The 288,358-nt window shown below is 43.7% G+C and overlaps 3 protein-coding genes across 8 annotated transcripts in view; 1 reads left to right on the forward strand and 2 right to left on the reverse strand.

Moving 5' to 3' along the window:
- Nucleotides 1-10,894: 10,894 nt before the first annotated feature.
- Nucleotides 10,895-62,843, reverse strand: PLK4 (polo like kinase 4). Of its 5 annotated transcripts, none has more exons than XM_088476123.1 (16): nucleotides 62,823-62,843; nucleotides 41,489-41,584; nucleotides 40,938-41,033; nucleotides 40,748-40,862; nucleotides 39,486-40,509; nucleotides 36,977-37,089; nucleotides 34,951-35,270; nucleotides 34,772-34,876; nucleotides 34,008-34,110; nucleotides 32,604-32,753; nucleotides 30,598-30,731; nucleotides 29,500-29,591; nucleotides 23,172-23,316; nucleotides 22,305-22,436; nucleotides 21,298-21,404; nucleotides 10,895-11,325 (listed from the first exon to the last, which is right to left on the reverse strand). In XM_088476123.1, the coding sequence occupies exons 2-16, from the start codon at nucleotides 41,489-41,491 to the stop codon at nucleotides 11,226-11,228; spliced, it is 2,739 nt and encodes a 912-aa protein (XP_088332249.1). In that variant the 5' UTR covers nucleotides 41,492-41,584; nucleotides 62,823-62,843; the 3' UTR covers nucleotides 10,895-11,225. The 5 variants fall into 5 exon arrangements, with proteins under 5 accessions (XP_088332249.1, XP_088332250.1, XP_088332251.1 ...); XM_088476124.1 differs by lacking the exon at nucleotides 62,823-62,843 and adding an exon at nucleotides 42,206-42,474; XM_088476125.1 differs by lacking the exon at nucleotides 62,823-62,843 and adding an exon at nucleotides 42,206-42,473 and having other exon boundaries at nucleotides 36,992-37,089.
- Nucleotides 62,844-64,308: 1,465 nt separating this feature from the next.
- On the forward strand, nucleotides 64,309-163,354 carry LOC148519779 (cilia- and flagella-associated protein 337-like). Its single transcript, XM_088476131.1, has 26 exons — nucleotides 64,309-64,357; nucleotides 69,436-69,660; nucleotides 77,232-77,320; nucleotides 78,235-78,327; nucleotides 82,665-82,710; nucleotides 82,925-82,971; nucleotides 84,816-84,933; nucleotides 89,357-89,426; nucleotides 90,087-90,327; nucleotides 94,357-94,462; nucleotides 96,448-96,599; nucleotides 97,817-97,919; nucleotides 102,532-102,638; nucleotides 110,946-111,040; nucleotides 111,144-111,198; nucleotides 111,276-111,321; nucleotides 128,328-128,390; nucleotides 134,993-135,155; nucleotides 136,648-136,737; nucleotides 136,826-136,884; nucleotides 149,763-149,904; nucleotides 150,324-150,363; nucleotides 150,510-150,598; nucleotides 154,027-154,166; nucleotides 156,314-156,378; nucleotides 161,850-163,354. The coding sequence occupies exons 2-26, from the start codon at nucleotides 69,445-69,447 to the stop codon at nucleotides 162,010-162,012; spliced, it is 2,598 nt and encodes an 865-aa protein (XP_088332257.1). The 5' UTR covers nucleotides 64,309-64,357; nucleotides 69,436-69,444; the 3' UTR covers nucleotides 162,013-163,354.
- Nucleotides 163,355-203,463: 40,109 nt separating this feature from the next.
- Nucleotides 203,464-288,358, reverse strand: part of INTU (inturned planar cell polarity protein) — a 96,825-nt gene continuing 11,930 nt past the window's right edge. Inside the window, exons 2-16 of one of the 2 annotated variants that reach the window (XM_088476127.1) lie at nucleotides 249,526-250,091; nucleotides 243,417-243,502; nucleotides 241,870-242,073; nucleotides 235,368-235,486; nucleotides 234,541-234,630; nucleotides 231,485-231,562; nucleotides 231,047-231,236; nucleotides 213,106-213,159; nucleotides 212,964-213,026; nucleotides 212,278-212,487; nucleotides 210,593-211,090; nucleotides 210,218-210,318; nucleotides 208,391-208,580; nucleotides 205,553-205,698; nucleotides 203,464-204,875 (exon numbers count right to left, since the gene is read on the reverse strand). In XM_088476127.1, the coding sequence (XP_088332253.1) occupies nucleotides 204,764-204,875; nucleotides 205,553-205,698; nucleotides 208,391-208,580; nucleotides 210,218-210,318; nucleotides 210,593-211,090; nucleotides 212,278-212,487; nucleotides 212,964-213,026; nucleotides 213,106-213,159; nucleotides 231,047-231,236; nucleotides 231,485-231,562; nucleotides 234,541-234,630; nucleotides 235,368-235,486; nucleotides 241,870-242,073; nucleotides 243,417-243,502; nucleotides 249,526-250,091 (2,707 nt within the window). In that variant the 3' untranslated portion in view covers nucleotides 203,464-204,763. Of the gene's footprint in view, nucleotides 204,876-205,552; nucleotides 205,699-208,390; nucleotides 208,581-210,217; nucleotides 210,319-210,592; nucleotides 211,091-212,268; nucleotides 212,488-212,963; nucleotides 213,027-213,105; nucleotides 213,160-231,046; nucleotides 231,237-231,484; nucleotides 231,563-234,540; nucleotides 234,631-235,367; nucleotides 235,487-241,869; nucleotides 242,074-243,416; nucleotides 243,503-249,525; nucleotides 250,092-288,358 lie in introns of both variants that reach the window. The other variant, XM_088476126.1, reaches the window with a different exon arrangement.

Raw genomic sequence — 288,358 nt, forward strand, 5'->3', positions numbered from 1 at the left:
GGGCTTTAGCAGAAAGAACAGGGACAGTAATAAAGCTGACAGTTTAGAGAAGAAAAGTTACAGGCAGCGCTAGCACAGTCACATACAATGCAGAGAAATAACAATTCCTGCACTAACAGCGCTGATCACTCAACTACACAGACACAGGGCCTGGTAGGACACAGCGCTGCATACACAGACCTGAGCCACAGCGGAGGAGAGGTATGCGGGGGGACCCAGACCACGATGCTTCCTTCCAGACTTCCAGCAGCGTTCACCATGCGTTGCAGAGAAGATGGCCGCCGAGGAGCAGAGAGAAGCTGGCCTGGGGGAGGAGCGCTGACACAGGACCAGTCAGCACAGTGCAGAGAGGGCTGTGTGCAGCGGGGGAGGCGCCGGCTGTGAGACAGGGAAGGCGCGCTCCCCTGGCATGCATTTAACCCCTGGGACGCCGCAGCGCTACCGCTCTGCTGCGGTCCGCTGTCCCAGGGGGTAGTGGAAGCGCAGGTTGGTCGCCTGGCTCCACGCTGCAGCCAGTCCCTAGGGAGCCCCCTGCCTGGGGACTTAGGACCATGTGATCAGCGGGGACCCACCGCAGGACCCCGCTGCTTACCTCTGTCCCCCTTGAATCCGGCCATGGTCCGGAGCATCTGGGGTCACCGCTAGCTGTGACCCCAGACGCCCACCAGCATCCCCGGATCAGTACCGGCGTTCTGGTACCGGCGGGGTGTAGGGAAGACAGCATGGACGTCAGGACTGACTGTCCATGCTGTTCATCCAGATGTGCAGCCACAGCTGCATGAAGAAAAAGCTTCAGGGGCTCTTCTAGCCCCCACTCCAACAGGTGCACCCGACTCCGGCCGGGCACCAAACTAAACTGAGGTGCCTTGGCCCGGGGGCGGGGTATAGGAGGGGGACCTAGTGCATCCTGGGAGGCTGAAAGCTTAACTCTTTGGTGCCCTGCGACTGACGTCACACCTATACCCCAAGGTATCCTGTGGATACCCTATGGACCCTGAAGTAGAAATTGTGATTTATAATATTGCACCATTCCTTGGGCTTGTTCTGTTCTTTATTTCAATAGGATAACTTTGGTGACCCTGCAGAAATGATCACACCGTACGGTTATGGAATATGATTAAAACAAAGTTCTATAAGTATATTTATCATTTTACATAACCGTATATTGTTTAGTCTTATTTTAATCAGCATTTAATATGTATTGTTTTATAGATAAATACTGCATCTCTGCTTTAAATAGAATTGTAATATTATTGATGTAATGTTCTAAGACCCCTTTATTTGCAGTTAAGCAATGTGCTGTCCCTGAATTTCCCCTCACCCATGATACTGTAAAACAAAGGAAATCCAGCATGGGAGAGTCATCGGCGGGGCCCTCTGGCTTTATGACGATCCGGCTGCACACACAAAGGAGAAGGTCCTGACCTATCCAACATAGAGTATGCACAGATCCCTGCCTGTACCCAATGATTTTATTCCCTACGGGCTATTTGAATGTGAACTTATAAATTGTACTGCAGTGACCAGTGGAAGTCAGTGCATTCAGAATTGAAGCCTTGTGTTGGTGCCAACCGTGCATGCACAGTGTAAGGGGCAGTACTCTTTATTTCTTTGTGCAAATAAATCTTTTGGACTTTGGAACTCCAAGTAAGCCGAGTGGACTTCACAATTATTTTATTTTAATAAAACTTACCTCTATTAACTTTTTCTTCTAAGTCCACAGGGCACCCGCCCTGACACACCTGGCTTCATATGGGCTATGTTTCTGGTCACCGGTTTCCAGTCTCCTCCGTGCGAGTGTGATTCTTGTGTGTACCAATCTTCCTTCTCCTCCTCCAGCCTTTGGCTTGTCATGATCATCTGTGTGACAGAACATAAGAAAAGGGGGTATATACATTCTGGGCGCTACGTTTTTCGAAGGAGCTCATGAACACATGTTTTTGTTGTGCTATTCTGTCACTTGAAAAAAACAAAACAGCCTTCTGACGGTACTAAACCTGAAACTGGAGAACCACAGCTCCCCAGCCGTTGAGACTGGAGTTCAATCCCAGATCATGAATGGTCGACCAATGCGGAGATTTTTTTTTAAATCCAGCCACCAGAGGGGGGGGTTAGGTGAGTCCGAGGAGCTAGACAAATAACCCAAGATGTGGATTTGAGAGCCATCCCAATTGGACAGTAGGTCCTATTGAAGATCCCTGGAATGGAACTGCCTCAAAAGGAGGAAACTAGCTTCCCCAACAGATGCATGCACTAGTGGACCAAAACTACCTATTTCTTCAGAATCAAGCACTGGATGACAAGGGTCTTGTCCAGAGGAAGAAACCCCTTCTGCAAGGACGTGTTGAACAGCACAGCCAGGAAAAGCAGCTTCTGAGATGAAATCCAACCATGAGCTATGAGAGTTTCATGTGGCAGAAATACATGTGAGTGTAGGACCCCCTGGGACGGGGCCTTTATCAGGACATCAGAGAGATAACGGATGAAAGTCACTCCGAATTATAAAAGGTGAGCCACCATGACTACAGTCATCTTCATAAAGACCCTGGAGGCAATAGAGACAAAAGGGCAGGACTCTGAATTCAAAATAGTCATCCCATATTGCAAACCAAAAAAAGGGATTGGGGAGACCTCCAGGTAGGAATGTGGATGACACATATCAAAAGAGAAAGATTGCGATATGGTGCACAGGGCACATGAATAAGTAAATTAATAAGCTATAACTTATTTATATTTTGTCAAAACACACAATATACAACCATGGGCAAAAGTTTTGAGAATGAAAAGTATTGGTTTTCATAAAGTTTGCTCTTCAGTGTTTTTAGACCTTTTTGTCAGATGTTACTATAGTATACTGAAGTAAAATTACAAGCATTTCATAAGTGTCAAAGGCTTTTATTGACCGGTACATTAAATTTATGTAGAGTCAATATTTGCAGTGTTGACCCTTCTTTTTCATGACCTCTGCAATTTGCCCTGGCATGCTGTCAATCAACTTCTGGGCCATTCTTGCCTAATCAATGCTTGGAGTTTGTCAGAATTTGTGAGTTTTTGTTTGTCCACCCACCTCTTGAGGACTGACAATGAGTTCTCAATGGGATTAAGGTCTGGGGAGTCTGCTGGCCATGGACCCAAAATTTCGATGTTTTGTATCCCGTGCTACTTGGAGCACCTTGCCCTAAGGCAAAAGTGATAACTATCATGCTGGAAAAGGCATTGTTCATCAAACTGTTCATGGATGGTTGGGAGAAGTTACTCGTGGATGATGTTTTGGTACCATTTTTTATTCATGGCTGTGTTCTTAGGCAAAATTGTGAGTGAGCCCACCCCCTTGGTTAAGAAGCAACCCCACACATGACTGGTCTCAGGATGCTTTACTATTGGCATGACACAGGACTGATGGTAGCGCTCACCTTTCCTTCTCCAGACAAGTGTTTTTCCAGATGCTCCAAACAATCCTGAAAGGTGATTCATCAGAGAAAATAACTTTACCACAGTCCTCAGCAGTCCAATACCTGTACATTTTGCAGAACATCAGTCTGTCCCTGACATTTTTCATGGGGAGAAGTGGCTTCTTTGCTGTCATTCATGACACCAGGCCATCCTCCAAAAGTCTTCGTCTCACTGTGCATTAAGATGCACTCACACCTGCCTGCTGCCATTCCTGCGCAGGCTCTGCACTGGTTGTGCCTTGGGGTATAGGTGATGACATCAGGCACCAGAGTTACGTTTTTCAGCCTCCCAGGATGCACTGGGGTCCCCCTCCTATACCCCTGCCCCTGAGCCAAGGCAAATCAGTTACATAACAAGCCCCAGGCCAGAGGAGGAGAGGAAAGAAAGATCTGGAACACACAAGAATCACATTCTCACCAGAAGGAGACGGAAAAACCGGTGACCAGATGAAAGCCCATCTCCAGTACAGGTGCGACAGGGCAGAAGTCCTGTGGAACCCTATGGACTTCGTAGAAATAGAGATAACAAGGGTAAGTTCTTACCATATTTCATATTTTCTACTTCAAGGTCCATAAAGGTATCCGGGGACGGTCCTTTGCTGTAAGGAGAATCCGCCGGCCGGAAGCATCCTGAGAGGCAAAGGTGTCAAATATCATAATACCTCACAAAAGTATGGACAGAAGACCACGTGGCTGCCTTGCAAAGGTGAACCGCTGAGGCACCACGTCGAGCTGCCCATGAAGGACCAACAGACCTAGTGGAATGAGACCTAACAGAGGATGGAACAGGAAGGCCTTCATGAATATAAGCCTCAGAAATTGCCATGCAAATCCATTCTTCCAAAGTTTGCTTAGTGGCAGGCCAACCCTTCTTTCGGAAGCCATAGAGGCCAAATAAGGAGTCAGACTTCCTAAAAGAATTGGTGCGGTCAACATAAATTTTCAGAGCACGCACCACATCCAAGGTGGCCTCACCAACCGAAAGGTCTGGTGAATTAAAGGCTGGCAAGAAGATTTCCTCTTTGATGTGGAAACTAGAGACCGCTTTCGGGAGGAAACTAGGGTGAGTGCAAAGGACCACCCTGTCCCTATGAAAGATGAGAAAGGGAGGCAGACACGAGAGAGCTCCCAATTCTGAGATCCGTCTCAGCGGAAGCAATGGCCAGAAGGAATACAGTTTTAGCCGCAAGCCATTTTAAATCCACTGAGCCCAGTGATTCAAATGTCGGTCCTTAGAGAGCCCTCAGGACCACAGCCAGATCCCAAGGAGCCACTGGTGGAACAAAGGGAGGCTGAATACGAAGTACACCCTGCATAAAGGTGCGGACATCAAGAGTAGCAATCCTACGCTGAAACCACACCGAAAGGGCAGAGAAGCAAAGCGAAGACAGTGATCTAAGCCCGCTTGTAGGAAAGCCAACACTCTGGATATCCGGAACACCTGAGGATCATAGCCTCTAGGGCGAAACCACTTAAACAAAGTATGCCATACGCGATGGTAAAGTCTTGCAGACGTAGGCTTTCGGGCTCTTAGCATGGTGTTAACTACAGAACTGGAAAAACTCCTGGACCTTAAGAGGGCTGTCTCAACAGCCACGCCGTCAAAGACAGATGACTCAGGTCCGGGTAAGGACAGGGACCGTGACAACAGGTCCCGGACGTAGAGGCAACCGCATTGGAGTGTCTACGGAGAGTCTCCGAAGGTCTGCGAAGCAGTGACGTCTGGGCCACTCTGGAGCCATCAACAGGAGCGTGCTGCCTTCTTGTTTGAATTGTTGGATCACCCGAGGAAAAAGGGCGAACGGAGGGAAGAGATATGCCAACTGGAAGGTCCACCGGGCCGACAGAGCGTCTACCAGAAGTGCCTCCTTTTCTCTTGCTCTTGACCCGTACACAGGCAGTTTGGTGTTGTGTCGGGAGGCCATGAGGTCTCTCTCTGGAAGGCCCCACTTGTCCACCAGGTTTGAAACACCTCCTGGTGAAGAGACCATTCTCCCGGATGTACATCCTGCCGGCTGAGAAAGTCCGATTCCCAGTTGAGGACTCCCGGGATGAACACCGCTGAGATGGCAGGGAGATTGCCCTCCGCCCAAGTCAGGATGTGGGACACCTCCGCCCGCGCTACCCGACTTCGGGTTCCCCCTTGGCGGTTTACGTAAGCTACTGTGGTGGCGTTGTCAGATTGGACCTGCGCAGGTTTTCCTTGTAGAATCTGTTTTGCTTGTTGTAGAGCATTGAATACCGTGTGAAGTTCCAAGATGTTTATTGGAAGCGCCACTTCTGCCGGGGTCCACCTGCCCTAGAACAAGTGTGGACCCGTGACTGCTCCCCAGCCTCTGAGACTGGAGTCAGTCATCAAAGGACCCAGTTCGCCACCCAAAAGGGACGTCCCCTGTTCAGGTGAGTAGTTTGCAACCACCAGACCAGAGACAGACGAACCTCCGGAGATAGCACCATGGTCTGCGTCTTTATCCGCTGAGGCAACCCATTCCATCTGGATAGGATCAACTGCTGCAGAGGTCTGGAGTGAAACTGGGCATATTCCACCATGTCAAAGAGTGGCACCATGGTGCCCAGTAACCACATCACCGAGTGAATAGACACTCGGCGGCTCTGGAGGCAACTGCGTACCTTTGTCTGTAAAGCAGAGATCTTTTCCTCCGTCACAAAAATCCTCTGTAGTTTTGAGTCCAACAAGGCCCATAGATGGAGAATCCTCTGCGAGGGAACCAGGGTGGGTTTCCCAACCGTGATTCTGCAATACTGAGATTGTCACTTGCAGATGAAGCTGGAGGACCTCTGGAGACCCTGCTAACAACAGGTCTTCCAGATAAGGCAACAAGCGGACTCCCTGCATCCGCAGGTGGGCTGCCATGACTTTGGTTAAGACACGAGGCACTGCTGACAGCCCAAAGGGCAGTGCCTGGAATTGGAAATGTTTGTCGAGCGCTGCAAACCTGAGGAATTGCTGATGCGCTAGGACAATGGGGACATGCAGGTAAGTGTCCTGGATGCCCAACGACACCATGAAATCCCCAGGCTCCATTGCCAGTATAATGGAACGCAGGGTCTCCATCCTGAACCGAGGCACCCTCAAGGACTTGAGGGATTTGAGGTTGAGGATTGGACGATTTCTGCACCAGAAAGAGATTGGAATAGAAACCCATGCCCCTCTGGGGGAATGGAACAGACACTATAACTCCAGCCTGGAGCATAGAATGCAACACCTTCTGTAGTTCCAGGGCTTTGTTCTGATCTGACGGAAGGCCTGTGGTGAAAAACCTGCTGGGGGGCCTGCGCCGAAGAAGAGGGCATACCCCCCAAGAGACCACCTCGTGTACCCAAGTGTCCTTGGTAGTCAAATACCAACGCTTGGTGAACCGAATCAGGCGACCTCCCACTCAGTGATCCTTCAAAGGGAGGCCCGGTCCGTCGGGCCGAAGGCTTGTCGTCCGACTTGGGGGCAGGGAGTCTTGTACTTCAAGCTTGTTTCTTGGGCTTGGTAGCCTTTTTGGTCCCGGCCTGTCTTGGAAACTGCACTTTGGACCTACCTGTGCCCTGTAGGGCCGAAAGGACGAAGTGCCAGACCCTGATGGGACTGTAGCCGATGGGAGACACGCAGACTTAGCTGCTGCCAGCGTGGCCACTATCTTGTCTAGATCAGGGCCAAATAGGACCTGTCCATTAAAAGGCGAGCATTCTAAGACCTTCTTGGAATTTGCGTCCGCTTTCCAAGAGCGCAACCATAAGGTGCGATGAGCGGCTGCAGCGGAGATTCTGGAGGTGAGGAGACAGATATCCAAGGCTGCCTCATTAATGTAAGTGGCTGAGTCTCTGAGATTGACTCTTCTGCTGAGCAGGCAGAGTTAGTTGGCAGAGTCCAGCAACACCTCCAAACCATCATGCCAGCACTCCATGGCTCTGGCCATCCAACACACAGGCATAGCCGGTCTTGACGCCCCTCCAGCAAGGGAATAAATGGACTTAAGACATATTTCAACCTTGCGATCCGTAGCATCCTTTAAGGAGGACATGGGCAATGTAGCACTTCTCACTAGGAGTGTCACATGAGAATCCACTTGCGGAGGAGATTCCCACTTAGAGAAATAATTATCCGCAAAGGGGTATGCAAAAGCCAAACGTTTTTGAGGCTGGTACAGTTTACCCATATTTTTTAACGCCTCCTCTAAATGATCCACTAGCTGACCAGAAAGAGGAAAAACAGTGGCATCACCCTTAATATCCTTAAAGAAGGCGTATTTGGATTTGGCCACGGGGGGGATCGTCATCCTCAATAACTAACACCATACAGACTGCACGTATAAGGTCAGGTATATAGACCTTAGACTCCATATCTTTAGTACGGAGGGGCTCCTGGTCAGAAAGGTCAAAAATTTCACAGTCATCAGATGACACATCATCCTCAGTCGTCTGAGACGCCAAAGGTCGCTTATGTGGCCACAATGATGACTCTCCCTGTAAAACGTCCGATAGGTGTTGCACTGTAGTGGACAAGGAATTAACCTACGTAGGATCTTGTGAGACCTGGGGGGGCGAAATTAGGAGACCCTGGAGTACCATAAACTGTCTGGGGAACCCCTGCATGGGCGACGACACCACTGACTGCTGTGATAACCCCATCTGGGGAAACACAGGGGGCGTCGCTAGCTGGCCCACAAGGGTTGTAAGTGCCTTAGCAAAACAATCCCAGGGTGGTTCCTGCAGAGGCGCAGTGACAGAAATCGGGCGTGATATTAGAGAACACGCCCTACATAACCCGTCAGCGTTTCCATCACCCTCTGCTAATGGTACATTACATTTGGTACACTTTAGCTGAAGGAGAATCACGTTCACTTTCAGACATGAGTAACGGAGCTGTATGTGACACACCTCACAGACAAATGCATGTATAGTGAGGCAATGAACACCCTGCACCACCGCACTGCAAGGGCTTTAGCAGAGAAGAATAGGGATAGTAAAAGTGAAAGGTTAATACCTGGCTCCACGCTGCAGCCAGTCCCCAGGGAGCCCCCTGCCCGGGGACTTAGGACTGTGTTGTCCGGCGGGGACCCTCCGCGGGACCCCGTCGCTTACCTGTCCCCCTTGGATCCGGCCACAGTGCAGGCATCCGGGGTCACAGCTAGCTGTGAAGCCAGATACCTACCAGCATCCCCGGATCAGTACTGGCATTCTGGTACCGGCGGGGTGTAGGAGTGACAGCATGGACGTCAGTATTGACTGTCCATGCTGTACAACTCAAATGTGCAGCCACAGCAGCATGAAGAAAACTTCAGGGGCCATAACAGCCCCCCTCTATTACAGGTGCTCCGACTCCGAGCCGGGCAGCAACAAAACTGATTTGCCTTGGCTCGGGGGCGAGATATAGGAGGGGGACCCCAGTGCATCCTGGGAGGCTGAAAACTTAACTCTGTGGGGCCCGATGCCTGACATCATCACCTATACCCCAAGGTATCCCTGTGGATACCCTATGGACCCTGATGTGTTCTAGCATTGCATTTCTACTACTAAATATAAAAAAAGCTATGTATACTTTTGAACAACCCTTTGCTAGCTCCCCATGCACTGTACCTCTAGCTCCCCATGACTCTCCATACTGAATTGAAACCTTTGGACCTACAGCTGATAAAGAAAGATGTCAGCGCTACATAAACTTATGAAGTACCAATCAGCTGTTTGCTGACATAACTCTGATTAAACTCTAATGTATGAACTCTGCCACTCTATCCCATGTTAGTGTATTCACAGGGAATAGACTCAGATGATCTGTATGAATATTGAGGGTACAGAACAGAAATTATTCAAAAATTACTTCTAAGCACTCCAATAGACTTGAACTTGGAGAATAAATGTGAAATATAACCTTAAAAGGTAAGTACAAACGAAGTAGCAATTATTGCCTGTTCAGTATTCAAAATTAGAAGATACGAAAACTTTAAAATAGTGCGCAATTAAAACCACAGTGCAGCACAAATCATGTGAAAAAAGTGTACATCCACATATACACTGCAAATACTACAGTATCAGAAAATATTCCACACAATACAAGGTGCTCTGTGATTACCATATTTTCTTAGTGTATTATAATAAAACAAAAAAAATAGTGAAAGCAACCAAAATATTTTGTAATGGTAGTAGTGGTCAGAATTGACCATAAAGCACAGACACGTCCCACTTTTAAGGTTTTCTGTTTGGGAATCTGTAGAAACAAATGTCTCCCTTTCCCTTATGGTGCATACACACGGTCAAATTTCCCTGGTCGATTTGAACGCTAACTATATCAATATATCGTTATCGTTCAAATCAACCAGTTTCTGGCCCCTTCAAACGATGATCGATGCACGGGCACAGACGGTCGATATCGTCCATCGCCCGTGCATGCAGGCCTACCTGGTGGATATCGACCAGGTTAGCCTGTTCACTATAGGGACCCGCGATCGTTGATCGCAGTGTCGTTATAGTAGTTGGCAGGACGATCAGATAACGATCGTTATCTGATCGTGACCGTGTGTACCCCATTACACCTCGGTCAGTGGAGTCAAAGAAACAAAGTATCGTGCTGTATTCAAAATTAACAATGATTCATTCATAGTGATTCAAGTTTCCCAAGTCAGATATAGTGCAATTTGTATTCGGCAAGTGTCTGAACAGGGTCGGATTAAGGTTTGTGGGGGCCTCTACCAATAAAATGGTCAATACGATATGCTGGTGAGGTTATTAAAAAGTAGAATGTGTAAATATTCCCAGCACCACAAAAGCGTTAAACAAACTGTAGTGCCCCAAGTTCACATTATGCCATACAGAAACCCCTGTTCACATATGACATAGTGCCGCCTCACGCTGGTGATTTATCAGTATGGGGACCCCCGGGGGACTGCCCGGTTGTTAATCCAACATGAACATCTGAACGTACTGTAGCTCAACTTCAATTTACCATGGATACCTTAAGAGCACAATGGGCATGTGACAGTAAAAGGAAGCATCAGTATTGTAACCTTTGTTTTCTGTACAAATTATTTCAGTAACTTGGGGGGAAATGTATCAAAGCTTGGAGAGAGAAAGTGGAGACAGATAAATTACCAATCAGCTCCTATCATTTTTCAAACACAGCCTGTAAAATGCCAGTGAGAAGCTGATTGGTTGGTACTTTATGTCTCTCCAAGATTTGGTAAAAAATAAAGCGAATTGAACTAGTACGAAAAATAAATAGCAAACATTTTTACTAATTATACTGTGGACATACTGCAACTTACAGCTCTAAAATGATTCATATTACCTTGTAATCTAGTTACAAAGGACACTTCAACATCAGCATCAGGACACTTCAGCATTGGCTAATATAACTTGTATAGAAAAGAACATCTGTTTTATACTATGGAAACTATTTAATTGCAATAGGATTTGTTAAAAAGAACTAGATGCGGTCATGTCACTGCATTTATTATTTACATGTCTGCAGGAACATTTCATTAGAGACTGGTTACAAAATATAAGTTAACAGATAAAAAAAATATACTTTACATATTACAAGACACTTACTATACAAATATAGTTGTAGACCATTATAGATTGCGGCTCTAAATTATACTCTTATGTACATCTTAAGTGGAATTTAAACACATTATTGAAAAGAATATATAATAAAAGAGGTCCTTCACAAATAAAGAGCCAGAGCACCTGATACATGGTAATAAGACAGATTTATGGGGCCATCTATTGGTGGGTATAGAGGTTCACAGGTTCATACAATGTTTCTCATGAGTGGTTTGAAGAACTGGCAAAGAGCATTAGGATGGACGAAAGACACTGCAATTTATTTTTGATGTAATCTGGAAGTTTGTCATTTTCTCCATGTCTGCAAAACAAAATGGTATTTTTAGGCTTTTAAAATAGTATGTGATTATTATATAATCCTAGTGACATCTCTTGGGGATCCCCAAATCATCTTCTACATATATTTTTTTAAATGTACCATTGTAGAAAAATCTATATATCACTTTTATATATCACTGTTTGGGTTCCTGCCACATGTACACTTTTATTCACATAATAGTTGTACTCATTTGGACACAATATAAGTACAAATAATAAGATTAATATCTCCAGTGTACCACAGGATCTTCTCTCATCTGTGTAAATTTTATAGTGTCTTTTTTCAATGTGTAAACAGTAGTGACAGAATAAGCTAGCTAAATATATATATATGTATACTATATTGCTTATACAGATGTGTCCACATACATCTTACTTCCTTGCATGTTAAACAGCCCTTCTAGTCGTGCCATGCTGTGGAATGACTGTAGCGCTGAGCATCTTTCGTGCAACCTTTTGCCTTCAAATGAGTTGTTTGCAAAGCGAATAGGATGCACAAGCAGCTTCCGCTGATTAAAATGGTGTGCGGCATGCCTATATACTGTGTACGAAATGCTACATTACAGTGTCACAGCCACTGACACTAACATAGCATTTTGCAGGCAGATATACCTGCAGTTGCACAAAGAATATAGGCATTCTGCTTATTTTAATCAGCGGAAGCTGCTTGTGCATCACTTTGTGAATAAGACGCATTTGAAGGGAAAAAATTGCAGGAAAAATAAGAGTTATGGTATAACATACCTTTGTTAACTCTTTTTCTTCGAGGTCCATGGGGTCTAAACACCAACAAGGACTACCGCACCGGTTAATCTCGATGTACCCCTTCTGATATATAGATATATATATATATATATATATATATATATATAGATATATATATGTGTGTGTGTGTTTTAATTTAATATAAGGGGTGTGCTACCTATTGCCCATAAACAGTTATATTAAAGGAAAAGGAAGAAAGGCAGTTTGATGGTGCACTTCTCGAGAGAGAAATATAATTTAAAAATTAACCTTTGTTAGGTATTCATTAAAATAATATCCCTTTAACGAATTAGTAGTAAGCTTAGCAAAATATTAAATATAAATAAATGTCAATATAATACACTTAGTGTCTCACCCGTATTAGGTAAGCTCAATATTAAAGTTAATCACTTAACACAGTCAGGAATTAATCCCTTGACGTAGTTAAATAAAATTAGTATTGAGTATTCATCTCAAATTATTGCCTATTAGTCTTAATAAGCAAGAATACTCAAACTGCATCTCTTATTGTTGCAAAATGGATAGCGATTATTTTACTGCTTTATTCAATTGATAATGGATTATTACAACCCAATGTTATTTTTCTAAGCAGATAATATCGCTATCTTTATTATTCAGATTCTGAAAATAGATTAACTAATCAATTAGAGCATTATAACTATTACTGTGGAACTTCATGTGATATATCAACAACAAGGTCTACCCTCCAGTGTTTGTTATTGTCCCTGCCCAGGCTGATACAATTCTACAGCCAATTGATTCATTGATATATTTGTAACATTGTAATAAAGGTGGGTGAAAGCAGGATTCTCTGTTCGCTTAATTCATTCAATTGCTCACAGTGTAAGATCTTTAAACTAATACTGTAAAGTTTATTGCAGTATATGATCACCAACACTTGCTTAATCAAAACTATTCATTGGCAGAGTTTAGTATTAAAACACAAGGAACAGACTCAGAATACTTGGTTCCATACATAGATATTTACATCTACCCTCCGGCACTTGTTTTTATCACTGCCTGGCTAGCTTAATCCTATAGCCATTATAATCACTGGCAGGGTTTAGTATCGGAGGGAATGAATGAACTTCTGGTATAAATTACCAGACATTAGCGTCTACCCTCCGGCGCTTATTGTCACTGCCCGACTAACATAACATTGTAGCCGCTTCAATCACTGGCAGAGTCTAGCGTCGGAGGGAAGCGGGTGGGCTGCTAGTGCAGAGTACCGATGCGCATTTCGCCTATCGCTTGACTCCATGATTAAGCGATAGGCGAAATGCGCATCGGTACTCTGCACTAGCAGCCCACCCGCTTCCCTCCGACGCTAGACTCTGCCAGTGATTGAAGCGGCTAGACAGTTATGTCAGCCGGGCAGTGACAACAATAAGCGCCTGGAGGGTAGACGCTGATACTCTGCACTGACCGCTCACCCGCTTCTCTCCGACGCTAGACTCTGCCAGTGATTGTAGTGGCTACAATGTTATGTTAGTCGGGCAGTGACAATAAGCGCCGGAGGGTAGACGCTAATGTCTGGTAATTTATACCAGAAGTTCATTCATTCCCTCCGATACTAAACCCTGCCAGTGATTATAATGGCTATAGGATTAAGCTAGCCAGGCAGTGATAAAAACAAGTGCCGGAGGGTAGATGTAAATATCTATGTATGGAACCAAGTATTCTGAGTCTGTTCCTTGTGTTTTAATACTAAACTCTGCCAATGAATAGTTTTGATTAAGCAAGTGTTGGTGATCATATACTGCAATAAACTTTACAGTATTAGTTTAAAGATCTTACACTGTGAGCAATTGAATGAATTAAGCTAACAGAGAATCCTGCTTTCACCCACCTTTATTACAATGTTACAAATATATCAATGAATCAATTGGCTGTAGAATTGTATCAGCCTGGGCAGGGACAATAACAAACACTGGAGGGTAGACCTTGTTGTTGATATATCACATGAAGTTCCACAGTAATAGTTATAATGCTCTAATTGATTAGTTAATCTATTTTCAGAATCTGAATAATAAAGATAGCGATATTATCTGCTTAGAAAAATAACATTGGGTTGTAATAATCCATTATCAATTGAATAAAGCAGTAAAATAATCGCTATCCATTTTGCAACAATAAGAGATGCAGTTTGAGTATTCTTGCTTATTAAGACTAATAGGCAATAATTTGAGATGAATACTCAATACTAATTTTATTTAACTACGTCAAGGGATTAATTCCTGACTGTGTTAAGTGATTAACTTTAATATTGAGCTTACCTAATACGGGTGAGACACTAAGTGTATTATATTGACATTTATATATATTTAATATTTTGCTAAGCTTACTACTAATTCGTTAAAGGGATATTATTTTAATGAATACCTAATAAAGGTTAATTTTTAAATTATATTTCTCTCTCGAGAAGTGCACCATCAAACTGCCTTTCTTCCTTTTCCTTTAATATAGGTCCATGGGGTCCACAGCCATTACGTTGGGTATGAATCCCGGTCACCAAACAGTTAATACAAACAAGCTCTCTGCTCCCAGGATGCACCGGGTTTCCTCCTCATATACCCCACCTCCTGCCTCAGGTAGCCAGTTCGTTACCAAGCTCAAGCAGGCAGAGACAAACAAAGGGTAAGAAAGAAAAGACCCATACTCACGAGACCAGACTCTCAAGAGAAGAAACTACGGAAAACCACCCCCAGAACTACAGGTGCGTCTGGGTGGGTGTCCTGTGGACCCCATGGACCTCGAAGAAAAACAGTTAACAAAGTTATGCTATACCATAACTCTTATTTTCTGCTTCGGGGTCCACAGCCATTACGTTGGGGATATCCCAAAGCACTAACCCTATGGGTGGGGACGCTACTGACTCTCGCAAGAGAGGAGAATCCTACGCCCGAAGGAGGCATCCTGAGAGGCAAAAGTGTCAAAGGCATACAATTTGACAAAGGTATGGATGGAAGAGACCATGTGGCTGCTTTACATAATTGCTCAGCAGAAGCACCCCGGCGGGCTGCCCACGAGGTATTCGTGTGCCGGATTCAGTGACGGCACATTCTACTGCCCTAGTAGAATGTGCAGTCACTGAATCCGGCACACGAATACCAGCCTGTGTATAAGCCAATGAAATTGCCATGCGAATCCACCTGGCCAGTGTCTGTTTATTGGCTGGCCAGCCACGCTTATGACAACCATAAAGCACAAAAAGTGAATCGGACTTCCTCCATTTGCTCGTGCGTTTAACATAAATTCTCAACTCACGGACCACATCCAGGGAAGCCTCACCTTGTGAGAGACTTGTGCCCTGAAATGCTGGAACTATTATTTCTTCATTAATATGAAATTCAGACACCACTTTCGGAAGGTAACCCTCCCTAGTACATAGTACTGCTCTATCTTGATGAAATATCAAGAACAGCTCCCGTAAGGAAAGCGCAGCTAAATCCGACACTCTACGTGCAGATGCCATAGCAAGGAGGAATACAGTCTTTGCTGTTAGCCACTTGATGTCTATTGAATTTAAAGGCTCGAACGGAGGAGCCTGTAAAACCTTCAGAACTAGAGTCAAGTCCCACGGAACAACCGGGGAAACGAAGGGAGGCTGAATCCTCAACACCCCCTGAAAAAAGGTCTTTATATCCGGTCTCAGGGCCTGATTCAGAGCTGAACGCTCTGACCAGAGCGCTCGCTCTGAATCTGGGCCCTCCTAGCTTTTTTTGGAGCGTCCTCATGGACGCTCACATAGCTGTGGGTTACCACCCACAGCTTATGCGAGCGTCCATGATGATGGTCGTGATGGTCTTGACCATCGGGCTTGCGACGGAGACCCTGCGGTAGGGTCTCGCTGCCGCAAGCCCAGGAGTGATTTTGGCTCTATCAGAGCCAAAATCACTCCCACTGACATCACTAGTGATGTCAGTGGGGCCGGCTTGAGACGGTAGGCGTTCCCATGGGAACGCCTCCGTCTGGCAGGCACGCCCCTGGCACACCCACCAAAGGGGGCGTGCTGTCAAACAACATCGACAGCACGCCCCCTTTGGTGCGAGACCCGGAGCAATGGAAAGCCCGTCGCTCCCCGGGTCTCGTGCATGCGCACGACGGAGCTCCCTCCGTCGTGCGCATGCGCAGTGGGGAACATCGACCCGCTTGCGAGCGTACTGCCGCTCGTGAGCGGGACTGAATGACCCCCTCAGAGCAAATTTATGTTGGAACCAGACTGAAAGAGCTGACACCTGTACCCTTAAAGAGGCCAGGCGTAGCCCTTTTTCCAGACCGCTTTGAAGAAAATCCAGCACTATGGATATCAGGAATTTATGTGGATCATACCCTTTCAGTTCACACCACTGAAAGAAAGTATGCCAAACCCTATAATATATACGGGCTGAGGATGGTTTCCGTGCCTTCAACATTGTCCGTATAACAGACTCGGAAAACCCCTTTTCCCTCAAGACGGAGGCCTCAAGAGCCATGCCGTCAAAGATAGCCGATGAAGATCCGGGTACCAGCAGGGAGCAACAGATCCGGTCTCAATGGCAGAGGTCAATATGAGTGTCTATGGAGAGAGACCGTAGATCTGTGAACCAGTGCCGTCTCGGCCACGCCGGAGCTATTAATATGACGGTGCTGCCCTCTTGTTTGATCTTTCTAACCACTCTGGGCAGAAGAGCAAACGGGGGAAACAGATATACCAGCTTGTAACTCCACTTTACTGTCAGTGCGTCTACAAACTCGGCTCTCGGATCTCTTGTCCAGGATCCGTACCTGGGAACCTTGTTGTTCCTTCTTGATGCCATCAGATCTATTTCTGGTAGACCCCACCTGTCCACAAGGTTCCGAAAAACCTGTGGATGTCGGGCCCATTCACCTGCATTTATCTCTTGCCGACTGAGAAAATCGGCCTCCCAATTCAGGATTCCTGGAATGAACACGGCAGATATCGTGGGCAGGTGAATCTCTGCCCATACCAGGATTCTTGATACCTCTGCCCGACTCCTCGTGCCCCCTTGATGATTTAAGTAGGCGACCGCGGTGCGATTGTCCGACTGTATCTGCACCGACCTGCCCTTTAAGATTTCCTGAGCCTGCACTAAAGCTTTGAATATAGCTCTTAGTTCCAGGATATTTATCGGTAGCCGGCTTTCCATCACTGACCACTTTCTTTGGAAAGTGTGTGACCCCGTCATCGCCCCCCAACCTTGAAGACTGGCGTCGGTTTTGACTAATGTCCAATCCGACACCCAAAAGGGGCGACCCTGCCTGAGATGCTTTGTCTGCAACCACCAGGTCAGGGACAACCATACCTCTGGAGAGAGATGCAGCAGCTGGGACCTGACCGTGCGATGATCCTTGTTCCAGCGAGACAGAATGAATTGCTGCAGTGGTCTGGAGTGGAATTGAGCGTATTCCACCATCCTGAAGGTGGCCACCATCGACCCCAGGACCTGCATGGCTACTAGAACGGATATTTGCCTGTTGCGAAGCAACCTGCGTATTCCTGATTGTAGAGCAAGGATCTTCTCCTCCAGCAGATATATTCTCTGCACCACGGAGTCCAATCTCGCTCCCAAATGACACATCTGTTGTACCGGACAGGGTGACGACTTTTGCCAGTTTATGATCCAGCCGTGACTGTACAGACATGATACTGTCAGCCTTAAATGATCCTGTAACTGCTGTGGGGACTGCCCCAGCAACAGGAGGTCATCCAAGTAAGGCAAAATCCTGACGCCTTAGCGCCTGAGGCATGCCATCATCACTGCCATCACCTTGGTGAATACCCGAGGGGCTGTGGACAGGCCAAACGGCAGGGCCTGGAACTGAAAATGTTCCTCCCATACCGCAAAACGAAGACATTTTTGATGAGCCTGTGTGATTGGATGTGAAGGTAGGCATCTTGTATGTCTAGGGACACCATATAGTCCCCCTGTTCCATGTTTCCATCCTGAACCCAGGGGCTCGAACAAATTTGTTGAGCTCTCTCAGATTTAGAATAGACCGGGATGACCCATTCGGTTTCAGAACCAAGAACAGATTGGAGTAAAACCCCTCTCGGAACTGGTTCACTGGCACCGGAATCACTACTTCTGATGCTAGTAAGGCAAGAATAGCCTTCTGAAGGGCCAAAGCTCTTTCTGAACCCACCTGCAGGTTTACACAAAAGAATCTTTGAAGAGGAGTCCTCCAAAACGTCAGGGCGTACCCTCGGGAAACAACTCCCCGAACCCAGGCATCCTCCATCGTGAGGTGCCAGGGCTCTGAGAACCGAAGCAGTCGGCCCCCCACCCTGGAATCCCCCAGGGGGAGGCCCGTCCCATCAGGCCACTGGTTTATCCTAGACCCTAGATCCTGGACGTTTGTTCTGCCAGGGCTTCCTGGGTCCTGCCTTTCTTGGTGGAAATCTCGCTGAGGGCTGACCTTTGGCCTTGCCCTGCAGCCGAAACCCCCGAAAGGACGCCGCCCTCAATTTAGACGAGGTTGCTGATGGTAAACCTGCCGTCTTTGAGGCTGCCATGGAGGATACAATTTTGTCCAGTTCTGGACCAAAGAGCACACCTCCTGTGAATGGAAGGAATTCTAGGGCCTTTTTGGACCCGACATCTGCCCTCCAATCCTTCAACCAGAGGATCCTACGTGCCACCACGGACTCAGCTGAAACTTAAGAGGAAAGGATCCCTGCATCCAAGGCGGCATCACCCAAATAAGAGGAATCTTCTCTAATAAAGGAGATCATATCCAGTTGCTCCTTAGAGGCATCTGGTAAAGACTCCGTTAGAGTTTTGGCCCACTCCTCAATAGCTCTTGCAACCCAGGCAGTGGCCATAGCTGGGCAGGTGGCCGTTCCTGCTAGCGAAAAAATTGATTTGAGACAAGACTCCAGTCTCCTATCCGTGGTTTCCTTTAGCGAAACTGCTGGGATTAGCAAAGTGGTACGTTTAATCAGCTGTGCCGCATGCGCATCAACTGATGGTGGATTCTCCCACTTGGCACAGTCCTCTGCTGGAAAAGGATATAGAAGCGCCATTCTTTAAGAAGAATGGCTTATCTTATCCGGACGGACCCTGGCTTCCTCCATAAGTTCTGATAAATGTTCAGACTTTTGGAATTCTGCCTTAACCACTTTTGGCGCTTGAACAGGGGGGCTTTCCTAAGCGGAAGATCCCCTTCCTCGATATTTAACACCGATTTTACAGCCCTTATCAGAAAAGGGACATCGGCAACTGGGAAATGATCATCACCCTCCTTGGAGCGAGACTCCTGCGAAAAGTCCTGTGCCTGTTCCTCCTCAGAGGCACTCGAGTACTCACCCATGTAAGGCGGTACATGGCGCCTAGATTTAGGCTGCTTTGGCTTGACAGCCTGAGGCTGAAAAACCCCAGAGGATGATGCCATAACCTTACCAGCACCAAGGTCCATCCAAGGCGGCCACATCATGGGCATAGGATGCATCTGCTGAGGCAAACCCCAAACCGGTGGTACCGGGGCAGCCAGCCGTTCCGCCACCTGAGCCATAACCTGAGAAAATTATGCCCAAGGAGGCTCAGGGCTTGAAACAGGCAAACTTAATTGGTGTGGTGGCTGTCTGAAACAGTTCCCACAAAGTCCATTTTGTAGAAAGTCCTGTGGGGACAAACCTGCCTTGCAGGCTACACAGGATATCAGCAACGGGGCTCCCGCCACCTGACCTTCAGACTCCTTAGACATAACACTATGCAACTGGTTCTGAGTGTATATGTGCTGCTTTCTACTCTCAACCCACACACCTGTAGCAAGGGAAGGGGAGAGACAGTGACAGTATACAGGAATTACAGGTCTTTTACAGAAGAAACAGTATCCATAAACAACAATCACATGTCATGCATAAATACTCTGCGAGCCATATGCATATAAGCTCTCACTACCATAATCAGCCTCAGCTTAGGTAGGATAGAGCCCTGTATAAACCTAGACCAGCAGTGGGCAAGGTATACAGGGAGACTGCCCAGTGTCCCTCTTGTAGGAGAAGCATTAAGAGAGCAACTGACATACACTCTGGCTGCCCTATATGGAGGCTGGGAGGAACAATCCACAATCAACTGTGCCAGAGAACTGAACTAGCGTGTGGATTGGGGGAGGGGCCGCCGGGGAAGCGTACCTCCCCTATGCTGCTTGGACCTGCCCGGTAAACTGACCTGGCCACCGCCACAAGCCCCGGCTGGTCAGTAACATCAAATCCCGGCGGTCTAGGCTAGGAGAACAAGCCGTATGCCTCCTGACTGCAGTGCGCCTCCGGCCAGTCTCACCGCCGGAGGCCGGATCGCCACGTGGTCCCGACGTCAGCGGCCGCCGTGACCACCTGCTTACCTGCCATCCCCTTGATCCGGTAGCGGTCCAGGGCCAGAAAGCCCCTGCCGAATCCCCTGCCAAAGACCTGCCGAGGCTAGCGGTGCAGCGCCGGAGGAGGTAGTTGCAGCGCCTGGCCGATGCGCCTCCAATCAGGCGCGAGGCTGCTTCCAGGACAGCTCAGACCACCCGCTGTGATAGAGAGTAAAACTTTTTTTTTTTTTTTTTGTACTCGTCTGCAGGACTGCGCCAGCAGTCCCACTGTCTATGTGGTGAACACACCAAACAGGAAGAACTGGCTACCTGAGGCAGGAGGTGGGGTATATGAGGAAACCCGGTGCATCCTGGGAGCAGACAGCTCGTTTGTATTAACTGTTTGGTGACCGGGATTCATACCCAACGTAATGGCTGTGGACCCCATGGACCCCAAAGAAGAAAGACGCTCAGCGCTAACGAGCCGTGCATGGTTTAAATTGACTTGTAGCACACGGAGGTAAGATGTATGTGAACACATCTGTATTGGGGCTGATGCAGAGTTGAATGCAACTCGACTGCAACTGTTCCTGCATTGCATGCATGGACCTAAATTTGCATAATCATTCATATGAAGGACTGCACACTAAACAACTGAACAGTGGCCGGACTGTTCTATCTATAAGTTAGGTTTGATACCCCCTCTGAAAATAGGCGTCTTTAGGTGTACACAATTGAAATGTGTACAACTCTGTATTGCTTGTAGTTGTGTTCTTGTACTAGGGCATGCACAGTGCAGAGAGACTTCAAGTCTGCTTAGGCCCCAATGTGTTCCATTAATAAACATTAGCGCAGTGGTGAAATCTAATGGCACACATACTTGTTACCTCACCTGGATACTTGTCCATTTGGTGCTGTATAAATAATAGAGGAGACTCCGGGCTGAACGACAAGCTGTGAGCCATCATTGAATTGTACCCATACAGCCCCAGTGTTCAGCTATTTATAAAAGAAAGTCAAAGTGTTTACAAAAACAAAATAGCAAACCACGTATCCCATCATATTCCCCTCAACCCAGCCCCCCACCATTTGCCAGCCATATGCTGCACAAAGAATCCCACACCCATAACCAGCCATATATTGCACAAAGAATCCCCCCACCCATAACCAGCCGTAAATTTCACTGAAATAACTGACCCCCCCCCCCCCCCCTAGCCAACAATATATTGCACAAAGATTCCCCCACCCATATTTTAGACTTAAATCGCTACCCCCATAGCAAGCCATATATTATAACAAAATAAGCCCCCAGCCAAATATTGTTTAAAATACCCTCCCCATCGCCAGCAATGTATTGCAAAGAGAACCACCCCCTCCTTTGCTGAACTCCTAGGCCTCTTATACAAGGGATGTGGGAGGAAGCACTGATGCAAGGAGACCCCCAGGTACATTTAGCACTATGGGGTCAATCCTATTAGGTGCTATTTTCACTTCGAATTCGCATAGACAATTCATTTTGCATTCCGATTCGCAACTGGCACTGAATCACTCAGACTGAATTCGCTACTTTCCACTCGCACCTCCCTGAGTGTGAGAGAAGGAAAGGAAAATCTTTATTTTAAGGTCAAAATGTGTTAAATGTTACCATGCTGAACCTCTTGGACACGCCCCGCTGCGAGCAGTGCGAATAGGTATTTTTAATTGGATTGGAGAATTCTCTGGAGCGTGCTTCGCTGCCAGTTACCAGAAAAATTTGCTACTCGCAATACGCACCTAATAGGATCGAACCCTATATATTTACAAAATAAGACTCTAGCCTAAAGAATAGATCCATGCAAGGCACATATAGTAGCTAAAAGAGAAGATGGGCATTTTCTCATTAAAGGAACCTCTGCTCACCTGAGATGCCCAGCCAACATTTTTAACAAACACAGACTTCAAGACTTGGCCAGGATCGGGAGTGTGAGCTTTTGAAGCTTTGGAGGAAGGGCCACTGTGAGCACAAAATACAGATCCTTCGCAGGAAATGATCTGTCAATACAAAAGAAATACATTGCACTTACAAATAAATATATACAGGCCTAAATTTATTATCACCTCATTTGCAAGGTGCCATAAAGTGTCTGCAGCGCTGAACAGGAGGCAAACATAAAAACATAACAGAATTAAAGGGTGTAAGTACAATACACAACATTAACCATAGCACACACAGCAGTACAAAGTAGAGATTAAAACAGTGACATCACACGGAGACGAGAGAGGCGCACAAGACTACAAAACTGCATAAATCACAATTACAAGTAAGCAGAATAAAAGTAAATAGATGCAATTTCAACCAAATCACATGGCAGAAGACAGACATAAACATAACAGTTATGCAGATAAAAGTGCAGCTTGAGCAAAATGCATACAGAACCCATTCAGCATAAGACAAGATAAGACAAGACGGCAATACGTGAGGAAGAAAAGAAAGGGTGAACAGACATGAGACATAATACAAAAGCAGGCATAGTATTGTTCATAAATGCCCCTTTAAATCCAGTGGCCAAAATCACTGAAGACACAGAGGCTTTGAAAAGTGCAGCATAGTAAATTTAGCCCACAGTTTTTACCAACTTCCTCCTCAAATCCCACTTACAGGGCATGTTTTGAGGACTTTGAAAAAATCATCATACATTGGACCCCCAAAATTATTTTGAGCTGCATTTTTAATATATTAGTGGAAATGACTGATCTGCACACTTCTCTGAGTGCTAATTCACTTACAGAAGGATTGATGTTTGGCATCTGGTCAGGAGAGGTTGCGTTGTATACCCGGTTAGTAGGACTCTGATCCCTGTGCCCACATACTGTCTCCGCAGAAGATGTAGGTCGTGCTAGAGGCTTTGGTGAATCAGTGTTGGCTGATCTTCTGTAAAATACATTAAAAAAATATATATATTTTCATTTAATTGTGTGCATATAGGATAAGCCCTGAAAGTTAATTTTTAACAATTCTGTTTAGTTGTATTTTTCCAATTACTCATGAATAACCATAAAAGCAAGGCAAAGTTAGTGTACTTAGAGCTATTTACAGTGCGTATGCAGTTTTTTTTTTAAATAAAAATTGCTCTATATGTCATTGATAAAGTGTTGACATGCAGTAGGACAGCACTGCAGGATGATACACAGTATCTCCCTTCTACAAGAAGCCCAGTGGTATTTCTGCCAAAGTTGGAAGTAGCACAGCAATCTAACATGGTTCTCTCTGTGGCTCTATTTGTCCTAACACACATTTAAAAAAAAAAAAAAAAAAAAAGAATAATAATAATAATAAGAGAAAGGAGATATCCATTTCAATATTTTGTTTTAAATATATATTAACAGAGCACTGTTCCCTCCTGTACTCTGATTGGTAAATTATCCACCAATCACTGTGATACAGCGGCAGTACAATGCATGGCTGTGCCTTAAGCTGGGTACACACTTATAGATACAGTCAGGTGCATAAATATTGGGACATTGACAGAATTTTCATAATTTGGCCTCTATTCACCACCACAATGGCTTTGAAATGAAACAAACAAGATGTGCTTTAACTGCAGACTTTCAGATTTAATTTGATGGTAATTACATCCAAATCAGGTGAACGGTGTAGGAATTACAACGGTTTCTATATGTGCCTCCCACTTTTTAAGGGGCCAAAAGTAATGGGACAAACTAAACAATCCTAAATCTAACTTTCACTTTTTAATACTTTGTTGCAAATCCTTTGCAGGCAATTACATCCTGAAGTCTGGAACGCATAGACATCACCAGACGCTGGGTTTCATCCCTGGTGATGCTCTGCCAGGCCTCTACTGCAAATGTCTTCAGTTCCTGCTTGTTCTTGGGGCATTTTCCCTTCACTTTTGTCTTCATCAAGTGAAATGCATGCTCAATCGGATTCAGGTCAGGGAATTGACTTAGCCATTGCATAACATTCCACTTTTTAGCCTTAAGAAAACTCTTTGGTTGCTGTTGCAGTATGCTTCGGGTCATTGTCCATCTGCACTGTGAAGCGCCGTCCAATGAGTTCTGAAGCATTTTACTGAATAGGAGCATATAATATTGCCCGAAACACTTCAGAATTCATTCTGCTGCTTTTGTCAGCAGTCACATCATCAATAAATACAAGGGAACCAGTGCCAATGGCAGCCATACATGCCCACGCCATGACACTACCACCACCATGCTTCACTGATGAGGTAGTATGTTTTGGATCATGAGCAGTTCCTTTCCTTCTCCATACTCTTCCCATCACTCTGGTACAAGTTGATCTTTGTCTCATCTGTCCATAGGATGTTGTTCCAGAACTGTAATGGCTTTTTTAGATGTTGTTTGGCAAACTGTAATCTGGTCTTCCTGTTTTTGTGGCTCACCAATGGTTTACATCTTGTGGTGAACCCTCTATATTCACTCTTGTGAAGTCTTCTCTTGATTGTTGACTTTGACACGTATACATCTACCTCCTGGAGAGTGTTCTTGATTTGGCCAACTGTTGTGAAGGGGTTTTTCTTCACCAGGGAAACAATTCTTCTGTCATCCACCACAGTTGTTTTCCGTGGTCTTCCGGGTCTGTTGGTGTTGCTGAGCTCTCCGGTGCATTCTTTCTTTTTAAGAATGTTCCAAACAGTTGATTTGGCCAAACCTAATGTTTTTGCTATCTCTCTGATGGGTTTGTTTTGATTTTTCAGCCTAATGATGGCTTGCTTCACTGATAGTGACAGCTCTTTGGATCTCATATTGAGAGTTGACAGCAACCAATTCCAAATGTAAATGTCACACCTAGAATCAACTCCAGACCTTTTACCTGCTTAATTGATAATGAAATAACGAGGGAATAGCCCACACCTGACCATGAAATAGCCTTTGAGTTGATAGTCCCATTACTTTTGGCCCCTTAAAAAGTGGGAGGCACATATAGAAACCATTGTAATTCCTACACCAGTCACCTGATTTGGATGTAATTACCATCAAATTAAATCTGAAAGTCTGCAGTTAAAGCACATCTTGTTTGTTTCATTTCAAAGCCATTGTGGTGGTGAATAGAGGCCAAAATATGAAAATTCTGTCAATGTCCCAATATTTATTCACCTGACTGTATCTGTACACAGGATTGGGCCACCGGGACAGCAGGTAAGTTCCCCCTCTGCCGAGCTGGCTTACACAGCCTGAGAGGCCGGCCCACCCTGCATACCAGTACGGGCAGATTCATGCTTCTGCCCAGCCGGTTGCAGCACTTCCGGTGTGCGTTCACATGTAACACACAAATCCCGGAAGTTGTCATCAGCTGCCAGCTAGCAGGCACTTCTGGGTGCCGTTAGCTGGGAGGAGCAGCATAGCGTAGGCGCTGCTGCTGTCTTGTTTAAGTATTAGCCACTGCCAGTGTGCTGGGGTAGGCGGAGTGTTAATCACTAATTACCCTACCCTCGTCCCATGACATACACTCACCCACCCAGCCCTAGACACAGTGCCTCTCCTCCACGGGGACATACACTGCCTGCTCTACACCACCTCAGCCCCAGTTACATAAATGAACCACCCTACTCCCTAGCCCCGAAGCATAGCTAACCCCCTCCCCCCAAATCCCACGGAACCACTGGAGGGACAAAGGTAGTTTGTATATGGAGGACTACCTGGAGGAAGGTGTGGACATCCGGTAGTGGAGCAAGTCTACACTGGAACCAAATGGATAGAGCAGAGACATGCATGTCAGTGAGGCCAGACGGAGTCCAAGGTCTAATCCAGCTTGAAGGAAGGCCAGGACCCTGGAAATCCTAAACACTTGGGGGTCATAGCTTCTGGTACGACACCATTGGAAATATGTACGCCACACTCTGTGGTAGATCTGAGCAGAGGCTGGCTTACGTGCATAGTTTTGACTACAGAGCTAGAGAATCCTTTGGACCTCAGGAGGGATTTCTCAAGTGCCACGCCATCAAAGACAGATGACCCAGGTCCTGGTAAAGGCAAGAACCCTGAGGCAACAGGTCCAGTCATTGAGGCAGCAGGAATGGAGTGTCGATGGAGAGATTCCGAAGATCTGAGTACCAATGATGTCTGGGCCAAGCTGGAGTCTCCAGAAGGACAGTGACTCCATCTTGTTTGAACTCCCGAAGAACTCGAGGAAGAAGGGAGACTGGAGGAAATAGGTACGCAAACTGGAAGGACAACTTCACTGATAATGCATCTACAAAGGTTGCCTTGGCATCCCTTGTTCTGGACCCGTACACTGGCAGTTTGTCATTGTGTCGGGAGGCCATGAGCTCCACATCTGGAAGGCCCTATATGCTCACTAGGAGTTGAAAAACCTCTTGGTGAAGATACCATTCCCCAGGATGCACGCCACGACGTCTGAGGAGGTCTGTTTCCCAATTGAGAACTCCCGGAATGAACACCGCAGAGATGGCCGAGAGATGACCCTCGGCCCATGTCAGAATGCATGACACTTGTCATTGCTGCCCGAATTCGAGTGCCTCCTTGATGGTTGATGTAAGCCACTGTTGTGGCATTGTTGGACTGTACCTGTACAAGTTTTCCGTGAAGTATGTCTTCAGCTCGAAGTTCCAATATGTTGATTGGTAAGGTTGATTCGACCGATGTCCAACGGCCCTGAAAGGAGTGTAGACCGGTCACTGCGCCCCAACCCCAGAGACTGGCATCAGATGTTAGGAGTACCCAGTCCAGGATCCAAAACGGGCGACCCTTAATTAGATGAGATGTCTGTAGGCACCAAGACAGGGACAGACGCACCTCCGGAGAGAGTACCATCGGCTAAGTTTTGATCCAATGGGGTAACCCGTTCCACCTGGAGAGGATCAGCCTTTGCAAAGGCCTGGAGTGGAACTGAGCATATTCCACCATGTCGAAGGTGGACACCATGGATCCCAGAACTTGCATTGCTGAGTGGATGGACACCTGGCGACTGTGGAGACACCTGCGCACTCATTATGGAGATCTTGTCTGATGTCAGAAAGATTCTCTGATCCTGAGAATCCAGCAGGGCTCCCAGATGAATCACTCTCTGTGAGGGATTCAGGGAGGAGTTTTTCCAGTTGATTAACCATCCGTGCTTGTGAAGGAAAGCAATAGTTAGCTGCAGCTGGCGGTGAAGCACTTCTGGGGATCCTGTTAAGAGCAGGAGGTCGTCCAGATATGGTAGCAGTCGGACACCCCGACTACGCAGGTGGGCCGCCATGAAAACCATCATTTTGGTAAACACCCGAGGAGCGGTGGGTAGTCCAAAGGGCAGAGCCTGAAATTGGAAGTGTTGCTGTATTATAGCAAACCGGAGATATCGCTGATGAGAGGGCGCTATAGGTACACGTCCTGAATATCAAGAGATACCATAAAGTCCCCAGGCTCCATAAGCTAGGATGATGGAGCATAAGGGTTTCCATCCTAAACCTGGGTACCCTGAGGAATTTGTTCAGGGATTTGAAGTTGAGGATAGGCCGATTAGACCCATTCGGCTTCTGAAACAGAAAGGGCAGAATAATAACCGGTCCCCCGCTGAGATAGAGGGACTGGCACAATTACCCTTGCCTGCAGCACTGTATGGCTTTCTGGATTTGTAGGGCCTTGTTCAGGTCTGAAGGAGGGCTTGTGTAGAAAAACTGGTGGGTAGGCCGTTGAAGAAATGAGAGGGCATACCCGTGAGAGACCACTTCTCTTACACAAGCATCCGTGGTGGTTTGACACCAGCACTGGGCAAACTAAAGAAGTCGGCCTCCCACTCTGGGATCCCCCAGAGGGAGGCCCGTCCAGTCAGGCTGAGGGCTTATCCTCAGGTTTTGAAGCAGGGAGTCTGGTCGTCCAGTCCTGCTTGGTCCTGGGCTTGGCAGCCCTAATGGAAGCAGACTGCCTAGGAAAGGACTGGCCTTTAGGCATCAAGTGAGGATGAAAGGACTTAAAAGATGTAGTCCAAGGCTTTGTAGACGTAGTTGCAGAAATGCAATTTTTTATGCCACCAACGTGGTTACAATCTTGTCGAGGTCTGGGCCAAACAAGATCTCCCCATTGTAGGGTAACACTTTGCATCTGCCTTCCACAGGGGAGACACTGCCACGGCCGAGACTCTGGAGGTTAGGATACTGATATCCAAAGTCACTTCTCCAATATAGAAAGCTGCATCTCGTATGAGAGCAACGAAAGATATCTTATCCCTAGAAGCCTCTGAGGGAAAGGAGTCTTCAAGTGCGTCAGCACAGCTCTCTATTGCTTTAGCCACCCATGCAATAGTCATGGTCAGGCGGGCAACAGCTCCTGAAAATGAGTATATCGATTTAAGACAAGATTCCACCTTTCTATTCATAGGATCCTTCAAAGAGGTTACTGTAGGGATAGGCAACGTAGCGCTTTTAACCAAGCGCGTAACATGTGAATCTACCGCGGGGGGAGTCTCCCATTTTGAACAATGAACCGGAGGAAATTGATTGAGGTCAAACGTTTTTGGGGCTGAAACCTCTTGCCAGGCTGCAGCCATGTGTTCAGCTAGTTGATCCAATAGAGGAAACTCTGCTGAAGCCACTTTCTGTTGTTTAAACAGTGGGTGCTTAGATTCAGGGGCTAGCTCATCATCTTCTATGAGTAAGATGGATCTAACAATTCGCAACCAAGGCAGGAATATTTATTTTAGACTGACTCTCGTCCTCCCCCCAGAGGGGAGTCAGTGTTAGAGAGATCAGCATCTTCTGCCTCCTCAAATGACACTTCAGAATCTGAGAGCTGCGTGGACTGTGATAACACAGGACTCTAAGAAAGGCTTACTGGGTAGGGGCTTCTCACCTTGCAACATAGTTTGAAAGGCTGTGGAGTTAGCCACCAGACTGTATTGAGCTAGAGAATAGGGCAACCCATGGAGGGGGCACAGGAGCTACCTGTATCGCATTAACCTGTTGTGGCAACCCCATAGGAGGAATTACGGCCTGTTGTGGAAACCCATAGAGGGAATCACAGTAGCGGTCCACAATGTTGCCTATTTTGAGGTGTGTTCCAGCTGGCTTTTGATGCCGCTAGAGCAATTTTGGGAACATGACACAGACACAGCACGTGTGCAAGAAACAAATCTTACCTCCCAAATGTGATTGGAAATAATGAGATATTTTCTCCCTTCTTTTCTTCTATAGTAATTGCCGATTCCAAAGAGAGACAAACCTGATGACTCTAATACAGAAGGTCACAATTAGGATTACAGTTAAGGTGCATACACACTAGACGATATTTTGCACGATTCACCCGATTTCGACGCATTGGAACAAAGCATGCATGTCCAAATCTAGGATGTTCACTCACTATCACGATGCGCATACTCGCGGGTCGTCTGTCGTATCTTCAAATCTTGCCTACAGCAGGCAAGATCTGCCGATCTCGTACACGGGGAACTGAAAATAGTTAAGGACGCACGATAGAGCGTTAGCCGGATTGCGCATTTTTAGCACCATATTGTGTCCTGGAGTGCGGGGAGAGTTCAAGGGAAATCGCTCACGATAGTGAATCGTGAGCACATAGTCTAGTGCGGTGATTTTCAACTCAAGGCACACTACACAAGATTTTAAAATTGCCAAGGCACACTGTCCGGCTATGCGATGTGCGTGACCAATGAAAAAACACACACTACATTGGCCTCCACAGGAATAAAAACACACTACAATACAAGTGCACTGAGCTGACTGCCGCGGCAGTGGTAGAAAAAGACTGGTCTAGTGTGTACCCACCTTTAGACCATATTCACTTCATAATTCTAGGTAAATGCAGTCATTTCTGTTTCTTTAAATTTGTATTTTGCATACATTAAAAAAAACAAAAACAGCACACCATGTAATCCTTACAGAGGGTGACGCTATTAAAGGAGCTGCTAAACTAAAATGCAATATGAAACTATCTGGAATGACACTTATTCAGAAATATATGTATTAGCATCTATATAATAAAACATCAGCTATGTAGAACTGGATCTGACCATATTATTAAACAAAGTTTATGCTGTTGTCAGGTATTAAAGTTCAGAATAGTAACCAGTTATTAAAAGACTCACAGATGGGGTGCATAGAAAGCCTATCACCAAGCTGGTTTAGGAAGTTCAGACAATGTTTAACATATATACACTCGCAACTGCCAAGAGTAACTCTTTCATGTAAAGCAAACTGCATTTTACTGTCTAATCTATTACCTCATTGGCATGATCCACGTAACACTTCATCTCTTCACTTAAGCCACTGGTTCTGCTGCCATCTTTCAGTGTGTAGGACTTTCCAGATTTCTCTATTACTCTAATTAAATTACCTGTCTTGTGGATTTTCGCTCCTAAATAATAATAAAAAAATATATAATATAATAATAATTAATAACAACTGAATGATCCCAGGGCTTTTATGGTTTGCATTTTGGTGTCAAATTAGATTATCTAGTTGGACAGTTTAAAAGGCAGTGTTATTCTATAGTTCCTGTTGCGTACCAAAATTTTATATAAAACTATAACCATGAAATTGCATTGCAGAAGTAGCTTTTGGGATTTGAAAAAGATTCAGAAATTTGAAATTAAGTTCGATTGGAATATAGGAGGTAAATTTACTAAAGTGAAAGTTTTTAGAAGTGAGTTTTAAAAGTGATGTTGCCCATAGCAACCAGAGTCTAGCTATTATCTTCTAGAAGGTGCTATTTAAATGTTAAGAAGAATCTGAATGGTTGCTATGGGCAACATCACTTAAAACTCACTTCTAAAAACGCTCACTTTAGTAAATTTACCCCTAGGTCTCTTTGTGAGAACATCAGGACAGTAAAAACAACGGATGGCTGCACTTCTTCACTGTATCTAATACTCAACTTGTACCTAATGAACCTAATACTCAACTTGTAGTTATGACAGAATAGTAGTGAATGCTGTTAATAGTGAATTTGAACAGCAAGTAAATGGTACAAAAAAACTGATTGCTAGCTATCAGTACATTATAATTTTGCTTACAGACTATGAAGTGGAATGTGCAAAATTGATCAGCAAATTATTTTTCCATATTACGCATTTGGTGGTGAAATGTTTCAGCACTGGAAAGACTTCAATGCCGTAGCCCAACCACACTATGCAGCATAATGAATAGACCATAGGCATTCCCAGATTTAGGCCCATATTCAATTAGTTTGGCGTACGCAATAAAGTTTCGCATGCCGGACTTTGCCTAAATCGTGAATTGAATACAGAGATAAGTTACTGCCTGGCGAAAAGTTACAATCAGCGATACTTTTTCGCTGATCTCAGCTTCTTGCTTCTAATTGAGTACTGCCCTTATTCTTTTAAGGTGCCCACACACATAGCGATCTGCACACAATGTGTGCGATTTCCCCTGAACTCTCCCCCGGCAATCCTACACACGATTTGGAATAAAAAATATGTCCAATCTGACTTAAGATCTATCGTGCATCCGGTGAATTGTGTCCCAGATTGGCAAATCTGCTCTACAGCACGGCACATCTGAAGATGCGATGTACGACGAGCGGGGACGCGCATTTACATCGTGATCGTGAGTGGACACTCACGATTGGCCATATTTTACACAATTTGTCGTCATGATTCGTCGACCAAATGGGCTAAAATATCGCTATGCAAGTGTGGGCAGCTTTAGCGTAATGTGAATATATACAAATATAAAAGTGGAAATCTTATGTGTTCCTGGAACATCTCGCAACTGCCTGTTCTGCTGTAATACTCAAATCATGCCAAAAATGTAAGAGTAGTTTGGCTCATTTCTGCTAAAATGTAAAATTTTAAAAATTTTAAAATGTAATTAGCATGTATTTTTTTTTTAGCAGTGTTTTGGGATACACATGGGACACCAGCAGCCTTATGTTGTGGCCTTTTGGAAATCATGGGGAGTGGTTGTCCTCAATTTCAAAACCTACATGTATCCCAACATTGGTACTCTCATTGAGTTAGGTCCCTCCTATTGTTAAAGGCATCTTTAAATGTGATGTAAGGTCTTAAGTATAAACATTTTGGAATGTATACAACCAATATGTATTTTTATTGGTTTTTGAAATGTATATTTTAAATTACTGAAGGTCTATTTTTTCCCATCCATAACAGGAAAGCAGGAACTGTTTTTCTACACTTTGTAATGTCTGACAACCACTTATTTGCAATTTGTGTTAGTAAAAAAGGTCTTTGTAAAGCTTTTGACTTACCATCATAGAAACAGACTTCTACATCAGCATCCAGACCGTTCTCCATTAACATACACTTTGCATATTTAGTGTAGTAGGTAACTTTAGGCGTTTTCGATCTTACAAGTTGTATAAATTTTGAAGCATACTGGTATTTTTTCCAGTACTTTTCTATAAATGAAATAAAAATACATCTAAAATAAATAAAGATAAAATAACAATTGGTAGTAGAAATATAATATATATATATATATATATATATATTTTCATTCTGATGCGGCATTCCTGAAGGGATTTTATAATAATCACCAATATTTTACTGTATGTCGGGCAATACATTGCTCCATGCTGCAGAAGACATTGTAACAAAGTATGGAAACAGCAATTTCGATTCTAAATTGTACCCAGTGAGTAATAAGTCTTGCAACAAACACCACAATGTATCTATTTGACAAGGTATATACAACAATTTCAATGCATAGATGAAAGGAACTGCAATATGTTACATCTGTATGAGTCATCTCATTACCAGCTGCACCAACGTTTCAGAAGTACTATGTGCCCTTTAATCAAGGAAAAAAAAACAAGAATGGTATAAACTTTGTTACATGGATACTTTGGGGTGTTTGTTGCAAAACAAATTACTCAGACTGGGTATATTTAGCGGCATATTCAACTTTTATTTTTCTCGCAGCCTCAAGGTTTTTCCTATTCAATTGGCAGCAAGAAATATAGTCGTGCTAATTTCTACACCGCTCTTTTTCTCCCAAGTTCAGAGCAGGCCCAAAATCAGGGACAATCCTTATTTTAAATTGAAAATCTGGACTTGCTTCAGAACACCCTAATAACTAATTAGGCAATTGTAAGTTTCCAATTAGCTTAATAAGTCCAATAATAGATATTTTGCACATCAATATGTTATCTAAAATGACTCCTAAAAAATCACCTTGTCTTCTTTCACCTTTTTCATTTGTATTTACACACACAAAAAAAGTTTGTATTATATAATTTTCTTACTCTTATAGTGTTCATTCTAGAGTTGCACAGGGCAAGGGCATCTAGCCTGCAAAAGGGCACTTTCACGTGCACAGTAGGTGGGCGTGGTCACTAAAAATGGGGCTTACATACATACATACACAAAATCAGCCAATTTTAACAGCTATATTTTTTTTCTCTCCCAAGCTGTTAAAAATGGCTATATATATATATATATTTATTTTAGGACCGTAATATACTTTTACTAGGTACCCTATATAGATTTTTGTTTTGTTTGTTTTGGGGGGTGGGGGGGGGGTGAGAGAACACGCTGTGGAGCTATAGGGGGAAACTAAATAAAACAGGAGTAATACAATGTTAATCAACCATCGACACATTAACAGATGCTCATATTGCATATCCATTTTAGAATTCCTGGTTTAGATATACCTGGTAAACTCTCAAACGTATAACTTAACATGTTTTCAGGAGGAGACGGGGGTCTGTCAGCCAGAGGAAACCCTTTGCCTTCATTTGGGTGATAAACATAAATCTGGTGAGAATAGGTCAAAATTACATTTAGAAGCTGAAGACAAATGGGAATGAATATGCAGCATTATTGTTCATACACATCTGAGCAGTTAACTATTAATAGAAAACTCTTCACAATAGATTTTGTAAACCTCCATATGCTATTGTATGCTGCATGTAAACCAATTGCCAACAGACAAACGAAGGGTAATTTAGCATAACTATAAGCAATACAAGTATAGTGCATCATGGGAATTATGGTGGTCTGATTCAATTGTATAATTTCTAATTTGCTCACAATTAGGTTGCTATATTGGACAAATCTGACCATTTGGCACTCAGCCTGACCTAAAGGTCATATGGAAGTCTGTGTTTGTTTGATAGATGTCTACATCACGGTCATATGCTAATAACTTTAACAGGCCTGAAAAGTGTCCAGTTTGTTTAGACTGAACAATCTCTGTTTTGTAAATCATGAAGCTTGATTTGGGTCCGTACATACAGCAAATAATCAGGCAGAATTCCTCAGATCAACAGAAATAAATACCAGCTTTCGACAGCTCTTGTGTGACAAAGATCTATTATTACTTTTCATTTGGAGATAAATAGCAATTCTTTTCCAGAATAATTTTACACAAAGTGTAATGTTATTTTTACAAATGACAAAATAAAGGAAAAATTACCAAATTTCCATCACAGGAAATGCGCAAAACTTCTTTCACGCGTTCCCGAGAATTCTGTTCTTTTAAAAACTCCATACAAACGTCTCCGGTGTCCAGAATGCTCACCTGTTATAAGAACATGCAGTTAGCACACCCAAAGAGGAAATCAGAAAACAGAAATAAATAGCTGATATACAAACCACAGCATTCTTTGTTTTCTGCCTGATTGACTTCAGTCTTTCTGAATTTAGAGGAGGAATTAGGCTTCTCAAGGAGCAATAACCAGCAGCTTGTTGTGGGATCCTGGCCTTAATATGGTGTTGCTTTTCTTCAGCTTTACAGTGCTCTGAATCAGGCAGTTTTCCTAGTCCCCTGTGTGCACTTTCGAAGGACAAGTCTGTGACCTTTTTCACTTTGACATCATTCCAGCATTGTGGAGCCTCCTGTTTGGCCGATTGGCAATAGTAATTTGCACCAGAGTTACTGATACTGCTCACCTCTTCAGATTTTTGTTTTTGACCTGAAAATACATTTGATTATGGATCTGTATAAAAAAAAAACCGTTGTCTACCTTTTGGAAATATCACTTCAGAGCTGAAACAGGAATACCAAATAATAAAAAGTCTGTGGATGTGTTCTTGTCTTTTTAAAGCACTTCACTGAAATCACTTTCATGTAACATTTATGCTTCTGAGAGGGGTATTCAATATGAAACGTTAACTTCACTGTCGAAGTTAACGTTTCATATTGGAGTTTTTACCTGCGTTAAAGTATCGGGCGCGCTCCCGCTTATCCCCATATTCAATATAAAATTAACGAAAACGGGAAACTCCGAAGTTGGATTTGCGTAAAGTTACGAATTTTTCATTAAAAAAATTGTAAGACCCCCCTAAAGTTGTAAAAACATGGGGGAACACTATGGGTACCCCCGTTTTAGCCTTTAATTGAAAGTCGGGGATTTAAATAGCCACAGCAGGTGTTTTTTTCCCCGACATTGAAGTGTTGCAGAAGAGCACTTAGGTTATTTTCTTCATTTTTTTACGTGGTCCCATCAAATTTGGGGTACATGAAAATGGGTACTAGCATATTTTTAAGTCCCTAAAGTAAATTTTAAAAAATTCTGCATTTGAGCACCTGCCGCTATAATTCTATTCTTCAAGACACCTGCCGCATACTTGCAGAATAGCCCTGAACCTATTTCCCTATTGTTAATTTTTAAATTAATTTTTTGGGGTGTCCCCATTTTTTTTTTTTTAAACTTTTTTTGACACAGTTCTTTTTTAGATGTCATTCCCAGGGGTGCAGGCTATTTTTTTTAAGCCTGCACCCCTAAACCCCAATTCTGCACTTTTTTACGACACCTATTCAATGGTGAAAAGTTATCCCCGTTTTTTATCAAAGACTTTTCAAAACTGCGATAAGTCTTTGAAATTGAATACGGTGTAAAAGTAAAACCTGCGATAACGACGTCATACCTCCGATATTAACGCAAAAACGATGTTATCGCTCCCATATTGAATACCCCTGTGAGCATTATATTACAGAACTAGCTGAATAGGACATTGGCCAGACAAACATTTTTTCAAGGAGCACTTGCAGGTGGTGGTCCAGTACCAAATGAAATTATTTCTGATCAATGCAATAGGCAAAACCAGTTCTGGTGGCCGCCAATCAAAGTATGTGAACAAACTGAAGCACAACCCTGTCCACCACCACATAACTGAGCCTAATGTTGACAGGTTAACACAATTGACTTAATTTAAATATATTTTATTGAATTTCTCAATAAGAAACTTTTGGCCTAGGGATGCAATGAAGAAAGTTCGGGAACCACTTGTCATATTGAGGTTTTTTTCCCCTAACTCACACCACATCACTTAAATAATGCAGTCCTAATTTTATATGTAGGTGGCCAACTGGATGCATCAGATAAAATATAAAGAATAATAATAATTCCGCTTAGTGAAAATTCTTAATTTCTATGCTTAATACTTTTCTTTAAAAAAAATTAATAGGTAGTGGGATGGAAAGTGAAGATGGCCAAACTTTACACATTCCAGAAAGTGAAGGACAATGCCCACGGAGATTTTAAAATGAGAACCAAAAGCTCCATCAATAGTATCAAAATACACAGTGTATTCACAGGGATGAGTGCAAAATGAAAAAAAAAAAAAAAGATAGGAGGAAATGCTTCCCCCCCGTTATTAGTACAAATTATGAACTTACCCATACAAAACATACCATTTAGTTGCATGGCTCCAAACCATTGTTGTACAGTGTCAACTGGGCACTTCTCATCAGACCTGGAAGCGATTGTTTGAGGACCACAGAATTCAGATCTTGAAAACCAAAACGAAAACAGGATATTAAACCCAAAATGCTTTTTCACTATCTATTACAGAGTTCAGTAGCATTTAAATTACCATGTTATTTGTTGGGAACTCTTAAACCGTAAAAGAAAAACACATTTTTGAAGGGTGGACTTCAATATGATTTAAGACAAAATTATAAAATGACAAATTGAGAGGCCAGAAGAATTTATATTCAAAAAGAGAGAAAATCCCAGCATATCAGCTGAAGCCCACTCCTCTGAGGTTACAGATTTTAATGAAGGTATTCGCTATATCATTGGCTGTATATGGTGAAACCAAGTAAACATTACACAAACTAGGGGAAAAATAAAAGTCCTTTATTGGGAGTGCAGGACCTCGCACTTTAGTTTTCTATAACAATTTACCACACTGAATCTAATAACCATTCACAAGTTCAGAATAATGAATCACTCAAGTCCATGTTTCAAACTGTAAAGGGGGGATTCAATAAGCTGAGAGTTGGCTGAAAAATGCTTAACACAACCAGTGTCTGCAAGCACACAGCACGGAACCCTTGGCTCATTGAATTGCCTCTAAGGACAAAATTACATTTCATCACATGACTGTTCCGTCAATCACTCTAATAGACACATTCAGCGCTTATTCTATTCATTACTCAAATACCTAAAACATGATGTGCACGTTCGTAAAGCGCTTGTGCCTGTAGCTTGGCCAGCAATACACTGAATCTGTAAGGACTAACAATACACTTCTACAGCAAACCAAATATTGAACTATTTATTGCTAGAAAGTCTTGTTCCTAAACATGATTGTTGTAGAACATGACAACACCTGTGTGTCTGTCTGAATACCAGAGGATGTAGTAGGAGTGAACCTTAGCAGTCATATTCAGTCTCCTATTGGTTAATGATAGTACTGTGATCATTCCTAAGTACATGCAAACACATGAGTCACATTTCTTAAATTAACCCATTCTGCCCTGTTCAAAGCAAAGCAATTGCGCTTTTCTGATGAACGGCAACGTTAAGAAAACGCTCAGTAACATAATAATGTTTGCAAATATACATAAACCACACTCAGATTGCACGCTTTTTATATACAGGTATAAATCTCTCTAAATTACTATGTGGCTGTCCCCAAATTTAGCCATACCACCTAGGTTATAATTTATAAGCACTTGTTTACTTTTATCTGGATCAACCCAATTGCAACTCTGAAAGTCAGGGAAAAATACCTAGATGAAATTAAAAATGCAATTATGATATTGCCTCACACTGTTAGGTGTAGGTCTATTACAATGACAATATAAACATTAACGTACCCAGTAAAACGTAGCTCATGACAAAATATATTGCTTTACTTACACACCAGGTACCATCAAAACAAACAGGTTATGGGGCTTAATAGTCACTAATAATGGATTTCTCAGATGGAAATCTTACTTCTATGCAACATGATATACTGCCACCTAAAATGTTACATACTGGGCTTCACATATGAATCAAACACATTATTTACCTGCATTAAAATTACAGACCACCAGGCAGTGGTGTTCCAAGAAGAAGTCTGACCACTGAGCAGTAGCATTACAGATCATCTGCTTTTATATCATAACTCAGACTGAAATCCAATTCATTTAAATATCATAGGAACAATATCAAAATGTCCCTGGGGCCTGGCAGCCATCTGCAGAAGACAAGTCATTCCCTTATGGCTAATTAGAACTACTGTTGTAACAAGCATGTACTTCTGTACTGTGCATCAGGTAGGTAGCAGGTACAAGTGGGATGGTATACGTATCATCTTACATTGCAGATAACAGCAATTTATAATCCCACTCACATCAATAACTAGAGATGAAAATGGCTAAAACAGTTACCATTCTGACAAACAGACACGTGTGTGGTTCAGTCTCCACTACAAACATATCACACATGCCCTAAATAAGCACTAAGGTCATTACCAATTTAAAAACTATTATATTAAATAAGATGACCACCAGAGAAATTTTTTTTTTTTTTAATGTAAAATGACCCAACCGTAAATGAATCCAATACCTGCTGCCCTATCTTGGTGGATGGCTACAGCTACCTCTATTCTGTGCAGGGGATGACAAGACCTGTCAGTTTGATGACTATGTCCAATGGCAACTAGGGGAATCCATATACAGCTAAGTTAGTGGCTCAAAAGCCACCAAAGGGAGGAAGCAGTTACAGGATTTGAAGATGATCTTTAAGGCATAAACTATATTTTCTATAGAAGGACACAATTGCACTTACTAACCAATAAGTGCTTAAATGGAAGAATAAAAATCCAGCAACTCATTAAACTGGCCAATAATCGCTGCAAACTAAAATAAACACACTTTGTAAGAGGATAACCATTAAATGGGTTTTACTTACGGAGGTCTTTCTTTAACAGGTGGAGAAGTATGTCTGTCCAGAGAGCCACTGGTAGCTTTTTCAGAGAACATCTGAGGAATATCTCCATAGCTGTTTGCAGGAGATGAAGCGGTGGTCCTGTAGCCAGTGATCTGACCAGGTTTATGAAGTGTCTCCACAGAGCAACACCTGTCTGCAAAGCTGTTTGGTTTACCAAGAGTTTGGCTACGAGAGGAGCCTGTTCTGTCAGAAGAGTGAGCCCTACGGAGGTAGCGAGAATGCGGCCTATCTTCACCAACAACAGCTTTCCTTCCCCTCCCTTCAAAAAAATCATTCTCTTCTTTTTGAGAAATATGAAAGCTTCCACCTCCCCCTGACAAAATATCACCTGGCTGCATATCTTTGAAGGGAAAGATGTTTATTTTGTTGGGTAGTGGAGGACCGGATAAGATTCTTTTCTCCTGTAAGCGGCCACTAACACTGACCCCAGAAGAACCAGTAAAGCCTGTAGAAATTGTAGCATGCCCACTGTCCATGGAGTCTTCAACAGCTCCCATATCATTACAAGCAGCAGAAGAATAGCCAGTCATAAACAGGTGATCCAGCACAGATGAAAGACTTAACCGATCCGCAGGATTTTTGCGTAGCAATTGAAAAATCAGGTCCTTGGCCTCTCGTGACACAAAGTTGGGCATTTCATAGTCTGCCAGAACTACTTTGTTCAAAGTGTTTTTCACTGTGTCTGTGTCAAAAGGAGGTCTCCCCACAAGAAAAGTAAACAGCATGCAACCTAAAGACCAAACATCAGATTCAAGACCATGAGCACTCCTGGTAGCAATTTCAGGAGCAATATAGTTTGGTGTGCCACACATTGTGAAGTGCTTCTCATTTGGCAACTTCAACTGCGCTGCTAATCCAAAGTCAGCAATCTTAACATTCATGTCACTCGAGAGCAGGAGGTTGGAAAGGGTAAGATCTCTATGCAGAATGCCATGAGAATGTAGATACAGCATCCCTTTAACAATCTGTTCCATTAAATGTCGAGCTGTGAAATAAACAAAGAAAGATTGAAAGGTCTCCTCATATTGATGTTTTAGTAGCAGAACTGTCAGGTGCCATCTTTAGTAAATCAAAACAGTAAACTTTGCTTTAAATGACACCATAGAAAGCAGGCAAACATAGGAGCCCACCAGTAAGTGCAAGATATGACAAGATCCAGATGGGAGTAAAACGTGTGAATGTCTCAGGCTTGTAACTCATCTCACATGTACAATTCAGCTCACCTTCTTTTTCAGTAAATGGTTTCTTTCTGTTCTTTAAAAAACGGTTCATCTCTCCATTGTGACACATTTCAAGTATCAGGTATACATAATTGCTGTCTTCAAAATAATTGTAAAGCTAGATAAAAGAAACTGGAATGAAAGCTTGCTGTAAATTAATCACTCAGCATGCATAAAATATATACAAACATACCTCCAAAATAGATGGATGTTTTAATTGGCAATGGATCTCAACCTCATTGCGCACTCGCTGTACCATGCCAACCTTCTGCATTGCTTTTTTGTCTATCTAAAGTGGCAAAAAAAATAGAATTATATAAAATCTAAAGCAACAACGAAGCCAATAGGGCTAAACATTAATGTAAAAAAATAACAAGAAAAATGGTACTTGTGTACTTTACGGACCCATTGCATAGAGAACCCAAGTGTCCTACACTCATTATTATCCATCATGGCAATATCTAAATCCCCTTCACGGAGAGGACCCTGATGTCATCAGCCAGTGTCCGGCATCATTCTCTACCATCCAAGTGGGAATAGAGGGGGAATATAACCTTGTAGCGAGCCACCAAGCCCGTGAGGGGACAATTTTCTTATTTAGGTGGGGACAACTTTCGGTACACAAGTACCATTTAAAACATTCATTGGGTTCTCTCTGCAATGAGACCGTAAAGTACACAAGTACCAGAAAAATGTTTTCACAGCATGCATGATCACTAAATATTAAAAACAAATTGTGCTTACCATTTTGATGGCTACCTCGATGCCAGTATTTATGGACTGTGCCCTGTAAACACAGGCAAACGAGCCTTTTCCAAGGAGGTTGAGGACCTTGAAGTCCTTGAAAGGAAGAAAATAAGAATGTATTAGACTACAGCAAGCCTGACTAGTGACAGCTGTATACACACACAGGGAATTGTAGGGGCATCACAAGCCTCTCTCTACCTCAATGCAGTTCTCCCCCTGCAGAAGGGATATGCAGCCCCCCTCTGCCTGCTGCTCATGCCCCACATCTGTGGAGGGGTCTTTGGAGGCGAGTTTGGGGAAGAGGAAAGTGAGGACCCTCTCCAGCATGTTACCAGCGGGGAAGACGTACACACAGTGCAGGAGGTGACACAGGAGTGGACTTGGGGACCCGGGCAGGGGGAGGACCAGAACCTCCCGGCTCTGCTCCCGCTGCCCCAACTGATAGCAGCTACCACAACACAACAACATACATGACAACAGGTCCCAGCCACCACAACACGGTGCCAGCGGGGAGGGGGATGGGCGTCTCCTGGGACACAACACACACTGGGAGCCCCGGGCAGCCGGCAGCAGCTGTGGAACTGTATATCCCAGCACGTCCTGTCACATTAGGACTGGTGGTACCCGAGCTGCGGGCCCTCCTCCCATGCTGCACGGCTTGGGTACGGGTTACGCCTTGGCACAGGACGCGGGGGGTGTACGGGGTTGTGGTACCTCTATCCTCCCTCCTATGCTGCTCGCCATCTTCCGTCTGCGCGGCCCGGGCTCGGCTCATCCTCGCGGCACACCGCGCGCCTGTCTCGTGGCTACAGCGGAGGCCGCGTGATCCCGGTGGTGGTGGCGACTTGGGGTCTCGGTGCTCGCGGGGCCCGCCTCCATTCCCGCGGACCAGCTGGTTTTGTTGTTTGAAAAATTCCGCCCGTTACAGTTACGCAATGCGGGGGGCGTGACCGGCGTGGTGACGTCAGAGGAATCGCCTGGAGCACTGCTGGACTGGCCTGTACAGTGCGTTAGGGGCGGTACCGTGTAGGTGACATGTAGCGGTGTGACGGTGAGAGATTGCTTGTTTTGTTTTCAATAAAGTTTTGTTGCTGTTCTTGATTGGCAACAACTTGTATTTCCAGCCAGGATTGTTTTTCCAACCAACACATGGAGCCGGAGTCTGCTCACCCCTCCATGGTTGCTGCTATTTCCTATGTGGCTAGTCCATGCCCGAGTGGCTGGGGGACCAGGGGAAGGGATAGTAGTCACTATAGTAGTGTGTGGAGCAGCAGAATCGCGGCCGCTCTGGACTAGACTGTGATTGTCCCCTGGTGGTGGTGATGAGGGAGTTCTTCTACTAGTTCTTCTAGTATGGGCAGCAATGGGCAACCTGATACACTTGGAGGGCATGCTTGGCACGGAAACCTAACCTTCAAAAGTGCCGCACATTGCTTTTAACCTAAGTAGAAACTTAAATTGTTACATTTAATCAATGAAAACTGCATCTGTAATAATGTATCATTCGGCCTTTAAACAAGTGTTACAAACTATATCAATAAAACATGACTGCAAAGCTGTAACAAGCAGGGAGCTGCAAGCAAAGGTTTGTAGGGCAAGGGCCGTCCATTGCCCATTACTGATATGGAGTGTTCTCTGGGGTCTGCCCAGCCTTGTGGAGGTGTTACCCTGAGTGGAGATCTATGGACACACAATTCTGAGTTCTCAGCGGCTTTTTGCTGCAGAGTCGGCTTCTTCTTTATGCTAATGCCGTTACCAAATATTTCCCTAGTGAAGATCCATGTGTCCAAATTTGCAAGGAGTGAGTCGCCCATAAACGTAGAAATACTGTTTCATGCTTCTTTAGAAATAGGGATAGCACAGGTGTAACAGCAGTATGCAGATTATATATATATATATATATATATATATATATATATATATATATATATACACACAGGGGTGTACCTAGGGGTCCGAGCGCCCCTGGCAAACTAAGGGACTGGCGCCCTCCTCCAATGACTGCTTCTACTAAAAAAGAAAAAAATAACACACACTGGGGGTAGTTTAATTCACACGTGAAGAAATAGGGAGAGTATAATTTTTATTTCTCTTTGTAATATATATATATATATATATATATCTCTTTTATAGAACTTACTACATTGCAAACCACTATATATAAATTTATGCAAAAAAACACAGGAAAAGCTTAAAAACATTGAATCAAAAACAAACAAAATGCATTATGGGTAACATAATTTACATATATTCAAATTGGGCTATCTATACTGCATTACACTTTTTAACAACTGATACCTACACTCCACCTTTAATTTACTGGGATGATAGATCTTTTATATTTTCCCACATAAGAATGAAAACATAAATTTGTTACACTTACACTGGGGGTAGTTCAATTTACATGCCTGTAGAAATAGGAAGACTATATATATATATATATATATATATATATATATATTTATTTATTTATTTTCAGTTATAACACTACATGAAAAAGCACTGTTTATTAATTTTTGTATGTCAACAACACAGGAAAAGAGGGCATCAATAACAAACAAGATACATTGTGGGCAAGATAATTTGCATATATGCAAATTAACTTGCGAATAGAGCCTTGTGATTGATGTGGTGCTTGCACTCTTTTCCTGCACAGTTGACATATTGGAATTAGTGAGTGGTGATTGGTATGTGTTGGGTATTGTGGGGGATGAAATATATTAGGGATAAAAATAAAAAACATTTACTCTCCCTAATTTTAAATGTTTCTGATATAAAGGGACATATAAGAAGGCTAATACATAGTAACAATCAACGGAGAACAATGGTAAAAGCAGAGGAGACAGAAGGAGACCAGGGATCTTTGCTGTAGCTGACTGTGGGACACTGCTAAGAGCAGAAAAGACAGGAGATCATGTGCTAGTGATGTTGGGATGAAACAGTGCCCCCCCCTCGGCAGGAAGATACGCCCCTGTATATATATATATATAGGTATGAGCTCAGAGTATTGTTGGGCCCTATAGTGTGCCTGACATGTAGTAGTGACTAATACAACAGTGGATGGTAGCGGTCATGCTCTGTACTGTAATGATGGTGGTATAGTATACTTGAGGGAATCAGTATGATTTAGTTTAAATCCCACAGTAGAAGCCTGACAGTGAAGATCCCGCCCGGTAAGTATCTTTCCTATTTATACCCCTTTTACACCAGAGCAAAAACCTGGGTTTTTGCTGGGTCTACCTGGGTCGCAGCTCAGTGTAAAAGGGTCCCTGAAAAATAACCTGGGTCAAGTGACCCTGCAATCCAACCCAGGTAGCTACCAGGGTTGGACCCGGGTAATGGTGCAGTGTAAACGGTGCAACCCGGGTTATCTGACCTGGGTCATGCCTAAAATGAGCTGATTGGTGGTTGTGGAGCATTCACCTCCCACTTTTTATGACCTCACAGGTTTAGCAGGGCAGACCTGAGTTCAGTGTGAACAGGGCTGACCTGGGAGTAACCCAGATCAAAGGTGCAGTGTAAATGGGTCTGACCTAGGTCTGACCAGGGTTGGAACCATGTCCAAAAACCCAGGTCGGACCTGGGTTTTTGGTGGAAAAGAGGTATTAGTAACCTAACCCTCCCTTAGGGGTGCCTAACCCTAACCTCACTCCCAAGTGCCTAAACCTAAGTCTCCCGGGGGGGGGGTGCTAACCCCAAGTCCCCCCCCCGGGAGCCCCTAACCTAACCCCCACCTCCCACCACTCCCCCCCCGTGGCTGTCCACGCTCGGCGCCCGGCTTAGCTTCAATCGGTAAGCCGGGTGCTGGGCTCCCGGCGTAGGCTAATAGGGCCCATACACCTAAACGACCAGCATAAGATCAGATGAATCATACGTTTTCCCTACGATTCTCCCGGAGCGCCCTGGCAGTCCCTGCAGCATGGTTGTTGTTTTTCTAGCACAGGATCAGTCGTAAGATCGATCCTTTGTCTCACAGGCTCATCAGGGAAACAAGTCATTGAAATGCCACACGATGGATCGCATGAACAAAATAAACGTCACGATCCTCATACGAATACGACGGGCAAGATGTGCTGCACATATGATCAGAAGACGCGAGTGTACGAACAGCGGGAGTGCGCATCGGATCGTAAGTTACTAAAAAAAGACACGATTTTCACAAGATCCATCTTATGATTGCTTGAAAATCATGTAGTCGTCCAGAAATCGTGTAGGTGTGTGGGGGCTATAATGCTTAAATAGTGTAGGAGAAAAGGTTAAACATTTTTTGCAATGAAGGCATGGAGATAGCAGGTTGGACTTTGATGTGACATTTAAGGGTAAATTTACTAAAGTGAGAGTTTTTAGAAGTGAGTTTTAAAAGTGATGTTGCCAATAGCAACCAATCAGATTCTAGCTATTATCTTCTAGAAGGTGCTAGTTATATGTTAAGTAGAATCTGATCACTGTGCATCAATGAAACTTGCATCAGCTCTGTGGCTAGTGCAGTTTTTCTGACTGACCATGGCATACTATGTTTGCGGCTAGAAGTTTATGAACACAGCACCTTGCAATGACGTGCCTGCGACACGCTCATAATTTGCCCACTGAATGGATAATTTTATATGCACTAGTAGTCACTGCCCAGGAACGCCAATCACTTTTCCTCAACATTTCTGATACCGCCTGAATCAATTACACTAGCACCTTTGTGCGTACACAGGGTCTGATTCATATATGGTCTCAGGGACTGATTCAGCAAGGATCGCAATTGCAAAGCTGCACGCAGGCATATACTGTAGTGTGTAGTGCACGCAGGCAGCTTTGCAGTTGCGATCCTCGCAAAATGCAAATGCAGCAGGAGGTTTATGACACCCTCTGCTGAATTTACGATCCCAGCACTGCGATAGTGGTCGTAGGCTGGGATCACCATCATGACCATCGATGGTCGCTAAGGTGAATGGCGGAAGGCATGCTGGCCAGTTGAGTAAGCCTTAGCTTACTAAGGCTGGCCGGCTTGCGAGCCCAGAAGGCTGCGTACGTTCACACAGTCTCTGGGCTGGCCACTCCCGGAAAACAAGGCGGACAGGCCCCGTTTCCGGGTATGCCCCTGAACCGCCGCTCTAGTCTATGCCTGTCAAACAGGCAGAGGCATTCAAGGGCTTCCGTGCAATTGAACAGGACCCATTCTGCACGCCCGCAGAATGGGTCCTGCGCACGTGCAGATTCCCGATAATCCGGAATCTGTGTACAGCAGTGCACGCTGAATCAAGCCCTCAGTTTACATTGCTGCTGCATTTTTGGACGGAGCAAGGGGCTCCTATGTAGATTAGAGTATTAATACCTTTGTGTGATGTCAAGGAACCCTTTAAAAGGTATGTAGTCAGGAAGCCGTCGGTCGAAATGCTGTCCGTTGGCTTCCCGACTGTCAAATCCCTACATGGGGCTAATGATAGGCGCGACGGAATCCCAACGCCTATCATTATCCGAACACAACAAATGGTTGGAGAGACTATTGGCGCTTCTGAGCAAGCTGCAGCCCTTTCAAAAAAGATCTTCCCCAAAAAAATCTAAAAATTCATAGAATATACAGAAAAAATTGAAATAACAGCGCTGCTTGCTGTGTCACAATAAAATAATGGTAAGGTAGATAAAATACTTATCCGCATTAGTAGAGCTTAACATGCCCCTCTCATGGTGAGAATTTCTTCTTATACCAGAAACTCCGTGTATATATGAAAAAAGAGGTATGTATGATGTCAGTATGTGGTTTCAAGAGTATTAATATACATGGAAATCACTTCAACACAATATAGAGGATACGAGTTAAGGTGTACCCCAACTCATTAAATTAGAGATGGGTATACCCCGATATTGATCTCCAAAAAGAGGGGTTCATTCAGCATCAATAAACGTACCCCCTGCAGTACCAAATACATTTTCAAAATGTAACGGTAAGGCGTACCCCAACTCACTGATTGAGAGATGGATATACTCTTAAATGGGTATCTTTAAATCCAAGTCCCACGAGCAGGTCTAAGCACACACCTGGACTTACACTTGTAAGGGAAAACAGGATATATCAAAGGTATCTTTAACCCAAAAAGAGACTTGAAAGTAGAACGCGTACCAGTACTCACAAAGCTGTTAGTTGTTACAAGCTTGTAAAGGTATCTTTCATTTTAGATTACTAATAGTCTTCAACAGATGGGAAAGTGACTTTTCTTCCATTAATCCAAAAATTAAATAGTAGTATAAAATTGTTGATAAAATGAATTTTTAATATCAAACAAATGGTTGCATGAACATAAATGTAAATACTTAAAAAAACTTAAAAAACATTCTCAGGGGGAAACAGCCGGGCTGTGATGGACTGAGGCAGCAAAGGTGTGGAGACAGTGGGGTCCGGATCCCAAACATGCAAAAGGCTGGATAATGTAGCAATCTCCCAACACCTACCTCAAGTCAGTACACAAACACAGCGATCCCCGTGAGAAGGTGACCCTCCAAGCCAACGCGTTTCGAGAATGAACTCTTTTTCAAGGCGTGAGGGTACATACTGGGTCCTCAGTTTATATACACATCTCCATGTATTTTCCAAGATGGCGTTTTCTCTCCTTCCGGTCCACAAAGCGCACCATCGTTTCCCGTCTGAAACAGTAAACAGCCGCTTTTCCTCCTCATTGATGTTTTCCCACTCTCCTTCAATAACGGAGATACTGGGCATACTCGTTTGTGTAGAAAACCAACTCAGGTTGTCTAGGTTCCCCGGGATTTAACCGGAAGTCGTCACTTTATCGCATGGAATTCTGGGGGATGTAGTTTTTTCTTATATAGACGGAAATTCATTTCATCACAGTGTTTTTTCACAGGTAGTGTACAGACTCATTGGCTCTAATAAACAAAAATGTAGTATCAATTGAAAGTAATAAAAAACAATAATATAAATATCAGCACTGTATAATAAATAAATAGATGCACACATATAAAATGGCATATATAAAAGGGACTGCTTAGCAGTATAAAAATCAATAAATAAGAATAAATTCATAGAAACCATTTTAGCTCAGTCTTGATTAAGACCTTTTGGATGGAGGGTTTTGAGTTTGAATATTGTTCTCATTTCTGTTTTTGCTAGATTTTTATCGATATTCTTGTCTCTCCATGTTGCCTCCACATGTATAATACCTATAAATCTTCTAATATGTTGAATTGAGCAATCGTGTACATTTTTAAAATGATTGGATAAAGAATGGGTAACCAATCCTTTTTTGATGTTCCTCATGTGTTCGGATAGACGTACTTTCAGGGGTCTTGTGGTCCGTCCTATATATGTCAAACCGCATGTGCACTCCACAGCATAAATTACATTCGAAGTGTTACATGTCACAAAATCACTTATTTTAAAATCGACCTCGTTGATCCGTATTTCCGTGTATTTTTTGTTAAGGTCCTTAATGTGTCTGCAACCTATACACATCCCACATCTGTGGAAACCCTTTGTACGGATTTGGTTTCTTCTTGGTATCGGTAACATACTTTTAACTAAAATATTCTTTAAATTCTTTGACTTCCGATAGACAAATGTAGGATGATTAGGGATCACTTCCCGTAGTATAGGATCCCTTTGAAGTAAGTGCCAATGTTTCCGAAATATTTTTTCTATTTCCTTGTATTGGGAATCAAAGCCAGTGATCATCGCCCATTGTAACTTATCATTATTTTTGGTATATCTGTTTACCCTACTGGTACCGTATAAGTCTGATCTCTCTTTTTTTGTTGTTTCTTCTATTGCTTCATTCAAATTTTCAAGTTGGTATCCTTTAGCCATAAAATCTTTTTTCATTTGGAAGGTTTGTTCTCTGCACACTTCTTCATTACTGCAATTACGTTTTACCCTTAAAAATTGACTTTTCGGTACTCCTTTAAGCCAGTTAATGTGGTGTTGGCTGTCTGTGGGAATGAAGGAGTTAATATCAGTAGATTTTTTGTAAATTTTAGTCTGTATCTTATCTTCCTCCACATAAATCGTTAATCTAAAAAGTGTATCTCCGATTGACTGTACGTCAAAGTGAGATGAATGTTTACATCATTCATGTTCAAAAGTGAGAAGAAGTGAACAAGACTATCCTCTGTTCCCTTCCATAGCAGTATTACATCATCGATGTAACGATACCATTTCATAAGGTTTGTGCCCCAAGCTACGCCACTGTATACACTGGTCTCTTCCCAGAAACTCATGAACAGATTGGCGTAACTTGGGGCAAATTTAGTCCCCATCGCCGTGCCTGTACTTTGGAGGAAGAACTCGCCATTAAACAGAAAATAATTATTTTCTAATATAAACCTAATTGCTGCTTGTACAAAATCCTTCCTCTCCATAGATAACTTTGTTTTTTCAAGACACCATCTAATGGCTTCCAAACCTTTCTCATGTAGAATGCAGGTGTATAAAGATGTGACGTCCGCTGAAAACCAACCACGTTTCTTCCGTCCATATAAAGTCATCTAATTTCTCCAAAATATCCCCTGTATCTCTCAAGTAACAATAACAAGGAATACGGATTTCCTTATAAAGAAAAAACAGGGGAAACTCCAGAGAGATTTCGATTATTATAAGTTTGGGATAGTTAGAGAAAGAAAGAAGAATTCCGAAGGACACTTACTAGGAAAGATGCAGGATAAGTTTCCCCGGAAAATAGAAAAGTATCCTACAGAACGGGAAGATATTTATAACTACAAGAAATTGAGTCCATCTCAATCTAGATATCCGAGAAGAAGAGTGAATTCAACCAGAAGATACGACGAATATGGACATCAATATAATCATCGTAAGGACAGATTGGATGTTAGAAGATTGAAAGATGAAAGAGTATTACTGGAAAACCCAAGATCACATGATTATCATCGGGATAAGATAAGAAAATACCATGAGGAGAGAAATTATTCAAGAGATAGGAGAAGATTCAGTCCCATAGAGGGAGAAAGAAGACAAATTTCCTTCAATAAGAAGGGTAGGAGGGATCGTTATGAATCTACACACCCATCAAAATATGAGAGGAAGATTTTTTCTCACTCCCCTAAAGGGAGATATAGGAATAACTTTACCAAAGAACTGAGATATGGAAGATCTAGATATGATAATTCCAAGGGCAAACACCTGCCAACTTTTGAAGGAACCATCCCCAGAAGACAGGGGACATCAGTTAGGATAGAAGAAAAAACGCCTAGAGTTTTAGGAACCAATACAGGTGTGTCAAGATTTTTGGAGTCACACAAAGGAAAAGGTGAAACTCCATCGACGTCACAGATAAACTATGAGGTGGAAACCGAAGAGTCCCCTAAATCTCCGGAATTCCTTTCTCCTTTTTTAGAAGAAAGGACAGTCAGACAGGTCTCCCCTTTTTTAGAAGAAAAATGGACGCGGAAGGGTCAAAGACTAAGAAGGAATCCGAAGACTGTAAAAAGGCTATCTCTAAGAATGAAAAATAAGAAAATAAAGAAGACAAGAAGAGGTTGTAGAGCGGGGATAAAGAAGAAATATCCCATTGAAAAAACTACATTATCTGTGGTTATTGAGAATGAAGGAATATCACTCCCAGATATGAAACATATATTTAATCTAAGTAGTCGTACTCTTTCTAACGAGGAAGAAAAGGTCTTAGAGAAAGGTTTGAAATATGCACCTACCTCCAATGTGAATCACTTTGAAAAATTTGTGGACATAAACTGATTTTTCTTATGAATTTGTGTAAGAAAATTTTTTGCTATGAAGGATAAGGAGAATGGGAAGAAAATAATACAAACAACGAAAGATGAGACTGTTCAGAATAAATATAAGAAAAAATCTACTTTTTATCCCACCCATATAAAAGGGAATTTTATAGATACCTTTTCTAAAGTAGTATTGGAAGAATTAGAGACAATGAAAAAATCCAAAGTTAGATTCAACTAGACGAAAAAAGAAAGAGACATCATAAAAAATCTTGGAGAAGACGAAGATATAGTCATCAAACCCTGTGATAAAGGGGGGGGCATTGTCATCATGGACAGAGTAGATTACGTCAAAGAAGTGGATAGACAGTTATCAGATACTTCCACTTATACCAAACTCAAAAATGATCCAACTCAGAAAATCAGAGAAAGTTTCCTTAAATTAATTAATGAATATCTAAATAAAGGAGGCATTACAAAAGATGAGTTTGATTATATAAATGTTGAGAATCCTATTATTCCCACCATATATGTGCTACCCAAAGTGCATAAAAGCACCACCAACCCTCCGGGAAGACCCATAATAGCAGGTACGGATAGTTTGACATCTAATTTATCATCATTCATAGATGGGATCCTACAACCGTTAGTAATAGCCAACCCCTCCTACTTGAGAGATACAGGGGATATTTTGGAGAAATTAGATGACTTTATATGGACGGAAGAAACGTGGTTGGCTTCAGCGGACGTCACATCTTTATACACCTGCATTCTACATGAGAAAGGGTTGGAAGCCATTAGATGGTGTCTTGAAAAAACAAAGTTATCTACGGAGAGGAAGGATTTTGTACAAGCAGCAATTAGGTTCATATTAGAAAATAATTATTTTCTGTTTAATGGCGAGTTCTTCCTCGAACGTACAGGCACGGCGATGGGGACTAAATTTGCCCCAAGTTACGCCAATCTGTTCATGAGTTTCTGGGAAGAGACCAGTGTATACAGTGGCGTAGCTTGGGGCACAAACCTTATGAAATGGTATCGTTACATCGATGATGTAATACTGCTATGGAAGGGAACAGAGGATAGTCTTGTTCACTTCTTCTCACTTTTGAACATGAATGATGTAAACATTCATCTCACTTTGACGTACAGTCAATCGGAGATACACTTTTTAGTTTTAACGATTTATGTGGAGGAAGATAAGATACAGACTAAAATTTACAAAAAATCTACTGATATTAACTCCTTCATTCCCACAGACAGCCAACACCACATTAACTGGCTTAAAGGAGTACCGAAAAGTCAATTTTTAAGGGTAAAACGTAATTGCAGTAATGAAGAAGTGTGCAGAGAACAAACCTTCCAAATGAAAAAAGATTTTATGGCTAAAGGATACCAACTTGAAAATTTGAATGAAGCAATAGAAGAAACAACAAAAAAAGAGAGATCAGACTTATACGGTACCAGTAGGGTAAACAGATATACCAAAAATAATGATAAGTTACAATGGGCGATGATCACTGGCTTTGATTCCCAATACAAGGAAATAGAAAAAATATTTCGGAAACATTGGCACTTACTTCAAAGGGATCCTATACTACGGGAAGTGATCCCTAATCATCCTACATTTGTCTATCGGAAGTCAAAGAATTTAAAGAATATTTTAGTTAAAAGTATGTTACCGATACCAAGAAGAAACCAAATCCGTACAAAGGGTTTCCACAGATGTGGGATGTGTATAGGTTGCAGACACATTAAGGACCTTAACAAAAAATACACGGAAATACGGATCAAGAGGTCGATTTTAAAATAAGTGATTTTGTGACATGTAACACTTCGAATGTAATTTATGCTGTGGAGTGCACATGCGGTTTGACATATATAGGACGGACCACAAGACCCCTGAAAGTACGTCTATCCGAACACATGAGGAACATCAAAAAAGGATTGGTTACCCATTCTTTATCCAATCATTTTAAAAATGTACACGATTGCTCAATTCAACATATTAGAAGATTTATAGGTATTATACATGTGGAGGCAACGTGGAGAGACAAGAATATCGATAAAAATCTAGCAAAAACAGAAATTAGAACAATATTCAAACTCAAAACCCTCCATCCAAAAGGTCTTAATCAAGACTTTGAGCTAAAATGGTTTCTATGAATTTATTCTTATTTATTGATTTTTATACTGCTAAGCAGTCCCTTTTATATATGCCATTTTATATGTGTGCATCTATTTATTTATTATACAGTGCTGATATTTATATTATTGTTTTTTATTACTTTCAATTGATACTACATTTTTGTTTATTAGAGCCAATGAGTCTGTACACTACCTGTGAAAAAACACTGTGATGAAATGAATTTCCGTCTATATAAGAAAAAACTACATCCCCCAGAATTCCATGCGATAAAGTGACGACTTCCGGTTAAATCCCGGGGAACCTAGACAACCGGAGTTGGTTTTCTACACAAACGAGTATGCCCAGTATCTCCGTTATTGAAGGAGAGTGGGAAAACATCAATGAGGAGGAAAAGCGGCTGTTTACTGTTTCAGACGGGAAACGACGGTGCGCTTTGTGGACCGGAAGGAGAGAAAACGCCATCTTGGAAAATACACGGAGATGTGTATATAAACTGAGGACTCAGTATGTACCCTCACGCCTTGAAAAAGAGTTCATTCTCGAAACGCGTTGGCTTGGAGGGTCACCTTCTCACGGGGATCGCTGTGTTTGTGTACTGACTTGAGGTAGGTGTTGGGAGATTGCTACATTATCCAGCCTTTTGCATGTTTGGGATCCGGACCACACTGTCTCCACACCTTTGCTGCCTCAGTCCATCACAGCCCGGCTGTTTCCCCCTGAGAATGTTTTTTAAGTTTTTTTAAGTATTTACATTTATGTTCATGCAACCATTTGTTTGATATTAAAAATTCATTTTATCAACAATTTTATACTACTATTTAATTTTTGGATTAATGGAAGAAAAGTCACTTTCCCATCTGTTGAAGACTATTAGTAATCTAAAATGAAAGATACCTTTACAAGCTTGTAACAACTAACAGCTTTGTGAGTACTGGTACGCGTTCTACTTTCAAGTCTCTTTTTGGGTTAAAGATACCTTTGATATATCCTGTTTTCCCTTACAAGTGTAAGTCCAGGTGTGTGCTTAGACCTGCTCGTGGGACTTGGATTTAAAGATACCCATTTAAGAGTATACCCATCTCTCAATCAGTGAGTTGGGGTACGCCTTACCGTTACATTTTGAAAATTTATTTGGTACTGCAGGGGGTACGTTTATTGATGCTGAATGAACCCCTCTTTTTGGAGATCAATATCGGGGTATACCCATCTCTAATTTAATGAGTTGGGGTACACCTTAACTCATATCCTCTATATTGTGTTGAAGTGATTTCCATGTATATTAATACTCTTGAAACCACATACTGACATCATACATACCTCTTTTTTCATATATACACGGAGTTTCTGGTATAAGAAGAAATTCTCACCATGAGAGGGGCATGCTAAGCTCTACTAATGCGGATAAGTATTTTATCTACCTTACCATTATTTTATTGTGACACAGCAAGCAGCGCCTATCATTATCCACCCGCTGAAATCCCGCCGCCTATCATTATCCACCTGCCAAAATCGCGATGCCTGGCATACTGAACGAAGGTAAGCCGGGCGTCGGGACCTCTTAGCCACGGGAGGGGTGGGGATTAGGTTTAGGGACTCCCGGGGGGACTTAGGGTTTCGGCACCCCCCCAGGAGGGTTAGTCTAGTGGAAGGGGGGTAAGGGTTAGGCACCCCTGGGGGGAGGTTAGGTTTAGGGTGCTGGGAGGGGGGGTTAGGTTTAGGCACCCCTGGCGGAGGTTAGGGTTAGGCACCCATTGGGGGGGAAAGGGGTAGGGATAGCCTACTTACCCCCGCTGTCGGGATCTTCACCCATCGGGCTGTAATTTGGTTGGTGGTTGGGGAAGGGATGTCATCTGATCCTGGCTGCTTAATCCTATAGACCTACCCATTTCTAGATACAAGAAATATCTACTTGAACAGTTTATCAATGCAGTGAAAGCTGTAATCCCTGTATGTGTTCATCACACTGCACATGTGTCCCGATGGTTACCTCTAAAGAAGCAGTTGCATTGGTACAGGCAGCCATGTTCAAACAGATTCTGCGCCTACATAAGGCAGATGCAATCTCCGATGGTGCATCTTAATAAGCGCAGTGGCGGATTAGCGCCATAGCCAGTGTTTGCCTCCGTAGGATACAGCATAAGGATCAGGGGCTGGCTGGCAACTTTTAGCCTGGGGGGCAAACGCATGCAGGTGGCCCTGGCAGAGGAGTAGCGTGTAGCCAGGGTCCCCGAAGAACGTGCGTGCTACGGCGCCCCCCCCCCTCAAGTGTTCCAGGGAGGAGGCGGGTCCATATGGGATTAATGTAAAGTAAAAATAAAGATTAGGGACAGCCCCGTCATGATGCCCATATGCAGTGCCCCCCTGTGCCCCAGGAGAGGAACCCCTTATGCAAGCCTCCAGTAGTGCTCCCAGTAGTGATCCCCCCTATGCAGTGCCCCTTATACAGTGCCCCCAGTAGTGGTCCCCCCTGTGCCCCCAGTAGTAAGCCCCTTATATAGCGCCCCCAGTAGTGGTACCCCCTATGCATTGCTCCTTATATAGTGCCCCCAGTAGCAGTCCACACCCCATGCAGTACCCCCAATAGTGGTAACCCTTATGCAGTGCCTCTTAAATAGTGGCCCCAGTTGTAGTCTCCCCCCTATGCAGTACCCCCAGTACTGCCCTTTTTATAGAGCCCCCAGCAGTGGTCCCTCGATGCAGTGCCCCCAGTGGTAGTCCCCTCCCCCCTATGTAGTGCCCCTAGTAGTAGTCCCCTCCCCCCTATGCAGTGCCCCTTAGTAGTTGTCTCCTCCTCTTGTAGTGCCCATAGTAGTAGTAGTCCCTCCCTTGTAGTGCCCCAGTAGTAGTCCCTCCTTCTAGTAGTAGTCCCCCCCTTGTAGTGCCCCCAGTAGTAGTCCCCCCAGTTGTAGTCCCCCATTGAAGTGCCCCCAGCTTTATTCCCCAGTAGTGTTCCCCCCTTGTAGTGCCCCCCCCTGTAGTTCCCCCAGTAGTGGTTTCCCTCTTGTAGTGCCCCCAGTAGTAGTCCCTCCCTCTTGTAGTGCCCCCTGTAGTGGTCTCCCTCTTGTAGTGCCCCCAGTAGTAGTCCCTCCCTCTTGTAGTGCCCCCAGTAGCGGTTCCCCCTTTGTAGTGCCCCCAGTAGTAGTCCCTCCCTCTGGTAGTGCCCCCAGTAGTGGTTCCCCCTTTGTAGTGCCCCCAGTAGTCCCCCCTCTTGTAGTGCCCCCAGTAGTAGTAGTCCCCCCTCTTGTAGTGCCCCCATTAGTAGTAGTCCCCCCCCTTGCAGTGCCTCCAGTAGTGGTTCCCCCCTTGTGGTGCCCCCAGTAGTGGTCTCCCCCCTTGTAGTGCCAGCCTCCCCCCCCCAGTAGACACATAGTAAAAAAAAAAAAAACACTTAACCTGAATCCCCGCTCCCCCCGCCACCATCCACTCCTCCATCTGTCCTTCCCGGGCCGGGCCGCTCTGCATTATGGGAGAGACGTCATATGACGTTATGACGCCTCTCCCATTGCCCACTGCGGGAGCCGGAAGATGGAGCGGCTGCTACAGTGGGCGCAGCAGCAGCTAATGAGAGTCTAACAGACTCTCATTGGCTGCTGATCAAAACAAACACACAGCTGCCGGAGCCGGCGGCTGTGTGTTTGTCACTTGTGTAGCGCTGACCGAACTCCGTCCGGTCAGCGCTACACACGCGGTGCAGTCTGTGTCACAGTGACACAGACTGCCCATGATGCTGCGGCCCAGGGGGCACATGACACCCTGCCCCCCGGCCCAGCCCGCCACTGATAAGGATGCAGTCACAGCTGCCTACAAAGTCGCAGACACGGCTGCAATAGTGGTCACTTCTGAATCAGGACCAGAGTGTGGAAGGAAGTAGTAGGGGGGAAAGGCCGGTTGTTTGAGCCAATCATAGCATGATGAAACATTATTAGAAAAGCATGATGGTAATAAAATATTGGGGACTTATAATTGAATCCTGTGACTGCAATCCCATACGCAGTAGAAATGGCTCCAGCATCTCAGTTCCGGTGGCCATTCTGCGCGCAGCATAGTTTTACTCAGAACTTTTATAATCCACTGATCTACAACTGATGCTGCTTATTTCTATGCAGTCACTTGGATTTGCAGAGTTGCCAGTGGGTGTCTCAATACTATAAACCAATCGAGACCACCATGGGCATGTACTGTAATGAAAAGTTACTGCCAGTCACTCCAATAGGACTGAAAGGAGAGGAGCTGACTGACTCAGAGAGCGTGGGACCACCACTCTCAGCCATTCTGCACTTCCCCATTCAGTCCTATGGGAGCGACCGGCGGTAACCTATCATCATGTGAATCACTTAGTGCCTGATTCAGAGGTGCTCGCAGTGTGCGAGTGCTTGCTCTGAATCAGGGCGTTTTTTAAAATTTTTTGGTTCAGCCTCCGGGCCGCTCACAAAGCTGTGGTTGACCACCCACAGCTAATGCGAGCGGCCTGGCGATGGTCGCGATTATCGCGACCATCGGGCTTGTGTCGAGACCCTGCGGGAGTGTCTGTGCACTCGCGAGCGGGTCTGAATCAGGCCCTTAGTGCATGTCTGTGGGGTCAGTGGACTTTGACTTGGACCGAAGAGGAGCCCATCCATAGATTTGTTCAATATGACTTTATTTTATTTTGATATTATAAATAAAATACTACAGCCTTTGTTTGCATTCTTTTCTTATTTTAATATTTTCTTTATGTCCGGGTATTTGTTGTAACCCACCCCCGCACCCATTGCCATGAGGGGTACGGGGAATACCCCCGAGCTTCTATCCCAGGCCCGGGCTTCCTCAGAAGGGGGGGGGTACATTTTATTTATGAAGTCCCAAATTATTGAGGAATTCCGGGCCTCGGCTGACCAGTTTTGGGCTGGATTACATTATGGCTGGGGGACCCCATGCTGTATGTCTCCCTCCTATAGGCCTGCAGACTGGTTCAGTCTGGTGCTGGTTTTGGAAAATTGGTTTTCCCCTGATTTTCCAGCACCAGAGCAGGCTGAGAGGTCCAGGGCTGGTTATGGATTCAGCAGGTCGCCACACACATTTTTGTTTTTTACATTTTATTCTTTCTTGCTTTTTTCATCTAATAAGCCTGTACAGATCATAGTGATTTGTGAAGTGCTTCTGTTTGGACAGGTTTGCCATTGATTTTGACCTGAAAGATCAAAACTGACGGCATTTATGGCTGCAAAAACCATCAAGTTTCAATTGAACCCGAAACCCGACGGATTATAAATATCCGGTTTTTAGACACAAACATGCTGTCGAAAAAGGTGAGTGTCGATTTAGAAAATGACCACAAATTGACCTGCAGTAAATTTACCCCCATGTGTCAGTTTGCCATTGTTTTAGTGTCTCAGGTGTTATTCAGCCATTGTTCTCAATAGCACCAGCATAGGCAAACGCAGGGGGGGTTTCCATCTGCCTGGAAACCCCCCTCCCCAGCACACACATGAACACAGTAGAAATAGTACTATAATAGAGTTTTGCTAGTGTTGCATGTTCTTCTTAGTATCACAAATGAAATAATTAGCACCACCTGTGGATCTTTAAACATGTATCAGACAGTAATAAATAACCTGTGCACCAACTAGGATATCTGGAAAACATGCACTATTAGGGATGCACTGCTATAGAGCCCAATATGTACATATATGTACAAGGCAGTGCTAGGTTCTTCTGCTGCTCCTCCAGGCTCCCGGACTTGCTCCAATAGTCTTGGAATGGTGCCCACGTCTAATAAAAAAACATCCAGCTCAGGCAGGATGGCCCTACTGCTGCATCTAATGGCTTACTGTGATCGCTGGTCCTGTATATGCTGGAATTATGATACACAATACACTGTATGACACATATAATGGGTTACTGTGATCACTGGTCCTGTATATGCTGGAATTATGATACACAATACACTTTGTATGACACAAATTAAAACTGGTTGAGTACTAATTCTGCCCTCTTCATGGACTGGCCACACTCGCTATAAAATCAAGCATTTGGAAACCCCCCTCTAGAAATCCTGCGTTTGCCACTGACCAGGATTCAGGGACGTAACATGAATGTGTCCATCTCCTCCATAGCCACACCACAGCCTTCATATGCACATTGAAACCCTGCTTGGGTTTTCAGATCTGGACCTGGGGGGAGGGGGGTACAAGTGGTATCTCAAAAACCTCTGATAGGTGAGGATATGTTTCTGGCTACGGAAGATAAGGTCTCTGGGAATTGGCCCTTACAGAAGTCCTGTACTCAACGACTGAGTTGTATTTCAGCATACCTTTCAGCCATCCTGATTTCAGGGGAAGTGTCCTGCAGTCAGGGGCGCCGAGGGGGGTGGTCACGCCTCCCGTGAATAGGCCATGCCCCCTGTCACCCGGGCCCCGCACGGCTCTTGGCGGCCCTGCCTGCAGTTGGCAAGCTCATCCCAACTCACGGGAGTTTGTCAGTAGTAACTGAGAGTCACTGCAGTGATTGGTTCCTCCAGTGGGCGCTGCTGTTTAAGGGTGTTTTTCAAGGGAGGTTTGGGGTGGCACTACTAAGCATGCCCATTGGTTGTCTTATTGGGGGGCATGGCCATGATCATCATGTGCATGCCCACAATTAGGTGCCACATTCCCCATGTTGCACTTCCCATTTATAAAATATTGGGAGTATGGTTTCAATAAATAATTTTTTGTTTTCTCCCTCTGCCCTATTATGTTGAGAATAGGCTGTGGGTATTTAAAATCCATCTTCATCTATAATCTAGTAATTGACAGTGATATATTTACTAAAGTGTGGGTTTTTAGAACTGGAGATATTGCCCATAGCAACCAATCAGTTTCTACTTATAATGTATCTAGTACCTTCTAGAAGATAATAGCTATAATCTGATTGGTTGCTATGGGCAACATCTCCACTTCTAAAAACTCTCACTTAGTAAATATACCCCAGTGTTGAGTTATCTGAGGTATGACGGGAAAAAGGGCATAACCGCTCTGCAGTCAGGCATCGGGCTACTACCATTAGAGGATGGATAATGACGACAATGAGAAAAGCTAGAATTGATTGACACTTGCTCCTTATGGGGGACCACTGCAACCTGGGAAACAGCTAAAGGTTGACGCTTACAAGATATAATGCACGCAGCTCATTGGACCTCAGCACAGATATTACTGACGACCCACTGAGCTCGAAAAGATAAAATTTCTCTGAGCAACCAGCAGGTATGTGATAGTTTTCCCGCCAGCTGTTGCTGGGTGCTAAGCCTCCCGTTGAACAAACTGTAGTTTGCAGGAATCTATGACTTGGTTACAGCACAACTTCTGTCTCACATTTTTCCTGTTGCTACATAATAAAGAATTTTTGTTTTGTTTTCCATTTCATACAGATGCTCAAAAGGATCAGAATAAGTTACGCACAGTTGCTCACAAGGACAGTAAATAAACATACGTTTTGTCATCCCGTGTTTGTTTACATCAAGCAAGTTTACTGTGTCAAGTTCTATTTCATGTCTTCACATGAACGTAATGTCAGAAGGTTAAGAATAGACAAAGAGGAAATTAAATATTTTAACAAGTTATAAGCATGCTAATGATTTCATATCCCTTTGTTCACATTGCTATTTATATATTTATATGATATTTATATATCATATTGCTATTTCTTTATACAATGTTTCACAGTCGATATTTCTTGCTTTTATTAGTTCACAGATCAGTTTTATGAATATTGTACTGGTTTCTTCATTTAGGTAGGTGGACCCGCCATTGAATCTTCGTATGCAGCGGCTGTGCAAAAATATGCAAAAGTCACAGGAGGCGTCTCAAGTAAAAAGATGATCTGATGGCTGGGTAAAAAGGACGTAGCACTGGATCCTCTGTGTGACCATTAGGCATATGTGCAGGGGCGTAGAGAGCACCGCCAGGCCCCGGTAAAGAGGGTGCATGGCCTAATCGCTGGAGGTTTGGCCACAACCCCTTGGAAAAAAACACTTTTGCAGCGCCGCTATGCGGGGAGGGGGCGCTGTGAGCCCCTCAGCCTGGCGCAAAGCCAGGGGGTGCGCGATCAGTGTGATCGCTCCCCCCTCAGGCATAGGAGATTGCTGTGGCTGCTGCTTAGCAGCCGCGAGCAATCTTCCAATGCATCCCAGCACACAGCGTGTGCTGGGCTGCTACAGAGGAAGGGAGGGGGGTCGGGGCCGGGCCCCTCTGGAAGCCCAGGCCCGGGTAAATTGTACCCGCTCCCCTCCCTCTCGGCGCCCCTGCATATGTGTAAGCCTCAGGTTAGTCAGGATGTCCAGCAAAATCACTTTGCCGGGGCCAGTAAAGCTGCATCCAAAGACGCAGTCACTGGCTACTACTTTCCCAGAAAATGAAGCCAATATATCCCTGCTCTCTGGAACACCCCCCATCATCGTTCCCAAACGCCAGCAGCGAGATGCAGGAGGCTTGCTACCTTAGCCCACCAGCTGCTGCTGCTAGGTGGCAATCATTCCCCAGGACAAGTACAGTTTGAAGTCATAGATTTCTGCAAACAACTGTATTGTAGTGGGACCACTACGAGTATATGAATGATTGCTGATGCTGAATCATCAGGCGATGGCTGTATTAAGGTACACACCTACACAATGGTTTTATGAATGATTTTTGCATACACAATTATCTATAGCTGATAAACTTCCTAAAATGAGCTTGTGCAATATAAAAACCTAAAGAGCAATTCAACTGTATTCAACTCCTGGATTATTCAAATTTTCAGTCTTGGTTATTGATATTTCTGAAAGTTGTTTTGATTAGCAATGTCTGGGTGCCATACACGTAGTGAAATTACAAGAGCTCACCAAGTACTATTGCACCACGTGTAGAAGTCCTCACAAGTATACAGTAAGTACTGTATCTTAAGTAATAGTGCCCTTCAGCCTCTGTATATACATGTACCATTGTACTTGCTTCTTTAAAATGATTGGTAATTATGGACTATTTTGGGACCAAACACCATGCTGTGATACCAGGCTGTGTATTACAAAAGTTGTAAAACAGTTGGGGTGAACTTTTGAGGGCTGTTGGTCCTCTATAAACCTATTTTGAAATAACATAAATACATTTAAAGTCTGAGTTACATTAGAGAACTCTTGTTATTATCTACTGTGTTCCTACTTTTTAAATTGCAGCTTGTTTAACATGACTGTGATTTCAATAAAAAATAATATAATAATTTATTTTTTTTAAATATACCGACACAGATTCACATCATTTGTCAGTCTATTTATATAGACATAATTAGTGTTGTGATCATAATTTAGAGCAGTGATTCCCAACCTCGGTCCTCAAGGCACACCAACAGTCCTGGTTTTAGTGATGTCCATGCTTGAGCACAGATGTTAAATCAAAATAACTGAGGTACTAATTAAGTCACCTGTGCTCAAGTATGGCTATTATTAAAACCTGGATGTCACGACCAGGGTGTCTCGGCATGGTAGTCGACGGTTAATACCTGTGAGGACGCTATGGCGAGGGGCGTCTGGCGGTGGCGGTGGTGCCTGGTGAAGAGCATTGGCTATGCGTGGTTCTGTGGGGGCATACTGTCACTCTGGTCTGGTTAGGCCTGGGGGTGCTTCCATTCCGTTCTGGCATGGGCGCCGCCATCTTGTCTCTGGTCAGGTGACCTAGTTGCCCTATCCTGTTGTGTCACATGCTCCTCTCTGACCATTCACGGCTGTGCACTGGGGATTTAAGGGAGTTCAGAGCTCCCTTGCATTGCCAGTGCAACGTGTTTCTCTGCGAGAGCTGAGAGAGACTGTTCCTGTGCTTAAACCTGTCTATTGGATTCATTGCCTAAGCCTGCTTTTCTTAACCTGCTCCAAACCCTGCTGGATTCCCCTACCTCCTCCATATACCTTCCTACCTGCCTGAGTACCTGAACCTGCTGTTTCCCTGCACCTTGTTTAATTTCATTCCCAGCTGGACTTCACTACTTCTGTCTGCATCAGCTACAGCTTACCAAACCTGCATTCACTTACAGCTCATCAAGCCTGCATTCTGTTTTAGCTCACCATACCTATACTGGACTGTTCTGCCTGTCACTACCTGGACATTTGTTCATTAACCCTCACAACAGTTATCAAGTGCACTTTAGTGCTATACCTGGACTTTTGTTTGCCACTCCCATGTCTTCTCAGTCCCTTATTAAAAACCCCACTTTTTCATTTAAGTCTGCTCCTGTGTCTGCTTCTATCACCAACACTGGACTGTTAGTGTGCCTTGAGGACCGTGGTTGGGAACCCCTGATTTATATCTCTTTTCCACCAAAAACCCAGGTCCGACCTGGGTTTTTGGACATGGTTCCAACCCTGGTCAGACCCAGGTCAGACCCATTTACATTGCACCTTTGATCTGGGTTACTCCCAGGTCAGCCCTGTTCACACTGAACTCAGGTCTGCCCTGCTAAACCTGTGATGTCATAAAAAGTGGGAGGTGAATGCCCCACAACCACCAATCAGCTCATTTTAGGCATGATCCAGGTCAGATAACCCGGGTTGCACCGTTTACACTGCACCATTACCTGGGTCCAACCCTGGTAGCTACCTGGGTTGGATTGCAGGGTCACTTGACCCAGGTTATTTTTCAGGGACCCTTTTACACTGAGCTGCGACCTGGGTAGACCCAGCAAAAACCCAGGTTTTTGCTCTGGTGTAAAAGGGGTATTAGAGTGCTGATATAACAGTTACTAATACTGGGTAAAGAGTGACATGCAAATGAGCAATTACACTTTCTGCCTCTCTTCAGTTTGCACAGATTGTAATAAGATGTCTGGCACTAAGAAAAGGTCAGTGACCTCTATAGAAAAGAATTTGCATTCACTATTGTTCAACTTCTTCTTAACCCAGTGTCACTGAATGTTTCTAAAGTATGTCACCATAGCAATCTCTTCTTGGCTAACTACACAAACTTTTTAGAGCAGGCAGACTGCTGCTGGCACTGTTCTGTACAGTTGTCACCAGCAATACCCAGTGCTGTTCATTCCGCTCTGTAAGTATTCTGATCACATACGATGTCATGTTTCTTTCATTAAGTAGATATATATTTTTTTTATAGATATATATATATATATATAATCTGATCGATAAAGGATACAGTGAAATTATGCTCTATTCATCACATGAAAAGGAATGAATGAGCTTATGCTACCGTATAAAAAAAAATTAGGTCCTATAATATTTAAAAATAGTCACAATTACACAGAGACCAATTTAATAGACATATACTATTACGATTATTAAATCCTTAATGATTACAGTTTTGATGACTGTATATTTTCTTGGCTCTGGTAAAGAGTTCTAATTCCAGAAGTTTATAGCATTGCATTCCTACAGTAAATTATAAGGATATGGGAAGTTTCACAGAGCTTCTTTGACAATATAAAGACATAAGGCCATAGTTCGAGTGCTTTTTACAGGGCAATGAGATCATAGGGGTGTAATATATTATTTATAGTGTAGAGCACATTATATGTGTTATAATACATATGCATATATACAGTATTCGCAATACTGTCATATTATAGGTAAATATGTTTTTCTGGGGAGGACAATTCTTACAAATTTTCAATCAAAATAGATAATTAGGTTTTAAGGTGTTAGGATCATAGCATAGTTACTGCTTTCCAGTGGCGTAACTAGGGGGGGTCGGGCAGGGTGCGTGCCCTGGGCGCCGTGGGACCGGCGGAGCGCCGCCGGCCATGGTCCGACCACAATGAGTGCGGTCAGCGCTACACATTTACACAGGACCGGCGCTAGGCTTCCAGCGCCGGTCCTGTGCTGCACACCTGATCCCGTTCCCTCCCCCTGAGCGCTTGCCCAATAGCGCCAGGAGGCGGGCTCAGGTTGTGCATAACACACGCATCACCGCCAGCGCTGGCGGCGATGCGTGTGTTAAACAGCAGCCAATGAGAGTCAGATAGACTCTCATTGACTGCTGCAGCACCCACTTCCGTCCGGCTCCTGCAGTGGGTAATGGGACAGACGGGGGCACTATATAAAGGGCACTGCAGACGGGGGCACTATATAAAGGGCACTGCATAAGGGGATACCACTACTGGGTGCACTGCATTGTGGGGACTGCTACTGGGGGCACTGCATAAGGGGGAACACTACATGGGGCACTGCATTTGAGGGGCCACTACTGGAGGTACTGAGTAAGGGGTACTAATTGGGGGCTGTATAAGGGGGACCACTACTGGGGATACTGTATAAGGGGCACTACTATGGGCCTGCATAAGAGGGACCACAACTGCATACTGGGGGTACTACTGGGGTTAAGGTGCATATGGATAGGAATGTTCAGCGTGCAAATAAAGGGGTGTGTCATGTTGACACGCCCCATTGTTAAGTGACCACGCCTCTGCCGCGCACATATCGGGATGTTGGGGGGGGCTCCCTTTTCAAATTTGCCCTGGGCGCCAAATACCCTAGTTACGCCACTGCTGCTTTCTGCTCTGCCTGCATAAAAAACAATTACACTAATTGGTAAATCAGCTGTAAATGAGCTTGCTGCAACTGTAATAATGGGAGGACATTTCCGGTCTTGAGACAGTGATGTTAAATTATTAGTCAATTTGAGGATTAGCCTCATATGTGTCTGTATTAACTATGTAGCATCAAGCACTGTTTCCTTTTGTGGAATGTTGCTGATGAATTATTTCTTAAATTATATTAATAAAGTCATTTTATTTTTTACAAGGATATTCTATTAGCATTTTGTTATCTGAATCAGTCCATTTGTCCTTGTTATGTGTTAAAGTGGACATAAAAAGTCTGTTATTTTTATTTATTAAGTAAAGCCTGTAAATCATGTCAGATCTTCTTCCACCTTTACTATGACCTTGTAAGCAACAAAATGCAAGGATAAATAAATGAAAATAAAATCCAAAGTTGTTTGTATAAGTTCTCACACCCCTAAACTAATACTTTGTGAGAGCACATTTTGCTTTTAGTATTACAGTTATCTTTATATATTGCTTAGACTTAAACTTTCCTACAGAAAATGACAAAGTCCAGCAAATTGTGAGTGTATCTCCTGATCACAGCAGTCTCTTTACACAGGTTTTCAATGGAATTGAGGTTTTAGCTCTGACTGGGTCATAACAAGACTATTATTCTCCTTTTCTGCAGCCGTTCCTTGGTTGGTAAGGATGTGTTTTGTTATCATGTTGAATGGTGAATTTCTAATTCATCTTTGTGACAGAGTTCAACAGGTTTTGTACCAAAATGTCTGATATTTTGAGCTATTTATTATGCCCTATATACTGACAAAAAGCTGAGCTCTATGGCGCCTCACCAGGTTGCAGGGTGCATTTGCAGCCACCCTATAGGACATGTGCTGGTGCCACGAGGAGCAATGCTGCTATCCCCTATGCATTGTGCCCTTGGCAGCAGCACCACTCACCAACCCCTAGTTATGGCCCAGCTTCTACATTATGTTGCTTACACTTCAATGACATGTCAGTTGAATCTTCACACAAGTATTTGCTGTTTGTTACTTGTGTATCCTGCATTTATTCAATATCTGTGAAAATTCTATTGGCATCAGCTTCCTGTCTGTTTGCATGTTTTTGTTATATCTGCATCTTTATGTTTGCAATCCTCAGTTATTGTATGAGCTCTTGTGCAATTAAACCAGAACTATTCATTGAGAATTGCTATTAGACTTTTTATTATCTCTGCCAAGTGATGTCAATCCACAAATATGTCACAGAAACTGAAAACATCCTCTCAATCATGCATTCATCACCCCTCTGAATTCAGTTTTTGTACATATGCTCATCAGCCTGCTAGTATTTGAATGTAGCAATTTACCAGTGCTGGATTCTTCTACATTTACCTTCCCTGTATGCAGCACAAGAGATACGAGAATATCCGAGTATTTCATCCTTGCTGGTATTGCTTGTGCATACAGGAATCATAACAGGCACAGATCTACCCTATCCTGGCTTAAAAAAAATGAATGATAATCTAATTTAATGTCTACCCCTTTTACACCAGAGCAAAAACCCGGGTTATTGCAGGGTCGACCCGGGTTGGGCCTTAGTGGAAATGGCTTCAAATAAAATAACCCGGGACAGTTGACTGAGAAATCCTACCTGGAAATCGAGCAGGGTTAAACACGGGTAGGTCCTGGGTGATGAGGCAGTGGAAACGGTCGTGACCCGGGTAATGCCGAAAGACTGTGATGTGAGCTTCTGGGGCACTGGCCGACAATGTCATCGGTCAGTGCCTCTCAGAGAGACAGCAATCGCAACAGTAGACTGAGCACAGATAGCCCTCACCAGCCATCTCTGCAGCAGCCACTGGTTACCCACCCGCCTATCCTGCAGCTTGAGTCACAGACTCGCAGGCTGACTCACCTGAACCTCAGAGTAATAAATAGACTCCTGTCTTATAATCATAAGTTTTTTCTGCAGTCTTTATCACCTTAGCACATACCTACTCTCCCATAGGTTTTAACAGGGCTGACCCAGTTTCAGTGTAAACAGTGCCAACCCGGGAATAACCCGGTCAAAGCACAGTGTAAATGGTGTCTGAAGCCGGGTCCGCACCGGGATGAACCCGTGTTCAAAATCCTGGGTCGGACCTTGATGACCATCATAAATCTATGTCCTTACAGCCCCAAGGCTGTACTGCCTTTCTGTGCTCTCGTGTATAGTTATAAACTCACTAGCTTGCATCCTTCAGGATGATAGGTACATATAAAAGTGGAAAACACAATCGTTTCTCTTCCATCTTTTTCTTTACACGGTTCACAAAAGGAGAATGCAGAGGAAGAATAACTTAATTAGGGGCCTTATTCAGATCCGCACGCAAATGCCGATGTTTACACATTGCCGGAGCGATTGTTTTGTGTTCATGCTCGCATAGAGGATTCACTCGCAAAGTAAGTTACAGGTAGTCAGCGTTTGGGGGAGGTAACAGGGGGGTGCTTAGAAAAATGCAGGCGTGTCTGACCGTTTAAACACTTACATGGGCGTGCATAAATTAGCTACTGCTTTCTTGCTCGCAGCAGGAGAGCCCTCTGCGAGTCTGGTGACCCACTGTGCCTGCGGCAGCTTAGACTTACTCATAAGGCTGGTTGCCGCCTGATCTGCATCAATGTTATGTTTACGCTGTTGCACGTCGTCGGACAGATATGAGAAGGCAGCAGTGGGCGTCCTTATGCTCGGGGAGGCTTTGGAGACATTAGCATATTTTCACTATTGCGTTCCGTGAGATATCGCAGCTGCAATGGTATTTGAATGCGGATCTGAATCAGCCCCTAAGAGACCTTTGCTTTCCTATGAATGCTACAGCTCGAATGCACCCCCCATAGTTAATCACATTTGGCTAAGTGAACAAAACAAATAGATGCTATGATACCTCTATAAAACGGAAACTCTTCACCTAGTAATTAGTAATATTAAAGCTCTATAAAGTTAAGGGCGGGATGTATAAAAAACTGCATTCAATCGAAAAACATTTTTGGATGTTTACTTCTTCACATATGGACCCCATTTGTATGAATAGGGACTGGAAATGTCTGCTGCAGTTCCTTGGCACAGCAGTCCCCATAGGTTTCCATTGGGGTGCACTGTGGATGCATGCATCAAGCTCTAGAAAGCAGAACTTTTCAGAGCTTGTGCCCGCTAGTACTAGCATAATGCTGTGTATAGCATCATGTACCTTCTAGCATATTATCCTATGTTTACATAGTGTATATAGTATATATTGCTGTACAATTTGAAGAATGTTTCTTCATAGACATCAGTCTCTGCATCTGTGGAGATTACAATCTAATCATTTTATCATAGGTCCCTAGGGCCAACATACGTATATGTTTTTGGATCATGACAGCAGCCCAGAGAACCTGGACAAAAGCCACATAAATATGGAGATGGTGCCCTGGTTAGGATTAATCTTTAGGCTCCAGAAAAGTGAGGAAGCAATGCTTACCACAGTGTCACGGTATATGGCATTTAAATGACAGATTATTATTTCTTCCATAGACCTTTGCATTCTATAAGTGGATAGATATAGTATGAGTTTTCTTTGCAAATAACTTCTATTTTTTACTATCAGGTTGGACACATGGAAGACCAGGAGGCTATGCCGCATCATCTTCCGCAGCAAGAAAATAACAAAGTCTCTTTCAACCTTCCAGCAATAGTATCAGATACACCTCACAGGGAGACATTTATCCAGATATCTCCCATGCCTGATAATGCACTACTGGCAGTAGGACAAGATGGTTTAGTCTCAGTTTGGACACCAGATCTGAAGTTGAAGAAAATTCGCTGTATACTGGTGAGTGACTTGTGTGAGTCTGTCATATGATGAATAACAGGTCAGGCTTTCTTAGGCCTATCAAAACAAATTTGGCGGATATCCCCCAACAAACATCTCTGGTATGTATCTAGGGGGACCACAGCAGATATCGGAGATTCCACAAACAGCCACCATAGCTTTCTATAGGGACTGCTATTTGTGAGATTTACTAAAATCCAGAATGCGTCACATTCCAGAGCTTGGCCCCGGTAGTTAACGCCATATTTAGAAGCACAGTAGCACCGAAGCAGCAAGTAAAGTGATCACATTAGCGCTCACTTTACTTTTACGCAATGCTCCTATGCATATGTATTTTTATACATTCTGGCGATCCATAATTTCTTATTGCCGCGATAAGCAGCAAAAAGAAATGAAAATTATCAGGTCTATAAGGAGAGCTGTGCTTTCCATTCACTAAGTATTATACGCACAAGGTATCCAAACTGAACAGTTAAAAAATAGTTGAACAAACATTAAACAACATCTGAGAGCAGGTAATTTCTAGATCAAACTTTATATTTGTTATGTACTATTCTTAAAATGTCTCCTTTTATTCAAAATCACCATATACCAAATATTCTTTTTCCTTGTTTCACTCTATAGTATTTTCTCTAAGGCTATTACATCCTAACCTCTCACTGCAGCTCACCCCTCTGTACACATTGCAGCCTCAATAATCTACTCCCAAACTTTCATACACCTCCCACAACTATATTTATATCTCTCTCCTTCTACTCACCAAATAAAGGCCCCACCCACATGCCCCACTTAGACCAGAATAAAAATCCAGCAAACCTCAGACACATCACGTGCCTCCCATCACCCTCCAAGCCACTAAAATGTGCCTTATGGATTGCACGCTCTGTCTGCAACAAACTAACAAACATATTTCCAATCTCTCATCGCTGCCCAAGCCTCTAACCCCAAGTGACTTTTTAATGCATTTAAATCACTTCTTACCCCTCCCTCACCCAACCCACCTGCTACTATCAGTGCACTAGATCTTGCTTCCTATTTCAAGCACAAGATTGATAATATCCGAAATGAAATGGTGGACTCTTCCTCAGCCAGTGACTTGCTCAATTCACTACCTGAACCTGCTGGCACATTCTCTTCATTGGACCCCACAAATGAAGATGAAGTATCTACACTCTTCTCATCCTCCTACTCTACTACCTCTCCTCTTGATCCTATACCCTCACAAATCAGTAAAGATCTATCTCCTGTGCTCATCCCACCCCACCAAAAATCTGTAATCTCTTTCTCTACTGGCAACTTTCCATCACTGTTAAAGCATGCGGTGATTACTCCCATTTTGAACAAACTAAATTCAGACCCTAACTCTCTCTCAAATTACCGTCTCATCTCCCATCTTCCAGGCCCCTCCAAGCTATTGGAGAGACTTGCCTACACTCGCCTCACACAGTCTTAACTTGCACAACTTATTGGACCCACTTTAGTCAGGCTTTCGTTCCCAACACTCCACAGAGACAGCACTGACTAAGGTGGTGAATGATCTGGTCACTATTAAGTCTAAGTGCCTTTGACACTGTTGACCACTCTCTTCTCATACAAACACTACAATCCCTAGGTCTTCAGGTCACAGCCCTTTCTTGGTTCTCATCCTAACTATCTAATCGCTCTTCCACTGTTCACTTTTCTGATTCTGCCTCCTCTTCGCTACCTCTATCATTTGGAGTACCGCAAGGATCAGCCTTAGGTCCTCTGCTTTTCTCAATCTATACCACCTCTCTTGGCAAAGTAATCAGCTCTTTTGGTTTTCAGTATCATCTGTACGTGGACGATACTGAAATCTATCTATCCTCTCCAAATTTCTCACCATCTGTGCTGGTCCTTGTCACTGAATGTCTTTCTGCCATTTTATCTTGGGTGGCATCTTGTCACCTCAAACTTAATATATCCAAAACAGAATTAATTATATTTCCACTGGGCAATAGTAGTTACCAACCTGATATCTCTATCACTGTTGACAACTCTACAATCAACCCCACCCCACATGCCCGCTGCCTAGGTGTCATCCTTGACTCTGAACTTTCCTTTGTTCCCCACATTCAATCTGTGTCAAAATCATGCTACATACATCTAAAAAACATATTCAAAATTCGACCATATTTTACACAAGATACTGCAAAAACTCAAATCCATGCACTTATTATTTCCCGCATTGACTATTGCAATAGTCTCCTTACTGGTCTTCCCAAAAACAGACTGTTGCTGCTACAATCCATTTTGAATGCAGCTGTGAGTCTGATCTTCCTCACCAAACATTCATCGTCTGCTGCACCACTCTGTCAGTCCCTCCATTGTGTACCGGTCTTCTAACATATGCAATATAAAATACTTTTACTTACACATAAAGCTATTAACCAAACCACACCAACATACATCTCTTCACTTATCTCAAAATATCTCCCAACACGACATCTCTGGCTGCACAAGATCTGTGTCTCTCATCCACATGCATTACTTGTTCCTATGCACAGTTACAGGACTTTTTTTAGGCTGCACCCACTCTGTGGAATTCTCTCCCATGCACAATAATGGTGCCTCGCAACCCACCAATGACCTGCGATGCGTGGGCACGTATAGACGATAACGATATCGTCCATCGCCCATGCATACAGGCCAACCTGGTCGATATCGACCAGGTTACATAGGGACCTGTCGTTGGTGGGCTGGTGGTGTGCTGGATGATCTATATCGATCATCCAGCACACCGGGAAGGTCCAGGGAGATCGTTCAGTGATATCTTTATCGCTGATGATCACCCGTGTGTATGCACCATAAGACTTTCTGCTAGTCTCCAAACATTCAAGCGTTCCCTGAAAACTCACCTCTTCAGACAAGCTAATCAGATTCCAGAACCGCCCACATAACCTTCATAGCTTCCCTAGCTAATTACATCCCTTCTTACAGACCACACATAACCTCACACATTTTCTCTTTCTTCAATTTTACATCCTCCTGACCCGAGGTCAACTTACCTGTGTGACTGGATCATACAGCTCACCAATAACCTCTACAATCTGGCTGGACCAATTTGCAATATGTAGCATCTATCCTTGTGTATCAACACCTATTTCCCTATAGATTGTAAGCTTGCGAGCAGGACCCTCTCATCTTTATGTCTGTCTGTTACTATCCAGTTTTGTTCTATTAATGTTGTTTTTAATTGTAAAGTGCAACAGAATATGCAGTGCAATATAACAAGCTGTTAATAAATAAATATAACCCAATAATTGATAAATATGCCCCTTAGCCTTAAGGAGTTTTAATATAACTAATCAATATTTGGACAGTTGGTGTTTTAAAGAAGGAATGAAGCACAAATTTGTCTTGTTAACTTCGCATTGAATGACTAGAATTTGATAAAGGTTCATTTTGGGATTAAAAGCCAGTAGTTATATTGCTTGTTGTACATCCATTTGGCCAATTCTAGTTAGTATTTATGTGTTCACACCGATCCACTGTTAATGTGATTTTTCAGCTGCTCACTAATACTTAAAAGTGTATTAAAACTTTGAGAGCCTTTCACAACCTATTTATCATGCATTAACTCTCACTATCAGTTCAATAGATAGTACTGGTAAAGTGTAATGCATCACAAGTATACGGAAAATGCATGTGTTCATTTAATAGGTTTTTACAGGTGTGACACAGATGGGGTAAACGGAGGAAGGAGCATGTTGCAGCAAGTTAGGATGGGAGCTGGAAGGCTTGGATGAAGTAGTGGGTCTTGAGAGCCCGTTTGAAGGATTGTAAGGAGGAGGAGAGTCTGATAGGGAGAGGGAGAGAGTTCCAAAGGTCGGGAGCAGCACGGGCAAAATCTTGGAGGCGGGAGTGGGAGGAAGTAATCAGTTGGCATGAGGGGCGGCGTGCATTGGTTGAGCAAAGGTGGCGGCCAGGAGATATATATATATATATATATATATATCTTGCTATATGCGCAATGCACCTGGCAGGTGCCAAAGAGGACCGGACTGCTACATGGGCGGCCCCACTGAGAGGGAAAGGTAGGAGCCACCTCTGCACATGTCTAGTACAGGATAGGACCCCCATTTGCCCCAGAACAGACTGAATTATTCATGGCATGGATTTAACAAAGTGCTGGAAACATTTCTTATAGATTCTGGACCATGCTGACAAGATAGCATCACACGTTTACTGCAGATTTGTCAGCTGCACATTCACACTGTGAATGACCAAATCCCAAAAGGTGCTCTATTGCAGGGGTGGCCAAACTGATCCTCAAAGTCCCCTGACAGTTCATGTTTTCTAGACCACCTGTGGATTTGTAGAATGTATCAGTTAGGAATGAAGGCACCAGATCTTTTAAAATGTGACAATTAGTACTACTACTTCTGTGCACCAGCTAGGTGGTCTGTGAAACATAAAATGTTAGGGGTCCCCAAGGACCGTGTTGGTCATCCACTTGACTACCACTGAACTCATTTGGGGAGATGTATCAAATTTTTCAGGAAGATAATATGGAGAAGTTGACCATAGCAACCAATCGGCTTCTGTCATTTCATAAACTGTGCTAGATAAATATCAGTTGGAGCTGATTGGTTGCTGTAGGCAACTTCTCCATTTTATCTCTTCCAAGGCTTGCTAGGTCTCCCTTATTGTCATGTTCATAGAACCAGCTTGAAATGATGTATACTTTGTAACATGCTTCATTATCCTGCTGGAATCAGATATGGGTACACTGTGGCAATAAAATGATGCACATGGTCAGCAACAATATTTAGCTAGGCTTTGATTATTATTATTAAGTATTTTAATGATGCTCAGTTGATATTAAGGGCTTGATGCAATTAGGTGTGAAGGGGGTGAATCATGGAAACATCAGCAACGGTATGGAAATTTGCACACCTTGCGGCTATATCTCGTCCTGGATTCACACATTTTTGCTTGCAGCCCCATACAGAAATGTGCGAGTCCGGAGGTACCGTAAGTGCCCATACTGCCGTACTTACTCGCGGGCTGTGAGTAATTCACGCGTAATTGGAGCGAGCCCAAAGGATCTTAATGTGTTCAAAGAAAATAATCCTCTAACCCAGTGGTTCACAAACTTTTTTGAATCACGGTGCCCTAGAGTAACAGCATTGTTTTCCCGGCACCCATAAGCCAAACGTTTGCTAATGAGAAATTCTGAAAAAAATGTAGAAAGTAATAAAGATATGTATATTGTGCTTACCTGTCATCCTTAGGGTCAGTTATATAGTGTTGGACAGGTCTGAGCTTCTGTTTGTCTACATATTTAAATTACATTGACCATAAAAAATTTGATTTGGTGCTGGACCACCAACCCGAGGCACCCCTGCAAGTGTCCTGAGGCACCCCAGGGTGCCATGGCGCACAGTTTGGGAACCACTGCTCTAACCAATGTAACACCAACATCAATATGAACATATAACACAAGCAGTATGGTTCTATGGATTCATGTTGCTGGCACCAAATTTTAACACTACCGTTTGCAAGTAGCAGCAAAAGTCAAGATTGATCAGACCAGGCAACATTTTTCCAACCTTTAACTGTCTAGTTATGTTGAACCCATGCCCACTGTAGTCTCAGTTTCCTGTCCTTAGCTGAGAGGAGGGGAACCCTGTGTGGACTTCTGCTGCTGTAGCAAATCTGCTTCAATGTTCAATGTGCTGTGCATTCAGAGATGATCTTCTGCATACCACTGTTTTAATATTTGAGTTATTGTCTATTTCCTGTCAGCTTGAACTTGTGTGTTCATTCTCCCTTGACCTCTGTCACTAGTTTCAATTATTTTTTTCCACCAAAATCCCACTTACTGGATGTTTTTTGTTTTGTACACTTTTCGCTGAAAACTCTAGAGGACTGTTGTACCAGAACATCTCAGGGGATCAGTGATTTCTGAGGTTTTCAAATCACTCTGCCCAGGGGCATATTCATTAATTGTAAGGAAATGGTCCCAATAATTCTAATTTCTTATATTGTGATCACTTCACTTCCAGGTTTGGGACCTGGCAACATTACAAGCAGATATCGCTTCTAATAGGAAGCCACTGCCAGCGAACACTCACTGGGGAGGGCAGATTTTGCGGGGGGCGGTGGGGACTGCAGCCCTGTAGCCCCAAGGTAAAATCCGCCACTGATCCTAAGGATTCCTCTCTCGGTTAATGTTGTGATATGTACTTAAAAGGGCTAATGCCACCTGAAGAATCCTATGGAGGCTACTTTTGTGATAGAAAACGGGGGCTGTCCGCAGCAGATATTAATATCAGCTTTAGTCCCTCATACGTACATTCCAGTGATGCTAAATATTTGTGAGTGGAAAATGGCTGTTTTGGAGGGACTATCTTGCCATTTTTATTTGATAAATATGCCCTTATGTCACTTAGATCACATTTCTTCCTTATTCTGGTGTTTGATCTGAACAACAACTGAACCACTCTACCATATTTGTATTCTATTAAGGATTGAGTTGCTGCCAAATGATTGGCTGATTAGATAATAAGCTGTATATTTAAACTTCTTTCTTACTGTCAAAACATTTACTGGCAGTTGGCGTCCATGGTAATTAATTAGAAAACACTTTATATAACAGTTATGAGGCTATTTAAATTAACATTATGTTCCTAACTGAACAATATCTGGTCATACACTGCATACACTCATTTATAATAACTTTTATAAGAGCCACCTAAACAATTAGCGTTTGATTTGAAAATTGTAGCAGCATCTTTGCAGTTCACTGTTTCCTAACTATGGGCTGATTCAGAGATGAACGTTCATTCGAGGATGAATGTACAGTATATCTCGGATGGTTAGGGGTCTGCACTTGCTAAGGACCAGTACTGCGCATGTACAGAACGGGTCCTGCTATCTCACTTGCAGACCTCCCATGCTGCAGCATGATTGACATGCTGCTGCATTTGAGGGGGAGGAGCGGGGCGTGCCTGGTCGCCAACCTCGGAAATGGGGGCATGTTGCCTCCGTTTTCCGGGAGAGACGAGGCCAGGGTCTGCGTCGGTGGATGCAGATTCCCGGACTCTTGCGTGACCAGGCACCGGCCAGGCTGCGGAAGCGATGGTGATCTCAGCCTGAGACATCGGTCGCAATGCTGGGATTGCAAACGCAGCAAGGAGGGTCTGACAGCTCCTTCTACATTTGCATCTGAGATGGACGGATTTACACAGCCGCTTGTGTGCAGCTCTGCAAATCCGTAATCTCTGAATCAGGCCCTAGGTGCACAATAAGAAAGAGTATTTGCTTATTTTGGATAAGGCATCTTACATAAACCCTGCATTGTAAGCAATACTTACATTATCTTTTATACAATATACTGTATATCCCACTTTAGTGTGCACTGGGTAATAAAATAAAATGGCAAAACCGTTAACATCAGCAAAGTATTATATGTATCTCTAAAGCATTACAATTTACCTAAAACTACAGTTGTACTAAATTTAGCAATGACAAACGAGTTACACAGTATCAATAAAACTATACTGAAGTTTATGTGGCAGTAATTCCTATTTACATATGTATTACAGGATGAAAACAAACCGCAAAACAGGACAATGAAATGGATATCAGATTCCACACTAATGACTCAGTTTAACAAGTTGGTTGTTGGAACATGGTAAGAAAACTTGTCTTGTCATTTAAGGAAGACGATTGCATATCTGACACACGCCCATTAAATATTTCCATGATATCATACAGTATATTGAGTTCTGAAAGTACCCTTCCCTTATTTCTCTGTCCATGTGGATGCAAGAAAAAGGCCCCTCCCACTGGAATGGCAGCCATTTATTCTAAAAATGTGCTGTACCATAAAACTTCTATAAACATAAAATTATCTCCGCTGTAAAGCAGGATACACACCAATGCAATCGTCTGACAGATCATAAGATTCACAACCTTTCGTGAGATATTGTAAGAGTGTGTATGCACCCCCGATCATGTTTAATCTCAAGAAAATCAGTTGCATTTGCTTATTTGGTTTTATGGGAGGCCTAAAATGTCTGCCGTGTAATGGTACAATGTCAGACAAACTTGGAAGTGTGTACGCACCATCAATATTTCTGCTGCTGCACCTGTGGTCACTACTTTTTCAGCAGATGGCTTGAAGAGATGATGAGGATCACATATTGCATGGTACATATATTGTAATACCTGTAGTGTGTATGCATGACTTTGCAAGTTCATCTGGTTTTTCAATCATAATTGTAATTGTAAGAAGAATTGCATCTCAAATACGACTGTAAAAGTGTATACCTAGCTTTAGTATATCTGATGTTTCAATGACTGGATCAGCAGTTGATAGTAATGTTTGTATTATGGGGTAAATGTAATAACCTCCAAATTGCAGTCATCTGCAACTATTTGGAAAGTCTGGCCAATGTTCTATTGTAGCAATCATTTAAAAGGCAAAACCAACCTGATTTTGCCGTTTAAGTAATCGCTACATTAAAACATAAGCCAGACTCGCCGGGAAGTCGCTGATGTCTGCAATTCGCAGGCTATTACATTATGCCCTATGTCTATTTCCAGTGACAGAGAGATACGACTTTATGAACTCTCCAACTTTGAGCCGTATTGCCAGATAGTAGGTTTGGAGACTATGCCGCTGCACCTAGGTTACAGGTAATCTTCATGCATGGCTTGACTTGTTTATTTTCATACAGTTATTTAATTTACAGTCAATAAACACTTTTCTAGAAAGTTTGTATTAACAACTATATATCTACAATTTATATATATATATATATACAGTTCAAGAGGTCCGGCACTCCAAAAAACGATACATATCCTGCAGGGGTGCCCGCACAAAAAGGATTGAATATGCAGCTAAGGTGCAGCACTCCCTTATAAAAAACCACACAGACCACCAGGGACATAAAGGAACGTGTGGCTGCACCTTAGCTGCATATATATATATATATATATATATAGCTTTCTGTCATTTCCGCACTCTCTTCAGAATAGTAATTGCTAGGGTGCAACATCTAAATTGCGGTTTTGGTAAACCCAAAAACCACCAATACAAAAATTTTTCGTAGGGGTGCACTCACCAGACTTCAACCACAGGTTCAAATGGCAGCATAACAACTTTATTTCATCAGTTATAAATCCAGATTTATAACTGATGAAATAAAGTTGTTATGCTGCCATTTGAACCTGTGGTTGAAGTCTGGTGAGTGCACCTCTACGAACATTTTTTATATATATATATATATATATATATAAAATCACAGAGGGAAAGAATTGTTCTCTCAATCTGCAGTTTCAAGGAGAAAAGTGTTCGATTAATCTCTTTCATTATTAATTGCTTTTATTGTAGGCCTGTTCTAACTGAGCGCCTTATTCAGCTTCGGACGGAATTGCAAAATTGCTCGCAAGCAGCTTAGCAATTCCATCTGTGCAGATATGTTAATGCACAGGGGGCACAGGGGGCATCATGCCTCCTGCTGCATTACTTATTCGAGCTGCGTTGTCCAATCACAGATGAGAGGAAGAAGCCAGGAAATCTCCGTAAGCCGACGGAGATCCTGGCCTCTACCCTCCCCCCCAATGGCGGCGACAAACCACCGTCTCGGGAAATGGAGGCCATCACCACCCCATCCGTGCCCACAAATGGCAGCAGACTGTCAATCAATGACAGTCTGCTGCCAGTCAACGTGCGGGATCACAGACCCGTTCTGCACATGTGCAGAACGGGTTACATGCCTGCACTGCTGAATGAGGGCCTGAGAATGAACTGAAAAGCAGGAATTACCTTAATTAATGGGTAGACTAGTTGATTAATTTATACTGAAATAATTCATACACACCTTAGAATTTAGAACCCATGACACAAAAGATAGGGTGAATGTAATAGCCTGCACAATGCAGGCATCTGCAAATTTCCGGTGAGTCTACTCCATGTTTTAAATGTTCGTCCCTTTAAACAATGTGGCAGACTTGCCGGGAACTCGCTTTTGCCTGCATCACCTAGGCCAGGGGTAGCCAACTTTGGTCCTCGAGAGCTACCATCAGTGCATGTTTTCCAGGTCTCCTCACAGAATCACAAGTGAAACAATTAGCTCCACCTGTGGATTTTTTCAAATGTGTCAGTGAGTATTGACTACACCTGTGCACCTGCTAGGTGGTCTAGAAAATGTGAACTGTTACTAGCTCTCGAGGATGGAGGTTGGCTACCCCTTACATTTATCACAATATGTCCTGTTTATCTGTAGTGGTTATTTTCACTTTACATTTCTATAAAATGTCCAATACAACATAAGAGCATAAATATAATCATGTACAAATATACGGGTGTGCAATATATTTTTGGCACAGATGCGGTTACTTGTCTGGCTCATGCGTCACAAGCAGCACCCCTACTTTCCATTATTAGGCATCCTCCAGAAAGTGCTCTGTGCATTATGTAAGGGTTTGGCTGTAAATGTACATTGATGTAACTATTCTTTAGCCACTGCCTATTTATGTTTTAAATAATGAAGGAGAGTGAGGGAATACAGGAACTTATTTTATTATATTGTGTTTTTTAACATTTTCATTACACCTAAGAATGTGCTTTCCTGTGTAGGATATGTCTATGGTTTCCCTCTGAGCGAGGCCTAGATGCCTCCGCCTCCCTTTGCTTGGAGAGAGACGCTCTGCTACCTCCATGTAAACAGAAGAATCTCCCTAAATGCGTTTTCTCAAACACTTGGAGCTCTATGAAATAATCTTGTACCACAAACAAAATCTGATTTGGTGTATAAATAACAGCACTCACGCACCTAGTCTACACTCTGTATGGAACGTCCTAGCTCAGTCCATCAGCAGATGCAAAATGTTGCTTCCCTTTAATCACTGTCAGTTTCGAATGCAAGATCCCTGCTTGTTGCATGGTAACTGCTCTTTTACATGTAAATAGAAGTGATTCTGACTCATACGCAACTCAGTCTTTTCTCTGCTATAGCTGAATGGGTGTTACTAAGTTGCAACTGGGTGGCAATGGGGTGTTCATACATAAGAGAAACGACCTGTGGAAGTGTAGCCAGAGTTGCGACATGTACAGTGCACAGCATTTTAAGTAGAGATGAGCAGTTGGGTCGTGGTTCGATCTTTCCAGCCACGTTCAGATCCTAGAACAAAGCAAAACGCTACCTTTCATGGACATCTGTGCCAAGATGAACGTAAGAGATGAGGTTTTGCCTTGTTGTGAGATTGGAACTTGACAGGAAGATCTGAGCCACAACCCAAACGCTCATCTCTACTTCTAAGTTGTATCTTCTGCATCTAACAGAGTGTGTGCAAATGCCACTGATAGTGATGATGGCTGCTCTTGTGGCGGTGTGATCGCATAGATGCATACAACCCAGAATACGGGCATATAGTCACATAGGTGTCCAAAATTTTCACAGCACTACAAGTAATACCAGAACAGGTACCTAGAGGATGAATAACACATCTATAATATAAGCAGCCTAATTGATGTCCAGAAGTTGCTCACTAGTCATGAGGGGAGGCACCCGCAACCTCCCCCCCCTTACACGCACACACTCACAGCACCCATAAAGACCAAAGGGGTGACATAAATTAAAGAGAGGGATGGCAGTGGGACAGAGATGAAAGATACATGGGGGAGTGGGGGGGTAAAAGAGAAAGATAGGGTTAGGATGAAAGATGGGGCAAAGATGAGAGAGACAGATAGCGGGGTGTGGAAAGGGCAGAGATGGGAAGACAAATGACAGTGCTTGAAGCTGACTACCCCTGCCTTGCACAATCCCACACACACACCCAACTGCAACACCCCATCTGTGGTCCCAACCACAAGCAACTCCACACACAGAGAGATCAGAAAGAAAAGGAAACCAGGAGAATAGGACAGAGATAATATAAATGGGGGATGACAGAAATAATATAAATGGGGGATGACAGAGATGAAAGGCACACGGGGGGGGGGGGGTCATGATGCTGGAGTTCACACATGGGAACATGAGGCTGGAGAAACTCGAGAGGGGCATAGACACAGGGGAGACATGAGGCTAAAGAGATATATGGGGGAAATGAGGCTGGAGAGACATGGGGGCATGAGGCTTCAGAGACACAAGGGGTGGCAAAAGACTGGAGGGACACATGGGTGGCATGAGGCTATGGAGAGACACGAGGGGCATGAGGCTGGAAAGAACATTGAGGGATGAGGCTGGAAAGATACAGAGGGGATGAGGCTATATAATAGCCACAATAGCTAGCGACCTGGAGAATGATGGGTCAAAAATACTAGTTGTGACATAATGGGCCTAGTTTTGTCCAATTGCACAGTTTTTATGGGAAGCACTTGGATCTCTTTGTCAAAGAGGTACCTGTATGGGGATGGCAAATATTACAATATTTTTGGCTGATCAAGAAGCCCCAAGATTTCATTTCATGGTACAGAGTAATCAAATGAGTTTCAAGGGGTGAAGAGCACATTTACCAGGATGTATCCAGTTTTGCAGGTGGTGGAAATCAGCCCTAGGCCTATACTTTCAAAGGGACTCCTTCCAGACACACGTTGTATGGAATGACTCATTTTCTAGATGCATTTCTACAAGTGTTATAAAGACTGTCCTGAAATTCCCTCGATCTCATGATTCATACAAAGATATAGAGTAATATTTTAGGAGAAAATAAATGATAAACTTAATTAAAGAGTGGTTGTGCAGTGACATTAGCCAGAACTTTGAAGTGACTTTTTACTGTTTCCCCCACTCTCATTTCCATCTGGACCCCCAGTCCCACAGACATAGCCACTAAATTATATTCCACAGGCAGCTCCCAAATGTGGGCATACTACCAGGTGTGTAAGGAAAATTAATAAATGATTGTTTTTTTTTTAAATGTTTTCTTGTTTATTTTATGTTTTTAATAGTGCTAGAATATTTTATTAGAACTAGTTAAATTTAAATGTTTCTTATTTCTCAATATTTCTATATATATTTTTATTTTAGTCTTCGTGATACAGATGAGTGTGTCATTTATTTTGGTGATGAGCAAGTAAGTCGATATTTCTCAGAATGTTTTAGTAAATAACTGATGTTCCTCAAATTGTTTTAGTTAAAAATAACAAATTATTTCGTAACATTGTAGAATAATATTATTTACTTTGTTTCTGTTTAAATTACACATACAGTAGATGGAATGGCAATTAAGAAAAGAGATTTTTTTTAGTGTACATTATTTATTAGTGTATATAATTGTTGTATTTCAGGGATGTGTCAACGTCATTCTAATTTCACACATGGCAGAAACACTTCGGTAGGTACAGTACATCAAATGTTAAACAAAAACAGGTGCAAAATTAATTTTACACAAACCATGAGTCACAAATGCCTATTGCATCTCTCATAAGGCAGCTTCTGTGAGATACCATATATACTCGAGTATAAGCCGACCCAAATATAAGCCGAGGTACCTACTTTTACCCCAAAAAACTGGGAAAACTTACTGACTCGAGTATAAGCCTAGTGTGGGAAATGGCAGCAGCTGGTAGTGCCCCCAGTAGTAATTCCCCCTGGTTGTGCCCCAGTAGTAATCCCTCCTGGTAGTGCCCCCAGTGGTAATCCCCCCCTGGTAGTACCCCCAGTGGTAATCCCCCCTTTCAGTGCCTCCAGTAGTAATCCCCCCCTGCTAGTACCCCCAGTGGTAATCCCCCCTTTTAGTACCCCCTGTAGTAATCCCCCCTGGTAGTCCCCCCAGTGGTAATCCCCCCTTTTAGTGCCCCCTGTAGTAATCGCCCCCTGGTAGTGCCCCCTGTAGTAATCCCCCCTGGTAGTGCCCCCTGTAGTAATCCCCCCCTTTTAGTGCCCCCTGTAGTAATCGCTCCCTGGTAGTGCCCCTTGTAGTAATCGCCCCCTGGTAGTGCCCCCTGTAGTCCCCCCCCCAGTAGAGAGAGACATGATAAGAATAAAAAAAAAAAAATCACTTACCTGAAACTCCTGCTCCTGGTCCCGCCGCTAACAGCTCCTCCGGCCGCTTTGCATGGGAGAGACGTCGTGATGACGACGTGTCTCCCATTACCCACTGCGGGAGCCGGAAGATGGCTCCCGCAGTGGGAGCAGCAGCAGCCGCTGAGAGTCTGACAGACTCTCAGCGGCTGCTGATTACAGCAAACACACAGCTGCCGGCTCCGGCGGCTGTGTGTTTGTGCTGTGTAGCGCTGACCGAACTCCGTCCGGTCAGCGCTACACTTCACTCGAGTATAAGCCGAGGGGGTACTTTTTCAGCACAAAAAATGTGCTGAGAAAGTCGGCTTATACTCGAGTATATACGGTATATGAATTCCTTGGTGGACATCAAATAGTCTAATGTTCATTTTAAGGGGACTGTAATATCAATATTTTGCCTCACTTAATTCTGTTTAGCACAGGGAATTGTATATTTTATGCCTAGCTTTATGCTATTCCTTGTCCACTATCTGTCTGTCAGCTCTTTTTCATATCTGTTTCCAGAACTGCCTATGGGATCTATTTACTAAGCATTGGATGGAGATATGGGCCAAATGTAATAGGGTGAGAGTTTAGAAAATGTGAGAGTTTAGCAGTAAACTCTCACATTGGTTGAGTTTTATCTTCAAAATGGGAAACATCTGAATGAGATTTTACATCTTGAGAGTTTTTAAGTCTAAAAAAACATGCAAGTTCGCTCTGTTACTTTGTTTTTGGACTCTTACATTGGCAAAGTTTAAAAAGTGTCAGAAACTCTCACTTTTCTAAACTCTCACTCTATTACACTTGGCCCATAGTACCAGCCAACCAGCTCCTAACTGCCATGTCACAGACTGTGTTTGAAAATTGACAGTTAGGAGCTGCTTGGTTGGTACTTTATCTCTGTTCCCTTTATCTCTCTCCGAGGCTTAGTAAATAGACCCCTATATCTTTAATTATGCCATACCCTGCCCCAAAGTATTACACATATTCTAATGTAATGTATTGTATGTATTAATATCACACATCAGTAATGTTGACAGTAGAGATAAAGGGATTATGAACAAGTTAAACCACTCTGTGGAATGGTTTACTGGAAATTCACCAAATCTATACAATGAAAATGTGATCATGTTATTTCATCGCTTGTTTATACATTCATTTTATGATCAACAGGAACTGGACAAAATGCCAAGTGGTGGATGAAATCCCCAGCATTACAATAGAGAACATTGCAGAGCTAAACCACATCTCATATATACGCTGGAAGGTACATAATGACTGGGTTACACAGGTAAGATACCTCAACATCCTATTGTTACAGTAGTAGGCATTAATCCCTATGAGCAACACTGACCGCTATTGGTTTCTGTGTGGAATTCTCACTGAATTATATTAGAATGGACATGATATACTGACTAAGTGGCAACAGAGATATAAGTAATAAATTATAGTATGCTGCCAACAGGCCCGACTCAATTCATTTAAATCATATACTTTACTTTTCTCCTATATTTTCAGAATATTTTCCATTTATAGTATATCTATATATATCCAGTAGAGAAAGTTAGCATGCTCACACATCGATGGATTCAATTGCTGGGTTGCTTTAAAACCTCAATTTACAATTGTTTAGATTATTACTTTATTATCCATAGAAATATAGTGCACTCACCAGGGCTTTGGTGACCATGCGGTGAATAACCTTTGGATATTGTTTTGACAAAGGTCTCTGTGCATATAGAAAAGTCAAATATCATTATACACGGGCGGTGCTAGGGTGTACGGTGCCCCCCTTCAAACTATAAATTTGCGCCCTCCCATTTCTCTATAAAGGGAGAGCGCGCCTTAGGCGTGGGCCACAAAAATGGGCTTGGTCCCACAAGAAAGAAGCATGATCACACAATAGTATCCCCAATTCAAATTACGCCACACAGTAGCACAATCTTATTCACATGTCCCTTATTCACGTTATAACACACAGTAGTGGCCCTTATACACAATGCCCACAGTAGTAGTGGCCCTTATACACACTGCCCACAGTAGTAGTGCCCCTTATACAATGCCCACAGTAGAAGTGCCCCTTACACAATGCCCATTGTAGCAGTGCCCCTTATACTATGTTCACTGTAGTAGTAGTGGCGTAACTAGGGTATTTGGAGCCCAGGGCAAATGTAAAAATGGAGCAACCCCCTCCCTATGTGCGCGCGCCTAAGGCGCGCGCTGCGAAAAATGGGTGTGGTCACTTAAAATGGGGCTTGTCAACTTGACACACCCCTTTATCGTCACTCTGAACATTCCTTTCCATATGCACCTTAACCCCAGTAGTGCCTCTTATACAGTACCCCCAGTTTGCAATGTCCCCAGTTGCGGTCCCTCTTATGCAGGCCCATAGTAGTGCCCCTTATACAGTTCCCCCAGTAGTGGTCCCCTTATGCAGCCCCCCATTAGATCCCCTTATACAGTACCCCCAGTATGCAATGCCCCAGTAGTGGTCTCCATTATGCAGCCCCTCATTAGTTCCCCTTAATCAGTGCCCCCAATAGTGGCCCCCCTTATGCAGTGCCCCATGTTGTGGTTCCCCCTATGAAGTGCCCCCAGTAGTGGTCCCCCTTATGCAGTGCCCCCAGTAGTGGTACCCCCTTATGCAGTGCCCATTATATAGTGCCCCCAGTTGTAGTTCCCCCTATGCAGTGCTCCCAGTAGTGGTACCCTATATGCAGTGCCCTTTATATTGTGCCCCCAGCAGTAGTCCCCCCCCATGCAGTGCCCCCAGTAGTGGTCCCCCTTATGCAGGCCCCCAGCAGTGATCCCCCCTATCCAGTGCCCCTTAAACAGTGCCCCCCTGTAGTGATCCTCCCTATTTAGTGCCCCCAGTAGTGGTCCCGCCAGTGCAATGCCCCTAGTAGTAAGCCCCTTATATAGTGCCCCCAGCAGTAGTCCCCCCCCATGCAGTGCCCCCAGTAGTGGTCCCCTTTATTCAGGCCCCCAGTAGTGATCCCCCTAATGCAGTGCCCATATACAGTGCCCCTTGTAGTGGTCCTCCCTATTTAGTTCCCACAGTATTGGTCACCCAGTAGTAAGCCCCTTATATAGTGTCCCCAGTAATAGTTTACTTTGTGCCCCTAGTAGTAAGCCCCTTATATAGTGCCCCCAGTAGTAGTATCCTCCCCCAGTAGTAGTCCCCAATAGAGGTTTCCCCTCCCGATGCAGTGTCCCCAGTAGTAGTTCCCCCCCAGTTGTAGTCCCCAGTAGTGCCCCACCCCCAGTAATGGTGCACCAGTAGTAACTTCCCCCCCCCACCCGTAGTGCAGCCACACAAGTTAAAAAAAAAATACAAAAAAAATACACGTACCTGAATCCACGCTCCAGCTCCGGCCACTGCTCCCGTCGCCGCATGTCAGTCCTCCCGGGCTGGCGCACTCTGCATTATGGGAGAGACGTCATGACATCTTTCCCATTATCCATTGCAGGAGCCGAAAGGCGGAGCTTATGAGTGAGCTCCAGCCCGGCTCTTGCAGTGGGCGCTGCAGCAATCAATGATAGTCTGACTCTCATTGGCTGTTGGTTAACACACACATCGCTGCTTCGCTGGCGGCGATGTGTGTGTTAAACGGCACAGCCTGAGCCCGCCTCCCACCCTCCTCCTGGCGCTATTGGGTAAGTGCTCAGGGGGAGGGAAGGGGCTCGGCTGTGCAGCACAGGACTGGCGCTGGGCGCAGGGAAGCCTAGCGCCGGTCCTGTGTAAATGTGTAGCACTGACCGCACACACTGCGGTCAACGCTACACTGCCTAACTAGGATGGGCCGTACCATGGCTGGCGGCGCCCCCGCCCCCCTCCCCCCCCCCTGCGCGCCTGACCTACAGCGCCCAGGGCACGTGCCCCGCTCGCCCTGCCCTAGTTACGCCATTGTGTAGTAGGGCCCCTTGTGCAATACCCACATTAGTAAATTTAGGCGATGCCCACTGTAGTAGTGTCCCTTATGCAGTGCCCACTGTAGTAGTGACCCTTATGCAATGCCCACTGTAGTAGTGTCCCTTATGCAATGCTCACTGTAGTAGTGCTCTTTATGTAGTGACCACAATAGTACTGCCCCTTATGCAGTGCCCACAGTAGTAGTGCCCATTAAGCAATGCCCTCACTAGTAGTGCCCCTTACACAATATGACACTCAGACAACATTATACTTACTTGAAGCCCCACTCTTGCTCCCCCCCCACCCACTGCTCCTTGCGCTCAGCACTATGGGCGAGACGCCATGTCATATCTTCCTTTACCCACTGCAGGAGCTTGAAGGTGGTGCTAAGGAGTGAGCCTTCGGCTGCCACTGCAGGGAGCCCGCTGATCACAAAATTTCAGCGGGTGCCCGGCAAATGGAGTAGGCAGCACCGGGCAGCGCTGTTTTTTTTTCCAGTTACTGGCGGCCCCATGACCTGTGGTGTAAAGTCATGCGCTGAGGAGGTGTTGTCGGCACTGCACTTGATACTCAATAATTGGGAGTATGGTAATCCCCTCTTTAAAGATTTCGGATGAAAGCTCTTAGCATGCAGTAAATTATTCCTGTCAGTGGTCTTCATATACAATTAGTAGCCAATTTACCATCAATCAAGGCAATTGCTACATATAAATAAATAACCTAAATGTTACTAACAGTATATGTAAATCTTACTGGGCTGGTTTTAGTGCTATGTTGATCTAAAATAAAACAAAAATCATCCTTACAACCCCACTTAAGATCAACAAGTAATCAGTAGAATACACTTCTATCAGTAACAGCTGGATCAGAAAAGAACATCAAACATAAAAATGTTGGTGTACGATGGAGCCACATGTGACCCCATCACACAAGCAATAAGCTGAAGATAAGATTTATCATCATATATGAAATTTGTTTTTGTAAGGATCAATTGTAAAAGTTCCACGATGCTAGTCGCATTTTGTGAGGTATAACTGTAAATGTTCCATGCGTAGCTTGTATACTATTATACCTCATGAAATGGGACTAGCATCAGTTAAAAGATTCCTGACTTCCCATCCATTATTTTATGGTCCAACTTTGGATTTGATTATGGAACTTTGGCCCTGATTCAGAGCCGGACGCTCTGACAGAGCGCTCGCTCTGAATCAGGGCCGTCCTTCTTAATTTTTAGAGCGGCCTCCTGGCCGCTCGTATAGCTGTGGGTGACCACCCACAGCTATAGCGAGCAGCCAGGAAGATGGTCGCGATGGTCAAGACCATCGCAACCATCGGGCTTGCGACGAGACCTTGTGGTAGGGTTTCGTTGCCGCAAGCCCTGGAGTGCTTTTGTTTCTATCTGAGCCGAGAGCACTCCCACTGACATCACTTGTGATGTCAGTGGCCCCGGCCCCAGACGGTAGGCGTTCCCATGGGAACACCTCCGCCTGGGCAGCCACGCCCCCGGCACGCCCACCATCGACAGCACACCCCCTTTGGTAGGAGACCCGGAGCGACGGCTTACCCGTCGCTATCTGGGTCTCGCGCATGTGCACGACGGAGCTGGCTCCGTCGTGTGCATGCGCACTGGGCCAACATCAACCCGTTTGCGAGCACTCAGCGCTCGCGAGCGGGTCTGAATCAGGCTCTTTGTCCTTTGCTAGTCTATAAACTGTGGGTCAGAGACTCTTAAATAGACAATACAGAGACATAATACAGAACATCATACATTGTATTTATTCCTGTCTTTTCTCATTGTCAGGTCAGATATGTCCGATCAATTGAATCAATTATTTCAAGCTCAAATGATGATTACACAGCTCTAATAATAGGTAAGTGGATAAGATTACACTGTATTAGAAAGTAGAGAGGCAGGTACGTAGCACCTGAACCCAGGAATGCTGTGTTTGTGTTGGACGATATGGATACATTTATCACAGAGAATCACAGTGTATTAATGCAGCATTTTTCTCTCGCTTATAAAACCATGGAAATAGTGTCTCTTACCACTACATTCTTTAAAGTGTGATTTTCAGAATAGTGTGTTTTATATAATTTGGGACACTTTATTTTATTTTTGCACTTAAATGTTCATATAGAAAATGTTCCAATATTTTAAAAACTTTCTATGTGAAATATTTAATTTATTTAGGCCATCAATGTATGCCAATTGAGGAGGCAAGTGGATGAAGGTGTTATTTAGCAATTTTCTGAGAAATTACTTTTTTTAATGGATGAAGGTGTTATGACGTAGGGATCATAGTAATAATGTTATTTTACATGTTGGTAGTCTATTTACTGATATATTTTGTGAATAATGATGCTATGTCCACTTCCAAAGTTCTAATAATTTATCTTTAACTGTAAATATTTCACCTTCATCCCTCCCCTCTTCAATAATCACATAAAAAACTATAATTAAAATAGTTCCTTTTTTTGGGTTTTGGTTTATGTTTAGGAACTCACATTATAATTTGTTGGATTTTGGGCAGGTTGTGTGGAGGGAACCAAAAATTTGCAGAAGCGCCTGAAGGACCTAATGGAATCTGGCAGTGTGAAGAGCAAGCGCTCTGTGATGTCCGGCTATGTCCCTCCCAAGAGAAATATTAGTGATGAATCTGTATTCAGGGTTAAAAGAGGCGTCAAAGCCTTTGATTTCTCCAAGGAAGCCAAAATCCTGGTAACGGGAGGACTAGACAGGATTGTTCGTATGTGGAATCCATATGTGCCTGGGTATGTGAAATCCATATGTGCCTGGGTATGTGGAATCCATATGTGTCTGGGTAGAAAGGATGTTCTATGCATTCAGTTAGATTTTCACAAGATGAATATAGGGGGGAGATGTCTGAAACTTTCTAAAGAGGACAATTGTAGAAGTTGCCCATATAACCAATCAGATTCTAGATATCATTTATCTAGCACATTCTGTGAAATGATAGAATCTAATAGGTTGCTAGAGGCAATTTCTCCACCTATACTCTTCAGAAGGTTTGATACATCTCCCCCATAATATCTCATATGTTAGTGGGTAGAAGCATGGTAAAGTGTCCACTACTGTATATAGGGCCTTAATCACTACGGAACGCAACTGCGAATGCAATGGCGATTACGCACGCTGTTCAACTGCGATAGTATGCTAATCCATTGCGACCGCAATGCCGCCGCTGCACCACATAAGGACGCCCCCACTTTACCTTTCACACATCCGTAATGTTTAGCAAGAATGTGAAAACATCGGTACAATCGAGCATCACCGCAGCCTCACATACACAAGCTCTGACCTTATTCAGAAATTGCTAACTTCCACACACACTATCAGGCCTCAGGCTGCGTAGGGCATTGCAGTGGATAATTTATACATGCCTCTGTAACGGCGTTAAAACGCACTGGCACGCCTCGCCCGACCACTCCCCCATAACCACCCACAAACAGCACTTCCTGTCAATCCTGTCTGCAATGGGTCTGCGTAGTCACTACGATCATAGTACCGATCGCAATGGCTAGTTCGTGCACTCACACTGTGATGCATATGCATGCGCAGTACGCAACAATCAGCCGGTTGCGTGCGTATTAGCAACTGCGTTCCTTGCTGAATCAGGCCCATAATTCACTGGAGAGAAGAATGCACAAAGCCAATTTGGGAGAGACCATATCGCTGCCCAAAGCTTAGCTCAGAAGCCAAGACAAGCAATTAGCATAGAGGACATTCTCTGTCAGATCTATAAACTGGACAAGGAAATCAGAGAACAAATTAAAAAGAAAGTATACTGTACACACCAGTACAAAATTTTGATCATATCTTATATTGATTTACTCACATAAAAAAACTGTAAACTGTACATCTATTTTTATTACATTATGTTCTGGCATACCCAGAGTAGCATAGTACACGTCACATAGTTGAATTACACGCTGAAGCACTCGCAGTGCTTGCGGTAGGATATGGTCAGCTGCAAGTGCTGCATATGGGTCCGATGTTACTCGATGTTAACGATTGTTGCATACACTTTCTGGATATGACGTGAGAATGTGGACGTCTTAAGACAGGCTGGTGGGCGTCTAAATACACACCGCAATTGCACGCCAAGACATAGGGGGCATTTGATCGTGGGATTTGCATACTTTGGCTGCGTGCGAACACATCTAGCGGGCAGGTCTGAATTGGGCCCTAACTTAGAAACAGAATATCAAGTAGCGTCCGGAGTGCCTTGTTTTTAGAACACTAAGGGGTATACTTACTAAAAAGAGAGTTTTTAGAAGTAGAGATGTTGCCCATAGCAACCAATCAGATTCTAGCTATTATCTTCTAGAAGAGGGGTGGGCAATAAGCGTGCCTCCAGCTGTTGTTGAACTACACACCCCAACATGCCTTGCAACAGTTTTAACAAGGCCAAATAGCAAACCTGTGGCAAGGTATGCTGGGATGTGTAGTTCTACAACAGCTAGCTGGTGCTAGTTAAATGTTAACTAGAATCTGATTGGTTGCTATGGGCAACATCTCCACTTCTGAAAACTCTCACTTGAGGAAATGTACCCCTAAATATTCTATTACTCTATGGTTGTCTATTGATTTTAATATGTTGCTAGCAGACATTACAGGAAAACTTTATTTGAATGAAATGCAATAAAAGTTTTTTTCTACTGAATAATAAGCAATAAATAGATACTCCTATCCTCAAATCTTGCTAAATAACTCTGTTTGGCATGCTACAGACTTTCGACTTAGCCGCGCCATGCATTGCAACCAGGGCCGGCTCTAGGGGTGTTCGACCTGAGCGGTCGCACAGGGATGCCACCCATAGAGGGCGCACTCCTCCCCAACATCCCGATTTCAGCCGAAGTGGCCCGCGGGTGGTTAAATAGGGAGGTTGGGGACCCCCACCGCCGCAGCTGTGCCGGAACCCGGAGACTCTGAATGGATGCTACGCGCATGAGCACGGCATCCATTCAGTGACAGGAGAGGGCTGGGGGAAGCCCAGCTAGTGAGGCTCCTCCCTGCCTGACGTTATTTGGAGGCGGACACGCCTCATAAGAAAGTCACGTAGGGGGCGTTGCCTATGGTAATTAGGCCACGCCCCCATTTTCGGTTGGAGCTCTGGAGGGGGCCGGCACAGGGTGCTCCGACCCCTGGAGCCGGCCCTGATTGCAACAGTGTATTTTTCCCAAAATGTGCATCTTATTCTCATTACTAATGTGACAAAAATACAACGTAGGGGTACCCTGAATACTGACACTGACCTGTAGCTTCTGCGTGTGACTCGTTAACTAATCTGGATAAAAAGACTCTGAGAGGTCTGATATGAGTGACCCGCCCCATGCCTCATTAAGCTTAATCTGTTTCTTTATGCTAAAAATACTAATCCTAAATAGCTAGTACTGTAAGTGGATATGCAGGGCCATTGAGAGCTCTGACGGGCCCTGGTACTGGGGAGGGGGCTTTGCCAAACCCAGGAGTCATGGCCACACCCCCCTTCCCAAAAACTTGTAACCATATAGTATGAACAGTGTAGCATGCTCAGCATAGAGGCGGCTCCATGGGGGAGGTGCAGTCCAGCGGTCCACCTGTAACGATCCTTCTGCTTGCCCACTACTGCTGAGGCTGCTTCTTTATAGTAGGCACATAGAGCAGTGATAGAGAGGACACTGCTTCTGCTCAGCTGCAGAAGTCTCCTCTCTCTCATTGCACCGCTATACAGCCACAGCGCTAGTGGGCAGAGAGGAGAATTTTTCAAGTGGGGATGGTCATTGACCTGGGCCCTCCAACCGGCCTGGGCCTGGGCAAGTAGTACCCGCACCCACCCCCTTCTCGGCTCCCCTGCAAATATTTGTGTAGCGATGATGTAAAGATGCAAAATTTCAGGAAAAAGTATGAAATTAGGGAATTGCTACCCGTTTAGAAGCATCTAAGTCACACCATATGGCTCTAAAACTCAGACTTGCTTTCCAGTCCTCTTTTAAGGCCCCCACACACGCAGAGATATAGCGGGCGATCCGACGGTTTTGAACAATATCTCCGCTGGGCACACGATCACAATCGCCCGCTGTGCGCTCCCGTGGGGTTGTCCAATGCTCCTCCAGATCTTTCTGCATGTTCAATTGATCTGGAGGATCAATGAACGATCCCATGCAGTGCTATGCGGGTGGGGGAGGGGGTGCCGGCATGTCGGGCGGTCAGCCACCGGATCGCTCCGTGTGTGGGGACTGCTCAATATGTCGGCCGTCGCTTCGCAAGGTGCGTATCACACCATGTATAGGACCCTTAAGTGCAGGTTATCAAATTATGACCTTTTTGCTAGTAAAAAATATTTCTACCCTTCAGTGGTCTTTAGTGCATTAACAGACATTATATAGTTCTAGAGGATGCTGGGACCTCATTACAGCTCAGCTCATAAGTGTGGGGAAGATGATACAGAACAGCAAAACAATGAGAGGGACCTCCGTACCCCATAATTTTCTACAATAGTGTAAAGGCTTGAGGTACTGTATCACAGAAGTACTGAGTACTGAGTCCCATCCCAGGCAAAACAATATAGCATTGTTCACCGGTATTGGTGGCAAGGGTGGGCGATAAGTATCCTTCTCCTCCAAATGTAGTAAGCTAATCTACGCATATAAATGCTTTGAATTTTTCTTTTCATGTGTAATGAATTTGCACTATTTGCTGGCTATAAAATGAATTGTGAGCAACTCACTCTCTTTTTGGGTTGTGTATATTTATCCAGTTCAGACATTTTTCTTTTATGTTTGTACCATACGCTCTAGTTGGCCTACTGGATTACTGCGTGGACACTCCTCACCAATTACCTATTTGCAGATTGCAGATGAGAACTCCAAGATTTACTCCGTATCCACAGACTGCACTGTGATGGTAACAGGTTTCAGTTTTCCTTTGGCACACTTTGAAAATTCATTTTATTTGAATTAAAAGTGCACTGCGGTGTTAATTGTGCATCACCATCACAACGATTCAGCATTAAATAAATGCTAGCATAGCATTCTGTTCCTCAGCCACTTGAAGCAGGCATTAGCACACCGGAGGCTTTTAAAAGAGGAGGGGGCCCGTGTGCAGTCACTGTCCGGGCCCCCCTCTCTCTCTGGCAGCCAGCTGCGCACTGAGCGCAGCACCGCACCGATAGACTCTGGGCACTAAAGTGTGCCCAGAGTCTACAGTGCATGCGCTGGTTAACAGGAAAATTGCACCGCGGCCATTTTCCCGGTGTTTTCCCTACTGCGCATTCGCAAAATGGCGGGAAAATGGCTTTGGCGACCATTTTCCAGGCGATTTTGACAGCACTGATACCAGCGCCGGCGTGGGACTCTGGCGGCTGAGTGGTAATGCTGAATCAGCCCCTTGGACCATTTTACTTTTCTACAATGATCGATTTATTAATAAAGAATGTTTTATATACTCACAGTGACACTAATAGCAGTTTTCATTGGCTTGCAAGTCAAGGCATGTGAACTTATATTTATCAATGTTACAAAATGCCTTTTCTTCTTTGGATCAATTAGTTTGTGAATAACAAGATGCTTTTTTCAAATTGGATGAATGTATATTGGGTTTAGGGGCCTATGTATCAAGCTTTTTTTTTCATAAACGTATGTAGATTCTGCAGTTTCTGCATAAGTTTATGCAATATAGCCATAGTATGTGGTAATTGCACAATGCAGGAGATTTCAAAGACATCTCAGGCAGAGGGCCAATTAGCACTGAAAATCACACTCCCCATTATTATCAATGGGGACTACGATCTCAGAATCGGTATGAAATACCACCGGCCGCCTGGCCGGCGGTTCGATTCCGGGCATCGGCAGGCCGACAGATGCAGAATTCCCGGCAGCGGAAGCCCGACAGCGCTGGAATTCCCGATCGTCCCTAAGGTAAGTATAAACTAACCTAACCCCCCTTTGTGGTGCCTAACCCTAACCTCCCCCCCAGGTGCCTAACCCTAATCCCCCCTCTAAGTGCCTAACCCTAACCCCCCCCTTCCCCGCTGCCTAAACCTAAGTCCCCCGGGGGGGTGCCTAACCCCAAGTCCCCCCCGGGGGTGCCTAACCCTAACCTTCCCTCCCCCTAGCCTAACCCTAACCCTCCCGGGGGGGTGCCTAACCCCAAGTCCCCCCCGGGTGCCCTAAACCTAACCCTCCCCCCCGTGGCTGTCCTCTCGCGACGCCCGGCATCCCTTCGATCGGGATGCCAGGCGCCTGCCTCCCAGCGTCGGGAAAATGTCAGGCGTCTGCATCTAGACGCCCGGCATTTCACCCTCGCCGGGATATGACAGTCGGGAAGCCGGCTGTCGGTATTAAGGCAGCTGGTTTCCCGATTGCAATCCCACGATCTCAGCCCTGTGTACCAAACTGCAAAAAGCGTCTTCAGATGGTAAAAACTGTTTAAGCCTATGGAGGCTTACTCACAGGAGAGGCTTACTCACAGGAGAGGCTTACTCACAGGAGAGAGATCTTTCGATCTCTCCCACTCAACCCCCAGCCGACTCCAGAAGCTGACACTGTGCACATGCGCAGTGTCAGCTTCCACATGAAAAGTCTTTCACAAACGTGAGACCTTAACAATATGCCGGGGATATGACTCGCAGGGGCAGCGGGTACCACAACCACTATCCCTAAGAGTTCCCCTTTTGTACATAATGGAGATATTTTTATTAAATATTAAAATATCATCCGCAATATGAAACCTTAATAATCGCAGCAGTTCTGCGGTTATTAATACACAGGCCCCTTCGTGGCTATTTTAAATATGTAAATCATCTTTGTACAGTGTGTGCCTAAGCATATTGGCTTAATTACACTGTAATACTAACGCATCTAACCTCTTTATATCACTATCATTAACAGATATGGGACATCGAAAATCACAACTGTCTGATCAGTGTAATATCCAAAGCTAGTCAGATCAAAGGAGATATTGCAGCATGCTACTTTTCACCCCATCTCCGAGCTCTCTACATAGCAACAGACTCCCTCGCTGTACTGCAGCTGCAAGAACAGTATGTATTCACTACTATGAGATACACGGATGACAGAAATTGAATCATTGTTATTCGTCTGTTGTTGCTTTCAGTAAAGTCTAATGCTAGATACTTACAGTACCTTGAAGTATCAATGGAAATTACATTGTGAGATCTTACTCTGACTTTCCACTGCAGTAAAATGTAATTAGCTCTTACACATTAATGTAGAAAGGACACCTGAAAATGAGCAAAAAGCTCAAATGCTAAAGCAGTTTTAGGGTGAGAGAAACTATTCTATTTTCTACTGATAGTGTTATTCACCCCATGGAAAGTTTACTATACAACCATTACAATCACTAAGGGGCATATTCAATTAGCCACAATAAGCCGTTTTCGGTGAAAAGTTTTCGCCGGTGACGTCATTTCGCCAGGCGAAAAATTATCCCCGTATTCAATTCCAAAGACTTTTCGCCGGTGCGGAAAGTCAATGCATTGGAATAGGCGTAAAAGATTCGCCTATGAAAGAAGGCGTAATAAAGTGCAGTTTAGGGGTACAAACCTGCGGGAACTCCCCTGCAGCCTTGGCACAGCACCCCAAAGGTAAACTGTGTCAATTTTTTTTAAAACTTAAGAACACCCCAAAAAATGACTTTGAAAAAGGGAGCGAGGAAGTACAAAGTTGGGGGACAAACTTAAAAACTAGCGAAATAGACTCCAGGGGAGTCCCCAAGTATGCCCCAGGTGTTTTTAAGTTTGCAGGGGTGGTTGCGGAAGGTGGAATTTTTAAGTTTTTTTAAAACTTCACATTAGCAACTTTAAAATATGCTACCACCCATTTTCATGTACCCCAAATTTGCTGGGACTACTTATTTTCTCAATTGAGAGCAATTAAGTACCCCAAATATCTTCAGTATGGCTATTCAGGGGTATCTATAGTGATCCCCAATGTTAGTGCGACTTATGGAGGGTGTCAGGCTGATTTCCTCAAAACTGACAACACTTTTCACCTGTTTGAGTTTTGCCGGGTCCCGTTTTTGCGTCCTTTGGAATTGAATAAGGAGATAAGCGGTGACTCACGCAAAATTTTTCCGCTGGTAAAACCAGAGATGACTGCGACAAGTCCGGCATGCGTAAAGCTGCCGGCTTATCGCGGCTAATTGAATATGCCCCTAAATGTGTGACACAAACTCATATAAGCTACTGTAAGATTATTCCATAATCTGTCTGATTTTTGTATTGTATTGCTGTTACAGTTCCACAAAACATGGACTCCCATCTGTCTCGCACAATGAGCCTGTCACCAGCTGTCTTTATAACCAGCTCCATGAACAGATCATTAGCTGCTCAGAGGGCTCTGTAAGTATCACTCCTGAGCTGGTCCTAGGGCATTAATTATCTGCATTGCAACTTATGGCAAACATTTACCTTCATTATTTTTTTTACATTCTCTTCTGTTTTTACATTCAAACCTTAGTAATCTATTTGTTACTCAGAGTAATCTATTATATTTGTTTTCTGGTTTTCAGTGTTTGTTTTCTAAAATACATAGAAAATACTGTATCATTTATTGTTTATATTTTCTTTATTTTAAACAGGGGAGAGGGTACCAGGGTCCAGGGAAAGTGTCCCAGAGGCCTGGCAGAGCTAGGAGAGCTCAGAGAGGAAAGGATCACATGAGTGAAAGGAAAAGATAGTAGGGGGTCAAGATCCTAGGAAGTAAATTTACTAAAACTCGATTTTAATCCATTAAAAAAAACAATATAAATCAATCATCGATGTGTTTCAGGGGCTAAATCACACATTTACTAACACATTTTTTTATATGTATTTTTAAGCGTTAGTAAATATGTGATTTAGCCCCTGAAACACAACATCAATATTAATAATTTTTTAATCAATTAAAATAAACCTTTAGTAGATTTACCCCTAGGAGAGGTAAAAGGGGTATAAATGGTATAAGACATGAAGGCAGAGTTCCTGTTAGTTGCAGTAATAGTGGAGCCTAATGGGCTACCACTGCTAACTGTGGAGATGGTGAAACAGAAGGTGGATGCTCTCTTCCTATAATAGAGGGATTTGATAAAGTGCCAGTGGTTAATGAGTCTATTTACTAAGCTGTGTTAGGAGATAAAGTGAGCGGTGATAAGGTACCAGCCAATCAGCTCCTAACTGCCATTTTTCAAACACAGCCAGTTACATGGCAGTTAGGAGCTGATTGACTGGTACCTTATCACCACTCACTTTATCTCCTAACACAGCTTAGTAAATAGACCCCTCAGTGTGGAAGGCTCCTGAAGGCTCCATAGCAACCGCACCCCGTGCACCCATGGTAGTTATGTGCTTTAGGCCCGCATTCAATTTGAGGCGAAAAGTCCCGGACTTTTCGCCTGCCGGACTTTCCACCTAAATAGCATGTTTTTGGAGAAAACACTTTCCGCGCGCGCACACTTTTCGTCGTATTCAATTTCAAAGGACACAAAAACGGGACCCGGCGAAACTTAAACAGGCGGAAAGTCCTGTCAGATTTGGGGAAATCAGCCTGACACCCCCCAAAAGATGCTCTGACATGATCATCTATAGTACCCCCGATTTGGCTTGCTGAAGGTATTTGGTGTTTTTTAAACGGGCTCAATAGCTGCTAAATAGCGTTTTTGTATAAGTGGTGCAGAATAGTATTCAGGAGTATTTTTTGCAGAAAATCACTTATCCCAGCAAATTTGGGGTACTTGAAAATGGGGGTCAGCATATTTTAAAGTTGCTAAAGTGAAGTTGGAAAAATCCACCTGCCGCCAGCACCTGCAATGAAAAAAACACTTGGGGCATACTTGGGGACCCCCCCAGAGTCAAGTTCCCCCAACATTTTTTTTTTCGCCCCCGAATTCAAAGTGATTTTTTTTGGGGTGTCCTTAAGTGTTTTCTAATCATTTATTGACACAGTTTACCTTTGGGGGACTGTCTGAAGGCTGCACGGGGGTTCCAGCAATGTTGCACCCCAAAACTCCAATTCTGCACTTTTTTCCGCCTGCTATTCATAGGCGAAACTTTTTCGCTCGTTACATTGAGTCTTTCAAATTGAATACGGAGTAAAATCCAAACAGGCGAAAATGACGTAATCAGTAAAAGTTTTCGCCAAAAACACGTGAAAATGGCTTTTCACTCCAAATTGAATACGGGCCTTAGTCACATATTGTGTCCATTGTATGTGGTTTCACTGGCCTCCCAGCAGTTGAAGGGTGTACTGCATGGCGCCTCTTAGTGCCGATTTGTCATTAACTTTGTAACGTGTTAAAACACATTTGTATATGCAACACAAACACAAGTGATTTTAATATGTCTGTCTACTAACTATATCTATGTAATGGAGCATACACACGGTCAGATTTGTCAGATGAACGATTGAACGATTTTACCAAAGTTTTGAACGATTTGAACGATTTTTGACTGCATTAAAATGAATGGAATCGTCCAAGTCTGACTGCAAACACATCAGATGTCAGATATCGTTATCTGACAAACGGGAATGCGCATCGTTCATCGTCCATCGTTCAGGTATGTCAGATTTTCCTTCAGATATGAACGACTTTTTAAATCGTTATCGTTCATATCTGAAGGAAAAATCTGACTGTGTGTATGCACCATAAAAGTTGATTAGAGATGAATTACTAACATTTGGCGACTTTTGTTACACTATATCAGTGGTTCCCAAACTCTGTCCTAAAGGCACCCGATGGTCCATGTTTTAAGGATATCCATGATTAAGCACAGGTGACTTAATTAGAACCTCAGTCAGCTTGACTATACCATTTGTGCACAAGCATGGATATCTTTAAAATCTGGACTGATCGCACCGTGTATGGCCGACAATAGGGTGCCTTGTGCAGGGCCATAGAAAGCAGGCCCGGGGCATGGCCTAATTGTGGGAGGCATGGCCATGCCCACTTAGAAAAAAAGGAAAAAACCTATTTGCAGCACCGCAAAATGGCGCTGTGCGCTGGGGAGGGGGGGCGCTGTGAGACCCTCAGCCTGGCGCAAATCCAGGGGGGGCGTGATCAGTGTGATCACTCACCCCCCCATAGGCAGAGGAGAGGAGACTACTGCAGCGCAGTCTCTCATGCTGCTGTGTGCTGGGTAGCTGACAGGTAAGAGGGAGGGGGGGTGGCGTTGGACCCAGGACCCCACCGGACCCCTCCAACAAGCCCAGGCAATTAGTACCTGCTCCCTCTCTCTTGGCGCCCGTGGCCTTGAAGACTGAGTTTGGGAAACCCTGCTGCACTATTTGAATGTATCACTTGTGACACAGTTAGGTTAGGGGGGTCCCTCTCCAGGGTAGAGGACTCCTTCCTTACACACACACACAGCAGCAGGGAAGCAGCACACCAGTCTGGATGCAAGTACAAGCTGGTCGGCGCCAGTCCTTATTGTACAATGACAGAAATATAAAGAAAACATAAATATAAATCCTAGCCCTGTCGGGGTACTAACTTCACAGGTAGTTCCCTCACTACCAGAACCTGGCAGGGCCTAATGCCCTCGCCAGCAACAACAGCACAGCACAACACTCACAGTTAGGTTTCCAAGTGTCTCTGAGCAAACTCCCTGCCTGCTCTCCCAGGTGAGACAATCAGCCCTCAACACACTAGGCTTATAGTGGCCACTCTCAGGTGGAAACCCTAACAACCTGTTACCAGGCTGCGAGAACCAAAACCTGGAGTGGCCGTGGGTGGAGCCCTCCCTCTCCTCTCACCCACAACCCCCAGGTCCCAAACCGGCTTTTCAAAAAGCCGAAACTCAAGCCTGCTTCACTGCAGACTTTCTCCTTGGGATTTAAAACACATGAGACAGGAATCTGGGATAAATGTCCCTGTCACAGACCACTTTACCAGTGATCCTATCACACACTATACTTGTATACTTTGTGGATACATATACCCCGCTACTCAGGGGTGGATGTTGTAAAGTTCAGGGCTGGCAGCTCACTTGGAGAGCAAACACAAGTAAATGGCCCAGGATCTACTAGTAACATGATGCAATGGAAAAAAGGGAGTTGTCAATATCTGGAGGGCCAGGCCTGGTTTTAATGTGACCAGTGTCAATTGCAGAACCTGTTCTATTCTCTATATCAGAGGTTCTCAAACTCGGTCCTCAGGACCACAAATGGTGCATGTTTACCAGGTCTCCTCACAGAGTAGCAAGGGAAATAATTAGCTCCAACTGTGGATCTTTTAATTTGTGTCAGTGAATAATGAATACACCTGTGCACCTGCTAGGTGACCTGGAAAATGTGAACAGTGTGGGGTCCTGAGGACCGAGTTTGAGAACCACTGCTCTATATAAAACTAGATGCACAACCGACTTTGCTAAGTTCCAATTCCTGGAGCAAACATCTTGTTCTCACTGTGGGCTCTAGTCATGGTCACTTAATTTCTACAAAAGCAGGTGAAAATTTAATTTTCACCTGTAATTGTACCTGGGTCGCAAAGAGGGATCCTTTCAGATGCCTCTGCCCTTGTTCGGCTTCTTCCGCCGGACGCTGGGGCTCTGTAAGGAGCAGTGAAAAGTTCTGGGGAGCCAGCTGATTTTCAGATTAGCTGTCTCTGCGCCAGAACAATGATGAATTGCTCTGGCACTCGCTGCGAGTTCAAATGTTAAAATGAAAATGATGAATAGAGCCCTGAATGCTGTCACCTTTCCCACAGACAAATGCTCAGAATTTTCTTTTCTTTTTTTACATGATAAACCAATTGGCACTGACTTATCATTCTGTAGAGAATCTTCCTTCTCTTGTACAAGATATTTAGCTACAGTGTCTTCTGTACCATGGTTAATGGTAGTAATAATATTTGTACACATTCTTCCACACCTCTCACTTATTTATTTTTGTGTCATGACATATAAAGTACATAACCAATTTTACATATTAGAATTCAGTTGACAAAAAAAATCTTTTTATAATGTGTTTGTGATGTAGGTAATGAAGAGGTGGGATCTCCTGACAGGACAGCTCATTGGTGAAGTGCGAGCAGTTCACGGACACTCAGCTGTTAACTGCCTAGTCTTGGACTCCAGTGGTACCAGGTATTCAGCACTGTACTTTGTCTAACTCTGCCCTATGCTACAAGTGTGATCTTTCCATCTTCAGACACTAAAGTGTGTATCAGATGAAGCAGGGATGAAGGTGAGGATACACTTGGGGGCATTTATGAAAACGGTTAAAAAATAAAAGCGCTGTAACCCACAGCAACCTATCAGATGCTCACTTTTCATTTTGCAAACTTTGGGGCTCTTCAGAGGTAGGAGCAAAGCTAATAATAAAACTTATGTATTTTGCATGCAGGGAAATACTGGCTGCTTTCACATGTAGCCCATAAATACTGGACAGCAATCACTTAAAATTAGAGATTAGCTAGGACACACCCCTCCCAACTCCTACTACAGGTCATACTTGCCTACCCTCGTCTGGCTGGCCCCCCCCAGTCATGCCGATCTGGCTGCTCCCTCCAGGAAGGGGCAGTCAGATAGTCGGCAAGTATGCTACAGCTTCTAAAAAAGACAAGTAGCGGTGTTGCCCATAACAACCAATCAGATTCTGCCTATCATTTCTCTATTGTATTTTAGAAAATGATATACAGAATCTATTTGGTTGCTATGTAATTAGTAATTCTGCCCCTAGATCTCTCACACATTTTAAATCTGCCCCATCCGCAGTGCAACATGGCTGATAAGGTGCCAATTAGTTCCTTTTTGTTTTTGCTCCCGACTCTGAAAAGTATCCCCTACAGTACATCTATAAATGAATGTGACTAGTTTATTTGAGTTACAGTTATAGGGTCTATTCATAAAGAACACGAACTGGCTACTGAAAAATATCACGATATATCGCATCACATCAATGCGATATATAGTAATGTTTAGTAGCCATTCATGTACACTTACCAGTCTGGCGTCTTCGTGCGGTATCTGGCCCCTCCGTGGTCCCAGGAAGCAGTGAGAAGACAGTCATATCGGGAGTCCGATATTCCTGCTTCCCACTGTACATGCGTCTGGGAGCAGCAGGTTACGTCATACATGCTGCAATGGATGCTGGGTAACAGGGGGCGGAGCCAGTGCCGGGTGAGATCCTGAGATGGCGAATCTGTACACTGCAGAGGAACGGAAAGCTAAACTCTCTGTTCTTTTGGGGTCTATTTATCAAGCACTGAAAAGCATGGACAAATGGACCAGTGGAAAAGTTGCCCATCGCAAGCAATCAGCTCCTACCTATTATTTTAGAGACTGTACTTGATAAATGCTACTTCAAAGCTGATTTGTTGCTATGGGCAACTTCTCCACTTGTTCACTTCTCCACACTTTTCACTGCTTGATAAATAGACCCCTTTATGAGTTGCACTCACCATACAAAAGTATAATGATGCGATTCATACACAAAGCAGGGGTGCCGCTGGTAACCCCCTGTATGAATTGCCGAAACCAGTGGAAAACTGTTTTCAGATAAACGGGACTGAACAGACCCCATAGTTTTCATAAAGTTCTACGTTATTTCTATAGTAGCAGTTTCAGTCATGTTGTCATAGTGCTCACAGATTAATGAGAAATTATAGCAATAATGTGAGGAGGAGGATGCAAACTCTCTTGGTAATGATGTATTACTACAACTCACTACTTTATACAACTAAATAATTAATGATCAACCAAGTTGATTAGTAAGATGTCATGAAATTCTATAATGGAAAAGTGATAAATCATGATATTTGTATTAGAGATGTGCGGTTCAGTTTTCCTGAAATACGAACACACCCGAACTTGGGGTTCCCAGTCAAATCGAGTCACAGTTCGGAAACACTTTGGGGTTCTGAGTCACGATTCGGTTCTGTAATTCACAGGTTCCCTAACGCCAGTGACGTGCAGTGAGGTAAATGGCTGGGGAGGCACTTTTTAGTATCGGAGCCAGATTTGCAGATACATATATGAACCCGAGGTTTATGGGGCATTATACTGTACAAAGGTGCAGCAGTATATAGTGCTGGAAATTTGGTGTGTTTTGATCAGTGATGTGCGGAAAAGGTAGACAGGGGAGGCAGTGCCTCACCTGCCATACACTCTTTACTCCAGAGTTTTGACTGTGTATTATTCTAATAATTTTTAAAGACAATATTTATAATATTTTCTTTAAATTTTTCTTATTTTTATAGTCAAAAGTCTGGAGTATACTGAAGTATGACAGGAAAGGCTCTGTCTCACCTGACCACACATCACTGCCAAACGCGGTCCTCAAGGCACCCCAACAGTTCAGGTTTTAGAGGTATCCATGGTTGAGCACAGGTGGTTAAATCAAATTGACTGAGGTATTAGTTAAGTTTCCTCTGATCAAACATGGATATTCTTTCTTATACCAGGACTGTTAGGGTTCTTTGAGGACTGAGTTTGGGAACGTCGGCTGTAGTCAGTTCGGAACCTGGACTTAAAAACAGAACTCAGGTTTTGGATTGCATGTAAACAGATCCAAATGACATGATTTTAGCTGTTTTATCTATTTCTTTCTTTATCTACTTTTAAGGAATCCACAACCGAATCTGAACCAAAACAAGCACATCTCTTATTTGTATATGTTATCCTCTCATATTACAGTAAAACTCTATACCAGGGATGGGGAACCTTAGGTCTGGGGGCCGTAAAATGCCCCTGGAATCATTTGGTCTTGCCCTCGGAGCTTTTCTCTGCTAGCCTCATCTAGCTAGCAGGGTGCCTAGAATGGCACACTGCAGCGAGAATCTATGCAGCAGTGCCACCTGGAGCTTCCTTAGGATGCTTCAGACGGTCACATCACTGCCCTTACAGCTACCCGGAGCATCCTGAGGATGCTCCGATAATTGCTGTAATTACCTGCGAATGTGGCCCCGCCCCCATGTGACATTGCATGGAGGGGGCTTGGCCTGCACCAGGCCCGCGAATAATGATATATATATATATTAAAATGGCCCTCAGCAGAAGAAAGGTTCACCACCACTGCTCTATACTAATGTGTAATACCATAACATTGATACCAAGCCAATAACATACCCTATAAATTATAATTTGGCCTTATAGACAGTGCTTTTATTTACGAAAATGGTGTAGATAATGCTTTGCTCACACTATGTGCCTGTCATACTCATGGAAGGAAACAGTTTAATATGTCCCAATAGTTGGTTCAGAAATGTGATCTTATCAGTCAGTCACCCTGTGCTACAAAACTAATGTATTACTGGGGCAAATATAACCGGCTCCAATTTTGCGACAGTGAAGATTTTTCTACGATTTTGCAGCAGGCTATAAACTGGCGATTTATTCATTTTTTTATTAAAGGCAAAACCAACTTGTTTTGCCTTTAAAAAAATAAAAACTCCCTGAAGCTATGATGTGTAAAGAGTGAAAAATATTGGCTGTTCATTTATTTCAATGCTTATGTAATTTTATTTCATATACACACACAATTTTGTAGTATTTATAGAATCTGTACAAATCTCTATTGTCCTTAAAAATATATAATTATTGTCAGTTGCCTAAAGGTTCACTTAGCTATATCAGTTTAGACCGTTGAATGTAATCTGCAACCTGTAATTATCCACATGCCCACTTACAGTGGTAATTAGTAGACATATCCTCGGCAGAACAGGTAACGGTTTATCTTGAACGTTTAATCCCTCATTGGGATAAATAGTCACCTGTATCAACGCTGCATCTTCAGCTGAAGCTGCCTCTTGAGACACTGAAACAATGAAATGTAATGCTGCTTCATAATTGCTTCTTATTCCAGAACTTGTTTGGCGTAACGAGCAGAATACCCCAGGGATTCAGTGTGGCAGTAGTGCCATTGTATTCTAGGGAACATTTAATTATTGTTGTTAAATGGATTAGTTGGTTTACACTCAGTTATTAGACAAGAGTGAGAGATTTTGACAGTATGACCTATATCAGTATTTTTATCCAACTGAGGTAGATGGCTGCTGAGAGGCTGAAGCTGCCCATACACAGTGACTTAGACCCTTGCTAATGTTACACACGTGCGTGTGTGTGTACACAAAATGTACAAACTCAGGGCCTGATTCATTAAGGACTACGGGGCAGGTAAGTGGCGTAGAGGGGAGTGAGGAGGGTGCGGTGAAGGGGGGGCTCGTGGACAGAGGAGACTCAGGACAGAGGCCTGGCACCGTGGGTGCAGGGGGAGGTCTGGGTCCCATAACGGCCGCATCCCCTGCACCTACGGTAGTTACGCCACTGGCCTGTCGTGTTTCTTTAATAATAAAAATAAGTAATAAACCAATGTGTTATTTTTGGTGTCCGTGTATAAACACTAAGCTTGGTGGTGAGATTATCTCCAGTGGGCACTAACAAAAATCTTGCCTAGGGCATCAAATTGCTTAGGGCCAGCTCTGCGTGTGCGTGCGCGTGTGTGTTACTTCAAAGTCGATTGGTTGCTATGGGCAACTTCTCCACTTGTTCACTTCTCCACACTTTTCACTGCTTGATAAATAGACCCCTTTATGAGTTGCACTCACCATACAATAGTATGGTGATGCGATTCATGCACAAAGCAGGGGTGCCGCACGGAATATAAGGACAGTATTCATACTATTGAAAAACAGTTATTGCTGGTATGTACAATAGGTACACAATGCAGGCGTATAAGGCAACAGATCCGGCCAGGTACAGGTGGGGTAATGCAGGCAGTATGCTGTGTGGTGAAGCACACACATGTACATATACACAGTGGTGGCAGTGGAGTATATACTGTGGTCAGCGGTGGTTAAACAGTGGTAAAGGCAGGCTCTCTCATGTAATATACAGTCTCCATACAGTAGACTCTCAGGTGCATGCCCTATCCTGTGTAGGACGGAGAAAGGAAGAAGCGCAGACAAGCTGGCTATCCGGGTCAGAAGATGCGCTGTGAAGCGTCTTCGGCAGTACTGGCTCTTGATTCTTGGCGGCTCAGAGGACAGTGCGGAGCAAACTCCACCCACAAACATTTTTACTAAACTCTACTTCATTACTATACAGTAGTAAGGCAGCTTTGGCAAGAGCAGTGAGCCAGGAAATGCAGAGATACAGGTTACACATGCATTGCTTCCCTACTCATCAGTATTCACTGTTACATTACTATTACATATCAATGTACACGCTACTTTATGTGTGTTAAATGCTTAATATTACAATGGTCAAAATCTGAGTGTTACTCTGAGTGTTTGTGTGGTAGAGAACTTAGATGGCTCCACAGGGGCAAGTACTGATGTGAGTGATAAACTTTCCCTGTAAAGTGTTGCTTAAGGCCCCATTTATCAACAATCCTTAATACCAGCGGCATATTTTTATTTAGTATTGCAGTGATACTAACGAATATTCCTCTGGTATTCAACATAATTTATGCCTTTGGCAAGGTCCAACGTCTCCCCCCTTCACACTGTTGCTGGCAGCCGATTGCTGTTGTGTCATGCGCATGCAACTGACACTTTCATCCGGCGGGGACTCGGCAAAGCCAGAAAGGCTGCTGCTGGTTCCCTATTGTTAGCAATGGGGACCAGATCGATATCGCCATCTATAGGTGACGGAAGTGATACAGTGACAAAGCGATAATCTTAGTTTACTGCTGTTTGTTAACTATTAAAAGGAGGATATAACCCTTTTAGTGAGTGCTAAAGGGGTTATGTCTAATTGTTAAACTAGACCCTAAACTGTTAACCGCAGGAAGTGGTAATTCAAATAGTATCGCTGGTATTTAACAAACCCTTACCCTACAATGATCGCAAGCAATCCCCCATCAGGCAGTGCAATAACAAAGGAGAGTGAAAAAAAAAAGGTGGGCGGACTCAAGTAAGTAGCTGAGTATGTGCATGGAATCTGGCGCATCCACTGTTTAAATTAAAGGACGCCGAAAGCGGCTGGAGCCCAGAGTCAAACAGTCTGGAGTGATGTTTAAATATCCCGGCTATGCAGAAATGGGTTAATGGAGAAGATAACAGTTGTCTTCCCCGTTAATGCCCGACTCCTACAACATCGCATTATAGTGCTTAATGGTTTTTTTATGCTATTCAGGTAGCAGGAAAATGTAAAAAAAATCCTTAAAGCTTTACCTAATATAACGCCATCTGAGTGTGGCATTATATGAGGAAAATCCTTATATCAGCCGAAAACTGCAGGGACAGATCAGTCCCTGCAAGTGGCTAAAGTAATTACACGGCTTTCCTGGCTTTGTAAAAATGTGTATATACAGTATATATATATATATATAGCCCTTCCTGGCACTTGTCTGTCTTAAACTCGTATTGCTCCCTGCCACACGCTCCTCCGTAGTGACTGTACCTGGGAGACGTAAGTGTGTGGGGGAGGGAGCAATATGAGTTTAAGACAGACAAGCACTGGCAAGGGCTATATATGTAGTATACATATAAATAATGTCACTATGTACAGTCAGGTCCATAAATATTGGGACATTGACAGAATTTTCAGATTTTGGCCTCTATTCACCACCACAATGGCTTTGAAATGAAACAAACAAGATGTAATTCAACTGCAGACTTTCAGATTTAATTTGAGGGTAATTACATCCAAATCAGGTGAACGGTGTAGGAATTACAACGGTTTCTATATGTGACTCCCACTTTTTGAGGGGCCAAAAGTAATGGGACAAACTAAACAATCCTAAATCTAACATTCACTTTTTAATACTTTGTTGCAAATCCTTTGCAGGCAATTACAGCCTGAAGTCTGGAACGCATAGACATCACCAGACACTGGGTTTCATCCCTGGTGATGCTCTGCCAGGCCTCTACTGTAAATGTCTTCAGTTCCTGCTTGTTCTTGGGGCATTTTCCCTTCAGTTTTGTCTTCATCAAGTGAAATGCATGCTCAATCGGATTCAGGTCAGGGGATTGACTTGGCATTGCATAACATTCCACTTTTTAGCGTTAAAAAACTCTTTGGTTGCTTTTGCAGTATGCTTCGGGTCATTGTCCATCTGCACTGTGAAGCGCCGTCCAATGAGTTCTGAAGCATTTTACTGAATATGAGCATATAATATTGCCCGAAACACTTCAGAATTCATTCTGCTGCTTTTGTCAGCAGTCACATCATCAATAAATACAAGGGAACCAGTTCCATTGGCAGCCATACATGCCCACGCCATGACACTACCACCACCATGCTTCACTGATGAGGTGGTATGTTTTGGATCATGAGCAGTTCCTTTCCTTTCCTTCTCTTCTCTTCCCATCACTCTGGTACAAGTTGATCTTTGTCTCATCTGTCCATAGGATGTTGTTCCAGAACTGTAATGGCTTTTTTAGATGTTGTTTGGCAAACGCTAATCTGGTCTTCCTGTTTTTGTGGCTCACCAATGGTTTGCATCTTGTGGTGAACCCTCTATATTCACTCTTATGAACTCTTCTCTTCATTGTTGACTTTGACACATATGCATCTACCTCCTGGAGAGTGTTCTTGATTTGGCCAACTGTCGTGAATGAGTTTTTCTTCACCAGAGAAATAATTATTTTGTCATCCACCACAGTTGTTTTCCATGGTCTTCTGGGTCTTTTGGTGTTGCTGAACTCTCCAGTGCGTTCTTTCTTTTTAAGAATGTTCCAAACAGTTGATTTGGCCACACCTAATGTTTTTGCTATCTCTCTGATGGGTTTGTTTTGATTTTTCAGCCTAATGATGGCTTGCTTCACTGATACTGACAGCTCTTTGGATCTCATATTGAGAGTCGACAGCAACTGATTCCAAATGCAAATGTCACACCTAGAATCAACGCCAGACCTTTTACCTGCTTAATTGATAATGAAATAACGAGGGAATAGCCTACACCTGTCCATGAAATAGCTTTTGAGTTGATAGTCCCATTACTTTTGGCCCCTTAAAAAGTGGGAGGCACATATTGAAACTGTTGTAATTCCTACACCGTTCACCCGATTTGGATGTAATTACCCTCAAATTAAATCTGAAAGTCTGCAGTTAAATCACATCTTGTTTGTTTCATTTCAAAACCATTGTGGTGGTGAATAGAGGCCAAAATCTGAAAATTCTGTCAATGTCCCAATATTTATGGACCTGACTGTATGTTGCACGGATATGAGGCATGCGCAGTGCAGGACATTCTTTTTGGACAACTGAAAAGACTGCCTTTGGTGACTTTGCAACAACTGTCCCTGTGTGCTAAATAGCAAGGAAAACTAAGTTAAAAATCATAATAATCACAACAGTATTGGCTGGAAATATTCAAACCAATAACGCCATTATTGCTGAATAACCCCATTGATTTTAAGTTACAAATGGAGTCCATTAGTTTTGTACTTTGAAGAAAGATAATTTGCTGCTTTTCCTCATCATCATCACCTCTCTGTTTATCTATAGACTGTTAGCAGGCAGCAGGGATGGAAGTGTGAAGCAGTGGGACTACACCTCAAATTCTCTCAGCTTCATAAAGACAGTCAGACAAGGCGGCTCAGGTTAGTGTAAAGCTGTCTACTGTGTGCATGGTACATTATCCACACTGTCAGACTGTATATAACAATGCACTTCTTCATATTTATATTTGTTTGTTATTCTCAGAAAGTTCAGGAGATGGAATCAGTGACCTCACTTATGCAGAACACAATAATAATCGGTATGGAATGTATTAATGAGGTGAAGTGCTCTTTATTCTGCAAATAACTAATAATGACAATATGTTACACATAACAGGTATATAATAACCGTTTCCTGTGATGGACAGATCAGAATATTTCCAGTAAGTTTAAATAAGACCTGTACTTATGCTAGAGACACATATATAAAAACATTGATCATAGAAATGCATGTTTAATAACTTAGGCCCTCATTCAGAGCCACTCGCTAGCGGCAGTACGCTCGTTCCGAGCGATGTTCGCACATCTGCGCATGCGTACGGTTTTTAGTACGCATGCGCGAACCAGTCAGTGCGGCCGAAAATCGTTGGTACGCAATATAGCGAGGGCCTGCTATTTTGAGTGACAGAATGAGGCGTATGTGGGTGGTAACAGGGGAAGGTGCTTGAAAACGGGGAGTGGAGATCCGAACGCAGGCGTGCTTAAAGGTCAAAACGGGCGTTTTAAGGGAGTGCATAATTAATACAGCAGCGTCATTGACCACGTCACTTGGTTTTTTTTAACTCAGAACTGCTCGCAAAATAGCGGTTGAAAACACCAACCACAAGAATAGCGAGCAGTTCATACGCTGTACGATGTACTCGATTAATCTAATAAATAGCGGACATGACGTATGGTGCGTGCGGCCAGGGGGCGTTTTTATCAAATAAACGAGCGTATGTTTTGCTCGCTCGTTCAGACTTAGAGGTGGGAACAGACTGCAATTTGCGAACGGATCATTTGAATAGCCACCCCTTGTTTTTGAACGAACGACCACAAATAGCGAACGGCTCTGAATCAGGCCCTTAGTTGCTATATATATAATGAACCACCTTGATCATCACACTAAAGACTCTATATTTGATTTAAATTAAGTAGTACTGTATTATTATACATTAGCACCCTCAGGTATCTATTGTATTAATATATACATACATATACAGCAGATAAAAGAAGTATTGAACACATCAACATTTTTCTCAGTAAATATATCTGTAATGGGGCTATTGTAATAAAACATTCACCAAATGTCAGCAACAACCCATGCAATCCACACATGCAAAGAAATCAAACCATAGATGTCCATAAATTAAGTTATGTGTAATAATGTGAAATGACACAGGGAAAAAGTATTGAATACGCTTGCTGAAATGTATTTAATACTTCGTACAAAAGCAATTCCTGAGTAAGATCAGATCTTGTGCACGTGTGGCTGCCATTGTACTCGATATTACCGATGGTTTTGCTGTCTTGCTAAGTATTACGGATGTGTGTAAGGTAAGGTGGGCGTCCTTATGTTGAGGCCCATAGTGAGGAGCGAGTGGAAGCAGCCTGCATAATAGAAATTGCGTGCAATACATGAGCAGACATCTGATAAGGTGCATACACATGTAACGATTTTTTTAACGATTTGTCGTTAACGTCGTTATCGTTCAAAAAATCGTTCAGTTTCTGAGTTATAATGATGAACGATAATTGTTCAAGCGCGATCCTGTTTGTAGTTTGTAGTTCATCGTCCGTTTCAGACTGTCCAACATAACGATTTTCATTAAGGGAAGGAACATTTTTCGTTCATCGTTGTAAAAATAGTACATTACACTTCAAAAATCATTCACTTTTTCAAGGGAAAATCTAACAGAAAATCGTTGGTTACAAAATCGTTACGTGTGTATGCACCTATAGAAATACTGTATGTATTACAAGCACAATGTCTGACAACTACCTGAACTCACTAATAATGCATGTGATAAGGGAGATCCATACCAAATAAAGCAGTAAAAATATGTTCAGTGTTTGACATTATGAATTGCATTAGAAACAATAGACATCTTAAACATATGGAATATGCCTACTCTGACAATCTGGAAATAAAGAGATGGATTAATTTTATTTGATAGAACATACCCCTGACAATCTGGTACACACATATCAATTAAAAAACGGCATGATATTAAGGCAGCACAGACGGTGTAATGGTTAGCATTACTGCCTCACAGCATTGAGGTTGTGGGTTTGATTCCCACTACGGCCTTAACTGTGTGGAGTTTGTATATTCTCCCTGTGCTTGCGTGGGTTTCCTCCGGGTACTCTGGTTTCCTTCCATGCTTCAAAAATATACTGATAGGTTAATTGGCTCCCAACACAAATTAACCCTAGTGTGTATGTGTATGCATGTGGAAGGGAATATAGATTGTAAACTCCACTGGGGCAGGGACTGATGTGAATGGACAAATATTCTCTGTAAAGTGCTGCAGAATATGTGTGCACTATATAAATAACTGGTAATAAATAATAAATAAGTTACCATACTAGATATTATAAAGCAATTGGACTCAGGGGTGCCAGGAATGGGGGGGGTGGAGTGGGTACTATTTACTCAGGCCCCCTCCCTGTTACTTCACAGCAGCCCAGCACACGCAGCAGTCTCCTATGCCTTTGGGGCGGAGCGATCACACTTGGCCTATGCCTGTGGGGAAGGGGGGGGGGGGGCATTCACATCAGATCACACCTTCCCCCTGGCTGCTCACAGCACCCCCTCCCTAGCAAAAATGATTATTTATTTTTTTAAAGACTGGGGAATAATACTGGGGTGTCCCTTTTTTTTTTTTAACAGACAATATATATTATACATTTGTTGTACACCACAGCACAATATGTTTTCAGAATTCACTTTTAAATAGATATAATAAAGGTTATATTTTATGATACACTGCTTAAATGAGTGCCCCAGTGTATAATATTTTCTCTTCTAATTTTGTGCAAGATAGATTATACAGAATTGATCATAAAAAGCAGAAGACTTCTTTCATATGAGGACTCAGGGCCTGATTCAGACCCGCTCGCGAGCGCTGAGCGCTCGCAAGCGGGTCGATGTTGGCCAAGTGCGCATGCGCACGACGGAGGCGGCTCCGTCGTGCGCATGCGTGAGACCCGAATAACGACGGCCAAGCCGTCGTTATAGGTCTCACACCAAAGGGGGCGTGCTGTCGATGGTGATTGACAGCACGCCTCCTTTGGTGGGCGTGCCAGGGTCGTGGCTGTCCAGACGGAGACGGAGGCCAGCCCCACTGACATCACTAGTGATGTCAGTGGGAGTGCTTTTGGCTCTGATAGAGCCAAAAGCACTCCAGGGCTTGCGGCAGCGAGACCCTACCGCAAGGGTCTCATCGAAAGCCCGATGGTCTTGACCATCGCGACCATCATTTTGGCCGCTCACTATAGCTGTGGGTGGTCACCCACAGCTACGTGAGTGGCCAGGAGGCTGCTCCAAAAAGGAGAAGAAAAAAAGACGCCCTGGGGCGTGGCCTGACCGTTAATGGAGGAAGCCGCATCTTGTTAGAGCTCCGGGCCAGTGCAGAGGAAATCTAGCCTCTATAGCCCCATCCCGGTCAGCGGACACCTCCAGACCCTTGCTTACCTTCCCCTGGTTTGTCGCTAGCCCAGCGGGTTGCAGCTGCGGAATCGGGAGGCGCAATAGGTGCTTCCGCGGGTTGCAGCTGGCCTGCTGCCCTTTGAGCCGGGGACTGGAGCGCGCGGACTGGCGGCTGTGGACTTCCGGCGGCGGCGTCATCTCTGTGGTGTGCGCCCGACGGAGTCCTCTCTGCCGCACATCGCGTGACCCCTCTCCGGCCCTCTAGCCTCGGCTGCCCTGCTGCTGTGTCAGGGCTGGTGTCCCTGCTTCTGGGGACTCCCGGGAGACATCTTTGGGAGGAAGCCCCAGCGTTCTGAAGCCTCCGGCGGCCATCTTTGATTCTCTCCCACGCTGATGCTGCTGCTGGTTATTGCTGCCGGGATACTGGCAGTGCAACCCCTCTTGCTGACAGGATTATCTGCTGCCTGTGACTCCCTGGAGTAGGGGGAGGGTGGTGAGTCCCTGAGGGGAGATTATATTATATTGTATTTCTATATCCCACTGCTCCACCTGCTCCATTGTCACGTGACCTGTTGGCCCTTCTCTCTATGTCTGGAGCTCCTATATGACCACCTATACATATCCAGTTTATTTTTCACTAGCCTAACAGGTTCAAGCCATATCAGCTACTTAGCTTGCTCTTTCCCTGACATTTTTTATTTTTGTGCTGGTGGATATTTGCCATTTACTCTACGCTGGCTCCCTCTTGTGGTCTTCTGTGATAATTACCTCAAGTACTATTTGCAGCCACAATTAGCGAACCTCCATGTGCTATTATATTTTCTGCCAGCCTTTCACACTCTTTTTTCTGAGGCTGAAGTTCTCCTGGATGGTGCCTCTCTGGAGTTAAAGATGTTCGCTTAATATTATCACCAAACTTGCCTGGACTATTATTGTAGAGCCCTGTGTCTCACCTTTTATACCGTAGTTTTTGTTTTTTTTGTATTATTTCACTATGTCGCAGAGAGGTAAGAAACCTCCACCATCCTCTGCAAATTTCTTCGGATCTAAATCCAAGGGTTCACAGAGTTCGTCATTACCCCCAGAATCCCCCTCCTCCCCTTGCTCATCCGAAGCTGGTATTGATCCTCAAATTCAAGCGGTTATGACTGGTTTGTTGGAGGGAGTTCAATCCGCATTCAAGCAAGAACTGTCAAAGGCTATAACAGAATTTAAATCAGAATTGACATCTCTTGGCAACAGAACGGACGCGCTGGAATCTAAATCGGACGACTTATGCCGCTCCCAAAATCGTCTTGATAAAGAACTCTCTAGACTTCATGATGAGACACTCAAAGAAAGACAAGAGGACCAAGAGAATCGTTCCCGTCGCAACAACTTACGTATCCGTAATATAGCAGAATCAATCCTTGGTCCCTCCTTACCGTCATTTCTAAAAGACTTTTTTCAACACTTAGTTCCAGCCCTTACAAATGAAGATTGTTTATGTGATAGAGCCCATAGAGCACTCCGATCGAAGCCCTCTCCTACTCAACCTCCTAGAGACGTCATAGTTCGCCTGCACTATTTTCGTACAAAGGAACGGATCTTGTTAGCTACTCGAGACTCTCCAGTGATTCCTTTCCAAGATATGCAGTTACAAATCTTCCAGGACCTGGCTCCCTCTACTATTCAGAAACGGCGGGATCTTTAGCCAGTCACTAAGATTCTACGGCAGCATCAAATCCGATATCGCTGGGGATTCCCCTTTATGCTTCAGGTTTCAGCAAACAACACTGTACATAGTGTCAAGACTCTCACTCAAGGTCAAGATTTATTAGCCAAGCTTAATCTTCTTCCGACACCGACTTCTGATCCGGTGACTGATGCAGCCTCTCCCAAACCTCAACGCTCCCATCCTCCTTCACCGGACTGGACCAGGGTTTCCCGTCACCATGCTAAGGACTGTGACCCCACTTGAACTGTTCGGTCACTCCCTGGTGTATACTCTCTTTATAATAGGGTTTAAGCTCCCTACAATGTTCTTTTTGAATTTTGCTAGGAGGAACAGTCCTCCCCTCGTGGTTCTCTGCGACATAAATAGTTATTATTTGTATGAATATCCCGATGTTTAGATAATTTTTCTCTTTTCCCCTTGTCTTTCCCATTTTCCTTCTCCCTCCCTCTTTTTTTTTTGTTTCTATATACTGACACAGGTTTATGATCCCTGTTTTACAGGGATTTTTGTTTGATTTGGTTTTAGCGATCTTATATTTAAGGGTCCAGGCAGTCCTGATTCTATTGGACGGTCCTTTCACTACCCCCCATGCTCCCTTTGATATTTTTGATTAATGTTATGTTGATTGATATTATTGCGGTCCTTGATTGGGACCCAATTTACCAGGGTTGTTACCTGAATGGGTTCTCTGTTTCTTTCCTTTTTTTGTGTGCCTTTCTTTCTCTGTGGCTCTCTTCTGTTTCTTTTTCCACTTTTTTTTTTTTTTTTTTTTCTTTCTGTCCCTAAGGGTGGCTCTACTTGGGCCAAATTTTTGACTTATTATATCTGTGTGTTATGTCAGTAGCACCTCTTTATATATTTTTCCATGTCTCTTAAATTGCTATCAGTTAATGTAAACGGTCTTAATTCTCCTAAGAAACGTACTGTTCTCTTGGGGGCTTGTAGGAGGGAGAAAGCCGATGTTGCATTTCTACAAGAGACGCATCTTACGGGCCCGCATTCTCAGCTCCGAGGTAGGTGGTTTGCCCAGACCTTCTTTGCTTCAGCGAATTGTAAAAAACGTGGGGTAGCCATTTTAATTAGGCGTAATATCCCTTTTGTCCACATTAAAACTGTGACAGACCCAGAGGGTCGATTTCTTATAGTGATCGGTACTCTCCGTACTGAGATTTTCACTCTGGTGTCAGTGTACGCTCCTAATCAAGACCAGCCCCAATTCTTTGATTCTTTGTTCAGGCGTATTAGCAGAGTTGCGCAGGGCCATATTATTTTATGTGGGGATTTTAATACCATTATTGACCCCCTGTTAGACAGATCAAACCCGCCTTCAAACTCCTCGGGGATGTCTCTTCCTAGAGCTTCTCGTACTCTCCTGGCCTCCCTTAAACATTATGGCCTTAGTGATACCTGGCGTCTTAAACATCCTCACAGCAAAGACTATACTCATTTTTCAGCCCCACACCAACATTATTCCAGGATAGATATGATCCACATTTCCTCCACTATTACCTCTCTGGTTACGGAAGCCGGTATTTCCCCCTTTACATGGACAGACCATGCAGGTGTCTATATTCTTTTAGATGTACATCGCTCTCCTCGTAGGAAGCGTAACTGGCGTCTTGATGACTCCCTTTTACAACATCCCCCCGCTCTGCTAGAAATAAAATTGGCGATGACCCGCTATTTTGAGGAGAATACCTCCCCTGATATTTCCTCTAGTATCCTCTGGGAAGCCCATAAGGCTACTATACGGGGTTTTCTTATTTCTAAAACCTCAGCGGTTAGGAAAGCGGCTGCACAAGAAATTACTTCCCTTGAGTCACAAATTTCAGTACTATTGATTCAGCATAAAACATCCCCTAGCGCCTCCGTGCTAACCCAAATTGAGAAACTACGAGGTCAGCTTAATGCCCTTCTGTCTCGTTGCGCTGCGCTTATCTTGCAAAAACTTCGTCAACGCTTTTATGATAAATCTGACAAAATTGATTCTTTGTTAGCCAATAAACTGCGTCGCAGACAAGCATTAGGTGCGATAGACAAACTACACTCTCCGTCTTCTGGTTCTCTAACTTATGATCCTGAGGTTATGGCTGAGGAGTTTCGAACCTTTTATAGTTCCCTTTATAACTTATCAGATTCTTCTTATCCCACTTCTGCTGGAGCCGAGGGGGTGCACTCATATTTGTCCTCTACTTTCCTTCCGAGGCTCTCAGAATCCCAATTATCTACTCTCAATGACCGTATTTCAGATGAAGAGACAATAGCTGCTATTAGATCAATGCGTTCCTCTGCCGCCCCAGGCCCTGATGGATTTACAGCCCAATATTATAAACTGTTTGCAAAGGAACTTGCCCCACATCTTACATCTCTATTTAATGATATTTTGGAGGGCGCTTCTTTTGCTCCTGATACAACTCGGGCCGACATTGTAGTGATCCCTAAACCTGATCGTGATCCTACTCATTGTATTAACTATAGACCGATTTCATTATTAAACGTCGACCTGAAAATTTATGCTAAAATCCTAGCGACTCGGTTAGCTCCTTTGCTTTCTTATTTGATACATCCGGATCAGGTCGGGTTTGTACCTGGACGTCAGGCATCGGACAACACCAGACGGGCCATTGATCTGATACATTCTATTCATAAAAGGAAACTTCCTTCTCTGATTTTAGCTCTTGACGCGGAGAAGGCCTTCGATCGCATCTCCTGGCCCTTCATATTCGCTGTCTTAGACAAAATGGGATTTTCAGGCAAATTTTTAGATGGCGTTGCAGCACTTTACCGTTCCCCCTCAGCACGAGTTTCAGTTAATGGTGTCTATTCCTCTAGTTTTGGAATAACTAACGGTACTCGGCAGGGTTGTCCCCTCTCTCCCTTAATATTTGCTCTTATTATGGAACCCCTAGCGGCAAAGATCCGTTGTAATAGAGCTATCTCGGGAGTATCCACTGGCCCTTCGCAATATAAAATCACATTATATGCCGACGATATTTTAGTCTCTCTCACTGACCCAGCTCGATCCCTAAATTCACTTCTAGAGGAAATAAATTCATATTCCCAACACTCGGGTTATAAAATTAATGTCACCAAGACTGAAGTTCTTGATTTCTATATCCCTGCTACCCTAAAGCAAACACTGGAGGCCATGCTCCCTTGTACCTGGCATAAAAAAAAGATTAAATATCTTGGTGTTTTCCTAACTCATCATCTTCATCAGCTGTTTCAGGCTAACTTTCCCCGCCTTCTAGATTGTATTAAGTCTGATTTGTGTGACTGGTCCAATTATTTTATTTCTTGGATAGGTAGAATACATTCAGTTAAGATGAGCGTTCTCCCTCGGCTCTTGTATCTATTTCAGACCCTTCCGATCTACATCCCTCCATACGTGTTCAAATTCCTTCAGTACCAAACCTCATATTTCATATGGAACCGGAAACGCCCGTGGATCAGACTAAAGTTGCTTCAGCGGCCTTCCAGGGGTGGGGGTTTGGGAATTCCTGATTTTAAAAAATATTATTATGCTGCGCAGCTCTCTCATTGTGCTCAGTGGTGTAACTTCGGTGCGGGGAAGGTCTGGGTTGCTATCGAGGCCGAGGAGCTGGGACTGGCTACTGTATCCCCCCTCTTGTGGATCCCTAAGATTCATCGTCCCCGGACAGTTTCTTCTCATCCTGTAATTTCCTGTTCTTTAGCAATTTGGGATTTAACCAATAGGTGTTTTAAGTTAGCTCCGGCCCCGTCCCCGTCCCCTTTGATACCTCTACTTCATAATCCATCTTTTCCTCCTGGTTTATGTAAGTCATCTTTTACTGCCTGGTCATCGAGCAATATCTATTATGTAAATGATATTACTATAGATACTAATTTCCCACAATTTTCTGACTTCCGGGATAGAGCAGCGGTTCCATCCAAAGATTTTTTTCGGTTCCTACAAATTAGACATTTCCACTCCAAAATTAGCTCGATTCTGATTAGCAGACCTTTGACTTCTTTTGAGTCCTTATGTTGGAGAAGACCCTCCACTAGGGGTCTTATTTCTACTATTTATTCCTTACTAGGGGAAGAAAGTAAGCTCTAATCGAGACCCTCATGAGTTAGCGTGGGAACGAGATTTGGGACACCCTATAGATGCTGAGGATTGGACGGAGATATGGGACAATGCTGCTACCAGCTCTATTTGCGTCAAAATTAAAGAAAATGTTTATAAATTGCTTTACCGATGGTATTATGTACCATCGCAGCTACAAGCAATGTTTCCCGATGCTTCGGATAGATGTTGGAGGGGTTGCGGTGGAGAGGGCAGTTTTTTGCATATCTGGTGGACTTGTCCCAAACTATCTAGAATATGGCTCCTCTCGCACCTCTTTGATATTACGATTCCCTCTGATCCTCTGCATTTTCTACTTCCCTTGGGTCTGCCTTCTCTGTCCCGGTGTCAGAATAGGTTATTCCGACATATAGTGTCTGCTATGACCTGCCAAATTGCAGCGGATTGGAAAAACCCTCATCCCTCTCCGATGCAGGCAATATTATCACACATCTGGTATATATACAAGATGGAATATATGACAGCTTTATTACGTAATACATCCAAAACCTTTGATAAAATATGGTCTCCTTGGCTGACATACCAAAATGTTTCCTCTCCATTTAACAATTAATTTTTTCCTTTTATATATTTTCTCTAACATGTTTAATCTGAAAGAAAGTGATCCTATATGGAGTCCGCCCACCCTCTTCTCCTCTTATTCTCCTTTGTCTTTCCTAAAGTCTTTCTTTTCCTTTTTCCTCTTTATTTTTTTTTTTCTCTCTATTTCTTAAACGGATTGCCACACCGTTGCTGCAAGATTTTTCTCTTGCTTCTGTATTCCTTCTCTTTTTTATAATGAGAAAATTTTCTACTATATCATATTATTATTCTGAAATGGTACAGTTCCCATTATAAAAGTATGTTATGTGTTAATCCTTATTTTTGAATATTGGAATGTACTGTTTTTTCTGTGATTTGCTCAATAAAAAGAGTTTACAAAAAAAAAAAAAAAAGAAAAAAAGACGCCCTGATTCAGAGCGAGCGCTCTGTCAGAGCGTCCGGCTCTGAATCAGGTCCTTAGAACAGAAGCAAGCAGAAAAAAAAAACAAGTACAAGAAAATAGTATTCATAATCATAGCAATTGAGATCAGACAATTCACCAAAAGTATACATAGGTCATACATAAATATCAACTTCTGCATATAATTTAAATGGTTAACACAAATACACTTTATAATACAATCTCAAATTAAACAGAGATTTGGAATGGCAAATACTTATGAATCTAACAGAGTTTCCTATAATATGATGTAACATGAAAATTAATTATACATTGGTTAAATCCTATCTAGTCTGAGTGCATTACATAACAGTTGGGACAATACAATAATAGGGCGAGCAAACTAGAGCCGTTAGGGTGTCCTAGGTGCTTTATAGTGCCTAGACTGAAGCCATCTGATCCCAATTTCATCGAACTTAGATTCGGCATTACGAGAAAGATACATGTGTTTTTCATGAGATACTGTGACACTGACAAGGAATATACACATTACGAAATCTGGACCTAAAGGTACCATCCGTTATTTGGCTATATGTACTGTGGTCAATGAGCAAAGATTAGCAACAGATTGAGTAGTATAAAAATAGTAGATGTAAATGCGCTTTCTTGTGGTATAGATGTGGCAAAGAAATAATGAAAAAATGAGGGAGGGGAGGTGTGGTGTTTTCTGAAAATGTATGTAGGGGTATTAAGAGTGAAGGTGATAGATAAGGGTGAGGGTGGTGGGTTGGGGAAAGGAGAGAAAAAGAGAGAGGGATTAGAAATTATGGTGTTGTGTCGATTACAATGTATAGTAGTGATCAGTTGTGGAGGATGTGGCAGGCGAGATGTGTGTGAGTGTTGTGCTTATAAGTAAAAACGTTAGAGTATTTGTGTGGTCCGTCCAGCGCTCAAAAAAAGGAATCAAAACCCTGCAACCAACTGAATACCAAAAATCTTGGTGGGAAAAACCCTGCAGGTGCAAGATATTTAGTAAACACCTATTGGATATGCCCCTAAAGGCACAAAATCTTGTGAGGAATTAGTAATCTAGGTACCCAGGTATTGGAATCTGTCCTGCCATTGAAGAGGAAGAGACATTTGAGGAGAGGCCGGACAGGAGTCCCGGAGAGGATGGATATGAGAATTTACCCAGTTCATGTTTAAACCAGTGTATTCGCCAAACTGCTCAATTATCTGAAGGACTGCAGGCATAGGTTACAAGCTTCATCTCTCAACAATTTACTGGCCAATGCATATTATAATGACATACCATACAGCATGACCACAACTTTGTGTATAGGCATAAAATATGTTACATCAGACATAGAGATAAAAATAATAAAAATGCAAAAATACCAACCCCCCACCCGTATACCAACGCAACTGAGGCATACTTGGATCTCGATAACAATAACTAAGAATAAACTAAACCCCTATCCGAATAACGCTAGAGCCCTGAAATCTAAATCTAAGAGCCAGCAGGAGACTGAATTTGGGAAATAGATAAAATAGTCACCAATGCAGTGAGGGCTATCCAGTCAGCTAAGGAAAAACATAAGACCCAGCAATATAAACATCCCGTAGCATTGTCATCAATACAGCCGAAGGATTAGATAAAAAAATCAGAGTAAATGCAGGGTATACCCAGGATATAACCAGAACTGTTGCAAAAAGTATAAACATCAAAACAAATACGCATATTAGATATGGAGATTTGCGTGAACTCTTGTGTTTTGGTTCTAATTCATTATTGTGCTTTGGTATTGGCAAAACCCTCAAGTGTTTTAGTTCGGATTTGGTTTTGGATTCTTTAAAAATCAATGAAAATCTATTAAAAATAAATAATAAAAAAAAAAACATTGATAAAACAGATATTTTTTACCTGTTTACATGCAATCCAAAACCAGAGTTTGGTTTTTAAACCAGAGTTCTGAACTGACTGCAAACTGAACCGGGACTAGGAACCCCGAAGTGATTATGAACTAGGACTCGATTCGACATGGAACCCCCAAGTTGAGATATGCTGATATTTCAGGAAAACCGAACCGCACATTTCTAATTAGATCCGAAATGATTGCCAATAAGAACCAGATATTACAACCAAAAACACATATAAGGTATATTCAAGGGGATAAACCGGTACTGAGATCCCAGTCTACGGCTAACTGCAGACATCCGGGCATGTGGAGATCCAGCCACACCACAGCCTCACGAGGTGTCAGGGAGAATCTGGTTTCGCCACCCAGGGCTGCCAAGAGAAATCTTGGGCCCTGGTACAACAACTTTCTGGGGGCCCCCTTGAGGGGGTGTGGTCACAACAACTGAGGAGGATTACTGTGATGGGATGGGATCATTGTGATGAGCCCGTAACACCATGGGGTGCATGTCACACTCCACCTCTAGGGGAACAAGCTGCACCCTGTGTGTTTGTGTTCGGGATGCTGCAGCCAGCGGGGTACAAGACACAGTGACAACAAGCACCGGCACACTGATAGAACTTCTGCTTGGTTGTCAGTGACAGGGCAACTGCCATTGTTGCTGCATGTGTCATGCATGTTCCATGTACTGTTTGTTTATACTGTTTATACACTGCTGTGGGTGTGTTCTTGGTCACATACAGCACCCTCCCTAGCCTGCCCCCCTCCATAGGCAAAGGCAGTTCTATTTGCCCCGAAATCCCCTCCACTGCCTGGCCTATATTATAGGCCCCCTATACTGTTAATTATTAATACTATATTACAAACACTATTGAGGATGTTCTGCTGCTCCCCAAGAATCCCATACTTGTTCCAGTGCTCCACAGAGCAGGGGACCTAACTTGTGGAATGTTGCCCACATCTGGGAAGAAAGGCTAAAGGCGGGTATCCACTTGTAGATATACAAACGAGAGCACGATTACGACATTGCAATCGTGCTCTCATTTGTATAGCTAGTGATGTGCTAGGACTGAACGTTCACTCGTTCTGTCCTGGCACATCCCTCATCCCCGCACATGCTGAACCTGACGAGATCGTCAGGTTGACCAGCATGTATGGGCGATGTCGGATGTCAGAAGCGACCAGTTGGCACGCGCATCGCTGGTCGCTTCTGACCAAAACATGCCCGATGCATGCACGATGCATGCGTGATTTGCAAACGATTGCACGACAATGTCGTTATCGTGCAATTGCTTGGCTAAATCGCTAAGTGGATACCCCCCTTTACCCTACTGCCAAATCTAATGGCTTATTGTGGTGCTGATCTTGTATATGTATAAAGCATAACATACACAGACTTATAGATTATGTGCTACTTATGACCTATTCATTGGCAGACCACACTCACTCTGAAATCAAGCATTTGGAAACCACGTCTAGAAATCCTGCGTTTGCAACCTCAGCAGCACTGAGCTGGTACCTGCCGATGCTCTGAGAAATTTACCTGGCTGCGGGCTTCCACGGGACAGTCTCTGCAGCCAGCCACTTCTTTCCCCAGGGTACTCACTCTTTGTTTCCCCTATTTCCTAGCTCCAAACAGCAGGAGGGGCGACAGCCATACACAGTGGACGACATTTCTGGGAGATAGGGCAGGATCCTATTGGCCACAGCAGGATACTATTGACTGCAGTGCGTCTCAGCCGCCATTGGCAGCAGCGTGTGTCCCCGGGTACCCCATAATTTAGTGAGAGTGTGTCCTCCCCTGTAATTTTGGGATAAATAATGTGCTATTGCGCGTAAGTCTGATCATCACAGAGAGTATATATATATATATATATAATATATATATATATATATATATATATATATATACACATATTCACACATACATAATTTTTTTTTATTTTCCCAGGTTCCGACACTCACAGGGTACTGCAAACACTGGGCCTGATTCAGAGCCGGACGCTATTTGCGCTCGCTCGTTCAGAAAAAGGGGCCGGCTATTTAAATTGAGCGCTCACTCTTTACGGTCTGTTGACGCCTCTATGTCTGAGTGAGCGAACGAAATATGCGCTCGCTATTTTGTAAAGACGCCCCCTGGCCGCTCGCTTCATACGTCATCTCCGCTATTTATTTAATTAATCGAGTAAATGGAAAAGAATCTGAACTGCTCGCAGTGCTTGTGGTTGGATTTTCCTACCGCAATCATGCGAACAGTTCAGGCTAAGAAACAACCAAGTGACGTGGTCGATGACGCTGCTTTGTTAATTATGCACACCCTTAAAATGCCCGTTTTGACCTTTTGGCACGCCTGCGTTCGGATCACCACTCCCCGTTTTCAAGCACCTTTCCCTGTTACCGCCCACAAACGCCTCATTCTGTCACTCAAATTAGCAGGCATTCGCTACTTTGCGAGCACACAATTTCCGACCGCAATGAATGGCTCGCGCATGCGTATTACAACCCTTACGCATGCGCAGTTGTGCGAACATCGCTCGGAGCGAACGAGCGGCCGCTTACGAGCGGCTCTGAATCAGGCCCTCTGTCCCGGGTGTCCTCCAACACCTGACTTGAATCACCAAGCCACTGTAATAACAATATCCAAAGGCAGCACTCCGGAGAAAAAAAAGCACTCAATAGTCCAAAGCTGTGAACAGCAACGTTTCAGCGTGTTTATTCACGCTTTTGTCAAGCTTGCTGCCTTTGGATATTGTTTAAATAAATATATATATATATATATATATACATAATTATCCATACATTTATATATATATATATATATATATATATAGTACATACACATATCTATACATATGTATATACAAAGATACAATATATGTGTGTATATTAGGGATGTGCAGGCTCGGATAGGTTCGAGTTTGCACGCCGAGTTCGGATTTTTCCCTCCAAAAAAACGGAACTCAGAAAGAGGCTAAACGTCATCTTGCATGGACAAACATCATCATTCCTGGACTTTTGACCAGTAATGATGATGTTTGTCCATGCAAGATGACGTTTAGCCTCTTTCTGAGTTCCGTTTTTTTGGAGGGAAAAATCCGAACTCGGCGTGCAAACTCGAACCTATCCGAGCCTGCACATCCCTAGTGTATATATATATATATATATATATATATATAAAATGTATATATGTATGTGTGTGTAATCAGCATGATTCTGAACAGACTTAATGGTAATGGATGCATATTTATATTCAATATAGCAGCACCAAACTGTCACTCACAGGCAGCCACTGCGCTCTTCCCTCGCACCGATCCGACAGACAAACCCTGCTACTGACACTGCGCGGCTGTGGCCACAAAATTCAAGAACATAACCTACGGTTATGTCTAGACTGTACAGGGCTGATGGCCCTGTGGCGTCACACCCACGTGACTCGGCCTGAAAGGGGGAGGGGCGGGGATGCTAACGGGGGACCAAAACTGTCCCCTCGCGGGCTCGCTACGCTCGCCGCGCTTCGGGCGCGGTGGCTGGGTTAGATCCTTCCTCCTATTCTGGCAGGACTGCGAAATGAACATTACTGTCCTGCAAGTGTCCCTCCATGTCCGACATATTGTTTTGTATAGTGGATAATTGGGCAGTCGAAGAAACAACCAGAGTCTCCAGTGGGGATTAAACTACAGACAAACAAACTTCAGCTTCACCAACGTGTTCCCTAACTCTTGCCTAACTCTCTGCAAATCTTGTCTATGTAGGAATATATCAAATTGACCTTTAGGACATGTTGTAAAGTTACATCAGGAGGTTTAGGGCCATACAGTATGTATCAAAACTTGATGTGAGATAAAATTGTGAGATATATATCACCAACCAATCAGCTTCTAACTTACATTTTGCAGGCTGTGTTTAAGAAATGAGAGTTTGGAGCTGATTGGTTTGTGATATATATTTCACAATTTTATCTCACATCAAGCTTTGATACTTATACCACTTAGGGGCCTATTCATCAACACTAAAATAACGTTTTTAAGGACATTTTCCTTAAATAACGTTATTTTGGTATTCATGTAGCCACTTAGCACAGGAGATATCACAGATATCTCCTTGCTAAGTTCCCCTACGTTAATTTCCACACTCCCCATACATTAGTATGGGGATGTGGAAATTGTGGTATTCATCAAATTCCGCAAATTATAAATTTTCGGAATTTGATGCAGTTACTATTTGCCACTGTGAGGTGGCGAATAGCAGGTGAAACTTACCTGTATCCGCGTGTGCAGGTCCCCCGACGAGTCCCTCCGGCGCTCTGCTCCGTCCTCAGGTTCCGGAGGCTGGTCGGACATGTGTGCTCCCCAGCAGAGCACAACAAAGTCTAATCTGTCATGTGGTCTGCTGGGAAACCACATGACAGGCCAGCAGGACGGAGCCGGAGGCTGCTGCGCGGACAGGTAAGTCGGGGGGGGGGGGTGTCGGTGAGCGGGGGGGGGGGTCGGGGGGGGGGGTACACAAACTTAACGCATCTGTAGGCAGTGCTGCGCATGCGCTGGTTTTACAGATGTAACAGTGCATGCGCAGCACTGTTTCCAGATGCGATAAGGTAGTGTGGGCAGGGAAAAGTATCTATTTCCCGAAAAGCTGTCATCGCAAAAATGACAGCTTTTCAGAATAGATACTTATGGAGAGGTGGAATGATGAATTCCACATATAATTAGCTAGAACTCCATGAGAGTTCTAAAGCTAATTATCTCCAGAGAATTTTTAAGTTTAATGAATAGGCCCCTTAGTTAGAAATAACATTTATTAGGCACTACACAAAACATTACATAACATAATACATAAAAACGTACAGGGAATTTCATGCTTATCTGTATTCAGAAGCGCTGGATGTCCTTTAGAGGTATCAAAGTCCATAGAAACACATTTTCTAAAGGAGTAGTAAATACAATCCAAAAACTCCAAAAAGTGAATAGAGGTAGGTGGAGGTCAAAGGTGCTGATTGCATTTTGTCCACAGTAGGACTTCATCATACCTCGTAATTGTTGGCGGATTAGAGTTCTGTGTAGAATAAATCTTCTCATTTTCTACCGGATAGGATCAATATGGATCAATGATACCAGACAATGAACACCCACAATGCACATGGAGCAACAATATAGTAAGTGAATTTGCACTTGTATAATGTTTGTTTCAAAGGTCTTTTATGAGTTAGACCTAGATTATATTATAAAGTCATACCTAGACTATATTCAGGGGCGTCTTAAGAGAGGAGGGGGCCCGTGTGCATTCCCCGTGCGGGGCCCCCTCCTCTCTCCCCAGTGGCCGGCAGCCGATTGACGGGGCTAGCCAGCCACCGGAGTCTTAGTAGACTCCGGGCACTAGAATGTGCCCGGAGTCTACTGAGCATGCGCAGAACATGGGAAAATGGCCACGGCGGCCATTTTTCTGGTGTTCTCCGCATGCGCAGTACACTCCGGGCACACTGTACTGCCCGGAGTCTACTGCGCATGCGCAGAAAACCAGAAAAATGGCCGCGGTGGCCATTTTCCGGTGTTCTGAGCAGCTTAGACACCCGACGTGGGACCACTGACAGGTAAGTCTAAAGTAATATGAGTGCAGTGTGTGCACACACTGCACCCATTATAGATACGCCACTGACTATATTATAAGATATAATAAAACAAATAGATTATAAATGGGTATTCTTAGTACAATGTCCATAATATTAAAATTGTAAAATATGCAATTTTAATAACACTTGGCTCTAAGGGGGACCTTTATCAAATCTGTTAGAGAGATCAATGGGGAGATGTACTAAACCTTGGAGAGAGATAATGTGGAGAGAGATAAAGTACCAACCAATCAGCTCATACAATAACTGTCATGTTACAGGCTGTTTGAAAAATGGCAGTTAGGAGCTGATTGGCTGGTAATTTCTCTCTCTCCAAGGGGTATATCTACTAAAGTGAGAGTTTTTAAAAGTGGAGATGTTGCCCATAGCAACCAATCAGATTCTAGCTATTATCTTCTAGAAGGTGCTAGTTAAATGTTTTGTGCGCATAAACATAATGCGTAAGGCTACTGCGTAACCTTGCGTCTAAATCCCTCACCAATAAATGTGAGGGAGGGGTATTAGCGCTTTACTATTCACTTTCTTCACGTGACCTGTAACATAATTTTCTCTCCATGTCACTATTATGTGTAATTGTACAATGTAAGTATTATACTACTGTATCTTTTCCCAAAGCTTCTGTCTTGTGAAGTGAAATCTTCTTAGGGCCCTTACCACAATTGCTGAATCATTGCTAATTATATATTACATATTCTATTCCATATATCCAGCATGCATGACTTTATATTGTGATTTGTTTTGTTTAAGATCCCAAACATTAGTCCATTCCTTTTGGGCCTGATTCAGAGTTGTGCGTAAACTCGATGGTTTGCATACAACTCCGATGGTGGCCAATCGGGCGCATGTGCAGGATCAGTACTGTGCATGTGCCGATCAATGTCTGTGGGCTCGCTCGCAATGCCCGGATGTCTCAACCTGATTGACAGACTAAGGCCATGTGGGAGGGGCATCAGGCAGCGACCCAGAAAACATGGGCGTGTCAACCCAGTTTTCTTGGCGTGCTGAAGCCAGTGGCTGCGTCCTTGTATGCAGCTTCACTGGCACTTTAGCTGTGTGAAAACACCGGTCATCCTGAGTAACCTGAAGGTTACTTAGATGACTGATGGTCACACAGGTGATCTGATGCTGCATGCTCGGACACAGCAGTGGATCACAGAAAGCCAGCAAGAGGCGTCTATTTACATGACATTACCATATTTTAGCATTGCAGCTGCGTCCAAAAACGCAGTAGCTGTGTTGATTGCTCTGTGTTAATTTATCTGAATCAGGCCCTCTGTCTGCATGCTGCAAATGAGCAAAGACGTCGTCTTACATGCCCACAACACTCCCAAGACACTCTCACGAGCAGGGCCGTCATCAGGGAGGGACTGTCGGGACTGGAGTCCCGGGCCCGGACACTTAGCAGAAAGTGGGAGGGGGGGCCGGGCCGCTCCTACCCCTGTAGTTTCTGACTTTTTTTATGGAGCGCAGCAACACTGCTGCTGCTGATTCCAGTAGATAAGATTGAACCGGCGGGCACTAGGACCCGCCGCGGCTCTAACATGCCAGGTCGTCCGGCAATGACTGCGCATGCGCATCAATGCCTGTGACGGAGAGGAGACAGACAGCAGTGTGCGGCGCGCGTTTGAAGCTGGTAAGAAACATGTGCTGTGCTGTGCTGTGCTGTATGAGGGAGGAGAGGGGACGAGAGGGGAACACATAAGGGAGCTGGCTGGACACACAAGGGGGGCTGGTTGGACGCACATAAGGGGGCTGGCTAGACACATAAGGGGCTAGACACATAGGGGGAGCTGGTTGGACAGACAAGGGGAGGGGCTGGCTGGACACAGAAGAGGACAGGCTTGATATTTTTGGCCACATTTTTTTCCCGTAGGAATAAGGTAGCAGGGGAGGGGGGGGGGGGCCTGCCGATTTTGTCAGTCCTGGGCCCCACAATTTCTGATGGCAGCCCTGCTCACGAGACAGAAGAGGTCAGTGCGATCACATGGTCGCCGCCCAGAAATGCCTTTTTTCACGGAACATGTGCTTCCTCGACAGAAGGGATAAATATATGTGCACTAGCGATCACCGTCTGTGTGTGGATCCCTGATCTGGGGGATGCACAGTGGCCGATTTGTTTCTTGGGTGCTTGCACAGGATGCTAAAATCCATGAGATCCATATGCATTGCCAGTTATATGCCACTCAGAATCAGCCCCATGGTGTGTACCAGACATACACTGTTCAAATTCTATTTCTTTTTGTCAGCACACTCACCTATAATAGATATTATAACAGCGTTGGACCCTTGTCCGCAGGTGGTCATGTTAGTGTGTCTCTGGTTGGTTATTTTCTTCAGTGGCTGAGCTGTAAAACAAAGATGAGAATCACGTAATCGGTTTTAGTAGGGACGTGTGCAGAAATACATCTCTCATATACACTCACTATTTAAGGTTTAGTTGAACATTGGACAGTCATTTAAATCTGCGATGTCCAATGGTGATTGTGTTGTTTGTTCAGGAACTGTTATTTCAGTAATTGTAGGAGAAATTCTTCCCAAAAAGATACAGTTTAGACTATTGGGTTTTCAAGGGTTAATAAGTATGCCCTAGGACAGGGTTGGGCGGCCCTCCAGCTGTTGTTGAACCACAAATCCCAGCATGCATTGCAAAATTTTTAACATGGCCAAATATCAAAACTGTGGCATGGCATTGCGGGGATGTGTTGTTTTACAACATCTGGGGGGCCGCTTATTGCCCACCCCTACCCTAGGGTGATAAATTAGATATCTTTGATCTAAATGTAATAAAATGGTACAAAATCTATTGGAACATATGCAGTAAAAAGCAATAAATCACTAATTCAATTAGAGCTTAGCATGTATTCCTCTGTCCCTTTATGCTCAGCCTGTAATTGAGGCAGATTGAGCCAGCAAAAACACTACAGCAGAAATAACAGTCCCGACACTCTTATTCCAGCTGCCAGGCCAGAGTCACTGCTATTAACCCATTTAGCTCTGGGCTGGAGCATAATCCCAATTTTCGGCCCCTCCCAGTCCCCGGGCTCTGCCTGGTCATAAGGAAGATTGTAGTTATTTAATAGAAAATTGTAATTCAAATGGTAGGCAACAAGTGAAAGGCAGGACCCATAGAACACACTGGTCCCTAGGCACCCGCCTAGATTGCCCAATAGGTAATCCAGCCCTGAACTCAATGACAGTGCAAAAACGCTCCAGTGTAGTATTACAATGTTCACTAGGCAGGTGTGTACAAACAAGATCAGCGTGGTTTCTATTACTGCATTACTGTTTTATATAGGAAAGATTCCTGGACTGCACATCCTGAATATATATAATGGGAGGTGCTACCTGATGACACTAATTGCAGCACAGAAAGAGACAGATATCAGGTGCACAACACCAAATTACTGATAATATATAAATGCAATAACATTTTGCAATCAGTAGAGGTTTTTAGCATAATCATGGCCAAGGTTATGGGCCTACCCACCATATCCAGGTAACCTCTTTAGGGTAGGTCCCTAACATATTAGGGTTCAAATCCAGAGCGCAGGACACCCCTAAATCAGCACAGCCTAGCCACCCCAGGGCATTGCCATAGTGAGAAAACTGTTTTACCCAGCATTACAATTGCTGATCACCCTGTTTTCCTCCTCTGGACATCGTAGGAACGGATTTTGATCATTTTTTTTTAACCAATACTGCAATATTAGCATTCAAAATCATGTTATGTGTTTACTAGTCTAGCACATGCTTACTAAATATCCCAGAAGTTCGGGAAGACTCTATACAACCCAATGGGCAGGATGGGGAGATAGTACTGGAAATCGAGGATCCATAGTAGGGGGTGGGGACAATATGTTGCAATTCGCGCCATTTTAGGAAGGGCATAATGACTTGAAGAGTTCCCCCTCGCTCCCAGAGTGGTCCTCTGCATCTCCTTTCTGGAATTCTCCCAGAGAGGAGAAATTAGAAGTCGTCAAGTATGGTTTAGCATGTAAACAATGCTATGCATTATGGGAAAATTAGCACCACTACATTAATTATCAGCCCGTATTCCCCCGCATGGCAAAAGTTGGGGGAGGATGATGAGCTGCTCAGAAATATTTGCGCAGTTCTAAAAAAAAAATCTTAATTTTAAGGCCTAAGTCACAGGAGCCAAGTAGAGCCTGTGTTGGGGAGGCACAACAGAGATAAATTGTGTAGGTGAGATGTATACAGAAAGGTCAGATAATGGGAGTCGGTAATATGAAGGAACACATTTCTACAGTGCAATAAATACAGCAATCATCCCAGATAAGCCACAATCAGGAGTCAGGACACAGCTAAAAGGGTGACCAGAATCTGGTTTTCATACATGGGCCCGTATTCAATTAGACACGTAAAGTCAGAAACTTTCCGCCGCATTCACCTGTTTGAGACGCGAATTCGCAGCATGCGCGTCCCCGCAATTTGCCCGATTCAGTTACAGAACAGGTGAAAATGCAAATAGGCGAATGAATACCAGGCGGAAAGTACTGAATAGTCTAGGGGAATCAGTCTGTACCCCAAAATAAGATCATTACAGATGTGTACTATTAGCCCTAATAATAGTACTTTGTGTCCTTAAGTTGTGTTAAAAGCTTTCTAGAAGCATATTTATAAAAGTGGTGAAGAATGATAGAAAACAGTAATTTTGGGGGGAAATAAATAGTCCAGTCAAATTTGGGGTACTTGAAACTGAGTGCTAGCATATTTTTGTGTCTCTAAATTGCACTTTAATTTTTTTTTTAAATCCACCTGTTGCATGCAGCTGCAATCCAAAAAACACCTGTCCCATCAATACAGCCCCCCAAGAAAACTATTTAGCTACTTTTTATACTTGTGGGGGGACAAGTATAAAAAGAAAACTTTTTTAATTTTTGCCCCAAAAATTACATTTCTTTTTTGGGGTGTTCTAAGGTAAAAATGTTTGGGCCGATTTGTCCTTTTTTTTGGAAAGGGGGCTGCCCAAAGGGTTCTGAATCAAATCCCCAAATTTGCACCCCAAAATAGAGATTTTGAACTATATTCTGCTTGCCATTCATTGGAGGAATTTTTCTGCCAGTTTCAGTGCATTGAGTTTCTGCTTAGGCGAATTGGTCCCGGAATTTAATTTGGAGATAAGATGCAAACAGGCGAAAAGCGGCAATAGGCAAAACTTTTTCGCCGATCACGGTTTTCAGCCTCTTATTGAATCGGGCCCATGGTTGATAATATGTAAATTGCTAATTTTTGTTATATTTAAAAAGAAAAGTTTAACATTCCCAGTATGACTTTAATGAGGAGCAATACCTTATTTTACACTGCAGCTGGATCTCTGTATGTGGTAACGAAGACACCGACAATTTTGTTTTATTTAATTTTTTACAAATGTACTATTATGTATTGAATGGTGCATTATACACCTATGGTAGTACCCATGTTTGTATAAATTAAAATAGCTCTACAACATTTTTGTACCCATCTTTTCTAAATGTTTGCATGTGTCGTAATTAGAGATGTGCGCTGACACCCATGTTTTGGTTTTGCAAAACCACTCTCAAGTGTTTTGGTTTTGGATCTGTTTTTATTTTTTAAATTGTTTAAACAGTTTTTAGAAACAGCTCAAATCATGTCATTTTTGCAATCCAAAACCTGAAATTTGGATTTAAACCGCAAAAAGATCAGAACCGCGACTCAGATTTATTCATGTCTCTTCAGGAACTCAGAACCGTAAGTCAGATTTATCAGTATTCATGAAATTCGGGTGAATTTGGATTTCTGGAGAACCGAACCGCACAGCTCTAGTTGTAATAGTGGTGACACACTGGAAAATAATTGCCTTCCCCTGGTCTAGGCCATGCTTAGGAAACCTTGCAGGACATGCTGAATCATAGCAACAGGGCAGCGAACTGCATGCTGCCTTGGCCTGGCCTTGCGTCTATATTGCCTACAAATCTATTTTATTCATAGTATGTCAGCTTCCGTGTGAACTTGTGTTGTGCATATTTTCATAGAGGAAAACTAGCCAAGGAGATAACATATCATTATTCTCATAATTTCAAAATACTGTAGATTTCATAGATCACAGATAAATGTTTAGTTTTTTTTTTTTTTTTTTTAACATTCAGAGAAATGAGCATGAAAATGGGAAATTCTGTCTGGCTTCATCCACTTCCAATCTTATGGCTATATCGAATTGCAATGGTGAAGTTCTGGTGTGGAGTCTTTTGTCTGGTGACATGTTCTGCCATCTTACCTCTTCTGAAGGAGAACAACTGGACAGTGGAGCAGGTGCCTTTTAGATGACAATATGGATGCCATGATTTCCTGGTGTTATGGTTTTTACTTTTTTTCTACCTATTTCATAATATAAAATCAAAAGTCCACGTCACTGTAACTTACCAGTAGGGCTGTCATCAATTACACATAGAGGTCCTCTCAACAATTGCAACTGGTCACACTAAAAACCTCACTGAGGACCTGATTCAGAGGTAGATGCATGGCTGATATTTGTGTAGTTGAGCGATTTTTTGCCACTACGAATGTGCGAGAGGTCTAGGAAACCCTTACCTAGGTGTGCAATGGCGTACGCAGTTGCCTACAACATCGCTATGATTAGAGACGGCATCTGTGATTCATGGACATTTCAGGCTGGAGACTGCGAGGTGACCAAAAAGAGGGTCTCATGTGCGTGTTATGAGTGTGTCATGGGCGTGCTTCGGCATATGGCTGTGCTCTCTTTCGCAGCCACATATTTTAAAAAAGTTAAAAGGAAAAGCCTAAGCTAGCCAGGGGCTGCCCGAGTAGTCGATGTTCCCACTGATGGTGCGTCGATGGTGGAGTGGTTTCCGTAGGGTTTGCTCAGTACATTGCATGTCATTGCACAAAGGGAATGGTTAAACTGGCATTTGCATAAGAAATCGCATCTGCCCACGTATAGTGTCCACCACTGAATCTGCCCTGAGTCATGCAAGTTCTCTATTAGATGGATGAGTTGGCAACCCAGCTGAAGGTAGCTAAGCCTAGCTAACCCCAATAGCAATTGTGGTTCCCAAAAGATGCCAGAGTAGAGCTGATCAATCTCTCGATCTTTAGGTTGGAGACTGGTACTTTGTCCTCTTTGTTGTACCTAGAGGGGACAGGTAATGGTGGGAGGGGCAAAAAAAACCCCTTAAGGCCTCTGTGGATGTTGGTTTATTGATGGCTAATCATGTCAGAGTGGCAAAATATGGCTATTACAATCAGTTGTTTACTATAATTGGTTTATTAGTTGGAAGTACACAAAAAGTTTGAAATAAAAGAGGATAATCTTAGATATACCAGGATATCAATACAAAAAGTACTCTGCTCTCATCATTAGAACCCACCTCGATCACATCAAAATGCCGTGAATCGTGTGTCCGTGGGGGAGGGGATGGTCTAAAATTATGCGATTTGCATCATTTTAGCCCAGCCCCTCCCTACAGATCCAGGATTCCCACTATTATTTCCTCATCCTGCCTAAACTCTCTAGCAAGTGGACAGGATGCAGGAGATCCACCCTTTCTTCCGGGGATTCGGGGGACTACCTTAAAAACCTCCCGCATCACCAGGGAGAGTTGGTAAGTATGAGTTACTGCAAGTTTTTTAATGTCTCTGGTTTTTAGGAAGATGCATATGGAATGGATACAGTAATAAAAACATTTTTTTCCCCTCTGACTTCTGAGGGTAAAGAACAGCATTTTTATTACTGACATGCCAATTAATGTGTTGTTGCAGCTATATTTTTCCCTTTCTTGCATAGGTGATTTCCTTGTCAACAAAGTGGCATTCATTTCCTCGAGGATTGAGAGAAAAAATGAATCTGCTGTATTAATTGCCAGTGGCCCCAGTGGTAAGTTTTGTCTTAAAAAACACCAAGTACTGTATATGTGTCGTCATGTTTGTATACGGGTTTATTCTTGCTCAACTTATTTTTGCAGGCAATATTACTTTCTGGAACATTAAGGGTGGAGGCAAAGTCTTTGGAAGGTTTAAAGGTGTAAGTATCTTACTTGAGTATTTTACTGTGAAAAATATATTTTTTTAGCCTAATAAATGTAGTGTCTCTCGCAAGGGCAACAGATCTATACAAGTTCAAAGGTTTCAACAGTTAGAAGTCACTATAGCCTGATTTTCCTCCATATAGAACTTAATAATTGCTCTAGAGAAGGCATAAAGAGAGGAACAACACAATACAGTGTATGTCTCTGCAGGGCATACTTATCGGAGAGCCCTGTTATATTTTTCAGTGTTGCAGAATATATTGTTATATTTTCATAAACCGTATTATAATATTTGATTTCAATCATAACTAGGGCTCCCGTTTTGTGACAGAAAACTAAGACGCGTCACATATGATATGCCAGGAATAGGCAACCTGTGGCACTCCAGCTGCTATGGAACTAAACATCCCAGCATGCCCTGCCATAGTTTTGCTATTATTGCATGCTAAAACTGTGTCAGGGCATGCTGGGATGTGGAGTTCCACAACAGCTGGAGGGCCACATGTGATATGCCAGGGGTTCCCAACCACGGTCCTCAAGGCACACTCAGTCCAGGTTTTAGGGATAGCCATACTTGAGCACAAGTGACTTAATTAGTACCTCAGTTATTTTGATTTAACCATCTGTGCACAATCATGGATATCACTAAAACCAGGACCGTTAATGTGCCTTGAGGACCGAGGTTGGGAATCACTGTGATATACTATCAAACAGGAGGGTCTAATTCAGAGATAGTCGCAATGCCGATATTTACATAGTTGAGCGATTATTGGTATTATGCGCATTTATCATCAAGGTACATTACCATCATCACTCAGAATGACTATTTATCTTGACAGTAAGGGAGCGTTTGGGGGAGGTAACTGGGGAGTGGTGACAAAAATGCAGGTGTGTAGAGAAAAAAGTGTACAGTGAAAGGGTCTTACCTTAAACACAAGAGGTGCATGGTGTATTCGCTCTGGAGCGCGCTGGACTCACTAGGTGGTAGGGATGGAACTTATGGCAAGTAAACTGAGTATACTTTACGACAATCTGGCTGCTCTCTGCACAGTGGGGGGCATGGTGCATGGTGACAGTGTAATTGCAGCCCTGCCCCCCGCTACACAATACCACAATACTGCGATTCAGCATGAATCTGGTCATCGGGAGAAGTCAACAGTGACGGGGGGAGGTGTCCACTTTATTGGGCAGCCAGGAGCACCACGTGAATTTCAGGAAGCCTCTCGCCCATTCTGGGAGTGTAGGAAAGTACAAAACTGAGGTAGCAACGTTTATGAAATTAATGACACAAATGAAAATGTTCTTGCTGTACAATTTTAAACTGGTGGTTTCTACTTTATTGGTAAATCTAATAAGTAGTCAAAATATTTGTCCTATGAACATTTGTAATGAATTTTATGTCACTTTGTTTGTACATGGTGGAGAAAAGACGCCATTACCGTCACCACCTCACACAGCAGAATGACCAGCCCCAGAACTAATGAGAAGGGAAGTAATTACATACATAGGAGACCGTACAACTAATTTAGGGTACAGTTCCAATGGAGGTCTTGTCCAGTGTTGGACTGGGGCATGAAGAGCCCACAGGGGAAATGTAATGATAGTGGCCTGCGAAGTAGTGTGCTGCCATGGGTCTGATGCCAGAAGGTATGGCAAGCTAATGACCAGCCGTGTCACAAAAACCCATTAACAAGTGCTAATTGGGTTTTGTGCTTGTTGGATAGGATCCATAATGTATAAAAAAAATTTACTATTTAGATGCTAAAAAAAACCTGTTAAAAGCAGAAGATTGTGCTTACCTGCCATCCTCAGCTTTAGTTATGTCTTGGAAATGGTTGTACTTTTATTCATCAACATCACTTCTGATTATTTGCCACAGAACTAGATACATTTCTGCAGAAGAGAAGGAGAAATGTAAGAGAGGAGAAGTGGAAGAGTACAGGGGAGTCAGGAAAAATATCAGGGGAATAGTGGGTGGTGGGGGGAAATAGCAGAAGATGGTGGGTGGATAATATAATAGGAGGGGTAAAAGGAGACAGAGATGAAAGTTAAGACACATGCGATGCAGAGATGCACAAACACAATGGAAGGGCATAGAAATGTTGAAAGAGGAGTGGACTACTGCACAGACTCCAGTCTTCCTGTGCCTCCAGGAAGGCTTCATGCCCTGTTCCAACATGGCTGCAGAGATTTACTACAGACCATGTGCAAGGGATATATTGTCTTTACTGAGTGCTATGTAAGAGTGACATGGTGGGAGACAGAAGTCTGCTGTTTAGCTCCTGAGATACCCCAGTGTGACTGTGTACCTCTGTAATGCTGTTCCAGATCCCTGTACAGCTACCCATATGCAGTATGCAGCATACATGCACCAGCTGGTGAGCTGTATAGAAACCCGCTCCTCTCAAGCTCCACTCCATTACTAGTGTACATGCAACAGGGAGTACGGCTGTACCAACTATCTCTCAATAAACCAACACCACTGAAGTAACTGGGCTGTTCATAGTTTGAGTACATAATACATGGAAGAGAGTCAGCAAAATACATGTGGATAGCACTGCAAGCAGAGTATCAAATCTCTGTCTGTGTATCTTTATTTATACACCCCATTGGTCGTGCCATCAAAACTTGCACCAGCCCTATGGCAAATGCAGTTTCTCCACCTGACCATGGCCTTCTCTGTGAATGCATCTTTGGAGGCCACCGTTTACAGTGACACGCCCACATCTGCTTAGCCACCCCGTTACCTCCCAGGGCTGCCCACTAAATTCCATTTATCTGATTTTGTTCCCTGTCTCTGAGCGCCAACCATCAGGGCGCATGTGTAGACTTAAAACATCGGACAAATGCGTGCGGCCTCGGCACTGCACGCGACTTAGAATCTGGACCTATGTGTCATGTCTTCTTCATAAGTCCTGTATCTTCTGCTTGCACCTTCCTGTCAGTGTTATTTATTTGTGTTCTAAAAATCCTATAACGTAAGGGAATGTTTTAGAACCCAGTCAATGGTGTGCTGTCACTGGGGACAGAGCTGTGAAAATATGAGGGAGCATGGGCAGATGCAACTAATTAAATATACATATAGCCCCTATAGAGAGATAACAGAAAACTGTATATATGTCCAGCACAGTGGCGTAACTAAGGCAGGGCCGCTGGGACATGTGCCCTGGACGCCGTGGGACCGGCGGCACGGGGGGCGCCACCGGCCATGGTATCGGCCCGTCCTAGTTACCCAGTGTAGTGCCGACCACAGTGAATGCGGTCAGCATTACACATTTGCACAGGACTGGCGCTAGGCTTCCCTGCGCACAGCGCCGGTCCTGTGCTTCACAGCTGAACCCCTTCCCTCCCCCTGAGCGCTTACCCAATAGCGCCTTGGGGAGGGTGGGAGGCGGGCTCAGGCTGGGCATTTTAACCAGCAGCCAATGAGAGTCAGACAGACTCTCATTGACTGCTGCTGCACACACATCGCCGCCACTTGGTGGCTATGTGTGTGTTAAGCAACAGCCAATGAGAATCACTCATGAGCTCCGACTTCCGGCTCCTGCAGTGGGTAATGGGAGAGACGTCATGACATCATGACGTCTCTCCCATAATGCAGAGCGTGCCAGCCCGGGAGGACTGACGTGCGGACGGCTGTGGGAGCTGTAGGGAATGAGATAGATCCCCTTCCGTTTGTGTACGATGACATCATCAGCCAGTGTCCAACGTCATTCCCTAACATCCAAGTGGGCATAGAGGGGGACTATATTCCTGTGGCGAGTGAAGCGAGCCACCATGCCTGCAGCGAGGCAAGCGAAGCGAACCTGCAAGGGGCCGAATCTCTTATTTTCCTGGAAAGTGTGGGCAAAAACATCCACTTCTGCCCTCACTCACGTCACTTCCAGGTACAGCTACTGCAGGAGTTTTATACTGTCCCAAGCTATAGCCGGAGCGTGGATTCAGGTAAGTGTATCTTTCTTTTATTTACTGTGTTTTATGTATAGTGTATATGTTGGGAGGGGGGGCGGGGGGTGGACTACTACTGGGGGCACCACTGGGGGGGACTTCCAGGGCTAGACTAGCAATGGGACGGATGGAGCTGCAGCTCCAAGCCCACCCCTGAAAACAGGCCCACACCAGCTGCAGTGCTGCTGTGAACAGTAAAAAAATGTCCTGCCACAGTGGCCTGGCAATGGCCTTCCGAGGCAGCCACAGCCCGGCCCTCCGAATAGCCTCAGGCTGCTGTAACCTTTCCACCTCTTCCAGCCGCAGGCCGCTACCCGACTTCCCCCGTGTCTCGGCCGCGGTCCGCTACCCCACCTTCCTCTCTTCTGGCCAAAGTGGATCAAAAGCGAGTAGTGATACAGTGACTCCAAGGCTCCTCCGCGCTGTGTGAAGTCGCCGCCCCGACAGCACTCAAGCAGCTGTTCTAAGGGCCTGATTCAGAGCCGGACGCTATTTGCGCTCGCTCGTTCAGAAAAAGGGTCCGGCTATTTAAATTGAGCGCTTGCTCTTTGCGGTCTGTTGACGCCTCTATGTCTGAGCGAGCGAACGAAACATGCGCTCGCTATTTTGTAAAGATGCCCCCTGGCCGCTCGCATCCTACGTCATCTCCGCTATTTATTAGATTAATCGAGTACATCGAAAGGCGTCTGAACTGCTCGCAGTGCTTGTGGTTGGATTTTCCTACCGCAATCATGCGAACAGTTCAGGCTAAGAAACAACCAAGTGACGTGGTCGATGACGCTGCTTTGTTAATTATGCACACCCTTAAAACGCCCGTTTTGACCGTTTGGCACGCCTGCCTTCGGATCTCCACTCCCCGTTTTCAAGCACCTTCCCCTGTTACCACCCACAAACGCCTCATCCTGTCACTCAAATTAGCAGGCACTCGCAATTTTGCGAACACACGTTTTCCGACCGCACTGACTGGTTGGCGCATGCGCATTACGACCCATACGCATGCGCAGATGTGCAAACATCGCTCAGAGCGAATGGGCGGCCGCTTACGAGCGGCTCTGAATCAGGCCCTAAGTTCCCAGCCCAGCACACAGCACTGAACACAGCGATCACAGGCAGCTCCGTGTAGGCGGCCCAACAGGTTGTCAGATCCTCCAGACTGAGGCTAGGTTTCAGCCCTGCTAGTTTGCTGCTGCTGCTGTTGTGTGATAATAATAGGTGATATGCAGTGTAGGCTGTGGGACTAATACGAGCTTAATAATATGTATATATATTAGGGGTGAGCGGGTTCGGATTTCTGAAATCCGAACCCCCCCGAGCCGAGGCCGATCCGAGTCAGGCTCGACTTTTCCCGCCTGACTCGGATCTGAAATTGAGGCAAAACGTCATCATCCCGCCTTCCAGGTCTCGCGGGTTTTGGATCCTATATAAGGTACCCGCGTCGGCGCCATTTTCTCACTCGGCTGTGGACAGTGAAGAGGGAGGGTGAGAGTTAGGGCTGGCTGGGTGTGTAGTGTAGTGTTGTAGTGCAGTGTAGTGTTGTGCTGTGCTGTGCTGCTGTTGTCCATAGGGGCTGTGTCCACTCCTTCAAAGTCCATAGGGGCTGGCTGGACTGTGTTGTGCAGTCAGTTGTCCATATCGGCTGTGTCCACTCCAAAGTCCTGTGCAGTGTCCCAGTCCTAAAGGGGTGCTGTAGTGTTGTCCAGGGGGTGCTCTGTCCATCAGGGGTGCTCCCCCCAAGTGCAAAAAAAAAATATTTTTTCTGTGTTTGTGAATTGTGTGCACTGTGGTTGCACGTGCATCAACAAAGGAGCAGCGCCAAGCGTGCGCCTGTGTCCCATAAGTAAAAGGCCGGCTGGCTTGTCCGTTAAAGGGTGCTGTAACCCCCAAAGGGCACTCCAAACAAAATAATTTTTTTTTTTCTGTGTTTGTGAATTGTGTGCACTGTGGCTGCACGTGCATCAACAAAGGAGCAGCGCCAAGCGTGCGCCTGTGTCCCATAAGTAAAGGGCCGACTGGCTCATTTCTTAAAGGGTGGTGTAACCCACAAAGTGCACTAGTCTCCAACAAAAATAAAAAATTATTTTCTGTGTTTGTGTGCGCCTTAGCCGCACGTATATATCAATATAACATAAATGGAGGACCAAACTTTCTCTGATAAAAATAAAATAGGGAAAGATCAAGAACCACTTCCTCCTAGTTCTGAAGCTGCTGCCACTAGTCATGACATAGACGATAACATGCTATCAACGTCGTCTGCCAAGGCCGATGCCCAATGTCATAGTAGAGGGCACATACAATCCCAAATGACAAAGGGCCTGATTCAGAGCCGGATGCAATTTGCGGACGGTCGTTCAGGAAAAGGGGGTGGCTATTCAAATGAACCATTCGCTCTTTGCGGTCTGTTCACGCTTCTATGTCTGAACGAGCGAACAAAACTTGCGGTCGTTTTTTTTAAAAATACGCCCCCTGGCTGCTCGCATCCTACGTCATGTGCGCTATTTATTAGATTAATCGAGTACATCGACCAGCGTATGAACTGCTCGCTATTCTTGTGGTTGGTTTTTGCTACCACAATCTTGCGGGCAGTTCTGGCTATAAAATAACCCAGTGACGTGGTCAATGACGCTGCTATTTTAATTATGCACACCCATAAAACGCCCGTTTTGACCTTTAAGCACGCCTGCGTTTGGATCTCCACTCCCCGTTTTCAAGCACCTTCCCCTGTTACCACCCACAAACGCCTCATTCTGTCACTCAAATTATCAGGCATTCGCTATTTTGCGAGCACATGTTTTTCGACCACACTGACTGGTTCGCGCATGCGTATAACGATCCGTACGCATGCGCAGTTGGGCAAACATCCCTCAGAGCGAACGAGCGGTCGCTTACGAGCGGCTCTGGATCAGGCCCAAAGTTCAGGAAAATGACCTTGAAACATACATTTAAATCATCTGAAGAGAAACGTAAACTTGCCAATATGCCATTTATGACACGGAGTGGCAAGGAATGGCTAAGGTCTTTCCCTATGTTCATGACTAGTGGTTCAGCTTCACATGACGATGGAAGCCCTCCTCCCACTAAAAAAATCAAACGAGTTAAGCTGGCAAAAGCACAGCGAATAACTGTGCGTTCTAAGAAGATATCACAAATCCCCAAGGAGAGTCCAAGGGTGGTGGTGGTTGCGATGCCTGACCTTCCCAGCACTGGACGGGAAGAGGTGGCTCTTTCCACCATTTTCACGCCCCCTGCAAGTGCTGAAAGGAGCACCCACAGTCCACTTGCTGATATGCAAATTGAAGATGTCACTGTTGAAGTACAACAGGATGAGGATACTGGTGTAGCTGGCGCTGAGGAGAAAGTTGGCGAGGAGGATTCTGATGGTGATGTGGTTTGTTTAAATCAGGCTCCGGGGGAGACAGTTGTTGTTCGTGGGATGAAAAAGCCCATCACGGTCATGCCTGGGCAGAAGACCAAACATTCCACCTCTTTGGTCTGTCAATATTTCTATCCAAATCCGGACAACAACTGTCTTGCCATATGTACCATATGTAAAGGTGAAATAAGTAGGGGTAGGGACGTTAACCACCTAGGAACATTCTCCCTTATACGGCACCTGCAGTGCGTTCATAAAAAGTTACTGTCAAGTTCAGAAACTTTGGCTAAGACCGTAAGCAGTCCATGGACACCTAAATCCCGTTGTCCTGTTGTATCCAAGCGCCTGCAAACCACACCGTCAACTCCCTCCTCGTCAATTTCCTCCTTAGTCAGGATCGGAAGTAGTACTGCAGGCCATGTCACTGGCATGACTGACTCTCCTATCCGGGATTCCTCCGGAGGATCCCGCATTGCTACGCCTCCTGCTGCCGCTGCTGCTGTTGCTGCTGCTGGGAGTCGTTCATCATCCTAGAGAGGAAGTAGGAACACCACTACTTTTACTAAACAACTGACCCTCCAACAGTCCTTAGCGAGGAGGATGAAGTACGACAGCAGTCATCCTGAAGCAAAACGTATAACTGAGGCCTTGACTGCTATGTTGGTGTTAGACGTGCGTCCGGTATCCGCCATTAGTGCAGTGGGATTTAGACAATTGATGGAGGTAGTGTGTCCCCGATTCCAAATCCCGTCTAGATTCCACTTCACTAGGCAGGCGATACCGAGACTGTACAGAAACGTCAGAAAAAGTGTCCTCAGTGTCCTGAAAAATGCCGTTGTACCCAATGTCCACTTAACCACGGACATGTGGACAAGTGGAACAGGGCAGACTAAGAACTATATGACTGTGACAGCCCACTGGGTAGATGTATCACCTAACGCAGCAACAGCAGCAGCGTCACCAGTAGCAGCATCTCAGAAACGCTAGCTCGTTCCAAGGCAGGCTACGCTGTGTATCACCAGTTTCAGTAAGAGGCACACCGCCGACAACCTCTTAGAGAAACTGAGGGAAATCATTGCCCAGTAGCTTACCCCACTTAGACTCTCCTGGGGATTTGTGATATCTGACAACGCCACCAATATTGTGCGGGCATTACATCTGGGCAAATTCCAGCACGTCCCATGTTTTGCTCACACAATAAACTTGGTGGTGAAAATTTTCTGGACACTTTCGCCATTCAGCGACTGCGTGCCGAAGAGTGGAGCGCCAGCAAACACTCTTGAACCTGCCCCGCCATCACCTGAAGCAAGAGGTTGTTACGCTGTGGAACTCAACCCTCTATATGCTTCAGAGGATGGAGGAGCAGCAAAAGGCCATTCAAGCCTATACATCCACCTATGATATAGGCAAAGGAGGGGGTATGCACCTGACTCAAGCGCAGTGGAGAATGATTTCCGTGTTGTGCAAGGTTCTCCAGCCCTTCGAACTTGCCACACGTGAAGTCAGTTCAGACACTGCCAGCTTGGGTCAGGTCATTCCCCTCATCAGGCTTTTGCAGAAGCAGCTGGAGAAAGTGAAGGAGGAGCTAAGGTGGAGCGATTCCGCTCGGCATGTGGGACTTGTGGATGAAGCCCTTCATTCGCTTTTCCAGGATTCCAGGGTGGTCAATCTGTTGAAATCAGACCACTTCATATTGGCCACCGTGCTCGATCCTAGGTTTAAAGCCTATGTGGTGTCTCTCCGGCCGACACAAGCCTGCAGAGGTGCAAAGACCTGCTGGTGAAAACACTGTCAGCTGAAGTGGAATGTGACACGTCAACAGCTCCTTCTTCATTTTCTCCAGCAACTGGGGCTGCCAGGAAAAAACTTAGCTATCCTAAGCAACCCGCTGGCGGTGATGCAGGGCAGGCAGGACCGAGTTTGGACATCTGGTCCGGACTGAAGGACCTGGCAACAATTTCTGACATGTCTACTGTCACTGCATATGATACTGTCACCATTGACAGAATGGTGGAGGATTACATCGGTGACAGCATCCAAGTAGGCATGTCAGACAGTCCGTACCTGTACTGGCAGGAAAAAGAGGCAATTTGGAGTCCCCTGTACAAACTGGCTCTATTTTACCTGAGTTGCCCCCCCCCTCCAGTGTGTACTCCGAAAGAGTGTTTAGTGCAGCCGGGAACCTTGTCAGCGAAAGGCGTAGGAGGTTGCTTCCACAAAATGTGGAGAAGATGATATTCATAAAAATGAATTATCAACTCTTCCAGGGAGACCAGCCTCCAGAACGTACAGAGAGACCTGTGGTGGTGGATTCCAGCGGGGACGAGTTAATACTCTGTGAGGATGAGGATGTACACAACACTGAAGAGGGTGAGGAATCGGTGGATGAGGACGACATCTTGCCTCCGTAGAGCCAGTTTGTGCAGGGACAGATTAATTGCCAGCTTGTTTTGTGGGGGCCCAAACGAACCAATCATTTCAGCCACAGTCGTGTGGCAGACCCTGGCGCTGAAATGATTGGTTTGTTAAAGTGTGCATATCCTGTTTATACAACATAAGGGTGGGTGGGAGGGCCCAAGGACAATTCCATCTTGCACCTCTTTTTCTTTGCATTATGTACAGTTTGGGGCCTAGTTTTTCAAACTGCCATCCTGTCTGTCACTGCAGTGCCACTCCTAGATGGGCCACGTGTTTGTGCCGCCCACTCGTATCGCTTAGCATAGTCATCCAGCTACCTCGGTGCAACCTTTTGGACATAAAAACACTATTGTGAGGGGTGAGGTGTTCAGAATAGACTGGAAATGAGTGGAAATTAAGGTTATTGAGGTTAATAATAGCATAGGAGCAGAAAAATCCACTAATTCAGTGATTTTAACTGTTTTTATGCTTTTTAAAAAAAAAAATACAGATCCAAAACACAAAACCCACAACCCAAAACACGGAAGGGTGGTTTTGGCAAAACCAATCCAGATCCAAAACACAAAGAAAGATCCAGATCCAAAACCAAAACACGAAAAGTGGGCGGTGCACAGCCCTAATATATATATATGTATATTATATAAATATATATCTATATGTTCAACTATATATGTGTATATATACAGTTTGCAATATATATACTGTATGTATGAATGAGAAGATGTTAAATATCTTGGAGAAGTGCTGGGCTTTCCTGGGCAGTGACTGGGAGGCTATTAATGCGCACAAAGTGTTCCGTCTCATGGGCGTGTTATGGGAGTTTGGCTGAAATATTTGCGTGCACAGACGCAATGTCAGTCACATAGGAGACAATACTCCTGTGAAAATCTGCACCTGCCATAGGGCTGATTCAAGTTTTGATGGTGCAACAGATAATGGCGTCTAATGACTGTGGGGCTTATACAGTGATGGACGCTAATGCAATCACAGCTACAATATATGCTAATGGTTCCAAAGATCAATTGATCTTGGAATAGGGACGCCCACTGCTGCTTTCTTCCCTGCGTGCGACATTACTTTGCTGCGTAAATATCGGTAACCGATGCACATCTAGCAGCCATCTTGCCCTTCCGGCAGCTCTCCTGACTCACAGAGGGCTCTCATGCTGTATATGAGATTCATTTATGCACGCCCATGTAACGGCGTTTAAACTCTAAGACACACCTGCGTTTTTATGACCACCTCCTCCGGACACTGACTACCAGTCACTCACTTTGCGTATGGTACTACTGTGCATGTGGAATTGCAAGATAATCTCAGCCACCTGCACAGGTGCTTATATAAGCCCATGCGCAATCGCTAGATCTGAATTTAAATTACCATTCCGGCTGTCTCATGCTGAGAGTATGCATCTCAGTCCTTGCACATTTGGTCACAAAGGAAGGGCTTTGTAGCGACATTTGCATAAAGTCGCAGGTGAGCAATTGCCAAGAGATGCAGCCGTGATTACCTCTAAATCAGCCCCTATGTTCTTTCCTCTTCTGTTTGTTGTATTATATACAAATAACAAAAGAGGACTAGTATGTAAGGGGTTACACGCATTTTCAGCTACATACTGCACTATTTGGCACATTGTCCTTTTTTGTTGTTTTTAGGTTGTGACCCAGGTCTAATGAGGATGTCACACTTTTTGAGGACGGGTGTGTTCACATTTTTTTTTTAAATGATTTTCCATTTTCTCTGAATGTCTTTGTTTCAATCATTGATTTGTTGGAGATATATTTTGTTATATGTGTAATAAAAATTAAATGAAACTCCTATACTAACACTAATGTATATATTCCTTCTAGCCAGTCCTGTAAGGAGGGCAGTGTGGGCGGTGCCGTCGCACAGAGCGAAGAGCCCTGTGGGCGATATTGTCACAGCCCCATAGCTCCTGCATCTGGCTAGCAGGGTGCCTGGAACGTCACAGACCAAACCCCTTGAGCCACACCCCCATTGTGCTGGGCACACCTCCTGCAGCAGCTTACAATAGGCCCTTTATAAATTTCAGCTCCAGGCCCATATGGACCTTAATCTGGTACTGGGGACCTCTACTGTGGGCACTAATGGGGGAGGACTACTACGGGGGGCACCTCTACTGGGGGCACTGCATCGGGGGGGTGGACTACTACTGGGGGCACCACTGGGGGGGCCTCTACTGGGGGCACTAATGGGGGTGGACTACTACTGGGAGCACTACTGGAGGAGACCTCTACTGGGGGCACTCCATCGGGGACCACTACTGGGGGCACTGCATGGGGGGCTACTACTGGGGGCACTATATAAAGGGCACTGCATGGGCGGGACTACTACTGCGGGCACTATATAAAGGGCACTGCATGGGGGGGACTGCTATTGGGTGCACTATATAAGGGGCACTGCATAGGGGGACCGCTACTGGGACACTGCATAAGGGGGTCTACTACTGGGGCACTATACAAGGGGCTTACTACTGGAGGCACAAGGGACACTGCACTGGGGGCACCTCTACTGGGGGCACAGAATAGGAGGACCAGTACTGGGGGCCTGCATAAGGGGGACCACTACTGGGGGCACTGTATAAGGGGGACCACTACTGGGGGTACTGTACAAGGGGCACTACTGGGGTCCTGCATAAGAGCCACCACTACTGGGAACATTGCATACTGGGGTCTTGTACAAGGGGCACTACTGGGGACCTGCATAAGAGTGACCACTACTGGGGACATTGCATAGAGGGGACTGTATAAGGGGCACTACTGGGGTTATGGTGCATATGGAATGGAAAGGAATGTTCAGAGTGACAAGAGAGGGGTACTATATATGTCATATTGACATGCCCCAATTTTAAGTGACCATGCCTATTTTATCACTTCGCGCACATAGGGGGGGACCTTCATTTTAAAATTTGCCCTGGGCTCCAAATACCCTAGTTACGCCACTGGCCCAGCATATATGCTTTCCTCCTGTAGTAGGCACAGCAAAGTCAGTGTGATCTATTGGAGAGGGAGGTGGGTGAGCTCCTTATAGGGGACATGCTACAGTAGTAAATTATTGTAAGTTGTTGTGTTTTGGGATTTCCAGACCACTTACAGCCTATTGATCATCTCATTACAGTCACATTACAAGTCTCTGGTGAGTGACATGGCTGTCAGTGAAGATGACGGCCTTCTTTGTGCAGCTGACCAGCTATTCTACGTCTATGTCTGGGATATATCGCAATATGCACTGGATGGGCCGGAAGAGCAAGCCCCTGTCTGTGAGTTACTACTTCCACATTGTAACATGTAATGGCTCCATAGGTGATGATTCAAATGCATAATTCGATTTATTAAAGATACTTCTATGTGTTTAACAACTTTGCTAAAAACAGCAAAAACTCTGTCTAAGAACAAGTTTGCTTTAACATGCGCAAAACAGCTATAACAGGCAGACAATGAAAGCTGTGAGGGGAGGGTGCGGGCAGGGCCACCCTGCAACTTTCTAATCCAGAGCTGCTAGACACCCACAACGCAGCATTATATGATGGATACTGTTGTTTATTAAGGAAATTACTGGACAAAATAGATATAATGATGAATAAAATATAAAATGAAAATGCACTTAATAATTATTTATAGAAATAGCTTGTTAGCAGTAATACATACAATTTATTTCCTGTGTATCTTGTCTCATCAGTGCTGCACTGCTGGAAAGCACACCTGTGTGATGTTACCAGGTAAAGGTCAGGGGATCTCATGGCTGTTTATTTGGGTTTGGTTGAATACCGGCTTCTACTGAGCTGTACTTGAAGATAGAAAGTAACATTAAGACAAAAATGTAATTTTAGAACTACAGTCTAATTATTGCTGTGTTCCTGTATAGTGTAATCCCAGTGAAGAAGCACAAAGTGATTGTCACTTCCTCCCAGGACTGCACTGTGAAGCTGTGGTCAATGCAAGGGCAATATATAGGTGAGATTTGAAGATTGTGGGCTTGATTCAGATGTGCACGCTAACTGCAGGCAATGCCGATATTGGCACAATTGGCCGATGTTGGAAGTTCTGCATATCCCCATCGTTACCACTTACCCAAACTTGCATGCAGACAGAAGCCATTTTGGTGTGTGTTTCTAAGTGGCAACCGGGGGGTGGTTGGCTAGACGCGGATGTGTCATGTCAGCGAGAGCATCTAAAGACACAGTTGCACTGACTCAGACGGCCATTTTTAGATGGATAATCTGCGCCTGGTGCAATATTTAATAGTGCGACTGATAGTGAGTCTTAATAAGCACAGCGGTTGATTAGAGCTACAGCCGATAGGAGTCTCAGGGGTAAATTTACTGAAGAGAGAGTTTTTAGAAGTGGAGATGTTGTCCATAGCAACCAATCAGATTCTAGCTACTATCTTCTAGAAGGTGCTAGTTAAATGTTAAGTAGAATCTGATTGGTTGCTATGGGCAACATCTCCACTTCTAAAAACTCTCACTTTAGTAAATATACCCCTCAGTAGGAAGACCATCTGCCAAAGCATTAGCATAAAGACGGAGTTGCAGCGTCCACCTCTGAATCAGGCTCTGTATGCATTACCATATAAGCCAGTTCAATATTAAAGCTGCTCTATAATCATTATCTACATTTTGTGTATTAGCTGCAGGATAAGGGTGTGAAGAGAAGATCAATGTCTGTGATTGGGCTTCTTTTTGTCCTCCCACTAACGCCTCCTCCCAAACGTTACTGAAAACCCTGGCTGTGAGCCAGTGGCGTAACTAGGGCAGGGTGAGCGGGGCACGAGCCCTGGGCGCCGTGACACCGGTGGTGCGGGGGCCCCCCCGCCCTAGTTAGCCAGTGTAGTGTCGACCGCAGTTAGTGCGGTCAGCACTACACATTTACACAGGACTGGCGCTAGGCTTCCAGCGCCGGTCCTGTGCTGCACGGCTGAGCCCTTCCCTCCCCCTGAGCACTTGCCCAATAGCGCCAGGAGGATGGTGGCAAGCGGGCGGGCTCAGGCTGTGCTGACATACACATCACCGCCAGCAACTCTCATTGGCTGCTGCTGCTACTGCACACACATCACTGCCGAGTGGCAGCGATGTGTGTGTGAATCAGCAGCCAATGAGGTCAGACAGACTCTCATTGGTTGCTGCTGCTGCACACATATCACTGCCAGCGCTGGCGGTGATGTGTGTTAAACAGCAGTCAATAAGCGTCAGATAGACGCTCATTGACTGCTGCAGCCGCAGCGTTCACTCTCCCATAATGCAGAGCGCGCCAGCCAGGGAGGACTGACGTGCGGACGGCGGCGGGAGTGTGGATTCGGGTAAGAATGTGTACTTTATTTTTTGTTTCATTTCAGTGTGTATTTATCGGGGGGGAGGGGCTATGGAGGGGACTTCTACTGGGGGCACTGCTTCGGGGGGGGGGGCACGGGACCACTACTGGGGGCTACTACTGGGGGGGGTAACTACTGGGGGCACTGCATTAAGGGGGACTCCTACAGGGGCCACTATAAAGGGCACTGTGTAGGGGGGACTACTACTGGGGGCACTGCATTGGGGTGGACCACTACTGGGGACTACTACTATTGGGGGCACTGCATCAAGGGGGACTCCTACTGGGGCACTATATAAGGGGCTACTACTGGGGGCACTGCACAGGGGGGACCACAACAGGGGGTACTGAAAAGGGAGAACCACTACGGGGGGCACTGCATAGGGGGGACAACTACTGGGGGCCTGCATAAGGGGGACAACTACTGGGGGCACTGTATAAGGGGCACTACTGGGGGGCTGCATATGGGGGATCACTACTGGGGGCACTGTATAAGGGGAACTAATGGCAGGCTGCATAAGGGGGACTACTACAGGGGGAACTGTGTAAGGGGCACTGTATATGGGGGGATCACTACTGGGGGCCTGTATAAGGTGAACTAATCGGGGGCTGCATAAGGGGGACCTCTACTGGGGGTACTGTATAAGGGGCACTACTGGGGGCCTGCATAAGAGGGACCACTACTGGGGGCATTGTATACCGGGGGTACTATATAAGGGGGAGCACTGCATAGGGGGGACTGTATAAGGGGCACTGCATTAAGGTGCAAATGGAAAAATGTTCCCAGTGACAAGAAAGGGGTGTGTGTCATGTTGACACGCCCCATTTTTCAGTGGCCACACCCCTTGTGACCATGCCCATTTTTCGCCACACGTGCACATAGAAGGGAGGGGCTCCATTTTAAAATTTGCCCTGGGCTCCAAATACCCTAGTTACGCCACTGCTGTGAGCTAGCCACCGAGTCTGGGGAAAACTAGATGGCACTCAGTAGCCGCCCATGCTCTGTGGGGGGACAGAGCTGTAGTGGTTTTTGGTCGATTGGTCTACAATAAAAAGGTAGACATTCAGTGGGTCAACTGAGTTAAATGGTCAACACATTCAAAAGGTTTAACATGTCAACACTAAATGTAGACTTTTTTTCATGATTTTAGGGTTAGGCGTAATAAACAAAAAAAAGTATTGATATTTCTTTGTTGACATGTTAATTGATGACCTATTCAATATCGACCTAAGGGCCTAATTCAGAGCCGCTCGTAAGCGGCCGCTTGTTCCCTCCGTGCGATGTTCGCACATCTGCGCATGCGTATGGGTCGTAATGCGCATACGCCAACCAGTCATTGCAGTCGGAAATCGAGCGCTCGCAAAATAGCGAGTGCCTGCCAATTTGAGTGACAGGATGAGGCGTTTGTGGGTGGTAACAGGGGAAGGTGCTTGAAAACGGGGAGTGGAGATCCGAACGCAGGCGTGCCAAACAGTCAAAACGGGCGTTTTAAGGGTGTGCATAATTAACAAAGCAGCGTCATCGATCACGTCACTTGGTTGTCTCTTAGCCTGAACTGTTCACATGATTGCGGTAGGAAAATCCAACCACAAGCACTGCGAGCAGTTCAGGCGCCTTTCGATGTACTCGATTAATCAAATAAATAGCGGAGATGACGTAGGATGCGAGCGGCCAGGGGGCGTCTTTACAAAATAGCGAGCGCATGTTTCGTTCGCTCGCTCAGACATAGAGGCGTCAACAGACCACAAAGAGCGAGTGCTCAATTTAAATAGCCGGACCCTTTTTCTGAACGAGCGAGCGCAAATAGCGTCCGGCTCTGAATCAGGCCCTAAGTACATGTCTACAGAATGATGGTGCACCTTAATGACCATGCAGCCCTATTGACTGTTGACATTCAGAACCAGTCGACCTTTTGATGCCAACCTTCTGCATGTTGACCGTCTCACTTTCAATCTTTCATACCACACCAAGCTGTAGTATAGCAGACTATATGGGCCTCATTTATTACTGCTGTGTTTTGCTCTATTGTATTGGAGAGAATTAAATGTGACAATATGTTATTTCTTTCTAGGTACATTTGGACAAAATAAGTCTTGGTGCATTCAGACAAACACATCCAGTGACAATAGTTTTAGCAGCCAGAAACAACAGTCACATAACTTCAAACAAGATCCAGAGGAAGAGCAGGAGCAACTGCTCCACGTCTCTGAGGTGTGTTATTAGCTTTGTCAAGTTGCAGATGATACTGTAGATGCACTATGAAGAGAAAGCTTATTTCATGTTTTTTGGCTATGAATATTGAGAACCTTTGATAAATAGGTTACACACATTAATGTAAAAGTAACTTACTGCCCTGTAATGACTATTACTATACAGAAAATATTGTACATGGATGAGCAGATAGAGGCTAGCTACTAAAAGATTCAGCACAATAAGAGAAAATATTCTTCTGCACCAAACATTAAAACACACCCACCTCCGCCCACTATACAGGTTTTTTAGCACTTTAACCCAAAATAAAGTCGCCTCTCATTGTGCTTTCTCATAACCTGCACAATTGACCTTCCATTGATCTGCTGCAGACTTCCTCCTGTCTGATCCCACCTATAACACGGAATATTCAACCTCTCCATTAGTTCTCTGCATTGTAACCTGCACAAAACAACCAGCAATCCTGTGCAGTGTCCAGTTAGGAAAGATCAGATATCGGTCAGGATGGATAGAAGATCTGCTCTGTTGGTATCTTCGATTTGGCAATTTGGTAATGGTAATTTGCAAATGCTGTAATTATGCCTTATGAATTCTTCCAAATTGATATGGGTGGTCATAAAGGACCTAGGGCCTGATTCAGGGGGTCATTCAGACCCGCTCGCAAGCGGGTCGATGTTGTGCGAATGCGCGAGACCCGGCGAGCGACGAGAAATACGTCGCTCGGGGTCTCGCACCAAAGGGGGCGTGCTGTCGATGGTGAGTGACAGCACGCCCCCTTTGGTGGGCGTGCCGGGGGCGTGGCTGCCAGACGGAGGCGTTCCTATGGGAACGCCTACCGTCTGAAGCCGGCCCCACTGACATCAGTAATGATGTCAGTGGGAGTGATTTTGGCTCTGATAGAGCCAAAATCACTCCTGGGCTTGCAGCAGCGAGACCCTACCGCAGGGTCTCGTCACAAGCCCAATGGTCGCGATGGTCTTGACCATTGCGACCATCTTTTTGGCTGCTCGCATATGCTGTGGGTGGTCACCCACAGCTATGCGAGCGGCCAGGAGGCCGCTCCATTTTCAGGTAGGAGGGCACTGATTCAGAGCGAGCGCCCTGGTCAGAGCGTTCGGCTCTGAATCAGGCCCTCAGTACGCACACAGATGGCCAATTGTAGTGTATTGCACATGCGTATGCATTGCGCAAAGGCATCACTGTGATCATACTGCAATCGCAATGACCACGCAGACGCATCGCAGAGTGATTGACAGGAAGTACCATTTGGGGGAATCGGTATGATTTACTGCTGGACGCAAGTCCGGCGGTTGGAATCCCGACAGCGGCTGCCCGACGTGGAAGACAATCCCGATCGTCCCTAAGGTAAGTATAGATTAACCTAATTCCCTTCCTTAGCCCTAACCCTCCCTTAGGGGTGCCTAACCCTAACCCCCCCTTCCCCGCCGTCTAAACCTAAGTCCACCCCCCCGGGAGCCCTATACCTGACCCTCCCCCCCGTGGCTGTCCGCGCCGGGCATCCCTTCGATCGGGAGGCGTCTAGATTTAGACACCTATCATTTAACCCTCGACGGGATTAAGCAGTCGGGAAGCCGGCTGTCGGGATTAGGTCCACCGGCTTCCCGACTGCATACCTCATTTGGGGGTGTTGACAGGGGGGTGGACGGCGTATTGCAGTCGTGTCAGTGCATTTGAATGTCGTTACAGGGACGTGTAAAAATTGGTCACTGCGATGGCATACACAGCTTGAGATCTCACTATGTGCGGTGAGGTGAGCAATTTCTGGTCTGACCTTGTGCAATTGTGCGTGAGGCTCCGATGTTACTCGATGATACCGTCGGTTTCGCAGACTTGTAAGGTATTACGGATGTGAGTAAGGAGAAGTGGGCATCCTTATGTTGTGCTGCAACGGCATAGCGATCGCAGGCATTAGCATATTTTTGCAGTGGGTCTGCGTGCGTAATCGCACTTAGGCAAAGTAGCAGCATCTGCATGTGTATGTGCAGCATAACAGACTGGACGGCTATACGAGGCAGGGAATAAAGAAGAGAGTCAGTTTAAGTCTCTGGACAAATAAAACTGACTTTCTCACCTCTGGTCCATTACATACCGGGGGAGAATAAGTAAATCTGTATTTTTTGTTTCAGGTGGAGGCTACTTCAATTCTAATCGATGACAAAGATATTGCCAAACTACTAAGCGAAAGAAACAGGTAAATTTGTGCTTTGTACAGATGTGCCCTCACTTATCTTTGTCACCGATGCGGCAAATGTGCACACACATCGCGGCCAGAGGAGGAGCGTAGAACCATGGCGCTCGGAGAAAATACATATCATAGCGTCCCCCCCATACTAAACTGTGCCAGTGGGGTATGGCCAGCCATGCGGTGGAATAGTGAAAACAGCAAACAGTGGCAGTATCACGCTGTTGAGGTCCCATTGAGGGAATAGAATGCTTTGTTGAGGCACTATCTGACATTAAGGGGTAGCTCCATTGGCACTGCTTTATTTATGTATAGCACCTAGGATCTGACTTTTATTTCATTTGAATCATTGTTATTAGTCAATAGAGGAGATTGTATTATATATTCTGATAATTTAACTTAAATAGACACATGTGCTAGAGTGAGATTCCACAGGGTGCACAGCTTATTACTGCAATTACTGCCACAAGCAGCTATCACTGGAGTAGGGACACCTATATACTTTGCAAATTTACATTGCATCTATATTAATGTGATTACTACTAATCATGTTCTGTCTGCCACCATTATTATTATTTCAGGTCTCCTAATATTTTTTAAAAGACCCTTCAAATAACACTGTGTGGTCATCAGGGGTTGGCTGGCAACTTTTAGCCTGGGGGGCAAATGCATGCAGGCGGCCCTGGCAGAGGAGTAGCGTGTAGCCAGGGTGCCCGAAGAACGTGCGTGCTACGGCGCCCCCCACCGTCAAATGTTTCAGGGAGGAGGCGGGTCCATATGGGATTAATGTAAGGTAAAAATAAAGATTAGGGGCAGCCCCCTGTCGTAGTGCCCATATGCAGTGCCCCCGTGTGCCACAGGAGAGAACACCCTTATGCAGGCCTCCAGTAGTGCCCCCAGTAGTGATTCTCCCCCTATGCAGTGCCCCTTGTGCCCCCAGTAGTAAGCCCCTTATATAGTGCCCCCAGTAGTGGTCCCCCCTGTGCAGTGCCCCTTGTGCCCCCAGTAGTGTGCCCCCAATAGTGGTACCCCCTAAGCAGTGCCCCTTATATAGTGCCCCCAGTAGCAGTCCACCCCCATGCAGTGCCCCCAATAGTGGTAACCCTTATGCAATGCCCCTTAAATAGTGACCCCAGTTGTAGTCTCCCCCCTATGCAGTACCTCCAGTATTGCCCTTTATATAGAGCCCCAGCAGTGGTCCCTCGATGCAGTGCCCCCAGTGGTAGTCCCCTCCCCTCCCCCTATGTAGTGCCCCTAGTAGTAGTCCCCTCCCCCCTATGCAGTGCCCCTAGTAGTAGTCCCCTCCCCCCTATGCAGTGCCCCTAGTAGTAGTCCCCTCCCCTTGTAGTGCACCTAGTAGTAGTCCCCCCCTTGTAGTGCCCCCAGTAGTAGTAGTAGTAGTCCCCCCTTTGTAGTGCCCCCAGTAGTAGTAGTCCCCCCTTTGTAGTGCCCCCAGTAGTAGTAGTCCCTCCCTTTGTAGTGCCCCCAGTAGGAGTAGTCCCCCCCCTTGTAGTGCCCCCAGTAGTAGTAGTCCCCCCCTTTGTAGTGCCCCCAGTAGTAGTAGTCCCCCCCTTTGTAGTGCCCCCAGTAGTAGCCCCCCCTTGTAGTGCCCCCAGTAGTAGCCCCCCCTTGTAATGCCCCCAGTAGTAATAGTCCCCCCTTGTAGTTCCTCCAGTAGTAGTAGTCCCCCCTTGAAGTGCCCCCATAAGTAGTAGCCCCCCCCTTGTAGTGCCCCCAGTAGTAATCCACCCCCCTGATAGTGCCCCCAGTAGTAATCCCCACTGGTAGTGCCCCCATAGTAATCCCCCCCCTGGTAGTGCCCCCAGTAGTCCCCCCCCCCAGTAGAGAGAGACTTAATTAAAAAAAAAAATCACTTACCTGAAACTCCCGCTCCTGGTCCCGCCGCTAACAGCTCCTCCGGCCGCTTTGCATGGGAGAGACGTCATTACTCATGACGTCTCTCCCATTACCCACTGCGGGAGCCGGAAGATGGCTCCCGCAGTGGGAGCAGCAGCAGCCGATGAGAGTCTGACAGACTCTCAGTGGCTGCTAATTACAGCAAACACACAGCTGCCGGCTCCGGCGGCTGTGTGTTTGTGCTGTGTAGCGCTGACCGAACTCCGTACGGTCAGCGCTACACACGCGTTGCAGTCTGTGTCACAGTGACACAGACTGGCAGCGGCCCGTATGACGCTGCGGCCCGGGGGGCACATGGCACCCTGCCCCCCGGCCCAGCCCGCCACTGGTTGTCATGCCCGGGAACACCTCCATTACTTTAAATAGCCAAGCAGTGACTTTTTTAAAACTCATACCTTATATTTGAAGCCTATGGTATTACCTCAGATGTGTCACTTTTAAGTCCATTGAAGCACAATGAATGAATTAGGAGATAGGAAGGGAGGGGATCAAAGAGGAGAAGGGAGAGGAACGTGCCAATCAGAGAGGGTCAGTGACAGAAGCCAATAAGAAAAGGAGAGGAGAGGGGTGGTGGCAGAAGCCAGTATGAAAGGAGAGGGGAGGGTCAAAGAGTTGATCAGAGAGGGGTGGTGACAGATGCCAATAAGGAGTGGACAGGCAGGGCCAGGACCAGGAGCGGGTTTCAGGTAAGTGTTTTTTTTTTTAAATTTTCATTACGTCTCTACTGCGGGGGCACTACAAGGGGGGATTACTAGGGGGGGAATACTACTTATGACACTACAGAGGGCAATACTACTGTGGGGCGCTACAAGGGGGATTACTAGGGGGGGAATACTACTTATGACACTACAGGGGGTAATACTACTGGGGGGGTGCTACAAGGAGGGATTACTAGGGGGGAATACTACTTATGACACTCAGGGGGTAATACTACTGGGGGGCACTACAAGGGGGGATTACTAGGGGAGGAATACTACTGGGGACACTACAGGGGGCAATACTACTGGGGGGCGCTACAAGGGGGATTACTAGGGGGGAATAATACTTATGACACTACAGGGGGTAATACTACTGTGGGGCGCTACAAGGAGGGATTACTAGGGGGGGAATACTACTTATGACACTACAGGGGGTAATACTACTGGGGGGCACTACAAGGGGGGATTACTAGGGGGGGAATACTACTGGGGACACTACAGGGGGTAATACTACTGGGGGGCACTTCAAGGGGGGATTACCTGGGGGGGAATACTACTGGGGACACTACAGGGGGTAATTCTACTGGGGGCACTACAAGGGGGGATTGCTAGGGGGGGAATACTACTTATGACACTACAGGGGGCAATACTACTGTGGGGCGCTACAAGGGGGATTACTAGGGGGGGAATACTACTTATGACACTACAGGGGGGTAATACTACTGGGGGGCGCTACAAGGAGGGATTACTAGGGGGGGAATACTACTTATGACACTACAGGGGGTAATACTACTGGGGGGCACTACAAGGGGGGATTACTAGGGGAGGAATACTACTGGGGACACTACAGGGGGCAATACTACTGGGGGGCGCTACAAGGGGGATTACTAGGGGGGAATAATACTTATGACACTACAGGGGGTAATACTACTGGGGGGCGCTACAAGGAGGGATTACTAGGGGGGGAATACTACTTATGACACTACAGGGGGTAATACTACTGGGGGGCACTACAAGGGGGGATTACTAGGGGGGGAATACTACTGGGGACACTACAGGGGGTAATACTACTGGGGGGCACTTCAAGGGGGGATTACCTGGGGGGGAATACTACTGGGGACACTACAGGGGGTAATTCTACTGGGGGCACTACAAGGGGGGATTGCTAGGGGGGAATACTACTTATGACACTACAGGGGGTAATACTACTGGGGGGCACCACAAGGGGGGATTACTAGGGGGGGAATACTACTGGGGACACTACAGGGGGTAATACTACTGGGGGGCACTTCAAGGGGGGATTACTATGGGGTAATACTGGGGACACTACAGGGGGTAATACTACTGGGGCACTACAGGGGGTAATACTACTGGGGACACTACAGGGGGTAATACTACTGGGGGCACTACAAGGGGGGATTACTACTGGGGGCACTACAAGGGGGGATTACTACTGGGGACACTACAAGGGGGGGATTACTACTGGGGGCACTACAAGAGGGGATTACTACTAGGGGCACTACAAGGGGGGGGACCACTACTGGGGGCACTATATAAAGGGCACTGCATAGTGGGTACCACTACTGGGGGCCCTGCATATGGGGGGAGTACTACTGGGGCACTATATAAGGGGAATACTACTGGGGGCACAAGGGTCACTGCACAGGAGGACCACTACCGGGGGCACTGTAAAAGGGGCACTGCATAGGGGGTACCACTACTGGGGGCACTGCATAAGGGGACTACTACTGGGGGCACTATATAAGGGGAATACTACTGGGGACACAAGGGGCACTGCACGGGGGGTCACCAAAAAATATACTTGCTTACCAAAAAATTTGGGCTAGGGCCGGCCCTGTGGACAGGGTAGAGAGGGAAGAGAATTAAAAAGGTGAGAAGTGAATGTAATCAATCTGACAGGAAAGAGGAGGTGACAGAAGATGATCACAGAGGAGAGAGGGCTGGAGGGGAGGCAATCTGGGCATCTTGAGGGAGCATGAAATATAGAAACGGATCTCAGATCCATAACTTATTTAGGATATAGAGCAAGAAACGAGATAAAACTAACAGGTGTCCATCATACTGTGCAGTGCCCCATGAATTCTGGAACCCTGGAAGGCGCCCTCTGTCCATTTTGGCACCCGGAGCTCATGCTCCACTGGAACCACCCTCGCTACTCCCTGATCGCGGCATTTGATTTGGCGCGGACGCCACAGTATGCCAGGCCAGCATTCGCACCATGCAATCCCATGAATCGTGAGAGCAAAAAAGATGCACGTGCCCATTCACGGAGGAGCAACCCTCAGCTTGCATACCGCGGAAAGTCGCAGGTGTGGCAAATATGAGCGAGGACACATCTGTACCTATGAATGCATTGTAGGCCAGTTACAAGAGCAATGGGTACTTCTAAGAATTACCTAATAGGATGTCAAAAATATAAAAAATTATCCTTATTATGAACACTAATAGGGATGGCGTATTAAAGTATTTGTGGTCTACAGTCTATAAAAGATCATGGATGTCCTTGGTAATATGGTTATCATTAACACTAGGGCAGTGGTTCTCAAACTCGGTCCTCAGGACCCCACACAGATCACATTTTCCAGGTAACCCAGCATGTACACAGGTGTAGTCATTACTCACTGCCACAGTTAAAATAAATCCACAGGTGGAGCTAATTATTTCACTTGCGAATACATGAGGAGATCAGGAAAACATGCACTGTTGGGAGTCCTGAGGACCGAGCTTGAGAACCTATGCACTAGGGGATAGAGCATGTTAGATAAACAGTAATGAGACGATTGAAGCAATGTATAATATATGTCTCAATAAAGTGGTCTAAGAATCTCTTATTTCATTTACCAGATTAAAACTGGCAGGCCCAAAGCAAGAGGAGCTCCAGCAAGCCAGTGGGAAAATGAGCGCTTATAAATCCTTAAGGATCTGTGACTTAATGTCTGTGTCCGCTACTATTCGGAAGCCAAACCCGGCAGCAGAACTGAATGACCCATATGACCTGGCTTTCTAGTTCCGTCACTCCTAGGAGGATATTAGAAGTCAGGACTGATATTACTTGATGGACCTTTACTACTCTGATAAATCCCTTCATTGCGATACATGATGCTTACAGCTGGAGATACCTTTAGATGCTATTACTGCTGTGCTTATTCTGCAGTGGCCATTACAACAGACTAAATTTTCAGCCAGTAGGGATTGTTGAACTTGGCTCAGCTTCTGGTCAGAATCGCCTGTAATTTTTTCTTTAGTAAGAGCTTATAATGATCCATTAGAGCAGCATATTTATGGGGCAATATACAATAAAACCAAGCCATAAATAGGGGACAAGTGAATTCCCACTAAGCTTCTCAGTGGAGATCTTAGATGTACTTTGTTTTTATGACAGTAATTATATCTACCAAGGTTTTCCATTCTTGGAGCACATTATCTGTTCCTGTGGCCAAATGTGATCATGTGACTTTAGATGCAGTTGTGGTATGTCATTAGTAGAGAACAGTGTGGCTGAAAATATCCCCATTTAATGATTGGAGTATGTGTGTATATATATATATATATATATATATATATATATATGTGTCCCACACTACGTTAAATTAACTGTTAGAGAAAAGCATGAGAGCTTAAACCCACAAACATTTGTCTTCAGCAGTACAGATCTTTTGGGTCAGTACAATAGAAACAATCATTGGTTGTTAATTGACTCCAGGGACAATATAGTAATAAAGATTTGCAAGGCTCCGATGACAATGTTAGTACTATGTAAATGAATGCTGCCAATAATATCTAAATATAAGTAAATATCATAGATTGAAATTACAGATTACACAGGACAAAACCTTGCACGCTGCTGCACAGTGAATGTAAATACAATACAGTACCAAACTCTAAAATACTAAGGGACCTATTTATCAATATCAGCCATAATCAACGGAGGAGCAGCTGGCTCACAGGGAAGGTCCCTCTGTGACATGCAGATGACAAGAAATAAAGTACCAACAACATCTGAAGATGGTGCTGATTAAAGCCTGCAAGGTGCAAGCTCTGAAAAAAATTGCATTTTGGTGCTTGATGCAGTTGACAAGCTATTCATTATCTTTACTATTGGAAAGGTATGAACTGCAGTAACATTTCAATCCATAAATAAAACCAGGAATTAAATTCAGCTGATAGTGAAATGCACAATGATAAGAGGCCCCCTAATATCTGGGTTTCCAACATCAATCTCTTTACTGCCAGCCTTACCACCAAATGTATACTGAAAGTACAATACAAGCATCATTGCCGTTTATGTCACAATCTTTATTATGCCACCCTCACTTTAATGCTTTATAGCTTAATATCCTGGTATAAAAAGAGAGCACTATAATGAAAATGCTAATTGTTGATTAAGCAAAATAATTTTGCTCTTTGTAAACTATGTTGTATAAGTGCACATTAAAAGTTACTGTAGCTTTCTGTCCTAAGGACCTGGTAGAAGTCTACATGTTCAGTAACATTAACATCTTCGCTGCAGAGTTTGAATGGGGCTCATCCTCCGGATATACAGTAAGATGGGAGCGGTTGCTAGGTGGCAATACTATTCCCTAGAAAAAATTAAAGTTGGCAGATCATATATTCCTGCAAACTACAGTTTTTTTTGTTGGGAGGCGTGTGGTAAGTATTAGGGGTAGGCTTAGAGTTAAGAGCAGGGCCGTCTCTTCCATTGGGCTTAATGGGCAGTTGCCCATGGGTCCCAAGCTTCAAGGGGCCCGCCAGCCCCCTGCTGCCACGGCCAGTTGGTAAATGTTTTATTTTTTTTAAGCACCGTGTCCCAATCCGCCAGGCCCCCTTCCCCCCCCCGTGACAAGCGATACCACAACATCCCCCCCCCCGCGGTTGACGAGTACTCACCATCAGGGGCGGATTGGGCCTTTGTGGCCGTCCTCTACTCCGCCGGCCTGGCTGGCTGCTGCTGCTGCGATCAGAGCTTTGCTCCGATTGAGCAGCATACTGTAGTTGAAGAAAAATGGCCGACGGGGGAGCTGCTGCGCATGCCCACCTGCAGCATCTCCTCCCATAAGCCTTTGTGGATCCATCAGTCACCACTGATGGCTCCGCCTCCAGTCCATACGCGGCCCGCCTCCATCACCCTCTACATCTGCAGTGCAGCGCAGCCTTTCCTGCACCCACAGTGGCAGCCGGCAGTCCACGGTGTACACAGAAGTCGAGGAGCAGGAGCCAGCGCCGGCCAGTAAGTAAACTCTATCTAATAAATCTGCCTGTCCGACTAGTGTCAAAGAGGGGGGTGGGGGTGTTGGATACACAGGGGGCCAGGGGAATCTGGGGAATGGTGAGAATAAGGAATGGAGAGGCTTAGAGACAGGGGCTCGGGAATGGTGATGCTAAGAGATACGGGGCTGCGGAAGGTGATGAGGGGCTAAAGATGGTGCTGAGGGGCAGAGGATGTTGCTGAGGGGTTGAAGATGGTGGTGAGGGGCAGAGGATGGTGCTGAGGGGTTGAAGATGGTGGTGAGGGGCTGAAGAGCAGAGGATGGTTATGAGTTTACAAGGGCTTAGGCCGGTGCTGAGGGCCTGGGGGAAATCAATGTTTGTGTTGTTTATTGTTTTCCCTGTGAGGGCAATCATTAAATCAATGTCTTATTTTTCTTATGTGTGCTTTGGGGGCCAATGTGTTTTATTTTTTCCTAAGAGGGAATGGATGTTACATTCTCTACTCCCACTAAAGAAAAAAAAAAGTGTAATAAATACCACCAGGCTAGAATAGAATAGGTGGGTAGGGGCCCCAGTGCATTGCTTTGCCAAGGGCCCACCCTGCTGTTAAGACAGCCCTGGTTAAGAGGAGGGTTACGCACTAGTGTGTGTATGGGGGGTGGGTTAGGCTGCGGGAGGGGAGGGTTAGGGTAAGAGTTATAATACAGACATCTGACGGGATTCTGACTGTTGGCAACCTGTCCATCAGGATCCCGTACCCATCCCTTCAAATTCCACAATGGAATTATGTACAAAATAAGTTTTTGTGTGGCCACTAAGAATTACGTGAAACCCTTGTAGTGGCTGAGTAAACCATGGGTCGGTTATATCAATTAAAGGGAGTTTTACCCCTCCGAGCTGCAACGGCTAGAGCTAATAAGCCGGTATCTAAAGTGGCTAGGTGTGACAAGTACGGATCAATATCCCAAGTTTCAGAATATTGAAGACAAATTGATCTAAATAGTAGAATACCCCATAGCAGGGATAGGTAATTCTATTATCTATGATGGTTGGAATGATAGGATTGAGGACCTCATTCAGAATCGGTCATTGCGGCCACTTGGTCGTAAGCCACCGATGTTCGCTAAACTGCGCATGCGTAAAATTCGCAATGCGCGTGCGCAAACTAGCTATTACGATCAGAAATTGCTCTCTCCTTGAACACAGCCAGGTCGTTAGTTTGAGTGACAGGATGAGGCATTTGTGAGTGGTAACAGGGGAAGGTGCTTGTGAACGGGGGAGTGGAGATCCGAACGCAGGCGTGCCTGACTATGCAAACGGCGTTTTATGGGAGTGCATAATTAACTAAGTAGTGTCATGGCACATGTGACATGGGAGGTTTTTACACTGACTAGATCGTAGTGCTTAAGAGAGGGTATGGCCAACCTTAAGCTCTACGAGCAGCTCCGATGGTTCCCGATGGTCTCAATTAATCCTTATATGCCGGAAGATGACGTGTAATGCGAACGATTCGTCCAGCTAACGATCCATCTTAACGACGCAACTTGCGAGTGCTTCATTTGCATATCCGGCCCCTTTTACCTTATGACCGTGCGGGCGCACCAACTGACTCTGAATGAGGTCCTGCGTTCTGAGCCATGTGATCTGATGGTGGATAATGCACTGCCTGACAGACTTCTTTTCTCTGTTTTTGTATCAACTGATAAAGGCCCTGTGAGCATAAGATATCTGAAAACACATTGCAAAGTATCTAGCCTTCATCCTTGGTCTCAAGGAAGCGTTAATGAAAGCTGTTGTGGATGTAGCTATGGTTAAGTCTGGCAACAGCCTAGCAATGTTGCCATCCACGTAGAGCGAAGGAGATTCTGCAGAATGCCTGGTGTGTCTCGGAAGCAAGCTGCAGGAAAAACCCTATTCTGATATGTGCAATGAGGGGAATCTAAGGTGTGGACAACCAAACTGGACAGACCAGAATGATTGTGCAATACAGAAGAGCCGATGGGGGAAATGCATAATTAAACAGAATGTTCATCCATTGAAAAGACAGGGGACCTAGGGCCTGATTCAGAGCCGAACGCTCTGACCAGAGCGCTCGCTCTGAATCAGGGCCCTCCTCCATGAAAATGGAGCGGCCTCCTGGCCGCTCGCATAGCTGTGGGTGACCACCCACAGCATATGCGAGCGTCCATGATGATGGTCGCGATGGTCTTGACCATCGCGACCATCGGACTTGCGACGGAGACCCTGCGGTATGGTCTCGCTGCCGCAAGCCCTGGAGTGATTTTGGCTCTATCAGAGCCAAAATCACTCCCACTGACATCACTAGTGATGTCAGTGGGGCCGGCTTCAGACGGTAGGCGTTCCCATGGGAACACCTCCATCTGACAGGCACGCCCACTGCACGCCCACCAAAGGGGGCGTGCTGTCAATCAACATCGACAGCACGCCACCTTTGGTGCGAGACCTGGAGCGATGGAGAGCCCGTCGCTTGCCGGGTCTCGCGCATGCGCACGACGGAGCTCCCTCCGTCATGCGCATGCGCAGTGGGGGAACATCGACCCGCTTGCGAGCGTCCTGCGCTCACGAGCGGGTCTGAATGACCCCCTTACAATATAGATTACAATTGTGATTACGCATGCAGATCCAAGCCTGATTCAGCAAGGATTGCTATTCTGCTAGAACGCATGCTACGCAGTTGCTAATATCAGTGGTGAAATGCAAATATGTGCAATCACATTGAGATCACAGCTTTCCAAGGATGCTCACTTCCCCTTACACACATCCGTATACTTGGGCAATTGGGCAATATAGTGAAACAATCGGTAACATCGGACCCATACGCATAGTTAAGGCAGGTCAGACATGACTTAGGAATTACTAACTTCAGTACATGCTATGAGGCCTCAGGCTGCAGTGGATAATTTATGCACGCCCCTTCATCTGTGTTGCAACGCGTTCGCTTGACCATCCCCCGTCACCACCCACAACGGCACTTCCTGTCCATCAATGTGCTCTGGGCCTGCGTAGCCTCTGCAGTTCCCATCACAATTGCTAGTTCGCGCACTGCATACGCATGCGCAATGCGAATTCATCGTCCGATTGCGTGCGTCTTTGCTACTGCAATCCTTGCTGAATCAGTCCCCCACTGCGAAAATATGCTAATGAATGCTATTGAAATGCCGCCGCACAGCCAGCATAGAGACGCCCACTGCTGCCCACTACCAATATCTCACATCCATCGAGTAACATCGGCCCCTCTCACACAATTACAACAGGTCTGACCTGTCTCAGAAATTGCTAACCTTGTCGCACGGAAGAGAGGACACAAGATGCAGATGCCGTCACAGTGACTAATTTTTACATACCCATGCAACGGCATTCATACGGACAGGCATTCATACGGACAACCACTCACCTGTCACCACCCCCAAACACTCAGAGCCTGTCACTCACTCTGCAATGGCTTTCTTTCTGCGTAGGTGATCGCAGTGTCATCACAATGCTAACACACACGCAGTGCGGTGCATACGCATGCGCAGTATACACCATCGGCCGATCTGCGTACACTGTTGCAGTTGCGATCCGGAATGAGTCAGGCCCAGGGAATCTACCTTTTCCACACACCCTACATCCAGACTCTGGAAACATATAGAGGAGTCTGGGAATTTAGAGCAGGGGTCTTCAACCCATGGCTATGGAGCAGTTCCCCATGGCCCGCCAATGGTTAGTGTAGTGCGGTCAGCACTACACAGAAACAAACGGCGGCAGTGTGTTTGTTTTGGCAGCCAATGAGAGTCAGGCAGACTCTCATTTGCTGCTGCACCCACAGCTGGATCTGGGCTGGAGCTCACTGCTCACAATGTTGTAATCGTACTGTCTTTCCACTATCTGCTAGTGGATATGCACCTTTACCCTGTTGAATGCACGCAGCAGTAGGAAGTGTGAGGATGGCAGCCAGCAGCAGAAATGAATCTCACACTATAGTATAGCCTAGAGATGGGAGTCAACCACAGTGTTTTGGTTTTGATTGGTCGCCTGGTTTTAGTTTTGCCAAAACCGCCCTTGAATGTTTTGGTTTTAGATCTGTATACTTTTCAATACTTTTATTTCCAGTCAATTTTGACCACCTCACAGCTCACAATTTTGTTTTCTCATCTTCACCAATATAGGCCAAAGGCTGCAGCGAGCTGATTGGCTAAACTAAGGGACAGAGAAGCAGAACAAACACATGGCAGCTTAAAAGAATATAGGACATCTATAAACCTTTGCAGTGCAGAAGGATGGCAATTTAATAAACTGTAAAAATGTTTGTCATCTATGCAAAAAGACAGCAATGCCCCGAACAGTGCATAATGCAAAGAAAAGAGGTGCAAGATGGAATCCTTATGTTGTATATTAAACAGGACATGCACAGTTTAACAAACTTTTCAGCGACAGGGACTGCCACTTGTGGCTGAAGTGATTGGCTTGGTTGGGCCCCTACAAAACAAGCTAGGAACGGGCAGCTGACATTGCTGGCAATGATCTCTACATATAGACTGGCTCTACAGAGACAAGATGTCTTCACTATTATCATCCTCATCAGTGTGGACATCATCTTCACACAATATTAATTAGTCCCAATGGAATACATCATTACAGGTGGCTCTGAACTTCGATGTAATTTCCGGTAAAGGTCTTTCTCATGGAATTTGTAGTTCATCTTGATGAACATCATCTTTTCCACATTTTGAAGAAGCAGCCTCCTACATCGATCGCTGACAAGGTTCAATAAGCTTAAATAAAGCAAAGCCAGTTTGTACAGGGTTTCCAAATTGCCTTTTTTCCTGCCAGTAGCGAAAGGGACTGTCTAACATGCCTATTTGGATGCCGATATTAAAATAATTCTCCACCATTCTGTGATTGGTGATCTTATCAGATGGAGGCACGGTAGAGGTGTCACTAATTTTGGGCAATTCTTTTAGACCCGACCAGATGTCAAAATATTGTGTTGACTCATCTGAATTATCAGTGGATCTCTTAGGAAAGCTGAGTTTTTTCCTGGCAGCCTAGAAGTCAGAAACTGAAGGAGATGTTGTCGTGTCACGTGACGCTTGAGCTGGCAAATTGCTTGCCAAGCTCTCTTTGCATCTCTTAAGATCTGTGTTCATTGGAAAGAAAGACACTGCCACGACCTGCCCCTTGAGGTTTCCAGTCAGAGGACTGGGAGTCAGGGTGACTAGGTGGGGAGGCAGCAGTAAACGAGGAGGAGGTACATACGATTTCCTCATCGGCTAATTCTGGGTGTTGACGAGACCTGACCAGAGGCGTGGAGTCTAACTCATTGGTGGTTTTCTCTAGTCACCCCTCCAATTGGCATATGGTTTTTAGCTGTGCCCAATGAGCAGGTCGCGGCCCCCTTGTCAGGGACCCAGGAATTAGCAACTGACAGGGTGATCAGAAGACAACTGAGTGGCTGGAGATGATCAGCGGTGAATATCAGTATTCACTGATGTTAGTAACACTGAAGTATATTGGTAGAGACTGATGTAAAATATCACTGGAGAAATATTGGTAGTGACCAATGTTCAATACCACTGGTAGTGACTGATGTTGAATTTCACTGAAGTGACTGATGTTGAGCTTCACTGAAGAATATTGATAGTAACCGATGTTGAAGAATATCAGTAGTGAACAATGCTGAATGTCACTGGTAGTGACTGATGCTGAATATCACTGAAGTGACGGTAGTTGAATACCGCTGGAGACTATTGGTAGCGACCGATGTTTAATATCACTGGTAGTGACCGATGTTGAATATCCCTGAAGAATATTGGTAGTGACCGATGTAGAATATCACTGGTAGTGACTGATGTCGAATACCACTAAAAAATAGCGGTAATGGCCGATGCTGAATATCACTGGAGAATAACAGTAGTGACTGAAGTAATATATCACAGAGACTGGTGAACCGTACTGAGGATACAACAGTGTGGATCCTGGAACAGTGATCCGAAGCTAGCAGCTACTGAAGAAGATAAGTTGTTCAGGTGACTTCCTGTTTCCTGGAGTCCTGCTTTATACCATTAGGTAGCCGTCCATTGGAGGAGAGAGTCAGCTGAGAGGTGATCAGGCTACTATTGGTGGAGGGTCCGGTCAGGTAAGATAGACAATATGGCTGCGCCCATGACCACTGCAGCGGGAACTCCGATATGGAAGATTGCATGAAAGTCAACAGGGCCCCGGGGATAATACTCAGCATGTCACCTGCCACCACAACTGGCGTCTCACCGCGTGGCTAGCCAGGGGAAGCCGGCGCCGTGGTGAGTAATGGCCAATCCCAGGTGAAACCTGACAGACATAGATACATGAATTTGACTATAAAGTGACTTAGCAGGTTGATAATTTATATAAGAAAGTGCCATGCAATAATTTAAATTATAAAATACATGAAAAAACAATAAATATATATATAAAAATCTGTGTATATGTGTAAATATGAAAACAAACAATATAAGGTATATAAAGTGCAAGTGCTTGTACCTCGATAATGTCTATGGAGTGATATAAAATCGATTTTACCAGTGCAAATAATGTGAAAAACACAATATATAAATTAGAAATAAAGAATATTTAATAAACGTTGTAAAAAGGAAAACAATCCACGAGGCATATAAAATAGTCACGTTATGCCTTTAAAGCATAGTACAGAGATATTAGATATTAAATACAATTAAAAAAGGGGAGCTTGCTTATCTGTTTAAAAAATGTAAATAGTTCATGTGGCAGGATGCACAGGCTCCAACACATTTCATCCGCCTAGGACTTCATCAATGGAACAGACACAATTTATGACTTAAACCTATACTCAAGCACGTTTTCCAAAATGTATTGATCAGATTTAAATATGCTGACAACCCTTGAATCCTGGTGAAGTGAATTAAGGCCTTGATCTACAAAGTCAAACATACTTAGCGGAGTAGTTTCATTTCATCACCTCCTTCAGTTTCTTGAGCTGCTTTTCCAAAAGTCTAAACCGGTGTCTGAACTCACTTCACAGGTAACAACTTCAAAGGGTTTCAGCACCTTGTACAACACAGAAAGTATTCTCCACTGTACTGGAATAAGGTACATTCTCCCTATGTCTTGGCTCGTAGCTTTGGATGGCTTTTTGCTGTTCATCCATCCCCTGAAGCATATAAAGGGAGGAATTCCACCTTGTTACTACCTCTTGCTTCAAGCTGCTGGCAGGGCAAATCAAACTGTTCAGGTGCTGCAATCTTCTACATGCAGCTGCTGAATTCCGCAAATGTCCTCAAAATTTTCATGCCACAGCATCTGCACGCCCATGTAATTAAAAAAAAAAATCTGCACCACCAAATTGATTATGTGAGCAAAACATAGGACATGTTTAAAATCACCCAGCTGTAATGCTCTCACTATATTTGTGGCATTGTCAGAGATCACAAATCTCGAGGAGAGTCCAAGTGGGCTAAGCCATTTTGTAATGAAATCCCTGAGTTTTTCTAAGAGTTTGACACTGGTATGCCTTTTTGTGAAACCGGTGATACAAAGAGTAGCCTGCCTCTGAATGAGCTGGCGTTTGTTAGATGCCGCTGCTGTTCGTGCTGCTGAAAGCAATACACTCACCGAGTGGGCTGTCATAGTCATGTAATATTTAGTTTGCAGAGTTCTGCTTGTCCACATATCTGTGGTTAAGTGGACAGTGGGTACAGAGTGAGACACTCTTGCAACCTCATGTGAGGCAGAAGAATATGCCCAACTGACAGCAGCTGCAGAACCACCACTCAGAAATAAAGGGCAAGGCCTGAGCCTTTCCTTGCCAATGAGTGTGGTGCATGGCACATTGTTAATTTTATGTTTATCTGCCAGAAACTTTCCCTTAAAGGTTTTTTTCCTTTAGCAATGAAGAAAACATTTTTTGGGGGGGATTTTAGATGCCCTGACTGAAAGCCTCTATGCCCTTGAGCATCGGCTTTAGTAGATGATGCCTGAAGTTTTTTTTAGCAAAAGAACCACACTGCCCACCAACTGCAACACATTGCGCAGATAGTATTACGGCAGTGGACCTTGACCTACTGACCGTTACTTTTCTATATCACAGCACCACATGCCCTAATAGCAAAACTAATAAAAAGATCGACAATGAATAGGTTGATACCAAATGGTTGACAGTGACAAAAGGTCAACACACCAATAATCAACACAAAAATGGCCACCACATTTTTTTTGTTTTTTCAACATTTTTAAGGTTAGGGTTAGGCACTTGGGGGACAGTTAAGCTGCCAGAGGGGAGGGTTAGGGATAGGCATTTAGGAAGGGTTAGGATTAGGCTTAAAATAAAATAAAAAATATTTCGACCATTTTTGTGTCGACCACAAAAAATTGTATTTTCACTTACCTCTTCAGCTCTGCATAGCCTAAGTAACCACTCTTGGAAAATAAAAAATAAATGTAATGCAGAGCTGTTTCCACTAGAGAGCAATAAAGCAGTCATTTGTGAATATTACATATGAAAGGGCACTTGCAGATTGCATCAAATGAAAAGAAAAAAGTTCCTCTGTACATTATTTTTCTAATCTCCAAATTTATGCTTATGTTTGTATTCAAATTTCAGAGCTTATTTTATTTTTTTTATTTCATCAACATTTCCAAACACTCTGTTGTATAGTATAGCAAAACTGTGCACGTCAGGGGGAGATCAATGGCTAGGTTACGTAGTCACATTCAGGATATGCAAAACTAACAAAACTGATTTATACTTACTTAATTTTTTTCATTCTCTTTGCCTTATTATATACATTAAATCTGCAATTTAAAAATTAAACAGAAGAAACAATGCTGAAAACCATTAAAGACAAAACTATTTACTGTAGTTCGCGATATCTATATACAGCGGGTAAAATAAGTATTGAACACTACAACATTTTTCTCATAAAATATATTTGTAATGGGGCTATTGTAATGATATTTATACCAAATGTCAGCAACAACCCATGCAATCCACACATGCAAAGAAATCAAACAATAGATGTCCATAAATTAAGTTATGTGTAATAATGTGAAATGACACAGGGAAAAAGTATTGAACACGCTTACTGAAATTTATTTAATACTTCATACAAAATCCTTTGTTGGTAATGACAGCTTCAAGACACCTCCTGTATGGAGAAACTAGTCGCATGCATTGCTCAGGTGTGATTTTGGCCCATTCTTCCACACAGTCTTCAAATCTTGAAGGTTCCGTGGGCCTCTTCTATGAACTCAGGGCCTGATTCAGAGCCGGTCGCTCTGAATCAGGGCCGGGCTTTTTTTGGAGCGGCCTCTTGGCCGCTCGCATAGCTGTGGGTGACCACCCACAGCTATTACGAGCGGCCAGGATGATGGTCACGATGGTCAAGACCATCGCGACCATCGGGCTTGCAACGAGACCCTTGTGGTAGGGTCTCGCCCATCTCTAGCCCTAGAGAGCTTTCAGCTCTAACAGAGTTGGAAGCTTACAACTGACATCACTTGTGAGCCGCCCCAAAACTTGTGGAGCCGCCCACCAAACGGCAGGCGTTCTCATGGGAACGCCTCCATTTGGGCAGACACCCCCCGGCCCGCCCACCAAATGGGGCGAGCTGTCACTCAACATCGACAGCTCGCCCCCTTTGGTGCGAGACCCAGAGCGACAGAGTGCCCATCTCTAGCCGGGTCAATTGGATTCAAGTCAGGTGATTGGCTGGGCCATTCTAGCAGCTTTATTTTTTCTCTCTGAAACCAAATGAGAGTATCATTGGCTGTGTGTTTGCAATCATTGTCTTGCTGAAATGTCCACCCTCGTTTCATCTTCAGCATCCTGGTAGATGGCAGCAGATTTTTATCAAGAATGTCTCGATACATTTTTCCATTCATCCTTCCTTCAACCATATGAAGTATGCCAGTACTGTATGCTGAAAAACAGCCCCACACCATGATGTTCCCACCTCCAAACTTCACTGTTGGTATGGTGTTATTGGGGTGATGTGTAGTGCTATTTCTCCTTCAAACATGGTGTGTATTATGGCATCCAAAAAGTTACATTTTGGTCTCATCTGACCAGACTATATTCTCCCAGTATTTCACAGGCTTGTCCAAATGTTGTGCAGCAAACTTTAAATGAACTTCAACATGCTTTTTTTTCAGCAATGGAGTCTTGCGTGGTGAACGTGCATACATACCATGGCGATTGGGTGCATTACTTATTGTTTTCTTTGAAACAATTGTGCCTGCTAATTCCAGGTCTTTCTGAAGATCTCCACAAGTGATCCTTGGCTCTTGGACAACTTTTCTGATAATTCTATTCACTCCTCTATCAGAAATCTTGTGAGGAGCATTTGGTTGTGGTCGGTTTATGGTGAAATGATGTTCTTTCCACTTCTGGATTATGGCCACAACACTACTCTCTGGAACATCCTTCTGTAACCAATGCCATCAGTATGTTTTGCAACAGTAAGGTTGCGAAGATCTTGAGAGAGCTTTTTGCTTTTACCTATCATGAGATGTTTCTTGTGCGACACCTTGGTAATGAGACACCTTTTTATAGGCCAATTTGCACTGACAAGGGGCAAGATTGCTTTCTAATTACTGATAGATTCAGCTGGTGTCTTGCTTTGCATGCCTTTTTGCACCTTCTTTTCTTCATGTGTTCAATACTTTTTGCCTGTGTCATTTCACATTATTACACATAACATAATTTATGGACATCCATGGTTTGATTTCTTTTCATGTGTGGATTGCATGGGTTGTTGCTGATATTTGGTGAAAATTTCATTACAATAGCCCCATTACAAATATATTTACTGAGAAACATGTTGATGTGTTCAATACTTATTTTACCCGCTGTGTGTATATATATATATATATATATATATATATATATATGTGTATATATATATATATATATATTTATATATATTATATATATATATATATATTTATATATAATATATATATATATATATATATATATATATATATACACACACGGCTCAACTATCATATTTGCTCATGAAAAAGCTACTAGTGGCTCAGACAATGTCAGGACACATACAAGTTCTGCTAGCCAGTAAGGAATATCAGTCATGTCCTCAGTTAATCCGTGCACAAGCCAAATACTGTGATCGGGTATGTGAACGCAGCAGACACACAGCAGCACAAATAAATGATTGTCAGGAAGCACCGTTTGGGGGTGGAGAGTGGGACTGGTCGAAGGAACGCAGGCCTGCCTGTGTGCTTGAACGCCGTTACAGGGGTGTGCATAATTAAGCGCCTGAGATGGCATATGCAGCCAGAGGTCTAGATGGTGACAGGAAGTTTTGCAGGTTGTGAGACATGTGAAGCTCAACCACATCTGTGCGTATGGGTCCAATGTTACCGATGTTTTCGCTGACTTGCAGATGTATTTAATGGGCAGCGTTTGGCTTTATACATTGGTGGGTGTGTTGGTATAGTGCTGCATTAATTTGCATATTTACGCAGTGAGCGGACACATGCGATTGCAGACTTGTGATCTGTGCTAAATCAGGCCTTAAGTTCCAAAGAACTCTCTCCTGCTTGTATACCTATATAATGACGGATCATCACTCTTCTGACCTACCACTACTTAAACTAAAATGGGAGGATATTGGTCCGATGTGTGATGACTGTTGGTCTATGGCCCTGGAAAGTCCGTGGGAATCCACGGCATCACATATATTCCAACAGATCCAACTATTTATATTACATAGAGCCGTATTGTCTTTTTAAATTTGGTGGTCGAACTGATGTTGTATGTCCCAAATTTGGGCATTCTCAGGGGTCTTTTTGCCATCTCCTTTGGACTTGCCCACAGGTACAGCGTTTTGGTGGCCAGGTGATTCGAGCGATTGCTTCTACCATTATTGCTCAGTCTGTTTTAACATCGGTAGTGTACAGATGTGTCCACATACATCTATCCTCTGTGTGCTACAAGTCACATTACACATCACACGCGAGTGCCATGTGACTCGGTAGCACCGAACGTCTTTTCGTGTGACTTTTTACTTTCAAATGCGTTTTATTCGCACAACGGTGCACATAGAACGCACAAATATTATATGCAGCATGCCTATATTATGTGTGTATCTGCAATTATATCTGCATGCAAAATGCTACGTTACAGTGTCAGCGGCCGTGACACTGTAACGTAGTGTTTCGCATGCAGATACACCCGCAGTTGCACACAAGCATACTGCATATCATTTTTATCAGCAGAGGCTGCTTGTACGTTCTATATGCACCACTGTGCAAATAAGACGCATTGTAAGGTAAAAAGTCACACGAAAATACACTATGCTCTACCAAGTCACGCCATAGTACTACTAGAAGGGCTGTTTAACGCGCAAGGCGGCTAGATGTAAGTGGATACATCTTTACTTGGTACTTTGTCTGAGGATATCTTTGACCGGCACACTAGATAATATGTTCTTAATTTAAGCTCCTCGGCCAAGGTTTGCATAACATGGGCATGGATGGGTAGTACAGAGCCTGAGTTTCAAATATGGGTTTACAATACCTATATATTGCCCAGCCTGTATCAAACTTTGACCATAAATTTTACCAAAATTTGACTAAGGTGGCTACAATCTAAATATGCTAAGAGGTCAAACTGAGAAGACTGATATTCCTACATGATGATCACCAGCTTGGGTCAACAACTTGGGTACCGCAACGTCTTTAGTTTTCATTTTTATATCTTATGTTCATTATTGTCTAATACGTGTGACGGTTGTATGTTCATACACTATCCACATGTTTACTTTTTTTGTTCTCTGTCTGATACATTTGTAGTGAATTTACCTATTATAGATTTTCCTGAACTGAATTTCAAACTCATCAATAAAAAATTACTAATTTAAGAAAAAAAAGGTGGAACTTGGATAGAGCATGAATGGAAGCATCATGGATTACTGTTTTCGGAAACAGTGTGCATATACAGAGCATTATAACAAACACATGCTTGATCATGGACAGACCCGATGACAGGGGGAAACTAGGGGCACAGCTGTACCGGGCACCGAGATTCTAGAGGCCCTGCAGGAGCCCAGAGACAAACCCAGCTGTAACAGCTGCCTGCTTTGCTACAGGCATGTATGGGCCCTGTCACTGCATGGTCCATCACTGGCTCAGTGGCGTAATGTCCAGGGGTGCAGCCGGTGCATTGCACCGGGGCCCGTGGTAATGAGGGTGCCCGCAGCGGTATTGACAGCAGCCATGGGCCGTAACCTCCCCTCACGTCTTATCCCCTCTTTTCCCCTCCTCTCCTATCTGAAACTGCTGTTGCCGGGGGCCTGACATCACAATGTAGTGCCCGGCCCTGGCGCAAAGGGTATGCGGACCTGGTGGAAAGTAGTGGCACAGAGTGGTGATCATGGGGGAAGCTCTGTTATGTGAGGGGTTACACCTTCTGCTGTGGCTCAAACTGCAATAGCGACAGGTCGGGAAACTGGCGGCAGTACCTGCGAGCAGCACCCGTCACAACACACACATACAGTGTCCTGAGAGCCCCGGTGCTGCCGCCGCTCATTTCCCGCACTCAACTGAACCACTTGGCCAGAGAATGAATGGTAAGGTAAAGTAAATTCAGATATCGCTCTCTCTCCCTCCCTTCCCCCCCCGATACTTTCCCTTCATGTCCCAGTAAACTCTTCCAACCCAATTAACCCCTTTACACCCTCCTACTGAGCCCTCAATTACCCCCTACCCATCACCCACTGCCTTTCACCCTTACCCTATCACCCTCTGTTTATCCCTATTGCCCTCTGTTTGTCACTCTTTTCCTCTACCTGTTACCCTCTCCCTGTCACCTTCTGCTTCACCCGGGGATGGGGGGGTGGGCCCTAAAAAAAAATATGTGTACCATGCCCCGTGATTTCTGTTGCCTGCCCTGACCATGGATTGGGAAAAAGATGATATATTTAATTTTTTTCCATCCACAGTCCATCCTCTGCTATGCTAGAATGGTACCTGAGGACAGTGTGGCTTGTGTATAATTGGACACAAAATCAATCCCCCTACCCTGCCAATATGCTTTTTTTTTTTTTTTTTAAATGATCATCAAATATTCTTAGCGATGCCAACTGAAACGTACTTTGCTTATGAACCCTTGCACTAATGGGGATAAGATAGTGGTTGGAGGAAGGGTTGTATGTGCAGTCAAAGTACTCCATGTATAAGTGCAAAATACTTCTCATGCTGAGCATAAGAAAAATGGATATGAGCCTGTACTATGGTACAAAAGAAGCCTGAGTATGAGAATGTCCAGCTGCCACTTGATTGGCTGAATGCAACTGATACAGTGATATTAGTCATCAGCAGGGTTCACAAAATACGTGCTATAGCACGTTTTTACGCGCTACAGCAACCTGGGGACCCAGTTTTAAAAACTGATCGGGTCCCGCAGGACACGCTGACACTGTGTGCTGCAGTAGCTAATCAATGCGCGGACCTGAAAGTGACGTGAGGGCGGAAGTGCAGTTCTATGCCCATTAAAGCCAGCTAAAGAAGAAAGTGGTCCCCACCTAAAGAAGAAAGTTGTTCGCTTGCCACACTTCGGGCTCGGTGGCTAGCTATGCTCGCCACAAGGTTATATTCCACCTCTATGCCCACTTGGATAGTAGGGAATGATGCTGGACACTGTCTGACGACATCAGGGTCCTCTCCGTGAAGGGGATTTAGACATTAGTCCTGTCTTCCTGGAAGGAAACAGCTTAGGGTAGTCTGCCTGCAGACACCATGCCTACCGCTGCACCCAGCCAAACAGACATTGTAGATACAGAAGATAAAACCGAAAAAAGAGAAAAACCTGGCGCTGTTCTACACAATTTACTTCTAAGCTGAGACCGCAGCTCTCTATGGGAAATCTACTCACGATCTCCTAATCTGAAACATAGAAAATATATATAGAAGAGAGCGCTGAGACAGCTAGTATTATTAAAATAGAATTTATTGTAAATTCTCAAACTTCAATAATTCAATCATATACCAGATATGATCGACAATATTATGACCAATTGTCTAACGTATTGACAGAATTATGTGTATAAAATACAAGAACATTAAAACACAAAAATTATTAATCAGACCTATACACCATATAGAGTCAAATATCAAGCATATATAAATAATCTGCACTAATAACTATAGTTGTTATATTAATCATTAAAGAAGCAAAAGCTTCAATAGTTTCCAGTGCAGATATATGGTTATTCCAAACTTATATTTGATGGATTATACACAGTATTTAATCTAGATGCACATATAATTTTTCAGCCAATAGATATGGATAACTTCAAAATTATTTAAAACATTCAAACTAAAAAAGCCCAATATCTTATAACAACATATACATATCCGCAATTATTGAAACATCAGCTTCTATATTGATCCAAGGATAATTATAGCAGTTCTATATGCTGCAAATGTAAATTGTCCCAGTATTTTCACTTGTCTCCCCTCTACTGCCTTAATTGGTTATAGCAGTGGATATTTGAACTGTTTGTATAGATCCTTGTATAGCACTCAAGTTAATAACGCTTTCTTTGTAACATTTACTTCTTTCACCGGTATTTGTCTTGCCCGCTCACATAGATATATCTGAAGTTTATAGACTCCTTTTATCGGCTTTTGAATTTATATATTACTAAAAGGAATTCCTTTTTATTTGTTATAGATCGTGTGCTTATAAATGCTGTTCACCATAGCCCCACAGATCTGTATATAGAAGTCACAGTCTTTCCAATAGAGCTGCTATGGCTACAATCCGTTATTGATACAATTTATATCACCTGTGTATCAAATAAGGTCAAACCACACCAGCAGTAAAAAGCCTTTTGGCAAATGGCCTCCTATATTACCATCAGTGTATCGCTCAGCTCTCAGGGTACCCTTTAGATTGACAGTCCGTCAGAGCGGAGCAGCATTTAGCCGGCGTCTCCGGGTGATGCAAAATCAGTCCGTGTAAGGCAGTGGGCCAGCGTCTCCGGGTATTGTAAAAAAAACGCGTTTCTCCGCCTAGCTATTCGGCGGCTTCCTCAGTCAGTAGTCTCCACACTGAATGAGACCCTCCTTTTATCGATCTCACTGAGTTCGCACTTGCGCACTGTAGTTATCACTCAGGGCTCATTTATGCCTCACCTTTGTATCACAGATCGTAGGTGTGTGTCTCACGGAGTTCGCGCTTGCGTGCTATGGTTATCACTCAGGGCTCATTTATGCCTCACCTTTGTGTCACAGAGCGTAGGTGTGCAGAAGCTGGTTTGTTTATTAAGTAGATTAACTCTTCATTATGTCACTCTAAGTGATTAGAGTGAGATCCAAGACTTAGGTTATCTACAGCATTATTTGTAACAAAAATTATATTAAAAGTTACATAATGCTATTTAAATATTGCGACAATGAAATAGATTATACTTCTATCACGCAGAACAATCAAATACATAAAACTTACAATATACAGAGGAGCAAAATACATAAAGTCTAGAGTTATATATAGAATAGGGAGATAGTCATATGTCTCCCACATAATATCATCATCCCACCGCATATAACACTTGCGGTGATATACTTGTGATATCATAATCGATGGCAGATTAACTCTTCATTATATAACTCAAAGTAATTAAAATGAGATCCAGAGCTTAAGTAATCTGCAGCATTATTTGCAACAAAAAATCATATTAAAAGTTACATAATGTTGCTAGATATAGCACCAGTGCAATGGAATATATGAAGTACTTGATCAATATTCAGATGGTGAACAGTATACACCAGAATGGAAATACAAAGTAGAACATAGAATATCTGAATCTGATGAGGAAAATGGGTCTCCTCTAAATAGGAAACATTTTTTAGAAAAGCGCCAATACACAAGATTTGGAACAAGAGAGAGTCCAAGGGGCCCCCTAAAGAGGATAAGAGAAAAAGAACTAGAGGCTCAAGGGGAGGTAGGAGAAAATCCAACAAAAAATCCTTGTGTGAGATGAAGAATAAAAAAGGTAAAGGGATCTTCAATCTATTGAATAGAGAACTTAATGTTGAAGAAACAAAACTCTTAGAAAAAGGTTTGACATTTGCCCCTGTGGCTAAACCAAATTTATTCACTCTTTTTATAGATTTGAATAAATATGTAAGAACTCTAAGTAGAAAGAGATATTTCGCATTAAAAGCCCTTAAAAAATTAAAAATAGAAGAAGACCCAATACTTTTAGATGAGAATGATGAAAGAATGATAGAAATATTAGAATCCCTGCAAAGTGAAGACATGATAGAGACACAAAGGGAAATAAAAATATTTGATATAAAACAGGGTAATAGATTTAAAAATAAATCAGATTTCTACCCCTTACAATATAAAGGTCCCTTTGTTGAAGCCTTTTATAATAATATGATGAATGATTTTAGAAAAATTTGTGATAAGGCAGAAAAAGGTAATTTAAAGGATAATTTGAGAAAAGGTGAGAGAAAAGCGTTAAAAACTTTATATGCAGATAGAGAAATAATAATCAAGCCGGCTGATAAGGGAGGTGGGATTGTGATAATGCATACAGGGGACTATTTGATGGAAGCAAATAGGCAGCTGCAAGATTTATCATTTTATATCAAGATGGATCACAATCCCACCTCCCTATATCAATTGGAGTTAAGAAGCCTCCTTGATAGAGCTTTGATTGAGAGAGCAATTACCAAGGAAATATTTCTTTTTTTATTTAACACACACCCCACGATACCCACGTTTTATTTTTTACCTAAAATTCACAAATCACTTACTGCACCCCCAGGGCATCCCATTATTTCAGGTGTTGGTTCATCATTTGTTGACGACTATCTCCAAAGTCATGTAAAGAATTTGAAATCCTATATAAAAGACACTAAACACTTTTTGAATAAAATAAACAATATAACTTGGAAAGAAAATTATGTTTTACTAACGTGCGATGTAGAAGCACTGTATTCAAATATTCCCCATAAAAAGGGAATAGAAGCGGCTGAATACTATCTTGAACATGATGAAAACATTTCTACTTCTTTGCGCGACTTTATCATATGTTCTATTACATTTATTTTAGAACACAATTATTTTGTATTTAATTCTGATTTCTATTTACAAATTAAAGGGACGGCTATGGGGGCCAGGTTCACTCCGAGCTTTGCCAACCTCTACATGGGCTGCCTGGAGGAGGAGCATGTGTGAGGGGGGAGTTCGGGGCGAGCCTGGTCTACTACGGAAGATTCATAGATGATTTATTTATTATTTGGGATGGGGCCATTTCACAGTTAGATTGTTTTATTGATAATTTAAAATCACAATTCTTTTGGTTTAAAATTTACACATCACGTCAGCACTCAAGAGATTAGTTTTCTGGATATTGCACTCAAAATCATAGATGGTAGGCTGACTACAGAGACATATGTAAAATCAGTTCATCAAAATAGATATCTAAATTATAAAAGTTCACATGCACAGTCATGGAAAAGAAATATTCCAAAAGGACAGTTTATGAGAGTGAAAAGAAACTGCTCTACAGAGCAGGCCTTTGAGAGACAAGCTAGTTCTCTTTTGATGTCTTTTAGAGAACAAGGATATCCCATCAGTATTTTACAACAAGCATTAGAGGAGGTGAGAACTATCAAGAGAGAAGATTTACTAAAGATGGAGGGTAGGGAGATGACACAAGATACTAAGAGAGGAAATAAAATATGTGATAGGTCAGCATTATTTAATACGAAGTATAATCTCTGTGAACAGGAGATTAGATCAGTTATAAAAAAGAACTCATTAATCCTACAAATGGATACAGTTCTAAAAGGAGAAGTTGACCTGGGTGGTAAGGTTATATTCAGGAGGTCAGATAACCTAAAATCTAGTCTTGTATCTAGTCATTTTCATGATAATAGTAAAACCACAGGAAATCTTCATACCTGGTTACCTATAAAACCATTGGGTTTCCACAAATGTGGGAGAAACCGTTGTAATACATGTAATCACACAAAAAAAACAACGGAATGTTTGTCATTCACGTACAACAAGAAATTCCCTATTAAGGAGTTTATAAATTGTAAATCTACTCATATGATATATGTAATACAATGTAACTGTGGTAAACAGTATGTGGGGAGAACTACCCGCCAACTGAACACTAGATTTATGGAACACTGGAGGAATATATGTAAAGGAATAAAAACACATCCACTCTCAAGTCATTTCGTTTACTGTAGGGCTGCATCTCGTGAAGATATCAATATCATAGGAATAGAACAGATTAAATCTACAGCAAGAGGTGGAGACAGATATAGTCGACTCTGTAGGAGAGAGGCTTTTTGGATCTACCAACTGGGAACTCTTTTTCCAGATGGTTTAAACGATACCATCAAACTTAATAATGTCCATTAGATCCTATTTATCCTGTAATTTACTGGCTAGGATCAGAGTTCCCTTTGGGCTAGGTAGCATTACTGGGAAATAGCTAGCTGGATGTACATTCCCTTACTTGCCTTCACTCTCATGATTTTGGCGAAATATCATTCTGCATATTATTTAGCTTAGTATATATCTAGTTTCATCGATGAAGATATCATCACAAGTATATCACTACTAGAGATATACATGATGAAGATGATGGTATTTTGTTATATATGTCTCAGAATTCTGTGTTTGGTTTTTTTTTTATATATTTTTGTGTTATGTAATTGATTGTTTATGTAATGGAAATATATTCCATTGCACTGGTGCTATATCTAGCAACATTATGTAACTTTCAATATGATTTTTTGTTGCAAATAATGCTGCAGATAATTTAACCTCTGGATCTCATTTTAATTACTTTGAGTTATATAATGAAGAGTTAATCTGCCATCGATTATGATATCATCACAAGTATATCACCGCAAGTGTTATATGCGGTGGGATGATGATTTTATGTGGGAGACATATGACTATCTCCCTATTCTATATATAACTCTAGACTTTATGTATTTTGCTCCTCTGTATATTGTAAGTTTTATGTATTTGATTGTTCTGCGTGATAGAAGTATAATCTATTTCATTGTCACAATATTGAAATAGCATTATGTAACTTTTAATATAATTTTTGTTACAAATAATGCTGTAGATAACCTTAGTCTTGGATCTCACTCTAATCACTTAGAGTGACATAATGAAGAGTTAATCTACTTAATAAACAAACCAGCTTCTGCACACCTATGCTCTGTGACACAAAGGTGAGGCATAAATGAGCCCTGAGTGATAACCATAGCGCGCAAGCGCGAACTCCGTGAGACACACACCTACGCTCTGACGGACTGTCAATCTAAAGGGTACCCTGAGAGCTGAGCGATACACTGATGGTAATATAAGAGGCCATTTGCCAAAAGGTTTTTTACTGCTGGTGTGGATTGACCTCATTTGATACACAGGTGATATAAATTGTATCAATAACGGAATGTAGCCATAGCAGCTCTATTGGAAAGACTGTGACTTCTATATACAGATCTGTGGGGCTATGGTGAACAGCATTTATAAGCACACGATCTATAACAAATAAAAAGGAATTCCTTTTAGTAATATATAAATTCAAAAGCCGATAAAATGAGTCTATAAACTTCAGATATATCTATGTGAGCGGGCAAGACAAATACCGGTGAAAGAAGTAAATGTTACAAAGAAAGCCTTATTAACTTGAGTGCTATACAAGGATCTATACAAACAGTTCAAATACCCACTGCTATAACCAATTAAGGCAGTAGAGGGGAGACAAGTGAAAATACTGGGACAATTTACATTTGCAGCATATAGAACTGCTATAATTATCCTTGGATCAATATAGAAGCTGATGTTTCAATAATTGCGGATATGTATATGTTGTTATAAGATATTGGGCTTTTTTAGTTTGAATGTTTTAAATAATTTTGAAGTTATCCATATCTATTGGCTGAAAAATTATATGTGCATCTAGATTAAATACTGTGTATAATCCATCAAATATAAGTTTGGAATAACCATATATCTGCACTGGAAACTATTGAAGCTTTTGCTTCTTTAATGATTAATATAACAACTATAGTTATTAGTGCAGATTATTTATATATGCTTGATATTTGACTCTATATGGTGTATAGGTCTGATTAGTAATTTTTGTGTTTTAATGTTCTTGTATTTTATACACATAATTCTGTCAATACGTTAGACAATTGGTCATAATATTGTCGATCATATCTGGTATATGATTGAATTATTGAAGTTTGAGAATTTACAATAAATTCTATTTTAATAATACTAGCTGTCTCAGCGCTCTCTTCTATATATATTTTCTAGATACAGAAGATACTGCCCGAGAGCCACTATACAGAGCACCGGACTAACCACCCCTACTAACCAACTATTTACAGGATCGGACACTGAACTAGGAGAGATCTGTCCTATCAATAGACCATCAGTATACTTTACGTTTACAACACAGGACAGTAGGAGGGTGCAGTCGGAGGACTAATAACTACATCAGTTGTACCCCATGTACTGTCTATCCTTACCCCCTCTCTACCCTCTGTACTGCCCCAGCTGCAATGCTAACCCCCTCCCTAACCCAAGTACTGTCCCCAGTATTGCCTGCCTCTAACCCCCTCCTTGCCACCCTTGTACTGCCCTATTTATCTACCCTTACCCCACCCTAACCCCAGTATTGACTGCCCCTAACCTCTTCCTTGCCCCCAATACTGCCCTAACTGCTAACAACTTTCCCCCCTCTAGCACCCATACTGCCCAAGCTGCTATCTACACTTGCCCTCTCTCTACCCCCAGTGCTGTCCCAGATGCTATCCTGACCAAGTACTTACCCTAACCCCCTCCTTGCCCCCCCAGTACTGCCCTAGCTGCTATCTACCCTTGCCCCCTCCCTATATCCAGCACTGCCTGTCCCTAACCTCCTCCTTGCCCGCAGTACTGCCCCAGCTGCTGTCTACCTTTGTCGCCTCCCTACCCCAAGTACTGCTGCCCCTAACCCCCACCGTGCCCCCCAAGTACTGCACCAGCTATCTACCATACCCCCTCCCTACTCCCAGCACTGCCTGCCCCTAGCCACTTCCTTTCCCCCAGCACTGTCGCAACAACTGTTTGCACTTACCCCTCCCTGCCCCCACTCCCCTCTAGTTGCAGCTCTACCCCAACTTCTCCCTGCCTTTACCTCTAGCTTTACCCCAACCCCCTCTATCCCAACTGCTACATACCCCCCAGCACTGTCCCAACTGCTGCCTGCCCCCAACCACCATAATATGTGACGGGACCCAGAAAAAGTGGTGTAGGACCCCCATTTTTTAAAGTGAGGGGTCCCTGGCACCCACATTTTTTTTTGCTCAGTGCGATCACTGAATCAGTCTTCAATGTTAAGCATATTTCCATTTAACATTTTAAAGAGGAGGAAAAGGATATAGTTGTGGTGCTGCGAACATGATAAAAAATTTAATTTGGTTTCTACATAATTTTTTTTTTTTTGACATGGTGAATGCGACTATTTTTTATTAACAACACTGTATACTTAGTATTTACTACTATCATTGCACAGCCACGACTCCCTGCATAAACCAGTCATGTACAGTATATTACTGTTAACTTCCAACCGACATTTTTAGCAACCATAGTGTTGCTCAGAGCATCGGTGGTGTGACTTTGCAGGCAAGTGGCAAATCTGAGACATCGCTGATGGGCGTCTCTGTACAAATCCTGGCAGCTACAGCATTTGCATATTTTCGCAAATGTGCTGCATACGAAATCAGTCACAACAGGATTTGCATGAACCTCTGAATCAGGTCCATAGTATTTGACTATTGTAAAAGTTAGTTTGCATTGCTATTTCAATATGGATTTACATATTTGTTGTAGGAGGTTTGCAAGATTATGCCTGGGGAGATGGTAGCAGGTGGAGCCGGGTGCTTAGGAAGGAGATGGTAGAAGGCGGTATTCTATGCCTTGGGAGAAAACGATAGTGGGTGGAGACTAGTGGCTGAGTAGTGGGTGAAGATGTGACCTGGGAAAAAAGTGATAATGGGTAGAGCCTTGTGTCCTGGGATGAGAAGGTAAAGGGAGGAGATGGCAGGTGGTGCAGAGCTCTTAGAGAAGGCGATACCCAGTGTAACTCCTTTTACTCTCTAAAAGGGACACTGGGTTACTAAATCCTAGGGTTTCAGACAGGGCCGGCCTGACCTATATGCCGGGTACGCGGCCGCGTAGAGCACCAGACTGAGGAGGGCGCCGTGGCAGTCATCCGGCCGGAGGCTCGAGTCCCTGCTGGAGGGGGAGGAGGGACCACTCTCCTCCCCTCTCATCTATAGAGTGATGAAGAGATCGGATTACCAAAGTGATGATCCGCGGCCAGCAGCTGGCTGCGGATCATCACTTTGGTAATCTGATCTGAGCAGTGCTGGCTGCACTGAGACCAACGCAGGAGGGGGCAGGGCCAGGTGACGAGTCATGTTCCTCCAGGCAGACTGTCACTGTGACACCTGCCTGCACAGGCACGCCACAGCGCTCAGGAGGGCACCTGCCGATGTTACTGCCAGCCAGACCTGTTCCCCGCCTTCAGTCCTCTGCTGCCGCTGTTGGAGCCAGCAGGTAAGTCTGAGTAAGGGGTTGTGATGGAGGGGGGCTGTAATGGAGGGTCTGTGATGGAGGGGGCTGTACTGGAGGAGTTGCGATGGAGGTGACTGTGATGAGGGGGAGTGAGAGGGGCTATGTTGAGGGACTGTGAAGAGGGGATATGAGGGGCTGTGATGGAGTGGCTGTGATGAGGGTGATATGAGGGGCTGTGCTGGAGGGGTGCTGGAGGGGTGCTGTAATGGAGGGGCTGTGATGGAGGGGGAGTGAGGGGCTATGTTGAGGGGCTGTGATGAGGGTGATATGAGGGGCTGTGATGGAGGTAATTGTGATGACGGGGAGTGAGAGGGGCTGTGAAGAGGGGATATGAGGTGCCTGTGATGGAGAGGTTGTGATGAGGGGGATATGGGGGCTGTGATGGGATATGAGGGGAGTGAGAGGGGCTGTGATGACTGGGGCTGTGGTGAGGGGTGCTGTGATGAGGGGTGCTGGGCTGTGAGGAGCTCCATGGGGGAGGATGAGTGAGCTAGGATGAAGGTCCACTGAGGGGCGCCAAAATCTATTCCCGCTTACCAAAAAACTTTGGCTCGGGCCGGCCCTGGTTTCAGATGTCATCTAGAGTGTACCCATCCTTAACCTCCCGTTAAGTGGTATACATACTATTAATACAGTGCCTCCACCCAAGTATTAGTAGTCAATTAGGGCTTAATTGGGAAAACCCCTTTAAATGTTATAGTATGCATATAACTGGTCAAGTATTACCCATTAGCCTGTGTATCCATAAATCCTAATGGTGCATAGTAATTACCAATAGAATGGAACATTGGATATAATAATTATTTTCCCACTTAAGTTTTAATACTGCAACAAATGGAGTTGTTACTTGTTTGATCATGTTTATATTAATGGTTAAATATATATAGAGTTTAACATACAGTTAAATTCCATACCTTGAATTATCAGCAATCTGTTACATACAATAAGATGAATTCACATACAGAAAATATTCCTACAGGATATTGCACCAACACTTTACATCAATAAACATAACATGTTTTCTTCCTCTGAGTCAGTGGGATAAACTGTGTGTAGAAAATATAATACTAGCTGTGAAATAAGAACAATTATACAGAGTAACTTACAATTTTATGAGACCCCATCAACCATATTGGAGCGTAACAGATAATGTATACATTAAGAGTTAAGACACTCACAAACCTCATATTTGTGTCTTACTGTAACACATATGTTGCTAATACACTTTCCTACTAACCATGCATGTATTATTCAGGTTAGGCCCGCCAAAAGCCGCGGCGGAATCGGGTAACAGGGGGCATGGCCTAATCACGGGAGGCATGGCCACATACAGCCCTGCGCAAAGCCAGGGGGGCGCGATCAGTGTGATCGCTCCCCCCCCACAGGCATAGGAGACTGCTTGTGGCTGCTGCTCAGCAGCCACAGCAGTCTCCCACTGCAGCTCAGCACACGCTGTGTGCTGGGCTGCTGTGAGGGAGGGGGGGCGGCAAGTCCGGGCCCCCGCCGGGCCCCTCAGGAAGCCCGGGCCCGGGCAATTTGTACCCACTCCCCCACCTCTCGGCGCCCCTATTCAGGTAGTGATACTTGACAAATAGTTTGCTTTATATAGCCACAGTCTCACAAGATATATAGCAAAATATAACTAGTGTTTGTGAGTATCCTATTGCAGGGTAGTAGTCTGCTAGGTTCTGGCTGCAGATACAGGTCAGGTGCATAAATATTGGGACATTGACAGAATTTTCATATTTTGGCCTCTATTCACCACCACAATGACTTTGAAATTAAACAAACAGGATGTGCTTTAACTGCAGACTTTCAGATTTAATTTTAGGGTAATTACATCCAGATCAGGTGAACGGTGTAGGATTTACAACGGTTTCTATATGTGCCTCCCACTTTTTAAGGTGCCAAAAGTAATGGGACAAACTAAACAATCCTAGTCGACCTTTCACTTTTTAATACTTTATTGCAAATCCTTTGCAGGCAATTACAGCCTGAAGTCTGGAACGCATAGACATCACCAGACGCTGGGTTTCATCCCTGGTGATGCTCTGCCAGGCCTCTACTGCAAATGTCTTCAGTTCCTGCTTGTTCTTGGGGCATTTTATCTTCAGTTTTGTCTTCATCAAGTGAAATGCATGCTCAATCGGATTCAGGTCAGGGGATTGACTTGGCCATTGCATTACATTCCACTTTTTAGCCTTAAAAAACTCTTTGGTTGCTTTTGCAGTATGCTTCGGGTCATTGTCCATCTGCACTGTGAAGCGCCGTCCAATGAGTTCTGAAGCATTTGACTGAATATGAGCATATAATATTGCTCGAAATACTTCAGAATTCATTCTGCTGCTTTTGTCAGCAGTCACATCATCAATAAATACAAGGGAACCAGTTCCATTGGCAGCCATACATGCCCACGCCATGACACTACCACCACCATGCTTCACTGATGAGGTGGTATGTTTTGGATCATGAGCAGTTCTTTTCCTTCTCCATACTCTTCTCTTCCCATCACTCTGGTACAAGTTGATTTTTGTCTCATCTGTCCATAGGATGTTGTTCCAGAACTGTAATGGCTTGTTTAGATGTTGTTTGGCAAACTGTAATCTGGTCTTCCTGTTTTTGTGGCTCACCAATGGTTTACATCTTGTGGTGAACCCTCTATATTCACTCTTGTGAAGTCTTCTCTTGATTGTTGACTTTGACACATATACACCTACCTCCTGGAGAGTGTTTTTGATTTGTCCAACTGTTGTGAAGGGGTTTTTCTTCACCAGGAAAATAATTCTTTTGTCATCCACCACAGTTGTTTTCCGTGGTCTTCCGGGTCTTTTGGTGTTGCTGAGCACTCCGGTGCGTTCTTTCTTTTTAAGAATGTTCCAAACAGTTGATTTGGCCACACCTAATGTTTTTGCTATCTCTCTGATGGGTTTGTTTTGATTTTTCAGCCTAATGATGGCTTGCTTCACTGATGACAGCTCTTTGGATCTCATATTGAGAGTCGACAGCAACTGATTCCAAATGCAAATGTCACACCTAGAATCAACTCCAGACCCTTTACCTGCTTAATTGATAATGAAATAACGAGGGAATAGCCCACACCTGTCCATAAAATAGCTTTTGAGTTGATAGTTCCATTACTTTTGGCCCCTTAAAAAGTGGGAGGCACATATAGAAATCGTTGTAATTCCTACACCGTTCACCTGATTTAGATGTAATTATCCTCAAATTAAATCTGAAAGTCTGCAGTTAAAGCACATCTTGTTTGTTTAATTTCAATGCCATTGTGGTGGTGAATAGAGGCCAAAATATGAAAATTCTGTCAATGTCCCAATATTTATGCACCTGACTATATTCAGTGTTACTTAATGTCTTTATCCACTCACAACCCATAGACTACACTCTGTATTTAGCTGAGCCTGATGGGTATATGCAACATAGACTTCCTTTCATTTACATCTATATACTGTATATTCTTACTCCTAAACTCTTGTATGTAGTATAGTGAATACTGATAAGGTCACCGGGCCTGCTGTAGGTTGTGTCGACTGTGCCCATTAAATGCTTCAGGCACAAAATAATGTATGAGCTATACTTCCTCCCCCAGCTGTTTGCTAGAGCTGTTTGTTTAAGGAAGTCTCTCCAGCTCAGTACCAAAGTCAGCCATTGGTACTAGTTTTCCTTCTGCCAGTCTCTGTCCTAACAAATAGACCCCTTCAGTTAAATAGTCTCGGTGACCGCTCCATTGTGACTGCCGTTAGTGTATTTAATACTTTCCCAGCTCTCTAAGCTGCATAGGGTCTATGAGACAAGGTAAAACATCTATAAAAGGGAATATAATCCTTGTCCATATTTCCTTTGACTGGCTGGCAGCTATGGCTAGACACTGTGTGCCTGACACTAACGCAAGCTTTAGCTTATGGTAGGGAAGTTCCTTTGGTCTGTGCTCACCCCCTCCTGAAGGCAAGCAAACTGTAATGATGACAGGATCAGTGGAAACAGATAGGCAGACCAGCAGCTCCTCTGGAACACCGCCACTCAGCTGAGGGGATGTGCCGCAACTCCACCCCCTCAGTCTCTGGTTACTGCCGGTCCCTCTGTGAGGCTCCCAGCCAGGACTGTATTTATATGACTCATCTACTCTGCTACCAATGAGAGTCAGACCCTGCAGCCACACTCACCAAGCCCCCACTGGCTCTGAGCTATGTTGATAAATAAGATCCTGCCTAACCTCCCTTTCCTGCTCCAACCCCCTTGCGCCCGGCAGCCTTCAGCCCTAAGCTGCTGCTTGGGACGCAGGGGGGATGTGCACCGAAGGGAGAGATCTGTAGTCAGTTGCTGCTAATGGCTCTTATCCACCACTCTCTAAACTAACCCTCTTTATCAGACAGGAACCAAATCACTCCGTCCCTTTTTCTCCAGTGCAGGTGTATCCCACACACTGGCACTGGGGCACATCCTCACCACAGAGAAAAAAGTACCAAATATATACATTTTACATATGGCATGAAGTCATTAACATTTTACCATAAAACATATACAGTCAGGTGCATAAATATTGGGACATTGACAGAATTTTCATATTTTGGCCTCTATTCACCACCACAATGGCTTTGAAATTAAACAAACAAGATGTGCTTTAACTGCAGACTTTCAGATTTAATTTGAGGGTAATTACATCCAAAGCAGGTGAACGGTGTAGGAATTACAACGATTTCTATATGTGCCTCCCACTTTTTTAGGGGCCAAAAGTAATGGGACTATCAACTCAAAAGCTATTTCATGGACAGGTGTGGGCTATTCCCTCAATATTTCATTATCAATTAAGCAGGTAAAAGGTCTGCAGTTGATTCTAGGTGTGACATTTGCATTTGGAATCAGTTGCTGTCGACTCTCAATATGAGATCCAAAGAGCTGTCACTATCAGTGAAGCAAGCCATCAGTAGGCTGAAAAATCAAAACAAACCCATCAGAGAGATAGCAAACACATTAGGTGTGTCCAAATCAACTGTTTGGAACATTCTTAAAAAGAAAGAACGCACCGGAGAGCTCAGCAACACCAAAAGACCCGGAAGACCACGGAAAACAACTGTGGTGGATGACAGAATTATTACCCTGGTGAAGAAAAACCCCTTCACAACAGTTGGCCAAATCAAGAACACTCTCCAGGAGGTAGGTGTATGTGTGTCAAAGTCAACAATCAAGAGAAGACTTCACAAGAGTGAATATAGAGGGTTCACCACAAGATATAAACCATTGGTGAGCCACAAAAACAGGAAGACCAGATTAGAGTTTGCCAAACAACATCTAAAAAAGCCATTACAGTTTTGGAACAACATCCTATAGACAGATGAGACAAAGATCAACTTGTACCAGAGTGATAGGAAGAGAAGAGTATGGAGAAGGAAAGGAACTGCTCATGATCCAAAACATACCACCTCATCAGTGAAGCATGGTGGTGGTAGTGTCATGGCGTGGGCATGTATGGCTGCCAATGGAACTGGTTCCCTTGTATTTATTGATGATGTGACTGCTGACAAAAGCAGCAGAATGAATTCTGAAGTGTTTCGAGCAATATTATATGCTCATATTCAGTCAAATGCTTCAGAACTCATTGGACTGCGCTTCACAGTGCAGATGGACAATGACCCAAAGCATACTGCAATAGCAACCAAAGAGTTTTTTAAGGCTAAAAAGTGGAATGGTATGCAATGGCCAAGTCAATCTCCTGACCTGAATCCGATTGAGCATGCATTTCACTTGATGAAGACAAAACTGAAGGTAAAATGCCCCAAGAACAAGCAGGAACTGAAGACATTTGCAGTAGAGGCCTGGCAGAGCATCACCAGGGAAGAAACCCAGCATCTGGGGATTTCTATGCGTTCCAGACTTCAGGCTGTAATTAACTGCAAAGGATTTGCAACAAAGTATTAAAAAAGTGAAAGTTAGATTTAGGATTGTTTAGTTTGTCCCATTACTTTTGGCCCCTTAAAAAGTGGGAGGCACATATAGAAACCGTTGTAATTCCTACACCGTTCACCTGATTTGGATGTAATTACCCTCAAATTAAATCTGAAAGTCTGCAGTTAAAGCACATCTTGTTTGTTTAATTTCAAAGCCATTGTGGTGGTGAATAGAGGCCAAAATATGAAAATTCTGTCAATGTCCCAATATTTATGCACCTGACTGTACATAAATTAATGACATATCACTGTGTAGATAACTCTTAACCAGGGTTACACCAGGGTAGTGTTGCGTTCTTGGAGCAGATGGAAATGGTTGTAGTGCTGCGAGCATGGAATTAAAGATACTTGGTGTAGAGCTGTGTTTTTGGAAGAGGCCCTGGGTGCAGGATTGCATTTTGGGAGGAGATGGCCCTTGTCGTTGTGACCTGCATTTTGATAGTAAATAGTGTTATGTGCATAGCAGTTTTGGAAGCAGTTTTTACTGGGTAAAAGGGCTGGAGAATGTCCTTTCCTCCCTAGAAACCTTGGGGACACCTTCAAAAAGAAGACAGAAAGGTCAGAGCTGTGTTTAGGAGGATACAGTAATGGTAAGTAGTGCAGAGATTTGAAATGAGATAAAACTAGGTATTCTAAGAGGAGATCGTATATGACGCTATTCTGAGAGGTAGTAAGTTGTTGCAGCCCTGTGTTACTGGAGAGTAATGGTAAAGGATGCAGAACTGAAGTATTGCAATCGATGGTACTCTCGTAGGACAGAGTAGCAAGTGCTTATTAATGCAGTGGTACAGGGGTTTGTTTATGTCACATAAAATGTTGACATGGTAGAAACATGGATGACATGTCGACATGATAGAATGTCAATCCAATCTCCCTGGTGGCCCAGCGATCACTTGCCTGGTTTCAATGCAGGGCTGGCTCTTGGGGTGTTCGACCAGTGCAGTCGAACAGTGGCACCACCCCATAGAGGGCGCACCCCTCCCCAACATCCCAATTTCAGCGGGACAGCACTGTCCCACCTGTGGGCCGAAGTGGCCCGCGGGTGATCTGGTTGGGAGGTTGGGTACCCCCACCGCTGCAGCTGTGCGGCCGGACCCTGGATGCTGCCCGCATGCGCACGGCATACATTCAGTGCCAAGGCTGGGGGAAGCCCAGCTAGTGATAAGGGCAGGGCTCCCTCCAGCCTGCCGTTACACGGGAGGCGTGCCGTGCGGGCACGCCCCAAACAACATCACTCGAGGGTAATTAGGCCACACCCCTATTTTCACTCACCCAGTTGGAACAGGGCGCAACTAGCCCTGGAGCCGGTCTTGTTTCAATGGCTACAGCGCCTTCCGGTGGTCATGCGACCATCACTTCCGGCAGACCTCTGTTGGAATAGTGGTTTGGGCGAGTAGTTTCTGCCTATCTATAACCCCTTCAACCACGCATCTTAACCCTAACAATCTCAGCGGCGCCTAGCCATCAACATTCCAAGGATGTCGACATGGTGCCTGCAGACATGTCAATCTTGTGTTGACATTTTGAATGTTGTCATGGTAACTGTCGGAAACGTGAGTGGATCCTGTAGAATATATTAGACGTTCTGGTGAATAATGTAGTTAAGCAAGATAGCATAGGATGGGCTGTTTTCTGGGAAAATAGTCTACACAGGGGAGAACTGTGTTTTGGCAGAATTTTGTAGTGGGTGTAATAATATGCTCTGGTAAAGGGTAGTGGTGCAGAATTCTGTTCCGGGATAAAATGGTAGTACATTTTTTTTTTTTAATCTTAGGCTGTCAGAGGGCATCATATTGTTTTGTGGTACCCAAGCAAGAACTGCAAAAAAAAACAAAAAAAAAGCTGAAATTTACCCAGTAACAACCAAGATTCATTAATACTGACCAATAAATATTAATTTGTGCAATTAATCGAACAGAAATATCTGGCTTAATGTTTACAGCATATATGGAATATTGGGCAGGGAAGAGGCTCTTCTAATTACTTTAAAGAAGAATTCCTTCAATAACTCAAAATAGAATAGCATATGAGCATGCATGTGAAATATAGCTTGGCAGACTTTGCCCCTGTAGGAATCAGTAATTTGTGGAAAGAAAATGCCTGGTTTTAGAAGATGGCATGCCAAATAGGGCTAACCCAAGTAGAAATTACTACATGCAACTGCTGGAACCTAACCTTTGAAATACACCCTTTCCAAAATAGGAAATATTCTCTGCTATGCTGGTTTATTTAAAACAGTTCATTCAAATAATGCCTCCCTAATTTTGTAATATTTTTACAAGTGGTTGCTACTAGTTACTTACTGTACAGTGTGATTAGGATTATCCAAGATGTCATATAGATAGGAGACAAAAACTTGTGTCTAATACAGTGGTTACCAAACTGTGCGCCGTGGGCACCCTGGGGTGCCTCAGGTTGGTGGGCTAGCTCCAAATCAAATTATTTATCGTCAATGTAAATATGTGAACAAACAGAAGCTCAAACCACCACATAACTGAACCCAAGGATGACAGCTAGGCACAATTTACTTCACTTTAATACAATTTTTCTGAATTTCTCAATAACAAATGTTTGGCCTAGGGGTGCCGTGAAAACAAGACTGTTACTCTAGGGCGCCGTGATTCAAAAAAAAGTTTGGGAACCTCTGGTCTAATACATTCATAAAGAATCGTATAAACTATGATGCACAGGATATTTTAGTAGCACTGTTCCCAGTTTCCTATAATACTGTGTTTCTGTGATTGTACTGTAATGCATTTTTATTACTCTACTGTTTGGGTACAATGCTTTACACTGTCTGTAAAATGTATATAGCGATATGCTGCAGTTTTCTAATGTTTCAATATCTTTTTATTAACAGTGTTTATTTTTTCACTCGGGTGCTGGCCACGCCCCCTGGAGCCTCCGGACTGTCTGCGCTGCAACACACTACGTGGCGTCATTGCGATCTCCAGCCAGTGTCGTGGAGTGGTGAGGGAGCACTTTTTTATTTTAGGTATGTACTTTTGATGCAAAGGTGTCTTGATAAAGGGGACTGCGCCCTGAAATGTTGATAGCTTACATTTCTTTCTACTATATTATTGGGTCCCAGAGTGCAGAACATACTTCTGTGCTATATTATATACACACACATTTGCACATTTTGTTTTAACATATTTGAAGTGTACGTTCTCTCCATGTGTTCTAAGCAATGAAGCCTCTGACCTGCATCAGCAAATAAAACCATGTTTGGATGTTCATTGAAAAGGTGTTTTCTGGAAAACAAATTGTGAAAGGATCAGTTATAATCAGTCTACTGTTGTCAGGACACTTGCCAAATTTAAGGAGACTTGATTTACTGATGATCTGTCAAGATCTGGGAGGCCCAGGAAAACTTTGCCAGATCAACATCGCACTTTGCAGTGCACTAGCCTAACAATCGACACTTAACCTCTCCGGATTTGCTCTCCAAATGGTTGGCAATCGCAAAATTAAATTTTTGGAGTGTGTCAACACAAACGATGCATCAAAAACTTCAGGAGTTTGGCCTCAAAGGACGGAGAGCAAGGAGGAAGCCGCTGCTGACAGTTTCAAAGTAGTCACTGACTGCCCTTGTTGGAGAACCATTGATCCTGGACCATTGAACAATGGCAGAATGCAATTTGTAGTGATGAAAGTAATTTCTGTCCTTACAGCAACCTATCAATCATATAAAAATCCAAAAGTCACCACAGAATAAGAGGCTAAATTCTTAAAACAACGTTATACGAGGTGTGGCTATTAAATAACAAAACTGCTGCTATCATTTATTTTAAATTATATTAAGTACATTTTCACTCCATCCCCCTTCTGTATACGGTAATCCCCTTCTGCATTCACACAGCGCTGCAGTCTTGTTATCCATTAGTCAAAGCCGTGCTGTAGCTCATAATGTGTAAGCTGACTTAACAGCACAGTCGTTTTCCTCTTTACCTCAGTAACTGATGCAAAACGGGTTCCTTTGAGTACAAATTTGACTTTTAAAATAAAGAAGGAAGTCACACGGTGCTAGGACTGATGTGTGGAGGGTGTTCTAGCACTGCAATCTGTTTCTCTGCCAAAAACTGCCTCAGAGAGAGCTGTGTGGGCTGGTGCATTGTCCTGATGGAGGTTGAAACCATTTTTTTCACAACTCTGGTTTCTTTCTTCTGATTCTTCTGAAAAGTTGCTAGAACATTTTTGTAGTAATGTTGAATCACTGTTGTTCCTTCTGGTACCCGGTCTTCCAAAATAACTCCCTTGATATAAAAAAAACAATTAACATGCTTTGAATTTGGGGTTGCTTTGACGAGCTTTCTTCATTCTTTGTAACGATGGTGTTGTCCAGTGCATGGATTGTCCTTTTATCTCAGCGCCATACTGAAAGATCCAAGTTTCATCACAGGTAATAACTATCTAAAAAAATTCAAATCCACTTGAATTTGTTCCAAAATGTCTGCACAAATTCACTTTCGATTTTCTTTCTGTTCGGCAGTGAGAAGCCTTGGAACAATCTTAGCACAAACTTTGTCATGTTGCCTAAAAGTTTCTCTGTTGATGTTTACCATTTCTGCTACCATTCGGATGCTGAGTCGACAGTCAATTCTAAAAAAATTTCCACATTTTAATTTGCTTTTGAGGTGCAAGGGCTTCTGGGACGTTCTTCATCTTCGACATTCTCACAACTATCACTAAAGTGCCACTTAAACACATGTGCACGTGACATACAATCTGCCCTGGTAACCGCGTGTCGCATGCGGAAAGATTTGGTGTCTGTTTTGGTCACTTTAACGAAAAAATAAAATTTAACATATTGCTCTACTTTTGAACTAAACATTTTTAGAACGCATGGGAAAAACAACTTTCTCGAAGACTGTGTGACAGCAAACTATCTTTACGAGAGGGGTGAAACTTGCAAAACCGTTTTGGGGTAGTCCAAAATCAATGTTCCTCCATGCAGAATGTTTTTTTTTTTTTTTTTTTTTTTTTTATAAGTACAGTCTTGTTATTTAATAGCCACACCTCAGATAACATGTGCACATAGCTCAATACAAGCTGCTGCGAATTCCTGTCTATAGTACAGAAAAACTGCACCATACAACCATTAATAATTATGCATAATATGCAAGGTTTTTGGCATAAATTTGGGCAAAGAGCTTACCCAATCAGGTTACCTTGACGACGGCGGGTAAGTCCCTAACACTATGGGGGTTCATGTCTGGGGAGTGGGGCAGCCACAAACCACTCCAGTCAAACCACCCCAGGGCACCACACAAAATAAAATAAAAAATAGCAGTGAAGTGTTAGGTGGGTGAAAGTGACTGCTTGGTGTTGAAAGTGTTAGAAAAAATGACAAATAAATGTGTGAAAATGTAACAAACAAAAAACATGATATAAAGTGATAAAAATAAGTGTGATGCCCCAAAGAGGGCCAGCCAGAGCACTTCAAGGGGCCCCACTCCCCAAAATTCACCCCACAACTGACTAGCAAAATAGTACTAAATAAATGTAGGTCTTACCTGTAGCTCTGTGCAGTCAGTAAATGATGGGTCCCTAATTAAAAACATCAGAGGCAGGTGGGTGGGGTGCTAGTCTAGATTGAAGGAGTCTGGACCTTCGTGTGTGTGTGTGTATATATACACACACAAACATATAATATATTAAATAAGCTCATTACTTTGGCCAAATTTATGCCCAAAACCTAGCATATTATGCATAATTATTAATGGTTGTATGGTGCATCTGGTTTCTCTTTTTTGTATGTTGTAATACTAAGTCTCAGCTAGGTAGCACATCCCATTAGAAAGAGCTAGGGTGTGCAGTCCAGGCCCCACTTTCCGCAAAATATTTAAAGTACAGAAAAAAAATGTTGCGCTAGTGATACAAGACCTTTGGCCAACAAAGTATGAAATTATGGTTACTGGTTTAAATTCTGTTTATAATGTCTTACTAAGCATGTGGTTTTTGAAATGCATCATCACTTGTAGTTTGTCTGAGCAATGCAAATATAATCTACTCAGTCATGTGCTGTTTACGACAGTACACTATGTAATTTCTTCTAAATGGAGGGTTTTAGCAAGATCTTTGGCAATGGATGGAAAGGAGTGTGATTAATTCCAACCAGCAATAGTTTAGTTAGAAAGATGGATGCTATCAAGTAGCTTAAATAAAATAAAAAATGAGAGAGCTTTAATGGTCATTTATTATTATTTATCAACAGTTTTATATAGCACCAGCATATTCCATTGTGCTTTACAATTTGGGAACAAACAGTAATAACAGATAGACAAAGGTAAGAGGGCCCTGCTTGCAAGCTTACAATATAAAAGGAAATAGGCAATGATACACAAAGATAGGTGCTACCTACTCTATATCGTTTCAGCAAGATTGCAGAGGTTCATGGTGGGCTGTATGATCCAGTCACACAGGAATGTTGACCTTTGGTCAGGACTATGTGGAAGTGAAGAAAGAAAATATGTAAAATTATGTGTGGATGGTATAGAGGGAGATGTAATTAGATAGGGAGGCTTATATAGTTTATGTGGGTGGTTCTAGAATTTGATAAGCTTGTCTGAAGAGGTGAGTTTTAAGGGAATGCTTGATGGTTTGGAGACTAGAAAAAAAAAGTCTTATTGTGCATGGGAGAGCTATCCACAGAGTGGGTGCAGCCTGAAAAAAGTCATGTAACAGAGTATGGGAGCACGTGAGGTGTGTGGATGAGAGATGCAGATCTTGTGTAGAATGGAGAGGTCGAGTTGGGAGATAGTTTGAGATAAGCAGAGATGCATATTAGTGCAGTTTGATTAATAAAAAAGAATCAACTGATAATTCTCAGATGGCCAATGAGGAAGCTCTAGGTGTCTTAACAGAGAAGAGGGCAGTACTCACGTGCCAGGGTTTGAGACAATTTATATTATATTCTAATCACTTATTTTAACACATAATTATTTCACTTTTGAGTAAATATTTTATATACAGGTGGTGGGAATGGCCATATGAACCAGGTTTGCTCCTAGCTTCACCAATTTGTACATGGGGAAGTTTGAGGAGTCTTTCATATGGAGTGGCCCATTTAGAGCAAACCTGGTATACTATGGCCGTTATATTGATGATCTTTTTTTTATTTGGGATGGTGATGAGCACCTAGCATGTGATTTTGTTTTTTTTGTAATCAGAATGATTGGAAAAAAAACAAAACGTTGGTGAACGTTTTGGAACTCGCCATTTCCTCTGGGGGCCACATAAAATCTATGGCAAATTAAGAAAAAAACAAGCAGATACTAATAAATTTTCTGCACTACTCAAGTGAACATTACAAACCATGGATCGACAATATTGCCCTAAACCAATTTAATAGAATTATGATGAATTGTTGAAATACTGAAAGCTTCAAGAACAAGCAAGAATGTTTGATAATTTGTCTGTAGGGCGTATCCGGTACCGCTTTTAGACAAGGCTTATAATAATCTCTCAGTATTGATAGATCAAAAATGTTGGTCCCTAAAACATTTCAGAAAAAGTCACAAATTATTATGAACAACCCACAGAACCTGTTTTGTGTCAATTTAATAACAAATCATCTCAGATAAAGAATAGTCTGGATAATTTCAGCATCCTTAAACAGGATCCCATTTTGAATAGTGTGCTGAAAGCGAAACCTAAGATAGTATTTAAGAAGAATAGGAACCCAAAACACACTTGGTTCCAAGTGGTTTGAGGAAAATTTTGAATCCAAGATTGGCACATTCAGGGAAATGGTGGAATAGTCAAGTGATAGGATGCTATAAAGTGTGGTGTTAGTAGATTCATCTGCTGCAACTACATTTTAACTAGAACAGGATCAATAACATAATTACAACCAGGAGAAATTTCCAATAAAAGAATTTGCAAATTGTAATTCGACCTATTGTATATATGTATTGCAGTGCCCATGTGGACTGCAATATGTAGGCCAGATAACGTGTACATTGAAAACTAGATTTAGAGATCATCATCTTAATATCATTAAAAAAATCCAACAGCATAGTGTATCTCATCATTTTCTTACATATAATAGGAATCCGGAAGGTCTTTCCAATTTAGGGATCAAACATATCAAAAAAAACTTTCAGAGGAGGAGACAGATATAGGGCATTGTGTTTTCAAGAGGCTTTTTGGATATTCCATCTACACACACTGTATCCTAATGGCCTCAATGAAAAAAATCGATTGAGTCTTTTTCTTATTATATTAAAGGGGTGGGGATATTAGGGTTGTGTGTGGGTATTTTAATTATGATTATCTACACACAATTCCTTCATTAGTGGTTCAGTTAGGACACCGACATATTATATATATCGCTATTAAGGAAAAAAAGGGAGTTAAATATGTACAAGACTTTAGTAAATATATATCCAATCTTTTTTGTGTATGCAATTGTCACGACCAGGTTTTATATTATCTGTGTACATGTCTTCAAGTTCACCCATTAAAAAATACTTTTCAGTTTAAATCTGTTCAGGTGTCTGCTCCTATTACCACTCCGGGTCCCCAACAAACCCAGATTCTAACACAATTATTATTATTGTTGACAGACACATTATTATCAGAGATGGGATTAATACATAGGTAGAGTAGTGTTGTACGACATGTTTGCATGGACATATTAGAAATATTTTAGTCTCAATCATGGGATTATAGTTTTTTTTTTTCATATAGGCAACATATGCTGACCCAATGTTTATATGTATTGCATAGGATATGTATTTAATTAAGAGGTTATGGGGAGACCTATCAGGTTTGGTCGTAACAAGGAGAAGTCATTAGTTGTTGAATCTTTATGGTGTTCTTTATATAATATTCATTTATTGTGAATATTTTTAAAGTATGATTGATTTATATTAAACTAACATTTGAAACAAATTAAGTTCATTACAAAGTCCTTCAGAAATATTCTTATCAGAAAAAAAACAACACCTTTTTCACATGTGCGCAATACTGTAGATTTCAGGTATTCATGAGATGTCAGGTAAGATCTAGTGCTCTAGATGACTCTTAAGAGCTCCTATAGAGTAGCGGTTAGAGCGGATGGTTGGTCAGCCGATGGTCATGGGTTTGGTCTCCATGAGGGACCAAGAACTTTTTTTTTTCTATTGTCAGTTCAATGTCAATACTGATACATATATATTTTATAGTGTGAAAAAACAGAAAGATGCACTTCAGCGCTCCTCCTCTGAGGTCAAGTCTTACAATTATAACCAAAATGGTACACAGTTCAAAAAGTCTCTCTTTAGAGATGTTTCTAAAATCTTCAGATTGAAAGCTCTTCTTAAAACACTTCCTCCATTGCAAGTACAAAAAATGGCAATAAAGTCTTTTCTTCAACACACCAGCGTATACCCCCTTCAGCGTCAAACCAGCACCTTAAAAATAAATCACAAAAAGGGAACTCCCATAGTGAAGTACTGTCACTATGGGAGTGCTGTCCAGACGGTCATCTGATTTGTTTGAAGCATATTTGCCTAGAAAGAAACCCTGATCAACAATAGTTATTTTATACATCATATACCAGTGATTTTTATTCTGTAAGGACCACAGTTCTTAGTGTTCTAGTATTTATTACCAAAGTCCCTGATATCTTTATATATTAAGCTGAATCTATAAATGCAATCTTGTAATTACAAATATTTTGAAAAAAGAAAATGACAATTATTTATCTCCCATTAATTCTAGCAACAGCTCCTGTAAATTTACTTGGACAGAAATCAGCTATGTTCCGTACCTGTGTAGATGATCCACTTCTAATTTCTGACAGTAAAATTGCATAATTTTATCTGTACAAATCCAACAAATGCACTATTTGAAATATCGGTTTATTATTGGAAATGGCAATAATTTTATACATTTGTAATCTATTCTAAAACTAGAAACTCTCATAATGATTGAAAAAGAAAAGGTCACTTGTAGTTTTTAGAAGACAGAGTACACATTTTATAATTCAACAACAAACAGTAGCATAAGAAGCAATCTGCCAACCTTTGATAATGAATATGGTACGTACACCAGCACCTTTGTCACCACAGGTACTTGTGCCACTCTATCCTACCCTGACTGCTGGTTAAGCCATGTTCACCATTTCTGCCTGGAAAACTAATATTAATGTTTGGAGATTCCTGACCCATTCAAAGTAGAGAGATGCTTAGAGTTTCTCTTGAATAAAAGATATGCTCACACTGACAGCACTATGATCATTTCTGAGATCAGAAACACGCCCATAATCCTATGAATATCTCTCCCTATGATATGAGGTGTTTAGGGATTGGAAAGAGCATGCAATTTTCAGGTGTTTACATGGAGGTTCCACATGAAGTAGAGGGCTCTGCAGTGCTGCTAAGTGGAGAATGGCTGATGGAGACTAGAGGGTCCTCTGTGCAAAGGAAAGGAATCTATCTGCAAAGCTGCTTTTACTGACCTAAGTATCCGGCCATTACATAGTGTGTGATGGAGAACGAGCAGGGCCAAGGAACTATAACTCTCAAACTAAGTCATGGTTCAGCATAGCAATTATTTAAAAAAAAAAATAAAATAGCAGAATTTTATGTATGAAATAAAAATGTATACAAATGCAAAAATGTAATTTTTTTGAAAAAAAATATATATAAATTTTAAGTAGAAAATACACAGCAAGTTTCTAAATGTTTAGTCCACAAAATATACAAGACAAATTGTAATCATAAAAAAAATTAATTACAAAATATATTTAAATATTTTTTTTTTTTTAAACAGAGCTAAAAAAAAAAAACCAACGTCCAAGTCACTTCAAAAAGAAATTCTGTAAAACCATATGAAACGCCCGTAAAAACGGAGACAAGTGCAACCATAAGGCAAAGTGTAGGGACTATATTAAGTGCTGTTGAAGGCATTGTACTTCTGAGACTAAGTCCTTTGCACCAACACTACAGCGGCATGCCGAAGGACAGCTTAAAGGCCAGCTCTACAGCAACTTCTGTGACCGAGTCGTGGAAGCAAACATAGAACTCCTGAGGCTGCGGCTGCAGAAACAGTCTCCTGGAAGACAGAAATGGTTGTCCTGTGAGAGGGGCCAGATGCTGGGCAATGTTTCAACAAACCATTTATGTATCCAGCTTTAATATACTATGTGCTCACCATAAGTGATTTACCATATATGGATGCTCATTATGATATAGTATTTTCTATTAATATTGCACTTTATTACACTGTCAAATAAATAAATACATTATATATTTCCCGTCATAACAGTGTACATAGCAACCTGCCCTTTAGTAGCGATCCTGGTAAATTTTCTAAACAGTTTATTAATAATCATATACGTGTGTTGGCTACCTATTGGAAAGAAAATTACTAACATGAGGTTAAAAATACTTTGTTTTCTCCATTATATTTAGCCTTAATCTCCTGAAGGAACCATGAAAACTATAAAACAGGAATTTGATAAGACCTTATTTTTCTTTGGCTGCAGGAAAAGTCTGTTCTATTTACAGTAAATACAGATGTTATTTGCTCTAACTCTATACTTGCATAATAGCCCAGATAAATGTTTAATATTAATTTCCAAGTGATGAGGAGCTCAATCACTCTGCATTGCAATGGCTGGGCATTTGTGAAGGAAACATACCCACAATACCATAGAAGATAATTTTATCATCATTTGTGCTGTAAAAGGTAGCCTTGACTTCATTAGCCATGTGTGTTTAATTTCTTACCCTATTGCCCAATAGGACATTTTAGGAGGTGATTTCTTCTGGTCTGTCCAGTTTTCAGGAGAACATTCAAATAAAATACCATGTTCCTTAACTGGACCGAGTCCTGCAAATTCCCTGCACACATCTGCTTTGGAAATGCTTTGTTTCTGTACAGACAGAGAGAGTTCTGGTTATTGCAGACTTCCTGCTCTTAGTGCATAAATATACATAAAAAAAAAAAAAAACACATTAAGTTAAATAGGAAAATAGCAATAGGCATTTCTGGTACAAGCAGTATACTAAAAAAGCAATATATATTATATAATATATATATATATATATATATATTATAATATATATATAATATAATATATATATATATATATATACATACATATACACACATATATATACATACACACACACACACACACACACACACATATATACATACACACACACATATATATATATATATATATTACATACACATATATATATATATATATATATATATATATATATATATATATATACATATACACACACACACATACTGTGCATCCGGAAAGTATTCACAGCGCTTCACTTTTTCCACATTTTGTTATGTTACAGCTGTATTCCAAAATGGAATAAATTCATTTTTGTCCTCAACATTCTACACACAATACCTCATAATGACAAAATGGCAACTTGTAAAAATTTTTTTCAGAGTTTTGCAAATTTAAAAAAAAAACCTAAGAAATCACATTACTATTATTATCATTATTATTATCCTTTATATGGCACCACAAGTGTTCCGCAGCGTCTTACATAGTACATAGAACTAATAGGTGAACAAGTAACTTACAGTACATTACAGTGCAGGACAAGGACACGATTTATATACTGTACATTGCTGCAATAGTGATTAAAGCACTCACAATAAGCAGCCGGGAGTTGGCAGTCACGTGTTAGGTGTCAAGAGTAGAAGAAAATGTAAAGAGAAGCACATGAGGGAAGAGGTCCCTGCTCATGAGAGCTTACATCACATGTACATAAGTATTCACAGCCTTTGCTCAATACTTTATTGATGCACCTTTGGCAGCAATTGTAGCCTCAAGTCATTTTAAATATGATGCCACAAGCTTGGCACACCTATCCTTGGGCAGTTTTGCCCATTCCTTTTGGTTTTCAGATTTAATTTGAGGATAATTACATCCAAATCAGGTGAACAGTGTAGGAATTACAATGGTTTCTATATGTGCCTCCCACTTTTTAAGGGGCCAAAAGTAATGGGACTATCAACTCAAAAGCTATTTCATGGACAGGTGTAGGCTATTCCCTCGTTATTTCATTATCAATTAAGCAGGCAAAAGGTCTGGAGTTGATTCTAGGTGTGACATTTGCATTTGGAATCAGTTGCTGTCGACTCTCAATATGAGATCCAAAGAGCTGTCACTATCAGTGAAGCAAGCCATCATTAGGCTGAAAAATCAAAACAAACCCATCAGAGAGATAGCAAAAACATTAGGTGTGGCCAAATCAACTGTTTGGAACATTCTTAAAAAGAAAGAATGCACCGGAGAGCTCAGCAACATCAAAAGACCCGGAAGACCACGGAATACAACTGTGGTGGTTGACAGAATAATTATTTCCCTGGTGAAGAAAAACCCCTTCACAACAGTTGGCCAAATCAAGAACACTCTCCAGGAGGTAGGTGTATATATGTGTCAAAGTCAACAATCAAGAGAAGACTTCACAAGAGTGAATATAGAGTGTTCACCTCAAGATGTAAACCATTGGTGAGCCTCAAAAACAGGAAGACTAGACTAGAGTTTGCCAAACAACATCTAAAAAAGCCATTACAGTTCTGGAACAACATCCTATGGACAGATGTGACAAAGATCAACTTGTACCAGAGTGATGGGAAGAGAAGAGTATGGAGAAGGAAAGGAACTGCTCATGATCCAAAACATACCACCTCATCAGTGAAGCATGGTGGTGGTAGTGTCATGGAGTGGGCATGTATGGCTGCCAATGGAACTGGTTCCCTTGTATTTATTGATGATGTGACTGCTGACAAAAGCAGTAGAATGAATTCTGAAGTGTTTGGGGCAATATTATATGCTCATATTCAAATGCTTCAGAACTCATTGGACGGTGCTTCACAGTGTAGATGGACAATGACCCGAAGCATACTGCAAAAGCAACCAAAGAGTTTTTTAAGGCTAAAAAGTGGAATGTTATGCAATGGCCAAGTCAATCCCCTGACCTGAATCCGATTGAGCATGCATTTCACTTGCTGAAGAGAAAACTGAAGGGAAAATGCCCCAAGAACAAGCAGGAACTGAAGACATTTGCAGTAGAGGCCTGGCAGAGCATCACCAGGGATGAAACCCAGCATCTGGTGATGTCTATGCATTCCAGACGTCAGGCTGTAATTGCCTGCAAAGGATTAGCAACAAAGTATTAAAAAGTGAAAGTTAGATTTAGGATTGTTTAGTTTGTCCCATTACTTTTGGCCCTTTAAAAAGTGGGAGGCACATATAGAAACCGTTGTAATTCCTACACCGTTCACCTGATTTGGATGTATTTACCCTCAAATTAAATCTGAAAGACTGCAGTTAAAGCACATCTTGTTTGTTTTATTTCAAAGCCATTGTGGTGGCGAATAGAGGCCAAAATATGAAAATTCTGTCAATGTCCCAATATTTATGCATGTGTGTGTGTGTGTGTGTGTGTGTGTGTGTGTATATATATATATATATATATATATACATACACACATACATATACACACACACACATAGACACACTGAACATACATATGCGCACTCACACATACAAATGACAATTGAAGAGCTGTCAGGGACCCACCTCTTCCTTGAGCGTGTGCTGAAACACAGAGCGTATAGACAGGCAGCATCGGTGGAAGTTCTTGATTAGCTGGGGGTGAATAGCACCACTGAGCTCCTCTACCTCCCTGTGTGTTGGAGAGATGAAGACTCCATGCATGCTTTCCAGGTAAATGTAATGAAACAGTGTATTTTCAGGGCCTGAAGTTAATCTTAACAAAGAAACAAAAGCACATGACACTATGTAAATGGATGGTTATACTGTATAATTATGAGTCATTCATATTGCATCTTCTTTGGAACAAAGGCCCAGATTTATCGAGTGATATTCTCGTTATCACTCGTTAAGAGCTGATTGGTCGGAGCACCATTTAAGATTCGTAACTGTCATTTTTCAAACACATGACAGTTAGGAGATGATTGGTTGGAGCACCATTTAAGATTAGTAACGAATGATAACAAGAATATCACTCATTGATAAATTTGGGCCAAAGTGTAAACTCTTTATTTACAAACATAATTCCTATTTTACTGCTCTGTCACCAGTTTTTGGTGGGGCCCATTTGAATTTCACATGTTTATTTTAGTAGCACTTTAGAAAATAAACCTCTATTTAGTGGACAATAAAAAGTGAAAACAATACATCTACTACTTTTCAACCAGAGTACATCAAATGCAAACAGGATCTTATAGCAACTAATACAGCAGCTAATATTAGAACAATATGTAAAAAGAGATGTGTAAACTAACACTCTGCCAAGGCGAAGGTGGCAGGAAAAGAGAAGTGTTTATTGCTGGTAGCACTCTGCTCCCTATAAATATACAATTACTGTTGTCCTTTGAATTGCATACAGTAGGTCTAATAAATCATAGTTCGTTCTACAATTCATGTCACAAATCACACTTAAAATATCTAGCTTTCAACTGTTATACTAAATTCAAGTGCTCTGTCTTTGAGTTATCCCCGACTCAGGGACATATTTATAATGGGTGCAGGGTGTGCGGTGCACATGGGCCACTGGGTCCAGGGGGGCCCCGCACCGCACAACCCATACTTTATTTTATACCTACCTCTCCGATGTACCGCGGAGTAGCGCTATAGAAAACGCCTGGAAAATGGCCACTGCGCCCATTCTTCCGGCGTTCTGCGCAAGTGCAGTAGAGCTCGGGCACACTAGTGCCCGTACTCTACCGCTGCTGTCAGTTCGCTGACGGCAACCAGGGAGAGAGGAGGGGGCCCTGGACAGTGAGTGGACACAAGCCCTCTCCTCTCTTAATACGCCCCTGCCCTGACTCCACTTTCTCCTTCAAACCACACATTTAGCACCTCTCCCAGTCCTGATGTTTCCAACTAAGAAATATCTCCAGGATCAGACCCTCTCTCACCCTGGAGAAAACCAAGACCTTCTAAAGCAGGTTTCCTTAAACACAAGTACAATGTAGAAAATCAAAAATTAATAAGGCTAGTTGCTAGTGAATTGTTGCATCAAAACATGATTAGAGCTATTTTTATTAACAAACAGGGTAACATCTTAAAAGAAGCAGCTTCCTGCACTTGAAGAAAGGGATTTTTAGCCCCAAAGCAGCCGCTTCTTTTAAGATATTCTCCTGTTTGTCTGCTGTGCTTTAATAAAAAAAGAATTCTGATAATCATGTTTTGATGCAACAATTCACTGCTAAGTAATAAATAGCCTTACTTTTTTCTGGATTTATCGACTGTATGAACTGCGCTATATAAGAAACGTAATAAATAAATGTTCAGTTTACATAAATTGCATCTAATACGAAGAGGAGCAAATGAAAAATTGCCGTCTCATTGTCAATGCATAGTAAGGCTTTAGTTACTCACTTCACAGTGTTATATAAATCTTCAGCTTCCCTCTCCGAAAGATTTCGCCTCAAGCTTCCCAAATTAAAGGGATTCGGAAGTGTGTACTTCTTTTTGCTGATCTGAGAGGGATTACAAAGTGTTGATTTACAATAAAGTAAAATATGGATGAAAATAACACACAAATGGAAACAACATGCACATTTGATCTCTGACTGGGATTGCTATCAGCAGCTCAGAGCGTTCTTGTTACTTAAAAAAAAACAAAATAAAAAAAAACAAAACCTAAAACGTTTGGGCCAGGATGTACCATTATCGCTAATCTAATGAAATCCTTAAGTAAAATAATTTTTTTCTTTTTTTTTTTTTATAAGTGTTTTATACAACGATGTGTACCTTAGGGACATTTCCACTTCCGCCACTTCCATCTGAGCCTCCAGATCCTTGAGATTCCCGCCTTCCAAATTTTCTGCTCAAGTCTGGAGTGGAATGAGTTCCTGTGTTTTCCGCCATACCTTCACTACCATTATCTGATCCTCCACTACTCCTGGTAGGGCTTGGCCGACGACTCCTTAAAGAGGACTGGGTTTCTGGACTCATACCCTTCCTACTCAAAGCATAATTTGCTTTCTTTGGCGTTTGGTGCTTATTCATCATAACAGAATTTACAACGCTGTGGAACTTGTCTCGTGCAGAAGGAAGAAACCAATCAGCGCAGGAGAGGCATGGGTTTGGGGAAGCATTTAATTTTTCCTCTATACTAGTGTCTAGCATTTCCAACTGAAGAAGGGCTGCCTTTAATTGATCCACATATATGTAGTCAGGCCCTGGATTTCCAATTGATTTAGATGTGCAGCCCCCAGCCTCTAGCAGAGTGCACAGCATGAATTGTTTCTGTCAAAGAACAAAGAAAGCAAAATGTCATCTGTAAAAATAAGAACGGCCATAAAAAATATCTTTTAAACCATGCACAGGTGTTCATCTATTTGCTTGGAAGTTCTGATTAAGTGTCTAGTTGTGTATAGATGAACAAAGTCAAAGATCCTTATGTCAGAATATTTCACTATCTGGTTAAAGGACAATAAGAATTATTAGGGAGAATATCATTGCTTTCAGAAACCTGCACAAAGTAGAAAATTATCAAAATAATATTATTGAAAATTGAGCCTTCAGCAGAGTTTTTTTATACTGAACAACATAAAACATCTCTAAGATATTTGGAAGTATTTTTTATACTAGTAAAGCTGCATACACACACAACGATTTTTTGAACGATTATCTATAACGATATCGTTTGTCGTTCAAAAAATCATTCACTTGGAGTTAAAACGATGAACGATTATCGTTCATGCGCGTTCACGTTTGTAGTTCAGTCAGACTGACCAACTCAACGATTTTCGGTAAGGGAATATGCAAAAATCGTTTGTAGTTCAAAAAAATCGTCCATTACATTTAGTAATTGAACGATTTTCGTAAACGATTTTCGTTAATTTTTCCCTTGAAAAATTGAACGAAAATAGTTTACTAAAATCGTTCATGTACTAAATCGTTGTGTGTGTATGCAGCTTTATAGGTATCTTAGATCAGTGATTCCCCTTCTGTTCAAGGCTGCCTTGATGAAGAGCCATAGCTAGAAATGCGTTGGAAGTGGAGTAGACTGGGTGATAAGGGAGCCTGCTCCAGGAGTCGGTGAAATTAAGTGCCGAGTTGGAGGGGTTCCGGAGCCTTTATATCCACCGGTATATCTATATGCATCTAATGAACTTACTTCTGGTAAAAGTCTCCATTCTATACCCATATTGAATGTGATTTTATGCTGTACTAGTTGTTAAATAAAATTCTGTTATAAACTGTATCACACGATGTTGGGGATATTTTCTCCTTTATATTTTTCATATATTGAATAATCTGTGTGCAAAAAGGTCGCTTGAGCTTACCATGAACAAAAACTACAAAGTGAAGGGAAGTATTACTCTATGACTACATTTTAATTAAGTGATTGTAGATGTGAATTAAAGCACCATTAATAGAATCCACAATTAATTCTAATTCAACTCCCAACAATTCCTTACCAGACCTACAATGAGAAGGAAGTACCGGGCCTCAGGCTCATTGTACTCCTCCTTGCTTGGGGAGCCACATTTCTTTAGATGGTAATGGGGATATACTTCCCTCCAGACCACCAGCTGACCAATCCGCTCTGAAGCCAATGTTAACAGACAATAGTGTCGGCAATACAGGGCAATATCAATCAGATCTTCTTTCGGCAAGTGATTAGCCAATAGATAACCCTGAAATAATAGAAACATATAACACAAACAATTCCTCAGTACTAAAAAATACCAAAAGGCACAGCCAGCATTCAACATTTGATAGGATTCATAATCATCAGAATAATACAAGCTCACAAACATTTGTTGCCACTGTATCAAGCAGTTTATGTTTTTTCTTTTTATACTCGGTTATTGACACTTCTATCTTTGTAACCCTCCCCGCAGAAATATTATATAGCCAACAGAATGTAATGCTATTTATACTACAAATAGGTGAGTACACCACAGTAAGCAGTAACTTAACGTGTGAGAATAGGCATTAGTGATGTATAAATTATGAAATTAAACTTTATTTTTCCGAAAATGAAGACTTCACTATAAACTGTAGGATTTCAACACAATGCGAAGCTACCTACATCACTTGTATCCAACCATTGCAAATTAATTACCATTATGATTTTTCTATTTCCAAAGTGTCAATTCTGAAAACTTACCTTGTAAAATAGACAAGTCCCCAGAATCATGTACAGCCGTCTCATCTCATAGTAGTCTTCAGACTAAAAGCATAATGAGTAAATAGATAAGCTTTATCACTTTATAACTTGTTTTCCCAAAAAAAAAATCAAACCCACTTACCAGTTCTGCAAAATCAAGGGCCTCCAAATCACTCAGAACAGTGTCAATCTCTACCTGAAATGTCAAAAGGACATATTCAAGATAATATTCATTGCACTTGTGTGTTATTTAACAAGGGTTATATAATGTAATGGAAAAGCCGTCCACAACAAAAACAAGTATTGAAGTCAAGTCTAAAAGGATGGGTGTATAATCTTTGTGGTGTAAAACACTTGTCCATATGAAACAGTTATCTGACATAAGGAGATTGCCTTCTTTTCGCCCCTCATATCATAACAATGCCTCATACATGGCCAGTGTCTGCTTATTGGCTGGTCAGCCACGCTATGGCAACCATAAAGTACAAACAGGGAATCAGATTTCCTTAAGCTGTTGGTGCGCTCCACATAAATCCGTAGCGCATGGACAACCAAGGAAGCCTCACCTACCGCTAGGCTTGTGTTCTGAAAAGCTGGGACCACAATCTCTTCATTCATATGGAACTTAAATACCACTTTTGGTATCCCGCTCTAGTACAAAGTACCGCTCTATCCCGATGAAAATATAGAAAGGGAGAGCGGAGAGAAAGTGCAGCTAGATCAGAGACCCTGCACGCATATGCAATAGCGAGAAGAAAAACGGTCTTCGCTGTCAACCATTTGAGGTCTAACGACTTCAAAGGTTCAAACGGTGAAGCCTGTAAGGCCCTGAGAACGAACGACAAATTTCACGGGGCCACCGGGGGGAATAAAGGGAGGCTGAACCCTTAGCACCCCTTGAAAAAACGTCCTCACATCTGGCATTAGAGCGATCTTCCACTGAAACCAAACCGAAAGGGCCGAAACCTGCACCCTCAAGGTGGCCAAGCGGAGAACTTTTTCCAAACCAGTCTAAAGAAAAGCAAGTACTCTAGAGACCTGAAAACCCTCCGGGTCATATCTCCTCAGTTCACACAACTGAAAAAATGAGTGCCAAATCCTATAGTAAATCTGGGTTGAGGCTGGTTTACGCGCCTTCAACATTGTCTGTATCACAGACTCCGAAAACCCTTTTTTTCTCAAGATGGAGGCCTCAAGAGCTATGCCGTGAAAGATAGTTGAGGCAGATCCGGGTACCAGCAGGGACCCTGTATTAACAGATCTGGTCTTAACGGAAGAGGCCAGGGAGTGTCCATGGAGAGACACTGTAGATCAGTGAACCAATGGCGTCTCGGCCATGCCGGAGCTATTAGAATCACCGTATTGCCCTATTGCTTGATCTTCCTGATGATTCTGGGAAGAAGAGCAAACGGCGGGAAGAGGTACGCTAGCCCGTAATGCCATCTTACTGCCAGCGCGTCTACAAACTCGGCCATCGGATCCCTGGTCCAGGATCCGTATCTGGATAACTTGTTGTTTCCCCGTTACGCCATGAATACGGCTGATATGGTAGGGAGGTGGTGCCTCCCTGATGATTTAGGTAAGCTACTGCGGTGCGATTGTTGGATTGTATTTGAACAGGCCTGCCTTTTAGAATTTCCTGAGCCTGAACTAACGCTCTGAACACTGCTCTCAGTTCCAGAATATTTATGGACAGACGACTTTCTGCCTCTGTCCATTTCCCCTGAAACATGTGTAAACCCGTCATCGCTCCCCAGTCCTGAAGACTGGCATCGGTTTTGAGAAGTGCCCAATCCGACACCCAAAATGGACGACCTTGGCTGAGATGACTTGTTCGCAACCACGACGACAGGGATAACCGAACCTCCAGAGAGAGATGAAGTATTTGGGACTTAATTGCACAGAAATCTTTGTTGCAGCGCAACAGAATTAGCTGCTGTAATGGCCTGGAGTGAAACTGGGTGTATTTCACCATACTGAAGGTGGATACCATCGACCCCAGCACTCGCATAGCTGACTGAACCGATATCCGTCTGTTGTGAAGCAATTTGTGTATCCGCAACTGCAGGGCCACAATCTTCTCCTTCGGCAGATATATTCTCTGCGCCACGGAGTCCAAGCTTGCCCCTAAGTGACATATCTGCTGTACCGGGAGAGGTGACGATTTTTTCCAGTTTATGATCCAGCCGTAACTGATCAGACAGGAAACTGTCAGACTCAAATGATCCTGCAACTGCCACGGAGACCGTCCTAGCAGCAGAAAATCGTCCAAGGCAGGCAAGATTCTGACGCCCTGGCGTCTGAGACATGCCATCATTACCGCCATCACCTTAGTAAACACCCGGGGAGCCGTGGACAGGCCAAAAGGCAGAGCCTGAAACTGAAAGTGCTCGCCCCCTACCGCAAATCGCAGAAATTGTTGATGGGGCCGGGTGATTGGTATATGGAGATATGCGTCCTGTATATCCAAGGACACCATATAATCCCCCTGCTCCATTGGCAATACGATCGACCGCAATGTTTCCATACGAAACCTGGGTGCTCGGACAAATGTATTGAGCCCCTTTAAGTTCAGAATAGGCCAGTAGGACCCGTTCGGTTTCTGGACCAAAAACAGATTGGAATAAAAACCTCACCGCAATTGATTCTCTGGCACCGGAATAATGACTCCCGAAGTCAGCAAGGATTGTATTACCTGTTGAAGGGCCAAGGCCCTTATAGAACCCTCCCCCGGATTTGTGCAAAAAATTTTTTGAGGAGGACTTCTCCAGAATGTTAGGGCGTACCCCCGGGAGACCACACCCCGAACCCAGGCATCTGTTGTCGCGAGATGCCAGGCTTCTGAAAAACGAAGAAGTCGGCCCCCTACCCTGGGATCCCACAGGGGGAGGCCCGTGCGCATCAACAGATGGCGGAATTTTCCATTTTGCACATTCACCTGACGGAAAAAGGTATAAGGCCGCCACCCTTTTTGAAGGATGGATTTTCCTACCTGGACAACCCCATGCTTCCCCCATAAGCTCAGACAAATGTTCTGACTTGGGGAACTCCGCCTTGACCACCTTCTGGCATTTAAACGGCGCCTTCTATGCGGAGGCTCCCCTTTAACAATATTCAGCACCGACTTGACTGCCCTAATCAAAAAGGGGACGTCAGCAACTGTAAAGTGATCCTCATCTTCTTCGGAGATAGACTACTGAGAGGAATCATGTACTTCCTCCTCTTCTGAGGATGTTCTGGAGTACTCACCCCTCTCTGTCGCTCGGCCTGTATGAGAAGCCGAACACTGTCTGGTCTTTGGCTGCATTGGTCTGGCGTCCTGCAGCGGTTGCTGAAAAGCTGCTGAGGACGATGCCAAGCCTCGACCAGCACACATGTCCATCCATGATGGAAACAGAGGGCATAACCATAGGGGGTTGCATCTGCTGAGGGTATGCCCAAACTGGGGGTGCCTGGGCAGCCAAACGCTCCGCCACTTGTGCCATAATCTGGGAAAAAGAAGCCATGGGGGGGTCTGGTCCAGAGGCCGGTAAACTCGATTGTTGCGGGGACTGCCTAAAGCAGTTACCACACAATCCATTTTGTATAAAATCCTGTGGGGATAATCCAGCCTTGCAGGCCATACAGGATACCAGCACAGGGGCTTCTGCCACCTGTCTTTCAGACTCCTTAGACATAATATTATTCTTTTATGTCAAGTTTCTGAGAACACGCGATTACTGATTCAACCCAAAAAAACTCCCACACACCTGTAGCAGAGGGGTCAGGGGAGAAATACAGCAGTGATAAGTTACAAACTGACAGTTATTCAGGCATAAAAGGCAGTACCATACACAGTAATTCAAATCACATGCAATGCATAAAAACACCCTTGTGAGCATATCCAATATTAAGCTCTTGTCACTACGAACAGCCCTAGGCTTAGTACGATAGAGAGCACTGTAAAAACCTGTTCACCGTAGGAGAGGTATACAGGGAGACTGATCCAGCCTCCTGAGTGTGCAGCAACTGAGAGCACCTGAGAGTGTTCTGAGGCTGACTCATATAGGGGAGGCTGGAAGGAGCAATCTAGCACGCTGTGAACATCAAGCTGGGCCAGCGTGTGGATCGGGGGAGGGGCCGCTGGGGAAAGCAAAACCTCCCCTATGCTGCTTGGACCCACCTGGCAAACTGACATGGCCGCCATCAACTAACCCCCGGCTTGTCAGGACATCTGTCACTTCCTGGTGGTCTAGTGCGGGAGACAGCCTGTTCTGCCTCCTCACTGCAGCGTGCCCCCGGCCAGTCTCCACAGCCGGAGGCCGGACCGCCACGTGGCCCCGGCATCAGCGGCTGCCGAACACACCTTACCTGCAACCCCTTGTCCCGGTTGCAGTCCAGGGCCCAGTGCCCCTATCGAAATCACTGACTCGACACCAGTGTTGCGGCGCCGGAGGGGGTAGGTGTAGCGGACGACCGGTGCGTCTCACGTCAGACGCTTGGCTGCTCTTAGTCAGCGCAGGCCGCCCGCCCCGATGGAGAGTAAAAATCTTTTTTAACTCGTCTGCGGGACTGCTCCTGCAGTCCCACTGTCTATGTGGTGTACACACCAAACAGGAAACAACTGGCTACCTATAGCAAGGGGCGGAACCTGGTGCATCCTGGGAGCAGAGAGCTCATTTTAACTGTTTGGTGACTGGATCTTATACCCCAACATATCAGCTGTGGACCCCATGGACCCCGAAGAAAAAAGTAACAGTTTATTAGCAATACTCAGCATTGCTTCAAACCCTCAGGACCTTTCTCATGCCAAGGGTCCGAAACGAACGTTGCTTAATATTGCTAATAAACCAGTGTTTATGCAAATAACATATTTGGAGTGCCAGTATCATCTTTTGCAATAACTAAAAGCCAGGGCCACTTTATTGAATTTGCCCCCAGGCTAAAAGTTGCCAGCCAGCCTCTGCCTAATACCAGTGATCGCAAATACACGCTAGAACGCGTATTTTACCCACATATGAGGACCAGGGACTCACTTTTTCAAAATGGGAGGGTCCCCAGGGACGTGCTCCGCTCTGCTGGCCAATCCCCTGGCTCCTGGTTAGATGAACGATTTTTCCCCTGGCCCAGCTACAGGGAAGACTGTAACAAGTGGTGGAGCCAGCAGCAGCTCATATGTGAGGACTGTGTGGATTGCCCCGGAGTGAAGACTGTGGTCCGGCTCCCAGCTTGAGGCGGCACCCGGTATACAGAAGGCACCGCGGACCAGGCAAGACACCGGTTGCACTCCCTGGGACATGTAAGTGTATAGCGGGTAGTGCATGGGGGTGGTGCGGTAGCTGGTTAGCGCGTTTTGTTTTGTTATAATGTGCAGCAGTCATGGTGTTGCTACTGTAATAATTCAAACAGGGTCTGGGGGTGCTATGGTAATGTCATTTGCTGCAGCCTCTCCTGCTGTTTGGAGGCGGAGATCATGCTCACATGGAGGAGCAGAAGCCAGCAGCAGGCTGGACTCGGGGACAAAATAGCACTATGAACGAGGACAGAGATTACTGCAGCGCGCCTGGCCCCAGCAGTCCCTGGATTTGTTCCTCTAATCCCCGCCTCCTCTCCACATCTAATACCCTGCACTCAGCCCCTTCTCCTGTCCCTGCTTACTCCTGCGGCCTCCAGTTCCCCTCCACCTCCTCATGTACGTGGCTCCCCTCTACATCTAATACCTGGCTGTCCCTGCCTACTTCTCCTGTCCCAAGCTCCCCTCCACCACCTCCTATCTGTGGCTCCTCTCCACATCTAATACCTGGCACCCAGCCCCTTCTCCTGCCTACGCCTGTCCCCAGCTCCCCTCCACCTATACTCTGACTCCCCGATTTTTCATGTTCCTGGTTCCCCACCTCCTACTCCTGTTCCCTGCTCCACACCTCCTACTCCTGTTCCCTGCACCACACCTCCTACTCCTGTTCCCTGCTTCCCACCTCCTACACCTGTCCCCGGCTTCCCACCTCCTACTCCTGTTCCCTGCTCCCCACCTCCTACTCCTGTTCCCTGCTCCCCACCTTCTACACCTGTCCCTGGCTCCCCTCCACCTACAAACTCTGACTACCCGATTCTTCCTGTTTCTGACTCCCCACCTCCCACTGTTCCCGGTACCTCACCTCCTACTCTTGCCCCAGCTCCCCTCCCCGAATTCTCCTGTCCCCAGCTCCCCACCTCCTACTTCTGTCCCAAACATCAAGAAGACGAGGAGCCATAAGGACCTGCAGGATGAGAGCAGCCGCTCCCAACTAGCTCATACAGAATAAAAGGACAGCAGAGTGCACAGCTAGAAGCAGATAATTCTTTGAGCATTTTTGTTCAAAAGGTAAGAAGAAAATTTTTGGTATATTTTTAAAATTTATTTATTGGTTCTTGGTTTTTCATAAAATTAAGCAGGAATGACAATTTCTGCGTAATTTTATGTATCACCGCTATGTAAGAACAGTCTAATGCAGAAGATTTCACAGAAATCTCCTGTAGAAGACTAACTATGGCAGCAGACTGTAGTCCCCATTATTGTCAATGGGTACTGAAGTCTGACATCTATGTACAAAACTGATGCTATTGGGGGTATTAGATGGACATTCTAGGGGTATGTGGGGGAAGTGTGGTGGCATGTGGGGAGGTCTGAAGGGTATGTGGGGAGCTCTAAAGCATAAATTACAATGGGACACAGAAATGGTCAGGTAGGACCCCATTTTTTTTTTTTAAATGGCGGGTCCCTGGGACCCACATATTTTGTCGGTCTGTGCGATCACTGAACACATACATAGGGCGGTATTCAATTGTTATAGCGCACCCAATCTCCCGTCTAAAATGACAAGAGACCGCCGGGCGCTATTCAGTTGTTGCTGTTTTTTGCGCTGATCGAGCCCAAAGTGGCCAAATTTCGACGATTTCAGCTCGCACTCCCTGGGGTTGCGAGCTGAAATGGTGCGCTGGCAGCTGATCGCGCCCGGCAGGAGCAACAACTGAATAGCTCCTGTTTGACGTGTAAAGGGCCAAAACAATTAAATAGGGCCCATATCATCAAAGTAACAACAAGAAAGTATATTTTGTCACATTCAGATACCACATAAATCATTAGTCCACAACCAGAAGGATCACTTTGGAATTAATCTTCAGTAAAAATGTAAGTAATTTATTGACTTTATTACAATTTTGTTGTTGATCTAAAATCAATGGATACTTTTCCGCAGTGTAACTGAGGTATGGGGGTCTATTCATGAAGCAGAGAAGAGCCCTGTTTAGCTGAAATCAGCGCTCTTCTCTGCTTTGTGCTATTCATGGAGCTAGTTTCTCCAGTGGCACCCCTGCTCCATGCCTGCATCGCACAGAGTGCGAGTCATGAAAGAAGCTCAGCTTTCAGTTCCTCTCCTGCGGTACAGATTTGCCATCTAAGCATGGTATAGTCTGTACCGCAAGCCGAACAAAGCATGGAAGTAGCATACTTCCCTGCTGTCTGCTTGCCCCCTTTCCCAGCGTCCATTGCAGCAGGTCTGACCTGACCTGTCTGTATCCTCACTGCGTCCAGGGATAGCGGTGGGGCCAGATAGCGTTGGACAGGTAAGTATACATGAATGGCTACTAAACTTCACTATATATCGCATCCGTGTGATGCGATATATAGCGCTATATTTTAGTAGCCACTTCATGCTCTACTTGAATAGACCCCATAGTCAGAGCTATCCATAGTTTCTTATCAAATACAGTTTAAAACAAGTCCTAACTGGCTTTTTTAATTATAGTGTGGTGCTCTGGGTTAAAAATTAGCAATGTATATTGCAGTGTGGTGCATACATTTATGCAGCCACAGCTCTCCATTGTCACAGAGGTTGTTGGATGACTTGTGACCTTATTTCGGGTGAAAAAGAGAGAGAGATCGACAGAGAGAGAAGTCTCATAAAAGGTTAATGTCCCCTACTAACCAATAAGAAATATTAATACATTTTAAAATGTCCACAATAAAAGATCTTTTGGTGGATTTCCTGTATACACAGGGTAGAGGACCACTGAGCATCCTTCAAATCTAGTGCGAGACATCTAACTCTGAGCAAGGTTTACGTTGTGTCGGTGACGGTAAAGAAAGGAGTCCTGAAACACATATCACCGCTGTAACATGGATTGATGTCGAACAGCGGGCTACAGCAGAAAAAGGCTTTAGACATGGACGTGTATAATAGCACTACCTGTAGCCACAGAGGGTATAATAATCCAAGTTTTAAAGGTAGGATAGTCCTCAAAAAGCTGATTACTACATCTGCAGTGCAGGAGCATGGGAGATGTGCACGCTGCTTGTTCGACTGCTAAGCCACAACCCCCAGAGGAACTCATTTTAACATTCTGAGAGTGTACAGCAACAAAATTGGACCTTTAGCAAGAAAACCAATGCATTCAGAAAATGTATTGTAATAAGTACCCTGGCCAACATTGGGTGTATACACTGAAGAAACTGTGAAAAAGGCCCGATAGCACCGAGCCACAAAATAATATTGAAGCATACTGTTGGTTGGCAAAGGAATGCTCTAACTTTTTTAAATGTCTTTGAACTTACATTGCAGAACCTCTATGATCTTTAGATAAAGTGCAGGGTGAGCAAGGTTTAGTTGATACTTTATCAAAGAACCAGGGGGGTGGGTTGATATAGGACAAAGGCTAAACATAAAACCTGAGAATGTGCCGGAGGGATATGGAGATTGGGGGGTGGGGGGGTGGGGAGGGTTGGGGGAGTCGAGATTGGGGACAAAGAAGGTCGAAGCCAAAAGGGCTCAGAAAAATAAACCAAGGCCATGGAAAACTCAAAGAAAAGTTATGTGGTGTTGTAGGAGGGGGACCTCTAAGTTTCCTGGTCGCCAATTGCTAAGGATATATAAAAAATTTTTTGGGGAGAGATGGTGACTGGTATATGAAAGGCTAATATGCCATAAGTCAAGAAGAATAAACACTCTCCTAAGTTTGGAGAAAATGTTCGATCCTCCCATTAGTAAAGAAGAAGTGCTGGGCGTTGTGGTATTATAGGTAAAAAGAAATTATTCAAAGGATTAGAGCTTTAAGGGTGCCAAACCATGCAGAAGATATGACCAGTCTGGACTATGGTTAATAGCACTCAAGTTATAGTCTGACTCGTACACTCCTATGGAATTTTCTCACTGCCCTGAATGTGCCATTCTCTTTAGGCAGGGATACACAAAATTCTCCCACCCCACATATTGCTTTGATGCTTCTACCTCCCAAACAAGATAGCACAGAAAGACCTAACCTAATCAACAGAAGGTATATTTTCAAAAGCATATTAGTTTAAAATAAAATAAGGGACAGAAATGTAAATAAAATAAAAAAATTAGATATTAATGGCACTCATATAGAGCATCTAAATAAGCAATGGACATCAGTCCACAAAAAGTTAATTGCATAGCACAAAATTGCCAAATACTAATATCTCTGCACCAATAGCAGTCAACAAATTGAGGTCGGTTTCCTGCAAGGTGCAGGATTTCTAACTTTATCCTGCAACAAGCTGCACAGTCAGCTAACATTAACATGGATTATACTTTGCATCCAGACTCAAAGGATGGATTCCATCCAACTCCTCTGGCAAGACCACCCTTCAGCTCTAATTAATAACTTAAATTCTCAAAAATCCAAAACCTTTTCTGGATCTGTCAGCTAAAATCCACTAGTTATAGGTGAAGGAGGTCTGTTTCCACTGGAAGTGTTGTAGGAAACACATCAAGCTGCCAGAAAGCAGGTGAAGGAGACAAGCACACAATTGTCCTTTAGGAGAGTACCATCAGTAGGATTTATTGCTAGCTCCATGCAGGAGCTATAGGATTTCATGTTTTGTAGAGTAGATCTCCATGGCTACAGATAGATACACAACTTAACTGCATATATTAAAACAACCCTGATGGTTAATATATTTTTAATATCTTGCAAAACCGATAACATTTTGCTTTGCAAGGTTTATTATAAAAGGTTGTACTGTATTTTATAGACGATAATAGTGGTTCCCAAACTTTTTTGAATCACGGCACCCTTGGAGTATCAGTATTGTTTCAAAGACACCGCTAGGCCAAGATTTCTCTTACTGAGAAACACCACAAAATTTACTAAACTAACTAAATTGTTCTTATAGGTCATCCTTAGGTTGAGTTATGAGGTACTGGAAAGGGTTGTGCTGTTTGGTTGCATTTTATTATATGTGGCCATCAGCTCTTTTGTCTATCAAATTGACCAAAATATTTTTTATCTGGTACTGGACCACCAACTCACGTCACACCCAGTTAGGCAATCACTGGACTATAAAATGCATTGGACCACAAGCAACCTAACAGTTAGACGGGAGAAAATTGGCACAGTCCCCTTTCATGGCAGCAATAACTATTTGCTGAAAACTGAAAAGGAAAGAAGTTTGTGCCTGAAGTATACAAGGACACCTCCTGCCTCTGAACATAATACATACACACACACAAACAAACCTATCACCTACAGTAGTCAACATATTCAAGGTTCTCTCAGTCTCCACTGCCCTGGCTGTCCTTCTCCTGTCGCAGCTCTATTCCGAGCCCACATTCTTATCCCAGAGGCTGGTCCGCATCTCTTAACCACTTGTCTGGTGTGGTAGCATCAGATGCAACCAAGCCAGGCTGGGCGTTCCCCAGACATGGTCGCATCTGATGTGAAAATCTTCCTGCAGCCGCCAATCTTAGAGGGATCTCTCGGCTCTTTTGCATCTGCAGCTCCATCCCAAATTTCTCCCAATCACTTCTGGCCACAGTGACCCGGCGGCCGGCAGAACCACAAGCCCAGCGCTGCAGTCGCAGAACTGCGGTTCTGTCTACAGTGTGCCTGATCACTGTGGCCACAGTGATCGGGCACTTGAAAGACACTCCCACCACCTGGTGCTTGCTGTAGCTCAGACACCACAATATATATGAGGTGTGCAATAGGTTTCCGAATGTGCAGTGCAGAGGTAGAGTAGACACAATCTGACTGGTTGTGAACTGTAATCTGACTAAAGTTCTTGTGAATTTTCAGGGCACAGAACCGTATATAAGCAGCACTGCACACTGAAGAAGTAGGTTTGTCCACTTCCTTCACAAATTCCTTATAGAGCTCACCAGAGGCCACTGGAGAGCCATGATCGTCTACAACTACAAGAGTGGTTTGCAACAGCAGGAGAGTTTTGATCGACTGCAAGCTGCTTTTGGGGAGGAAGCACCATCCCGTACCACAGTGTTTGAGTGGTTTTCAGAATTTCGGTGTGGGAGACTATCCCTGGAAGACTAGGAGTCCTGCAGCTGACCTGTGTCTGCCATCATCGAGGGCTACCTTGCTGCCATGTGGGCCATCGTTAAGGTGGATGCCAAGGTGACCATGGCCCAGTTAGAGAAGGAGATAGGCATCTCATCGAGATGTACCCACTCAATACTCCACGAAAAGCTTGGCCTCAGCAAGGTTTCTGCATGCTGGTTGCCCCATCAGTTGACTTGAGAGCAGATGGATGCTCGGGTGACTTGGAGCAGGAACATGCTGGCCAGGTTTGAGGACGGTTGCTCAAACTCTATCTGGGAGATAAACAGTGTAGATGAATCCTGGATATACAGTTTTGACCTGAAGACCAAACAGCAGTCGGCCCAGTGAACCCTAGTTGGAGGTGAACCACCACAGAGATTTCCTACTTGAGCTCAGCGTGGCCAAGCAGATGGTATGGCTGTATTTGTGGCCAAGACTAGTCATGTAGCTACTGTACCACTCATGGAGCAACGCACCGTCCCTGGGGACTAGTACACCAACCAATGCCTGCTGCAAGTGCTGGAAGTAATTACCAGGCGTCGTCCAAAAATTGGCGCTTCTCCATCTCAACAATGCACCTGCCCACAAGTGGTGGATTTTCTGGTCCATGAAAGCATCCAGGAGCTTGGTCATCTGCCGTACAGTCCAGATCTGGCTACCAGTGACTTCTTTGTGTACCCACAAATCAAGTGCAAGATGCAAGAGATGTATTTCGAGTCACCGGAAGCTGCAGTGAGACCTTCATCCAGCATTGAGAATACATACCTGCTTCGGACTGGTCCAGCTGCTTCACCAAGTGGTTTGAGCGCATGAAACTTTGCATAGAAAACTCTAGTCCATACTTTGAAAAAATGTAACGTGTATACATACACACTTTACACCGTCCCTCCGCACCCCCTCCCTGACTACCATACTTACCTCATTCCTGGCAGCCTCCTCCTCCTCTAGGTCTATCCCATCTCTCTTGCAATGGGAGCCGTTGAGGTGCGTGCGCATTGCGGAGACGGGACAGACTGTGTGTGTAAATATATTAAAGCTAATACAGTAATATGACCCCAAAATTATTGATTGATTTTATGATGTAAACATAAGCCATTTAAACTTGATTTTTCTTTTTTTACAAAAATGCAAAAAGTATATTGAATCAGGTTTAAATAGCTATTTATGGGCACAGTTCAATTCAGTGCGAAACTGAATAGCCGTGGGAGGGAGCTACCGCAGCTATTCAATACAACGCGCTGTGTGCCTTGTCGGGAATAGAATGCCGGTTCTCGCGACTTAACCTTGGTGTTTACTCGCGAGAACTGGCATTCTCTGACTAAAGTGCCGGGCGCACGGCTGTTAGCGCCGCGCTAAGGCAGCAAACAGCTGCGGGCCTGGGACTTTTGTCCGATTTTTCCTTGCATCCCCAGGGGGGTGCGAGATGAAATCCTTTAGCCCGTCCAAACAGCGCTGTGTATTGAATAGCTTCAGGAGCTATGTGGCTATTCAGCCTTATATAATTTGATATAAAATTTTTTAATTTTGGGACATTTTGGAAATTTCTTTAGCCAGTTAAGTGGTTAAAGCAGTCCCGTTTCCCACACACATTGGGAGCTGTTGGGGCTTGCGCAATGAGGAGACGGGACAGCCTTAAGCTGTGTATACACCATACGAATGTGTACCCAGCTAGCGTAACGAACCAATGTACTGATACATCGCACCGTCCGAACACACTGCACGATGGAGAGTACGACGGCACGATGTGTCTTTCCATGTAACAGCATGGAGTCGTTCATCGCATCGTCCCATCTGCTGTGAAGCGATGAACACGCTCGCGTACACACTACATGATCTACGCAATATATCGTTCCAATACGCGTTGGTACAAAATATTGTACAATGGATTGCATAGTGTGAACCCAGCTTTACACAATTAACATGTTGCAAAACAATATTAGTATAATGGTACAAAGCTATAGGACACAATTAACAGGCAATTGTATACAAGGATTTTAACTCACTCCTGGGCTGGGGATAATATAACTTGCAATGCTTTATTACCAAAATGTAGGTTTTGCCGAATGCTTTCACGAAAGTATGCATGGAACCTTGTCCTGCTGCTTAACAGAATTGCTTTGATGTGGTCTGAGTCTACTCTGCCAGCAAAAACGTATGGGACCTGGTAAATTGACTTATCTGGGGGCTGTTTTCACTTGACTGTATACGTTTTAATAATCCTAAACCATCCTGCTAGGGTGTAGACGTACCTTCTGAAAAAAATAAACATTATTTTACTCCTCTTCAGTGGCTTGGTCCTATCCAGTTAAGTTGTAAGTTCTCTCACTAAAACTATAAATCCCTTTCTGTAGCAGTTTAGTTCTTAAAACCACCTTATTCTTATAAAAAGGTTTAAACAGGGTTCTTTGCACTATACAGCTTAAAGCTCATCAATCCCCCTGGCTGCAGTAAGCACAACCAACAGGAAGGGGACTTTGAGAGTTACCTGACTAAGGGAAACCTTTTGTAGGGGTAACAAACTGATCCTCTATCAAATCACTAAGGCCTAGGTTCAAGTCCTAAGGGACTATCAGAGGACTCTGGAGTCTCATATGCTTAACTGCCTGCAGCAAACTAGCAGTAAGTTGATCTAATGCCAGATTCATACCTAGGAAGGAGCTTAGTGCTGAAACTTGGACCTTTATATGCCTTGACCATATTGAAAAAAATTAAACTTTCACTAAACTAAAGCCTGTTAAGTTACCTGAAAATACTTTCTTAATCCTATTGCAACATACCATGGTATTGGGACTTTTTGGAGAGTATGACGACATCTGAGAAACACTTGTATCATATTGTTTTTCCCAATATCAAACTCCACACCATCAGCCTCTGGAGCTGTTGATATCAAACCTTATAAAAGAAGATTTGGTATGATGGGAAGTAGTCGGCATCCCGGCCTTTGGGATGTCAGCGGTTAAAATACCGGCACCAGAATCCTGACGATAAGTATTAGGGTTAGAGGATAGGCACTAGGGGGTGGGTTAGGCTTCAGAAGGGAAGAGTTAGAGTTCTTACCTATTTGGGTCAGGTTTCTTACTTTTGGGATAACACTGTTAGTATTCTGACAGCCGGCATCCCGACCGCTGGGATCCCATACCCAACCAGGTATGACAAGTGGCGGAAGAGGCTTTTATATTGCTACATTTAGCTCCTAACAAAATTATACTTTCTTTAGGCTAAAAAAAATTATATTGCAACTACTTTTGCCTTCCCGGCTTCATTTTCATTGAATAGGTTTTGGTTTACAAGAGGTGGAAGAAAGATCTATGACCGAATTAAATTATCTGCGAACTAGATTGCACAACTTTTTACTGCGAATAAAAGCCACATCTAGGCCTATTCAATTAGAAATCCGCGTTAAGTAAATGTGGTTGGAGTGATCCAGGCACCAAACAGTTAAGCTTTCAGCTCCCAGGATGCCTCAGGTCCTCCTTCACATATACTCTGCCCCTGGCTACAGGCACTAAGTTTTGAAAAAAAAGCCCAAGGCAGTAGAAGGAAAGAGGAGAAGGAATAACAATGTATACCAGAAACACTCTCACACAAGATGCGGGAATCCATTACTGAAAGAAAAATTACCCAATGCAGCCAGGTGCATCAGGGTGGGTGCCCTGCAGACCCTATGGACTTCGAAGTAATAGAGTTAACAAAGATAAGTCTACCATAACTCTGATTTTCTTTTTCAGGGTCCATAGAGATCCACAGGAATACCATGGGGGTCCTAAAGCAGTTCCCCTGAGGGTGGGGACGCTCCTGAGCAGAAAGGAGAACCTGCCGCCCAAAGGAAGCATCCTGAGAGGCAAAAGTGTCAAAGGCGTAGAACCTTAAGAAAAGTGTGGACAGAAGGCCACGTGGCTGCCTTGCACAATTGTTAAGCAGAAACACCACGACAAAAACGCCCACGATGGTCCCACCGACTGGGTAGAATGTGCTGTCGCCGTGTTTGGAACAGCGAGATCAGCCTACGTGTAAACCTGAGAGATAGTCATACGCAACCATCGAGCCAGGGTTTGTTTGTTAGCTGGTCAGCCTCGTTTGTGAAAACCATATAACACAAAAAGAGTGTCTGATTTCTAAAGGAGTTTGTATGATCCACATAAATACAGAAAGCATGAACCACATCCAGGGAGGCTTCACCTACAGAAAGGTCTGAAGACTGAAAAGCTGGAACCACAACCTCTTAATTGACATGAAAACTGGACACTACCTTAGAAAGGTAACTCACCCCTGTACGGATAACAGATCTATCCTGGTGAAAAATTAAAAAGGGAGAGTGACAAGAGAGAGCTACCAAATCAGAGACTCTGCGTGCAGAAGAGATAGCGAGGAGAAAAAGTGTCTTCGCTGTCAATCCACTGAGTCCAGAGGTTCAAATGGGGGAGTTGTAACCCCTTGAGAGCTAAAGCCAAATTCCACAGTAACCATAAAATAAAAAGCTTGGGACTGCATGAGCAGTCTCCCTGTTGTAACGGTGCATCTGAATACTAACGGACCAAACTGAATGCCTGTGGCCAGGGGCAGAGTATATGTGGAGGAGGACCTGAGGCATCCTGGGAGCTGAAAGCTTAACTGTTTGGTGGTTGGATCACTCCAACCATATTTTCCCCATGGTAGCCCTGTGGATCCCTATGGACTCTGAAGAAAAAATAATTTTAATGTAAAAACAATAACAGGGCATAGTGCAGTATGCCTTGGGCACCCCTCCCAAAGAATAATAATGTGTTTAGAAGTTTTTAAATAGGAAAATTTGGCTTATAAAGACATTTTCTTAAAAGCAGAAAAATGGGTTAAATGGTGTGGGACATGTTATGTTGTTATACTGCTGGTAAAGATTATTTTGAACTTGCAGAAGAAGAGCCCCATACACTTCTTTGCTGCAATACACTTGCTGGCTATCATTTTTCCATAAATTTATAAAAGTTGCAAAAATCAACTATTTAACTGCCTCAAATGCCTTGCTTATGGTTCCGAACAGTATTCTGCACTGCCCTATCTTACTTGTCACTTTTTTGGGGGTTCTGGATAATTCACCTACTCTTTCATGCACTTCATACAGGTAGCATACTGTAGAATTACCAAGCAACATTGCCGCAATGCTCACGATTTTCTGTTTGTCATTTAATTGCATGGACATGGCGAATATTTCTTGAAAATACCCAGCAAACTTCATCAAGGTGTCTTCATGACACAACGCTACAGTAAGAAATGCTAAATTTTATATACAAAGCTGGTCACATCTCCCTGTGTGTATTGGGGTCTACCCAACCTGAGATGCAATAGTACAAACCTGCTGGTTGAAATCCAGTATGTCAATCACTGACAGTCTGCTGCTACTCTGCGTGCAAACAAGCAGGACCCGTACTGTACATGCACGGATCCCCGACCAACGGGAATCTGCGTTCAGCAGTGCACTAGCAGGCACTGCTAAATAAGGCCTAGAGACCTTTGTCAATAAGGGATACAGTCAATAAACCGACGGACGGCTTCCCATTGTCTAAATCCTGACATGGGACTAAAGATAGGCATCTAAATCCAGACGCCTATCTGTAGCCCGATGACGGAATCCCGAAAGGACGGCTTCCCGAACGAAGGTAAGCAGGGAAACTTAGTTGTTAGCTGCGGGGTGGGAGGGTTAGGTTTAAGGGAATCGGTATGAAATACCGCCGGCCGCATGGCCGGAGGTTCGATTCCCGGCAGCGCCTGGCCGACATCAGCAGAGTTCCCGGCAGCGGAAGCCCGACAGAGCTGGAAATCCCAATCGTGGATAGGTAAGTACTAACTAACCTAACCCCCTAACCCTCCTTAGGGGTGCCTAATCCTAACCTTCCCCTTCCCCGCTGCCTAAACCCAAGTCCCCCCGGGGGGTGCCTAAACACAAAGTCCTCCCCGGGGGTGCCTAACCCTAACCATCCCTCCCCCTAGCCTAACCCTCCCGGGGGGTGCCTAACCCTAAGTCCCCCCCGGGTGCCCTAAACCTAACCCTCCGGCTCGCGGCTGTCCACTCGCGGCACCCGGCATTCGATCGGGATGCCGGGCGCCAGTCTTGCGGCGTTGGGGAAATGTCAGGCGTCTACATCTATGACAGTCGGGAAGCCGGCTGCTGGTATTAAGGCAGCCAGCTTCCCGATTGTATACCTGTTTAAGCACCCCAGAGGGGACTTAGGGTTAGGCTAGGGGAAGGGGGAAGTTAGGTGCCAATTGTGGGGGGAGGTTAGGGTTAGGTTTAGGGGAAGGGGGAGGGTTAGGCACCCCTTGGGGGGACTTAGTGTTAGGCACCACCCCAGGAGTTTTAGGGTTAGGCACCCCTAAGGGAGGGTAGGGTAGGGATGATGACTGTTGGGGCTTCCAGCGTCGGCGTTTTACCCGGCAGCTGAATAGCAGCCGGGATTTCATACCCAACCTGTCAATATAACCAGTCCTTGTACTGCTTACAGTACCTTAGTAAATAAAAATAAATTAACCACCTCAAATCAATGCTAGGGTCATAGCTCGGTGTTTCAAAAGTATGCCTTAAGAGTAAGGAGCAGAATAGCTATTTTTAACAAGCTTTCTTATCGACCATGGTCACAGACATACGGTGATTATTAGAGATTATAGGAATTTAGAGCAATCTTTTTTCCAGTAGTAAAACTTATTTGATTGCAGTACTGGACGGTTCATTTACTCAGGTTTGTAGTAAACACTTTCATATACATTTCCATCGGTATGAAACAAAACAAACAAAAAAGTACCTTGATATCTTCAGGTAAGGACAGCCACCGCACTCCTGGAAGGTTATCTACAATGTGAGAGCTGCAGGCATCATAGAACTGAGGTCCCTGGCCTGCATTTGCACTTAAGATGGACAGCCTCACTGCTCGCTGGAAAAACAGGCTAAAGAAATGATCAAGACGAGGCACATTTTCTGCTTGACAGAAGGCTCTGTAACACAAAAGGCGGCCCCAAATCAAAGAAACTACATACAATGCAGTAGTGTCAGAGGAAACTTCAGTATGAAAAATGCATTTGGACATACACTGCATTGCTTTACACAAAAACACTGTGGGAGGATCTCAGGAGCCAAAGAACTGCCTTGGTAATTAAACCCAATCTCAACATATTTAGCATTACAATATGCTTGTTCTTTACTTCACATGCACAAGGCAAAACAACTCTGCAATGGCACCTACCTATCCAGAGAGCTATACATGAACTTTAATGTTCTAACCAGATCAGCTGTCATGTTCTTCAAATGCAGAAGAGAAACTCTACATAAAGAAAAAAAAAAAAGGAATGAATCTACTGGAAAATTCTAATTTCATATCAGTGCACTTGCATACATCTTTAAAACACACTAAAGTTTTGAACGTGAACCTGACACAATCTGTGTAGATCGAGTTATTACTTCAGTTTAGCCAGGGCAGGAAACATGACATACCATCCCCATTATTGGGGTCAGAAATCAGAATTAAAATAAGACAGACTGAGGTTAAGTATATTTTAGATCCCAGAATATAAAAAGTTTTGTGACCTTAAATCAGAAAGCCAGATTTACACAGCATAAAGTTAGAAAACAAGTGTGCATTATTAGTAGTAGTTGTCATTTTTTTTACATTTTTATTTTCTTCCCATCCCTGTATAAAGCCGCTGTGCAGAATGCTGGTTATAGTTGTAACATTAAAACAATAATAGATCTGCAAATGTAATAAATGCATCGGTTTTGTTTTATATATTGTATTGCTAAAACTAGCTATAAAAAGTGTCGAAAACAAATTGAGGATACAGAGTCTAACCTACTCATGCTTGTATATAGTGGACATATATCAGAAGCGCTTTACAGAGAATATTTGCCCATTCACATCAGTCTCTGCCCCAGTAGAGCTTACAATCTATATTCCGTACCGCCTGCTCACACACATACACACTAGGATTATTTTATTTGTTGGGAGCCAATTAAACGAACAGTATATTTTAAGAGAGTGGGAGGAAATTACGGAGAGAATACACAAACTCCACACAGTTAGGGCCGTAGTGAGAAACAAACCCAAGACCTCAGTGCTCTGAGGCAGTAATGCTAACCATCCGTGCTGCCCAGATACATGCCATGGGATAGTGTGCTCAAAACAGAAATGGCACCTAAAGCCCTATTTTTTGGCAAAGAACATGGGGTAAATTTACTAAGAATCGTATTTGGGTGAGATTAAACTTGAAAAGGTCCGCAACAAACACGCATGAGTTTCCCAGACCAAACTTGCAAATTTACCAAGAAGCGAATTTTGAAAAATCGGGTTTTTCAATGGTGAATGCAAACGTGTTTGCCCGTGCAAGTTTTTGGCAAAACACATGCAAGTAATGACTGGTTTGTAAAACACGCACAAGAATGTATGCATCATCCTAGAAACATGTTCTTACTGGTTGAAGCAGTCACGTCATGTACACACTGCCTAAGCATATAAAAACGCCACAGAGAGCCTGACTTTTGAAGGTTTTGTTGGTTGGAGTTTGCAGAGGGACAGTGAGGAGTGTGTTCAGTGGTTGAACAGAGTTTTTGCCTAGTGGAATCAATTGCTGCGTGGAAGTTGTTTTGTGCTTATTTAGTGTCTCATGTTTCTGTCTTTATTGTGTTTTTTCTTTTGTCCTGTCAGTGTTTTGTGTGTGTTTGTATGTGTGGTAGGAGAGGAGGGTTGTGTTAGTTTTTTTGTGTGTGTTTGTATAGGGACGGGGACAGGAATATGACCAGGAGAGATGAGAAGCACTGAAAAGAGTGAGATGGAGGTGGTTGCTGCTCAAGAGGCCCTATTGAGCAGTACAGACAGCAGCGATGAGGCACCCAGGCAGAAGGGCAAGACCAAGACAGGGCGCAATGTGAAATTCTCTGTGAAGGAGAGCCCTTGTGTAAGAGGTCATGAAACCCAATCATCTGCTGTTTGGACGTAAGGCTGCCAGCACATTGACTTGCCGCAAGAATGTCATCTGGGGGACGGTTGTGAGTACAGTCAATAGCACTCAGGACATTAGGCATTCCCGCAATACTATAAAAAGCTACCCTGACTGCGTGCCACTGTCACTCCTGGCTAAGGAAGAAGGTATCCATTAGTGCAGTGTTTCCCAACCTCGGTCCACAAGGCACACTATCAGTCCAGGTGTTAGTGATATCCTTGCTTGAGCACAGATGGTTTAACCAAAATAACTGAGGTACTACTTAAGGCAGCTTTGCTTAAGTATGGCTATCCTTAAAACCTGGACTCTTAGTGTGCCTTGAGGGCCATGGTTGGGAACCCCTGCATTAGTGGCTCAAATGCCACCATTACCTTAGTTAGGTACCATGAGAATGGTGACTGGTAAAGCCCGAGATCTCTACTAGTCAAAGACAAAAAATTAACAGTAGCCAGAAAGTGCAACACAGTCAGAAGCTAATGCAGGCCTTAGGCAGAGTAGGACCTTGCTGTATCAGAGTCTAAGTCCAGTTTAACTTGGTCATACAGATGGAATATGTTGTTACGGTTCAGCCAGAACATCTGTATGACCTCGCCATCAGCCAATGCGATCAGGTTCAAACACCTCCTACACAATGTGGCCTGTGCAGCCTTTGTGGTACCTGCATTACCTCATGAGCCTGCTCAGTGTTTTGCTCCTGAGTCCTTCCAGCCTGGTGGTAGAGCCTCTGAAATACCAATCACATGCAGTGATATATTCTGCCATTTTTGCTTAACACAAATCAATGCAGCTGATTTAGCCCCTTTTATAGGAATCATCATTGTTCCCACTATCTGCAACTTGAAATACCTGTAAAACACATTCAAACACTCACTTCAGGAGGTAGTCTATTTTGGTGCAAATTTGGTAAATTCACGTGTGAAAACTCGATTCTTGGTAAATTTGCGTGTTGTATTGTTTCCTATGGAAGGTTCTTGCGTGTTTTTTTAATTTGTGAGTGTTTTCATGGTCATTTCCTGCAAATTCACACGTTTTTGCCTTTAGTAAAATTGCGAGTCAGAAAAACAGACAAAACACGCACGAGAATGAAATCTCGCCCAAACAAGATTCTTAGTAAATTTACCCCCATGTGTCAGTCTTCTGTGTGTTTGTACTGAATATATAAGATTGGAATTTCTATTATGAAAGCATAATCAATTACCTGTAAAAAATTCTGCAAACAGGTAAAATTTAGAAACATATAGAAACTAGTTTAAACTACTAAAAATCTGGCTGTAATACATCAAAAAAGCCAGAGTTTAAATCTCACCTCTCTGCTGGTACAGAAACCAGGAATAAATGTTCAGACTCTTTCCAGTATGAAACGTGAACCAACTGCTTGTTCAAAACGAGACAAGAGCTTAAAAAACAAAAAATAAAAACATAAAATACAAATTTAAACAGCTATTGAAATATAACATGTAATAGGAAAAACAAACCATTTACCCTCCACTGGCTATTATTGATATTTATTTTGATGATAATAAGTATACTGATATTGTCAGAAAGTACAAAAAGCATAACCTGAAATCTAATACTTGTATATATAGCAGGGGCTACTGCAAGTCACAAGACTTTTTACTGATTACATTTTGCAGAATTCCCAGGGGGGTGGGGGGGGGGATCATGTATATTGCAGCTTCTTCGTGGTTCTCCCACTCGTGTATATGGAAGATGTGTGGGTGCTATAGCACCAGTAATGGAGGTGCCGTGGAAAAACTCTCAGCCTGCCATTCCCTGCCCTCCACTAAAGCGAAGCTCTCAGGCAGTAAAAATTTAAGTAACTGTGAATGCGACTTTAATAATAGGACTTACCACTTACACATAATACAGAAGGTTGATTGGTTCATAAACTATACCTGATGCATAAAACACACATACATATGCTTCATTTAATTTGAGACGTAGGAAAGAAAAAAAAAAGAAAGTAAAAAACACCCCAGAATTACATTCAGGTTTCAGTTTAGGACTTTGGAGCAAATATTCAGAATTATGATGAGAAAAAGATAACTAGGCAATAAACTTCCATAGCAATAAACTTCCAACACTGGGATGAGCAGTAAGAGAACAATATTGAAATAAGTTTTAGAAATGTACCTAATAATACATGCTCCAGTCACATTTTGCAGCATATCGCTTAGTGTGAGGAATAATCCTCTTACGCTCTTCAGCTTGTGCGAGGCTTCAGACGTGGGATACTGGTAGAAAATTTCCTGCTGTTGAATGAAAATTTGTTTGCACACAGTTTACAAACGATATGTTTTGCAATTAGTTACATTAATATATATTGTAGAACATATGGCTGACTATTAGCACTTGGTTTGTTTATTAAAGGTCAGCAGAACTACAGAATGTATATTTGGCAGAAGTGATGATAAATATACAGAGAATATATGACTTTGGATTAGACTCAATAGAAAAATTACTCTCAAAAGGGTTTGGTATATTTTGTCGACTGTTGAAATGTCAACTTACAGTATCGACACTGTCATAATGTTGACATGTAGCATGTTGATACTGATGAATTATCAACATGCTAACAATTGCGTCGATTCCATTCAGCGAGAGTTGAATATCGCCGGGTAGTTGGTCCCGGAGCTATTCAATTCAGCATGCTGTTAGGTTGACTAAATGCTTTCTTCTCGCACCCTCTTGAGGGTATGAGGAGAAATCCGACTAAAGTGCCAGCCACAAGGCTGTTTTCTGGCTTAGCGCGGCGCTAATATCCTCGCAGCTGGTACTTTAGTCAGAGAATGCAGGTTCTCAGCACTAAACACCCAGGTTAAGTCGCGAGAATCGACATTCTCCGACTTAACTTGTAAGTGTCAGATTAAACAGCACACTGAATTAAATAGCGCTGGAACCAACTTCCTGACGCTATTCAACTCACAAAGAATTGAATCGCCCCAATGTCGACAGTCGGTGGTGCGGTACAGCCTAATTCTAATGTCGGCATTTTACTTGTCGACATTTAGTGACAGTTGACATGCTGACCACATCCCCACTCTCAAAGGCTGTTTTGAAGTGTATTATATATATGAGGAAAAGGAACATCTACCAGTTAACAGTAGCCAGGTAACTCAAATATTTATTTTTTTGTTTGTACAGAAGAACGAGTACAAAATGATCAGTGTAATTAAATGCTACAGTACATAACAAAAATATCAAATTCACAGAGGAAAATTAACATAAAATAAATCTAGGCAGCTTTTAAGCATATTAAAATAATTACAGCCCAGCTAGCAATAAATTGAACATTAGAATGTTGAAATCACTTTGACAATACAGAACTTTAGTTGAAAAATTCAGCTTCTCCATATACTTTTTTTTACAGAAGTATAGATAAAACTTTACATGTCTATAGTATTTTAATTCTATCAAAATAAACTATGAGATTGTGAACAGAATATCACATTCCTTATCCAAACATTTTATTTCTCCGAATGACTGTGCAAGCATCAACGTGGCTTGGACCAAAACAGTGAAGACTCAAACCAGATTTAGATACTTCAAAGGCAATGCCGTTCCCACTGTATTATCCCTACAGTCTACTCTGTGTGCTCAGCATATCCCCGGTGCTGTATTGAAACATTTAAGTTTAAAATTAAAACAATAAAATCACTGGCACATGTTCTTATTCAGGAAGCCAAATTTCCATTACCCACAATATGGTGTTTGGAAGCAGCAAGATTTCCATCTCTTTCAGTGTTTATAGCATGTGTGGTAGAATATACACTAAGCAGTACCTTTATGTATAACTTGGAAAATTTTCAGTGCAATTATTTTAGGCTATCAATTATGTTAAGGCATCTTCTCAGGCAAGTTTAAAAAAAGAAAGCTGAATTTACACAGTGCAAAGTGATTATTGTCTTGTTAGTGATCTAAGGTATTTAGAAGATTTTTGGGGTGTTTTCTTCTTTTAAACCACACAAAAAGCACATTTCCTAGTGGTTAACAAGTCGCAAATTTTTTTTTTTTTTTTACAATTCACTGTATTTGGTATACATTTCAATATTTTTGCCTTTCAACTAAGCCATTATATTGGTTAAACTATACCCAAAAGGTCCACACCACTCCAAATCCTTTAATATTGAAGAATACTCTTAATGGAGTAACGGCGGGTGTAATCACTTTCACAGGATTCAAGATCTTGGCTTCTCAGTTCAAAACTTAAGCTAAAGTCACCTACTCTCTTTATTCATGGGGTTGTTAAAGCAGATTCTTCCAATTTAATTTAAGTCCTTTCACTTTCAATCCAATGAAATGGGACAACATTGCATCAGACTCTTCAATAAGGAAAACAGAGAGGGGGAGATGTATGAAATAGCATTATGGGGGAGGAGTGGTATCAGCGCACATTGATACTGCTTCTCCCCCATGTATTATTGTGGGGATGGGTGGTAAATGACAAGGGTGCTATGCGCCCCTTTGTTTATCGGCGTTGCCATCTACAAGATAGAAGCGCCGATGTGCTGGGCAAACTATGAACGGTCAGTGGCACTGACCGTTCCGACAGCTGCAGCTATCGATATTGACAGCTGCAGCTGTCGTTTCATCACCACAGCAGGGACAGAACTGTCCCTGCGGTGGCGGCTGCCAGCCTTGGGTTGCTTGCGAGATTATGCGCATGCCCATTGGAGCTGGCTGGGAAGGGAGACACAGCGCATGAGCACTAGGCTGATATGCTGTAGGGAGATCTATCCACTCCCCCACTCTGGCAGATGAGATGTTAATACATCTCAGCGGTACTGCTTCCTACTTCAGCTCGGTAAGGAGGCGAAGCAGGAAGAATTATAGCAGCATGATGTGTGCCGCTACAATACATCTATCCCAAAATCCCAAATAGGGAAGCCAATCCCAGGATTCCTGATCCAGGATATTTTTGAGTCCTAAAAATACCTGCTATTATAACCATTAGATCCCAGGTATTACGGGATTCAAAACACACTTGGCCGAGGGCAGTGGGATAGTAATTGCCTTCTCTGTTCCGATCCTCTCAGACTTTCCCAGCTGCCCATAGAATAGATGGAACGTTATGATGTAGTTGCTCACAGTCACTGATAGGTTGGTAGAGCACTGCGATATGGCATTGCTGTGTGGCATGCTTCCAGTTAAAACAGTAAGACTAAGAGAGACCACCATATCACATATTAGTGTGTGTGTGTGTGTGTGTGTGTGTGTGTGTGTGTGTGTGTAGCAGGTGGTGCTGGCTATACATGTGCGCGTGTTTCAATAATAGTTCTAATAAAGTTTTTTAGTAGTTCATGTTTTGGCTAAATGAGAAGGGATGTAGTGGCAAGCTCAATATTGAAAATGCAGACAATGAGAATGGGACAGTGTGAGGTCGATCACAGCAAGCAGTCCTGCTAACAATGCAATTGAAAGCATTTTAACAGTGTCAGCATTACAACTTCAAACACAATGCTGGGTTCCACCCTCACATAGTCCCCGTTCTCACTACCAACATTTTGAATGAGGAAATCACATACCGAACCAAAGATGATACTATTTTCATGAAAAGCAGCTCCAGGATTGACTGAGCGGTCATGTGTAACATTATTTCTAAATAACCAGCATGAATGAATGAATGTATGTACTGGTTTCAGATACTTATTAGGACTGTTGGAAATAATGCTTTGATCAAAGGAACATTCAATTTTTATTTAATTTGCATATTAGACTGTTAATAATCCTGCTGAAAGAAACTACTCAGAACTTTTCTAAGCATTAAATAGTCAGAGGGTTGGATTTAGATGGAATGTGCCAAGATTTTGAGAATAAGGGCTTATCACTTAAGTTGGAATGGTCACAGGGCCCGAACAAGAAAGTTGTTGACTGCCAAAGACTGGCCTCAAATGTTGAGAGAAGCCTCTGCAGACTTACTTTACAAACCTGTCAAAAGTGGGAGGATATTAAGCTTAGTCCAGCTGTCAGAGGAGTGAGGTGTGAATCAGGGCATTAAAAAGGACAGCGTCTAAGTTGATGGTGAAAGACAGAAGTGTGTGTAACTCCAGTGAACGCCCTGGTATTTGTCACTGTTTTGTGTCCATAATATATCTTAAATGGGCAAGTTTTTTAACCATCAATTTGCCGAGGTGGTTTATTTAACCAAATGTCGAGGTACCGGAAAAGAAAGGAGCGACAAATTAGGCTGACCTACAGGCAAACCAGTCAACTGACAGGGTAAAAAAAGCCATTGTATCCTCACAAGATAAAATACCTTGCAACAAATAGTCAACAAGGTTACATATATTATCCCGATACAGTTGCAAAACACAACTTCATTCGTCTCTGCCCATACACCCGCCAGACCTCCCCCTTCAGCTTCTGATGCTATTGGAGCAATGTACTACCAACCACTGGTAAAGGTAGCCAACAGAAGCAGGTTAAGCAGCTATATATATATGTTTACACTTCGTGCCTATTAATGATCAGACGTTATAAGTTCTATTGAATCTAGATAGTACAATCTGTCCATTTAAAAAAAGTTCTTAGAATTGGAATGCAATACATAGTCATCACTATAATTAATAAAACTAAATCTTTCAACTAATAAGCAGAGTTATGAATAGAAATGTTTAAAAGCCAACATTAAGAAGCATATGTCATGCTACTTTAAAGTCACTTAGATATCGTCAAAGAATAAATGCAATCATTGGATTACAGGCATGTGAATGCACCGTGGAACGCGTAGTGAAGAAACTACCATGCAAAGTAATAAAAGAACATTTTAAGAGCCACAGCAGAGAGATCAAGGTCCAATAAACATAAATATACAGTACATACAGAAGACCATCTGATACTGAATACCATCAAATATTTTTAGTTATACTCTGTACTTATTGCATACATCTGCAGAGCACATTGCCTGCCAGTAAGTCTTATTACTACACAGATAAACGGCAAGCAGTAAGCAGATGGGATTTATTAACAAATATACGACTCTAATTTCCATCTAGTGGAAAAATGTACATATGCAGGGAGCATACAGTTAATGGCCTGTAATAAAAGATTTGACAGCAGTGTCTGTATAAAAAAGGGCTACGTTTGATTGCAGTAGCTGTGATCGTACATAGGAAAGCTGTCTGCTTGTAGGATTGGAGGTTCTTGTTTAACCATTTTAGAAACATTATTTTATGAATTCTACATGTTACATGTTATTTAAAAACAAAATATGAATTCAAAAGTGTTGCTATTAAAATCCACAATGTCAATAGATGCTGACATCAATTAACTTGAAAAAGTGTTTTACTGACATTTTAATAATTTTCACCAAGTAAGAATTCATTTTAGGTCTGATTTTTACTGACAGTTGTGAATATGAAAAAAAAAAAAAAGCTTTATGGTCTGTAAATGTACTGATGGTTGGTTAACCTGATTGTTTGACAAGTCCTGTTTGAGGTGTCATTGTGTATAATATAGAAAAGTGAAAAGGAAAGGGAGAGATTCATTAAAATGGAAGCTTTCACCATCCTCCCAACTATGAAGCCACAAGTCCCTTATTCTTTAAAGGTGTCTATGGATTTGATTCTAACTACAGCACTATCTGTGTGGAGATTGCATGTTTTCCCAGTGTTCACATGGGATTCCTCAACGTGCTCTGGTTTCCTCCCACAGTCCAAAAACAAATTGGGGGAATTCAATTCAGCGCAATGTGCAGATAATTTAGATCGGTGATGTCATTTTGGGGGTAAAAGTAATCTCTGCACAATCTTGCACTTCAATTCCAATGTCCCAGACAAGTTTCACAGCAAAAACTTTTTATAAAGTTAAAAACATAAGGACACAGCGCTGAACCTCTGGGACTCCTCTGCCAATATATAATCAGGCACTTGGAGGCATTCAAATAGTCCAATATGGCCAATACTGACATGACCGTTTTCAGGTGAATTTCTCCAAAATGCTCAAAAATGGGGTAAATGGTGTGGGACAGGTGTTGCATTTATTGGAAAGTGCTTTTGAAAACAAACATAAGTACAACTCTGCATAGCCCACAATTCCATCGACATGCCGTCACTGAACTTGAGCTACACACGACTTTGCATTGCCCGTACATGTATAAATTAATCTCCAGAGCGTGCACAGTGTGGAATTACAAAGACAAATCTGCAAAATTGACCAGCATTCAACTTTGCATCACACCCCAAAGTGTCTATTTACATACAGCAGGGGATCAAAGGAGAATTGTGCTAGGAAGGGGTTAAGGTAAAGATGCTTCATTTTTTAGTGCTCAATATTATGAGGAGCGTTTTATCTGAGGATGAGGCCCTCTGTGCAGTCTCCTTGCGGCTCCCCCCCATCTCAGTGGCACATGAGCAGTAAAAACTTTGGCACTGTGCTAGATAACATTGCACATATCTCTATGTCCACTGCACATGTCCATGTATCCTGGAAAAGAACGGTGGTGGAATTTTCCCGATGATTTCTTCTGTGGCGGCTGCAAGCTAAGTATACTCAATGGGTGGAGGGTGTGAGCCCCCTTGACCCAGGGGCCTATGTGCACCACATACCCCGATTCCATCATAGATACCAGAGGTGATTATAAACTGTTCTATAGAAACTTGAGTACAAAGAAGGAGGATAGTATTCAGTCACTTACCTCTTCCTTTGAGGCGTCAGAGTCCAGGCTGAGGGTGAGGTACATTGCTATGTGAGGCATTCCTTGCAGTACCTGCTGGTGGTTGGCATGCTCTTCTCCCCATATCAGCTTTGTCAGATTATTTATGGGTGACTGTGACAAACTATTTATATTTTGAGGTGGAATTTGGGTATCAAACACAGGGGTTTCAAATGTTAGCTTCACCTTTCAGAAAAAAAAAGTAAAAAATATATTGACTTTAAATATGTGAGGATGTGTACTTTGATGGACAATGTTAATGATCAAACAGATAAGAGTATTGTTAGCTCATCTCCTTCCACCTACAGGTCTCTGTAATGCTTTGTATGGCTTTCCATACAATATAGTTTCTGTGCAGAGACCATTTATATAGTTAATAACTTAACAACTCCCAAAGGGACTGCAGCTAAAATCAGTCAACTCCTTGGTTTGGGCTTAAGCAGATTCATTAACCAAGAATAAATTGTGCATCAATAGAATGTCCTTTTGGAAAGACAAAGTGAGATGTGGTGATAAATCTCTAATGGTGCATACACACTAGACGATATGCTCCCTGAGCGATATCGTCTAGTGTGTCCCCGGCAGGCTGTGCTCAATGTCGTTCATGACATTGAGCACAGCCGCTGAACGATATCATTAGCGATATCGTTCAGCGCCGGGCTCTCTCACCCATTCCCTGACATGCAGCAACCTGACGAGATCGTCAGGTTGGCCTGCATGTCAGCCCGATGAACGAGGATGACGAACGACCCGCGGGAACGCGCGTCGTCGTCATCGTTCATCTTTTTTGTGTTAAAAATGGACGATAAAGTGGACGACTGAACGATAACGATATCGTTATCGTTCAGTCGTCCACTTTAATCGCCCAGTGTGTACGCACCATAACTCTTCCTGTCAATGTGACTGCTGTACTAATAGGAGGAATGTTAATGTAACAGTTACAAGGCTGCTCACTGTTCTAAATGCAGTCTTCACCAAACTATAACCCTAATAGGCAGCTTTAAGCACATGCAACTATTCAATTTGCACAACTTAGTATTTTACAACAAGTATATGATAATGTAACATCCAAAAGGTCCAGGGAAGATGAAGATGTGACGTCTATATCACAGTAAATATATAAAGAGATAATTACTTGAAAGTATTTTTCCTCTGATTCAGTGATAAATGTATGTGTTTTAATTATCAACATTGGCAAAGACAATCCAAACTGTAAATTACCAATGCATATATTTAATAGAATTAGAATGATGACCCCATGACAAGATGTTATATTATATTATAATTGAGAGCATAGCAGTCACCATATGTCCCTCACGCTTGGTCTCCGTATTGTAACCAATGTAGGTTTGCATTATCTCTGTAGATTGTACTGAGGAATAGGACGGCACTTTGCATATAAAGTAATAAGGAGTACAGTCACTGATATTGAAAATTGTGCTTATGAGCCAAAATACTAAGCACATTCGCTTGGGGAAATCATATTTATGATTTAAAGCACAAAGGAATCCATGATTGAAGGGAGTTACCTGCATAGGCCCTGGGATACAAGATAAGACCCTTTCTATATTTTCCGTATTTACTTCCACATCATTAACAGCGACAAGAGCATCACCTGTTAAAAAAATAATTAAAAGTAATAGAAAAATACACACTTAACTAAACAGGAAATATCAGACTACAAAAACAAATGTAGATCATTTTCATTACTTTTTTACTTGCAAAGATCAGAGTACAGGTTGAGTCTCCCATATCCAAATATTCCGAAATACGGAATTTTTTTTGCATGACTGAGATAATGAAATCTTTGATTTTTGATGGTTAAATGTACACAAACTTAATTTAAGGCACAAAACTTAAGAATATTGTATAAATTTACCTTCAGGCTCTATGTATAAGGTGTATATGAAACATAAAATTAATCTATGTACACAAACTTTGCTTGAGCCACAAAATTATTGAAAATATTGTATAAAATGACCGCAGGCTGTGTGTATAATGTGTATATAACACATACATGCATTCTGTGTTTAGATTTGGGTCCCATTCCCAAGATATTTCATTATGGTATGCAAATATTCCAGAATACAGAATAGTCAGATATCCAAAATAACCCTGGTCCCATGCATTTTGCATATGGGAGACTCACCCTGTAATACAATGTGCTTTTGTTTGCTTTCAGAGTTTTAGCTCCAGACACAGATTGTTGCTTATAACAAGAATTATCTTAAAGAATTGTTACTGAATTTATCATACAAGACACTATAGTGGAAAGTCACCGCTCAGAAGCAAACTGTACATGAATACAAAATACAAGAGTTACTTGGGCACTATAAGCATGGGGGGGGGATTCAATTATTTTATTGGGTGCCTGACAAAGCAACTCAATTGTTGCTCCAGTTGGGCACCAATAGCCACAGGTACACACATTTCTGCCCTCAGTCTCCTGTGGGGTCGAGCAGAAAAGTGCGAGAGATTGGCACTTTGGGCGCCAAACCCCATAAAGCAGTACTTTAGTTTAGCCACTTTGCGCGACTAAGGCTGGTGCTGTCGGGCGCTCACACGCAGCACGGGCACCTGTACAGAGCAATAGTTGAATTGCTCCATTTGCACCCAGTAGTTAAGGTGCTCGATAAAATAATTGAATCGCCCCCCATATGTCATATTTTATATACAGAACTCACCCAGTTAATTTAACAGTTTACACACTTTACCATAATCATCTCACAACTTTCTATCTAATTTTGTTTTTTCTTTTATGAAACTGAAAGATAAATATGCAGATTGCAGGTAATAAGCATGATATACACATTTTGGGGGTAACTAGCATATAGTTTAAATTAGGTGTGGAGAACCTTTATTATGCCAAGGGCCATTTTGATATATATAACATTATTCCCGGGCCTGGTGCAGGCCACGCCCCATCTGTGTGACGTCACAGGGGCGGGTTAGAATTGCTGGTGATTACGGCAATGCCCGGAGTATACTGAGGATGCTCCGGGGAGCTGTAATGGGCAACGGTGGGACCGTCTGAAGCATCCTAAGGACGCTCCAGGCGGCACTGCTGCATAGATTCTGGCTGCAGGGTGCCATTCTAGGCACTCTGCTAGCCAGATGGGGCTAGCAGAAAAAAGCTCAAAAGGGCCAGACCAAATGATTCAGCAGGCCTGAGGTTCCCCATCCCTGGTTTAAATTAACAGGAAGTGATCTCTAACATGCCTAGTCCATGAATAATGGGCCTCAAAACTAAGCTCCTTGAAGAATCACACACGTCTGCATTGGCAATATAGATTCTTAAGTAGGGAAGCCAATGCCGGAATCGGCGAGGTCCCGGGATTTTGTGTGAAAAACGCTGGGATTTCAAAGTTTAAAGTTATTATTTTGTTATAAGAACAGAATAATAATATTTTCATTGATCAACTCAATCCCTGGAATCCCGGTTTTGAGATTTTTTCAACCTCGGATCCTGGGATTGAAAAAAATGAGGGGGGATTAGTTTAATTATCCTCAAGGTATTTGCATTTTTTTTATTACACAAATTTCTCAGTATTTTGCGATTTTATTTCTAACATGGTAAATACTGTACTGTAATGGAACTCTATATAAAATTTCTCACTTTCATGTGTCAATAGGTGTTTTACATATAGGGTATTAAAAAGCAACTAAAATAACAATTGTAATTATACCATTGTTGTTAATAAAATTATTAACTAGAGTAACAACATTCATAATGTCGACTTTGACAAAACGTCGACATGATTATAATGTCAACAAAACATTCCTGGTGACCCAGTTGTGACTTACCTGGTTTGGAAAGCTGTGTGTCTTCTGGGTCCTGTGATTCCGGCTGTTCCTACCTATGCCTAACCCTTAACCCTCCTCCTAGTGCCTAACCATAACCCTCCCCTTTCTCACAGCCTAACCCTAACTCATGAAATGTTGACATTGGAGAGGTCGATATATGAAATGCCAACAATGTTGACATCATTACTGTCAACATGACAGCTGCATCCCTATGGGGATGTATACAACAAGTAGAAGAACAGACTTTTATGGATTTCAGAGGCACAAATTTATCATCACACTATACAATGGAATTACCCCTACAAATTAGAAACAATGTTCCCCCTAATGACTCTACTTTCAGTGTTGAAGATACAGAATTACTAATAGATATAAATAAATATATATATATTTTTTTATATCGCTATCTAATATTTACTTAATTTTATCTAAAATAATACATTACAGTGCTTTTACATCTGAGAAGCCACTGACTCAATGCAATATTACCAGGATATAATAATGAACTTAATAAATCAATTTTCATCAGTAGTGACCATACCTTTGTAGATCCCCAAGCAAAAAGCCTTTTAGACAAACACTAACAAGCGTGATTACTTATTTTCAATGGTATCTATAAAAACAGGAATTTTGCAGTAACCAATAAAATTCCTTTCTCCGAATACATTGGGCAGAATTTACGAAGCAGCGGCTTCTGTAAGCCGCTGCTTCCAGGCGGGTTACAGGTACATATTTAAAACGGTACTCAGTGTCAGTGTAAAGCCCGGCGTGCTTTGCACTGACTCAGTGCCCAGTTTAAAATATTCACCTGCAACCCGCCGGGAAGGAGCGGCTTACAGAAGCCGCTGCTTCGTAAATTCTGCCCTTTAAATTTCAAGATTTCTTAGCGTGGCTCCTACACCTCTATACCCCATCTGACCTCCGCTGATTTCATTTAGTTTTATAAAGCCAAGGAGAGTCTGAAGGAGAGAGAAGAAAGCAAAAGGAGGAAAAACAACCCCCAAGAAATCAGTAACCAACGGGCACACAACATGCAGCAAACAACCAAACCCAAACATAACCAAAGGAATACTGAACACAGCAGTGCAGGGATGACATCCAGTGTCCCCCATGGATTCGGAGAAATAAAATTTACTGGTAAGCACATAAATCCTGTTATCTCCCTCATCCGCTTGGGAACACTGGAATGACACTGGTGACATCCCAAAGCAGACACTACAGGAGGGTGTGCTCTGTGGATGTACAAAGCACTCTTCATCCAAAACTAGCCTCCGCAAGCGCATATCTATGAAATCGATAGTATTTGACAAAAGCATGCACAGAAGACAAGGTGGCAGCCCTATAGAGCTGACCTGCAGAAGTCCCATGATGACCTGCTCAAGAGGCACCCACCTACCGAGTAGAATGAGCCGAAACCCTGGTAGGCAGCAGTTCATTCTGTACAATATAAGCATGACAAATCACCTCCAGAATCCAATAAGCAGTAGTTTTCTTGTAAGCCGGCCAACCCGTTTTGTGGGAATCGTAGACCACAAACAATGGATCCATCTTCCACAACAAGGAAGTCTGGTCAACACACAAATGAAGGGCCCAAACATCATCCAAATCCACCTCCTAACAACCCCATCATTCCACTATTTCTTGGAAAGTTACCAGATGAAAAGACCACTAGCCGGGGTGAAGGTCTTGATGACTGAGATAGTATGCCACTCAATTGTCCACCACGGGAATAAATATGGCCGATAGGGCAGGACCATGACGTGCTACAGTCAATGTGTTGAAGATAGCCTGGAGTTCCAGGATGTTGAAAGGCAGTAAGGCTTCCTGCTGTGACCAGTGGCCTTGGAATCGATGCTGCTGGATCACCGCTCCCCAGCACGGGAGACTGGTTGTCCATGTTGACCAGCCTCCAATCCCAGACCAAGAATGGGCGACCGACTTGGAGGTGATCAGAGTTCAACCACCAAAAGTAGAGAGTCAAAACTGAGGGGGCAGACAAATGGTCCTGAACAGGTGAAACCGTCCCACTTGGAAAGTAGGTCTAACTGAAACTCCCAAGAATGGAACCTGCTGAACTGGGCTGCCTCAAAGGAGGAGACCATCTTCCCCAAGGGGCGCATGCACAGATGAATACACACTCTCCACCACATGAGAATCAACCTGACCAGCGACTGGAGAGCCAACACTTTCCTGAGGGATAAAAATCCTCTGCAAAACTGTTGAATATCATTCCCACAAAGAGTAACCTCTATGATGGGACTTCTGGAAATGTATTATCCACCCGTGGGACACCAAAGTCTGGTGCATTCGAAGGATACGAGAGCAGACAAGCTCCACCGATAGGGCCTTGATGAGAAGGTCATCTAAATATAGGATGATAGTCACCCCTTGGGACTAAAGTAGAGCCACCATCACCTTGGTAAAAACTCATGGGGCCAATGATAGGCTGAAAGGAAGGGCCCTGAATTGAAGGCGGACATCCTGAATCACGAACCTAGGCCATAAACAACTCCTTCTCCATGCTTGCAATTACGCACCACAGAGACTCCATCTTGAACCTGCGAATGAGGATGGGTCGTACTGAAGCCAAGAAGACCCTAGAGCAAACCAGGCCTGTATCTAAAGCGGCTTCTTCTAAATAAGTAGCGGATTCCTTAATATGTTCCACCAGGAGGAGGATATCGGACCGAAGAGTACCAGAGAACAAGCCATATGCCAGAAGGTCAGTCCACTTTTCGACTACCTTGTTGACCCATGCTGAAACCAGAATAGGTCACAGAGAAATACCCGCAGCCACATATATGGACTTCAGGGTATTTTCCAACTTCCTGTTAGAACTATCCTTGAGTGAGGAAGCTTCCCGAACTGGGATAATGGTCTTCTTTGAAAGCCGAGAAATAGAGGGATCAAACAAAGACGGAAACTCCCTCTTAGTTTTATCCACTGCAGGAAGTGGATAAAAAAGAAAGTATACTCAAGGGAAAGACCAGAGAAATAAAAGGAGTGTACCTGTAACACTGAACGGCTGTCAGTTGTATGGGACTGAAAACATGGCTGGATAAAGGGCCACATGCGCCTGGGTCTGAAAATTATCAAGGGCCTATTATGAGAAGAGGAGGGGCTATGAGCAGTGCTGAGTGGGTGTGGCCAGTGCCATGTGGGAGTGCACACTCCCTACACTATTAGCCTCAAAGTATCACTAAACAGATGTGGCATACTTTGAAGACATTCATAATGTCGATATGGTAGGAATGTCAACATGCTTGGCCAAGTCAACAATGATGAAATGTCGTCATGATTAGAATATCGAAAAAACTTCCTTGGTAATCTAGTGGAAACTTACCTGATACAGCGGCGGCAATTGTGTGGGTCTGGCTATGATTTCCGGTAGATCCTGCGACACTTCAGGCGGTGAGTATGGCTAACCCGGGCAACATTATGACTTCATCCCCACTAAACACATAAGTAGAAATGTTCTAATTTTGTGACAAAAATAGGAAAAAACAATTTTAATACTTAAGATTTATGGCTAACCTGTGGCCAGCAGGTCATCATCATGCTTTGATGAGGATAGTCCTATTATTATGTGGAGGCCTGGGGCTGTATTCACATCAACCCCATTGTTAATCTGACACGGTCAGAAAAGAGGCTCTAAAAGGAATTATGTAGGTGATTTTACTTTTAACCATAGTGAGAGTGCTAGACTTAACTAGGTTTTATAATAGATTACAATGTTTCATTTATATTTATGAAGTTGTTCACACAATATATCAAGGCAAAAAAAACCTGCATCCAGATCTATTTAAAAGTAGACTAAAATGGATGTGTTCTTACCAATTAGGATTTGTCCGCATCGAGCAGCTGGACTGTCTGCAATAAAACCATGAACAACAAGTTTCTCATGGCCCGCCCAGTGATGTGTAGTATCTGGTCTGTTCTGCTTTTCCATTCGCTTGCTGTTCCTTGAAGACTGATGAACGATTCCTATAAGCCCCTGGAGTAAGCAAAGTTTCTCATATGGTACATCATCAATTAAACGGTTTGGATTTACATAGAGACAAGTATCCTTGTACTGGTGATGCACAATCATTCCAAGTTTGTGGCTGGGCTGTTGCTTGAGGATGGATGTAGGTCCAGTTTGTCCATTTAATCTGGCAGATCCTCTCTTACCAACGTGTTTGTTCTTTAATATTTTTGCAAGCCTTTTAAAACGTGGCTCAGTCTTCTTATCCTTCTTGACTTTTCCCAAAAGCACTTCAGCTTCATTTTCACAAAACCGTACATGGTTTACGCCTTGTGGATTCAGAGGAAGAAGAGCTTCTTCCTCTCCTTCACTCAATTCAAGATAAAATAGCTCTCCATTTCTTTGTACACTGTCCAGCCATTCAGGCTCCAGATCACTGGAAGAAAAAGAGAGACTCATAACTTACAAATGATGGAAAGACACTGCAACCTACACAATAATACAGCGATCCCTGCTGTGCTGTCATTGAATAATCAGGACGCAGAAGAATATGAGATATGGTAAGAACTTACCTTTGTTATCTCTATTTCTACGAAATCCATAGGGTTCCACAGGATACCTTGGTGTATAGGTGATGACGTCAGGCATCGGGCACCATAGAGTTAACTTTTCAGCCTCCCAGGATGCATCAGGGTCCCCCTCCTATACCCCGCCCCCTTGCCAAGGCATCTCAGTTACGTACCAAGCCATAGGCCGGAGGAGGAGAAGGAAGAGAGAGAAGAAAGATCTGGACACACACAAGAATCACATTCTTACCAGAGAGACGGAAAAACCGGTGACCAGAGTAAAGCCCATCTGCAGCACAGGTGCGACAGGGCGGGAGTCCTGTGGAACCCTATGGACTTCATAGAAATAGAGATAACAAAAGGTAAGTTCTTACCATATCTCATATTTTCTACATCAGGGTCCATAGGGTATCCACAGGATACCTTGGGGATGTCCCAAAGCAGTATCCTTTAAGGGTGGTGACGCTCCTGTGCTGAAAGGAGAATCCGCCGCCCGAAGGAAGCATCCTGAGAGGCAAAGGTGTCAAAAGCGTAATACCTCACAAAGGTATGAACAGAGGACCGCGTGGCAGCCTTGCAGATCTGGACTGCAGAGGCACCACGTCGAGCTGCCCACGAAGGACCCACAGACCTAGTGGAATGAGCCCTCACAGAGGATGGAACCAGAAGGCCTTCACGAAGATAAGCTTCTGAAATAGCCATACGAATCCAACCTGCCAAAGTTTGCTTTGAAGCAGGCCAACCTCTTTTACAGAAGCTATAGAGGACAAACAAGGCATCAGACTTCCTAAAAGAAGAAGTGCGGTCAACATAAATCCTTAAGGCCCGCACAATATCCAAAGTGGCCTCACCCACTGAAAGATCAGGTGAATTAAAAGCCGGCACAACGATGTCCTCGTTGATGTGAAAACTGGAAACAACTTTAGGAAGGAAACCAGGACGAGTGCGCAGCACCGCCCTGTACCTATGAAAAATCAGAAAAGGGGGTCTACAGGAGAGAGCCCCTAAGTCAGAAACACGTCTGGCTGAAGCAATGGCCAGAAGGAATATTATTTTAGCTGTAAGCCATTTAAGGTCCACTGAGCCCAGTGGTTTGAACGCCGGTCCCTGGAGAGCTCTCAGGACCACAGCCAAATCCCAAGGAGCCACCGGTGGAACAAAAGGTGGCTGAATGCGAAGAACACCTTGCATAAAGGTGCGTACATCAGGGAGCGCAGCAATCCTATGATGGAACCAGACTGACAGGGCAGACACCTGCACCTTCAGGGAAGCAAGGCAAAGCCCATGGTCTAGGCCAGCCTGTAGGAAAGCCAACACTCTAGAGAGGCGGAACTCCCGAGGGGCATAACCTCTAGGTCGACACCACTGGAAGAACGTATGCCACACACGATGGTATATTCTTGCAGAGGATGGCTTCCGAGCTCTTAGCATGGTTTGCACCACAGAGCCGGAAAACCCCCTGGACCTTAACATGGCCGTCTCAACAGCCACGCCGTCAAAGACAGCTGAGTCAGGTCTGGGTGAAGACAAGGACCCTGTGACAACAGATCCGGCCGCAGTGGTAACCGCAGAGGAACGTCCACTGACAGACACTGGAGGTCCGAGAACCAGTGTCGCCTGGGCCACTCGGGAGCTAACAACAGGAGCGTACCTCCTTCCTGTTTGAATTTCCAGATTACCCGCGGAAGGAGGGAAAACGGAGGAAAGAGGTAGGCAAACTGGAACGTCCACTGGATGGACAAAGCATCCACCAGAAATGCCTTTTCGTCTCTTGTTCGAGACCCGTACACCGGCAACTTGTTGTTGTGCCGGGACGCCATGAGGTCTATCTCTGGAAGACTCCACCTGTCCACTAGAAGTTGAAAGACGTCCTGGTGCAAAGACCATTCTCCCGGATGTACGTCCTGCCAGCTGAGAAAATCCGCATCCCAGTTGAGGACTCCCGGGATGAACACCGCTGATAGAGCTGGGAGATTGCGCTCCGCCCAGACCAGGATGCGGGACACTTCTGCGAGTGCCGCCCGACTTCGGGTTCCTCCTTGTCGATTTATGTAGGCCATGGTGGTGGCGTTGTCTGAATGGACCTGCACGGGGCGACCTTGGAGAACCCGATGTGCCTGCTGGAGAGCATTGAACACCGCGCGGAGTTCAAAGATGTGTATTGGAAGATCCTTTTCTGCCTGAGTCCACCTGCCATGGAACAAGTGTGGACCCGTGACCGCTCCCCAGCCCCGGAGACTGGCATCCGTTGTTAACAGGACCCAGTTTGCCACCCAAAATGGGCGACCCTTGTTGGAGGTGGGTCGTCTTCAACCACCAGGCTAGAGACAGGTGAACCCCCGGAGTGAGCACCATCGTCTGGGACTTTAGACTCTTGATCCTGTCCAAATGGAATGGACTGCCTCATTGCTGCAGAGGTCTGGAGTGAAACTTGGCATAGTCCACCATGTCGATTACTGACACCATGGAGCCCAGCAACCGCATCGCCGAGTGCACAGACACTCGGCCACACTGCAGACAACTGCGCACCCTCATCTACAAAGCAGAGATCTTTTCCTCCGTCACAAAGATTCACTGCTGCCTGGAGTCCAACAAGGCCCCGAGGTGCAGGATCCTCTGAGACGGGGTCAGGATGGACTTTTGCCAGTTTATCAACCAGCCGTGACGCTGCAGCACTGCAATCGTCAGGTCCAGACGGCGTAGAAGGAGCTCTGGAGACCCTGCCAACAACAGAAGGTCGTCCAGATACGGTAACATTCGGACTCCCTGCTTCCGCAGGTGAGCCGCCATGACCGCCATGACCTTGGTGAACACTCGTGGAGCTGTCGCCAGTCCAAAAGGCAGCGCCCGGAACTGGAAATGTTCGTTGCGGATTGCAAACCTGAGGTATTGCTGATGGCGCAAAAGAATAGGGACATGCAGGTAAGCGTCCTGAATGTCCAATGACACCATGTAATCCCCAGGTTCCAGCGCCAGAATAATGGGCCGAAGGGTCTCCATCCGAAACCAAGGCACCCTTAAGGACTTGTTGAGGGCCTTGACGTTGAGTATTGGACGGTAAGACCCATTGGGTTTCTGCACCAAAAACAGATTGGAATAGAAACCCTGGCCCCTCTGGGAGAATAGAACAGGCACTATAACTCCAGCCTGGAGCACAGTGTGCAAAACCTTCCACAGTTCCAAGGCTTTGTTCCGGTCTAGTGGAAGGCCTGTGGTGAAGCACAAGAATGGAGGCCTGTGCCGAAAGGAGAGGGCATACCCGTGAGAAACCACCTCGTGAACCCAGGTGTCCGTCGTAGTTATCGACCAACACTGGGCGAACTGAAGCAGGCGGCCTCCCACTTTGGGATCCCCCAAAGGGAGGCCCAGACAGTCAGCCCGCAGGCTTGTCATCTGACTTAGGGGCCAGACGTCTGGTACTCCAGACCTGTTTCCTGGGCTTGGCTGATTTCTTGGGCCCAGCCTGTTGGGGAAAAGACTGTGCTTTAGGCCTACCCTGGACCCTGTAAGGCCGAAAGGACGACGTACCAGAACTTGAAGGGACCGTAGCAGACGGGAGACATGCAGATTTGGCTGCTGCCAGCGTAGCTACAATTTTGTCCAGATCCGGACCAAATAGGACTTCTCCATTAAAAGGCAAACCTTCTAAGCCCTTTTTGGAATCAGCGTCTGCTTTCCAAGATCGCAACCATAAGGTGCGACGAGCAGCAACAGCTGCAGAAGAAATCCTAGAGGTGAGGCTACTGATATCCAAGGCTGCTTCATTGATATAAAGTGGCCGAGTCCCGGAGATCGCCCACCAACTTGGCCTGTTCAGCCGAACAGTCAGAGTCCAAAGATGCCTCCAAACTATCAGCCCAGCGCTCCATAGATCTGGCTACCCAACACATCGACCATAGCCGGTCTGGACGCCCCCCCGCAAGGGAATAAATGGACTTAGGGCAGATTTCCACCTTGCGGTCCGTAGCATCCTTCAAGGAGGACATGGAAGGCATGGGCAAAGTGGCACTTCTGACTAGGCGCGTCACATGGGAAACCACCTGCGGAGGGAATTCCCACTTAGAAAAATAATTGTCAGCAAATGGATAAGCCACGGCTAAGCGCCTCTGAGGCTGATACCATTTTCCGGGATGTTTCCACGCCTCCTCTAAATGGTCTACTAACTGACCAGAAAGAGGAAACACTGTGATGTCACCCTTAATATCCTTGAAAAAGGCATATTTGGATTTGGACACCGAAGGATCATCATCCTCAATAACTAAAGCCGTGCGGACTGCCCGAATAAGGCCAGGAATATATACCTTTGATTTAGCGTCCGACTCTTTAGTACGGAGAGGTTCCTGGTCAGATAGATACAGAATCTCCCCATCATCGGACATCACGTCGTCATCCTCATAAGGAGCAGACAGGGACGCCACAGGCCGCAAACACAGACTCCCCTTGTAAAACATCCGACAAATGCTGTACTGAAGAGGTCAGAGAATTAACCCACGCAGGCTCCTGTGAAACCTGGGGAGTGGAAATAGGGAGACTGTGGGGTACCATCAGTTGTCTCGGGAAACCCTGCATGGGTGACGACACCACTGACTGCTGGGACAATCCCATCTGGGAAAACGCAGGTGGCGGAGCTAACTGGCCCACTAGGGTTGCAAGCGCCTTAGCGAAACTAGCCCAGGGAGGTTCCAGTACCGGAGCCGTGACAGTAATTGGCCGTGCCAATAAATAACACTGCCAACATAGCCCCTCCGCGTTACCCTCCCCCTCCGCTATTGGTACATTGCACTTAGTACACATAAGCTGGAAAGGAAATTCACTCTCAGACATGATGGGAAGTATGTGACCCCTCTCACTGATACTCATTAGTATAGTGGGAGAAACACCCTGCAATCACCGCACCGCAAGGGCTTTAGCAGAGTAAGAGCAGGGACAGTAAAATGGCTGACAGTAGAAAGTGAAAGTACAGGCAGCAGCGCTAGCAGAAGTCACATACAATGCAGAAGAAATTAATCCCTGCACTATCAGCGATGTTTCTCAACTACACAGACACAGAGTCTGGTAGGACACAGCTCTGCATACACTGACCTTAAGCCAACGGAGGAGAGGTATGTCGGGGGACCCAGACCGCGATGCCACCGATCAGCAGCTTCCAGCAGCGTTCACCATGCAAAGATGGCCACCGAGAAGCAGAGAGGAGGCCGGCCTGGGGGAGGAGCGCTGCCACAGGACCAATCGGCAATGCAGAGATGGCTGTGTGCAGCGGGGGAGGCGCCGGCTGTATGCAGGGAAGGCGCACTCCCCTGGCATGCAATTAACCCCTGGGATGCCACAGCGCTTGCCGCTCAGCTGTGGCCCGCTGTCCCAGGGGGATAGTGGAAGCGCAGGTTAGTACCTGGCTCCATGCTGCAGCCAGTCCCCAGGGAGCCCCCTGCCTGGGGACTGTGGATCATGTTCTCAGCAGGGACCCACCGCGGGACCCCCGCTGCTTACCTGCTCCCCTTAGATCTGGCCATGGTCCGAAGCATCTGGGGTCACCGCTAGCCGTGACCCCAGACACTTACCAGCATCCCCGGATCAGTACCGGCGTTCTGGTACCGGCGGGGTGTAAGGGAGACTACATGGACGTCAGCAGTGACTGTCCATGTTGTACTCCCAGATGTGCAGTCACAGCTGCCTTGAAAGAAACTTCAGGGGCCATTCTTAGCCCCCTTCTAAACAGGTGCTTCGACTCCGAGCCGGGCACCAACGAAACTGAGATGCCTTGGCTCGGCAGCAGGGTATAGGAGGGGGACCCTGATGCATCCTGGGAGGCTGAAAAGTTAACTCTATGGTGCCCGATGCCTGACGTCATCACCTATACCCCCAAGGTATCCTGTGATACCCTATGGACCCTGATGTAGAAATGCAGTTTTAATATTACATTTTTAAGTGTTTTACCCTTTATGTATAGCAGAGAATTATACATAGATAGAAATACAATGGAATTCTCATGTAGTCACAGATAGAGATTGTTATTTTACACCTGACCATCCTACAATACTTCTTGCCATTCCTTCATATGTTACAGTCGAGATTTCAAGTACACTCAAACATTCTAAATCAACTACCTGAGCAAGAGCTTTCTACCAGGAGACAGTTAATTGTTCCTACTCTTCATTTCTCACCAGAACCCAACAGCTTCAAATTTGTAGTTGTTTCCCATTAGCTGAAAGTCATCAGTCAGGTTGGTGTGGGGGAAAAAAAATCCTTTCCACAGCCTTTTTAAAAGAATTAAGATTGATTTCCATATGAGGTATTTTTCCATAATATGTAAATAGTGTTTGTGTGAAAAAAAATAAAAAATAAATGTATTATATATATATATATATATATATATATATATATATATATATATATAATAATAATAATAAAATAATAATAATATATACACACACACAAATAGTACCTGCTCTCTGCTTAACTGTATTATGGATTATCCTAGTTTGTGTAAATTTACCATGCCTCAAGAGTGTACCAGATCCTGACTAAACTTGTCTAATGGATCCAAGTTATAGAGAATAAACCCTAAGGATTTAAGCAGCAATTTATGGGTAGAACATGATCACCAAATAGTAGCAATCTTATTTTTGTTTTGTTTATTCATAACTTACGGCAAAATGATCTGCATAACTGCACAGAGAAAGGAGTTTACTTTTCCTTGAAATTTTTAAAAATAAAATAAATTTCACTGGGGGTGTGGAGGGGAAATTGATTTGCCGCAATGCACTATCCAGAATACTGCAGCATATCGTGTCCGCCGGTATCACAAAATTTGCAATGTCTCAACTACTGTAACTGGTTGATATGTGCGCAGCAGTGCAACACATCGCACACAATTGAATTAATCCCACTAGTTTTAAACCTTAGTTTGTATCCTTTAAATCTAAACTACTGGAATTTTGTACATTAACTGTTATTTTCTGTAAATTTCTTACAATATAAATAGACAAGGCAAAATAGGAACAACAAGCAAAATGTATGTTAATGTAAATTACATACTGACAATCTGCAATAAGATTCTACAGGTGCTATATGCTGAAAGCTAAGGCACAGTGTCACGCTTAGTACCATACGGGACAAGCTGATACCATGGGCTAAAGCTGCCATTTTCATGCACTGTAAATTAGGATTTAGTCACCCATAAATTCCCTGCCTGAGAACAGCTGGCACATATAATTTAATTTCACCCTTATACTGTCAATTTGGGGCCTCTGCCACTCAACGCTTTCTCAATACTCACTTCACGGGTAGAGAAGGAATTAAATGGCAAGAAGATCAGGGTCATTTATTTATTTATTTTTTAAATAAACCATGGGAATGAAAAACAGATGCCCCCACCAGAGACAAGTCAGCTCATATAAGCATTTTAGTATTCAACAACTGCTAAGGCAGCATTTACACAGCACAACCTCATTCATTTGTGGCTTTCATATTGGAGACTGATTAAACAAGCATATCCACAAGGGCTGGGGTATTCTTTTGAAATGTTCAACATGAATGACATCTTTCTAATTCTACTGCAGCTTTCGCCTTTACAATCAGTGGACAGGACCTTACTTGTGTGTCTTATGGTACAAAGACTGGCGATATTCAGGGCATTATTCTAATAAGCTTCTCAAGTAAGATCCTTTTCCATCACAAACAGCTTAAAGATTGAAAAAAGCTTTGATATTCAAAAGGTTAGAAATACAGAGAACAAAGGTAAAAGACTCAAACAGGTTTAAAATTATTCTGTTTAATAAGAAATACAATTGGAAGTTTACTTATCATGCAATATATCAGATACCTTAATGAATGATACGTTAGATTCTTAAACACAACAATATTATTGCCTTATATACATATAACATCAGCATGTTCTGCTGCAATTTACTATCAGAAAACAGATATTCTAAGAGGGGAATTCAATTCAGCGTGAATTGAGTTGCGCTGGGAGGGAGATCCCGGAGCTATTAAATTCAGTGCGTTGTTTAGTCAGACTAATTATTTCTTCTCGCACCCTCCTGAGGAGAAATCTGACTAAAGGGCAGGCCGTGCGATTGTTTTCCAGCTTAGCGCGGCGCTGACAGCTTCGCGGTCTGCACTTTATACGCGAGAATGTCGGTTCTCGCGTCTAAACACCCAGGTTATGTTGCAAGAAACTGCATTTTTCCATCTTTACTTCCCGACACAGTAAACATCGCAGGGAACTGAATAGCTCTGGGAGCTCCCTCCAGGCATTATTCAACTGTCACTGAATTGAATCGCCCCCTAAGTTTCCTATCACGTGTGCACACAGGCATCAATTGAAATCAGAAGCTAATTAAACAAACAGTATGTCTGGACTGTCAGACAAAAAGAAGCAGGTGGATGAAACATGTGAACACAGAGTAAACCTAAAACTTTTTGCAGATACAACAGCTCCAAAGCCAACCCAAATCCGCGATCATCAAACTTGAAATGCTGCATATTGACACATATACCTCAAAACATCTGACAATAATGCTCACTATTTCTGTACTCACACAGGTGCTTAAATGGTAGCAAAGATTCCATCAAATTCTTATACCTGGCTTAAAATGATACAAATGCTTTATGACTGTATAAGAGAATCCAGTCTCCTGGGTGACTTTCTGTTAGCGTTTGGAACATTTGTCCCTTCAGCCAAAAGAGCATTAGCTAGATCAACACTGATGCTGGACGATAAGGCTCTAGGTACAGTACACACTAAGATTATCTATCCCATCTGGCACGAAAATGTGGTAATGTATGGAAGCAAATGGTAAATCGACAATTTGTTCTCAAACACTGGAAAATAGAGAAAAATGGCAATTCAGAAAAACCGTTTAATTCAAGCTGATTTAACCAATTTATCTGGACCACCATTTTTGTTTGTTTTTCAGTGTTTGAGAACAAATGGTCGATTTCAATTTGCTCCCATACATTACCCATATCTCGTTCAGACAAGACGTGTGTGTATATATAGCGTTCCAGGGCGGCGCCCTGCCCTTCTGGAGGGCAAAATGCACCCTACCCTCACAGCCTGCGGGTGCCGTCTTCACCCGCGTTCCGCAGTATACCGCGGGTGGAGAAATGTGCGGTGACTCGGTCACCGCCGGAGAATAGACGCTGGGCGCATACGCCCAGCATCTATCCTCACTGTCTGCAGCACTTGGGGGCTGCCCGGCGTGTCCGTAAGTGCCGGGCATGCCCCCAAGTATGACGAAAAGGGGACGCGTCTTATAGACACACCCCCTTTTCATGGCCACGCCCTTTTTTCAGGCACACGCACAAGGTTGCCCTCTCTAGCTCCGGCGCCCTGCCTGCCGCCGGAGCTAGAGTGAACACTAAGAGAGAGAGAGAGATATATATATATATATATATATATATATATATATATATATATATATATACACACACATACATACACACACACACACACACATATATATATATATATATATATATACACATACACACACATACATACATATATGCACACACACAAACATACATATACACACGCGCACAATTGCAGAATGGATGCCGGAGACATTGTGAAGTCTTTAGATCTTGTTGCTGGCCCTTCAGTCAGCAGCAGGAGTTCTGCAATATGTGAAGAGAGGTAAATGGGGCCCGAGAGCTCCTACTCGCTGCCTGTTCGGTAACTAGATCCGTATTATCAGGTTTTCTAGCCCATCTTGCCTGCCCTATCCCCAGCAGGACATCTCTCATGTGATGTTGTTTGGGAATGTAAGAAAAGGCAAATATTACTTCTTGGTTGCATTACTATGTATTTATTGAATTTCTTCTTTAATGATGGCAATTGAGTATGGTCAACACCAATAACAGCATTGGGGTTCAGTGTTGTGACCAAAAACGGGTTTGTTCCTCTCTTGGCAAGCTAACATTATAGTAATTAATGTGGATGTTGTACCTCAGTATAAGTAGAAGGAAGGGGGGGGGGGGTAAAGGAGTGCAGGGGGGCCTTGGATCAGTCTCCCTAATACTGTTAAATCAATTGCACATTGGATCTATTACTGTCAGACATGCCTACCCAATCCTTCTTGAATATGAAAGACAGACAACTAGAAATATCCATTCCTCGTTAGATTACAGAAAGGAATGAGAACTATCCAGGCAATTTTCAGAAAAAAACTAAAAAAATAAAATGAATATATGTACAAGTTTCATATGATCTTACATAGTGCAATAGTACAAAAGCAATGCATGGGTGGTAAAAGATTTTGTTAGAGCCAGAAACTTTATTGCTTCGAACCTTTGGATGACTGCAGATACCATTTCAATTATTGCTGGCACAAAGCAGGAAAACAGCAGGAGGAAGAGGTCTCTCCCTCACTCATGTGTTTGATGTACAAAGGCTAGTATCATAAGTACAGGAGAGAGGCATTTGTGCCCGGATTCCCATTTAGGAGACACAATTCATGGTCTAAGTAGACACAGAGATGCTCTCCAATGTGTGCAGATCATTAGTTCATAACTTTCAACATCTAAGATTAAATTACATATAAACACCAGTTCTTTAGAAAAATAAATTACTACTGCAGTAATAATAATAATACACTGGCACCACTAATTTGAATAAAAATAAGTAAAACACACACTAAAATTGAATAGTGTAAGTGATTTAACCACTTAGCTGGCTAATATTTTTTCAAAAAAAGTTGTCGATTCTTGTTTATTAGCAAATTATGTAAACTTGAGCTATTTCATCTTGATTCAATATAATTTTTTAACAAAAATGTTATAACGGTGTGAGTTTTACCATAGAATGTGCAAATTATTGGCAATGGTGCTGCCCCAAACACCACACGTTGAAGTAACACCACCTTCAGAAAACACTAAAGAAGTACGGATATTAGTGCTATTTAGTTGTCACTTCTTGTCAATTCGAATGTATACATTATGACCATTCATTAAGAAATTGTACTGAAATAGAATCAATTACCCAATTCTAGGGCTGAGTACCACAAACAAATCCCTCATTAACGGAATCTGGGCCTGATTCAGACCCGTTCGCTATTTGCGGTCGTTCGTTCAAAAACAAGGGGTGGCTATTCAAATGATCCGTTCGCAAATTGCAGTCTGTTCACACCTCTAAGTCTGAACGAGCGAGCAAAACATACGCTCGTTTATTTGTTAAAAACGCCCCCTGGCCGCTCGCACCATACGTCATGTCCGCTATTTATTAGATTAATCGAGTACATCGACCAGCGTATGAACTGCTCGCTATTCTTGTGGTTGGTTTTTTCAACCAGTATTTTGCGAGCAGTTCTGAGTTAAAAAAAAAAAACAAGTGACGTGGTCAATGACGCTGCTGGATTAATTATGCACTCCCTTAAAACGCCCGTTTTGACCTCTAAGCACGCCTGCGTTCGGATCTCCACTCCCCATTTTCAAGCACCTTCCCCTGTTACCACCCACATACGCCTCATTCTGTCACTCAAAATAGCAGGCATTCGCTATATTGCGAGCACATGAATTTCGGCCGCACTGACTGGTTCGCGCATGCGTATAATGATCCGTACGCATGCGCAGATGTGCGAACATCGCTCGGAACGAGCGTACTGCCGCTAGCGAGTGGCTCTGAATGAGGACGTCTATCCATTAAAGAATTCGATTTGCATCCAAATTAATATTTCCTTGAAGATTGGTTTTATGGAGACAAATGATAAGGTGGAACGCACATCTATTTTGGTGGACCGCAAATATCAAAGATGACCGCCCAGAGGAAGTTATATTATAGGAAGGAATCCAGTAAAATGGCCGTGCTTTTGGAACGTAGAAATACGGCCGCTAATACAATGGAGCGCATCAATTAAAGATGCCTGTGAGGTGAAACGCATAACCTTCCCGGTTCTGCACTTGGAACGCATGCACGGGGACATCATGCTGTAACATTCTGAGCGGGACTAGATGCACCAATAGGAGCATTTTGATAGGTATTTAAACTGCTATCTTTGCCTGAGGTGTTGCAACGTGTTGCAATGGACTGCATGTGAGACGGAGAGGACATCTGTATACAGCCTGTCTGGACATTTATGCTTTCTGCGGTGGTGCCGAGCTGCTGAGCCCGGGACCATATGCTTAACTAAAGCACTAGTCCACGGCAGCATTTATCAATGTTGAGAGGCTGACAGTTGGAATTATACCCTTCCAAATATCTGTACTATTATTGTAATATATTATTTTTAATTTGTGTTCTAATGCTTTTAATTGTTATATGTAGGGGTGAGCGGGTTCGGATTTCTGAAATCCGAACCCCCCCGAGCCCCCCCGATCCGAGTCCGATCCGAGTCAGGCTCGACTTTTCCCGCCTGACTCGGATCTGAAATCGAGGCAAAACGTCATCTTCCCGCCTTCCGAGTCTCGCGGGTTTTGGATCCTATATAAGGTACACACGTCGGCGCCATTTTCTCACTCGGCTGTGGACAGTGAAGAGGGAGGGTGGGAGTTAGGGCTGTGTAGTGTAGTGTAGTGTAGTGCTGCTGTTGTCCACTACTTCAAAGTCCATAGGGGCTGGCTATGTTGTGCTGTGCTGCTGTTGTTAATAGGGGCTGTGTCCACTACTTCAAAGTCCATAGGGGCTGGCTGGACTGTGTTGTGCAGTCAGTTCTCCATAGGGGCTGTGTCCACTCCAAAGTCCTGTGCAGTGTCCCAGTCCTAAAGGAGTGCTGTAGTGTTGTCCAGGGGGTGCTCTGTCCATCAGGGGTGCTCCCCCCAAGTGCTAAAAAAATAATATATTTTCTGTGTTTGTGAATTGTGTGCGCAGTAGCCGCACGTGCATCAACAAAGTAGTGCCAAGCGTGCGCCTGTGTCATAAGTAAAGGGCCGGCTGGCTTGACCGTTAAGGGTGCTGTAACCCCCGAAAGTACACTCCAGTCCAAACCAAAAAAAATATTATTTTCTGTGTTTGTGAATTGTGTGCGCAGTAGTCGCACGTGCATCAACAAAGTAGTGCCAAGCGTGCGCCTGTGTCATAAGTAAAGGGCCGGCTGGCTTGACCGTTAAGGGTGCTGTAACCCCCGAAAGTACACTCCAGTCCAAACCAAAAAAAATATTATTTTCTGTGTTTGTGAATTGTGTGCGCAGTAGTCGCACGTGCATCAACAAAGTAGTGCCAAGCGTGCGCCTGTGTCATAAGTAAAGGGCCGGCTGGCTTGACCGTTAAAGGGTGCTGTAACCCCCAAGTACACTCCAGTCCAAACCAAAAAAAAAATTATTTTCTGTGTTTGTGAATTGTGTGCGCAGTAGCCGCACGTGCATCAACAAAGTAGTGCCAAGCGTGCGCCTGTGTCATAAGTAAAGGGCCGGCTGGCTTGACCGTTAAAGGGTGCTGTAACCCCCGAAAGTACACTCCAGGCCAAACCAAAAAAAAATTATTTTCTGTGTTTGTGAATTGTGTGCGCAGTAGCCGCACGTGCATCAACAAAGTAGTGCCAAGAGTGCGCCTGTGTCATAAGTAAAGGGCCGGCTGGCTTGACCGTTAAAGGGTGCTGTAACCCACAAAGTACACTCCAGTCCAAACCAAAAAAAAAATTATTTTCTGTGTTTAGCCGCACGTATATATCAAATCGATATAACATAAATGGAGGACCAAACTTTCTCCGATAAAAATAAAATAGAGAAAGATCAAGAACCACTTCCTCCTAGTGCTGAAGCTGCTGCCACTAGTCATGACATAGACGATAACATGCCATCAACGTCGTCTGCCAAGGCCGATGCCCAATGTCATAGTAGAGGGCACATACAATCCCAAATGGCAAAGTTCAGGAAAATGACCTTGAAAAAGACATTTAAATCAGCTGAAGAGAAACGTAAACTTGCCAATATGCCATTTACGACACGGAGTGGCAAGGAACGGCTAAGGTCGATCCCTAGTATGTTCATGACTAGTGGTTCAGCTTCACATGACGATGGAAGCCCTCCTCCCACTAAAAAAATCAAAAGAGTTAAGCTGGCAAAAGCACAGCGAAGAACTGTGCTTTCTAAGAAGATATCACAAATCCCCAAGGAGAGTCCAAGTGTGGTGGTGGTTGCGATGCCTGACCTTCCCAGCACTGGACGGGAAGAGGTGGCTCTTTCCACCATTTGCATGCCCCCTGCAAGTGCTGAAAGGAGCACCCACAGTCCACTTGCTGATATGCAAATTGAAGATGTCACTGTTGAAGTACAACAGGATGAGGATACTGGTGTAGCTGGCGCTGAGGAGGAAGTTGGCGAGGAGGATTCTGATGGTGATGTGGTTTGTTTAAATCAGGCTCCGGGGGAGACAGTTGTTGTCCGTGGGATGAAAAAGCCCATCACGGTCATGCCTGGGCAGAAGACCAAACATTCCACCTCTTTGGTCTGGCAATATTTCTATCCAAATCCGGACAACAACTGTCTTGCCATATGTACCATATGTAAAGGTGAAATAAGTAGGGGTAGGGACGTCAACCACCTAGGAACATCCTCCCTTATACGGCACCTGCAGCGCGTTCATAAAAAGTTACTGTCAAGTTCAGAAACTTTGGCTAAGACCGTAAGCAGTCCAGGGACACCTAAATCCCGTTGTCCTGTTGTATCCAAGCGCCTGCAAACCACACCGTCAACTCCCTCCTCGTCAATTTCCTCCTTAGTCAGGATCGGAAGTAGTCCTGCAGGCCATGTCACTGGCATGACTGACTCTCCTATCCGGGATTCCTCTGGAGGATCCTGCATTGCTACGCCTACTGCTGCCGCTGCTGCTGTTGCTGCTGCTGGGAGTCGTTCATCATCCCAGAGAGGAAGTAGGAACACCACTACTTTTACTAAACAATTGACCCTCCAACAGTCCTTAGCGAGGAGGATGAAGTACGACAGCAGTCATCCTGAAGCAAAACGTATAACTGAGGCCTTGACTGCTATGTTGGTGTTAGACGTGCGTCCGGTATCCGCCATTAGTGCAGTGGGATTTAGACAATTGATGGAGGTAGTGTGTCCCCGGTTCCAAATACCGTCTAGATTCCACTTCACTAGGCAGGCGATACCGAGACTGTACAGAAACGTCAGAAAAAGTGTCCTCAGTGTCCTGAAAAATGCCGTTGTACACAATGTCCACTTAACCACGGACATGTGGACAAGTGGAACAGGGCAGACTAAGGACTATATGACTGTGACAGCCCACTGGGTAGATGTATCACCTTACGCAGCAACAGCAGCAGCGTCACCAGTAGCAGCATCTCAGAAACGCCAGCTCGTTACAAGGCAGGCTACGCTGTGTATCACCGGTTTCAGTAAGAGGCACACCGCCGACAACCTCTTAGAGAAACTGAGGGAAATCATCGCCCAGTGGCTTACCCCACTTAGACTCTCCTGGGGATTTGTGATATCTGACAACGCCACCAATATTGTGCGGGCATTACATCTGGGCAAATTCCAGCACGTCCCATGTTTTGCTCACACAATAAACTTGGTGGTGCAGAATTTTCTGAAAAGCGACAGGGGCGTGCAGGAGACGCTTTGGGTGGCCCGAAAAATTTCTGGCCACTTTCGCCATTCAGCGACTGCGTGCCGAAGACTGGAGCGCCAGCAAACACTCTTGAACCTGCCCCGCCATCACCTGAAGCAAGAGGTTGTGACACGGTGGAACTCAACCCTCTATATGCTTCAGAGGATGGAGGAGCAGCAAAAGGCCATACAAGCCTATACATCCACCTATGACATAGGCAAAGGAGGGGGTATGCACCTGACTCAAGCGCAGTGGAGAATGATTTCCGTGTTGTGCAAGGTTCTCCAGCCCTTCGAACTTGCCACACGTGAAGTCAGTTCAGACACTGCCAGCTTGAGTCAGGTCATTCCCCTCATCAGGCTTTTGCAGAAGCAGCTGGAGAAAGTGAAGGAGGAGCTAAGACGGAGCGATTCCGCTCGGCATGTGGGACTTGTGGATGAAGCCCTTCATTCGCTTTGCCAGGATTCCAGGGTGGTCAATCTGTTGAAATCAGACCACTACATTTTGGCCACCGTGCTCGATCCTAGGTTTAAAGCCTATGTGGTGTCTCTCTTTCCGGCCGACACAAGCCTGCAGAGGTGCAAAGACCTGCTGGTGAACACACTGTCAGCTGAAGCGGAACGTGACACGTCAACAGCTCCTTCTTCATTTTCTCCTGCAACTGGGGCTGCCAGGAAAAAACTTAGGTATCCTAAGCAACCCGCTGGCGGTGATGCAGGACAGGCAGGACCAAGTTTGGACATCTGGTCCGGACTGAAGGACCTGGCAACAATTTCTGACATGTCTACTGTCACTGCATATGATACTGTCACCATTGACAGAATGGTGGAGGATTACATCGGTGACAGCATCCAAGTAGGCATGGCAGACAGTCCATACCTGTACTGGCAGGAAAAAGAGGCAATTTGGAGGCCCCTGTACAAACTGGCTCTATTTTACCTGAGTTGCCCCCCCTCCAGTGTGTACTCCGAAAGAGTGTTTAGTGCAGCCGGGAACCTTGTCAGCGAAAGGCGTAGGAGGTTGCTTCCACAGAATGTGGAGAAGATGATGTTCATCAAAATGAATTATCAGCTCTTCCAGGGAGACCAGCCTCCAGAAGGTACAGAGGGACCTGTGGTGGTGGATTCAAGTGGGGACGAGTTAATACTTTGTGAGGATGAGGATGTACACACTGAAGAGGGTGAGGAATCGGTGGATGAGGAGGATGAGGATGACATCTTGCCTCCATAGAGCCAGTTTGTGCAGGGACACATTAATTGCCAGCTTGTTTTGTGGGGGCCCAAACGAACCAATCATTTCAGCCACAGTTGTGTGGCAGACCCTGGCGCTGAAATGATTGGTTTGTTAAAGTGTGCATGTCCTGTTTATACAACATAAGGGTGGGTGGGAGGGCCCAAGGACAATTCCATCTTGCACCTCTTTTTTTTCTTTGCATTATGTACAGTTTGGGGCCTAGTTTTTCAAACTGCCATCCTGTCTGCCACTGCAGTTTCACGCCTAGATGGGTCACGTGTTTGTGCCGCCCACTCGTGTCGCTTAGCATAGTCATCCAGCTACCTCGGTGCAACGTTTTGGACATAAAAACACTATTGTGAGGTGTGAGGTGTTCAGAATAGACTGGAAATGAGTGGAAATTAAGGTTATTGAGGTTAATAATAGCATAGGAGCAGAAAAACCTACAAATTCTGTGATTTTAGCTGTTTTTATGCTTTTTTAAAAAAAAATACAGATCCAAAACACAAAACCCAGAACCCAAAACACGGAAGGGTGGTTTTGGCAAAACCAATCCAGATCCAAAACACGAAGAAAGATCCAGATCCAAAACCAAAACACGAAAAGTGGCCGGTGCACACCCCTAGTTATATGTACTGTTTAGAATAAACCTTATATTTTCAGCCCTAGAAATTGGGTAATTGATTCTATTTCAGTAAAATTTCTTAATGAATGGTCATAATGTACACATTCTAATTGACAAGAAGCGGCAACTAAATAGCACTAATATCCGTATAACAAAAATGTTAGATCAAGCTTAAACAGCCATTAATTACATAATATGATCATATAAAAAAAAAAGGACCAATTTTGAAAAAAATAACTTTCTCGTTTTAAGATAGACGAAGGGAGGGACAGATATATATCTATATCAAAATGCCGGCACTCGTTGTGTTATATAATGAATACTGGCGCCCGGTGCCCTCCTCTTTACCTCCCCTTGCAGGGAGAGGAATATTCAAGCAGTATGGATTGGCGGCACTCAAAGTAAGTTAGAGAATCACTCAGATACTCGTTGCAAAACAGGCAAAAAGTCCGGGAGGCAGAAACGTATCGCGGGTCCGCTCAAATCTCAAATTGAATACATGTATTTTATATATATATAAATATATATATATATATATAAAAATAAAAATCACATGGGCTCTGCACTCACCATAATAACAATAATAATAAACAGTGGGGTTTAGGTTCATGAATTGATCAATGCATTTAAGCTTGCAGCCCCCGTCACATGACCCCACTTTATTGCAAGTCCCTACGCTATTGCTCAGAATTATAACATGGACATTAGTGCTTATTTTGATTAATTTTTATAATTAATCATTTTTGTGATCACATGCTTAAATGCATTCATCAATTCATGAACCAAAACCCCACTGTTTATTATCTGTTTATTGTGTTCAATTCAACATTAAATTTCCTTTCATTTGATATAAGAATCATTGCACTGCGTGAAGTGAAACAGTTTTTATAAGCATTCAAAGTTGAAGGACATTCAAATTTGAAAATGTGTCCGCAATTTTGGCCGTGTGTGTGTTATATATATAGATATATCTATCTATCTATCTATCTATAGCTATCTCTGGAGATCTATCGCTAGTCAACTCCATCTATTTGCACATATTTAGCGTTCCCGCTAGGCTGTTTTAGCGGGGCGCTGCGCCCTCCCCTTCTTCTGGAGGGCAAAAAGCGCCCTGCCCTCACCGCGCATCGCACCACTAAGACGTTGCAGTGTCCCACGGGTGGGGAAATGTGTGGTGAATAAGACGCTTGGCGCATGCACCCAGCATCTATTCTACCTGTCAGCAGAGCTTGGGGGCTGCCCAGCGTGTCCGTAAGTGCCGGACACGCCCCCAAGACTGACAAAAAGGTTATAGACATGCCCCCTTTCCCTGGTGGGCCCTTCATGCCCCAGTCCGACACTACATGGGGACCAGAGGCGGAGGCTGTGGCGAAAGAGGAAGGAAGGAAAGAGGAGGAGGTAGGGTTTGACGTCGGCTGGGGTCGCCGGACACATCGCAGCAGCCGGAAGCAGGAGGTGGGGGTGCCAGCTGGTCACAGCAATAGCTGCCGCTAGCTTCCAGGAGCCACGGCTCCCATTGAGGTAATGGCTGATCTCCAGCCGCGCCATGGGTGGTGATGCTGGCATCCTGATCACTGCTGGCCACAGTGATTGGAACACAGCACTAGCCCAGGCATCCAGGAGCCACGGTTGCTGCTTCTATGGAAGTATGGTTGCCCTTGCAGCCACGTTGGCAGGGTGGTGCCGCATGGTCCCGATCACTGTGGCCAGCAGTGATCAGGACATTGTGGAGAGGGAGCCAGCTGATCCCTCAGATGATGGATTTCTGACTGGTTACATCAGATGCGACTAAGTCATTTAAAGCCCAGTCTGGCGGATGCGACCACACCAGGCAAGTGGTTAAAGTGATGATTAATTGGTGTTTCAACCTTAGAATTTAACGTGTGATATTTGCAAAAGCAAAAACTAGCTCGGTTTTGCCTTTTAACAAAAAAGTCATCATGTCAAACACTGTGGATGGATCAAAGAAAGATTTGCATCTTCAGTAACTTGCAAGCTATTACTCGCTTGTAAACTCTACTAAGAAACAAATGACTCTGTTATATGCTTCTATGTTATAGGATAAGGTAGCAGCTTAATAATTGCTATACTAATCCTATCATATTCGTCATTCCAAGTGTAGCGGGTAAGTTCAGACGACCGAAGGGAGACTGAGGTATTGCAAACAAGTAAGCTTTTTATTCCAGAGTTGAAAAGGCACAGCCAGTGTAATGGCTTCTTACATAAGGCAAACACAGTTCAGGAACAATAAATCATCTTACATGAGACAGCAGTTCAAATGAGCAGAGTATTCACAGCAGTCATGGTTCAGATTGTCCATCATAGAGAGAGTGTCCAGTATAGAGAAAGCTGCTGATTAAAGCTGGGCATCCACTATACAATTTTCTGTCAGATATCTGTCCAATCTGGCTGGTTGGAATGAAAACCTGGTAATGTATGGGAGCAAATGACAGTTGATCATATGGTTTCGACACTGAAAAAAAAAAAATTGTTCAAATTGGTTAAATTTGTGTGTTTTAACCAATTTGTCTAAACAACCATTTTTCGCTATTTTCCAGTGTTTGTGAGCAAATGGACGATTGTCATTTGCTCCCATACATTACCAGGTTTTCATTCCAATCAGCCAGATTGGACAGATATCTGACAGAAAATTGTATAGTGGATGGCCATCTTAACTAAACTTACCAGGTTTTTATACCTTGGCTGGTCTTAATTGAGGTACAGGTGTGGTTCCTCACTGGCTACAGGAGGTTAACCCTTTGCTCCGAATGTGGGAGAGACGCACTGTCAAATGCCTCGTCCGCTGCGAAAGCCCGACTCTCCAGCCCAGTTGGGAAAAAAAATAAATCTGCATTCATATGTAGACGTCCTGGTTTGTGCCGGACTTCAAAAGAAAAAGGCTGGAGAGCCAGGTACCACCTTGCCATCTTGCATTACAATTTTTCATAGACAGTAACCATTTTAACGGTGCATGATCAGTAGCCACAGAAAACCTGGCCCCACAAAGATAATCTCTCAAGGACTCAAGAGTCAATTTTATAGCAAGGCATTCTTTTTCTATTATAGAATACCTAGTCTCTCAACAGTTTTCTACTAAAGGTGCGTACACATGTAACGATTTTTTTAACGATTTAACTATAACGACTTAGTTATCGTTCCAAAAATCGTTTAGTTTATGAGTTATAACAATGAACGAAAATCGTTCAAGCGCGCTCCAGTTTGTAGCTTGTAGTTCATTTCAGACTGTCCAACATAACGATTTTCATTACGGGAAGGAACATTTTTCGTTCATCGTTGTAAAAATCGTTCATTACACTTCAAAAAATCGTTCACTTTTCAAGGGAAAATCTGACAGATAATCTTTGGTTACAAAACAGTTACATGTGTATGCACCTTTCGAGCTAGCAGATATTAAAATATGACAGAGGACATAACGAGCAGATTTGGCAACAGTGGTAGGGTACCAGTGTAAGAGGGCTAGGGAAGGGTCTAGGGGTAGTGTAAGGACTAGAATTTCTTTTATGAGAGCAAATACTTCTTTCCAGAAAGGACGTAAAGCAGGGCATTCCCAAACATTTTTACAAATAGTACCATCAGAATGACAGATGCCAGCAGAATTTAGAAACTGTAGGCCATATCTTATGGAGTCTAGAAGGGGTCAAATACAATCAATTTAATATGCATTTCAGTATGATTAATACATTTGGATAGGGAGAAGGAAAAGAGATGAATAGACACCCATTGTTTGAGGTGAATGAATGTTGGAGATCTGTTTCCCATTGGAGCTGGCATAGGAGATTTGATAGTCAGATCAGTGGGAGACAATAATAAATACCAATAAGATATGGCACCACAGGAGGAAAATCTAGATAATTATTTAAAATTTGATCTGGTGGTGTTTGAAACAGAGTGGGACCAGTATTCATCTGGGCAACCCAGTGTTTAAGTTGGAGATAGTAGAACCAGGCTGATGGACCTAACTTAAATTTAACACGAAGGTCAGTGAATGGCAAAATAGAAGGCGGGGAAAAGAAATCTGCCAGGGGACTCAATATCCAGATGCATCCAGTAAGACATATGGAGGTTGGGGTAATGATTTGTCTGATGCTTGGAGAGAAATGTTCCTGGTGAGAAGGGTAAAGTTAAAATGAGTCGGGAGATTAGGATCCCACACTTTTAGGGTATCGAGGGCAGTATTAGGGATAAATGAAATTTGTGGACGGAGATGTTGGGCTAACCATTGGAGGTCTGGCAGAGGGAAACCATGATGAGCACGTTCCAAATCCACCCAAGTCAGGCCTCACTGTGGTGTAGAGCGAACCATACGGCTAAAAGCCATTCTGGAGATGTCAATTGATTCAATAAGGGGACATAATTAACATTGTGGACATTGTGAATAGAAGAGGGGATAGAAATTCCCAGGTAAGATAAAGAAGAATCTTTCCGGATAAAAGGGAAGCGCCCTTTCAAGGATTGGAGAGTTAAAAGGGGGATATTAATGGGCAGAGCATCGGTATTAGTAGTATTCAATTTATAATAAGAAGCAGCACTATAGTGGTTTAAAATATTGCGGAGGGGAATCAACGAGGTCTCTGGGTCAGTCACAAATTGTAAAACATCATCTGCAAAGAGACACAATTTGGGGGAAGTATTACATACTGAGAGTCCAGGAAAATCAGGAGATAAACAACCCTTTTGAGCAAGAGGTTCTTTGGCTAATACAAATATTAATGGGGAAAGGGGGCATCCCTGCCTAGTGCCGCTAGTGCTGAAGATCAGTGTAAAGAGCGTTAATAGATCGGAGAATGTCACCTTGGAGTCCAAACCTGGATAACAAATGTTTTTTCAGCATCGAGAGATAGGAGGGAAAATTGTAACTTATTATATGACACCCATTCAACCACATCTAAAACTCTATGGGTATTATCAGGAGCCTGGCGCCCACAAACGAAGCCTACCTGGTCAGGATGCACCAACTGAGGAAGTAATGGATTCAGGCGATTAGTCATCAACTTAGCATATATTTTAATGTCTGTGTTAAGAAGTGCTATAGGTCTATAGTTTTTACAGTCAGAGGGGTCCTTACCAGGCTTCGGGATAGTCACAATTTGTGCTTCCACCGTTTTAGCTGGAAAGGAGCCAGGTTTGGAAGCCTCTATATACAGCTGTAAAACAATTGGGGAAAGAACCTCTCTGGATGAGGAGTAAAAGGAATTTATAAAGCCATCAGGGCGAGGGGGCTTTACCCTTAGGGAGTTGCTGCATCACTAACTGTACCTCCTCCAAGACCAAAGGGCGTTTAAGGATGCCAGGCTATCTTCATCTAAGGAAGGAAGCGACAAGCTGGCTAAAAGGAAGAAATAATGGCAGCTGAAGGCTGGGGAGTGGAAGGGTCTTCATGTAAATGATATAAGTTGCAAAATAATTTGAAAACAAATTGGCAATGTCAAGGGGATTAAGAAGACATTTAATTCTGTGTGAGGCCTTATTTCTAGCAGTGTAAAACCTATGGCGTAGGCGAGCAAGAGCTGAGTGCAAGTTTTTGAAGTTGCTGTCGAACCTCCTGGAGCGGTTTGTGCAACGCTCTGTTGGGATGAGTTTGATTCTGGGATTCCAAGGATCGTAGGGTAGATTCTAAGTCACTCTGGATTTTTCGGGAACGGGCTTTAACTTGAACACCTTTCTGAATGCAAGTGCCGCGGAGTACCACCTTCAAGGCACACCAATAAATGAAAATGGAGGTATCAGAAGGGGAATTAGTCTGTGTGTATAATGGGATAGAATCAGTAAGAGCCTTTAGAATCTCAGGATCATGGAGGTGATACTCAGGGAAACTCCATGGGTTTGAAGGAGGAAACTGATTGCCAGTATCCCAAATCCATAGAATAGGGGTGTGATCATACCATGTGACAGGAATAATTAAAACATTTTTTAGTGGACTGAAGGATTCTTTTACCTAAAAGAAAAAGGTCTATTCTACAATAGCATTATGAACTGAGGAGAAAAAGGTGTAATCTCTCTCATCCGGGAAAAGGGTGCGCCAGGTGTCATACAAATCAAACTCTGCCAGTAATTTCTTAAAATGTGAAGGGCCTACATCACGAGGAGAAAAAGAGTGACCATGGGGGATCGATCCAATTTGGGGTCAAGAACCATATTAAAATCACCCATCAATATAAGTGCTCCTTGACGGACCTTAGAAATTTCTTCAAATGTTTCTCGGAGAAAAGGAACTTGACGGGAATTAGGAGCATATAGGGAGACCAGGATAACAGGGACTTCCTCAACAATGCCAGTAAAAATAAAAAATCAAGCATTTTTATCCTCAATTTCCCCTGGAATACAAATGGGAGTATTCACATGAAACAAAATGGCAACACCATTATGTTTAGATGGGCCAATAGCGGTATAACATATAGGGTATCTATGATCCTTAAAAATAGTGGGTGCCGAAGAGGATAAATGCAGGGCCACAATATTAGTTTTATGTTAATGAAAAGTTGGAAGGGCTAACCGCCGCCTATGTGGGGAATTAAGCCCCTTGACATTTAGGGAGAAAACCTTAACCATTGGGTATCAGAAAACAGTACAGAGAATAAAAGCATCCTAGATATACCCGTTACATAAAACAAGGGGAAAGGAAAACAAACCTGGAAAAAAAAAAAAAAGAAAAACACAGGGAGAAACCAAAGGGTCCAGTATATCGGGCCACAGTAGTTGCTGTGAAAAAAAAATACGGCAAAACGGTTAACATGTGGGGGTGGACTGTACCATTACCCACCCATAAGACCTTCTATAAAATAGTATTATATTCTCCTGTTTTGCAATATATATCCTTCCTAACATGCTATAATGAGTAAGAATCCCAGCATAACTGAAGCAAATAAGCATCTCAGCGTTAGAATTTACATTATCCCCCAAAACCTATATGGGAAAATAAACACCATATTTATAATGACAAAAAGAGGAGGAAAAGGGGAGAAAAACATGAGAAGGAAACATAACCACATAATCTATGCAGTAAAATAGGTTAGCTCTAGAAGGACACGGGTCCATAAACTGTAAATACTTGCGGCTTAGGAGTTCAGTAAGTAGCATCTTGGAGTGGAACACCAATAGAAATATGGATGAAAACAATGGTCCAAAGAAAGGGTCTGATCAACAAGTAGTGTCACTGTAATAAAGTAATGAACAGCGACCAAGTTCGAAAACGCTCTTGTCTCAACCTGCTAAAGTCCAAAAGCATTTGGGAAATCCAAGGAGGACAATCTGAAAATATCTTCATCCCACCTGGGACCAATCCGACTGGTGTAGAGGGCTTTAAGAGGACGAGGAAATAGAGACAGAAATATTCCATTCTGACAGTAGTTTGGTGCCAGCTTCTAAGGACGATATGACAAATGTAGAGCCATCCTTCCGCAACAAAAGCTTCACTGGGAAACCCCAGCCATATTGAATATCATTATCACAAAGTACTTTTGTGATGGGTTGAAAAGTTCTGCGTTTGTTTATAGTGTGGATCAAGAGGTCTGGGAATAACTGAAGATTGGTTAGAACCTCCATATCTCCGCTAGCCGTGCAACTCTAAGGATATACTCCTTAACATGAAAGAAAAGGAGGCGTAATAGGACGTCTCGGGGGGGAGCTTCCAGGGTTTAGGAAGGCGATGAATGTGATCAATCAACAGGTCACGGACCTCCACAGAAAATAATTTAAAAAAAAGTCAGAGCAAAGTCCGTCAGAACCGAATTATGGGAGGTAAGGAGATAGTTGTGGGAGGACACCAATCCCTGCATTTTAATTTGCAAATTGTTAATGCGGTCTGCTACATTCGTTACCTCAACGGACAGTTGTTTAACGGAGGCTTGGAAATCAGAAGAATGCCTGAAGCATCTGTTGAAACGTACGGACTGTGAGCGGGTCCAGACTAGTTGCAGGACCGAGTGGAGAGGTAGTCATGGAGGTGGATGCTACCGAGAAATTTCCAGCAGGCACTGGATCGTTGTTTTTTTGTACTATAAATTTAATAGGAGGTGCAGAGGGTAGAAAGTTTGCCCTGTATGACAGGCATGGTGGTCCTCAGGGGTCAGAGGGACAGGCAATAGTAGAAAGACAAGTGGCTTTAGAAGTGCTGGATGCTTATATCAAATAGGTATGAACTGCAGAGGTCTCATGAGTGAGGATAGAGAAATATCACTGGAACAGTATGAGGATGGAAGGAGTTACAGCCTTACAGGAGGGCGCAGATGGGAAGCAGACAGTCAGTTACCAACCTGAGCACAGAAATAGGCAGGAGGTATAAGAGCCATATAGCAAATTTCAAGTGATGATAGAGGCTCAGTAAGCAGCACCCAGGCACACTGAGGAACAGGCTGTGTCCAAAATGGCTACCCCCGTCGATCGCCAGGCAAAATCAAGCTTAATCTGCCTAAACAGAGAGGTATTTCTGGGAGGAGAAAGTCAGGATGTAGCAAACCAGTAATAGGAGCAGGGGTGTTCTCACGAGTACAGCGGCGGCCGCGGTGATGACGTCACCGCCGTCGGAGCTCCAAAATTGAAGCCACAGCTTCTGGAGTCCTAGTAGGCCATGGATCACTGGACCACACAAATCCTCTCCAAAGTCCGGTAGAGAGGTCAGGGAGGGCGCAGGCACTACAGGGAGGGAGGACAAGCCATCTAGGTGGAGGAAGATAGGAGTAAGCTGCCGGTAAATGCTCGGGAACCGGGAGCTCCTGCAGGGTGCGACTGTCCAGGAAGCCAGTCAGGCCACGCCCCCTTAACTTCAACATTTCTTGTATTTCCTTGATTACCTGAACTTGTTTTTCCCTTGGAAGCCTATAGGGTCTTTGTCGAACTACTACGCCAGGTGGGGTTACAATGTCATATAAGACTAAATTGGTTATCCCTCGTTTATCAGAAAAAACATCTGAGAATTCATTAACAAGATTCCCCAAGGGAGGCTTCAGCTTGTCTGAATTCAAAGGTTCAAGGGGTGGAGAAACCCCATCGGACTGAGGAATCTGTGGACCAAGGTCACTATGGCCATTACCAGGGTCTACAAAAAACACCTCTTGATCCCTCCATGCTTTCAACAGGTTAACATGGTAAATCTGCCTACCTCTACGGGAGTCAGGTTGAGAGACTTCATAATTTACTTTGTCAACCTTTCTAATTACTTCAAATGGCCCTTGCCACTTTGCTAGTAATTTGCTTCCCTGAGTAGGCAACAACAAAAAGGACTTTATCCCCAGGTGAAAAAAAAAATAAAATCTATAACCGTAGTGCCCAAACTAGAGACATTTTTTAGCCTCCTGTGCATTTACCAAATTTCCTCGGGCCAATTGACTTAGTAGATCTATGGGCCTGATTCAGAGCTGGACGCTATTTGCGGTTGTTCGTTCTGAAAAAAGGGTGGCTATTCAAATGAACCGTTCGCTCTGTGCGGTCTGTTCACGCCTCTATGTCTGAACGAACGAACAAAACTTGCGGTCGTTTTTTTGGAAACTACGCCCCCTGGCCGCACGCATCCTACGTCATGTCCGCTATTTATTAGATTAATCGAGTACATCGACCAGTGTATGAACTGCTCGCTAATCTTGTGGTTGGTTTTTCCTACCGCAATCATGCGAGCAGTTCGGACTATAAAATAACCCAGTGACGTGGTCAATGACGCTGCTGTATTAATTATGCACACCCATAAAATGCCCGTTTTGACCTTTAAGCACGCCTGCGTTCTGATCTCCACTCCCCGTTTTCAAGCACCTTCCCCTGTTACCACCCACATACGCCTCCTCCTGTCACTCAAATTAGCAGGCATTCGCTATTTAGCGAACAAACGATTTTCGGCCACACTGACTGATTCGTACATGCGTATGTTGGACAAACATCGCTCAGAACGAACGAGCGGCCGCTTACGAGCGGCTCTGAATCAGGCCCTATGTGATTATGCATCTGGACCACATATTGAAGGATGCTTTTGCCTTCTAGTGGTTGTTTATACCATGCTTCCCGCAGAAGGTCGAGAACACCCCATGGTTTCCTCCCATAAAGAAGCTCACTAGGGGCAAAGCCACTAGAAGCCTGGGGCACATTTCTGATTGCAAATACAAATACAAATAGGGTAGAAACTCATCCCACCTTTTTCCTGTCTCTATAAACATCTTTAACATAGACTTTAGTGTACGGTTGAATCCTTTGACTAAACCATCCGTTTGGGGATGATATACTGAGGTTCTGACAAATTAAATTTTTAACAACTTTAATACCCCCTGCATTAACTAAAGCTGGCCACACATCTAAAGATTATCTGTCCAACCAACCAACTAGTTGATTGGTTGGAATGAAAATCTGGTAACGTATGGGAGTAAAGCTGGCCATACACGCTACAATTATCGGGGCGATCCGCCCAATATCTGCGGGTCGCCCCGATAATTGTAGTTTGTGTGTGGCTGATCGAATGTTACATATTGCTCGGTCGGGCATGCCGGATTGTCCAGCATGCCCGTCCGATGCGATATTTAGGTGGTAACCTGTCGCCCGCATCGGGCAGTGTATGCCAAGCTGCGGCCGACAGACCGACATTTCCTGTGTTCATTCCCATGGGAGGAACAGGGAAATGTCTCCTCCCCTGAGGGCGGAGCGCAGAATTCGGCCAAATACACTGAGATATATCACAGTGTATGATGCGGACATCTGCGGCTGGCAGGCTGCCAGATAAAATGTCTGTCGGTCGGACAGACATTTTATCTGGTCGTGTATGCCCAGCTTAACTGATGATCAGCAATTTGCTCCTAAATGCCAGAAAACAGATGAAAATGGTCGTTCAGACAAGTTTGTTAAATGTTTGATCTAAACAATTTGTTCAAACAGTTTTTGTCCATTTTCCGGCGTTTGGAAGCAAATAGCTGATAGTCATTTGCTTTCATACCTTACCAAATTTTCATTCCAACCAATCAACTAGTTGGCTGGTTGGACAGATTATCTTTAGATGTGTGGCCAGCTTTAGACAAAGTTTGTCCCTTGGTCAGTAAGAATTTCTTTAGGTAATCCAACCCTGGAAAACAGCTCTAATAACTTGATCGCTACCTGTTTGGCTGTAGCGACCCCCCTTAAGAGAACGGGTGGCATAGTCAACCACATCTAAAATTAATTTAGTCTTTAGATGGTGGTTCAATCGAATCCACTAAATTAACCCCTATTTTTCAAAGGGGACCCCTACAATTGGGAGAGGGATCAGTGGGGCAGGAGACAGCCAGTTTACGGTTGTCTTTTGACATTCTGAACAAGCGGAACAGAACAGAGAGACCTCAGTATAAAAACCTGGCAAATAGAACCAGGGGGTTATTCTCTCCACTTTCTTATCCCATCCCAAATGACCACCCCAAGTAACTGCATGAGCTAAAACCAGAACTTGCTTTCTGATAGGGCCTGGGACCACCAACTGTCATATCAACTCCGTTTGTTTGCGCTTGTCTAGTCGATCTAAAACCTCTCTAAGCAACACAAAATAGGGATATATTACTTTTGTTGAATGTGACAAGAGGACACCATCCACTGAAAGAACCTGTTCAAAGGCCTTTTTTAAAAGCAGGATCTTCCCGTTAGGCCTTTCTTAAATCTGGCTGAGGAGCAAGGGGAAGTGTTAAGACCTCTTCATTAATACTAAATTGAACCTCAGTATTATTCCCCACGCCATGAGGATTAGGCAGGCTGCTAGACACAGAGTTCCTAGACCTCGCAGCATTACCATGGACATCAGCATACATAGGCACATTAGTAACGACAGGTTCATCAGAATTATCAGATACATTGACATGAACATCAGCATTTACAGGCATCGCGAGCAGTAGCATTAAGGGAAGAGATCTTTTATCCCAACAAAACATCACGAGCAAGCCAGTTTGTGATCCTTTCTCTTATGTTTTTTTTTAGATTTAGGAGCCTTTACCCGAGACATAAACAAATCAGGGGAGAAGGGAAATCTCTCCCCAAGGGTTGCTGCAGGCTCCTGTTCCTCCGGCAAAACAAGAGTCCGGAAGTGAGGTCAGTCACGAAATATTAGCACAGGGACTGGTAATCAAAGACACACACCCACACGTAGGTTGGCCCACACGTAGGTTGCAAGTCTTTACCCTGAATATCAAAAAGGGACCATGGCAACAGGAAAGGCCCGATCATCTCCATGCACACAACAGATGCGGACTAGTTCGTGGGGCAAGAACAACTCTAGGGACAACAAATCCCTTTGTATCAGCGTAGTAGCAGAGCCAGAGTCCACCAAGCCCTTGACCAGTCTATTACCGACTGGCACCCGTACCTGTATTCTAGGCGGAAGCGGGCAGGTCTCTATAGCTGTAAAGACACCGGAAAAAGAAAAGCAATCCATCTGTGGACACATTCTTGAAGCAGACTATGGCGACATGAGATATACACTTGAGCTGGAGTTATTGGTGAAGTCCTCAAACTTCTGGAAAATGGACGGCCATCACCTTCCCCATTGAACGACTTCTGGGCCAAAAACTGTCTTTACGTGAAGAAAATGGTAAAGCTGTGGGCCTCATTTTCCCAGTAGCCATCGTCTGCAAGGGGAACTGGTGCCTATCCGAATCCATACGTGGGGGCACCTTATCTCGAGACAATGCTCACTGTGGAGAAAGATGGGGAGACTCCGGCGTAAAGAAGAAGGTTCTCCATACTATACTGTGCCAGCAAGGCATTTTCTACTAGACGGACAGCAGAATCCAAATACTCAACTTGTTGCAGCTGGACCCAGCGAGCAACTTTGGCAGTGAGAGTGACCAACTACCAGCCGAGCGGAATAATGTAGATCCGACTGCAGCCATTTAACTGCAAGGTCAGCCAGTTTCTGGTTAGCTGATCATAATTGAGGTAAGGGTGTGGTTCCTCAGAAGGTGGGAAAGACCCACTCTGTCACACAAGGTTCAACAAAAACAATTACATTCTTATTCACCAAACATTTATAATGAACAATGTGTTTTTACTTACGCAGTACAGCTAATGGAGAGATTGAGAATCATAGAAACTTTATCCTCTACATCTTATGATCTTGTACTTAAGAATTATTTCTACATAGCTTACCCTTAGTACACTCTGGGGGGTATTCAATTAGCGATTACCCCGTACGCGAGTCCCTGCTTTCGGCCTGAACCTCGCAGCTCATGGAGCTGCAAGGTAAAGTCAGCGGAAAAAACACCAAATCGAGCTCGCACGGGGAAAAAAACCCATTGACTCCGCAGTTTACACGGAATCAGTGTGTTTTTCGGTGTGGTAAAAAGGCCAATTGAATAGCCTTTTCCCGCATCGCAGGGATATTGGCCGACAACTAGTCATGGGGTAAACCCCGCGGCTAATTGAATACCCCCCCTCTGTTTCAATAAGGTTCCTCACTAGTGCCTAGTGAATTGATATGATGTATTCATGAACGTAGGTCCAGCCCATAAAATGGCTATATCCAGTATATGTAAATAACAGATCCATTATAAGTTCACATGGGTCATTAAAGTACACAAACATGAAAAAAACTAATTCTGAATTCAAGTTGGTGTAAAAGTACATAAACATATGACAAAGCTGTACATGCGAGGTTTCCTTTATAAGTGAAAATTACTACAGGAGTATATGGATTATAATCAATGCCACAACCACAAAATTAAAGCTACACTAGCACCTAAGAAATATTTTTCCTAAGGTGGCTCATCCTGTACCTGAGGACCCATTAAAAACAACTGCATCTAATAAGAACCGGCAATTTCATTTTGTTCAATTGACTGGACTGTAAGGGGCGATTATGTGCAAGAGGGAGGAACACAATCTACGCTGTAAGAGCAGCACTAGGAAAAACAGCTATATATAGTAAGCAGCTTCCGAAGCTCCAGGTAGGTGGAGGGGCCACATTAGAAAAATGTTTCCCAAGTACTAGTGCAGATTTATCACTCAGTAACACTATATTCCAATGTGGACAATCCCACATAAAATATCAGTATACCAGGTCTTTAAAACAGATCTGTAACAGATGAATATTTTAAAAATGAATATAGAATACCAAACATTTCTACAAAAATAAACTCTTTTTAACTAGCAGCCAAGTCTAGCTGTACTATCGAAAGTGTGGAAATGTATCCACTCTTCACACTATATTGCATGCATAATAAAACTACTCATCCAACTCAAATATCATTTCTATTGCACTATTGTCTCAGACCATGCCAACATGATTAATAATCTGACCTTCTGTCTGCATTCTATCTCCAAGCCAGTTTTGCCATCCAGGCTCTTTGTGTCTTGTGTGATTTAATCCTGGTCTATACACATTCAGATATTGCTTAGTGGAGTTAGAATGGGGGTGCAACTTATGGGATTGGTAAACGCAATTATTTCATTACATGGGTCCCTGGTGAAGACAAAACACTTGAGTCCAAACCTATTTCAACAAGGTGGGTTCACAAACTGTTGTTGACAGTACATATAAACAAAAGGAAAACTTGGACACAGTTCATAACCCAGAAAGTGTCAATTGTACAAAAAGTGAAAGGTCTGCAAAAACTGCTTGTCTACAATACCTGGACTTACTTTACTAATGCTGGGCATACACGGCAAGATAAAATGCCTGTCAGACCGACAGACATTTTATCTGGCCGGCTGCCAGCCGCAGATGTCCGCGGCATACACTGTGAGAGAAATCTCACAGTGTATAGCCCGACATCTGCGCTCCGCCCCCGGGGGAGGAGACATTTCCCTGTTCCTTCCGTAGGAAGGAACACAGGAAATGTCCGTCTGTCGGCTGCGCTGGGCATACACTGCCCGATGCGGCCGACAGTTACCGGGTAAATATCGCATCGGACGGGCATGCTGGACAATCCAGCATGCCCGACCGAGCAATATTTGACCCTCGGTCGCCCCCCCCACGCTACAATTATCGCGGCGATCCGCCGATATCGGGCGGATCGTCCTGATAATTGCAGCGTGTATGGCCAGCATAAGTGATCTAGTCAGGGGGCACAGTCTGCAGGGCTTGAACACCAAACCTCCTACACCATATTCATATACTTAACATGTGAGCTATCCGTAATAGTGTGATCTATGTGCACCATGTCATTCAGTTAAATCCCTCTGTATTTATGTATGCAGCCACATGCTACAATGATCTGGTTAGCTGTAATAGCTTTAAACAGACAATTACAACTAAGGGGATATTCAATTAGGTGCGAAAAGTCAGTTTCTGTGGAAAAGTTTTGCTGGTGATGTAATTTAGCAAGGTGAAAACTTTTCCCCGTATTCAATTCCACAGACTTTTCGCCGGTGCGGAAAGTCAATGGATTGGAATAGGCGAAAAAGATTTGCCTACGAAAGCTGTTGGAAAAAAGTGCAGAATTGGGGTTAAAGTACTTTCATTTTGGCGGCAAAAAAAAAAAAGTTGGGAGAAAAATAATAAAAACTAGTGAAATAGACTCCAGGGGGTCCGCAAGTATGCCCCAGGTGTTTTTAAGATTGCAGGTATTTGCAGCAGGTGTATTTTTAAAGTTTTTTAATATTCACTTTAGCAACTTTAAAATATGCTTGCACCCATTTTCATGTACCCCAAATTTGCTGGGACTACTTTTTTTCCCAGAAAAAAAAAAAAAAGCGCTAAATACTATTCTTCACCACTTCTGCAAAGACGCTAATTAGCAGCTATTGAGAGCAAGTACCCCATATACCTTCAGCAGGCCTTTTTGGGGGTATTTATAGTGATCCCCAATGTCAGTGCATCTTTTGGGGGGTGTCGGGCTGATTTCCCCAAATCTGACAGGACTTTTCGCTGGCTTCGAATTCGCCGGGCTCAGTTTTCGCTGATTTGGAATTGAATACGGGGATAAGCGGGGACGAGCTCTAATTGAATATGCCCCTAAATCACTGAAATCCCTATTAAGAAAACCTGCTACTTCAAAGTAAGCAAAACATGATCATAAAATACTACTGTACTCCTCTTGGTACATGGCTCTAAAATTTACCATGGTGGTATTTGCCTCATTTGTAGCCATTTCAAACAACTCTATGCCATACATTTTTTCAAATCCTTGGGTGGACCCATTTTATATAGCTAGGAGAGAAATCCAGACTTATTTTGCCATCAGCACATAATTATTTAAGTGGTAACGGAAGAAGTGCAATTAATGCAGTCTGTACAAAATTCTGTTATGCAATTGTCACAGCTATTAAACTGGAACCAGTGATGTGGGTGGTACCGTTATGTTTAGGCACCCCAGGGGGAGTCAGGGCTAGGCAGCAGGAGGGGGGAGGTTAGGGTGGGTTAGTATGAGGGTACAAAAAGGAGGAGGGTTATGGAGTAAATAGAACAGGGGAACATTACTTACCATTCCCGTCAGGATTCCAACCATTGGGACGCCGCTGTCAGTGTATTGACAGCCAGCATCTCCTCCGTCTGTATGTCATACCGATTCCGTAGCAGGAGCCCGTCAAAAAGTCTGAGGAGAGTGGACCAGGCAACTGTGGCGTTGAAATGGGGGCACTACAAAGTGGCATAATGTGATCCAAGGAATTCTACAAAGTGGCATAAGCTGATCTAAAGGGCACTATAAAGATAAAATCTATCCTTACAAAAAAATTATGTACGGTGTTCTTTAACAATTTTAGCAACTTGTTCAATGCTGCAAGTTGAAAAAGGTTAAAAATCACTGTTCTACTTAGCACTCTTAGTCTTAGCTATGTTCATTACGATTTTTTTGCCATTGTGTTTTCATTAGACACAACATAATATGCAAGCAGCATTAAGAGATTATGCTACCGTAGTTATTCACATGCCATAAAACAAACGACTTGTCAGGTGTGTAGTACAATACTATGAAATAAGGCTTATTGTACAAAGCTTTCATCTTGGTCTCTTGCATCAAAATACCCTTGAAACTAAACCGCTAACACGTAGTTTCCACGGCAACCATGAGTCATTATCAACTTACTTTTTACTTGTTGTAGATGAGTAATTTAATATACAACAATGACATGCGAAGACATGGAGGTACAACGTATTAGGTTTCTCATTTATATTCTTACAGGACTATCATCTGTAAAGTTTATTTTAAAAAAAAAGAAAAAATGCAACACATTTTAAGTTTAAATGATAAATGGTCTCCATTTAGGAAGGGGAACAATGCATTGAAGTACTAAATGACATGTTTAGATGGTCAGCTGAGAAACTCTTTGTAGGATAATAATGAAACAAACTTGCAGATGAAGTCACATATGCTATCAGCTGTGTACTACATCACTAGGTAGTGACTGCAGGCAGTTTTAAGCAAATGGTCGATAAACTTTCAGTGAATTTAACACAAATTACTAAAGTCATCAAATTTTTTTTAGTAGGGAACAATGAGATTTGTATGCTGAAGAGTGAAAAGTAGTACCATTAAAGTGAAACCAAAAGCACAAGCACTCAACAAAAGCCGATTGCTATTAATTCGTTAACCAGGTCCCAAACCAATTTATATCACGAGAAGTGAGACTTAGGCCCGTATGGACTTTTTGCCTGCTAGACTTTTCGCCTCCTTCGCCTGTTTTCCAGGCAGAAAAGTATTGCGCCCGTGCCCGCTATTCCCCCATATTCAATTCCAAAGTAGGCGAGATCGGAAACAGGCGAAACTTGGATCGGCGAAAAAATACGGGAATTTTCGGGAACTAATTGCAGGACCACCCTAAAGATGTCCAGACCTTTGGGATCACTATGGGTAACCCCGTTTTTGCCTGCAGAAGAAAGGCTGGAACGCCCCCCCCCATATAAAAATCCTGCGTTTGCCCCTGCAAAACCCCATAAACATTACACTTACTTCAGGTAAGTGATAATATTAAATAGGGATGTGCGTGTGAGCTGCTATTACCGGGATACTGTTACAGTACATGAAGAGACAGCAGGTGTGGAAGACAATGCACTGTACAAGATGTGTAGGCATTAGCAACTAACCCACAATCAAATGTGACATTTCTTCCAGATGGTTGACCCTGCCTGGTAACCATTAGAAACACAAAAGTCACTAAAAGAAATAATGCATTTTCTAAAATTTTAGAAGATAGTAGAAGTACCCAACTTTAGCAGATTCTAATTTCAATATCCAAGCTGGACACCGTAATAGAAGGACATTAATGGTCCAATTTACAACTTGGGACTTAATTCAATTTGGCTGCGAAAAGTCGATGACTATGCAATGCGATGACGTAATTTTCGCATTGTTTCAATTATCCCCGTATTCAATTACAAAGACTTTTTGCCGATGCGAAAGTCTTTGTAAAAAAACGGGGATAATTTTTCACCATGTTTAACATGGCGAAAAAAAGTGCAGAATTGGGGTTTAGGGGTGCAGGCTTAAAAAAAAAAAATATGAGATATGGTAAGAACTTGTTATCTATATTTCTACAAAGTCCATAGGGTTCCACAGGATACCTTGGGGTATAGGCGATGGCGGTAGACATCCAGGCACCACAGGGTTAAAATTTTCAGCCTCCCAGGATGCACTGGGGTCCCTCTCCTATACCTTGCCCCCGAGCCTCAGGCCACTCAGTTTCGTAACAAGCCATAGGCCGGAGCAGGAGCAAAAAAAAGAGAGAGAAGACAGTCTGGAACACACAAGAATCACATTCTCACCAGAAGGAGACGGAGCAACCGGTGACCAGATCAAAGCCCATTTGCAGTACAGGTGCGACAGGGCGGGAGTCCTGTGGAAGCCTATGGACTTCATAGAAATAGAGATAACAAGGGTAAGTTCTTACCATATCTCATATTTTCTACATCAGGGTCCATAGGGTATCCACAGGATACCTTGGGGATGTCCCAAAGCAGTATCCTTTAAGGGTGGGGACGCTCCTGTGCTGTAAGGAGAATCCGCCGCCCGAAGGAAGCATCCTGAGAGGCGAAGGTATCAAAAGCATAATACCTTACAAAAATATGGACAGATGACCACGTGGCTGCCAATCACCGCTGAGGCGCCACGTCGAGCTGCCCACGAAGGACCCACAGACCTAGTGGAAGAGCTTTAATAGAGGATGGACCAGGAAGACCTGTGAATCCATCCTGCCAAAGTTAGCTGAGTGGCAGGCCAACCCTTTTTTTCTTTTTAATGGAAACCAGAAAGGACAAAACCGAGAGTCTGATTTCCTAAATGGACTGGTACGGTCAACTTAAATTCTTAGAGCCCGTACCACATCCAAAGAGGCCTTGCCAGCAGAAAGGACTGGGGAAGTAAAGGCAGGTACTATAATTTCCTCATTGATGTGGAAACTAGACACCACCGTAGGTAAAAAACCAGGGCAAGTGCGAAGCACTGCCCTGTTCCTAGGAAAGATGAGAAAAAGGGAGGTCTACATGACAGAGCCCCCCATTCTGAGATCCGACCGGCCAAATCAATGACCAGAAGGAATACATTCCTAGCCGTAAGCCATCTGAAATCCACTGAGCCCAGTGGATCAAATGGCGGTCCTCAGAGAGCCCTAAAGACCACAGCCAAATCCCAAGGAGCCACAGGTGGAACAAAAGGAATGCTGAATATAATGTATACCCTGCACAAAGGTGCGGACATCAGGAAGAGTAGCAATCCTACGATGAAACCAACAGGGCAGAAACCTGCACCTTCAGGTAAGCAAGGCGAAGACCGTTATCTAAGCCCACCTGTATCAAAGCCAACACTCTGGATATCCGGAATACCCGAGGAGCAGGGCCTGTAGGGCGATACAACTGAAAGAAAGTATGCCATTCCTGATGGTAAGGTAAATTCTTGCAGATAAAATCTTCCGAGCTCTTAGCATGGACATAGGCCCTGTTAACTATAGAGCTGGAAAAACTCCTAGACCTTAAGAGGGCAGTCTCCACCGCCACACCGGCAAGGACAGACAACCCAGGTCAGGGTATCTACCAGGATCCTGAGACAACAGGTCCGGTCGTAGAGGTAACAGCTTCGGAGTGTCAACTGAAACACTCCAAAGATCTGAGTAATAGTACCGTCTGGCCCACGCACGAGCTATCAGCAGGAGCGCGCCTCCTTATTGCTATTACTGGAGGAAGAAGGGATAACAGAGGGACGAGGTACACAACTTAGAAGGTCCACTGAACCAACATACGTCTACCATAAGAGTCTCATCTCTGAAAGGCTCCACTTGTTCACCAGAAGATTGAACACCTCCTGATGAAGAGGACATTTCCCTGAATGCACGTCCTGATGGCTGGGAAAGCCTGCTTTCCATCTGAGGATTTCTGAATGAACACTGCCGATGACGGCAGGGATATAGCCTTCCACCCAAGCCAGAATTCAGGACACCACTGTTAGTGTCGCCCGACTTCGGGAAACCTAGGTGGTTTACATAAGCCATCATGATGGCGTTGTCAGACTGTACCTGCACGGTATTTCCGTGGAGGACCTGTCCTGCATGCTGGAGAACCTTGAATACTGCTCAGAGTGCTCAGATGTTTATGGGAAGCGCAAAAACTACTGGTGTCCACCTGCCCTGGAACAAGTGTGGACCCGTCACTGCTTCCCAGCCAAGGATACTGGCGTCCGTTGTCAGAAGGACCCTGTTCGCAATCCCAAAGGGGGTGCCCCTTGTTTAGGTGAGCTTTCCGCAGCCACCAGGCCAGAGAGAGACAAACCTCCGGGGAAAGCACTATTGACTTTATCCTATGGGGCAACCCATCCCATCCGGAGAGGATCAATTTTTCTAGAGGTTCAGAGTGACACTGGGTACTCTCCACCCTTTCGAACAGCGACACCCTG

Source organism: Taudactylus pleione, unplaced genomic scaffold (genome assembly GCF_031769625.1).
Source record: "Taudactylus pleione unplaced genomic scaffold, aTauple2 ptg000183l, whole genome shotgun sequence".
In the NCBI taxonomy this organism is placed as follows: Eukaryota; Metazoa; Chordata; class Amphibia; order Anura; family Myobatrachidae; genus Taudactylus; species Taudactylus pleione.

Excerpts from the sequence above, each read along its gene's own strand:
- PLK4 (XM_088476121.1), bottom strand. The coding sequence starts at position 41,818 with ATGCTGGAGAGGGTCCTCACTTTCCTCTTCCCCAAACTCGCCTCCAAA. Across the intron at positions 40,510-40,747 it reads ACCATTTACTGAAAAAGAAG|CTCGACATTTAATGGAACAG; the intron begins GTGAGCTGAATT and ends TTTATTTCACAG. Across the intron at positions 11,326-21,297 it reads CCAAATGGACAAGTATCCAG|ACATGGAGAAAATGACAAAC; the intron begins GTGAGGTAACAA and ends TTTGTTTTGCAG.
- LOC148519779 (XM_088476131.1), top strand. The coding sequence starts at position 69,445 with ATGGAAGACCAGGAGGCTATGCCGCATCATCTTCCGCAGCAAGAAAAT. Across the intron at positions 82,972-84,815 it reads CACATGGCAGAAACACTTCG|GAACTGGACAAAATGCCAAG; the intron begins GTAGGTACAGTA and ends TATGATCAACAG. Across the intron at positions 149,905-150,323 it reads GGAAGAGCAAGCCCCTGTCT|TGCTGCACTGCTGGAAAGCA; the intron begins GTGAGTTACTAC and ends TTGTCTCATCAG.